General features: G+C 37.7%; 23 protein-coding genes, 4 long non-coding RNA genes and 1 pseudogene across 48 annotated transcripts; 13 read left to right on the top strand and 15 right to left on the bottom strand.

Annotated features, from left to right (window-relative positions):
• Positions 1-1808: 1808 nt before the first annotated feature.
• On the top strand, positions 1809-7635 carry LOC103438866 (protein BTR1). 2 transcript variants are annotated; one of them, XM_008377405.3, is made up of 8 exons: positions 1809-2236; positions 3330-3568; positions 3670-3776; positions 4985-5178; positions 6386-6450; positions 6841-6936; positions 7016-7077; positions 7164-7635. In XM_008377405.3, exons 1-8 carry the CDS (start codon positions 2143-2145, stop codon positions 7258-7260), a joined length of 954 nt encoding a protein of 317 aa, XP_008375627.3. In that variant the 5' UTR covers positions 1809-2142; the 3' UTR covers positions 7261-7635. The 2 variants fall into 2 exon arrangements, with proteins under 2 accessions (XP_008375627.3, XP_008375628.3); XM_008377406.3 differs by having other exon boundaries at positions 1827-2236; positions 6389-6450.
• Positions 7636-10983: 3348 nt separating this feature from the next.
• On the bottom strand, positions 10984-11520 carry LOC103438865 (putative glycine-rich cell wall structural protein 1). Its single transcript, XM_029104837.2, has one exon. The coding sequence runs from the start codon at positions 11518-11520 to the stop codon at positions 10984-10986; it is 537 nt and encodes a 178-aa protein (XP_028960670.2).
• Positions 11521-20931: 9411 nt separating this feature from the next.
• LOC139197654 (uncharacterized) lies at positions 20932-22926 on the bottom strand. The gene is made up of 3 exons (XM_070825594.1): positions 22768-22926; positions 22205-22395; positions 20932-21946 (listed from the first exon to the last, which is right to left on the bottom strand). Exons 1-3 carry the CDS (start codon positions 22924-22926, stop codon positions 20932-20934), a joined length of 1365 nt encoding a protein of 454 aa, XP_070681695.1.
• Positions 22927-44160: 21234 nt separating this feature from the next.
• LOC103410066 (acyl-CoA-binding domain-containing protein 4) lies at positions 44161-50356 on the top strand. The gene is made up of 14 exons (XM_008348836.4): positions 44161-44582; positions 45708-45833; positions 46292-46369; positions 46449-46562; positions 46722-46788; positions 46907-46968; positions 47204-47343; positions 47427-47553; positions 48399-48513; positions 48641-48729; positions 49016-49099; positions 49206-49523; positions 49603-49662; positions 49787-50356. The coding sequence occupies exons 2-14, from the start codon at positions 45717-45719 to the stop codon at positions 49958-49960; spliced, it is 1545 nt and encodes a 514-aa protein (XP_008347058.3). The 5' UTR covers positions 44161-44582; positions 45708-45716; the 3' UTR covers positions 49961-50356.
• A 1180-nt stretch (positions 50357-51536) lies between these two features.
• On the top strand, positions 51537-55702 carry LOC103438863 (protein ROOT PRIMORDIUM DEFECTIVE 1-like). Of its 2 annotated transcripts, none has more exons than XM_008377402.4 (3): positions 51537-51701; positions 52343-54005; positions 55291-55702. In XM_008377402.4, the coding sequence occupies exon 2, from the start codon at positions 52534-52536 to the stop codon at positions 53794-53796; it is 1263 nt and encodes a 420-aa protein (XP_008375624.3). In that variant the 5' UTR covers positions 51537-51701; positions 52343-52533; the 3' UTR covers positions 53797-54005; positions 55291-55702. The 2 variants fall into 2 exon arrangements, with proteins under 2 accessions (XP_008375624.3, XP_028961242.2); XM_029105409.2 differs by having other exon boundaries at positions 51542-51701; positions 52376-54005.
• A 1160-nt stretch (positions 55703-56862) lies between these two features.
• On the bottom strand, positions 56863-58897 carry LOC103438876 (probable CoA ligase CCL5). The gene is made up of 3 exons (XM_008377419.4): positions 57405-58897; positions 57198-57303; positions 56863-57108 (listed from the first exon to the last, which is right to left on the bottom strand). The coding sequence occupies exons 1-3, from the start codon at positions 58877-58879 to the stop codon at positions 56980-56982; spliced, it is 1710 nt and encodes a 569-aa protein (XP_008375641.3). The 5' UTR covers positions 58880-58897; the 3' UTR covers positions 56863-56979.
• A 1670-nt stretch (positions 58898-60567) lies between these two features.
• On the top strand, positions 60568-116464 carry LOC139197545 (uncharacterized). Its single transcript, XR_011583010.1, has 3 exons — positions 60568-61065; positions 67279-67365; positions 116273-116464. It is a non-coding gene; the product is annotated as an uncharacterized lncRNA (long non-coding RNA).
• Positions 83957-88640, top strand: LOC108173683 (disease resistance protein RUN1-like). The gene is made up of 6 exons (XM_070825198.1): positions 83957-84601; positions 84927-86022; positions 86113-86412; positions 86539-87381; positions 87474-88107; positions 88217-88640. The coding sequence occupies exons 1-6, from the start codon at positions 84090-84092 to the stop codon at positions 88384-88386; spliced, it is 3555 nt and encodes a 1184-aa protein (XP_070681299.1). The 5' UTR covers positions 83957-84089; the 3' UTR covers positions 88387-88640.
• On the bottom strand, positions 88382-129604 carry LOC103402802 (uncharacterized). 7 transcript variants are annotated; one of them, XR_011583007.1, is made up of 9 exons: positions 129221-129604; positions 128549-128673; positions 127578-127677; positions 126826-126928; positions 126624-126719; positions 126430-126462; positions 125817-125934; positions 124708-124990; positions 124281-124630 (listed from the first exon to the last, which is right to left on the bottom strand). XR_011583007.1 is itself a non-coding variant. In XM_070825201.1 (8 exons), exons 5-8 carry the CDS (start codon positions 126672-126674, stop codon positions 125382-125384), a joined length of 231 nt encoding a protein of 76 aa, XP_070681302.1. In that variant the 5' UTR covers positions 126675-126719; positions 126826-126928; positions 127578-127677; positions 128549-128673; positions 129221-129604; the 3' UTR covers positions 125188-125381. The 7 variants fall into 7 exon arrangements, 3 of the variants coding, with proteins under 3 accessions (XP_070681300.1, XP_070681301.1, XP_070681302.1); XR_011583009.1 differs by lacking the exons at positions 124281-124630; positions 124708-124990; positions 125817-125934; ... (4 more) ...; positions 128549-128673; positions 129221-129604 and adding exons at positions 88382-88521; positions 89299-89388; positions 89950-89987; ... (3 more) ...; positions 92252-92374; positions 92923-93065; XR_011583008.1 differs by lacking the exon at positions 129221-129604 and having other exon boundaries at positions 128549-128762.
• Positions 98545-100596, top strand: LOC139197544 (malate dehydrogenase [NADP], chloroplastic-like). 3 transcript variants are annotated; one of them, XM_070825212.1, is made up of 6 exons: positions 98545-98877; positions 99003-99099; positions 99622-99708; positions 99812-99922; positions 100026-100108; positions 100218-100596. In XM_070825212.1, exons 1-4 carry the CDS (start codon positions 98714-98716, stop codon positions 99866-99868), a joined length of 405 nt encoding a protein of 134 aa, XP_070681313.1. In that variant the 5' UTR covers positions 98545-98713; the 3' UTR covers positions 99869-99922; positions 100026-100108; positions 100218-100596. The 3 variants fall into 3 exon arrangements, with proteins under 3 accessions (XP_070681313.1, XP_070681314.1, XP_070681312.1); XM_070825213.1 differs by lacking the exon at positions 99812-99922; XM_070825211.1 differs by having other exon boundaries at positions 99812-100108.
• LOC139197496 (uncharacterized) lies at positions 100084-102457 on the top strand. Its single transcript, XM_070825061.1, has 5 exons — positions 100084-100108; positions 100218-100277; positions 100778-100833; positions 101814-102016; positions 102113-102457. Exons 1-5 carry the CDS (start codon positions 100084-100086, stop codon positions 102309-102311), a joined length of 543 nt encoding a protein of 180 aa, XP_070681162.1. The 3' UTR covers positions 102312-102457.
• On the bottom strand, positions 102485-109324 carry LOC139197543 (protein BFR2-like). Of its 9 annotated transcripts, none has more exons than XM_070825202.1 (12): positions 109202-109324; positions 109033-109094; positions 108801-108888; positions 107018-107104; positions 106737-106924; positions 106322-106394; positions 106043-106117; positions 105777-105963; positions 105645-105686; positions 103995-104112; positions 103396-103478; positions 102485-103273 (listed from the first exon to the last, which is right to left on the bottom strand). In XM_070825202.1, exons 5-8 carry the CDS (start codon positions 106922-106924, stop codon positions 105868-105870), a joined length of 432 nt encoding a protein of 143 aa, XP_070681303.1. In that variant the 5' UTR covers positions 107018-107104; positions 108801-108888; positions 109033-109094; positions 109202-109324; the 3' UTR covers positions 102485-103273; positions 103396-103478; positions 103995-104112; positions 105645-105686; positions 105777-105867. The 9 variants fall into 9 exon arrangements, with proteins under 9 accessions (XP_070681303.1, XP_070681307.1, XP_070681306.1 ...); XM_070825205.1 differs by having other exon boundaries at positions 102798-102935; XM_070825204.1 differs by having other exon boundaries at positions 102914-103273; positions 105645-105706.
• Positions 120383-125009, top strand: LOC139197542 (disease resistance protein RPV1-like). The gene is made up of 6 exons (XM_070825197.1): positions 120383-121057; positions 121389-122487; positions 122570-122869; positions 122996-123847; positions 123940-124573; positions 124681-125009. The coding sequence occupies exons 1-6, from the start codon at positions 120546-120548 to the stop codon at positions 124851-124853; spliced, it is 3570 nt and encodes a 1189-aa protein (XP_070681298.1). The 5' UTR covers positions 120383-120545; the 3' UTR covers positions 124854-125009.
• A 3603-nt stretch (positions 129605-133207) lies between the features above and the next one.
• LOC103402801 (malate dehydrogenase [NADP], chloroplastic-like) lies at positions 133208-138449 on the top strand. The gene is made up of 14 exons (XM_008341558.4): positions 133208-133782; positions 133906-134002; positions 134557-134643; positions 135170-135254; positions 136157-136338; positions 136421-136491; positions 136594-136684; positions 136787-136861; positions 136945-137046; positions 137139-137261; positions 137634-137702; positions 137786-137854; positions 137989-138042; positions 138122-138449. Exons 1-14 carry the CDS (start codon positions 133619-133621, stop codon positions 138173-138175), a joined length of 1323 nt encoding a protein of 440 aa, XP_008339780.1. The 5' UTR covers positions 133208-133618; the 3' UTR covers positions 138176-138449.
• Positions 138450-139021: 572 nt separating this feature from the next.
• LOC103402800 (NAC domain-containing protein 53-like) lies at positions 139022-144326 on the bottom strand. The gene is made up of 6 exons (XM_008341556.4): positions 143822-144326; positions 143398-143675; positions 143072-143299; positions 140102-140674; positions 139867-140020; positions 139022-139664 (listed from the first exon to the last, which is right to left on the bottom strand). Exons 1-6 carry the CDS (start codon positions 143985-143987, stop codon positions 139252-139254), a joined length of 1812 nt encoding a protein of 603 aa, XP_008339778.3. The 5' UTR covers positions 143988-144326; the 3' UTR covers positions 139022-139251.
• A 3988-nt stretch (positions 144327-148314) lies between these two features.
• LOC103438860 (NAC domain containing protein 50-like) lies at positions 148315-154639 on the bottom strand. The gene is made up of 4 exons (XM_008377399.4): positions 154151-154639; positions 153636-153919; positions 152541-153338; positions 148315-149235 (listed from the first exon to the last, which is right to left on the bottom strand). Exons 1-4 carry the CDS (start codon positions 154392-154394, stop codon positions 148597-148599), a joined length of 1965 nt encoding a protein of 654 aa, XP_008375621.3. The 5' UTR covers positions 154395-154639; the 3' UTR covers positions 148315-148596.
• Positions 154640-166057: 11418 nt separating this feature from the next.
• Positions 166058-178805, bottom strand: LOC103425559 (pyruvate kinase 1, cytosolic-like; annotated as a pseudogene).
• Positions 178806-180188: 1383 nt separating this feature from the next.
• On the top strand, positions 180189-195214 carry LOC139197541 (uncharacterized). The gene is made up of 2 exons (XR_011583005.1): positions 180189-180616; positions 194916-195214. It is a non-coding gene; the product is annotated as an uncharacterized lncRNA (long non-coding RNA).
• Positions 183562-201508, bottom strand: LOC103438856 (pyruvate kinase 1, cytosolic-like). 2 transcript variants are annotated; one of them, XM_070825196.1, is made up of 17 exons: positions 201425-201508; positions 200466-200622; positions 199843-199939; positions 199427-199524; positions 199066-199221; positions 198186-198263; positions 197362-197493; positions 196586-196666; positions 196266-196337; positions 195923-196012; positions 195348-195492; positions 195008-195096; positions 185696-185791; positions 185465-185532; positions 184755-184854; positions 184265-184324; positions 183562-183916 (listed from the first exon to the last, which is right to left on the bottom strand). In XM_070825196.1, the coding sequence occupies exons 2-17, from the start codon at positions 200532-200534 to the stop codon at positions 183764-183766; spliced, it is 1584 nt and encodes a 527-aa protein (XP_070681297.1). In that variant the 5' UTR covers positions 200535-200622; positions 201425-201508; the 3' UTR covers positions 183562-183763. The 2 variants fall into 2 exon arrangements, with proteins under 2 accessions (XP_070681297.1, XP_028961238.1); XM_029105405.2 differs by lacking the exon at positions 201425-201508 and having other exon boundaries at positions 200466-200643.
• Positions 201509-203252: 1744 nt separating this feature from the next.
• LOC103438857 (uncharacterized) lies at positions 203253-206755 on the top strand. Its single transcript, XM_008377397.4, has 2 exons — positions 203253-203728; positions 206539-206755. Exons 1-2 carry the CDS (start codon positions 203435-203437, stop codon positions 206650-206652), a joined length of 408 nt encoding a protein of 135 aa, XP_008375619.3. The 5' UTR covers positions 203253-203434; the 3' UTR covers positions 206653-206755.
• Positions 206756-213561: 6806 nt separating this feature from the next.
• Positions 213562-226069, top strand: LOC103438855 (replication factor C subunit 1). The gene is made up of 22 exons (XM_008377396.4): positions 213562-213991; positions 214161-214256; positions 214735-215202; positions 215298-215365; positions 215549-215624; positions 215704-215765; positions 215848-215996; positions 217444-217610; positions 217728-217916; positions 218066-218181; positions 218670-218877; positions 219589-219642; positions 220114-220283; positions 221608-221698; positions 222776-222957; positions 223046-223085; positions 223577-223701; positions 224514-224586; positions 224698-224790; positions 224877-225123; positions 225721-225777; positions 225892-226069. The coding sequence occupies exons 1-22, from the start codon at positions 213989-213991 to the stop codon at positions 226035-226037; spliced, it is 2880 nt and encodes a 959-aa protein (XP_008375618.3). The 5' UTR covers positions 213562-213988; the 3' UTR covers positions 226038-226069.
• A 1223-nt stretch (positions 226070-227292) lies between these two features.
• On the bottom strand, positions 227293-239011 carry LOC103402788 (phosphatidylinositol-3-phosphatase myotubularin-1-like). Of its 2 annotated transcripts, XM_029105402.2 has the most exons (20): positions 238592-238866; positions 238382-238462; positions 238064-238138; positions 237400-237471; positions 236914-237003; positions 236373-236442; positions 235957-236006; positions 234869-235158; positions 234675-234748; positions 234481-234544; positions 234180-234245; positions 233315-233414; positions 233105-233218; positions 232126-232295; positions 231943-232027; positions 231220-231435; positions 230179-230238; positions 229953-230017; positions 228979-229258; positions 227293-228216 (listed from the first exon to the last, which is right to left on the bottom strand). In XM_029105402.2, the coding sequence occupies exons 1-20, from the start codon at positions 238718-238720 to the stop codon at positions 227698-227700; spliced, it is 2670 nt and encodes an 889-aa protein (XP_028961235.2). In that variant the 5' UTR covers positions 238721-238866; the 3' UTR covers positions 227293-227697. The 2 variants fall into 2 exon arrangements, with proteins under 2 accessions (XP_028961235.2, XP_008339768.3); XM_008341546.4 differs by lacking the exon at positions 236914-237003 and having other exon boundaries at positions 238592-239011.
• A 949-nt stretch (positions 239012-239960) lies between these two features.
• Positions 239961-241197, top strand: LOC139197581 (uncharacterized). The gene is made up of 2 exons (XR_011583076.1): positions 239961-240233; positions 240698-241197. It is a non-coding gene; the product is annotated as an uncharacterized lncRNA (long non-coding RNA).
• Positions 241198-244391: 3194 nt separating this feature from the next.
• LOC103416478 (uncharacterized) lies at positions 244392-248062 on the bottom strand. The gene is made up of 2 exons (XM_008354720.4): positions 247817-248062; positions 244392-246662 (listed from the first exon to the last, which is right to left on the bottom strand). The coding sequence occupies exon 2, from the start codon at positions 246592-246594 to the stop codon at positions 244777-244779; it is 1818 nt and encodes a 605-aa protein (XP_008352942.3). The 5' UTR covers positions 246595-246662; positions 247817-248062; the 3' UTR covers positions 244392-244776.
• A 3378-nt stretch (positions 248063-251440) lies between these two features.
• LOC139197540 (uncharacterized) lies at positions 251441-253109 on the bottom strand. Its single transcript, XM_070825194.1, has 2 exons — positions 252705-253109; positions 251441-252258 (listed from the first exon to the last, which is right to left on the bottom strand). The coding sequence occupies exons 1-2, from the start codon at positions 252984-252986 to the stop codon at positions 251524-251526; spliced, it is 1017 nt and encodes a 338-aa protein (XP_070681295.1). The 5' UTR covers positions 252987-253109; the 3' UTR covers positions 251441-251523.
• An 8894-nt stretch (positions 253110-262003) lies between these two features.
• On the bottom strand, positions 262004-264946 carry LOC139197539 (uncharacterized). The gene is made up of 3 exons (XR_011583004.1): positions 264598-264946; positions 263134-263206; positions 262004-262396 (listed from the first exon to the last, which is right to left on the bottom strand). It is a non-coding gene; the product is annotated as an uncharacterized lncRNA (long non-coding RNA).
• A 7118-nt stretch (positions 264947-272064) lies between these two features.
• Positions 272065-277319, bottom strand: LOC103453521 (GABA transporter 1-like). Of its 2 annotated transcripts, XM_070824548.1 has the most exons (7): positions 277043-277319; positions 273891-274121; positions 273651-273748; positions 273263-273452; positions 273047-273177; positions 272698-272931; positions 272065-272520 (listed from the first exon to the last, which is right to left on the bottom strand). In XM_070824548.1, the coding sequence occupies exons 1-7, from the start codon at positions 277158-277160 to the stop codon at positions 272140-272142; spliced, it is 1383 nt and encodes a 460-aa protein (XP_070680649.1). In that variant the 5' UTR covers positions 277161-277319; the 3' UTR covers positions 272065-272139. The 2 variants fall into 2 exon arrangements, with proteins under 2 accessions (XP_070680649.1, XP_070680650.1); XM_070824549.1 differs by lacking the exon at positions 273891-274121 and having other exon boundaries at positions 277043-277317.
• Positions 277320-278924: 1605 nt separating this feature from the next.
• Positions 278925-281888, bottom strand: LOC103453522 (GABA transporter 1-like). Its single transcript, XM_008393060.4, has 7 exons — positions 281602-281888; positions 280795-281025; positions 280564-280661; positions 280108-280297; positions 279892-280022; positions 279476-279709; positions 278925-279387 (listed from the first exon to the last, which is right to left on the bottom strand). Exons 1-7 carry the CDS (start codon positions 281717-281719, stop codon positions 279007-279009), a joined length of 1383 nt encoding a protein of 460 aa, XP_008391282.3. The 5' UTR covers positions 281720-281888; the 3' UTR covers positions 278925-279006.
• Positions 281889-283255: the final 1367 nt, after the last annotated feature.

The raw sequence follows: 283255 nt of genomic DNA, 5'->3' as shown, positions 1-283255 counted from the left end.
TCCAAGTCAGTCCAGCTTAGTCCCTGAAGCTAGTCAAGTCTGAGATAGTCCGGTGTAACAAACGCACCCTAATATGACTAATCTTGTGAAGGCTATAAAGGTGTGGCTGATTTGGTAACAAATTTATACGCATTAAATTAAGAAGTAGAGGAGTGGGAACTGGGTTCTAGAGCATTCGCAGAATTGGTAACAAATTTATACGCATTAAATTAAGAAGTAGCGCATCAAAACTAGGAATCGATTTGGAGAGCGTTCCTTTCTATCTTGGGTGATCGCCGTCAATCTCAAGAGGCAGTGGAAACTGGGTTTTGGGTTGGAATGCAAGAATTTGATACAATTGTGTTCAATGATTAAGGCGAATCAGAGGTCCAAAGGGGGAGAGAGAGCGCATTGGTTTGGACGAAGAAACTCACATGCAGACTAACAGAGGAAGAACGAAGGTTAAGTTTGGGGCACAAATCCTAACATATTTTACCACAAGGGTATTTATCTGAATTTTTTTTATCACATGGGTTATTATCCGACTACCTTATGACCACGAGTACTCTTTATCTGATTTGGCCTTATTCTTTTGATATTTAATCGTTTACATGAGTTCAGCAATATGATTAATTAAGATTATGTTTACAGTCGTGGCTTATTTGGTAACAAATTTTACATAGACCGTGGTGGATAGATTATGATGGCTATAAATGGGAGGATATCCCTTAATATGACTAAGCTTGTGATGGCTATAAAGGTGTGGCTTATTTGGTAACAAATTTATACGCATTAAATTAAGTAGAGAAGTGAGTTAAGGCTTACAATGAGTTTGTCATAATAATGTGGTTCAAATTTACCTGTGCCGATAATTGAACATAAGACATCTCATTTACAAGTGAGGAGGAATATCACTAGACCATAATACTAAGTACTGGTTTGAGACTTTGGTGCTTAAAAGAAAAGATAATAGAAAAATATGGAACATCAAATGTGTTTGGTAAAACAAAAAAAGTTGCTGCCATTGACATCAGAAAACATAGAAAAACAGAAGTAGAGTCTACCATGCTTCTAAAAGAATGTTTTTTTTTCAAAGCATAGTAATTAGTGCCAATTTGCAAATGACAAGTATACCCCACATATTTTACAAAATTACGTTTATTGTCCCTGCATTATTTTTTGGAAATTATTATTGGCGTTCCAAAAATCTTATTATACACTTCAAACTTCTTATATTTGGAAAGAAAAATACATTTGTGAGGAGTATAGAATGTGATTTTTGAAGTGCCAACACTTCCCTATTTTTTTTGATAATTATTATATCGCATTAAATACCATATTTTTTTTCAATCATTTAACACATTCACAGTAATTTATATAAAAGTTTATCAAACACTCAAACATTATTTTCTTATTAAAAATACTTTTACAAAAAAAAATTTATCAAACATTCAATAACTTTATTTTATAGCGATCAATTCTCACAGATTTTTTTATTTTTTATTTTCAAAAACATAGCGAAACCAAACTAACCTAAGTGTGAACAGAGAACAAATATCTTGAGTAAATAGTTGTATTGTACTTTTGGTCATGGTAAAAATGTTGTACAAACGCGATTTGTATAGTTGGGCATGGGAACCAAAAACGTGCGAGAGGGCGGTGAGCATCAAAACCTATCCCCAATCAATCCCTTCCTAATATCATAACTCAGATCCTGACCCTTCATCTCGCGTACCACCACCCAGAAGTTGACTACCTCAACGGCCCTGATCCATCCGATCGGAAAAAACCAAAAGAGTTTAAAATTACAAAATAAGGACTTTGGAGGCGGTTCTGACGGCCAAAACAGAACAAAGAAGAGGAGAGAGAGAGAGAGAGAGAGAGAGAGAGAGAGGGAGATGGATAAGTAGGTGAGGACCAGGTGGGTAGCAGGCAGAAGAGTGAAGAGATAGGTTCCCTTCCCCAGACAGATTCACAGCGAAAAACCAAAGCACTCACAAATCTCACGTTTTGCTTTCTCTCTCAACAATTTCATCAAACACCTTCTCTGCAAGCTTCAATCCCACTTCCAATTCTGCGCATGCTCTAGAATCTCTCTCTCTCTCTCTCTCTCTCTCTCTCTCTCCATTCTCTCTCTATCTTATTCTCTGAAGGAAGAAGACAATGGAGTCCACTGAGTCCTCCTACATGTCGTCACCGGAGGCCCCACGGAGGCGCTCATCGCCGCCGCCGCCGCCGCCCAAATCACCGGGTTCGGGTATCTCTTTCTTTCTCTCACTCTCTCCTTCTCTGATCTGATCCACTTTCTCTCTCTCTATTGTCTTTCTATTACATGTCTGTGAAATGTGTATATAGTGGTGATTTCTCTTGTTTTTATACTTTAATTGTTCGGTGGAGTTGTGCAATTATGGCAATGTCAGCTTCCTTCAAGTTAATTCCTTTGTTCTCTGTAAACTGAAACCCTAACCCTAGTCCTAAGCCTGACAATCGGGTTGTTTGCTGAGAAAATGTTAGGGGATTCCAATTGAAGGAAAATAAGGTTGTGAATTACGTTTAAACATGTTGGATTTGGTTGGGAAACTAATTTGAATAATTTCGTGGTCTGAACTGATAGCCGATGTGAGGGAATTTCGTGTAATCGTTATTTACGGCATAAATAGGACTTTGTTGCATGTGTGTTGAAGAGTGAAAGCTCAAGCAGGATCTGAGTTCCGTAAGTCTGAAATGCCTTCGGTTTTAATCATTTGTTTCTCCTCCTATTCAACTACTAAATGGCGTCTTTAGAAATTATTGGATTTTCACGAGGGCGTGTGGAATTGCCTTATTTTCAGACATGCTTGTTAATTACTGTATGTTGGAATTGTCTTGTGATTTCCAGGCCAACGGTTTTCTCTCGGTACTTCTGTGTTGATTTGGTTATAATATCAAATGCCTGTACATTATTGCTAAATAAATCCAATAAATACTCAATTTGGTAATTGACCAAATGCTTTTTTATATTAGCTTCTATGTAATAGATCCTCTGTGGATAATAGACTAGGGCACTGCTTAGTTTTATACTTTTAACTCACTCTATACAATGGAACAAATTTAAGCAAAGGCGAAGAGGGTGAGCTTAGCTACTGTAAACTGCTCACAGGTGTTCCTTTGCTTTACTTCTGCTTAGGCTGTTTCTGTTTGAGCTCTTGATATTTAATCTTTTCAAGTCGTTTTTGTATGTGTAGTATTGCTGTTATGATTTGAACCAATGATTTCCCAAACACAAGTTAACTCGAATATGTAGTCGGAAATGTAATAAACCTGCCTCATTGTACTTATGCAGTAGTTTTTTTCTATTTTGCTTGTTCCAGATTCTGCGGAGAAGCCTACATATGTTAGGTTTCTGGTGTCAAATGCTGCAGCTGGTTCTGTTATTGGAAAGGGTGGTGCAACAATCACTGATTTTCAATCGCAATCTGGAGCAAGAATTCAGTTGTCGCGCAATCATGAGTTTTTCCCCGGAACAACTGATAGGATTATTATGATTTCTGGAACAATTAATGAAATAGTCAAGGCTGTGGACCTTGTTCTTGCTAAGTTACTGAGTGAGGTACTTTTTCTGATGCAGGTTTACAATTTATAGGTTTTAAACTATTAGTAAAGTAAACTAGATTTTTCTGGTGCTAATTGTGCTTTTCCTGTGTTGGTCAGCTTCATTCTGAAGAAACTGAAGAAGTGGAACCAAGAACAAAGCTGAGATTAGTTGTTCCAAATAGTTCTTGTGGTGGCATAATTGGGAAAGGAGGGTCTACCATAAAGTAAGGACACAACTTCATGGATTTTTTAGTATCATAACTCATTCTTGACATGCTTATATAACATAAAATCTGAGTTCTCGTTTGTAAAACTAAGTACTTTTTTGTTTTGTGGTTCCCTTCAATAATAATAACAAAATAAACTCATACTCTCTGGTGTTTGTACTTCTCTGAAGCATGTTCTTACTTCACTATGGACATAGCTAGGATACTTGAAAAAACCTAGAAATGCAAGAAAAGGCGAGTATAAACAAATTTGGATATCAGAGTAAGGTTTTTTCTAAATTGGTGGATTTACAATAATAAAATTGTTCAGATGTGAATATTATTTTTGTTTTTTTTTTGGGGGGGGGGGGGGAGTCAGCTCCTTAATGTTGGGTTTCTGCTCACTAACATAATCATTGAGTAAGAGGTTTCATGATTTGAAAAATGATATGTGTGTTGTCATCTGGAGTTGACATGATGCCTGGTGGGCTGTTGTATAAAGTCTATTGGCAAAATTGATTACTAACATGATTGCATAGACTCAAGATGCATCACTGAAGATGGGGAAGCATTATTTGATACATGGAATTGTTCTGCTTGAGGCTGTTTCATACGTCCTATTGTTGGAGTCCTGTCATATCTAAAAAGTTGTTTCAGATGATATACTTGATTATCTTGTTCAGCTGTTGCCCAAAAAAGAAAGATTGTCTTGTTCAGCTATTCAGATTTGAAGGATATCATGACCTAAGTAGAGAAGTTTATAGATGTTGAGTAGACAGGTAGCAGAGATACACAATTTGCTAGATTATAAGATATATATTATATCGAGGATACAGCTTTTTATGAAAAGAAAAGCAATATGTGCAGTGACTAGGAGTCTGCATTGGCAATTCTATTAAGTGGAGGTTTTGGCAATTAATTTCCCCTTCCTGTTTATCTTGTCGTTTGTTTGTTTCATGAGATAGCTGGGTTTAGGCTTCTCTTTACATGGGAAAAGCCATGGCCCATGCTTATGCCCTGTTGAGATTCCGTAGTTACTCTTCATGAAAGTGTTATTGAACACTGAAGTCTTTTTGTTGGTTAAGGTTTTCAAACTGATACTTTTAACTCATAGTTGATGAAAGTTTCAATGCTTTTCAATTATATGTTTAGGGTCCTCATTTGTATGTATGTCACCCAACAAATAATTAAAAAAGTTGCTAACATTTAAGATTTCCGTTGACCAGGTCATTTATTGAAGAATCACAAGCTGGAATTAAAATATCACCACAGGACAATAATTATTTTGGGTTGAATGATCGGCTGGTGACGGTAACAGGAAGTCTGGATGAACAGATGCGAGCAGTTGATTTAATTGTTTCTAAGTTATCTGAAGACTCGCATTATGCTCAGTCTATGAATGCCCCATTTTCATATCCAGGTGTGTCTGCTTATGATCATATTCTTAATTCATTGCTTTCTAAAAGTAAATAAATAAATAAAATTAAAATTAAAATTAAAAATTAAAAAAATTCGTAATTTATATAGAACTTAGTGTGTTTGTGTGCGCATACGATTCAAATGTAGTGTAGTGAACATTATTTATTGAGGTTATAGAGGTCTTTCTTATTGTATTTTTGCTTCACCTTGAAATGTGATCCATTAGCTTGGTTTCAAATAGTGAGAGATTTTTATACATTCCATTAATTTTTGTGCAAAATATTTTACAGCGTAAAACATTTTAGACGTAAAATGAACTTTTCTGGGAAGTAGACAAATCGGTGTCCCCATCCTATTCTAAACAATAGAAGTTCCAATTTTGATCTTCATTTCCCCACGTAGGGAAAAAAAAATATCATAACTAATAAAAGAATATGCATAGTTTTAAGTGTGTTATCACTAGAAAACCAATTGTGTAGAAAAGGCATTTCCTACCATTTTCCATTGCTTATAATATTGAAATGGATTTAAAAAACTGAAATGGAAAATAAGAGAGATCAATTTCTATTAAATGTATTCTGATATAAAATAAATTGTTACAGAGTAGAATGAAAGAGACGTTATTTTAGTTTCTGTGAAAAAGGTTCTAAACTTCTTTAAGTTGATATTCTTGTGTGTGTGAAATAGAATGCCATGTTTGTGACTTCTTTTTTCCTTGGTTTGCTCTATGTGCGTGCATTTGACTCTTCTAGTTAAACCACACTTAAAATGTTATTGGACACAGCTAATAAATTTGGACTCAGGGACCAGGATCCAAATATCTCTTTATTTATTTTCTAGGCAATTGACGGGAACGACCTGGGTTTGCACCAGGACAAGCCCTTGGGAAGTAGGTGGATTTTAGGAGGGAGGTATCCCTGTAGGGTCTGGTTCTGCACATGCTTTATTTATAACAATTTTTTGACAACTGATAATCAAATGAAATTCTTTAATACTAAAATTCTGTGCTTCTGAATAGAGGTTCTGGATGGCCATTTGTTTCATAGTATGGTTGCATAATTTCATATAATTGCCTAGATTAGACTCTACAAAATTATTATGGTGAGATTTGAATCCTAGTAAGTTCACTCCAACTGAACTTAAAGGTGTTTTCTTCTTGGGTTTTCATGGTATTCAATATGCATATGTGCTTCCTTCTGTTGCAACAGCAGCATACAATGCAATGAGCTATGGACCACCAAATGGGACTGGAGGAAAATTTCAGAATGCTAAGGTTCATCCTTTGCCCACTAAGTTATTATCTGATTTTAAATTAATAGACGTTCAGGGACTTGTGATATAGTTTGAACAGATATGCTTAGTAAGTTTTCATTTTCTAGACTTGTTAGTGTTGGCGTGGGATAATATTTCAGAATTCACATTAAGTTTTACAAAAGTTATACACGGGACAGTGGATGTGCTTGAAAACATGTCAAATGGTTCTTTTGGGGGCTGTTAGTCTGTTTGGAAGTAGAAAATGCTGCATGAACCTTATTTCCATGATGGTTAAAACATGGAATGGAATGGTAGCTTGTCGTTTGATAGCAAGTGCATAATTGTCATGCTATCTATATGTTTATGTTCTTGTTTTTTTCTTGACTATAAACATTCTGTTGTTTTCCAGGAGGATTGGAGTAACTCGGTCACAATTGGCGTAGCGGACGAGCATATTGGGTTGGTTCTTGGTCGTGGTGGAAGGACCATAATGGAGATTAGTCAGGTTTTATAAATACCACCTTAATATCTTTTAGCTTCATAACATATGCAGAAACTCTAACCAGAGCACTTTCGTTTGGCAGGGTAGTGGAGCCAAGATAAAGATATCTGATAGGGGTGACTTCATGTCTGGAACTACTGACAGGTATTGTAAATCATGGTATCATTAATCTTCTCCTCCGAGCGACCATCTCCAAATCATAACTTTCCATCATGTGTCTTGTTCTGCAGGAAGGTGACAATCACGGGGTCACAGAGGGCAATCCGTGCTGCTGAGTCCATGATAATGCAGAAAGTATCCTATGCATCCGAGAGGGCAATGGATTAACTTTCCGAGCATCAGAACTCATTCTCTCTGAGAATCTCGTGGTGGAGCTGCCCGAATTAAGTCTTATACATTTTCTGGTATTGAAGTGTGTCCACTTACATTCTCAGAGTATGATAATTTGGTGAGAAAATCTGAATGCTGTGGTAGGAAGCAAGAACAGGAAAAAATTTCTTTTTGTCTGGAGAAGCAATTTATATTTTATAGGGACTTTATATGAGATGACCTGTATTTTCAAAAGGGAAAATGTTGAAGAAAGCAATTATTTATTGACTAAAGAGAATGATTAGCTTTATTTCATAATTTATACAGTTGTAACTTCTGAATCTGTAGGTGTTGTCTGAAATCAAGTTTGATAATGGAAAATTTGTTCTCCTGCGTCCCGGGTTAAAACCCTCCCCCTCGCGCAATGCGCTAAGGCTTGTAGCTCGAGTACGTAGAACTACAGATTTTGTGTTGCTTCCTCTTATCAGTGTATTGCTGAGCCTAAAAAAATAAGAGGGACGTAACTTCGAAATATATAGTATAGGGGATGCTTTTGTCACTAGTGGTCACCATTTAATTAGTGAGTTAAAATTCTGCACGCAGATTAGTGGTCACCATCCCACATTTTAACCCTAAATTGACTGCTATATATAGAGGCCTTGAGAAGAAGGTTAATGTATGAGTTCCAAATTGCCATTCCAAGTCCCCGCCGTAACGAATTTCGTCCTCGCACCCTACACAAATATCTCTCCCTATGGTTCAATACTACGGGGTGTAGGCGGGAGAGGACTACGTAGGTTTGATTCATGTGCTAGAGCATATAGTACGTGGGCAATCGAGCCAGGCTAGATATGCAACCTAATCCTAGAAATGGTGGAGTTCGTGCTTGCGAACAAAAAAGGCTTGTAAGAACGAGATAGTGATTCGGGATATGTCAATTCCGCTAAATATAACCGAAACGAATTTCAAATAATTTCCAACAGTTAGCTGGGTACACAAATTATGATTGTGAAATAAGACTGGTGATTTATAACGGCACTAGTACAAAAACATGTTTGTGCAACGACACTTTGCGCGACGTAGACTGGCATTGCGCAAAGCTGTTTTGCGCGACGCCAGGCTTCGTCGCGCAAAGTTTTGGCTCAAATCAAGATGCTTTACCACTTTTTTCCTAACTTTGCGCAACGCTGGTGCACAAACGTCGCGCAAAGATGTTTTGCGCGACGTAGATTTACCTTCGTCGCGCAAAACTGCTTTGCACGACGTATGTCTTCGTCGCGTGAAGCTGTTTTGCGCGACGTAGGGGTACCTATGTCGCGCAAAGTGTTTTTTTTTTTGTCCTTTTGCTTTTCTTTTGGGGTTCTTGCATTGCCTTTTTCCTTTGTGGTATCCACTTGTGTAAATGTTTTAATTCGTTGATCGAATTAGTTCATAAGCAAAAGGGAAATACATATTTAAAAAAAAAAAACACTTTGCGCGACGTAGAGGTATTAAAATCATGAGGCTTTTGAGGTGATAGATTTTGTTTCAGTAATCAGCTATGTCCTAAAATAAATGTAGGACATATGATGCAAACTAACTGTCTCTTAGAGTTGTTTGAAGTATAATGATTGGTTATATGTACAAGCTCAACCACTTAGTACTACGGTATAGTGGTATTCTTTTTTTACTTATAAGTGAGAGGTCTTAGGTTTGGTTCTCGCCAAAGGTGAATTTGAACCACATTATTGCTAGTCTATTAACCCCCCTTCCCATTGTGAGGCTAAGCTCATATTTAATTGAAGAGAAGTAGGGTCAATATACTTTCTTTTTGCCATTACTATCTTCAAGGCTTAATTAATAGTTTCAATATTATGAAAAGTTTGGTGAGTGTTGAATTGGATGATCAAAGTAATTATGTAGGCAAGAATTATGTATGAAATTTGTGTACTTCACTCAAATAGAAGAACTCCAGTACCTTGATATATTATATAGGGTGTTTGCTTTGTAGGTTTAAGAAATAAAATTATCAATGTTAATGTGGAATTCAATGGGATAGTAGAAGTAGATCAGGTGAAGTTATCGTAGGATTGATGTAAGATTTTAATCCTTGAAAATTATTATGGGTTAACATTGTTAGTTAGTAGAGGATTAGAAAAGTGATAATTTGAAATATTGGTTGTTCAGTGGTATCGTGAAATTAGTTTTAGACTGACGTCATAAAGCGATAGATAAGTTTTAGCTTCTTAGTATGTGATTAGTGGTTCACAAAGAGTTTAAATATTTTGGATAGCAATGCATGTATGGATTGACGAAATTACTTGGAAGAGCATTAAAACTAAGTTGAAATCCCTTGAGAATGTGGCAAAAAAAAAAAATATTGATGACATAATATTTGAAAGATTTTTTTGCCTCGAACTAGTATTGTGACATATTGCGTAAGATAAAAGATTTTATGGTTGATATATATATAAAGTGAGTATTTGTAGAAAAATTTGACATTAAAAATGGGGATTGTTGATGTCGAAGAATTTCCTTGAGCTTACCCTAGTTGGTGATTTTTTATTACTATTGCATTGGTGAAAATTGAGAAGATTACTTGAGCAATCAAGTCAGTTTTGGAAGATAACTGATCTTTCATGGTTTGTAGTACTACTCTGTAAGATCGGTATCTCCTAGAATTGTCCATTATAAAAGTCATTTATTTAGATTTTAGTGAAGAGAATACAATCAAATTACCATGCTAATTACTATATAAATCCCATGTATTCATGTGTGAGCATGATCATAGATAGAAAAGAGTATTGTCAGATGTTGAAGTTCTGCATATTAAGATAGGGTGAACTGTTAGAAAGTTTAGTGTCACGTTTGAAGTTAGAATACAAGGCCTAACAAATTCCTCGGACGAAATTTCTTTAAGGAGGAGAGATTGTGAAACCTCATATACTTGCGTTATTGTTATTATTATTATTATTATTATAGAAACCATGCTTATGCGTGGTCATAAGTTTATAAGGTGGACGTGGGTCTTGTGCGTTTTTATGTTTTGGTTCCGCAATGGTTTTTGTGAGATTTTGATTTTTGAGTGCATGTAGAGGTGACCTACTGCTGTTTCGTTGGCAGCAAATCATTCCCAGTTATTCAAGCTATCCTGGGTAAGAGTTAGGTCGGGAGAAAAAATACACTCGTGATATGCAAGCTTTATTCCGACAAATATGTTGCGTACACATTTTTATGAAGGAGGTGCTTTATTATTGTATTTTTAAATTATTTTGTCGTTGCATGGTTCGTGCTTTACGCATTTTAAAGTGTGTATCTAATAGGGTAGGCACCAATCCAACTTACCAATCAAACGGTCTCAAAACCTAACCAAACGTTTCATGCATAATGTATGACAAACAATATTTTCATTCAGGGCGGAATGGAGTTGAAGAGAAAAATCCTATTAAAGAGAAAGATTTTATTTATCAGAACTATTTACCGCGTAAATATTTTAAAGATATTTACAATAGTAGTTTTACAAACAACAAAAACATTCAAGATAAGTAGAATCTAGTCTAATAAGTTTATCAAAAGAAAATAGAGCTTTTGTATTAATAGCATGGTAGGAGTGACAATGTGATTAATATCGAAGGGTGACATGTCCACGACCACGTATTCATAAAGTGATGTTGAAGCTGAGCATTTTATTTCAGTTACGAATGGACAAAGATGGTAAATTATCTAACAATGGAATAGTTCATGTAATTAATGTGATCATGTTCATGGTGAATCATTCCCACCTCCTTCACCATATCCAGACCCATAACCCTCCCCGTAACCAGAGCCACTACCACCACCATGGCCGCTTCCACCACCACCGCCACCACCACCTCCTCCGCCGCCCCCACCACCACCGCCCTTGCCACCTCCGCTACCATAGCCACTTCCACTTCCACTTCCATAACCTGACCCACTTCCTGTACTCGAGCCTTCACCACCTCCTCCCCCACCACCACCACCGCTGCCTCCTCCACCTCCACCTCTTCCTTTCCCACCACCAGACCCATAACCAGAACCACTACCGGACCCATATCCAGACCCAGAACCACCGTGTCCACCACCACCGCCGCCTCCTTCACCTCCACCGCCTCCGCCTCCACCTTCAATACCATACCCTGAACCACCCCCTCCACCACCTCCACCGCCGCCGCCGCCGCCACTACCACCCCCATTGGCCTTTAACGGTCTAGCAGCAAAGGAGAGCTCCACAAGTAGCAAAACCAAGAATGCAGCACCAATGACCCTAGTGCTGGCCATATTCAAACTTGAAAAACTCAATGTGCGTTGGTTAAGATTGTTCTTGAGATCAATGTGATTCTTTAGTGTAATGTGTTGGTTGAGACTTGTGAGTGAAGTATCTTGAGAAACCAAATACTTTGTGAGTAGACAAGGTTAAGGGTTGGTGTCTATATATAGGCATCAGAAAGCTAAGGGCACTATCCGAACTTTGTAGACATTAATATTCTAGTACCTTCCTTTTGCACTTACTAAATTATAATTGTTTGTACCATGCTTGATCAATCCCGAAACTACCGAGTACCGGTCAACGTTATACCATCAAGGACCCATAAGAGTTTCCCTCCAACCAGGAGGCCAATCACAACGCGACACGTGTCGATATCAGAAGCCAATCACAGTGCGACACATGTCAACATCAGAAGCCAATCACAACACGACACGTATCAATGTCAGAACAAAGCTAGAAACTCTCTTCTATAAAAGGATATCATTCTCCCACAATATTTCCTAATGTCATTTGTACTAAATCATTCACTTGTACTCACTAAAGGAGAGCTTGAACCTATGTACTTGTGTAAACCCTTCACAATTAATGAGAACTCCTTTACTCCGTAGACGTAGCCAATCTGGGTGAACCAGTTACATCTTGTGTTTGCTTCCTTATCTCTATCCATTTACATACTTATTCATACTAATGACCAGAGCAATCTAGCGAATGTCACAAACTTAACACTTTCTATTGTACCAAAGTCCTTACTGATTTTGTGCATCAATAATAATCAAAACGTGTGTACGGTTTTTTATTAGTGGCATTGGCGGTGGTGGTGGCTGTTGGGTGTGACGGTGGTGGTATTGTGGGTGATGCCTTTGTTCCTGTCCTCATGCAATTCCTTGCAGTTGAATATAAGTCCACTTCCACTTTTGACTCCAATGGTCCTAAAGATATACTTAGAAAAAATGGGACCATGCCAATAAGATGCATTCACACTTCAATTCTGTGCTGGATCGATACACGAATGCCACAACGAGTACATTAGTTTTCTATTAATATATATTTCCCAATGAATCAAATAGTAGTGTTAGTTTGTGGTGATGAGTTTTACATGTGTCTTCGTAAGCAACATTTTCACTTGAGAGAACGAATCACAATAGCAAAATATATGACACCTGACGCAGTGGGAATTCTATAGCCATGCAACTGTTTCGATATGTAGAACACCACTATTGGCATAAACTATTATTCCATATTTTTAATGCCAATTGATTAATGTGATGATGTATTTAGATAAAGCTAAGCTATACCGAATAATAGTTTATCCATTAACTCATCTGTCGGTTACCATATTGACTAACTTGGTGTTTTCTATATTCAACAATTTATGGAGTATTCTTTTGAGATGATTAGATTGTTAAAAAGAAAATAAGCATAAGTGGTGAATTGTTTTAACAGATAGAGTCTTCTTCTTCAACCAATTGTACAATATTCATCATTTTCTCACTCTTCGTAGTATAGATTAAAGTGGTACTATTAGTTGTAATAAAACAATTCAAATGACGAAAAAAAAAAGAGAACAACCTCATTACAAATGCTGACTATTATTTCATTGATTGAAAATAAATAAGAGCACTTCATATTTGTCAAGAAGGCTACATAATTTGCCAAAATTTCTTCTTACACAAAGAATGAATCCTAAACAAACAAGAAAGCAATCGTAAACCTAGTAAATAGTAGGAAAATTATCATTATTCGTATCCTTATCAGATAAAAAAGCAATCATAACTATATTGAGTTGAATTATGCTCGGAGCCATGTCAACTACTTATTTGGCACCTTGTCGTGAATTCTTAAATAACACATTCCTTCAATCCTTTCAATTAGTGAAACAACTAACAAATTAACATAAAGATAAGAATTAACGCATATCGAAGCTTCTCAGACAGTCATACTCTGACTTTGCCTTGCAAGCTATAAGCAATTACAACGACATCATACTCTGACTTTGCTTTGCAAGCTATAAGCAATTACAACGACATGTCATGCTTTTGGAAGATGCTGAAAATCTCAGGCCACAAAATCCCACTACCAGACTCACTCACCTACCCCAAAACATTTTCCTTCTAAATCGATTGATATTGATCTCTCGTGTGTTAGTGGGGAGAGAGGCTTTGTCATCTTTCTTCAAATATACGCTTCGAGTGACAAATGGCGTAATTCCTACATATACATATAATCAATCATATATGCATGCTTCCCTGTCTACTTCGTGTGAGTGACCATTTACAGCTTAGCTTGCATGCACTATGGCTCCCTCAATCATATCAATCTCAGGAAATCGGATCACGAACACGAATATAAAAAGAAGAAGACAAAGTGGTTCAATTTATGTGAGAGAAGAAGACAAGCAGTAGAAGACAAAAGTATGACTGGACATTTTTATCCTTGCATCTAACTACGATTTGATGGAAGTTTCACTTTGGATTAAATTTGCTAACAATATGTGACCACGAGGGTTTAAATTTTTATTTTTTAACACATGGACAATCTTGCAAATACTCTATTACCATGAGGATCATTAATCTGATTTGACCTATACATATAATGAATCATATATGCTTCCCTGTCTACTTCGCGTGAGTGACAATTTAGAGATTAGCTTGCATGCACTTTGGCTCCCTCAATCATATCAATGTAGGTGTGACGATCTCATCTTACCGAAGCAGCATCAGCATGGGATCTATCTTTGTATTACGTGCATATCTTTTTGTTTTGTGACAACAAAATTTTTCATTTTATGCAACAATATATTTACTTTAAAGGTGGAGGAACAAATTGGTATAAATTTTTCATCCACGAGATTTAAACTTAAGGTCACTTCTTACAAGATGAAGATAGATACTAGTTTCAGATCGGGCTAATGTTCCTATTAATCACGTCAGTATTGTTTCAACTTAACTGCTTGCACAGCTCATCAGGTGTTCACAAAATGCATCAATGTTATTAGTAGTAGAATCATACATTTATAAGTTGTAATACATTATGTCAAGTTTCCGAGCTAAGTTTACATTTTTAAACAAATACAACTAGACCGTAGGATTAAATGGCTTACAAAATGATATTTTAAACAGTTTTAATTTATTAGAAGGGCGATTTTAATTTGTGTTAACAAGAAAAGACGTTGTTCTGATCAACTAACATAATTTACGTGTTATTTGCATTAGTTAGACACATGGCACATTTAAAATGCAATGATTATGACATATGACTAAATGTTATACTTATATATGTAGTTAGTGCACTCATATGAAGGATGCAAAATAGACAGTGGAAAACTTCGTGCGTGGCTAGGCCTTACTTAGTGCTATACGCCTAATCATCAATAAATCATATGATTCATTAGTGTGTGATGATCAAAATACGTGGCATGCTAATACATTCTTATTAATCCAGATGCAGAAATATAGGTTGCCATTTGGAAACGTTTTGGGCATGAGTTGCAAGGAGTTTAAATTCCACTCAAACTGTAATTCTGGTAAATAACGACTCTAATTTATAGGTATGAGGAGTTGAACTTGAGTGCAGGCATACAGACATACCATCCTAAACTACTCAACTAACCATTTATAAGTGCGTAACTTAATTAATGATATTTCTGTGTGATCGATGTGCAGTGGAAATCAACATCAACAAGAAGATACTCTGGCGAATAAGCAGCGAATATGCTGCGACTAGCTAGCTAGAGAAACTTGTGCTGAAACTATCTATAATACATATTTCAAAGGTTACCACACGCGCAAAATGGTTAAAAACACCTATAATACTTGCAAAAATGATAAGGATATTGTAGTATAAATAATTTGAGCTAGCAAGGTCGTTCTCCACAAAGATTATTAAATAATTCGTATCAAACCAAATTTCAGTTAATTATTGTAAAGCAAAGATTTAGGATGATTGATTTTATGACCTAATTAAGTAAAAAACGAGTTTAATAACAGAGACTAGAACAATCTGCAATGTTAAAGATTATGAAAAAGAAACAGTTTTTAGAAATCAAATTGAGAAAGCATTAGGAATCCGCCGTCACCTTAACAATTTTATATAGTTCTTCAAATTACTTATGACCTATACATGCATATTTCGAAGGTTAGATTTTCCTAATATATGCCTACTTGGAACCCCAATATAGAGCGTATATCAAACATGCAATCCGTCTGTAGTATTCAGATCAAATCTATACATGCATGACTCATTAAGCTTTGTGAAACCTTTTGAAAAACCATGCAACCCTTAAGACATGGTATTCATCCTAAGTGAACTTGCACATATTAACCACAAGAAGCCTTCGTAAAATTTAGGGACCAACCTCCGACCAAAATTGTATCAAATTATTTTTCTAAATATCCTAATGGTCGTGAATCATCAAGACATTAGTTTAGACCGGTGATTAATAATTCAAAAACCTGCATGCATATAATCATAACCAAATTGAAAAAAAAACTACATATTCATTCCAAGACTCATGACCTCACCTTAACAAAAAGGGAATTAGTTACACATGTTCATAACTAATCAACATAAATTGTATTGAAATAATAAAAGATCAAAAACACCTTGAATGTAAAAGTCTGAAAAATCTCTACGCCAGGCCAATTTCCTCTCTCAAAAATTGCACGGAGAAGAAGTCCAAGAACAATAGGGCCGGCCAAGTTGATTTAACCTACTAAATTAAATCCTCCTAATAAAAGGTCTTCCAACAAGATTAGGAAACCAAATAAATAAAATAAAATATAAAACATAACCCTAAATTAAATGGTAAAATTCGCCTGAAAATCTGCATACCCACGTTTTGGACCCATATCAGCTCCAAAACTGGCCCAAAATAGCTAGATTTAAAGCTTGGAATATTCTAAACACTTCTCCAGAAGGCCGCGAACCCAGAGGTCATCTTGGGTTCCAAAAATCACAATTAAGCCCATAAACATCACTTTACAGCACCGCGCACTACTTCTTTATTCCATCGCCAAAAAATAACCATTTGGTATTCTAAATTTTGACACGAACAGGCCAAGGGACACATGTACATCCACCAATTTGAATCATTCTAAAATTCGTCTGTTTGATCACGTTTTGCTCTAAAGAAAGTCGAATGTCCTATATTGAAAATATAAAGCAAAGTATCAAAATTCTACCAAAATATACTAAAAATAGGTTGAAATATATAATATGAAATTGACTCATCACTAGCTTAAGCTAGTTTATGTGACAGAAGCCAGAACATAGGCAGCGGAGTGGTTGACTGGACAGGGTCTATGTTTGGGCCTGAAAACAAAAACTAGTTAGCTACAAGCTCTCTACACTTGTGTTCCTTATATGCATGCAACACTTACATTTCTCTTTCTCTGAAATTATTAGTCTTGTTCGCGTCAGGAATTTCCGTCGGGGATGTTTCCTGGTCGACGAGCACACAGCTCCCCTGGAGGTTGGCGCCGGTTGAGGGCTGCTGTCGGGCTTCTGCTTCGCTGTCGGGCGTTGTCGGGCAAGTCTAGTCGGGCAAGTTTCGTCGAGCAAGACTCTCCGGGCAAGGCTCGTCGGGCAAGGCTTATCGGGTAAGGTTGCTCGTCTTGCAGGTTCCTATCTTTGTAGTTTTGTTAAAGGTCTGAAAACTTAGAGGGATAGAGAGAGAGAGATTACAAAAGATGAATCGATACTACAGCAAGGTTGAACAAGGTAGCAGAGCTATTACAAAGGGTTAGAGATAGGGTTATCCCGAGAGGGATGAAGGCTTGTCCCGAAAGGGATGAAGGCTGACTACAACTTTGTTTTGAAGGCAAATCTGGCTTTGGGCAGAGTTTGTGCTTGCATATGTTTGTTTGATTGAGTGTCTTTATTCCTGATTTTTCTTTCTTCTTATATAGACAACTCGGCTTGGCTTCCTGTAGCAGCAGCCTTGCCCGAATGCGGTTTGAGGGTGATGACTCATCGGCTTTTTTACATGTACTGCCATCATAAAGTACTTTATGGGCTGTGTAGCTGATCAGTCTATACCACTTGGCCCTTGGGTAGGTAAGCAAGTGGTCTTCATGAGCTGCACCAGGTCAGAAAAGGCCCTTTCTGCCTTCTGGGCTTTGACTAGGCTTCGGCTATCTTCCCTTTCGAGCCTCCTTTTGGGCCAGCTCCTTTCTTGAGCCTAAAGTTAACTTTTAATCCAAACAGTGCCCCCTTCAATTAATGCTAAGGTTGGAATCCCAGGTGTCATCATTGATTGAATATCCGCATGCGTGTATCTCAATCTTTTGGAACTTCGTGTTTTCTAGACAAGATGAAGGCAACCCCGTGCCCCTTGCTCTTCTCACGACCTTTGAACTATCCCCTGGGGCTCTATAAATTCTGGCTCGAAATCTCTTCTGTCAAGCCATCAAATCCTCTTCAGCCTTCTCCTCCATCATCTTCGAGCGTTTCAGAAACTGAGCAATGGGTTCCTTAGGCGTTGAGTGGGGTTTCCTAAAACTCTATTTTCGTGAGAAAAAAGGGCTTTCATCAAAAGACTGCTATCTCCAACACCCTTGGTCGAACACCCCACTATCTCCAACACCCTTGGTCAAACGGTTTCCTCTCGCAGACTCGTCTTCCCGCTTGTTACGGTGATAAATCGGGCTTGACCATCACCTACGGCGATGGTCCTGTCTGAGGATCCTCTACCAGGCCCATGTTGGCCGCACAACCCGATCATCTAATCGGGTTCCATCCATGAAGACATCGGAAAATCAGCTGAAGATCCCATTGCATCCAGAAAGAGAATTGACTGTAATGCGTTGGCTTAGAACCTTTTGTAAATTTCATCAATTTGTCGAAATGAAATATATATTATCTCAGCAACTCTTGTCTTTCCATCTTCTTGAATGATTGATAAATATACACTGCACATTGATATCCTGAAGCTTGCTTTACCTCGCATCTTCTTCGATATAACAGTCTCTGACATCCCACAACGTAGGACAACATTTCTTTAAGAATCTAACATTAATGGGATGTTTATGCCTGTTTCCCTCAAGGTCCGCCAAGTAGTATCCCTCTTTATCCAAAACGCGATTAATAATGAAAGGACCTTCCCATGTCGGGCTCCATTTTCCAAAGCCCCTGAGCTGAGCTCCTAGAGGGATGACTGTCTTCCATACTAAATCTCCCTCCTTGAAGGATTTCATCTTCACCTTTTTGTTATAAGCTCGGGCAACGGCTCGCTTTCCTTCTTGAATCTGGTTCAAAGCTTCAATTCGGGCGGCATCCAAGTCTTCAATTCCTTGACACATGGCTTCGACATACTCTTCACTATGCAATCCAAATTGATTTTGAATTCTTAAAGAACTCATATTGATTTCCACGGAGAGTACTGCATCTTGCCCGAAAGTTAAAGCATAAGGAGTTGTCCCTGTTCCTGCTTTCTTAGAAGTTCTGTATGCCCACAAAGTGTTCCATATATTTTCATGCCATTTTTCTGAGCTATCAATCACCATCCTTTTGATAATGTTGACCAGGATCTTGTTGCTGGCTTCTGCCTGGCCATTTGATTGTGGGCAGTGAAGAAAATATCGATAATATCGGCGATATTTCGCCGATATTATCGTTTTTTTGGGGTTCCGATATTTTTTTAACTATCCAAATTGTTTTCGGCAAAATATCGTGATATTATCGATAATATCGCGATATTTTTGAAACAATCGCGATATTTTGAAACTGTTCAAATCGGAGAAGAACGCTGGAGCAAATTAATCGAATCCCTAAATCCCCAAATTCGAATTCAAAGCAAATGAACTGAATCCCTAATTCCTAAATCCCTAAAATCGAATTCAGTACAAAAATGAAATTACATGCAGAAAATTCGAAATCTGTACAAAAATTAAATTACAAACCGAGAAGAAGAGAAGTAGGAGCCTGGGAACGTCGTCTTCCTCACGAATCCAAGACGGCTGGGACAACGTCGTGCTCCTCACCGACGACTACGATGAATTCCGATCCATCGTCCGGTGTCCGCTGCCTCCGCTCAGTTTCTCCACAACCGTTGATTTGCTATGACACGACAGTTACGACTCGACGACTGGGACTAACGATACGGCTTCTCCATTGGACAAGGTGGTTTAGAAGACGGTTATGGAGTGGTGTCGACGACTGGGTTTGAAAGCAGCTGCATGCCGGATCTCAACGCACCCTCTCGAAATACCGCAGCAAAACGCGGTTTGAAAGCAGCTGCATGCCGGATCTGAAAGATGAAGGAGGATGATCGCCGCTGGGGGTGGGTAGAGGACATGGCTGGATCGGGAAAAGATGCAGGGGAAAAGAAAAAATAGAGGAGAAAGCAAAAAGAAAAACAGAAGAAGAAGAGAAAGAAGAAAAGACAGAGGAACAGACCAAGAAGGGAAAAACAAGAGAAAAACAGGAGGAGGAAGGGGGAAAGGGCAACCGACTCCAGCCGAAGCCAGAGTCGGCGCCGGAGAAAATGGGGTGAGAGAATGAGAGTTCGAGAGAGAGATAGAGTTGAGAACTGAGAGAGAGTGAGGGGTCCGAGAAGGACTCGGGAAAAGAGAGAGAGAGATAGGGTGAGGTGAGGGGTCCGAGAGGGACTCGGGAAAAAAGAGAGAGAGATAGGGTGAGGGTTAGTGGTCTGCCACGTGGCAGCGTGACAGAGAGTGAGAATCAAGATGGAGGGTCCAGATTAGATTAGGATAAAAGACTCAATTGTACAATTTATATAATTTCAGGGAAAGAGTGAAAATATAAATTAATCTGAGGGTCCAGATTAGATTAGGATAAAGGACTCAATTTCAGGGAAAAAGTGAAAATATATAATTTCAGGAAAGAGTGAAAAATTTGAACCTTAAAGAGTGAAAAATTTGCCAGCTCGCTATATAATCAACTTAAATCAGTTAAATCCATCATGCAATGCATTTCCTTCCAATTTTTTGTGATAAACTAATAGATAATTGACTAAATAACCATCCTGCAAAGTTTCATTAAAAATTTCCAAGTTTTTCTTACAATTTCCGTGGTTTCCATGTAATTTTTATCGATATCGATATTATCCCGATTTTTCCATCGATATTTCCGTGTTTTCGGACTACCAATATTTCCGATATTACCGATATTTTCTTCCTTGATTGTGGGTAGTACGGAATGGACTGGATCATCTTTATTTTGTACTTACTTGCGAATTCCTCAACTTTTTTTGAAATAAAAGATGGCCCACGATCCGTTACTATGGTTTCGGGCACCCCATATCTGTGCAGAATCTTGATCTCGATAAAATTCTTGACTGTGGCTGAAGTTATGGATTTTACTGCTGATGCTTCCACCCACTTGGTGAAGTAATCTGTTGCTACAATTATGAAGGTATGCCCTTTGCTAGAAGCTGGATAGATTTGCCCGATGAAGTCCATCGCCTACCCTCTGAAGGGCCAAGGCTTGACCACTGGATTTAAAGGTACCAAGGGCACATGCTGGAGAGGTTCGTGCCTCTGACATTCTTCACAACCTCGGGCATAAGACTTGCAATCTTTTTCCATGTCGGGCCAGAAATAACCATACCTCCTAAGCAACCATCTCATCTTCGTTCCAGCCTGATGTGCTCCACATACTCCTTCATGTACTTCGGCCATTACCCTCATGGATTCTTCTTGGCCCAAGCATTTCAATAGTAACCCATCTGGAGTTTTTCTTAGTAAGTTCTTCGCCCATAAGACATACTTGGTTGCTTGCTGTCTATCATTCTTGCTTGTAGGCGAGGAAGGATCCTTCAAATGATGAATGATAGGTGACCTCCAATCTTCTATCTCGGCCTCTAGCACCATTATATCTAGACTGAATCCCCTTTTTAAGATGGAAGGAAGGTTTCTCCTTTGGATCTCGACATCTACCCCATATTTCCTCTCCTGTATTGGCACTCCTGAGGCTAGTTGTGCCATCTCGTTGGCCGCTAAATTGGATTCCCTGGGAACATGATTGACCGATATCTCAGAATCCCAGAAATTCAATAATTGCGTAGCTGCCAAGTAATACCCCGCCATGGTAATATGTCTGCACTTGAACTCCCCATTTAACTGGTTTATTACCAACTCTGAATCCCCAAAGACCTCTACCTCTACTGCCCCCAAATCCATCAAGATTTCCAGACCAATAATTAAGGTCTCATACTCTGCCCGATTATTAGTATTCCCTTGGTAGTCCAAGAGAAATGAATAATAATGATAAACTCCCTGAGGGTTTACAATTACAATTCCCGCTCCTGAAGCCTTCTGAGTGTGGGATCCATCGAAATACAACTTCCAATGAGTGATCCAGAGACCAGCTACTCTTCTTATCTCTTGCTGGACCCAGTCTTCTTTGCCCGAAATATCTTTTCTCGGTGGGATCCAAATGCTAGTAACCTCTAAGCTTCCCGGGATATTGATCACCTCACTTGGAGATTATTGATGCTCGATTAGGAAGTCGGCAATTGCTTGACCTTTGACTGCCCTTTGGGGTACGTACTGAAAACTGAATTCCGATAAAGCTAGAATCCATTTCCCAATCCTTCCTGTGAGCATTGGCTTTGCCAACATGTACTTTATCACATATGTCTTGGCGATGATGTGCACGTGACAAGGTAACATGTAATGCCTTAATTTACTGGCAATGAAATATAAAGCCAAGCATAATCTCTCTACCGGGGAATACCTTGTTTCTACCTCGGTCAAAATTCTACTGAGGTAGTACACTGCCTGCTCCTTCCCGCCTTCATTATTTTGGGCTAGCAAACTCCCGATTGACTTTTCAGAGGCAGAAATATACAGCTTCAAGGGGTTTCCCCTTTGAGGTGGCACCAACACTGGTGGAGAAGTTAAATAGGCCTTGATGCTGTCAAAGGCCTGTTGGTGCGGTGGTCCCCATTCAAATTTCTCTTTATCTTTCAACCTTAGTAAAGGAGACAGCGGCTGGATCTTACCTACTAAATTAGCAATGAATCTCCTCAAAAAGTTAATTTTGCCCAGTAACCTCTAGAGTTGTACCTTGTTGGTGGGTGAAGGTGACTCCATTATTTCCCGAGATTTGTTCTTATCCACTTCTACACCTCTTTGATGCACCAGGAATCCCAAGAAGTTGCCCGCTCTTACTCCAAACGCACACTTCTTTGGATTCATCTTCAATTTGTGGATCCTCATCCTTGCTAATGTCTGTCTGAGATCTTCCAGATGCTATCCTTCTGTCTTGGACTTTACCACTATGTCATCGATGTATACCTCCATGCTCTGGCCAATTAGATCATGAAAGATGGCATTCATTGCCATCTGGTAAGTTGCACCAGCGTTCTTGAGCCCGAATGACATGACCAGATATTCATATGCCCCCACATGACCGGGACACCTAAAAGCTGTTTTATGTATATCTTTTGGAGCCATCTTTATCTGATTATACCCGGCATTCCCATCCATAAAAGATAGGACTTTATGTTTTGCTACTGCATCTATGGATAAATCGGTCATGGGCATGGGATACTCATCCTTTGGTGTAGCGCCATTAATATTTCTGTAATCCACACAACATCGTACCGCTTTTGTTACAGCTTTTAAAACGGGTACGATGTTGGCCAACCACTCCATATATTTGGCTGGTCTGATAAAGCTAGCTTTCACTAGCCTTTCAATCTCTTCTTTGACCTTTTCTTCTATCTTCTTTGACATCCTCCGTGGTGCTTGCTTGACAGGTTTATATCCCTCCTTGATGGGCATTCTATGTTCCACCAAGGTTGGATCTAACCCTAGCATCTCGATATAATGCCAAGCAAAACAGTCTTTGAATTCTTGTAAAAGGCAAACAATCCTTGCCCGATCATCAACCCCCAATACACCACTGATCTGTATTGGTCTCGGATCCTCCTCTGTTCCTAAATTAATAACTTCCAGAGGATCCTGGACTTCTGGTGGTGGCTTATCCGGTTATGTACACAAAAATTCGACCAGCTCCGGGCTCTCGGGCAAGTCATCTGGCCCGTCTAGATCATATATGCACTCGGCCATTTGAATGGCCCTATCCAGTTCTTCTCTGCAAGATTCCTCCTTACTTTCATGCTGGCTGGTTGAAGTTCCCACCTGCCATTCCTGTTCTTCCTTGTCCAAGAGCTCCCTTTCTTGCCTTCTTCCCTTCCCATACACCAACAGTCTTTTAATCAGGGATCTGACTTCCATTACCTGATCTCTCTTCTTTTGTTCAGTCATTGATGGTGTAGGGGATTTGGGAGGATACAAGGTATATCCCACTCCTCTCTAGTAAGGAGCATTCCTTGTTCCAAAAGCTTTTGGGCCGTCACCTTAGTAGGGCGGTCGTTCTCGTCAGCTCCTGAACACTTCAAGATTCCTACATTGGGGTTGTAGAAACTTGCTTCCACAATATTAGCTGTGGGGAGAAATGGTCGTGATTCGGCCTCTACCATCTCCCAAAAGCCTGGTCCTTCTATGCCCGCTTCATGATAAACAGCCACTTGTTGATGAAGAGTATAGGGTATGGCCAAACTTTGGTGGATCCAATCTCTTCCGAGTAAGGCCCCATAAGTGGAAGTGCAGTCCACCACAAAGAATGCCAGCATTATCTTTTTAGATCCCAAATCTACTTCTAGAGGCAATATCCCATGAGTCTTAGTGATAGCGCCTGAGAAGCTAGAGACTGTGAGGTCTGTGGGAATGAGATCCTCCGTGCCTCTTCCCATTTTTTTCATCTGCTTGGCCAGTAACACATTAACAGCTGCTCCTCCATCAATTAGAATTCTTTTGAAGGGCACACCTTCTAAGTGAGCTGTAACATATATGGGTTTCAGATGATTGGCCAACGAGCTGTTCGGGCGGCTAAACACCATCTCGTCTGTGTAAATCCTTAGAGGACCGCCTTTGGATGCTTCTGAAGATTCAGCCTTGCCCGAGCTTTCTTCTTCAACTACCTCTACATTGACTTGTGCCATCATTGGCTCAGTTGTCAAGTAATCACCCTCCATAGTAGAGGGTTGATCAGGTCTGGCACCAAACGTGGCGGACAACACATATGTCATGTTGATATGGAAATTACTAGGCTCGGGCGGATCTTCTTTATTGTCCCCAATCTGGTCCATAAATTCATCCAACCAGGCCATCGCATCAGCTGGAAGTAATGGTTCTGATGCCCCTTCCTGTTGCTGTTGGTTCAAGTCCGCATACAATGTTTGTTTTGGAACTTCACCAAAATGATCCACCAATGGCAGAGAAGGGGGTCTCTTTTCAGATGAAATAGTTCCAAAGCAAATAGGCTCTGGCTTCCATCCAGGGGTTGGCACCATGATTAGATCTTCTTGAGCTCTCCTCAAGATCCTATATTCCCAGGGTGTTAGCTCTACGGCACGTGATCCCCCTCGCCTTCTGTCTTGCTGTTAGCCTTTTCCACCTCTTTCTTACTTCTCTAACGGAGCTGACTACTTCCCCCAGATGCTGTTTTCTCCAACCTGTGATTTTTGGAGGATTCGGATGTTGTGGGGGTCTTCAGGGCATTTATGTAGGCTTTGTGCTGCCTTTGAACCCTCCTGACCATGGAGGCTCCTATTGGTTTGGTAGGTTGTCCGTTCTTCCCGACTACGTACCATTTTCGCCCGAGGTGGGCAGGATGCTCTTTTCTAACAGGATTGGTCATTCCATCAATCCTCTTGATTTCCCTCCCCATCTGGCCACATTGAGGATGATCTGTACCCTTTCGTATTTTGGCCTCCATATCTTCTGCTTCTTCAGAAACTTCATGGTTTCGAAATACTTCTGACAAAGCTTTGGGTTGGGAATCACCTCCTAGTCATTGAAAAACGCTTCGAGAAGTGTCATTTTTTGTTGCCTGCTTAATCTTTTCGCGGGCTTCTCTTCTGACGTCTTCTTCCTTTCTCCTGATTAGTTCACGGTCAATAAGGACTCCAGCCGGGGGAATTTCGAGCTCACACTCACATTGGCACTTACTGCACATAACCATCCCCTTGATATGGCTGCTTTTGGATATTTGGGTGTTTTAATCACCCCTTATGTAGGTTTTTCAGCCAATCTCTTCTCTTCTGGTTCCCTTGTAATTCTTTCTTTTCCCTTCTCAGCCCATGTCATATTGATCATATTTACAGGGACTTCTGAAAAGGGAACTGCAGGTTTGTCTACCACCAACTCTTCAGGCGGGCTGATTTTAAGTCTCTTTCCCTCGGGAGGAACCAGGTCTGTTTCTTTTCTAGAAGCCTGTGGAAGCTTTCTCCAACCTTTGCAACATTTGTAGTAACGTGGTTTGTAAACCTTCTGGCATTTTGACATATATCTTCTGATCCAATTGAGATCCCACCGAGCGTGCCAAAACTATGTTTGCGTCAGGAATTTCCGTCGGGGATGTTTCCTGGTCGACGAGCACACAGCTCCCCTAAAGGTTGGCGCCGGTTGAGGGCTGCTGTCGGGCTTCTGCTTCGCTGTCGGGCGTTGTCGGGCAAGTCTAGTCGGGCAAGTTTCGTCGGGCAAGACTCTTCGGGCAAGGCTCGTCGGGCAAGGCTTATCGGGTAAGGTTGCTCGTCTTGCAGGTTCCTATCTTTGTAGTTTTGTCAAAGGTCTGAAAACTTAGAGGGATAGAGAGAGAGATTACAAAAGATGAATCGATACTACAGCAAGGTTGAACAAGGTAGCAGAGCTATTACAAAGGGTTGAAGAGAGGGTTATCCCGAGAGGGTTATCTCGAGAGGGATGAAGGCTTGTCCCGAAAGGGATGAAGGCTGACTACAGCTTTGTTTTGAAGGCAAATCTGGCTTTGGGCAGAGTTTGTGCTTGCATTTGTTTGTTTGATTGAGTATCTTTATTCCTGGTTTTTCTTTCTTCTTATATAGACAACTCGGCTTGGCTTCCTGTAGCAGCAGCCTTGCCCGAATGCGGTTTGAGGGTGATGACTCATCGGCTTTTTTACATGTACTGCCATCATAAAGTACTTTATGGGCTGTGTAGCTGATCAGTCTATACCACTTGGCCCTTGGGTAGGTAAGCAAGTGGTCTTCATGAGCTGCACCAGGTCAGAAAAGGCCCTTTCTGCCTTCTGGGCTTTGACTGGGCTTCGGCTATCTTCCCTTTCGAGCCTCCTTTTGGGCCAGCTCCTTTCTTGAGCCCAAAGTTAACTTTTAATCCAAACAAGTCTTAAACATGAAAATTAACTTATTGAAATCACCAACACAACTCAAACTGCAATCTGACCGCACATCGTTAAATTCCAAATATTGTGTTCCACGTATATACTTAACTAGCAAAAATGACCGTGCAAAAAAGAAACGTTATCTAGACCCATATGAGAACACATGTTGTTGCCAAAAAGTGTTGGAATACTCAAATGCATTCATAGATAGCATAGATGACAGCAGTTGATGAAAATTAGTGCATGCATTTGTTGATCATTTCTAGTTGTCACAGCCCAATACATTCAAGTATCATCTATTTCTTCTCCCATTACCCAACTGGGCATTAACATTTTCACGTCCACATGCATCTACGCAAACGTGGCCTGCAACAATCATCTGCTGCAAATCAAAAGGAAACACTGGAAAATTAAATCCAATCGGACATCCGGAGACGGAAGGCGGAAGAAGAGCAAAAAAGTGTTATATTGTATGACAGGACATGTATGCACGTTCGAGTTATTTGTGCTGACTACAACTTTCTGCATGTTGTGTTATACATATCACCCTTTAAGTTACATAAAAATAAGATTATACTTATTCCTCAGCCTAGAAATCATGGAAATCCTGCAACAAACTCTTCTAGTAAATTTTTTCACACTCTCTCCGATCTTTCATAGATGGATATGGATTGATTAACGATAGACAGTGCATGATGATCCAACGTCTATGACTAACGGTAAACTTTCTTTACATATTAGTTTTCAAGAGAAAATGCAGTGAATCAAAATCATATGGATTTTTCAGAAATCCAAATCGTAACCCTAAATCCCAAATCACAGCCCCCCAATCCAGATTGAAATCCAACTTAGTAGAATGAAATTTCAAAGTAGAAATTCGAACTCAAAATCGAGCTCAAATCGAAATGAAAAGAAAATTCGATGTCTAAATGAAAAAACAAAAGTCACAATCAGAGTTCAAGAAGTCAAAATTAGGTCATTAAAGGTTAAAAACTTAGCTTAGTGACCTGTTAGCAAAATGGTCACTAGATTCATACCCTTAGTGACCTTTTTCGTATGGTCACTAAGAAATTGGTCACTACATGCCTGTTTTCTTGTTGTGATTGGGTTCTTATCTCTACACAGGACTTCACATAAATTTCATGCCCTAATAATGTGATTGAGAGCATTGATTTAGCGAATAATGTATTGCATTGTAATTCCAACTAAACAGGTTCTCCGCCTTTATTACTTAGTTTGGATAGTCATGACATATTGCTAGGTGTCACTTAGGATTTGTGGAAGCCTTGAGGATTCACAATAATTAATCCTCATTAAGGGAAGAATTAAAAGATGGCTTTATTTGATAAGTCGATTACTAAAAGTTCAAATCGCTCATTGTCTCGTTAAGAACTCAATGGATCGCAAGATGATAAGATTCGGTTCTATCAATTAAATTAGTGTTCAAATCGATCACTGTCTCGTTAAGAACTCAATGGATCGCATGATGATAAGCTTAGGTTTTATCAATTAAATTAGTTAACTGAGCAGGTTGAAATTAATTAAGTTAGTTACTTAGTTATATGCACATAAGACGTCGTACTGGGTCTTAAAAGTGAGTTTTAGGTTCCTAGTGTCACGGGATGACTCTTTAAGCCTTCCGCCCGTGCGGCACTTAGACTTGAATACCTCGATGAACAAGCTAAGTAAGCCTTCGAAGCCTCGCTTCCCCGGATCGAATCACAAAGAAAGCTAAGATAGCTTGGAGAATGCTAAAATCACTTAGAAGATGGGAGAAATGAAGCTTTGTATTGAAAGTTAAGAGAACTTTACAATTGCTTACAATTCTTGGATGGTTTGGCCAAATGGCCTTACCTCCTATTTATAGGCCTAAGTCACCTCCTCAATGGAGGGTTCTAGAATCCCCTACTTACATCCAAAAATATCTAGCATAGTTCTAGATACAACTTGCCTAATCTAGATTATTCTAGGTGAGGCTTAAATATGTACACTTGTGTGGAATGTTCCGGAATGCCCTAGATTATCTTGAATGCTCCGCCACGTTCTTGATTTCTCTGGGACGTTCCAGAAGCTTCCATGAAGACATGGCTTCATGGGCTTAGATATATGATGTCTTGGGCATTTTCTTTGTTTTTAACATGCGGCCCGTGACATCCTCCCCCACTTAAGCCGTCGACGTCCTCGTCGACTCTTGCCTCTCGAATGTCTGAATCAAGTCCTTATATTGCCATAAGGACGTCTCCTTCTCCCAGGTTGCTTCGGAGTATGGTAGCCCCTTCCATTTGACAAAGTACTCCACATGCTTTGGTTGTCTTGGTCGCACCACGACACGCTTGGCTTCAATGCTCTCCACTTCTTTGTCAAATGCCTCCGTCATCAAAGGGGGTGCTCGATGAGACTCACCTCGACTTGGTTCTTCATCGTCCGCATGATAAGGCTTCAAGTTGCTTACATGGAACACCGGGTGAAACTTGAGGCGGGGTGGGAGTTCCACAACATACGCGGCTTTGCCAACCTTCTTGATGATAGGGAATGGTCCCTCATATTTTCGCAACAAGCTCTTGTGCAAGCCACGAGTACTCTTGTGCTGAGACGCATTGAGCTTCACAAAGACTTGGTCGCCAGTTTGGAACTCCACATGCTTGCGATCCGCCCATTTCTTCATCTTCTTTGAAGCCTTCTCCAAATGAGCTCGAGCAAGTTCGTGGGCTAATTGCCACTCCTTAGCGGTTTTGAAAGCGGCTGGACTATTCCCCGTGTAGCCAGTCACGACCGTGTTCGGGGTCAAAGGTTGTTGCCCTATAGCCAACTCGAACGGACTTTTCCCCGTCGACTCCGAACGTTGCAAGTTATAAGAGAATTGGGCAACATCAAGTAACTTAGCCCAATCTCGTTGATTGGCACTAACATAGTGCCGCAAATAAGTCTCCAACAATGCATTAACCCGCTCCGTTTGTCCATCAGTTTGGGGATGAAAAGCTGTGGAGAAGTCTAACTTCGAGCCAAGTAGTTTGAAGAGCTCCTTCCAAAATCTACCCGTGAAGCGAGCATCTCGATCACTGACTATGCTCCTCGGAACACCCCAATACTTCACCACGTGCTTTAGAAACAAGCGTGCAGCTACTTCGGTTGTGCACTCCACAGGTGCGGGTATGAAAGTGGCATACTTGGTGAATCTATCGACCACGACGAAGATAGATCCACATCCATCAGACTTGGGCAAATGTGTGATGAAATCCATGGTCAAACACTCCCATGGTCTTGATGGGGTGGGAAGTGGTTCCAACAGTCCTCCCGGTTGCCTTTGTTCCACTTTGTCTTGTTGGCACACAAGACAAGTCTTCACGTATGAATCTACATCATCCCGCATTTGTGGCCAATAATAAGCATCGCTCACCAAAGCCAACGTGCGGTGAGTGCCAGGATGTCCTGTCCACATTGAGTCATGGCACTCCTTAAGGATTTCTTTCCTTAAGCTTCCCCACTTTGGGACATAGATCCGCTTGCCTTTGGTGTATAGCAAGCCGTCCTCAAGCCAAAACCTTCTTGTCTTCCCATCCTTGACAAACTCCACAATGTTCTTGGCTTGGACGTCATGTGATAAACCTTCTCGGACACGGTCCAAAAGATGGCTTTGCGGCTTGAGTACCGTAGCCATTAACTCTACTCGTCTACTTAGAGCATCGGCCACCACGTTCTCCTTTCCTTGCTTGTACTCTAGCTTGTAATCAAACTCCGCTAAGAACTCTTGCCACCTTGCTTGCTTAGGTGTGAGCTTTTGTTGGGTTTGAAAGTAGCTAGTGGCAACGTTGTCCGTCTTGATGATGAATGGGGTACCAAGCAAGTAATGCCTCCAAACTCTAAGGCAATGGACGATGGCGGTCATCTCCTTTTCATGGGTCGTGTACCTCTTCTCGGCATTGTTTAGCTTGCGACTTTCATAGGCTATTGGATGTCCCTCTTGCATCAACACTCCTCCTATGGCAAAGTCGGAAGCATCAGTGTGCAACTCGAATGGCTTACTAAGATCGGGCAACCTTAGTACAGGCTCCTCCATTAGGGCCTTCTTCAACCTCTCAAAGGCCTCTTGACATCGGTCCGTCCATTCCCATGCCTTGTTCTTCTTAAGAAGGTCTGTTAAGGGTGCTGTTATGGCTGAATACCCTTTAATGAATCTCCGATAGTAGTTGGCTAGCCCCAGAAAGGATCGTAGTGTTGGTACCTTGGTCGGCGGTTCCCACTCTTGAATGGCCTTGATCTTGCCCTTTTCCATCATAAGTTTCCCCTCCTTTATCTTGTGGCCAAGAAATTCTACTTCTTTTGTGGCAAAGGAGCATTTCTCCTTCTTGACATAGAGTTCATGCTCCCGAAGGGTCTTGAACACTATGCGAAAGTGCTTGACGTGCTCCTCCAATGTCTTGCTATAGACAACGATATCATCAATGTAAACCACAACAAACTTGTCAAGATAAGGATGGAATACCTTGTTCATCAATGTGCAGAATGTTGCGGGGGCATTGGTTAGACCAAATGGCATGACTTTATACTCGAACGCTCCATATCTGGTCACCATCGCCGTCTTCGATTCGTCTCCAGGGGCTATCCTCACTTGGTAGTATCCCGATCGAAGATCTAACTTTGTGAAGTACCTTGCTTCACCAAGTTGATCGAATAAGTCGGCGATCAACGGAAGTGGGTACTTGTTCTTGATGGTAATCTTGTTCAATGCTCTATAGTCGATGCACAACCTTAGGCTACCTTCTTTCTTGCGTTGGAACAAGACGGGTGCACCATATGGGGACTTGGAGGGTTGGATGTAGCCAGCATCAAGTAGCTCGTTGAGTTGCTTCCTCAATTCCTCCAACTCGGGTGGCGACATCCTATAAGGTGATTTGGAGGGAGGCTTAGCACCAGGCTCCAACTCAATCGCATGGTCGACCTCTCTCCTTGGTGGCAACTTCTTTGGCAGTTCCTTAGGCATCACGTCCGCAAACTCCGCAAGGACGTCTTCCACTTGTTTTGGCAAAGGCCCGTACTTCTCCTCCCCTTCATTCAACATTAGGGTTGCAAGAAATGTGGCCTCGCCTTTCTTCCAAGACTTGGCAAATTGAATTGCCGACAAGTGTTGGGTACACTTCTTGGCTTGCCTTTCCAATGGCACCAGGCAAGGTTGTCTCCCGTCGGCTAGGATACAGAAGATATTGTAAAAGGGAATGGGAAAGGCTCGTACCTTGTCCATGAACTCTAACCCAATGACTACGCCATAGTCGTCCATCTTGACTACGGTGAAGTCGATCTTTCCCTTCCATGTGCCAATGTCTACTTGTACATTGAGCACAACTCCAACAATGGGGGTGGCAGCGGAATTTACCGTCTTCACGCTACCAGGCTCCTTTGTGACTCGGAGGCCAAGCCTTGTGGCTTCCTCCGACGTCATGAAGTTGTGTGTTGCTCCCGTGTCCACCAACACACGTGTCGTCTTGTCACCAGTCTTGACGTCGACGAACAATGATCCTCCCCCAACTTGAGCCTTAGGTTGTGGGAGGGTTGTCTGGATGGCATTCAGTAGACGGATGCATCCCATCGTTGCATCGTTACTCTCCTCGGCCTTGTCCTCCTTGAAGGCCATGGCCTTAAGGGCCTTCTTTTGTGGGCAATCTCGCATCATGTGAGGGCCGTCGCATAGGTAACAAGTGGGTTGCCAAGACTTACCTTTGCCTTTGTCATGCTTATCGGCTTTCTTCTCCTTCGGTTTGCTTGTCTCGGCCTTGTCCTTCGGCTTATGTTCTCCCCCACTTCTCTCATGGTTACCCCTCTTCCCCGTGGACTTGGAATCACCTTGGTGGCTTGATTTAAACTCAATCAAGGATTCGGCAGCGGCAATGGCATCAGACAATGTTTGCACGTGTCTCCTTTGTAGTTCGAGTTTTGCCCAATTTTGCAGTCCACTCATGAAGTACATGAGCTTGTCTTCCTCTAACATGTTGGGCACCTCGAATAACAAGCTCACGAAGGCGTTGACATAGTCTTTGACGCTCCCCGTTTGCTTGAGCCACCTTAGTTTCTCCTTGGCTTCGTACTTGGCATTTTGGGGATAGAAGTGCAACATAAGATCTTTCTTAAATTCATCCCAAGTAGTGAGGGAGAACGTACCTTGCTCAATCTCCATGCTTCGGCGACGCCACCACATAAGGGCATTGTCAGCTAAGAACATGGTTGCCGTTGAGATTTTGGACTCGTCATCTTCAAGCTTCAGGTACTTGAAGTATCGCTCCACGTTCCACACGAACGTGTCGAGCTCCTTTGCTTCCCTCTTCCCATTATAGGATTTGGGTTTAAAGGAGTCGATTACCTTGGAGTCCAACGCCTTGATTTCCCTCGGCCCTTGCACGAATTGCTTCACGACTGCTTCTTTACAAAACGCCACATCTCCCTTAAGTTCCCTTGTGTCCTTTATCTCTTCTTGAAGTGCCACAAACCTTGCCTCTATGTTGTCAAGGTGAACCTGGACTTCCCTCCGCATCTTGTCTGCCATGGTGTTGAGAGCGCCAAGGAGCTCATCTCGTAGCCCTTCCACCAAGCCACGCAATTCATCCTTACCATTGTCCACCATGGTTTGGATTTCCTCCTTGTCGACAACGTCCTCATCAAGTCGAGTATCGAACTCGAGTATGGTTCGTTCCAGTTTCTCAAGTCGCTCTTCCATGGTCTCCATCGATGCTTGCAAGTCCTTTAACTTTGGCTTGCTCTTGGCAACGTCTTGGACCTCGGCAGTACGCTCCCTTAGGTCGGAGACTCCGGACACCATCTCTCCACTTGCCATATCCTACTTTCCTTCAAGTAATTCACGAGCTTGGCTCTGATACCAGCTGTCACGGGATGACTCTTTAAGCCTTCCGCCCGTGCGGCACTTAGACTTGAATACCTCGATGAACAAGCTAAGTAAGCCTTCGAAGCCTCGCTTCCCCGGATCGAATCACAAAGAAAGCTAAGATAGCTTGGAGAATGCTAAAATCACTTAGAAGATGGGAGAAAGGAAGCTTTGTATTGAAAGTTAAGAGAACTTTACAATTGCTTACAATTCTTGGATGGTTTGGCCAAATGGCCTTACCTCCTATTTATAGGCCTAAGTCACCTCCTCAATGGAGGGTTCTAGAATCCCCTACTTACATCCAAAAATATCTAGCATAGTTCTAGATACAACTTGCCTAATCTAGATTATTCTAGGTGAGGCTTAAATATGTACACTTGTGTGGAATGTTCCGGAATGCCCTAGATTATCTTGAATGCTCCGCCACGTTCTTGATTTCTCCGGGACGTTCCAGAAGCTTCCATGAAGACATGGCTTCATGGGCTTAGATATATGATGTCTTGGGCATTTTCTTTGTTTTTAACATGCGGCCCGTGACACTAGGTCCATTAGGCCTTGACACTTTGGGCTTCTAACTCAAATTGTGCATAAAACTTAAGTCACTACAATAAAAGTTAACAGTAGCCACTAACATTAGTTTACAAAATGAGGTGGTTTAGAGGGTCTTTAAGGACCGCGTTTTCTCTCTCCTCTCTCTCTCTAACCTTCCCCCTGCCTTCAAGAAAAAAGAAATCCTCTTAGCAGCCGCTCCTTGCTCCGGCTTGGGGTCGGCAGCAGCCCAACTTCCCCCTCTTTCTAGCCTTCATTTCCTCTTTCTCTTCCTTCTCCACCCTCTAAATCTTCCTCTTCCCCTTCTTTCCCCCATCATTCCCAGCCTTTTCTAGCTCTTTTCCCTCTTTCTATTCCACCTCCACTCTCTACATCTTCTTTTTTCCCTTGCCTTCCTTCTTCCTTCCCCCTTCCTTCCTTCCCCCTTCCTTCCTTCATTTCTTCCACTCAAAAGATTTTTATTTTCTGAACTTTTTCTTTTTTGGTCTTTATTTTGGCTTCCCTTGAGCTTCGTTCTTTGAACTCTGTCTCAATTCCCATAAGTTGGATTCAGATCTAGACCTTCATGGCCTTCTCCTGCTTCGATGTAACTTTTCCTTGCGCGTCCTTAACCAATGACCTCTGCTACTCAGCCTATGTGCTTCTTCTTGAGTGTTGGGTGGTTGTCAAAGTGCTTTTAGCACTATCTGGTAGGATTATGGGAGCGTTTCTTGTGTTGGTGGCTTGTTCACCCCCATTTTCCATTGATCCATTTGTTTCGTTGGTTTGTTCTCTTGGTGGTGGTGGCGGCCTTGCGATGGAGGCGCATCTGGTGGTTGTTGGTTCCGTTCTAGTCTTAGGGTTTTTTTTGTTGTTGTTCAGCTAGCCACTTTTGGGCGTATCTACTATATTTTCTTTTTTGTTGCTTGGCTTGTATTTGGGTAGTGGGTTGCCTTTGGGCTCCCTTTTTCTTTGTACTTGCTTTTTTAATGAAAATAAATTAGTTTGACCAAAAAAAAATGAGGTGGTTTAAGTCTTTACCAACTCATTATGTACAACAAATGTTTGTGATTACTGCCAATTTTTCTTGTAGTGAGTGAGAAATCCCAAAAAACTTGCTCACAATTTAAGGCCGGTTATGGTATCACACTTGTGAGTCACCTGTATAAGCAACTTTATAGCTCTATCTAACTTAAGAATTTTTAGAGAGCAAAGAGAATGATTAATAGCCACCATTCTCTTCATTCTCCCTACAAAACTTGGGCACCATGGTGAGAGATGCTAGCATTCCTCTCTCTCCATAGTTATCTCATCTTCATCCCAAATCAAGCTTGGTGAAGAGACTTAGAGGTCACTCTCTTGGTGAATTTTGGAGAAAACATTCAAACGTATAGTCTATAGACTTAGGTTCCATGAAAAGTGGTACTTCAAGGGTAATAATCTACTTCCTTTTCTCTTTTGTTTTGGAACAAAATATTGGTTCAGCAGCACTTAGGCTTTGAAGATATTGGAATCCAAAAGTTTGGAATTAGGATTTTAAATCAACGCATAAGATATAACAATGAGGCATGAACATAAACTGAATGGGTTTGTGGAGAAATTCAGTTCAATGTACCCAATGGGGTATATGCTACAAGAGTTACAGTGAAACTGTAAGCAAGATAACGTCTATCGTTTCAGGCTTGCAGGGCAACCTTCCTAAGGGCATCCAAGGGCAACCTTCCCAAGGGCATCCAAGGGGCTACCCTTTTATGGAGGGAGGGTGGAGAGGTGTTATATCCATCAATGATGCTTCTTTCATGAAACATATTGCATTATTCTGAGTTAGATAAGTTACACACTTGTATGTTTTTAATCATCTCTGTTCCAAAGAAATTGGAAAAAAAACTGACATGTCTGAGGTTCATTTCTTCACTCTGACACACTCACTCTTGTGCCTACCATGTTCTTGTGTTCAAATACTAAGTCCTCAATCTTAAATATTTTTAACTTCTTTCCTAATTCGTTTATATTTCATAAACAACATTATTGCATATGCCAAGCATTTTGTTGGAGAAGGGGTACAGATAAACGTGTAGTTTGTTGCAAGTGTTTTTGAACATCCCTTCGTTGATAAATCTTTGCAAGACACAGTTGGTTGCAAGGTAGATTTCTGAGTTCATCACATCTTACATTCGCCTTTTTCAAAAGGGTAAATCGTCAAAATGGCTCCTGAGATTTGCATAACTCGTCACTTTGATCCCTGAGATTCCAAATCGATAAAAGCGGTCCCTGAGATTGTCCACCATCCATCATTTTGGTCATTCCATTAAAAACTCCGTTAAGTGTCTCGGAGCTCTTGGCCGGAAGTTTGGGCAATTTTCAAAGTTTCATAACTCAATCGTTTCTTAACCAAATTGGACCCATAATATATAAAAATATAGAATAAGATTATACCTATTTCAAAGCCCAATGGTTCCCGGATATGGCCAGAAAATAGCCTCAAAGTTGACTGGTCCAAGTGAAAACTTGAAAACTCGCTAGAAACTGGGTAAACTTTAAACGTTCATAACTTCTTCAATACTCAACGAAATCAAGTGATTCAAAAACGAAAGCCATACTTATCGATGAGAATAAGATAATTGTGTCTTTTTGACGGCTAACTCGTCATGGTTTGGCCAAAAAATGGCTCGAATGTGGCTAACTCGAGACCAAGATAGCCATTTTTGAGCCGTTTTTTCGGCCAAAACACAGTGAGTTGGCCATCAAAAAGGGTACCATTCTCTTTGTCTCATCGAGAAGTATGATTTTTGTTTTTGAATCACTTAATTTCGTTGAGTATTGAAGTAGTTATGAACGTTTAAAGTTTACCCAGTTTCCGGTGAATTTTCAAGTTTTCACTCGGATCAGTCAACTTTGAGGCTATTTTCTGGTCATCTCCGGCAACCATTGGGGTTCAAAATAGGTATGGGTCAAATTTGGTTAGGAAACAATTGAGTTATGAAGGTTTGAAAATTACTCAAACTTCTGGCTAAGAGCTACAGGACATTTAACGGAGTTTTTAACGGAATGACCAAAATGATGGATGATAGACAATCTCAGGGACCACTTTTATTGATTTGGAAACTCAGGGACCAAAGTGATGAGTTATGCAAATCTGATGGACCATTTTAGCGATTTACCCTTTTCAAAATTTGACATTCTTTGCATGTTATCAATTGAAAGTGCACAATTGATGAAAATCTAACAGTACCAGTTCGAATCATGTTATATTACTACTTAATTACATTTTACTTCAATGATTCTTGTGCGTAGCTGCACAAAGATCTAGCGCATGAAGCAGTCCGCATGTCGTGGACGCCAAATTTATGTCACGTGGCAAAAAAATAATTTTTTATTTATTTAAAATATTATAATAATTTACTTTATTTATTAAAATATAAATAAAAAAAAACCTGAAAGGTTTAAAAAAAAAATTTCTTTAAAGAACAGTAGGCCTCACCCCTACCACTTTACCCATCTTTAACCTCTTCTCCTCCGTCCCTACTCCTCCAACCCTACCCGCCGCAACACCTGTGAAATCTCGTTCCTGGATTTCACTATTATAATCTATGTATTTGTACTATTGAGATTTTATATTATTTCTCGAGAATTTATTTTAAATTGTTTGAATTTAGATTTTAATTAAACTAGTTACGAAGAGTGAAGTTTGAAAAATAATTATTTAAAATTTGTCGACCTTTTGAGGTCACAAGTAACGTTTTCTAATAGGTCTCGAAGCCACGAGTGTATAGATGAAAGCCGTTTGCGAGTCCGAGTTATAACGGTATAGTTACAGACGTTTGAAGTTGTGAACTATAGATTGTGAGAATTATTTAATTGTGGGTTAAAGGTTAAGGGAGTTTAATAAAAGGGGGAAGAAACCAATCAGATTTTAGAAGGGGGAGAAGCAGCCCAATCAGGAGAGAGCAAGGAGGGGAAAGGAGAGAGACCTGAGTTGGATCATTTTTGACCCGCGAAACTCCATTCTTGACCCGCTCATATCTCCTTCATCCGATCTCCGTTTTGGGTGATCTTGGTGTCCATAGAAAGCTCTTGATGAGCCCTACAGCCTGGTAGTGTTAGATTTCCCAATTTCTTTCTCATTTTTCCAGTTCGAAGCCACAAACCCACGGGTGTTCCGGCGGCTTTATCCCTTTTTCCGGTAGCTCCGGCAAGTTTCACCATCCATGACCACCACCAAAAGACTTCCCTCAACCCCAGGAACAAAGCCCAAGCAATGTTATAGGCGTTGGAGTTCGATTGGAAGCCAAATCAAAGCACACCATTTTCTAGGGTTTCGGCGGGTTTGAGTGAAATTGAGGTGTTTCCCGACCAAATTGGACTTGGCCACAGGTATAAAGTTTACTCTACTCTTTGAGATATTCATTTCTGTAATTTGTGGTAATTTTTAAATATAGTTGAATTTTCCAGCAAGTCGAGACGGCCGACCGCCACCCGCGGCGGCGAGTGCGGTGGCTTGGGCAGTGGGCCGACGATGTCCTTTTAAGTTCAATTAGATGCCCTGATTTCATAATTGATATCCTTATGATATGGTTTGATTGTTTGAACCTAATTTCATTACGATACGTGGTTAGGTCAAAATATGATTCGACGATCTGACCGTTGGATCGTCACCAAACCTTAATGAGTGATAGAACATAATATTTTTGGATCATAGAAACTTACGGATTGATAATCCGACGTACGGATCTTCCCTAATTGGATTTCTAAGTTGGTAAAATTAAATGTCAACCGCCACTTGAATTTTGAAATTGGCGGAGATCCGACCGTCGGATCGTGTTGAGATTTTAGTATGTTGTTATTTGAGCATAATGTGGACTTTGGAAAGTTACAGATTCGAAATCCAATGTGTGCATCTTCCAGATTGAATTGTGGACCCTACCTTTGACCGAGAGTTGACTTTTGGTCAACATGTCTCGAAACGTCCTAATTACTAAAATTAGCACTACAGGGGACTAAGTGAAGTCTAGTGGGCCTACATTGGTTAGAGAGTGACTTGAATATATGTGATATGGTTATTACCTTAATTTCCTATGTTAGTATACTTTGTGAAGATGAATTGGTTTTATACATGTGATTTCTATTGAAATGTGATTTTTATATATTTAGCTAAATGTCTATGATTATTAAACATGATTTGGCTTGGTACTGATGATGGTTGTGACATATGTGAGTTAAATTATCTTTTTAGTAATGTGATATATGTGTATAATTATTTTTATGACAATGTGATCCTAGAATCCTATTAGAAGTATGTTGTAGCACTTATATGCTTGGGTGACATATTAGTGATGACCTCGAGAAGTTGATGGTGTAGGTGACTACATTGTAACTCATAGGGGTTGAGATGTGGATAAGTTGAGGTGTTGAGTTTACTACACCATGTAGTAGTTGTACATTGATGGTCCTGCTTGGTATATCCGCATTGGCGGACCATACGCATTCTAGGAGTGATCATGCTTGGTATATCCACATTGGGTGATCACTCCCTACCTGATTATTTTGACCCTGCTTAGTTAATCCGCATTGGGGGGGTCATTAGTGGTCATGCTTGGTTAATCCGCATTGGGGGACCATACTATATATGAATCGTGCTTGGTTAAATTGCGTTGGGTAATCCTTATGGCCATATATGCTTAGGAGTTATCATGTTTGGTTAATCCGCATTGGGTGATCACTTTCTAATAGTTGTAGGGGTGACTCTGCTTGGTTAATCCGCATTGGGGGGTCACTGCCTATTTGGTTACTTATGTGGACTTCAGTTGAACTGCGTCCCTCTAGCCCTAGTTTTAATGTACATATGAATGATGTTTTTTTTTAGAATCTTGGTGGTTTGAATGGGATAAGTTGTTGGATGTCTGGGTGACTCCTTCGGAGTTGTTAGAGACTTGATTATGTTTTCATATTTACAAACTTATATTTAAGGTTATAAACTATAATCAATGGTCTTTCTTTTTATTGATTATCTCATACTTGTAATTTGGTTCCGTTGAGTGGTCCGGAATCCTTGCTTTTGCTCATTTCCATAAGGTTATCTTAGAATCCTAGATTCGAGTGAATGAGAATTACGCACAATGGATCTTGTGCATACAAATTAGAATTACCATGTTATTATTCATAACCCAAGTAGGGAATTATGTAGAGTTCTTTAATTAAACTCGTGAAATGATCTGCTATCTCACTGATTGATTAACGTAATTAAATATTAATATTGTGCTTCGTGATTCTCTGATATGTTACAAGCTATGGATTGAGATATAATGTTGGAAGCATAGTGATTGGTATGATGTGGTGAAATGTGATTTGACTTGTGTATTGGAAATGGTTGTGTCATGTGATTGAAATGCATATTGAATTGCTTGGGAGATGTGAGATCTAGTAATGGACCGATAACCCATTGTGATGGGGATTTGTTGCTCGATATTAGTTCGTTTCGTTGAGTTTTTGTGAATTGAGTAACTTGAATCCTGTCTTTTTCCTTCGAGCCGTTGTTATGCTTCCGGAACTTCCGTTCAGTTCTGTTAAGTAGTCCGGAACTGAGTTCTAATTGGATTCCGTTGAGTGATGGTCCGGAATCCCTTCTACTTCGCGATTCCGTTGAGTGATGGTCCAAAATCGTATTCTGATTGTTGAGTGATGGTCCGGAATCCCTTCTACTTCGCGATTCCGTTGAGTGATGGTCCAAAATCGTATTCTGATTGGATTCCGTAGAGTGATGGTCCGGAATCGTATCCTGATTAGATTTCGTTGAGTGATGGTCCGGAATTCCCTTTGGTGCCTTGATTCCGTTGGGTGGTCCAAAATTCCCTTTTTCAGAGATGTAGGCTTCGGCCAAACTGTGTCGCTCTAGCCCTGCATTTTGGTATATGATGTGTTGTTGATTGATGTGATTGTGGAATAATGTTGATTGTGATTATTGTCATTATAATTAGACTCGTTGACTATTTTGGCTAGAGAATAGCATGGTGATCCGTTGATTGTTTTTTTTTTTTTTTTTGAGATGTTGCCTACTATGAAATGGAGAATCATGTGAAATCTAGTGATTTATATGAAGGATAAAGTGGAAAATATATGTGTGGGCATAGCATACCTTCGTGCATGAAAAGATGATAATTGTGTATGGCTTATGGTTGATGCGTAGTGTGGCACCTTATGTTTTTTTCCACTATAAGTATTTTACGAAAAGATTAAAGTTTGACGAACGTTGAACTACGAATGGCTTGATCCCTATTGAGGGTACGTAGGCAGTCTAACGATGAGGTTAGATGCAGCCATAAATTGTATGAAAAATGCTATGAAATTTGAATCTTGATTTATGCTTTGTACATAACCCGGAGGCGGGGTATGCTAGATGTACAGGTATTGGTGACATCACGTGTCGATTCTGGACGTATGTTGGGATCGGGGCGTGACAACACCTCCCCTCCATCTCCCTCCCGTTGTCATACATTGAAAACCTTGGCGAGCTCTGCATATTCATCATCGCGCCGTTAAAGTTCACCAGCGGGAACACCTGTGCGTCCCGCTCCCCATTGTCATCATTGCGCCGTCGACGGTAATTTATCAACCAGCTCCTACGCAAGCTACTTTCCAAGATCTCACAAGACGTATCTTTCGATGCTGGCAGCTCCGGCAGCCGCGTCCAGGTCTTTTGCTTCGACCACAACATCCAACTCCTTACTATCGGCAAAGATCTCAAGATCTTTCTTTAGGTCAAGCCTGGCCCGAGCGCTTATGCCAAGGATCCTTACTCTGTAGTCAAGTCCCTCACTAGTCTTCTCGATAAGGCTGAGAGCACAGTTTCCAAAGAGCTTATTCACTCTCGTCTACTTTGCAGCTACAACTGACCTTATGGATTCAGAGGTTAATGCTTCAGACCGCATTCTTCAGAGGGGATGCAACTTTTTCTTGTTTGGAAATTGCAATTTTGTTAATTTTTCGAAACTTAGTGCACAATTCCATTCACATCACATGTTTGTTTGTTTTCAAATTTCAAAATGCCAGGGATCTAAAAAGGTTAGGGATTTGCTCAATATTCTTTAAAAAAAAGGGTTGAAGATGAGTTAGTGGTAAGGGGTTACAGACGTGCAGTTCGGGGTTTTCAGGTATTTTATTAATTAAATTAAAAAAATTATTATTTTTGTCATGTGGCATAAATTAGGCACCCACGTGGCACAAATATGGCAGCCACATCAGCTCTTAACAGACCAATGGATGAAAAATGTAACGGAGGGTTTATATTGAAATAAAATAGTAGGTGAGGTATGAAAGTGAAATGTTTTAAAGATGTTGTAAGGAATTAAAATCGATCTCAAACCTAAAGTGGTAAAGTGTAATTTACCCATAAAGATATGAATTGTCCTGTAATTTATAAGTAAATCATTACAGGACACTTCATATCTTTATCCACACGACATTATGTAACAAATTCGTTTGCCTAAGAAGAAGGTTTTGTCCAGTAAAAAATTTTCAAGTTGCGCCTACAGACTATGGGTGGGAGCGGTGCGGCTCAGTGCTGTTTCGAGTGAAACCGCAACCGAAACTTTTTGAGGTGCGGTTCGGTGCGGTTTTGAAGCCAAAACTGAAATGAAACCAAACCGTTTGGTTCAGTTCGATGCAGTTTTAAACAGTTTCGGTTTGGTTTTTTAGAAAAAAAATGTACAATTAAAATATACACCTATTTATGCATAAGACGGTCTTATTTTCCTCATATATTAATTAATGAATATGCAGCAAAAACAGCAACAACAATGCAACAAAACTGCAGCAACAAACAGCGGCAAAACTGCAAAAAAAAAGGCAACATAAAATCTAGGAGCATCTAGATGTCAATCTTCCTCAAATTAAGGGATTAGACTTAATAGAAAATCCCATGGAAAGAGGAAATATAAAATCTAGCAGCATCAGTCACCCCATATCATTTAATATCCATATGCAGCATTAGTATGCAACATCAGTCACCCCATATCGTCTAATACTGCAGCAAAACTGTAGTAAAAAACAGCAACTAATATGTACCAAAACTGCAACAAATGACAACTACTAAAATTGAGACAACATTCAATGCATCAATGGGTTTTGACTTTTGAGTTTTGAGAGAGAGATGAAGATGAGTTTTAACTTTTAAGGAAAAGATGAAGATGAGTTTCAGCCTTCAGGGCTCGAAGTGAAAAATTGGATGATAGTCTAGTAACCTAGTTGAACTAATTAAAAGTTTAAAATATAACATGCGGTTTCGGTGCGGTTTTGAAAATCCAAAACCGAAACCAAACCGTTTTCTTTGTTGCGGTTCGGTTTCAAGACCGAAACCATTTTAAAACCGCAAAACCAAACCGTTCGGTGCGGTTTAATTCGATTCATGTTTCGGTTTCGATTTTCGGTTTCAGGTGCCCACCCTTACTACAGACACACATCGAATAAGGAGTAGTTCTACTTTACAAGCTAGATGCAACTATGAGCAATGACGGAAACCCCTTCAACATACTCTACTACATGTTTAAGTTTCAAATGCAGTAGTGTGTGCTTCTGTCGGACGAAAACTTGATGCACCGTGAAACTCTTGCTCTGAGAGACATTTTTTTGTTTTTATTGATAATAAGTCTTTTATACGACGTTTTTATGACATAAAATATTGTCAACAACAATTGTAACTTGATTTTATTGCTAAATTATGAACAATATCAACATTGTCTGCTGCCTAAAATGATTTTGGTTGTTTATTTATTTAGTTTTTGTATGTCACTCTGTGCTTTATTTGGGGGTTCATTAATAAATCATGTCCCAATTCTAATTTAGGGCTGAAAGAGAAACGAAAATATTTTAGGAGGTGAATGGGATAACATGGGTGATTACATAATTATTTGGTACATGAGTAAAATGAGATTAAATGTAGAGCATACAGTAAAATAAAAATATAGCATATTTTTTTTAGTACATCATTATTTTTACATTAAAAGAAGAGGGAGTTCGGCTAAGCCATGAGTCGTCTAATTTGGTATCGAATTTACCATCTATGAGATTCGAACTTAAGACTTCTTATTTCCAAGTGAAGATAAATACTACTAAATCCTAATACTGAGTGATTTCTCTTGCATCTATGGAACGGTTAGATTTTCATAAAATCGCACAATTGAAGCCGGAACCCTAAAATAAGGGACAAATATTATATTATTGTTTTAATTTGTATTTTTGTTCTACTTTAGGAAGAAATCTTCATTAAGTCCAAACGTCGACTTTAATCTTCTACTGATTCCGTCGGTCCGTACGGAGACACTGACAGAGCCAGCCAACTGATCACCTTACGATACAGAAACAGATCTTAACGGTGGTATTCGACTCTTCCCTCCGAATCACTTAATCGCCACCGTCCGATCTCCTCCACATTTTCCTTCAGATCCAACTCTCCGGCCGCCCATCTCCTCCCTGATCTCCTCTCGATAATTGTATTTCCCTCGCAATTTCAAGGTGCATAATCCTCTCTTCCCCTCATTTTTATGTCAAAATATGAACTCATTTCATTAATTTGGTTCTCAGTTTACCCCATTGATTGAATTGTCTGTTTGTTGACTTATGGATGAATGTGGACATTTTTGTTTGCTGAGGTTTTCGAGAGAGAGATTGGAAATTCAATCTTCATCTCAGGTGAATTATGATGGATTTGTTTTGGAATTCAGAAATGTGAAATGGGCAATTGCAATTTTGTCACAGGATTGAGTCTTAGTCCTTTTCTTTTGATTGGGGTTACAAACAAAGATTATGTCATGCTTAATGGTAACTGAATTCATTAAGTATTCAAATTCAGAGTTCGATAAATTCTTCATATGAACCGAATTTGTTCGATGTTTATGTTAACTAAATCGAGAAAAACAAGACATAAAGGAAGCAGATTGGTTGCAGCTTAGCAGTTTTTTTCGGATGCAGAGTGTTAGCTCAGATCATTAATCTCTTTCTTGGTGTTTCGAAATGTTTCACATTCCTTTTCCTTCTTTGGGGTCTTCATACTGTTTATTGTAAATCCTTTTAATGAGAAATGGAATTGGATTAATTTTAGAAAACAGTACGATAGGATATTACTGAGGACAAGGTGGGCACTGAAGCGAATCGGAAGGCTGGTAAAGGAGCCCTCTTATCTTGGGAAGATGGCAAGCAAGTAAAGGATTTTAAATAGAAAATGAAAAATAAACCTGCAAACTGTGATAGATCTTTGTTGTTCATTAACCAACCATTGTAATTGCTTTGCGTCATTCTTTCCACAGTTGTACTCTGGGTTTCGCGGGATTTATTTATTTATTTATTTCATCTAGTACTAGTCATTTTTATGTTGCACTTTTCAAATTGCTCTGCTATTTCACTAGCTAGCTACATTATAGCTGATTCCTTCTGGTAGACTACAATTTCAAGCGGGTTTTTGTCATAGTATTTCTGAAATGATACATAGTGGTGATTTTTTTTTTTGTTTATGCTCTCAAACAGGGACTCTGTTTATCCTGAAATGTTGGTGGAAGTAATGTCTGTTTATTTTGCTAGTTCTTTACTCTTTTGGTCATTTAATATTTTAAAGCAAAGCTAAATCAATTGGTTCACCTGCAGACAGCTTCTATGGGAAACAAAGGGATTGTGAAAAATGTTGATACCAGCAGTTGGCAAACAGATTTGGCCTGTGACCAGTGGATAGCACTCCCTGTTTCTGGTCCACGACCACCAGCTCGCTATAAGGTACGCATATATTTTTATTTTAGATAAGCTTAGATTAAAACCAAAGAGAAATGTCTTGTTAAGTTCACATTTGTTCTCCTTTTGTGATTCCTAAAGTGATTTTTTTGTTACAGTAAGTGCAAAATCAAACTCTTTGTTTATATTTTTGTTTTTTGTTTTTTTTGAATACATACGATATTATCTACACTAAGGGGTGGGGGAGAGGGCTAAGGCTCAAAATGGGCTAGCCATAATTATTTGGTTCAAATTCGCCTTTGGCGAGAATTGAACCTAAGATCTCTCACTTACACATGAAGAGGAATACTACTAGAACGTAGTACTAAGTGGCTGAAAAATACTTTTTGTTTATATTTAATGAAATACTTTCATTATCGATCAGCAATATTTTCTTATATTTTTTCAAGAAAAGGAAATTGATCAACCAAATACTTACCATGCTATTTCTATTTTAACTGTAGCATGCTGCTGTAGTAGTGGATGAAAAATTATACATTGTTGGTGGGAGTCGTAATGGTCGGCACCTATCTGATGTTCAGGTATTGTACGTGCTCATGTACTTTTTGACTTTGAGGTTCTTTTTTGTGTAATGTATGTAGTACTGGACTCTTCTTGCAGGTCTTTGACTTTAGAAATTTGTTGTGGTCTAAAATTAAACTGAAACCCAATTCCGATAAATTTGAAGACAGTGGCTTACAGGAAGTTCTTCCAGGAATTTCTGCTCACAATATGGTAAAATTTCATGAGACCAGTAAATCTTTGTGTTTATGCATGCATATTATTTGTTTGTATATGTCCAATTCGCTTGTTGTCTTGGCTTTCGTCCCTTTCATTTATGATTCGACATGGTTTTCATTATCCAGCTGAACACTTTTGTCTATATCTTGGCAGGTTAGGTGGGGAGACAAACTTCTTCTTCTTGGTGGGAATTCGAAGAAATCGTCTGATAGTATAATAGGTTTGTTACTAGAACAACCATCTTGTTAGTTCATGGACAATGTAGATCTATCATGAGACATATGATAGTGCACTTTAATTGGTGTTTAAAACCTTTTGCAATGTTAATGGACTTGTAGTTTGGTTCATCGATTTGGAAACGCACCACTGTGGCATCATTGAGACCTCAGGAAATGTACCGGTATGATGGCTGAATCCTTGTTTTTCCTTGTGCTTTGTGCTTTCAACTGTTTAATTAACCTGTTTGGTATGCATGCATCCAAGTAATTTCAGGATGGAAAACTGATATTAGCCCACTCGCTGCAATGGGGTTTCCACATATGATATACCTTTTCTAATATTGTTACCCTAATATGTTTGATCCATTGTTCTGTGGTTATTTAACCTGTTTGGTATGCATGCAAATTATTTTTCAGGTAGCTCGTGGGGGGCAGTCCATGACATTGGTCGGTTCTAAACTGATAATGTTCGGTGGAGAAGACAGGACCAGAAGATTGTTGAATGATGTTAATGTTCTTGATCTAGAGACAATGACTTGGGATGTGATGAAAGTAACGTAAGTATCCATACACTTTTATTTTGAAACTTTTGTGCCATGCTTTTAGAAAAGTTCTGCATTACTTTCTTATGTTATGATAGGCAGACAACTCCAGCTCCTAGATTCGATCATGCAGCTGCAGTAAATGCTGAACGCTACCTTCTAATTTTTGGTGGTTGTTCTCATGCTACTTTCTTCAATGATCTTCATGTACTTGACTTGGAAGCAGTAAGTGCTTTACTGATTACATCAGATCTAGTCTACAAATTCTGCAGTCTGTTCAAATACACACGACATAGATGTGCAGTACTTAAATGATTTAATTTATTAATTTACTGTTTAAAAGATGATTTCTGAGCTAGAAGCGTACTGAAGTGAGTATTGGAAAACTTACGCAGGAGAATATAGTTGGAATTAATATGTTCTTTTGTAATGAAGGCAACAACTATTATCAACAAATATGAGTTTCTGAGAACATATTTCATTTTATATTTATAAAATTAAATAGATCCCTCTTTCACATTTTTAGATTTGTACCAAAAATGCTATTCATTGTAAGAGCTCCTTTTTGTACATTAATGAGTATCTCCTGTTTTTTACTTCCATCCTGTTGTATACCTAGAGGCCTCAATTGAGTGAGCTAAGAACTTCTTTATTTGTTTTATTTTTTTATTTTAAATTCTTTTATTGTTTGTATTTGTATACTCTCTTTCGGTCTGGAGGTCAGAAAATTCATACTTCATTTGAATCAGTAGAGGACTGCATGCATCAAATTTATGATGTGTGGTCCACTTGCCGTCATGGAATGTTAAAGAGTTTTTGGTGAACTTAAGCATTTATGGTTTCGAGAGCATAACTTTTGAAAGTTTTTCGTATACCTTGAAAGATAATTATGCCATCCTATACTAACAATAAGAATAGGTTGAATGAAAAATTACTGTTAGTTGTAACCGAAAAATGAATCATTAGTAATAGTATGATATTCCATGCTTTTTAAGCTTCTCAGTTTTCCAGTTAATTGCTGTATTTTCTCTTTTTATGTTTCTTGCCCACAATTTGCCATTACTTTTCAGATGGAGTGGTCCCAACCGCAAATTCAGGGTGATCTTGTTGCTCCTAGGGCAGGTCATGCTGGTATAACCATTGATGAAAACTGGTATATAGTTGGTGGTGGAGATAACAAAAATGGTATACATAATTATTGCTTACTGAATCTTACAATGAAACTATGCACACTAAATATGGAACCGTGGCTTTTACCTACTGTAAATGTACTTTCCTAGCTTTTTATGACACAGACTGTAAAATTTTACAGGTTGCCCCGAAACTCTGGTGTTAAATATGTCTAAGCTAGTGTGGTCAGTCTCAACCAGTGTTAAGCAAAGGGATGCACTCGCTAGTGAGGTCTGTTCCTTTCTTTGATTATATATGTTTCTCCGAGAAGTTTCAATCCGAAAGAAATTTGGATGACTGCACCCATTGACATACAGTTCCATAGAAATACTAAAAGAAAATATACTTGTGACATATGGTCATTACTCTAGTATGACTTGTGCACCACATTGTTCCATAAAAGGTTTTTTGTTCCAGGTGTCACTGAATATCCTTTATGGATCATGCCTTTTATGATTTAACATAAAATTCTAGTTTATTGGTTTGTGCTTGAGCTATGAATGTGATTCGGAAACAGGGACTCACTGTCTGCTCGGTGACCATAGATGGAAAGAAGCATTTGGTTGCCTTTGGTGGGTATAATGGGAACTATAGCAATGAGGTATGTTATTCAATGACATATTTCATATTCATTATTTACAAGCCTATGTTGCATGAGGTATCTCTTGCATTCCCTTATATGGTTCTTTGCCTTTCTTTTCTTTCAGGTTTTTGTAATGATGCCCAAACCGAGGGACTCATCACAACCCAAGATATTCCAGTCACCAGCAGCAGCTGCAGCAGCAGCTTCTGTTACTGCTGCATATGCCTTATCTAAAATAGAAAATTTCGATTCCAAAACAGCAGAGCTGAACTCCAAGGCACCTGAAAATCATCATTATGAACAAGATTTAACAGTTGAGATAGAGGCCCTTGCAGAGGAGAAAAGTGTGCTGGAGTTGTCGCTAGCGGAAGTCAGGGCAGAAAATTCCAGGATCGGGCAGAATATTGAAGAAGTCAACAATACTCATGCTGAGTTGTCCAAGGTATACTCCTTAGAGACACTGGTTACTAAGGTGATTATTGTGTTTTGGAGTTTCTCATCCTTGCAACCTTCCCTTTCAGGAACTTCTTTCAGTTCAAGGACAACTAGTAGCTGAGAGATCAAGATGCTTTAAATTGGAGGTTTCTCCTTTCATAATTTGTTTTAACTTATTTGGGTTGGGTTGGGTTGTTTATTGACATGCCCTGTAACGAATGTAATGTGTTCTACGTAGCAGCTGATTTTGTTCTTACATTGTTTTCCTAGGCTCAAATCAGTGAACTGCAAAAGAAATTAGAATCGGTGCAGTCCATTGAGAATGAGGTGCAAGCACTTCGGGGTCAAAAATCTGCATTGGAACGGGATGAGCTCACCTCATCTGCTCAGAGACAAGGTTTTGGTGGGGTTTGGCGGTGGATTGCTAGGGATGGTGGTGACTGAAAAGAGTCTCAAGGTCAGTTCAGGAAAACATGACAAAAAGAGAAAATGATAGAAGTCAGTGCCGAAACATTTAAACGGAAAGCTCATACACCTGGTTATCTGTCCTAGCTCCGTCAAGAAGTTGAGGCAGATCCCAGCAGCGGCCTACTGGAAGCGGTGGCCTACAGAAAGCGTTCTTATTACGATAGCCAGTAAAAGGATGAAAATTTAGAGTCTTAAGTTAAAGGATTTTTACAGACCATGTTTGTTTGAAATTCATGAACATTCATTTGATCATTTTTTTTCATCTTTCTATTTATATTCATGTTTAAATTGATAGAGCCGTTGGATTTGTATTTTGTATGTACTACACAGTTCAAAATCTTTATGTTCTAGTGGTCTCAGAAAAAATTGATTGATATTTAATTTTCTTGGCTAACAAGTTACTTGTACCCCAGCCAGCCTCAATGGTGCGGATCTACTTTCACACCAGCAAAACCAAGGAAGCCAACAAACACTATAAGGACAAAAGATCTATTCCACAGCAGATCTTACTCAAATCCAGTACTAAGACTCGGTGTTTGTTTGCCCTTGTTTAGTTTCACTGGAATGGATTACCTTAGCCAAGACCGCTAGTCCATGTTTGGTGAGATTACAGACTAACTTAAATGAGATTAAGTCGGATTCGCTCTAACTAAGGGCTTCGCTAGGTCAGCTTAGCGAGACCCCCGAAAGGTATGGGATTGCCAATCCTATATTCACTCAAATTGGCTCGAATTGCAAAACCCATATTCGAAAATGACCAAAACACCATGATTTTGTACCTAGCATTACTCTTCACGAAAATGACCAAAACACCATGCAAGAGTAACACCATGACAAATTCGGGACGAAAATGAATTCGGAGGTGAAGTTGGGGACGAATAAATCATTTCATCTCTATATTTAGTATTACGGTATAGTGGTATTACATTTCTTGTAAGTGGGAGGTCTTAAATTCGATTCTCGTTAAAGATGAATTTGAACCACATATTGCTATCCTACTAAGGCCATCTCCAACCGAATGAGGGTCAGAGGGCTCGTTTTAGCCCTCTGGCCCTCCAAGATAGTAATATTTTAATGAACAGTATAAGATTATATTTTCCTTCATCTCCAACCGAGGGCCATATGGCTCGTTTTAGCTCTGTAACAAAAAACGGTCTTCAACTGAGGGCTAAAGAGTCATAAAGCCAAATATAATTTATTATTTAAATTTAAAAAGGGTGAAAATTATGCGAAAAATGGTGTAGAAATGAATTAGGTATTTATAGGAAAAAAAAGGGACTTTCTTCTTTTAAAAAAATTTGGCCTAAAAAAAGAAAAAGAAAAAAAAGAACAATATTGTCGATTATATCCAACAGAAAATATATTAATAATGAAAAATCCAACCCGCCAAAGGCTGGTTGGCTGGATTGGGCCAGCCGGTTGGCCCTTCGGCCCTTTTTTGTCTCCCACATGCCCTTCGGTTGAGGATGGTCTGAGCCACCTCTCCCACGTAATCGTTTGTTAAAAAAAAAAAAAAAATACACATTTCGATCTCTTTCATTGGGTTGGATTTGGAAAGTGCGAGCTTCTCTCTTGTATTTGCACTGCCGAGGTTTTCATGCTCATCTTTTGACTGCAACTTCAAACATGAATGCATCAATTTGCAGAGCTTCTCCATAAATACACAAGCGTCGTCCGTCTTCCAAGCTCACGACGACGATGAACGATCCTATAACCGGTCAGTCTCTTTCTCTTGACAGCTCTCTTTGTATCGTAGAATTAAGAGTGTAATTAATTGTAATCGGTATTTCTCCCAAGTGATTAGTGATAGGGAAGTATTTGGAAGATTGGGTTATGAATTGCATCCCCTTCGATTCTTTTTCGGTTTGTATTAGTGAAGAAAGTTTATCTGCATTTCATCAACAAACAAGAATGCATTTGGCTAATTATAATATTCTCTGGGCACCCGATAAATCTCGGCCGATAAGTTGCAGAATGGGGAGGTTTTAAGGACATAGAAAGAGGAGAAGAAACGCGGAGAAAGGGGAGGAAACGTTGTATTATTAGGGTCTAATTTATCCTTTACCGCGGCGGGTGCTATTGAAGCATGGTAACAAATCTTTGGGGGGATATTGATGGAGTTGAAGGTTTCGGGTTTAATTTGATTATCGGGCAATAGTTTTAGGGGATGGTAATTTATAAGATAGATGAAGTTTATAATTTCGGTTGGAATCAGCCAACGTGGAGTTAACTCTTTCAAAACCGAAGGCCAACCCGGATTATAATTTATTTCACATGTTACACAGATTCTTTTATGTTTGTTCTGGTTGTTCAGATTATTGTAATTTCTCACATATTTATGTGGCGTGTTTCTGATAGGCTCATTGCATTTTGTGCCTTCGAGAATAGCAGGCAGCGGCAGATGTACAAGCCAGATGAGGGCTGTGTAAGTTGGTCATCACTAAATATACACAAGGAATTTTGTTTGGTTCAAAAAGTTTGATTCTTGTGGGACTTGAGCTGAAGAAAGTTAAACAAATTTGGAAGCTTAACCCACCAAATTAGACCCCATGAGACTATTCGAAAGCTCCAAACTCAGCCTCTTCAAGTTCAAAGCTTCTCTATTAAGCTCACAAGTGACCCCTTTTGGCCCCTTCAATTCCTTTGTACAAAAAAGATGGCTAAAGCCTGTAATTTCAGCCCGAACACGATTAGAAGATCGAACCAGGGACTCAAAGCTAGACAAACTCACAACCCACCTCAAGAAGCTCGATATCATCCTAAAACTCCACGACCTCATGTCCAGTCGGAAGCGTGGACCCTTTGTGTCCTTGCAACTAATGTCTCGATGGAGGAACCTTGTGGGGCTTAATGTAGGCATTGGTGCCTTTGTTCACAAATACCCACATATTTTTGAGGTGTTTATGCATCCGGCGCGGCGCAGTTTGTGTTGCAGGATCGGTAAGAAAATGAGGGGTTTAATAGAGGAAGAGGCAATGGCTATGAAACAATGGGAATTTGAAGTTGTTCATCGTGTAAAGAAGTTGTTGATGATGTCTGTGAGTGGCACTCTTCATGTCCATGCTTTGAGGCTGGTCAGGAAAGAATTTGGATTGCCTGAGGATTTCAGAGAATCCATCCTTGGTAAATATTCAAAGGATTTTAGGTTGATTGATTTAGAGGTTGTAGAACTGATTAGTAGAGATGAGAATTTGGATGTTGCTGAAGTTGAGAAATGGCGAGAAAAGGAATTTAGAGAGAAGTGGTTAAGTGAGTTTGAGACAAAGTATGCATTCCCTATAAATTTCCCAACAGGGTATGAAATCCAGGCAGGATTTAGAGATAAGTTGAAGAATTGGCAAAGGCTTCCTTACGTGAAGCCTTATGACAGGAAAGAGATTGTCAGCATTCGTACTTGTGGAGGGATAGAGAGGTATGAGAAACGGGCGGTTGGTATTCTTCATGAGTTCTTGAGTTTGTCAGTAGAGAAGATAGTTGAGGTTGAAAGATTAGCTCATTTTCGGAAAGATTTTGCTATGGTTGTTAATGTGCGGGAGCTTATCTTGAAGCACCCTGGAATTTTTTACATATCAACCAGACGTAATACTCAAACCGTTTTTCTTAGAGAGGCATATAGTAAAGGGTGCTTAATTGAGTCTAATCCGATATATGATGTTAGGAGGAAAACTTTAGACCTTGTTTTCCTAGGGTGTCGAAATACTAGAGGAATGCCAGCTCCAGAGGAAATTAAGGCGTTCAAAGTAGATGGGGATGTCAAAATGGATGGTGACTGGGTTATTCCAATGTTAGAGAACTTGGACAATGGAAGTTGAAATTGGTAATTCAAGGTTTCATAAATACAATGAGACTTGAAATGAGTGAAATGGATATAATTATTGAGCGATGGAAAATGTTAACCCTTTGATGATGATCCATATTTTTAAACATGTGTCATCTACAAAATAACTTAAGTTGAACCCTTCAATGAAGACTGCTTGCCCCCAACAGACCACTCTAGCTTACTCAACCTGCCGACGATGTGGTAATGACAATTCCCTCTTAAGAAATATCTGTTGATATTTATTTTGTCTCAAATGATCTTAAACATATTATTATTTTTGTGTTTGAAAGAAGGATCTCTACTTGGTCTGATAAATTTTACTATTTAGTTTACAATGCCGCATCATTGTTTATTCGTATACTTAATTTTGTTCTAGTAATGGCTTGCGAACCACCAATATAATTTTCGGAGGATTATTTATACCATATTCACTATCCATCTCATAATTTATTTCGTTCTGAAACTAGTATATGTGAGAACATGAAAACCTCAGCTAGTCTTGAACTTTAAGAAAGTCTGGAATACTTGCACATGCTATATTAACCTTTATTTGTATGCTGGAGAGTCGTACCTTCTCACTTGGGAAATACTCTATCCTTTCATATTTACATTATGCATAGATCCATATGAAATTTATGTTAGTCCAGATTCCAAACTAAGATAGTGAGCGAGGAAAAGAGGTTCAGAGTTAGTAATTTTCCGTTTTATAATACCTTAAGAATGGGGAAGAAATTTCTTCAATAAATTCTGTAGAAATATTACATTTCCACATAGCAGATACAACCCAAATGCTGAAAGTAAATTCTTCTATAATTGCGTTCACCAACAAAGACATGATGTGGTTTCTTTTCTTTTTTGGTCATTCGAATGATACAAGAGGATGGAGGTCTCACTCTATGGATGAGTTTTGTTGCCTTTTTTCTCCTTCTAACATTAAGTGATTAACACTGTCCATCTGGTTAAATAGTTGGAAAAACTAATTGTCAGAAAGGTTGGAAAGAGATGATAAAAGAGGTCCAAAATGTTGTGGTTGATACTTTTAGGTTTGTACTGCAAACTCTCTTTGTACTCATATCCCTTCATAGATGAATTGTTTGATGTTAGAATTGCCTCATGTATGCCGAAAAAGACTTCTTGCCTTAAACAGTCGACGACGATGCCTTTGTATCTTTCATAAAAGCTTAATGACAATTGCTGACCAGATGAATCCTAGGGGGAGGGGCTAGGTGTTAGGAGGACGAGTTGATATTTTACTATATCTTGTTGAAATGAGTTTTTGCTTTGTGTGTTTCTTGCTTAGTCTTTGTGACTTGTCTGATCTGTTTACTGACTGATCTGTCTTCTGTTCTAAACGTATAACTCCATTTTGCTATGCTGTGAAAACAATGATGTGGTCATATTTTTATATATTTTTATCATATATTCCCTTTGGATTTTGCATATTTGAATGGGTTACATGCACTAATTTTATTGTTTCAATTTGTAGGCATTCGATACTGGAGTTAGATGAAAAAGAAGTGGAAAACGAGCTTTTCAGTTTCCGGGTATCTAGAGTAATTCCAATGGAGCAAGAGGCTAATTCACTGCACCAAGACATATGCATTACAATAAGAAGATGAAACTACATCGGTTTTGGAGATCAAATTGACATGGGAATGCTATCAATTGACTTCAGGAGAGACTTAATAGCTTGCCGTGGGTTTATATTAAGGAGATTTCATTCTCCTTGTGAAGACTACGTTGCCACCAAAACTATCAGATTCACAAGGGCATAGGGTTTTGGCACAACAAGGAGGAAGAACTTTTCTAGGGTTTTTCTTTCTAGGGGTACAATGTAACCCTGTCATGAATACTTAATTTCCTTTTGGCATTGTTATTATCAAGTTTTTCTTCCTTACCATCTTTTGCTATTCGTAATGTGCTTAATTTTTATTTAGATGCTTGATCACTATCGAGGTTTTAATTTAGTTGATTTGATGCCAGTGAGAGTAGATATCATACTTGGGTTTGAGCTTCTTGCAATTAGGATTTATGTGATTTTCCAACGATTTCCATATAGCTAAATGGATTCTTGTTTAAATTTGTCTAGATGTCATAGAGAGTTAACATGTAAAGATGCTTTTGATGCAACTAGATGCCATGTCCATTAAATAATCTAGGGAAATCAATCATCAATATTAGAGAATTACTTGTTGATTACATATTAAGAGGAATTAACTAGAATTAGCTACGGTGAATTCGGATGCCCTAGGTCTTGTTTTCTATGTTTTCAGTTCATTATTTCAATTCGTTTATTTTTTAAGCATAATTTAAACTTTCAGTTTAATTAAAATTCTCTCTACTTTCCGTTAAAGCTTTTCGATTGTAATTTGTTTCAGTTTAGTTAGTAAGACTTTTAGAATCAATTCGATCTCTGGTGGGATGATATTCGTGCTTATTTGCTATACTATCATCCTATTCGTATACTTTCGGGCATTAAAATTCGAGATTTAATGAGACTAATTTTGGTCATCTAATTTTCACAACGAACAACATTACAAGAATGCCTTGTTTTTGGTGGACGAGAGAGAAGTTAGGCTAGAAGTCTACTTGCCCAATATATCGGGATAGATTTCAGTGGCTCATTCAGGTCATTAATCATCAGGACCTCTCATCGAATTACTTCCCATAGTTGGGTCGCCATTCATTTTCATTTGTAAGTGAAATGTCTTAAGTTCAATTATTATCAAATGAGAATTTGAACCACATTGCTTGCCCATGATGAGGCTAAACTATGGAGGTTTTTATTTTTTAACAAACAATATTATCTACACTAAAGAGTGGGAGAGTGGGCTAAGTCTCATATTGGGCTAGCTATAATAATTTGGTTCGAATTCGCCTTTGCCGAGAAACGAACTCAAAACCTCTAATTGACAAAAGAGGCATATCACTAGACCGCAGTACTAAATGGCTCAAAACTCCCATAGTTGGGTGTAAAACATATGATGAGTGAGCAATACATGCTAGAAAAACATGGGTTGGTTCGTGGAATGGAGAACATGGATCGTTCTTGAATGGAAAAAACACAAAAGTACACTTCTAACGACAATTACGTGCTTTGTAATCTACAACTCTTTCCACCTGAAATTTTATTTTTTGATAACTCGATTATCCCAGAATGGCAGATGAAAAGGCATTACAATCTAGAGACTATTTGCTGTTTGTTTTGTAAAGTAACCAGTTCCTTCCTTAAGATTTTACTTGCTGGTGAGCGAGGAATGGCAGAGATAAAGTCCACTCTTCTTACTTTTTTGTAGGGAGCCACCTGAAATTTTCAAGTGCAAAAGTTACAAAACTTTTTCTCAAGATTAATGGCTACTGAAAACGGATGCAGAATCAAGCTTTAAGACTGACCTGGCCGGCAACAAATTGGATGACTTGGTCTTCAGTGAGTCCATCTGGAGTAGCTGCTCTCACCACATATGCCATCGGTATTTGTCCTGCTTCTTCGTCTTCAACACTGCATTTTTTTAAATCATATTATATACAAAGATAGATATAGATATGGATACAGATAGGCACGCTCATGCGCATACAGAAAGAGGGACGTAAGTAACGCACGGTATAACAGCTGCATCCAGAATTTGAGGATGACTCAATAGTATGGCCTCCAATTCCGCCGGAGCAACCTGGTATCCGTTATGCTTGATGAGCTCCTTGATCCGATCAGCGATGTAAAGAAGTCCTTCCTCATCAAAGTAACAAAGATCACCAGTTTTGAGCCAGCCATCTGAGTCGATAGTTGCAAGTGTTGCTTCCACATTCCCCAAATACTCTTTCATAATAGTAGGGCTCTTCAGCCACAGCTCTCCTTCCTTATACGGTGGCAAGGCCTCCCCAGTTTCGATATCCACTATCTTAGCCAAAAAACCCGGCAGCAGCTCCCCACAAGAGGCGGAGTGAGCCTTAGCCTGCTTGTCTGAAATGAAAAAAGTTGCTGCACCACAGCTTTCCGTTAGGCCATAGCCTGGTCTCATCTCAACCCAAGGAAACCGATTTCTAAACTCATCAATCAATTCTTTGCTCAACGGTGCAGCCCCTGAGCCCACCCTCCTCAGAGACGACAAGTCGCAGGCAGTTTTGCTCGCGTGCTTTACTAGTCCAAGAATCACTGGAGGCACAGCTGGTATGTTGCTCACTTTGTGAGTTTTTATAGCATCCAACATGTTGTTGAGCTCAAACTTTTGCATCAAAACAGTGGTGGTTCCTCCGCAAAACAATCCAAGGCCAAAGAAAGCGAGCCCGTAGATGTGGAACATAGGAATGAAGCACAAAAATACATCGTCTTGCGCTGATGTTTTGTCCACCGTCCATCTGAGCATTGCGATAATGGCAATGAAATTTGCATGTGTTAGAACTACACCTTTACTTACCCCAGTAGTCCCAGAGGAGTATAAAATAGCAGCAGTGTCCGACTGAGTTGGACGGGCTTGCATCGACTCGGTCGGAATGGGATCACACCCTTCAATCAACTCTTCAATGGTGAGTGAGGAATCATCACTCAACGGCCTCGATGTTAAGATTGTAGGCACCCCAGTTGGGACCAATTTGTGAAGCTCCTCAGGAGATGAAATAGCAAGCTTGGCGCCCGAATCGCGAACTTGCTTGCCGATTTCTGACTCGGTATTGACCGGATTTGCCGTTGTTAAAATTGCTCCTATTGACAACACTGCCAAGCATATGGTTGGGTACAAAAGGGAGTTAGGGGACAAGAGAAAAACCACATCCCCTTTTCTAACACCAAGTCCCTGGTACAATCCTGAAGCAAGAGCATGAACTGAATGACGAAGCTGTTCATAGGTCACTCGTTCGTTGGTGGCCGAGTCAATGAGTGCAACTCTTGTCTCGGCCTGATGACGGGGTGGAAACTGCGACAAAACAAATGTGGCCGTGTCGAGGTTATGCCTGGTGGGGACTTTGTAACGGTGACCAAGGTTGAGAAGGGAGTGATATATTCCGGTTTTTGGATCGAAACCATTTGTAGTGTCTCCGGCAACGTAGACTCCATCCCCGCCGGAGAACTCTTCGGGAGACATTATGCTGTTGAAATTGATGTGTTTGCAAATGTGTTACATTAAGTTTGGTGTAGCATAATGCAAATAAATAGGACAGTAATTAGGGTTAAATTAATGTTTTGCGATGATGACAAGATCGAGGCTTAACATTGTTTAAAACGTCAATCAAAGTTGGGATTATAGTTAATTGCTTCAACAATTCGTATGTTCTTAGTGGCCGGCAGAAGAATTCAAAGGAATCTTCATTGAATTTATGTTTTATGTTTTATGTTTTTGCCTTAAACGATACGTAATATGCTTGGTTGTGTAGGACATGGACTAAATCCAATTAGCTTCCACATTCCTGCCGTACACAAGAAACAAAAAGCTTGGTATTTAAAGGGTTGATGGATCATAATCCGTGTTATAAATCGTAAATTATGAGAGAGTTTTGAACTTAGATGCAGTTGTGAAAGTAGGCCGCTCTAGCCATTTCGAACTTGGGTGCAACGAGAGGAGTACACTATGTTGGAAAAATTGGTCTAATTGCTATAATAAATCACATAGAAAATCAAGGAATAATTCATGAAATTATCTATCACAATCATGCATGCACACGAGTAACCAATGTTAAATGAACATGACATAATAGATTAGAAAAACCTAGGAAAAACGGTCGAGGCAAGTGTTGGACACTTTGTCCTTAAGACAAGTTTACGCCCCACTACGGTACTCATGGTTGATCGGCGCATGTCTCCCAAGATACAACAACCACGTCCTTGTAATAGTAGTAGTCCAAATCACAAGGCTCCATGAACCACGATTGTATTGAAAACTCTCTCATATGGACTCAATGAGACTCTCTAATATTTAATGCACTATATGTATGTATGATGAAAAGTTATATTATGATTATATAGGGCTTCCCTATTTATAAAATGTAAGATACCTTTTTGGAAAGCATGTGACTATTCATGAACAGTCAAAAGTTGCAACTCTTCGTTTGAGTAGACATATCTTTCTACCAAAAAGCTCCACTTCTACTTTCCATTCAATTAATAAATTTAATATAATAATATTATTATTAAATTTTCCAACACACTGCACTAGTCAACTTAGTTAAGACTTAGTCCGCTAAACAAGATATTGATCATTTGGTTTTCCAGATTGTCATGGCATTTGTCTGCAGTTTGAATCCATAACCAAGTAGTTTTCAAGTTTCAGCTGGAATTAGAAATTTAAGGGAGATGTTAAAAAGTCGTTGCAGTCTCGTATATAGAAATTGTTTAATCTTGCGTAGCCAAATGATAATAATACCCTTGTAACCAACTTAAACTATGAATATTTTGTATTCCTTGTTTTCTTTTTGGGAACAAACAATATGATTTTTTTATAATAAACAATATGATAATTTACTCTAAATTACAGAGAGTGGAGAAAGTCTGAGCTCTAGAAGCAGTGAGTTAAAGAGGAGAAAGGCATCAACCAATAAGGCAATCCACTGCTCATTTGTATATATAAGAGTTCAAGCGCTACACGGTTAGTACTAATATATTAAAATGTGAACGGTTTGGATCAGATAACACCCATTTTTTGATGCACAATTTATACAACACACTCCCTAACTTTTTCTAAAGATCTGAATTATCTATTTTTTAATTCATTATTTATAAATTATCTTTACAAAACAAAAATATAAATATAAAATCATCAAGATTTTCATTTGTATTAAAGAAAATATATACATTTTCACTGTGTAATGGTTTTGTATATAACAGAGAGAAGCTCTCTGATGAGAGACAATTGAGTGACATACAGAGAGTCAAGAGGGGAAAAGGGGCGGAGTTTCTAGGGTTAGGGTTAGGGCTCACCCAGGTCAATTAATCCACTTGGTTAATCGGTTTTTCTTTGCAAATTTCAGCTGGGTTGTAGTTAATTGGTTAACTAGTTGGATAATAGAGGGGAATGAAATTTCAATTAAGGCAGATTTCCGAGTGAAATTAGGTTTTAAGCCATCTGATAAGGCTCAGTATTTCGCTTGCTTTGATGAGCCCTTGTCTCGGGGGGATAATCATAATCATTATGTTAAAAGAGAAGGGCGTGGTGAGCTAATTCACAATGAGAAGATCAAGATACGGGGGAATTACCCAAGGTGGATGAGTTGGGAGGTGACGCGAGCCGTCATCTGCTGCCATATAATTGATGACCTGCTAACCGGAGCGTGCAAGGTATGTTTTGATTATCACTGGTTATTTTGGGCAGGGATAATTATAACACCTGCTGGAAGCTAAACAGCTCAATTGATATGTTGTGATTTTAATCTTTAGGCTTAATTATGATTGCATAAATATTAGCTATTGGCTTGGAGTGTATTGATTTCCCAATTTATTGTTTTCCGAGTTCTTGCATGCCTTCTCTACTGTCTGATTTAGTTTTAGGTTATGTAGGATGTTAACTATCTCTAAGAGCTTGTGTGTGTCCATTGGCCTTTTGAGGTTACCCTCTTTGTATTCCTGGAACCACCTTAGTAGCTTTGCCATTAGTATTTATAGGCATTGGTTGTTTAGGTTCTTTATCCCACCTCAGAGCTTGTGTACCTTAACCATGACTGTCATTTCCCAACTTGAAACTTTCTTCCAGGCATGCTAGTATCCCCACCAGCCCTAGAATCCCTGCGTAGGCCAACAAATTTGCCAATCCCCTCCCTTTGTGGTTGAGGGTGCTCGTGGTACTTTCACCATGGAGAATGGTATTACTAGAGTGTCTAGAAGCCTTTATTCAAACCTCATAAAGTAAAAAAATTTAGTTGGCTTCTCATTTTGGGGAAACTACAAACCAAAGACCGTTTGGCAAAATTTATTAATAATATGCCTACTATTTGTCCCCTTTGTAACTTGGAAAACGAAATCATTAGCCATCATTTTGTTGATTGTGTTTTTTGCTAGACAGGTGTAGAATAACCCCGCCTTATCTAACTCCTTAAAGATGAATCAAACACTTAATTTCAATGAGTGGCTAAACTCCCAACAGCAACATTGATGATCTGAGTGAGTTGAATACGGCGTTCCTTATTTTGGGAAATTTGGAAGGAAAGAAACCTTGTCGTTTTTCAAAATAAAAATCCAAATTACACTAGAATTGTGATTTCAGCGTTAAGTGTGGGTAGAGATTATCGTGAAACTAATCTGCTGTTGCATAAAGGGTCGTCTGGTAATCAGATGGCAAATCCTGGCTCCATTCGTTGGTCCCCCCGGATACTTGTTTTGTCAAGCTCAACTTTGATGGCTCGGTGGTTAACCAGCAGGCTGCCTCTGGTTTTGTGATTAGAAATGAGAATGGTTCCCCTATCATTGTTGGGGCGCATAGTGTTGGTCAGAATACCATTAATGCGGCGAAATGTTTGGTGCTTAGTGATGGTCTTTGGATGGCAAATTCGAGGGGATTTAAGCGCATCATTGTTGAAGGCGATTCTAAGTTGGTTATCAAGGTTGTTCGCGGTGCCTATCATGTTCCTAGAGACTTAGGACCATTCTTGCTGATATTTGATGGTTGGTGAGCTTTTTTGAGGATATTTGCTAGAAGCATGTTTTCAGAGAAGTCAATTTCCTAGCGGATGCAGTCACAAGTGTTGGTCTCTCAGTTTATGGCTTCCATGTTTGGGATAAATCTATTCATTTGGCTGCTCGTCCAGCTCATCTTTTTTATTGTACGCAAACGGGTTGCCCTAGGAGCTTTTCTCTTTAATTTAATCATTTCTTTTTCTAGCAAAAAAAAATAAAAATTAAAGAAAATATACAAATACTGCTATGCAAAGAAATACTAAAGTGACTATCATTTAATTGACGATCATATGGTTTCAGATAATTGTTAAAAGATAAATTGTTCGAATCGTTCAAAAAAAGTTACAGGGTGGACTCAAAATAGGTGTCAAAATATGTGTAAAAAATGAGCGTCCCCGACACATATATAATATATATGGGTGTCCAACTCTAGACAAGGAGTTGCAGAGGTGTTCCAGGTTTGCAGGTTTGGAAGTAGAGTAGTCATGCCCAGCTCCAGGCAAGGAGTAAGGAGCTGATGGAAAGTCTTCCCGTTTCCGACCAAGATTGGAAGAGGTAGATATTCGAGGCCTCTAGAGCGTGGGATTTTCTGCAGGGGAGGACTTCCCCTCTAATCCTACGATCTTCAGTCCTAGTACTTCTTTCCTTTATAGCACAAAGACTTGGGCCTTTATACTCTTTTTTAAAGGGATTCGTTAGTGGCTTTCCAAGATCTAACTGTCAAATGAGGATAGTATGGTTCCAAGTACGTGTTGGTATCACTTATAAAATTTAGGTTTTTTAGTCAAAATGGTTTCTGAGATTTGCATAACACATAACTTTGGTCCCTAAAATTTACATACCACATAATTTTGGTCCCTGAGATTTGCATAACACATACCTTTGGTTCTTGAGATTGTTCATCATCCATCATTTTGGTTCTTCTCTTAAAAAGCTTAGGGACCACTTAACGGAGTTTTTTAATGGAATGATCAAAATAATATATAGTACACAATTTTAGTGACCATTTTTATTGATTTTAAATCTCAAAAACTAAATTTATGTCTTATGAAAATCTCATTGATCATTTTGACTAAAAGACCTAAAATTTAAGAAAGAAAACAGAGATTTTCTTATGAATGAGGGAGTATTGACAAGTGTCATTTACATGGCCTTAGACTAATATTTCAAAATCCATCTTTTCCAACACACTCTCTTCCTTCATCACCCTCCCTCTCTTCCCCTCCCTCCAAACCAATCTCTGTCTCTGTCTTCATACAGACCTTCTCTTCAAAACCCGTTTGCCCATCTCTCTCCCTCTCATCTTTTGTCTGATACCACGCCAACACCATGGCAGTAGCTGAGCTGTCAACACCTTCATATACCAAGACCCACCTTTTGTTGGGTTTTAAAGAAACTTCACTACTTTGGAGATGTTTATCTCCAAAGAAGAATGTAACGCAGCGGAAATTGATAGGCAAGAGAAAAGGAACACTCAAGGTATAACACACAAAAACCTTTTATTCTCACACAAACTAATACAAGAGGAATCACTCAAAACACTCTTAGAAGCTATGGATGCTTCTTCTACTTATTCTCTTTTCTTTTAGGTAGGGAGCCTTCTTGTCTCTCGTACTTCTTCTTCTTTCTCTTTTCTTCACTTCTCATTCTTAAACATAACAACATACTATATTTATAGGCAAGTATAACCAACCATACCAAGTGTGAATACCAAGTGTGAAATCATCCTAGCCATTATTCATGACTCTACTAAAGTAGCCCACCACCATGGACTTTGCTTATGGACACAATGAACACATGTCATTCTTATGCTAGAAATGTCTAGCATTTTCAATGCATGCACCGGCCACTTTTCTAGAAGCAAGATTACCATTCAACATCCCCCCTTAATTTTGTCTTGTGACGCCGATTGAGTTTCTTAGTCTGATAAAGTCTTCTTGTTTGAGTGGCTTGGTGAATATGTCTGCAACTTGGTCTTGAGACTTCACGTACTCAACTTGCACATCCTTTCTTGTAATGCTCTCTCTTATGTAGTGATAGCGGGTATCTATGTGCTTGTTCCTGTCATGGAATACTGGATTCTTTGCTAGAGCTATTGCAGACTTATTGTCGACATAAATCTCCGTTGGTTCTTCTTGTGGCATGCTTAATTCTTTCAGCAAGTTTTTCAGCCAGATTGCATGACAAACACATGCGGTAGCAGCTACGAATTCAACTTCACAGGTAGATAGTGTGACAATCGGTTGCTTCTTCGACATCCATGTGAATGCCGTGTCTCCCATGAAGAACACAAATCCAGTAGTGTTTTTTCTATCGTCGGAATCTCCTACCCAATCACTGTCGCTGTATCCAACAAGTTTGTAGCTATCAGAACTTGAATAGAACATGCCAAAGTTAACAGTACCTTTAAGGTATCGAAGAATTCTTTTGGCGGTCTTCAAGTGTGTAGTTGTGGGATTCTCCATATAGCAACTGATTAATCCGACGACATACAGAATGTCCGGTCTTGTGCATGTCAAGTAGCGCAAGCTTCCCACTAGACTTTTGAAAAATGTTGGATCTACGCTTTCTCCTTGGTCATGCTTGGTTAGTTTCACTCCACATTCCACTGGCGTGCTTATGGGCTTGCAGTCGTCCATTTTGAACCTTTTCATTATCTCCTTTGTGTAGCTTTCTTGGGAAATGAAAATGCCTTCTTCATTTTGCTTGACTTCAATGCCTAGGTAGTATGCCATCAGCCCGATGTCCGTCATCTCGAATTCTTTGGTCATCATTCTTTTGAACTCTTCAAACATGCTTGGATTACTTCCGGTAAAGATTAGATCATCCACATATAAGCACACAATCAGAATATCTTCATCTTTGATTTTGACGTAGAGAGCATGTTCATGAGGGCACTTGGTGAAGTTGTTCTCCTGGAAGTCTTTGTCGATGCGACTATTCCATGCTCTTGGCGCTTGTTTTAACCCATAAAGGGCTTTCTTCATCTTCAGAACTTTGTCTTCATGCCCTTTGATTTCATAGCCTGACGGTTGTTGAATGTAGACTTCTTCTTCAAGCACACCATTTAGGAAGGCGGACTTCACATCCATTTGTTTTGAGCTGTCAAAGAAATTAGTAATCGTATAGTTTCCAAACGAGCAACAGGTGCAAATACCTCATCATAGTCGATTCCAGCTCTTTGACTATAGCCTTTCGCCACTAGTCTCGCTTTGTATCTTTCGACCTTTCCATTGGCATTTTTCTTCATCTTGTACACCCACTTAACTCCGATGGCTTTGTGTCCTTTCGGAAGAATAGCGAGTTCCCATGTATCATTTTTCTGGATTGCTTCGATTTCGTCATCCATTGCTTTCCTTCACTTAGTATCTTGCACTGCTTCTTGGAAGTCAACTGGTTCACAATCAACAAAGAGACAGAAAAGTGTAGGATTATCAAGTCTTTCAGCTACCTCATAGAGATCTCGTAAATTTCTTGTGCGTGGTACTTCTCTTTGTTGAAATGAAAGAGAAGTACCACGCACAAGAAATCTAAATGAAAGAGAAGTACCACGCACAAGAAATCTACGAGATCTCTATGAGGTAGCTGAAAGACTTGATAATCCTACACTTTTCTGTCTCTTTGTTGATTGTGAACCAGTTGACTTCCAAGAAGCAGTGCAAGATACTAAGTGGAGGAAAGCAATGGATGACGAAATCGAAGCAATCCAGAAAAATGATACATGGGAACTCGCTATTCTTCCGAAAGGACACAAAGCCATCGGAGTTCAGTGGGTGTACAAGATGAAGAAAAATGTCAATGGAAGGTTCGAAAGATACAAAGCGAGACTAGTGGCGAAAGGCTATAGTCAAAGAGCTGGAATTGACTATGATGAGGTATTTGCACCTGTTGCTCGTTTGGAAACTATACGATTACTAATTTCTTTGGCAGCTCAAAACAAATGGAAGATTCAACAAATGGATGTGAAGTCCGCCTTCCTAAATGGTGTGCTTGAAGAAGAAGTCTACATTCAACAACCGTCAGGCTATGAAATCAAAGGGCATGAAGACAAAGTTCTGAAGCTAAAGAAAGCCCTTTATGGGTTAAAACAAGCGCCAAGAGCATGGAATAGTCGCATCGACAAATACTTCTAGGAGAACAACTTCACCAAGTGCCCTCATGAACATGCTCTTTACGTCAAAATCAAAGATGAAGATATTCTAATTGTGTTCTTCATGGGAGACACGGCATTCACATGGATGTCGAAGAAGCAACCGATTGTCACACTATCTACCTGTGAAGCTGAATTCGTAGCTGCTACCGCATGTGTTTGTCATGCAATCTGGCTAAGAAACTTGCTGAAAGAATTAAGCATGCCACAAGAAGAACCAACGGAGATTTATGTCGACAATAAGTCTGCAATAGCTGTAGCGAAGAATCCAGTATTCCATGACAGGAGCAAGCACATAGATACCCGCTATCACTACATAAGAGAGTGCATTACAAGAAAGGATGTGCAAGTTGAGTACGTGAAAGACCAAGTTGCAGACATATTCACCAAGCCACTCAAACAAGAAGACTTTATCAGACTAAGAAACTCAATCAGCGTCACAAGACAAGATTAAGGGGGGATGTTGAATGGTAATCTTGCTTCTAGAAAAGTGGCCGGTGCATGCATTGAAAATGCTGGACAATTCTAGCATTAGAATGGCATGTGTCCATAAGCAAAGTCCATGGTGGTGGGCTACTTTAGTAGAGTCATGAATAATGGCTAGGATGATTTCACACTTGGTATGTGTGTGTCTGAGAGAGAGAGAGAGAGCATATCTGATTATTGATTTGCAGTTGCTTTTCCTTTGCAATGAATTAAGTAGTGTATCTAATAAGGTCCAAAATTCACAGGAAGAAGAGACAAAATCATGGAAGAAATTAATTAATATTGCAGTCTCAGGTGCAACTGGGATGATATCTAATCATCTGCTCCTTCAAGTAAATCTTTCTTGCATCCTAAACCTCTCGCACTTTGTCCTTTTCACTAATGGTGACTTTGCTTTTTGGAACTTATTGACTAGCAATTACTTATTTAAGTTGCAGTTAATCCTTTCAAAACATTATATTTCTATACCTGTAATTAGGAGTTCTATTCCCATTGGGTCCTGCAACCATCCGGTCCCTACCTACATGTTATCTTAGTCTTAGACTACGGTCTTTCCGACAACCTGCAACAATCTAAACCATATCAGGTTAAACTGGAAAATAGAGCTTGTAAAGACATGTAGTACTCTCAACTGACAAGAAACTGGTATAATCTGAAAGATGTCTCAAAATAATCTGAAAGATTTAAGAATACTCATGTGGTGGAATTAATTTTCTCAGTTCAAATTGAGACAATTGTGATGTTGAAGGTTGGCAACGGACAAAAGAAAAAGGAGAGGCCGATGGGCACTTCGACGACTCAATGCACAATAAAGAGAAAGATCGGTTGTGTTGAATTCCAATCAATTTTTATTAAAATTGAGATTTTCTTAAAGTTCCTAGCTTTATGTGCAACCTTCTGACAGAACTTAGAGCGAAGATTGATATGGTAGCAAATTTTTGCCGACTCTTCCTTTGACAAAAATGCACCTGTAAAATAATAACGCTTAAGATTAAGGTCAAAAGTCTCACGCGCCCACGATGAATGAGGGGGATTTTGGCCGAAAAATCTCCGATGTTAAAGTTAGAATGTATTTAGGAGTTTGTGGGTAGCAAATGACTTAACATTTTAGTGGGATGCGAGGGGTATTTATAGGAGGGTGTCCAGCCCTTGGGGTGGAGAGTGGCCGGCCATATATGGTGGTAATTGAAGAACAATTGCAAGATATTATGTGAAATAATATCTTACAATTAACATGGCAATTATTCCTAAAGGATGAAGAGTTGATTGCTGCTTATAATCAAGTAATCCACTTCCTGAAGATCGCTAATAAGCTTGAACCCCAAGTGTTGAAAATCCAAGGTGTGTTGAAGATCAACGAAAGTCTGAAGAAGGAAGTGGATGAGTTGCAGCGCATCCGTGTTGGTCTACTCGGGGCTTTGCTTGTTTAGGGTCAGGCCAATTTTAGTCTAAGTTTATCTCTCGTGCCTTGATCACAAAAATACCAAGCATTTTAGAGACGTCCACTCATGTATGTTCGTCAATGCATATGCATTAGCACACCACCGAGCATTCGAATATGGTATTCAGTTTTGGGGGCTGCATGCATTAAACTAGTTTGTGTGGTTTTGGTTATTGCTGTCGCTAAGCATGAGTGGTTTTCTGTAGCTTCTGAGATTTATATTGTAAGCAGAATTCATATAGCAGCTTTCATATACGACACATGGTAGTCGGCAGTACTGCATTTAGAAAGAGAAAGTTATATTTTCTTCACTGTTTATTCGAAACTTATATGTTGCATATTCTGGGTTTTAAAGTGAGTCGGCATTGAGTTTAAAAAAATCAATTTTGTGTCCATGTGTTTTCAAAGAGAATATTTTAGTTTTTAATCACTGATTTTTCCTCGTGTTTCAATTAGAAATTAATTATGAAAATATGCCTTGTGATTTTTGTAATTGGTTGATTTTAAAAAATTATTACCATTTCATACAATTTGCATGATCGCATTAGTATCTTGCAAAGTTCGAGGAGACGGTGATTGACGATTGCGTTAGTGTCGTGCCATTTCGACTTGAAGGTTGAAGAGAGATCGGGTAGCAAAGCGCAATGAAAAAAATTGCCGACTAGTATGTGGGTCTAGTTGATGAGTTTTGTAAGTCTTTCTATACTCATTTCTCTTAGTGTTTGTTCTGGCTTAAGAGTTTGAAGATTTTCTCAGTGGTTGGTTTTACCTGGTTAAATCCTACATCATGTGTACACATGTTATTTGTCTTTTTAATTGCAAATGTGTAGGATAAACTTCCACTTATTTTCTTGTAGTGAACTCTATTTTAGACATTCATCAACATATAGAGTTTACGACAGAGGACTTTGCAACTATATTACAGTGCATTGTTTAATTTGTAAAGCTCTAATTTATCCTAATTATAAAATATAATCTGTGCAAGACATTTAAAAAATGGAAGTGTGTTTCAACAGTTTGGATGTCATGTATGGCCATATCCTTTATTTCCACCATCCTTATCAACCGGATGGGGAGATATTGTCTTTATCTCACAAACCCATAACATGGCAATCGTCTATAAGAAAAGTAAAGTATGTTTTGAAATCGTGGCAAATATTGATTGAGTAATGACGCCTTTAAAAGTAAAATTTGGTTATCTGAAAGAATCTCCCATTAAATAAAGTAACGAATAATTAACAAAAGTAACAGCACACCAAGTTGGACCTTTCCCAACGTTGAAATGAAATATGAAAGTACACCAAGTTGCTATTATTCATCTTTTTTTTTTTAACAAATGATATTATTTACACTGTTACACTAAGAAGAAGGAGTGGGCTAAGTCTCACAATGAGCTAGCAATAATATGGTTCAAATTTACATTTGGCGAGAATCAAATTTAAGACCTCTCAGAAATATTATTAGACTGTAATATTAAATGATATTATTCATCCACTTTTAAATAATGAATAATCAAGAAAAAAATTGCACGGGCTCCCCCTCTCGTTACTGGAATTGGATCCCCTCCTGAGGTTGGGCTCAGATCCTCCTGACCAACACACAAATTTGATTTTGATTCAACAGCTACAATTATTATAACGTTTAGAAGATCTTATATTTGTAGCCGTTGGATCAAAATCTAGCCGTTGGATTTTGATCCAACAGCTACAATTATTATAACGTTTAGAAGATCCTATATTTGTTGCCGTTGGATCAAAATCTAACGATCCTTATGTGTTGATCAAAAGGCTCCTGAGCTTATGTGTTGGCCAGAAAGCTCCTGAGACTCAAGAGAGGATCCAATTCCCTCGTCACTTACCACTAGTGGCCATCACTTCCTTGAGCAAAAGACATCTTTCCAATTGCTTGACCAAAACAAGCATTGACTTGGCTGTCTGTCCATCCATAACAGGTCCACATCTCAACCCAAATATAATAGGGAAAAGGAGAAAAGGAAGGTGGAAAATGAGAGGAAATTTCGGAGAATAGAGAAAAGGAGAAGGTCCATCCATAACAGGTCCACATCTCAACCCAAATATAATAGGGAAAAGAAGAAAAGGAGGGTGGAAAATGAGAGGAAATTTCGGAGAATAGAGAAAAGGAGAAGGGAAAAGGAGAAAAGGAAGGTGGAAAATGAGAGGAAATTTCGGAGAATAGAGAAAAGGAGAAGGGAAAAGAAGAAAAGCAATAAAGAAGGGATAAGGGGAAGGAAGCTTAGGAGAGTAGAGGAAAAGAGGGAAAAGCATAAAAACAAAAAATAAAAAAGGAAAGTCATCTTTATCATTATGTCTACTAACGGAAAAGAGCAAAATGTTTCCAACTTCCCTTGTTTCTTACATTATAAATTGTATTTCGTATAATGAGAAATCAATATTCTTATTTCGAGAACGTAGACATAACTTGCCGAATTTCGTAATTATAAAATAAATCTATAACTACATAACAATTCAATCAATCACCTTAAGTTCAACCATATGTACCTAGATTCAGGTTTTTCTAAACTTTCCTTATGAAATTACCTGAATATTACAAGTGCCACATTATTATGCGGTTCTATCAAATTTTAATTTTTGTCTCATTACCTCATCATCTTTAGGACATTCTGTTGATGCACAAAATCAGCGAGGACTTTGGTACAACAGAAAGTGTCAGGTTTTGTGACCTTCGCTTGGTTGCTTCAGTCACTAGTGAGGATAAGTACGTAAATGAATAGAGACAGAGAAGCAAACACAGGATGTACGTGGTTCACCCAGATTGGCTACGTCCACGGAGTAGAGGAGTTCTCATTAATTGTGAAGGGTTTACACAAATACATAGGTTCAAGCTCTGGTTTAGTGAGTTCTAGTGAATAGTTTAGTACAAAATGACATTAGAGATTATTGTGGGAGAATGATCCCTATTTATAGAAGAGGGTTTCTAGTTTTGTTCTAATATTGACACATGTCGTGTTGTGATTGGCTTCTGATGTTGACACGTGTCGTGCTGTGATTGGCTTCTGATGTCGACACGTGTCGCATTGTGATTGGCCTTCTGGTTGAAGGGAAACTCTTCTGGGTCCTTGACGGTATAACGTTGACCGGTACTCAATAGTTTCGGGATTAGTCAAGTATGGTACAAACAGTGCTCCCCTAAGTTCCCGAGTGAGGGAAGCTCCTCGGTTGGGGACTTGCAAGATCCAAGCCGCTGAGTAATCACGAAACTTCTAAGTACCGAGGTGTGGTATCGTCTTCACTTGCCTTATCTTTCTCATAGGTAGATGTGGCATCTTCTCTGGAAGTACGCTTCCTCCATCCAGGGGTGGTATCTTTAACCGATGAAGATGCACAAGGTAATGTATCAATTTCACTTGAAGCTTACTTGTAGTTTCGGGCTTGGTCAAGTGCGATACAAACCCTATAGTAGGAGTCTCCCAAGTCGCCGAGCTAGGAGATCTGCCGAAAGAGGTGACAGACAAGGTAAGCAGTCAAACTTCCAAGTAAGCAACCCAGGATCAGAGGTTTGACTTCGGCTTCCGGTTGATTGTTCTCCTTCTCCTTGTCTCTCATTCAACTGCCAGGATAAGGAGAAGCAAATGGATAAGATATGATATGAGATACTTTTGCTTTTGAAGAAGTAACTTTCCACAGGCTTATTCTTGAACTGTGCTGGAGGGTTTTCTGGTTCCCTTCAGAGTATAAGGTCGACTCAAGAATTTGAGGGTCAAAACAAGTCCATCAAATCTAGAGTACGTTCGACCTTGATGATATGGGATACTTTTGCTGTTGACGGAATAATGAATGTGGTATGGAAAGGTGTCGTGTTGTAGTGATCTGTTTCAGCTCACCGTTGAACCTTCTGCTTCAATCTTTTGCATGGCAGAAGTGGTGTGCAACCTTTGCATTTAAATGGTCCTTCAGAACATTCCTTCATAGTGACTCATCCACGCTTGGCAGCTTCAGTGTAAAGAGCCAATATCTGATCAACTATCATGAGGTATTTGCCGGTGGAATTCGTGACCTTGACAACAGTTGAGGATGAGTACTCGAGAGCAATGCTAAGTAAGTAACCAGGCAAAGGTTCCAGGCAGTCAGTTTCAAATTGGAGGTTTGATTTCAGGTTCCGACTGACTGCTCTCTTTCTCCTTGTCCTGCAGGTGTGGACAAGGACAAAGACAAAGACAGGGAGAAAGCATGATATGGGATACTCTTGCTTTCGACCCTGATGATATGAGATACTCTTGTTCTTGGTGTGGCTTATTTGCTGAGGTATTATCGGGGGGAAATAAAGCTGAGTATTTCGAGAGGTTATGTTGAGGGTGCCTTCTCGAATGCGAGAAAGGGTTGAGCATTTTTGCAGGTTTGCCTGTCCGTTGAGGAGGGAGGTCGATGTATATAGGGATTTCCCAATAACAAGTAGTAATGTTATTCCTTTACCCTTCTTGGTCACAGCAATGTAGTGGGAGCTGCCAGCTTCACGTGTTTTAATTTTGTCAGAGCACTTTGAAAAAGTGGTATATGGTATCTGGAAAGCTGATGTTACGTGTGAAGATTACAGACAAGCTTTATCTAAGGAAATCTGGCTCTCGAAGTTCTGAGAGTTGTGCCTCTTCGGTTTTCGAACAAGCAATCCCGTCGAGGATCTGACTCTCGAGATTCGGAAAGCGGTGCTACTTCGGTTTTTGAGAAAGTAATTATGTTGGGAGTCTTTTCTCGAATGTGAGTAAAGGTTGGACGTTCTTGCCAACCTGTCTTGCCGCAAAACACGGAGGTCGACACACATAGGGACTTTCCAGTTGTCAAGCAGTGGTGATGTTCTTTTACCCTTGTGGGTAATAGTAGGGTAGCTAGAACTTCGAAATTCTCGTGCCTAAACTTTGTCAGAGATCTTTGACAAAGTTATATGTGGTACCCGAGGAGTTGATGGTGCATATGGAGAGCGGTGATTGAATAGTAAGATTCACGTGCTTTCTACTTCACCAGAAATCTTCAACAGATTGCCCGTAATTTCCGCAAAGCTGAGTGTGCATGTGACAGGTGCTGACGAGGCTGAAAAAGCAGGTGCTTCTTCGATTTCTGAGATCGGCCCTCGTGGTCTCTGAGCAGCCCAGCTTTTGAGAAAGCAAACGCCTCTTCGATTTCTGAAGCTCCGTCGAGTGCAGATTTTTATAGAGGCTGGCATTAAGTTCCACAGCCCACTTGAATCTCTACCAGTAGAAGCTCCTTTCTTGCACTTCTAAGATCTTGATTTGTCTAACCTCTTCCCTCTTCAACACATTTGAAAATGTCTGGACCCTCCGACCGTCGTTTTGACTTGAACCTTGGAGAAGAGACAGCCACGCCTTCTCCAGACAACATATGGCGCCCATCCTTCATATCCCCTACTGGTCCTCTTACCGTTGGGGATTCTGTGATGAAGAATGATATGACCGCTGCAGTGGTGGCCAGGAACCTTCTCACTCCCAAAGATAACAGACTACTTTCCAAACGGTCTGATGAGTTGGCTGTTAAGGACTCTCTGGCTCTTAGTGTTCAGTGTGCAGGTTCTGTGTCTAATATGGCCCAACGCCTATTTGCTAGAACCCGCCAAGTTGAATCATTGGCTGCTGAAGTGATGAGTCTCAAACAGGAGATTAGAGGGCTCAAGCATGAGAATAAGCAGTTGCACCGGCTCGCCCATGACTATGCTACAAACATGAAGAGGAAGCTTGACCAGATGAAGGAATCTGATGGTAAGGTTTTACTTGATCATCAGCGGTTTGTGGGTTTGTTCCAAAGGCATTTATTGCCTTCATCCTCTGGGGCTGTACCTGGTAATGAAGCTTCAAATGATGAACCTCCAATGCCTCCTCCTTCTGGGGTTTTGTCAAGTACTGAGGCTCCGGATAACCACCCTCCGGTGCTTTCTCTTTCTGGGGCTCTACCGACTGCTGAGACTTCCCCTAAGCAACCTTTGTGAAGGCTCCCTTTTGTTTGTTTATTTTGACTCATGTATATGTACATATTTGTGGCTTATCGAAAATATTAATAAATAAGCTTTGCTTCATTTCAACATATTGTGTTAAATACACCAAAGCCTTCTTCATAAAGTTCTTTGAATTTTTTCTTTTGTTGAAACCTGTATTGTTGAAGCTTTGTGAGTGAAGCGTGTAGTTTGAGGTAGTGTTCCCTTAATTTCCCGAGTGAGGAAAACTTCTCGGTTGAAGACTTGAAAAATCCAAGTCACTGAGTGGTTGTGAGACTGCCGAGTATCAAGGTGCAGTAGCATATGGTGGGAGTCCCCCAAGTCTTCAGGCGAAGAGAGTTGCCGAATGAGGTGTCTCGCTTGTTACTAATTTGTCAAAGTAACGAATCCTTGTTTCGATGTCACACATTCGTATATGCTTGATCTAAAAATATTTCCAACTTTTGTGTGTTTGATGCTGCATGCTATTGACTAGACAAGATCAAGTGCAATTAGTAGCTTTTCTCTCTTTTTCATCTTTTCTTTGGTGGAATTGCTTTTCGTTTCCACTAATCAGCTTGAGTGGATGCAAGATAACACCATTCTCTATAGCTCAGATTGCAAAGTCGTCTTCATGAAAGTTGTTCCTTATCTTGTGAACTACAACATATCCAAATTTGAGATCCATCGGAGTAGTACAACTTCAGAAATTCAAGTATGATGAGTAACTGTTCATCAATTTTCTGTTAACCCGTCAGACTTGTTGTGAGCTTCGAAACTTCATTTTCTCTTGTTCAGATCAACATACTTTCTTCATGGAAGTTGTTCCTCATCATCTCTTCCATAACATATCCAAAATTCAGAACAAACTAACGGTTGAATATTTCCAGATCTTCGAAACACCGCAGCAGCTTTGAAGCTTGCAGAAATCTGACCGTCATGTTTGGAGCTTCAACACTCTAACTTCCGTCGCTCAAATAGAAAAATTTCCTTCGTGAAAGTTGTTCATCTGCTCAAGAACTATAAGATGTCCAAAATTCAGCTCCACTGGAATTAGCTTCGCACTATCTTGATGAAGAGTGTGTGAAGCTTTTATGTGTTTTGGTGTTGAAATTTGGTATTGTAGGTGAAGCTTTGGGGTTGAAGCTTGATAGGTGAAGCTTTGGTGTTGAAGCTTTATAGGTGAAGCTTTGTGTTTGAAGCTTTATAGGTGAAGCTTTGGGGTTGAAGCTTGATAGGTGAAGCTTTGTGTTTGAAGCTTTATAGGTGAAGCTTTGGTGTTGAAGCTTTATAGGTGAAGCTTTGTGTTGAAGCTTTATAGGTGAAGCTTTGGGGTTGAAGTTTTATAGGTGAAGCTTTTGTTGGCACCATAAATTGATTGTGCTTCGCACTATCTTGATGAACATAGTGCGAAGCTTGGGAGATTGATACTTGTCCTCCATTGATGAAGCTTTTGTTGGCACCATAAATTGATTGTGCTTCGCACTATCTTGATGAACATAGTGCGAAGCTTTGGAGATTGATACTTGTCCTCCATTGATGAAGCTTTTGTTGGCACCATAAATTGATTGTGCTTCGCACTATCTTGATGAACATAGTGCGAAGCTTTGGAGATTGATACTTGTCCTCCATTGATGAAGCTTTTGTTGGCACCATAAATTGATTGTGCTTCGCACTATCGTGATGAACATAGTACGAAGCTTTTGAGATTGATATTTGTCCTCCATTGATGAAGCTTTTGTTGAATTTCCCAATTTCCTCTTTGTTTTTTTTTTTTTTTTTTTTTTTTTTTGGGAAAACTAGAAATTTGAAAATGTGGGAGAGACAACGTATACAAATTTTGCTTCCATACTGTTAAGCGAGAGATTGTGATGCAAGCCACATCTTGTAGTAGTCGAAGGTTTGGATGAACCATATAAATTGAATTTGCTTCGAACAGTCTTGATCAAAAGCGTTTGAAGCGTTCTATGAGTTGTAGTGTTTGCATTGTTACAGAGGAGAAATGTCTGAAGCAGATGCAAGAGGGCTGAAGAGCTTGATCTTCGTATACCATGCATTGAAGCCATTGTTGGCTTGCAATAAGACTTTGTTGGTGACTATAGCTCTTGTTAGGCATAAGTGCTCCCCTAGTTGAGTTGTAAAGCTTGATGGTTTTTTATTATTTGTGAATGCTAGGAGTTCACATGTACAAGTTGTACCACTCGTCTTCTGGTTAATGGAATGAATGGTAGGTTGCTTTCATCACGTGGTTAGTGGTACGAATGTGAATTCCTTAATCACCTTTCATCACATTTCATCACCTGGTTGGTGACATGAAGGAGAGTACGCGTTGTACATTTCATCACCTGGTTTGTGGCATGAAGGAAAGTACGCGTTGTACATTTCATCACCTGGTTGGTGGCATGAAGATGAGTTCCTTCTTCACCTGATTGGTGATAAGGGTGGCAAGTTTCCAAATAATATTAGAGTACGGGTTGTACATTTCATCACCTAGTTGGTGGTACGAAGGTGAGTTCCTTCATCACCTAATTGGTGAGAATAAGGGCAAGGTGTCGAGGCACATTGTGGCAAATGTCGAATGACACAAAGTGTGTTGAACCCTTTCGAAGCACAGTTGGCTTATGTATGGATGTGTTGGAATGTATGATGTTTATGCATGAATGTGTTGGAATGTATGATGTTTATGTATGAATGTATTGGAATGTATGATGTTTATGTATGAATGTGTTGGAATGTATGATGTTTATGTATGAATGTGTTGGAATGTATGATGTTTATGTATGAATGTGTTGGAATGTATGATGTAGATCCTTTGTATAGTCTTGTTGACACATACTTAGATTTTGTTTTGTATTGGAAACATTTGCGTTGAAGCTTCAACACTTGAGTGTTTCATTGCTCAGAATGGAAAATAGTTTATGGCCGAGTTGGCTAAATCACCTCTTTATTGAATTCATACCAAATGGTCTTTGTTACATAGGATGCCGAACGGCTGTAGCTTAACACTTGTACAATGTGAGTCTTATTTGTAATAGTACTTCAAGTGGTCAGCATTCCATGGATGGCCAAGGGTCTTGCCGTCGGAGTTTCTGAGCTTGTAGGAGCCAGGGCGACTGATGCCGACGACCTCGAACGGTCCGTCCCAGTTAGGACTGAGTGTTCCTTCACTCGGGACTCTATCACAGAGTAATCTTTTCTTCAGTACCCAGTCTCCCACTTTGAAAGAGCGAGGTTTGACCCTTGAGTCGTAGTAGTTGGAGATGCGCTGCTTGTAGGCGACATTCCTCATGTGAGCCTGATTTCTGTGTTCCTCGACTAGATCCAGGTTGAGGGTGAGTTGCTTGTCGTTCTCACTCTGTATGTAGTTCTGGATTCGGTATGTTGCTTGCTCAAGCTCAACTGGGACAACTGCTTCTGTACCAAAAGCAAGTGAGAATGGAGTTTCTCCTGTGGAAGTCCGATATGAAGTGCGGTATGACCAAAGGACTTGGGGTACGAATTCTGGCCAACAACCTTTAGCTTTGTCCAAGCTAGTTTTCAGAGTGCGCTTGATTATTTTGTTAACGGCCTCGACTTGTCCGTTAGACTGGGGATGGGCTGGAGAGGCAAAACATAAGTTGATGTTGAACTTAGAGCAGAACATCTTGAACTTCTTGTTGTCGAACTGCCGCCCATTGTCCGTGACTATCGTATTGGGAATGCCGAATCTGCAGAGGATGTTCTTCCATACGAAGTCTTCTATTTTTCCCTCAGTAATGGTTGCCAAGGGTTCTACTTCAGCCCACTTTGTGAAGTAGTCAACTGCAACGATTGCATAGCGGACCTTGCCTTTCCCTGCAGGCATTGGGCCGATCAAATCAAGTCCCCATTGGGCCAAGGGCCAAGGGCTGATCATAGGAGTGAGCGGCTCGGGAGGGGAGTGAGGGATAGTTGCGTAGCGTTGACACTTATCACATGAGCGAGATATTCTGATGGCATCTTGGTGGAGTGTTGGCCAATAGTATCCTTGGCGAAAAGTCTTGTGAGCTAGGGATCGAGACCCAGCATGATCTCCGCAGACTTCTTCATGTATTTCCCGAAGGACAATTTCCGCCTCCGCAGGTGTAAGGCATCTTAGGTATGGCAGGGTGAAACCGCGCTTGTAGAGTTGGTCATTAATGATCAGGTAGCGGGCAGACTTGTATCGAATCTGCTTAGCTTGGACTTTGTCAATTGGGAGGGTGCCATGAGCAATGAATTTATAAATTGGGGTGATCCAACTATCTTCTTGTTGTAAATTGTACACCTCCGCGACCATGGTGCTTGGTTCTGCCAACAATTCAACATGAATTTTTCTCCCAATCTTGTCTTCCACTGCCGAGGCGAGGCGAGCCAAAGCGTCTGCATGACTGTTTGCCGCTCGAGGAACTTGGGTGATCTGGTAGTGGAAGTGCTTGAGCAAAAGTCGCGTTTGCGCAAGATATGCTGCCATGGAGATATCTTTAGCATCAAAGTTGTTTGTGACTTGGTTGACCACTAATTGGGAGTCACTGAAGATATCAATTCGTTTAACCCCAAGGTGTTTGGCCAAACGCAAGCCTGCTAGAAGGGCTTCATATTCGGCCTCGTTGTTCGATGCCTTGAATTTGAAACGAAGAGCGTATTCCATCGCCACTTTGTCGGGGGTAGTGAGGACTAATCCTGCTCCGCAGCCCTGTTGGTTGGATGAGCCATCAACATACAAACTCCATGCTGGGGTCGTTGATTCTACTTTCTGAGCTTCCGATGGTAATGAAGCTACTGCTTCAGGTGTAGAAGCAATGTCAACAGGATATGTGAAGTCAGCGATGAAATCTGCTACTGCTTGACCTTTTTCGTCTGGTTTTGGTTGGTAGGAGATGTCAAACTCACCCAATGCTATCGCCCATTTGATCATTCGTCCAGACGTGTCAGGACTCTGGAGTATCTGTCGAAGAGGGTGATTGGTAAGCACGATGATGGCGTGTGCTTGGAAATAAGGCGAAGTTTCCGAGCAGACATGACCAATGCTAGAGCTAATTTCTCAATGTTGGAGTATCGTGTCTCCGCATCTTGTAGGGCCTTGCTAGCGTAGTAGACGGGCCGTTCGACACCACTGTCCATTCGAATAAGAACAGAACTGACTGCTGAAGCCGAAACCGATAGATAGATGATGAGAGTGTCACCAACTTCTGGTTTGGAGAGCAGAGGGGCTTTACTCATGTACTCTTTGAGGTTCCTGAATGCCTTGGCATATTCCTCCGTCCATGTAATGTACTTCTTATTTCCCTTGAGTGCTTTGAAGAAAGGAGCACATCTGTCTGTGGCCTTAGAGATGAATCTGGTTAAGGCTGCCACCTTGCCAGTAAGGCTTTGGATGTCTTTTGAAGTTATTGGCTTTTTCATGTCGAGGATTGCTTTGATCTTTTCAGGGTTAGCTTCAATGCCTCGTTGGCTAATCATGAAGCCTAAGAATTTGCCAGAGCCCACGCCGAAGGCACATTTGTTGGGGTTCAACCTCATTCGATACCTCTTTAGAATGGTGAAAGTTTCAGATAGGTTGGTGATGTGTTGGTCAGCATGTTTGCTTTTGACTAGCATATTATCAACGTAAACTTCCATGCTCTTCCCAATTTGTTCGGCGAACATTGAATTGACCAGTCTCTGATAAGTTGCTCCTGCATTCTTTAGGCCGAAAGGCATGACTTTATAGCAATATAGTCCCCTGTCAGTAGTGAAGGCCGTGTGTTCTTGGTCTGAGGGGTTCATGAGGATTTGGTTGTATCCTGAATAAGCGTCCATGAAGCTCAAGAGCTCACACCCTGCCGTAGAGTCTATAAGTCTATCAATGAGAGGAAGGGGGAAACTATCCTTCGGGCATCCTTTGTTTAGGTCGGTGTAGTCGACACACATTCTCCACAAGACCTTTTGAAGCAGGAGACTTTCCTTGGTCGGATTTTTCTTAACAAGGACAACATTTGCTACCCATGTTGGGTAATTGACTTCACGGACGAAGCTCATGTCCTTGAGTTTTTCAACTTCTACTTTCATCGCCTCGTATCGTTCAACATCATAAGATCTTCGCTTCTGTTTTACTGGTTTGGTCTTGGGATCAATACTCAAGTGGTGACAGATGATATCGGGAGAGATGCCCGGCATATCTTTATATGACCAAGCGAAGACCTCGGCGTTCTCTTGCAAAAAGGAGATCAACGACAACCGAAGGGGTGGTGACAAAGTGGTGCCAATATTCACCATGCGGTCTGGATGGTCTTTGGAGATAGAGATCTTCTCTAACTCTTCAGCGGGTTGTGCTTGCTGGGTGAATGAGTCATCTCGAGGGTCGTCGGGTTGACTGTTGCCATCCTGAAGACCCGAGTTGGATTCATCTGGACTGGTCTTTACGACTTGGTTATGTATAAAGAGAGTCTCCTTGGGGACAGGCAGGTGTTGTTGTTTGACTGAAGTGTTGTAACATGATCGAGCACTAAGTTGATCTCCCCTGATGTACCCATTGCCGAAAGGGGTTGGAAATTTCATCAACAACATATGTGTGGATACCATGGCCTTGAGATCATTGATGCCTGTGCGCCCAAAGATGACATTGTATGCCGTCGGGCAGTTGACCACTAGGAAGTTAGTGGTAATAGTAGCTGTGTAGGGGCCTGTACCAATGGTGAAGGGTAAGTGTATACTCCCTAAAGGTTGCACGATATCGCCAGAGAAGCTTATCAGAGGAGAAATCGAGCGATCGAGCAAGTGTTCAGCTACATTAAGTGCCTTGAAAGCTTCAGCAAACATGATATTGACTGAAGCACCTGTGTCTATCAGGATTCGTTTCACATCAAAATTTGCTATGTGAGCTTCCACGATCAGCGGGTCATTGTGAGGGTAGATGATACCTCTTTCTTCCTCAGGGTAGAAACATATTGGATCCCAGTTAGGCTTTTGATACTTGCCTCCTCTGATGTCTTCCACGTGAAACACTTGATGGCCAGGTCTCAAAGTTCGTTCACTGCTTTTCATGGCCCTATTGGAAGATTCAGACATGGGTGTGCCACCGCTTATGGAATATATCACATTCACCTGGCGTTGGTTACGGTTATCCCTTGGAGGGTGAAGGAGGAACTGATCAATTTTTCCTTCACGTGCCAAAGCTTCAATATGGTCACGGAGGATAATGCACTTCTCACTATCATGGCCATTATACTCGTGGTAGCAACAAAACATGCCCGTGTTCTTCGTGGACTTGTAATCTGGCTGTCTTGGCTTTGGCTTTGGTATCAGGTGAGCTATACTGGGGTAGATGGCAGCACATGTAGCATTCAAAAAGGTGTATGTCTCATACCTCGGGGTAGGGCCTGTCTTGACACGTGATTGGCCCACTGCGTTGACTGCCTGGGGGCGGGCATTATTGTGACGATATCCTGAGTTATCGCGATAGTGCCCCTTATTCTTTTTATTAAAATGAGATTGGTGAGGATGAAAGTCTTTCCTTTTGCCCTGAGATTGATATGTCTGCTGACTTGGCGAAGCATTAAATGAGGCAGGGGGGTGTGCTGATACCATTTGGAAGGTTGAGGTCTTTTCATTCGGTTGGATCTGGCCTCCACTCCCTACTTGCTGATAAGGGGTGACTGTAGGGGGTTTCCCTTGATATGTCCTTGCCTCGGCGGAGGCATGGTTGTAAGCTTGTGTCATCACCTCAGAGTAAGTCTTCCAAGTGTTGGCATTGATCATGTACTTGAAGAAACAGTCACGTAAGCCTGCAGTGAAAGCCTTGAGTGCGGTCTTGTCATCTGCCTCAGCGCAGCGAGAATACTCATGGCTGAAGCGGCCAGCGTACTTTCGTAATGACTCGTCCGGCTTCTGGTGAATAGTGTACAAGTCATCTGCGGAATGCAAGCGATCGGTCTGGAAGATGTGTTGAGAGACAAACAGCTTTCTCAACTCTTCAAATGAGTCTACTGTCTCAGGTGGAAGACGGCAATACCAGTTTAAAGCTCCGCCAGAGAGGGTGGAGGGGAAGAGAAGGCACCGTTCTTCGTCGGTGTGTCCCCGGTATACCATGGTGGACTCAAAGAGGTTAAGGTGTTCAATCGGGTCTTCCCTTCCAGTATAGAGCTGTAAGTCAAGCTTCTGCTTTGTCTTCGCTTGGAGGGGAGTGTTGAGGATCCTTCTTGTGAGAGGGCCAGGCCTGGGTTGGTTCCAGTCAGGTATCTCGGCTTGACGTTCAGCCTTCAACTTGTTTACTTCCTCAAGGAGTTGCAGGACAAGGGGGTCCTGAGCGGAGTCGTGCACCACTGAAGTTTTCTTCTTTAAGTCCCCATCGCCTCTTGGAAGTAGGAAAGTTTGATCAAGATAGCGTGATCTTTCTCTGGACTCGCCACACTGACTTCTAGAGTGAGTATGTCAGAATGTTTCCGAGTCCCCAGTACTTTCATATTCTTCTGGGACTTGTTGCCCCTTCTCTAGATTGGCGGCTAGCCTAGGTCGTGGAAGAGGACCGAGTCTTTCAGAAACCCTTGGGTCATTGATCTTCGAGCTTATGTGGATGGGATTCTCTCGAGTCTTTCAGAAACCCTTGGGTCATCCATCCATAACAGGTCCACATCTCAACCCAAATATAATAGGGAAAAGAAGAAAAGGAAGGTGGAAAATGAGAGGAAATTTCGGAGAATAGAGAAAAGGAGAAGGGAAAAGGAGAAAAGGAAGGTGGAAAATGAGAGGAAATTTCGGAGAATAGAGAAAAGGAGAAGGGAAAAGAAGAAAAGCAATAAAGAAGGGATAAGGGGAAGGAAGCTTAGGAGAGTAGAGGAAAAGAGGGAAAAACATAAAAACAAAAAATAAAAAAGGAAAGTCATCTTTATCATTATGTCTACTAACGGAAAAGAGCAAAATGTTTCCAACTTCCCTTGTTTCTTACATTGTAAATTGTATTTCGTATAATGAGAAATCAGTATTCTTATTTCGAGAACGTAGACATAACTTGCCGAATTTCGTAATTATAAAATAAATCTATAACTACATAACAATTCAATCAATCACCTTAAGTTCAACCATATGTACCTAGATTCAGGTTTTTCTAAACTTTCCTTATGAAATTACCTGAATATTACAAGTGCCACATTATTATGCGGTTCTATCAAATTTTAATTTTTGTCTCATTACCTCATCATCTTTAGGACATTCAATATTGCAGTTGAATATATAAACCTTCCAGATGGTGATATTGGAAACACTAGTTGGTAATGGTATGTTGATTGGTAGAAATGGTTCCAACAATTCAAGAACGAGAAATGAGTATGGAGCAACGATAAAAGTGTGTAGTATTTTATCACAAAACATTTTTGTGCAACTAGAAGTGCATTTTATCACAAAAAGGTGAGCAACGATCAATATAATTGTAATTTAGAAAATCACATATAAAACATGAAGTAATATTTTCTTTTTCTTTTCATCTCTACCACTAATGGCCGACCATGACTTAAAGAAACACTTTTTGGGTCAATGCATGGGAACGAACGACCCATTTTATAATTGCTTGTTAATTTTCCTGGAAGTAGATGAGAATGACCTAATTAAATATCTCCCTTGCCCAGAGATTTGCATTGCACCTAACAAAGACCAGTTTTTTTGGTTGTCCGCCGATCCACATCAATGGCTCTTGTGAGAACAACTCAAGGAGCTTCCTCTGATTCCAACACTCGTCGGGGTTATCATTACGACGTGTTCTTGAGCTTTAGAGGTGAAGACACTCGCAAGACGTTTACCGACCACCTCTACACAGCTTTGATAAGCGCAGGATATCGCACATTTCGAGACGACGATGAACTCAAGACGGGAGAAGATATCAAATCAGGACTGAAGCAAGCAATCCAAATGTCCCGAACTTCTGTCATTGTGTTTTCGAAAGATTACGCGTCATCCAGATGGTGCCTTAACGAGCTTGTCGAGATCGTTGACCACAAGAGGGCCAGCTCGGACCATGTGGTTATACCGGTCTTCTACGATGTTGATCCGTCCCATGTGAGGAAGCAGACGGGAAGCATTGCCGAGGCATTTGCTGGACACCGGAAAACTGAACCCCCCGACATGATGGAAAGATGGAGGAAGGCACTTGCAGAGGTTGCAGATCTAGCTGGGAAGGTTTTACAAAATCAAGCTTATGGGTAACTTTCATTTTCTTCTTTTGTCTTCTCTTTGTTGTTGTTGTTGTTGTTGACCTGTCCAATAAAATCACAAAATATTGATTTACTCAACACAAATGTTCATATGACTTCAGGCAAATTGCTCCAGTAATAATCCCATTTAAGGTCAATTAAGCTGTCATGATCTGTACCATGTAGCTGCATGGAATAGTTGTTAAGAATTATTGATCGAACCTTAGTATAATTTTCTCTTGTGAATTCCATGATGATCAGACTTCGTATAATTGATTGATATCGAGTGCACGACATGTTTGATTCATCTTTCATTTTATTTGCAAATTCTTAGGTACGAGTCAAAGTTTATCAAAGATATTGTTAAAGTGATTCGTGATAAGCTAAGTCGCACACACTTGAGCGTTGAATCAAAACTGGTTGGAATCCATTCTCAAGTTGACCACATCAATTTATGGTTACAAGATCCATCACATGATGTTGGTATACTTGTTGTTTATGGGCTGCCTGGAATAGGGAAGACAACCATTGCAAAATGTGTTTACAATTCAAACTTTGAAAGTTTTGAAGGAAGCAGCTATGTTGAAAGTATCAGAGAAACTGCAAGTCATCCAGACGGCTTAGTTCAAATACAGAAGCAAATTCTTTATGATATTTTAAATGGGAAAAAAGAGAAAATACACAATGCTAGTGAGGGAATAATTAAGATTGGAAGAGCCATAAGCTTTAGAAGAGTTCTTCTTGTTCTTGATGATGTGGACCATGTGGACCAATTAGATGCAGTACTGAGAATGAAAGATCAGTTTTATCCTGGAAGTAAAATAATCATAACAACTAGGCGTAAAAGGTTGCTAAAGGCACATGAAGGTATTACGGTGCATGAAGTTGGACCTTTGGGTTTCAATGAATCATTGGAGCTCTTAAGCCAGCATGCTTTTGGCCAGGATCATCCCCTTGAAGGTTATGAGAAATATTCTAAAGAAGTCGTGCAACACAGCGGAAGACTTCCATTAGCTCTCAAAGTTTTGGGTTCTTCTCTTTTCGGGGAACCTAAGCATGTATGGAAAAGTACATTGGAGAAGTTAGAAGTTATTCCAAATGGTGAAATCATGGGTAAATTGAGAATAAGCTACGACTCTTTACAGGATGACCATGACCAGAAATTATTCCTTCATATTGCTTGTTTCTTTATTGGAAAGGATCAAGATTACATTGTCAGAATACTAGATGGATGTGATTTCAAGACAATCTGTGGCATTCAAAATCTCAGAGATAGGTGCTTGGTGACAATTGGTAGGGACAAGTTGTCTATGCATGACGTGATTCGTGACATGGGACGAGAAATTGTTCGCCAAGAATCATATGAGCCTGGGAATCGTAGTAGATTGTGGCGCTCTAAGGAGTCTTTCGAAGTATTGAGAGAAAAGAATGTAAGAAATGTTCATTATATGTGTGTGTGTGTGTGTGTTTCTTTTTCTCTTGTGCTAATTAAGCAATTGTTTTTCCGATTTCTTTTATAGGGCACGCAAGCAATTGAAGGTCTTATGTTGGACATGTATGAACTGCTTACAAACAGTCCCATAAACTCAAACGAGAATGTCTTGGGAACCAGTTCATTTGCAAGGATGCACAAACTGAAACTGCTCTATCTTAGACATGTACGACTGGACGGATGTTATGCAGAACTTCCAACAGGGTTAAGATGGTTGTGCTGGCTCGAATTTCCTTTGGATTCAATTCCTGTTGATTTTTCTTTGGAGAAATTGGTAGTTCTTGAAATGCAATATAGCAACTTGAGACAACTCTGCAAAAGAGCAAACGTATGATACTCTACGCTTTTCAATTTCTTTTCCTTCTTTCTTTAGGTTTTAATTCTTTAATTAATTTCATATGTTGGAATCAACTCCTAGTTATTTTTTTGTTTGTTTATTTTTATTTGTTTCCAGTTTCTTCCATCGTTGAAGATCCTTGATGTCAGCCATTCTCATGACCTTAGTGAAATGATTGACTTCTCACTTTGCCCCAAACTAGAGGAATTGATTCTTGTGGATTGCACCAGCCTGATTGATGTTCATGAATCCATTGGAAACCTGGAGAGACTCGTGTACTTGAATATGAAGGATTGCAAGAATCTTAGGATGCTTCCGAAGAACATGTGCATGCTTAAATCACTTGAAACACTCATTTTATCTGGTTGCTCAAATCTTGATGAGTTTCCAGTGGAGATGATGAAGAAGATGGAGTCTCTAGAGGTTCTTGCAACAGATGGAATTCCATTAAGGCCAGAAAGAAGTTCAACTATCTTGAGTTCTTTTCCATGCTCTTTAGTAGAGTTAAGTCTGAAGAGGTGCAATCTTTCTGATGATGTCTTTTCGACAGATTTAAGTAATCTATCCTCAATACAAAGACTATATCTAGATGAGAATCCAATTTGCAGTCTGCCAGTTTTCATCAAAGGTTTGAAAAGGCTCGATCATCTATCTTTCCGGAATTGTAATAGGCTTGAATCGCTTGTGGGGTTGCCGAAAGTACACCAAAGTACAAGTATAGACGGATGCATATCATTAAGAAAAATAAAATATCTTCCCCGTGAGCAACGGTCTAGAATGTACGTGGCGCATGACAACTACAATCTAGTTGAGTGGGAGCATTATTACAAGTTAGAGCCTATTGATAGAGTTGATGTGGAAATAATCAAACTTTTGGGCTTGTGCAACTTGGAATCCATGCCAGCTGTTCGAATGTTTAATCCACACACAAGCAGGGATCCAAAGGAGGTCCCCGTCCAGGTGCGCCTCTCTTTCTCTCTCTCATAAGTCTTAAATATACATTGGGAAAGAAATGACCGAGTAATGTTGTGATGATTGTGGCAAATACATAGGGACTGTATCAATATGGTATATTCAGCACATTTTTTGCTGGGAACGAGGTTCCAGGCCGGTTCAGCTATAAAAATACCAAGTCCTCGATATCTTTTACAGTAACTTTACTACTTGCTAGTCACAAAATTCGAGGCTTGAACATCTTTGCTACCTATGCAAAGGAGGAGAATTCTAATAAAGATAATTATGATCCTTCTATGCAAATAGTGACCAAAGTGAGTAACAAGAGCAAGGGTCTGAAGTGGATCTATGGCCCAGATTTCTATGGTATCCCAGGTGACGGAGAAGATATGATATGGTTGAGCCATTGGAAGATGGAGAACGAAACAATATTACAATGTGGAGATCAAGTGGTGGTTTCTATAGTGGCCGGGCCAGATAAGTTGTTTCGGATAAAGGAGTTTGGTGTCGAGCTTGTGCAAGAACACCAGAATAATATGATGATAAGTACCCAACACAACACCAAATCAAATCCTAATTACCCATTTGTAATCGGTGGAGATTTGTCCATGTGGGAGCATATACCAAGAATATACTTCCTTGGTTGGATTAAAGAAGCTGTTGAAAACACTAATATCATTCCGCGGAGATTTTTAAATCGCCTCATCATGGACACTGATGAAGAAGACACAGGTATGCTATGTCGTTGTATTGCAATGAATTATACTCCATCCAAACACTTCCAAGTCCGTCTGTATTCAATTCAAAAACATTAACTTTATGTTATATGTATGTTTTTCAGACAAAGAAGGGCAAGAGGATGAACCTGTTTACACAATTGGAAGGACGAGGGATGCCAGTAACAATTGCGGCCTCGGAGGCTGGAAAGTGCTCCTCACAGCTGCCGGCTTATTTTGCACGCTTGCCCTAGTAGTTCGGTCATCCATCTCCCAGAAAAAGAAGCGACAATAGTCCACAAGCCATCCATGAGTTTGTAATTTTACTTGATAGACATCTTTGGATTCCCTCCTTGTTATCAACATGTGTTCTGCCTTCAAAACTTCGGGTTCACAGCCAAGCACTTAACCGCTTGAGATATAAAAGCCCCTAGCAATTAGATATCGAAGTTCAAATATGTTCAACATCATCAAATATTGCATAGCTCAAATGTGTTCAACATCATCAAATACTGAAATACATCCAGCATTAACGATGCTATTTCGGCACCGTGGAAAGCAAAAACATTCTATTTGCTTATAAATGTCAAAGTTACGGATCTTAATTGTCATTTACAACAAAATCAAGCTTCTTAAAGACTCGACTCCCATTGAAAAATTGTGTAAATAAGTATAACAGATACAAGATTGAATAATATATCAAATAACTAAACAGCAGACAATTTCTTAGGGTTAGGAAGCATTAGGAGTATACAGTTGGCTCAGCCTTGCATCGCTACTACACTACGGAGCTGGTTTCTGCTTCTTCAACCCGAATTATTAGGGTCAGGAAGCATTAGGAGGAACAGCTCTCTCTGAGGCAGATAATCAAATAGTGCAAAATTAGAATAAAAAAACAATAGAAGTTCAGGATTGATGAGGTTCCAAGCCCACTATAAGCTGCTGAGACAATGCAGTGTCATTGACTACGATAGACGCAGATACAGATTGTCTGAATGAAACTCCCCTCATGACTCAGGCTTAGTTATTTAAAGTTGGTTAGACGAGTCCAAATTGTTTGAAAATCATTAAGAATTTCAAAAGCCACAATTTTTAAATGCAATCTGATTGCATGTGTTTTGAACTACAGGAAATATTATAGATTGGGTAAAACGTATTCAAATGCAATCATTCATGTATGAAGTATGAGATGCCCTAATAGTTTTACCAGAAGATGATGGGTCGTCTGGTATAACTCAAAGTCATCCAAAAGTTCAGGGTCTCCATCAACTTCTGCACCAGCATCAGACTGTGTCACCTATCAAAGTGAGAATAAAATTACTCAATTTGTGCAAATAGAAATATAACTTTTATAACACATCAACAAGGTAATTAAAGCGGACCTCACATGCTGCACATCGAAGTGGCAAACAAATCAAAATTTTAAATAAAAGATTGGATTAAAGCTAATGGTGCATGAAGAGTACTGGAACACTCACAGCCCTCGCACACTGGTTGCATGATTTATTCTTATAGCAATACAACAACAACAACAACAAAGCATTTTCCCACTAAGTGGGGTCGGCTATAATTTATTCTTATAGCAATAAAAGGCACAAATTCGTCAAGCCACATCGGGGCCATCCAAAAAGAAAATTGAAGCAAACACCACAAACAACCCAAAATTTGCTCAAATGTCGTATCAAATTAATTATAAACAGCATCCATCCCAAACAATGAATTTGTACCTCATTTGGGAGTTAAAATAGCACATGGGAAAATTGTAAATTTCATGGGACATTTAATTCCAATGAATTTATAAATGGGTCCTCGGATTAGTATAGAATTATAGTTAACCACAATTATAGGCAATCAGTACCTTTCCCTTTGCAGTGTTCTCCCCCACAGGAACGGAACCTGCACATCAATAACTCGTGTTTAAATTACTAAATGTTAAAAACCAATCTTGTTAGATGTTAAAAATATGAAGCACAAATGTATCTGAGCATGCGCGTGAGACCTTGGGAACTGTGAAATTTTCATTTTTTCAATTTAGATATAAGAGTTAATGTCTTACAGTGCCAAATACAGCAACTGCTAATTTCCACATCTGCATCTGCCCAACCATTCTGCTTGGGTCTTTTATATAAGAAGCAACTTGTTCACTAATATTCTGCAATTGGAAAAAGAAAAAATGAATTCCTAGTGATATCTGGCAAAGCATGGCACAAGTCAGTCATAGGGAAAGGCATGTTTACAAGTTCAATTATAGAACCAGACCTGATTAAAAGCATGCAGCTCGCTTTTAATATCAGCAGCGCCTGTGGTCACCTCCGTCTTCCTCTGCCATTTGTCTATCAATTTGTTTCTGAAAGTAGCTATTCTACAAGATACAACGTGACAGGCCTTAGTTAGACCAAGTAACCCGAATGGAAATGCACACACTAATGAAAAGTTGAACATAGTAGAATAGATTCCTAAAATTCATGCAAGAGAAGTTATCGGAGCATGAAAGAATTTATACAGAACTACCCAAGAGTATACTGAAAGTAAACATACGGCAACATAGATTTTTACAAGTATAATGTACAAATGAATTTCATGGTTCTCTGCCGGCCCCTTTAGACAACAAACTAATTTAATTTAGTACCTAATGGAATTTAAAGGTTAGAAAACTATCGTCTGGTATATTTCATATTGAACAGTTGAGACAAACTTAATAACATAATAGCCTGATGTATTAACTGATAAGAACTAAGTATTGAAATATAACAAAAGTTAAACACTAAGGTATTGAAATACAGCAATAATAGTAAGGTACTTGAATCCACCATTTACAAGAATTTTAAACAATACAACAACAACAAAGCCTTTTCCCACTAAGTGGGGTCGGCTATATGAATCCTGGAACGTCATTGCGCTCGGTCCTGTGTCACTTCTTCCAACAAGAAGTTTAAACAATAAAACAACAAAATTCCAAAGTTCTTCTTGCGGCTCCAAATGGATCAGCGAAGTATGGCATGAACAATAATGTTAAACAATATTTCAGTTTTATAGATAGGCTTCAATATAACAAGAGCATATCTAGATAGTAGAATATGATTCCTCTTTTCAGAATATCCAAATTATGATTTGAGTACCTCGACAGCAACTAAGAAATCCGTGACCAATCCTCATCACCATCACCATCACTATCAATGTTCTTAGATGACTGTGACTTCTTAGATTGTCCAGATTCACCTACAGAACAGGATATGTATTAGGAGAAGCAATACATGAACATATGCAGTACGAAGTTAATGAAAATGCAAACAGTACACACTAGGACAGCCAATTAGACCATGGTAGCCCAAAAGCCTTTTTTTTTTTTAAGCTTAATCAGGCTAAGGCTTATATGAGATCAAGCAGGATTGATTTGTGCTGACATCCTTGGGCAGATTTGAAATCTGGCTTCATTTTGGCTATCCTCAGATCAGAAAACAAGACTCAACTGATTTACCTTCTATGCCAACATTATGCTTTTAACAACAACAACAATAATTACCTACCTCTAGAGTGGTTATTTAATTGATGTTTCCTTGAAGGCTGTAATCAAAATCACAAAGTGTCTAATTTTGTTGATCTACTCTGAACTTCCCACCTGATACGCGTAAACCATCACATATTTGGACTGGCTTGTTTTCAATAACCTAATCATTAAAATTCTAAATAAGAAAAACTTCCAACTCTTTCTAAAAAAAAACATTTCAGACTCCAGTTAATTTAGGCAGGACTGAGGAGATAAAGATGAGTATTTTCTTCCTTGACCAACCAAATAATGGAAGAGAAGGAATTTCTCCCCTTCTTTTTCCCCTCCGTGCAGACTACACACGCCATTCAGAAAGGAAGAAATCTCATTCATTGTCAACTCAATAGGAATCCACATATTTAATTCCTCTTGTAGCCATATCTTCTAACCCAACCCAACCCAAATAATATGCAGTTTATTTAATAATGCAATCATCTTCCAAGAATACGGTCCAAATATGTGACCCTTCCATCCTGGATGTCTATATTTCTATCGAATAGAACAATTTGCAATAATACTATGTTTGCTAGTACTTAACATAAATACTTACACCAACAACAACAATAAAAGATTGGCAGAGAAAGCATAGGTCCGTAAAACACGTAGTACTTACCACATGCAATGAATGACACCCTCAGAAGCTGATGCTTCTAGGTTATCATATAAGTAACCGCAAACTTGGTTCCTTCAAGGAGTGAAGCGAAGTCCCTCCTCGAAAGAGGGACGAGCGGAACGGCTTCGGTATCGGTAAAGAAAGAAAGAAAAAGTAAGAGAAATACCTCATCCGAAACATATAGGCAATAGTTATACTAAAACAACAATTAATTGAAACCAATGAAGGGGAAAAAAAAGCAAAAGTGGATAAAAACTTAGAATTCAACAAAGATTGTGTTCCCAGTCTGAATACATATAAAGTCCAGCACAAAATAAAATCCATGTCTCCTTTAGCACTAAAGCTCAGTTCATGTGGATTTTGGAAAAAAAAAAAAGTCCAAAACTTAACAATCCAGATAAGGGGAAACAATTAAACTGTAAAATTAACAACAATTAAACAAGGGTAAATTATATAAAACTGCCTCAAATATTGAGATAACCAAAGTTTCATACTTCATTTTTTAAAAATGTTAATGTCATACCTTATCTACGAATTTATTACAATTTTATACATTTTATCAGTTAATTTGTCAATTATTACTTTAAATAGTGACGTGGCTTAAAAAATTTAATTAAATATTAAAAACTAAAAAACTAAAATCATTTAATATTTTTTTGTATGGGACCCACCCCTAACCCACCCACGCTGCAACATGGAGATGGATTGTCTGCCCCGACCTTGACAGCTCTCCCTCTCTCCCTTTCTCCTTGACAGCTTCGGAGAATGGCGGATCAGCGGTGGGCAATGGAGTAGGAGAAGGAAGTGGGTCGGAGCTTGCGGGTAGATCAGAGAAAGGAGGATGCCTTTGGGGGGGAGCAGCAGGGAGGGCTTGTCATTGCATCTGGGGGTGCTGGCGGTGGTATTGAGCTGGGGAGGCTGGGCCAAGTTGGTGGCGGATGAGAAGGACATCGCTGCCCCCTGCTTTCACTGCTTTCGTCTTTTTGGCAAGTGAGAAAATTTGAGGAGATAGAAAGGAAGGAGGGAGGACGGAATGAAGAGAGATTGAGGGACAGACTGTAAGAGGAGAATAAGGGGCAGAGCAAACAAAGGTTAGTGGGGTGGGTCCCCCATACAAAAAAAATATTAAATGATTTTATTTTTTTAGTTTTTAATATTTAATTAATTTTTTTAAGTCACGTCACTATTTAACGGAACAATTAACAGACCAACTAACACACGATATGAAATTGTAACAAATTCGTAGATGAGGTATGACATTAACATTTTTTAAAGATGAGGTACGAAACTGTGACTAATCCAATAGTTGAGATAGGTTTATGTAATTTACCCATTAAACAAATTAACAAACTGAAAACCCACAAAAAAAAAAAGCAACTGACCTTAAAACAAAGAACGAACAAACAAACAGAACAAAGAGATGAATCCCCAAAATGAGAGAAAATGAAACAAATAAGGGAGTAAACAGAGAGATGAATCCCCCAAAACCTGACCTAACGTACTAAAAAATTCGAAAATCTAAGCTAACTGTAAAGAATCCAATTAAAAAAACAAACTTATCTTTGGAAATCCAGGCATGCAACGCAAGATCCGACACACACCACCCTCAGTTGCCTCTGTTCATGACCCATACCTCTCTCCCTGAAATCTTGACGACCAATATGGTTTTCTCTGACCATCCCCACTCTCCCACTTGTGAAATCCATTTGCAACAACAGCGCTGAGACCTTTACCCCTCATCTTCGCTCTATTTCCATCTCTCTCTCTCTCAACCTCCATCCCCCAAACCCTCATTGAATGACAACAAACGCAAACCTACCAGCTACCCCCTAATTCGCTCAAAACCGAGAGGACAAAATTTCCCTTCCTAATACATCATCTCCACCATCAGATTGTAATCTTCGATGGGCAGAACTGTAATTAAATCATTGAGAGCCTGACTAAGGGTCGGGCATCTTACCAAAAACCAACAGAAGGCTATTGAAGAGAAAAAGGGAGCCCGAACCCCAGCCCAACACATATTTGGTGGCAGCATTGTGCAAATAAAGCAAAATCAAGGGGCAAAATTTTGACTGTAGCTAAGCTACAGTCAAATTACTCCTCAACTTTAGAATAGCTAATAAGGGGGTTTTGAACTTAAGATGCAGCCGTGAAGTAGTAGGCCGCTCTAGCCATTTTGAACTTGGGTGCAGCGAGAGGAGTATATTGCTCTAGTCAACTTAGCTAAGACTTAGTCCACTAGACAAGATATCGATCATTTGGTTTTCCAGATTGTCATGGCATTCGTCTGCAGTTTGAATCCATAACCAAGTAGTTTTCAGGTTTCAACTAGCATTATAAATTTAAGGGAGATGTTAAAAAGTCGTTGCAGTCTCTTATATTGAAATTGTTTAATCTTGCGTAGCGAATTGGTAATAATAGCTTTGTAACCAACTTAAACTATGATTTTTTTGTATTCCTTGTTTTCTTTTTGGGAAAAAATAATATGATTTTTTTTTAACAAACAATATGATAATTTACTCTAAATTATAGCGAGTGGAGAAAGTTTGAGCTCTAGAAGCAGTGAGTTAAAGAAGAGAAAGACATAAGGCAATCCATTGCTCGTTTGTATATATAAGAGCTCAAGCACTAAACAGTTAGTACTAATATATTAATTCAATTGACATTTAACATAATAAGAATAGTTTGTCACAGGGGAGGACTTCCCCTCGGAAAGAGACCCTCTTAAGATCTCTCCTTCCAAAGCCCAAGGATCAAGTGATCTGGGCCTTTGAAATTTGATCCAACGGCTAATAATTATTATAACTTTTAAAAGTTTTTACTAACTTCTCTGTTTTTAGCCATTGGATCAAATTTCAAAAGCCTGGATCACTTGATCCTTGGGCTTTAGAGGGAAAGATCCGGAGGGGATCTCTTTCCTTTCCCCTTTAATCCTACGATCTTCAGTCCTAGTACTTCTTTCCTTTATAGCCAAGACTTGGGCCTTTTTAGACCATTTTTTTAAGGGACCAGTTAGTGGCTTTTCCACGACAGTTCACCTTTTTAGGGGTTAAAAAGACTCATAGAGGCATTTTAGCCTCTCACTGACCACCATTATGCAATTCACCAACCCCAAATAAGGATGGACAAAATACCCGTGGTTACGCACCTATTTAAAATTCATGGTTACGGTTACGGATAACCGTTTAAATAACGGGTAATATTAGGAAAACCTAAATTTAAACAAAATTTGCAAACCAAATTATGTGTCACCAATAGGAAATAACCACGTTAATCAATAGTTAAGTAACAATTCAATCAGCAACAACCACATCATTTGATAACCAGCCAACTTTAAATATAGTTGCTAATCCGGATTTTTATGAAGAAAAAAAACAAGACATATAGAGATTGATTGTTAGTTTATTACAAATAGTGAAAAATTGTTGGATCGTTACAAAGTACGTTGCTCAACCAAAACAAATAGTAGATATGTTCACAAAAGCATAGGGAAAGAATTCTTTCTCAGTTATATTATACAAATTGGGAGTTTTTGATATTCACTCTCCAACTAGAAAGAAAGTATTGAGACATCAATTATATTTTATCCAATTAAGAGTCAGATTGTCATCCAAATTCTAACTAATTAATTTTTTTTTAATTTCTTTACATACCAACCATGTGTGGATTTTTCCTATTACTATTATTATTAGCCATTAATTGTGAAATGCATGGCTGTAGAATCTCATGGATTTTTTCTCTTTATTTGTAAGTGAAGGTTTTAAGTTCAAATCTCATATATGACAAATTCAATACTAAATCAAGTTGTATATTGTGTGACTAATATAAAATATAGGGTGCTTTAGATTTTGGTCCTTACAACTCATTATTTCTAGATAAAAACCCATCTATCTTTAAAGATCCAGTTTAAGTCCAAATTTAAAATTTGCAAACATATGGGAACATTATTGACCTATTAATACAATTTATTTACACTCATGCCACTCATACTTTATGGTTCCTTTTCCAAATTCCAAAATTTATGCCAAATTAAAAGTAGTAGAAAAAGTGAAATAAAATGTAAAAAGTGTTTGCATTAACCGTATCCATGTCAAACTAGAAAAGTAGTTTTTTTTTTTCGTGATATATTTTGTAGCAATTTTACCCATATTAATTGGTAGGTAAATTAGTTTGTTCCAATTATTTTAAAAAAAAATACTACACCTACATTATATATTTTGAATCAAATAACATTCCTCTAACTTGTAGGTAAATTATTTTCTATGTATTGTTATATATGTTAGACACGTTTTGTTGAGTGGAACATAATATTGTTGATTTTATACATCAAACTGCATTTCTTTTGTTATAGGTAAATTATTTTCCATGTATAAGTACTTATGTTAGGCACGTTTTGTTGTTGGTACATACAATATTTTGTATCATTGTAAAGAAAGATATTACATTACACCCATGGTATAATTGTTGTAGGTAAATTATTGGAAATTAATTTGTAGCTTGGTAATGAACATTTTGCATCATTAGAAATGAACATTTCAAAATAGTAGGTAGTAAATTAATTTGTTCTAATTATATATAAAAAAAATTACAGTACACCTAGTTATATTTAATTTTTCCAATTATTAAAAAAATTTATACTACACCCAACCAAATAACATTTATCTAACTTGTAGGTAAATTATTTTCCATGTATTGTTAGATATGTTAGGCACGTTTTATTGTTGTATAAACATGGGTGTAACATAGTATTTTTAATACTATGCATCGAACTACATTTCTTCTTAATATAGGTAAATTATTTTCTATGTATTAGTACATATGTTAGGCACATTTTGTTGTTGGTATAAACATTATTTTGCATCGTTGTAAAAAAGAGATATTATATTACACCCATGGTATAATTGTTGTAGGTAAATTAATGTGCATGTAGATAATGAAATAAAATGTTCTAATATATTAATAAAAAAAAGGATAAATTCAAAAGTATTCAAGAGTAGGGTGAAAAAAACTGAATCGAATAGTTTTATGAATATTCAAAGCCTTTCTAAAAAATTAATATGCAATAAAATTTTAACATTAATGTCTTCTTCTTTTTTTCTTGTTGCAAAATCATTTACTCTCTCCTTACAATTAATTGTCTACATCAAATATGTAATAGGGGTATTTTAGGCTTGTAAAAAATGTAAAATGTGTGAAGTAATATGAAATTAATGAATTTGCCTATGTGGATCCTGGTCATTGGGTTTTCTTTGAGTAAAAAAGTTATGTAGGGTTTTATATGAAGAAAATTGAGTTGGAAGGGCTACAATCATATTTTCAGTAAAATATATCGTTGTATTTAAAACAAAACAAAATTATGGAACCTATGGTGATCGTCTTGCCTTGTCTTGGTGCGGTGTGGGATGTCGAAAACACAAGCAACAAAAGTAGTGGTGGTACCGAAACAGGGAGAGACTCCTTTGGGTTTTTGCTCCCTTTTTCCATTCTTTTGGGTCCAATTGTGCACTTTACGTTCATGAAATTCCGACCACAAACTAAATTAACGAAATATCAAGCCCAATAAAATAAAGACTTAAGAGGAAATAAGTCTATCACTCATTGCCCTGGCGAGTTAGCTACTGCAATGCTACTGTAGGAGCCATATTACTAGTTGATGCCAAAATCTTGGACTTTGGTTGTTGGATGCGACTGCATTCAATCTCTAATGTCCCAATGAAGCTAAGTTGTCGCAAAAGTTTGATGATGGAGGTTTAGCTTGTTCATACTCGCCATGTCTTTGTGTGAAACCAAAATGACGAGTACAAACAAGCCGAACATCCATCTTTAAACTTTTAATATCTTCAAGCAGTGAAAGAATACGTTAAAGTCATGATTTATCTGTATTGAAGTATGTTGATTAAAACCTGAAAATGTTTGTAAGACCTAAGCGTTTAGCTCAAACTAATCCAAATTTCAATCATAAATTAAACTTTGCTCCAATCACAGAAGTAATAGCAAAATGGATTCTTGCTATTCCATTTGTATCGAATAATAAAACCAACTGCAGCTTGTTGTCCTAAGTTATGAACACAACCATCAAAATTTAATGGAAGCAACTACAAGTAATTCTTTAAGGACTTGCTACAGTACTTACAAATACCTAGTGCCATTACAATCATGATCATAAATGCTCATCGAATATCATTGCAGCATATCTAAGATCTGATAAAATTTAAGAAATAAAACAGAGATTATCTTATGGATGAGGGAATATTGACAAGTGTCATTTGCATGGCCTTAGACTAATATTTCAAAATCCATCTTTTCCTACACACACTCTCTCTTCCTTCCTTCATCTCCCTCCCTCTCTTCCCCTCCCTCCAAACCAATCTCTGTCTCTGTCTTCAAACAGACCTTCTCTTCAAAACCCCTGTTCCCATCTCTCTCCCTCTCATCTTTTGTCTCTGCTACAACGCCAACACCATGGCAGTAGCTGAGCTATCAACACCTTCATACACCAAGACCCACCTTTTTCAATTATCCCAGCTCTCATCCTTATCGACCCATCTCCACTCTCACCGCCGTGTCGCTTTTCGGCCGCTCCCTCACACTCGAAATGCCAGAATCTGTTGCTCTGTTGCACCCAAGTAAGCTTTAATATCTTTACATATCTCCACCATTTCTTTTTCTCTTTTTTTTTTTTTGGTTTTTTTTTTTTTTGGGTTTTTGTTTTGTTTTGTGGTAGTAGTAATTTTCTTGTTCCTGATGTCAGTCAAGTTCAAGCTCCAGCAGCTCCAGCGCAAACCGAAGACCCGAAGAACAAGCCTGAGTGCTTCGGCGTGTTCTGCCTCACCTATGATCTCCAAGCTGTAACCTTTCTTCGTTTTGTTATCTGGGTTTATGTTGATTCTGTGAATTTTGGTATAGATTTTTGGGGTTTTCACCTTATCTTAGTAGTAAAAACTCTGGAGCTTCAGCGTGTCATACAAGTGTACATATGGTGTCTGTCAATTTGTCTAGTCGAGCTGTTCTAGTATATTTAGACTTTCATTACCAAAAGTAGAATTTTCTCTGTTTTGTTTGGTAGTTACTGCATAAGACTCATTTGTTATGTACTGTAATCTATGTTTTACAATTTTGTTGCATAAATAGTGAATCAGACAAAAACCGTCGATTTTGGGGTTTTTTTTTCTGTTTGTTGCTGGTTAATGACTTTCTGCTGAAGATGCATGCAGTTTTTTTTCTGTTTGTAATGTGTGTTTGTGTGTGTGTGTGTGTCTGAGAGAGAGAGAGAGAGAGAGAGAGAGAGAGCATATCTGATTATTGACTTGCAGTTGCTTTTCCTTTGCAATGAATTAAGTAGTGTATCTAATAAGGTCCAAAATTCACAGGAAGAAGAGACAAAATCATGGAAGAAATTAATTAATATTGCAGTCTCAGGTGCAGCTGGGATGATATCTAATCATCTGCTCTTTAAAGTAAGTCTTTCTTGCATCCTAAACCTCTTGCACTTTGTCCTTTTCATTAATGGTGGCTATGCTTTTTGGAACTTATTGACTAGCAATTACCTACCTCTCCCAGACCCTGCGTAAAGCGGAAACCTTATGCACTGGGTACGACTTTTACGACGACCTGTAATTGGGAGTTCTATTCCAAAGAACAAGCCTGAGCACCAGAATAATATGATGATAAGTATGCAAAACAACACCAAATCAGATCCTAATTATCCAATTGCCATCGGTGAAGATTTGTCCATGTACGAGCATTTACCAGGAATATACTTCCTTGGTTGCAGTAAAGACTTTGTTGAAGGCACTGATATCTTTCCGTGGAGATTTTTAAATAGCCTCATCATGGACACTGATGAAGAAGACACAGGTATGCTATGTCGTTGTATGGCAATTCATTATACTCCATCCAAACACTTCCAAGTTTGTCTGTATTCAATTCAAAAACATAAATTTTATGTTATTTGTATGTTTTTCAGACAAAGAAGAAGGGCAAGAGGATGAACCTAATTACATAATTGGAAGGACGAGGGATGCCAGTAACAATTGCGGCCTTGGACGCTAGAAGGTGCTCCTCACAGCTGCCAGCTTATTTTTCATGCTTGCTCTAGTAGTTCAGTCCTCCATCTCCCAGAAAAAGAAGCGACAGTAGTCCACAAGCGATCCATGAATTGGTAGTTTTACTTGATACAGACATCTTGAGATTCCCTCCTTGTTTTCAAGATGTTTTCTACCTTCAAAATATCCAAGTTCATATGTGTTCAACATCATCAAATATTGCATAAACATCCTATCTGCTTGTAAATGTCAAATTTACAGATAGTAATTGTGATTTACAACGAAATCATGCTTCTTAAAGACTGGTCTCCCATTGAAAAACTGTGTAAATTGCATGAATATCAGTACTACAAATATCGGTACGTATATTTCGGTACATATATTTTGGTATGTATATTAAGACACACACAATGGACAACTTAATTTGGTATCAAATTCGTTATCCACGAGATTCGAACCTAATACATCTCATTTGAATCAGGTTCATTAATTCAATATACTATATTTCTGTACATACATTACGGTATGTACATTTTGGTATATACCTTTCGGTATTGACCTTTAAGTACATTAATTCAATATAATACATTTCGGTACGTATATTTTTGTACGTACATTTCGGTACGTATATTTCGGTACGTATGTTTCTATACATATATTTCGGTACGTATGTTTTGGTACGTATATTTCGGTACATACATTTTGGTACTTACATTTCGGTATTGATATTTAGGTACATTAATTCAATATAATACATTTCGGTACATACATTTAGGTTGATTATAATATATTTCGGTACAATCATGTAGGTACAAAAAGTCAATTATATATATTTCGGCATAGTACAATCATGTATTTATATATTTTGTATCACAAATTTCTTTTAATATTTTCTCATTTATGTTCATTTATAATTAAAGAACTAAATATGTGCATATTAATAAATTAAAATTTAATGTGGAGAGATTAAATAAAAATACACATTAAATAACAAAAATTGAATATAAATTTTGATAAAAGTACACTTCAAAGGATTAAATTGAATATGTAATCTAGCACCAATTATTTTAAAATTTTAATCTTTTGCAAGGACTAATGTTCAAAAACCCCTTTATTCATCCAATACTTCAGTGAGACATGATGTCGCATCCCAATATTTACAACCTTCTACTGAAGCTCGCATTAATTCTAATTTAACTCATGTTATACTTACAAAAGTACTTGATTAGAACTCCAATAGTAATATTACACTGCATAAACTTGCTTTTTTTCTTAACATACGATAATGTGAAACTTCAAAAATATTCAACAGCCACATCATGCAGAAAAATTTACAGCAGAAAAATTTACAGCCCAAAAGAAACAAATTTAGCAAAACTAACATATCAAACACTAGAGAGAACATCTACCAATTTCCAATTGAAGAAAAATAATTAGTCACATTAAGATGGTTTATTGCACATATATAATGGGAAAGAAATGACTGAGTAATGTTGTGATAACTGGCAAGTACATAGGGACTGTATGAATATGGTGTATTGATCACATTTTTTGCTGGGAATGAGGTTCCAGGCCGGTTTAGCCATAAAAGTACCAAGTCCTTCATATCTTTTATTGTCCCTTTACTACTTGCTAGTCACAGAATTCAGGGCTTCAACATCTTTGTTACCTATGCAAAGGAGGAGAATTATAATAAAGGAAAACTAATGAAAATGGCTTGAAAACTTTGAATTTTAATGATAAGGACAAAATAAAGGGTAAAGTGAATAATATTAGGATTGACTTTTTAGTGTAAAAATGTGATTTTTCGTTAAAGTGAACAGTACCGGATGCTTAAGGGTCTGAAGTGGATCTATGTCCTAGAGTTATATGGAATTCCAGGTGACGGAAAAGATATGATATGGTTAAACCATTGGAGGATGGAGAGTGAAACAACATTACAATGTGGAGATGAAGTGCTTGTTTCAGTACTCATGAGAACTGGTGCGAGCTTGTGCAAGAGCACCAGAATATAATATGATGATAAGTATGCAAAACAACACCAAATCAGATCCTAATTATCCAATTGTCATCGGTGGAGATTTGCCCATGTACGAGCATATACCAAGAATATACTTCCCTGGTTGCAGTAAGGACTTTGTTGAAGACACTGATACCTTTCCGTGGAGATTTTTAAATAGCCTCATCATGGACACTAATGAAGAAGACACAGGTATGCTATGTCGTTGTATTGCAATGAATTATACTCCATCCAAACACTTCCAAGTCTGTCTGTATTCATTTCAAAAACATAAATTTTAGGTCTCGGGTTCGAGACTTGGGAGCAGCCTCTCCATAAATGGGGGTAAGGTTAGCCGACATTCACCTCTTCCAGACCCTGCATAAAGCGGGAGCCTTGTGCACTGGATACGACATTTTTTGTATGTTTTTCAGACAAAGAAGGGCAAGAGGATAAACCTAATTACATAATTGGAAGGACGAGGGATGCTAGTAACAATTGTGGCCTCAGACGCTAGAAGGTGCTCCTCACAGCTGCCAGAAAAAGAAGCGACAGTAGTCCACTAGCCATCCATGAGTTTGTACTTTTACTTGATACAGACATCTTTAGATTCCCTCCTTGTTTTCAAGATGTTTTCTACCTTCAAAATATCCAAGTTCATATGTGTTCAACATCATCAAATACTGCATAAACATCCTATCTGCTTATAAATGTCAAATTTACAGATAGTAATTATCATTTACAACAAAATCATGCTTCTTAAAGACTGGGCTCCCATTGAAAAACTGTGTAAATTGCATAAATATCAGTACGACAGATATTGGATTGACTAATATATCAAATAAATTAAGAGCAGACTATTTCTTAGCTGGTTTCTGCTTCTTCAACCCGAACAAATTATTGAGATCAGGAAGCATAGGAGAAAAGGCCATGGTCTCTGGAGCCATGAAATTTACTATCTTCTCATAAACATTGTACCTGCAAAAGCATAATGTAATAAGCCTTCAACAACCTGGCCTAGTTTGCTCAACAGACGCTCCAAGATATTCCAAAACAAAATCAAAACAGTTTCACACAGGGAACCGAGAATCTATTGATACCTTATGTTGCGACTCGTAGAGGCTATTCTGTCAACAATCTTCCTCTTCTTAGCATGCAACTTTTTCAAAGAATAAAATGTTCTCTGCGGATAATCAAATAGTGCAAAATCAAAATTAATAAACAATAGAAGTTCAGGATCAAATAGGTCGTGATTGTTAGCAGGCATTACTGCTAGCTTGTTACATTTTTAAAGTTACAAAAACACAAAAACAATAGAAGTTCGGGATCGATTGGGTTCCGAGCCCACTATAAGCTGAGACAATACGGTGCCATTGACTTCAATGGCTGCAGATACAGATTGTTTGAATGAAACTCTCCTCATGACTCAGACTTAGTTACTTAAAGTTGGTTAGACGAGTCCAAATTGTTTGAAAATCATGTTCATCAAGTCCACATATCCAAAGCAGCAAATTAACGAGGATACCAGACATCACTTAGGACGATACAATCCTTAACAATTTCCAAAAGCCACAGTTTTTATATGCAATCTGATTACATATGCTTTGAACTACAGGAAATCTTATAGATTGGGTAACCCGTATATCAAATTCAAATGCAATCATTCATACATGAAGTATGAGATGCCCAATAGTTTTACCATAAGTTGCTGGGTCAATTGTCTCAAAACATTCTTTTAGAAATTGCTGGTAAAAATCAAAGTCATCCAAAAGTTCGGGGTCGCCAACAGCTTGTGCACCAGCATCAGATTGTGTCTCCTATCAGAGTGAGGAAAGTACTTAACTTGTGCAAATAGATATATAACTTTTATAACACATCAAAGAGATAATTAAAGCAGACCTTACAGGCTGCACATCGAAGCGGCAAACGAATCAAAATTTTAAACATAAAGATACAATTAAAGGTAATGGCGCATGAAGAGTATTGAAACCGTCACAGTCCTCACACACAGGTTGCATTGTAGCAATAAAAGGAACAAATTCATCAAGTCACAATGGGCCATCCAAAAAGAAAAATGAAGCAAAGTACCAAACTCCACAAACAGCCCAAATTTGTTCAAACGTAGTATCAAACTAATTATAGACTGCGTCCATCCCAAACAATTAATTTGTACCTCATTTGGGGATTCAAATACCTTACTATTATATACAGCAATAATAGTAAGGTACTTGAATCCACCATTTACGAGAATTTTAACGATAAAACAACAAAACTCCGAAGTTCTTTATGCTGCTCCAAATGGATCAGCGAAGTATGGCATGAAGAAGGAAAAAAAAAATCAGTTTTATAGATAAGACTTCAATAGAATAAGAGTGTATGTAGATAGTAGAATATGATTCTTCTCAGAATATCTAATTATGATTTGAGTACCTCGACAGCAACTCAGAAATCCGTGACCAATCCTCATCACCATCATGAAGTTCATGAACATATGCAAACAGCACAAAGTAGGACAGTCAATTAGACCATGGTAGTCCAAAAGCCAATTTTTTCGCTAAATCAGGCTAAGGTTTATATGAGATCAAGCAGGAAAGATTTGTGCCGACATCCTAGGGCAATTTCAAATCTGGCTTCGTCTAGGCTATCCTCAGATCAACAAAACAAGGCCCAACTGATTTACGTTGCATGTCAACATTATGCTTTTGACAACTGCAACAAATACCTACCTCTAGAGTGTGATTTAATTGATGTTTCTGTAATCAAAATCCCAAGGTGTCTAATGTTTGTCGAAAACAACTGTATTTCTGACCAATTGGACTACTTTGAACTTCCCACCTATTATGCTCAAACCATCACCTATTGGAACTGGCTTGTCCTCAATCAGAACAAAGCACAAACTTCACTACAATTCAGCAGAACCAAAGCTGATGCTCCAAGATTTACATTAACAATTGAGCCAGTCCAAGCTCAAGCTCGATGCTTTGTGTTTTGGGATAAACTTGGGCCAGCATAATCTGACTAATTATAGCTACCGTTGTAGTGGAACTTCTGAAATTTGGGGAACCCTCACAATCATATGAAAACTTAAGCATTTCCTTAAAGTTTGATTTCACAAAATTGAACTCTATCTTAACTAATAGTATAGTTATAAGCCAAACACACATTATGAGAATGTAATCGGTTATTAAAAACTTCAAACACAAAACGTAAATCACCAAGCATAGCTGCAAACCTTTCACATATTGGCAATTCTTATCATGCCAAAAATGATAGATTATGCACAAGAACAGAAAGCCAAATTGTATTACAAAATAAATATAATAGTTTGATAAATGTACTTTGCACATACCATGTGTTGCTTGAACAACGGACAGGTTCTTCCCAAGTAAAGCTGCAACAAGAAAAAATAGCCTGATGTGATAAATGTTAGCATATACAAATGGCAATATTAACAAATCATAACAATGTATAAAGCACTTACCGTAATACAACAAGGCATGAAGCTAAACCGCAAACCAAGTAGTAAGAGGTAGACAAAAAACCTTTTGACAACCATACTTCTTGTAGTTCCGCTAGTGAGTCCAAAGTTCTCTTGATGAGTCAACTAGATCAGAATATGCTGCATTGACACCCTCATGTGAATCGCAAAATAAAGACCTAACTGGCTCCTGCATTAACCTCTCAGGTAAGAATGTAATATCTTAACATGTAAAAAATCTAAATAAAAAAGGGAAAAGCAAAAGCGACCTGCGGTAATCTATGTGAACTTGAGAATGCTTTCTGAAGCAAGAATCTGAACTCAAGAGCTTTGTCCCAGAGAGCCTTCAGAAAAATGAAAAACAAAAGGCATAGAAAATGGGTGAGAATAAACATCAATCAGACAATAACTCACTATATAAATCTTTTTTTTTTTCAACTTTAAGGATTGGCATAAAAAGAAGCTTTAAACAAGGAGCAATAATTTCATGTTGACAAACAAAACCTATTTCATGGATATGAAAAGAGCTATTATTTTGAACAACACACCCTTTGGTTCTTCACTGCTTGACCTTTAAGAAGATCTTCGTCCTTATGACCCTTTAGATTCTTTAAAATATCTCTGCATGGGAACAGGGAATAAACGAAGAACAAAATTAACTTCATATGTCAGCCTATATAGCTCCATTTTGTGCTTTCGTAGTAACTAAATTAAATAGATACTGAAAATTAGCCTTGAGCTAAGATGAAAATGGCACTAGTATTCAATTCCTATAGCTACACTCGCGGATTATTTACATTATTCAATGACTTCTGTAACCTAATATCAAATTTCGTCACCAACCTCCAACTGCTATGCATATTATCTCTTATATTCACATCATTTAGCTCTATGTCTTCATTCTAATTAAGCATCACAAGTTTATAATTAAAAATAAAAGGATTGTGAACGGAAGTCTCTTACTGCTCCTGATGACAAAGATTCATGTATTCTTTCTCGAGTTCTTCCATCTCGGCATCTTTATTATTGTTTTGCTCATCACCATTTTCCTCTTCCCCAACTTCTCCTCCATCTTCTTCCTCATTTTCTGATTCTTTTTCCTCCTCCTCGCCATAGTGCTCATCATCAAGTTCATCCTCTTCCTGCTTCATCTACATCACAAATCATCAATTAACAATAAAATAACCAAAACAAAACCAAATGATTACCAAAACCCAATAACAGAATTTACAAATCAAACTAACATTCAGCTCATCGCTGTCAAATCACCATCGTCCTCGAACTCACTGTTACTTTCACGAGCCTTCCTCTCCATTGTGACGTCTGAGCCCCTACAAATTCAAACACCCACATATTTATAGAATTCAATTCCACAAGGATTTAAGCTTTGATGGTACATACAACTTCATTTCAAATATCCAAACCAATTTATGAATCCCTGATTCAAAAATTGATGATTTTTCCTTATTTTCTTTCAAGCAAAACAAATTAAATATACGTATATATAGAGAGAGAGAGACCCTTGAGAGAGACACAGACAAGCCTCAGAAGAAGCTGCAAGGTTTGGGTTTTGGTGGTTTAAGCTAGGGATGACAATTCAAAACATTAAATCCAATAACCGTGGACAACCGTCCGAATGAACGGATTTGGGTATGAAAATTTGGGTAACTCCATAGAGTGCTATTCGATGAGCTCGAGAGGGTCGAAGAGGAGCTCCGGCGGGTCGGAGAAGAACAAATCGCGCGGATCGGAGGCACTCAAATATTTTGGATATAAAAAAACCATAAATATTATTCGGTTATAGATTTGGATACGGTTATAAAGATCCTCATTCCATAATCATCTCCGAATCCGACCCAAATAATTTATATATAATATAATATTATCGTATAATATATATATATATATATACACACGTGTGCGTGCGTGTGTGTGTGTGCGCACACATACCAAAGATGGGGAAAAGAAGGGCGGGAGAACTGTTCTTATAGGAAAAAGGAAGAATAATAAAGATAACTAATGAGAAAAACATCAAGAAATCGGAATCACAAACTTAGACGAAAAAATATGTAAACCTAACATTTTCTAAAACTTGGGGGTAGAATACTTGTTTATATGACACTACACCAAAGCTGTACGTATAACAAACACTCTAAAGACAATAATCTGACATCTTGGATACGAAATAAGAAGAAACATACAAATGTTTCACATATAGTGATATTCATTATGAACTATACTACATAAAATACGTCCCCGTGTCTACGTTGAAGCCTTTTGATAAATTACTTTCTACACATTCATGGAGCCATTGATTGCCCAAGAAAGCAACTATTTGTTTCACACTAGACGCCAAACTCAACGTAGTGTGTTAGGTGCCCGGAAAGACCATAAGGATTAGGCCTTGCAAGGATGAAATGTTGTCCCAGACTTACAAGGGAACCTTGTTGCTTGTTCTTTATATTCCCAAAATCCCATTCACTAATCATACAAATTGGATTCATTCAGGAATATAAGATACTCAACAGCCATATTTGATTCAAACAAATCTCTCTAAGGCCTGAAATGGATAGTGAAGGCCACGGTTTATTTGTACCCTAACAAAGCACAAGTCTAGGTAACTTGCCTATAATCAACAACATCTAAAAGGATAAAGATACTGAATGCACGCAAAGGAAGAGCCAGACCTACGTAACCAGTCAAATTGAAGTTCATTTCTATAACTCAACATACTTTGGTTCTCCGTTTGGGAAAATCTTCAACCGGTTTAACTGAAAATGCTCTAGTATACTCATGTCTACTTTATATTTGGTTAAAGAACTTCCAACAGTTTTAAGCACATTGAATCACGCAACTATTACCAACCGCTAACGAGATTCGTGTTATATACAGACAACAAATCTATACAAAACCACCTTCTAGCAAAACAAAGTTCATTATCTACATAGATTTCAAATTTCAATTCAATAGATTACGTAAAATACTCGAACCAAAATCGGATAGCATTCATAAGGTATAACTACTTACTTCATGAGAATGTCATAGTACTAGGGATCCAAAGATCCACATCTTTAATAGCCATGATAGCTCTATGCACCATTATCCAATTTGCAGACTGCAAAACTCAAAAAATTAAAAATTAAAAAAAAAAAAATCTCATCACTTTCTTTGCATTCCACGCCAAACGGGACACTTGGATTATAATTAAACACAGGAGAACAATTCTGAACAGAAGATTAGCAAAAGAGAAAAGACAAACCTAGGAGCGCTTTGAGAGGCGAGCCTTCAAGAGCAGTTTTTAGAGCTTCAACTATCTTGTACCTAGATGAAAACGGATCAAACAGTTAAGGTTTTTGGGGAATTACCAAATCATTAAGGGGTTTTACAGAAATTTGAATGTACAAAGGGGAAAGGATTTGGAGTGATACAGTTTAAGTAAGTTTTCGATCTTTCAAGATTTTTGTTCGATTCTGTTGATTATGGCCTCTGCATTATCTGCTTCCACAAATTCCTCTGTTCCTGCCATCGCTCTCTCTCTCTCCCTCTCCCTCTCCCCCTCTCTCTTATTTGTTTCGCTGTGATTTTCTCATATGGCAATTGGGCTGGGTCCTAGGTCGGCCCAAAGATAGCCTTGAATGCATGCCATTTGATAGTCTAAATTTTTGTTAAATTAGTAAGTAGACAGTGTCAAAAAACTATTTAGCTACTCAATTTATTTTTTTTTATCTCTAATAACATTTTTTATTTTAACAAATTTAAATATTTTATTATTAACAATTCAAACTCAACAATCTTTTTCTAAAAGAGTCTTATCTCTCTTCATGTTCTTCTTGCTCAAGGTTCCACCTTTGAGCTTTATTGTTTTCTTAATATTTATCTGATAAACAGTTGTTCTGTAAATCATTTTGTTGTAATATAAACTCTTTTAAAGAATATGTTGGAGATGTATTTTTTTTTTTTAATTTGACTATTTGAAATAAAATTTTCATTATTTTACATCATCTCTTGGAAATACTCCTAGTAACTTAAAGTGAATTTGGCTTAAGTAGGGTGGTTTTTTTTTCGAGGGGTGTTTTAACTTAGACTCAATCAACTATACAAAATGTCAGAAAAAAAAAAAACCTACTTATACATGTCACCAACTCAAAGAATTTAAATTTTCATCTCCATGTTGTTACTTTCACGTCTAAAAAAAGCAACCAATCAAACTAAATAACAATTCAATTTAATGTTAAATAATTTTGGTTCACATATACATGCAAAAATTCCAGTTTCATTAGGTAGTGATTTGTTCCTGTCTATTGATTATTTTTATATTTATTCAATCGTACGACTAGAAATAACAGGATAAGTATTGAAGAAAAATAGAATGTTAAAAAATCGCTTATCTTTCATTGTCCCGTATAAAAAATAAAAAAATAAAAAAAACTTAAAAAACGTATGAGAAAAATTCTTCCTAGATGTGTATCATCAAATTTGTATGTTCATGACTCATCTAGTTTGCATTGCTATTTTGCTAGGTGCTCAATGAGCTCTGTGTTGCACCAAATTGCTTTTGTTTCAATCATGACGCTGCCGTTTATATTGTTCCACCAAATTGCTTTTGTTTTGTTCTTCGGTCAAATGACCTCCAAGCCCCAACAGATGAGAATCATAAGGTACCGTTTGGTACGCAGACGGAACGAAATAGGACAGGACGGGATGGGACGGGACGGAACAGGGCGGAATGGATGATGTAAATATTGAAAAAGATAAGGAGAAATTTTGTCACAAATTGTTATAAATTTGTGTTCCATGGATGTGGAACGGATCGTTCCAGGGGGAAGAGGTGGAACGAAAAATCAGCCAAATTTCACAATTTTTAGGCGCACCAAACGTAGGACGGAACGGCTCGTCCCGTTTCGTCCCGTCCCGTCCCACGTACCAAACGATACCTAAGATCACCACTCCACAAAATCCCGGAAATCAAAACAAAACACAAGGTCAATATCGTCATTCCAACCAAACGGTCATAATTTTCGACACTCCACCTTTTGAATTCCTAACCCGTCCGCACGCACTTTTTTCCACTCTTTCTTCTTCCCTGCCTTCAAAGTCTTCCTTGCTTCACACAAAATCTAAAACCTCCGCGGAAGCTCACCTGCTCATCAATGGCGGACTCCATCCCCTACAGAAAATCCCACTTTCCATTCTCCGATCCAAACTTAGAAGCTCACCGAAATCCGATTCAACACGGTAAGTCCTACACTATGCACTTTCTCCTTAAGGCTCTAATCTTTGCGGTTCATCGTTGTTCTTCCACTTTTCCCCTCACAAGCTCCCGAATTTATCAAGCACACGATTCTCACTAAATTCTGGGAGCTCATTCACGTTATCTTCGTCGGCATTGCCATGTCCTATGGCTCGTTCAGCTGAAGAAATGGTGCTGAAATAGGGTTTGAGAATAGCTCAAATGTAGGTACAGTTGAATATCAGAGTGCGTAAAGAACGAAACTAACAAAATAATAAAAATATTCTTAAACAACCGAGAATGTCGAAACGGCTACAAAACTCTAAGAGACTACGTTGTAAATAACTTGATTTCAAATGAATAACAAGCACGATATTTATAATAAATTAACCCTAATCCTAAAACGTAAGAAATCAAAACCCTAATGCTAACAGGCTAAGCCCAGAAAACCAAATATTCAAATAAACTAAAATCCTAATATTTTCCAACGCACCCCGTCAAACTTATGGCGGTATACAACATGGGTTTGCAAACAAGCAGATGCGAACTGGCTCTGTTAGCTGGACTGGTAGGCATGTAAGAAAACCAAATATTCAAATAAACTAAAATCCTAATATTTTCCAACGCCCCCGTCAAACTCATGGCGGTATACGACATGGGTTTGCAAACAAGCAGATGCGAACTGACTCTGTTAGCTGGACTGGTAGGCATGTAAACTTGACTTGACTTGACTGGACTTGACTTGACTGACAAACTGGCAAACTTATTCTTGATTCTTGATTCTTGATTCTTGCAGGCAAACTATTTCTGGTTCAAACTGGCTAGTGTTGAGAGTATGAAAAGAACCCGTCACTAAACGGACGAGATTTTCATATCTCAATTGTGTTGTGCGGAAGCGTCAAATATGAAACCAATAAGCAACAACGGCAAAATATGATAAGACAAATAATCCAAATGACACAAGGATTTATACTGGTTCGGTGTAAGCCTACGTCCAGTTCCGAGACGGCGAGGAAATTCCACTAATATCAAAATGGAGATTACAAATAGAGTTTTAACTTTCAAACCCAAATCCCACATACACCTAATAGCTCTCACTCTCACAAAGAACAAATGGAGAAGATGGAAACATATACCAAATTCCTTCTCTCCCAAAAGCCACAAAATGTAGCACAAATATCTTTGATTGAGTGATTACTAACAAAATGGGATTATTACAAATGGTGGGAAGGAGCAGCTCATATTCAAATGGGAGAGCCAAATGCTCTCCCTGGTTTCTCTCATCTGCCGCTCCCCAACTCTTCTCTTTTCTAAAGGCATAACCAAATGCCTTAATATAAACAAAAGGCCACATATTCTTTGCCTTTGTAAAAGCCACAAATCAAGGGCTAGACATCATAATGATGTCCCCCTTTTCCTTATTCTATTTTATTAGTCGAAAGGTATTTTGGCTTGTTGTCCACTTGGTCACAAATCCAACAAATTGTAGCAACGAACAAACAAACACAAATACTATCATTCGAATGGTCACAATTCCAAGTACTCAAATGACGATCACAAAACAATTCCAAACACGTCAACCAACAATTCATGCAGGCCTAAAACAAACTTAACCATACTTTCCCTGCCCGTGTGGGCCTAAAACAAACAGCCAATTTTTTTTTTCACCAATTTTTTTTTCTTTCTCCTGGGACTTTTCGAATGCATTCCTTCAACAAACAACATAACTTTTTCTTGCATTGGACAACAGTTTTTCTTTTTCTTTCTTTTCCTTTTTTTTTTTTCATTTTTTCCTTCTTTCTCACAAAAAATCAACACAACAAAAGTAACAGTGGCAAACGGGTCGCGGTGCAGGCGGATCAGGAAAGGTTGTTGACAGAACTGATCAGGTTACAATGCAGCGGAGATGGCAAGTACGGTGCTGAACATCAGACTGGTGCGCATTTCATCATTATGGGGCTATGGCGGCTGATTTTCTGGGCTGGTTGCATTGCGAGGCAAGCAGATCGGTCAGGTGTGGCGGTGGTCTCGAACTCAACAGCAGTGGTTCGGGGCAGCGAGTACAGAAGGCATGCAAGGTTTTGGATGCGACAGTGGCGTGGTGGCTCCAGCAAATTTGACGGAGTGGGAGTGGGTGCAAGCGGCAGCTTCGGTGTAGGCTTGGGTTGTAGCAGATGACGAACGACGAACGGTAGTTTGGGGTTCTGGGTTCAGCGAGGTGTGCTTCCCTAGCAAACAGATTCAACTTTTGTTTTCAAACAACAAAACCCTAACTAAAACAAAACTGATATTTTGATACTGAACAAACAAATCCATATCAACCCCCAAAACAGATTAATTCCTGAAGGATTTAACCTGTTCAGATACCAAGTTGAATATCAGAGTGCGCAACGAACGAGACTAACAAAATAATATAAATATTATTAAACAAATGCCAGAACGGCTACAAAACCCTAAGAGACTATACTGTGAATAACTTAATTTCAAATGAATAACAAGCACGATATTTATAATAAACTAACCCTAATCCTAAAAGGTAAGAAATCAAAACCCTAATGCTAACGGGCTAAGCCCAGAAAATCAAATATTCAAATAAACTAAAATCCTAATATTTTCCAACAGGTACTTCTGAGTCTTATATGCCTACAATATTTCCCGTTTCGTCGAATTTCGACGGCGGGTGTGAACACCCATGTGGGTATGGTGAGAAAAGAGAGGGCGAGAGTTGGAATTCTGGGTATTTTGTGGGTAACGCTCGTCCTTGGCGTTTGAGGCCACTCTCAGTTGATGAAATTCAGTATGAATCAATGAAAACTCGGTCTTCTACTCAAACTAGTTCTATGTCTTGTTCCCCAAAAGAGGACTCTTTCACGCACTCCATGTCTTCGGAGGTGCTTAACTCGAAGGTGGAGAATGTGAAGAAAAGAAAGAGTACTCATTCTCAAGGGTCTTCTTCTCCTTCAGGATTTGCATCATCACCACCAAAACCGTTGAATGAAAAAGCTTCAGTGAGTGCATTGCATTCGCAGGGGTATAGCATTGGTTCTTTCCAAGAGGAGAAGAAAGAGTCATCCTCTTCCTGCTCCATCTACATCACAAATCATCAACTAACAACAAAATCACCAAAACAAAACCGAATAATTACCGAAACCCAATAATAGGGTGACAGATTGCCAGATGTATTGCAAGCCAATTTTAATAGTTTCCCTCCAAACCCTCAACTGTGGCCAGATGTCTTTTATTGTGGATTTGGAATGCAATTGAACTAGCATGCTTGTTTCATGTTTGTCTTTCTCGCATTCAAAACAAAATACCTTAATTTTTATATAGTGAGCACCACATGTAGGAGTTGTAAACATGCTCAAAATAATTCGAATTAAGCTCTAAGTTTTTAGTGAAATGAGTTGACCTCAAAACAAATAAAATAAAATAAAAAATAGACCCGTTAAAAAAATGAGTCGATATGGAACTTTGATATATTCAGCTCATATATTTTGTGATATAGCTCGAACTTAGTTCAAGCTCGACGAAGACGACCCAATGGAACGTGGTACTAATACTATGATTATATGTTAGATAAGGACTTGTTCGTTTCAAGACTAGCACGCGTGCATGAGAATTTAAGCAGCATACGTGTGTCTTCTTGGAGATTGTTCTTTGAATTTTCTTGGTTTTACTCAATTCTTTTAGATCAAATAACCACTCTTTGATTTTATATCAGTGAGTTTTAATGGAAAATTTTCATACAACAAAATTTTCAATGAAAAACACATTAATGATTTGAAATGAAAATTTTGAAAAAGCTTCTGTTTTATGAAGAAACGATTGCTGGTGCCAACTTTAACTTAATTGTGGTACTGTCACTACACCTAAATTTTAACTTATTTACAATATTGTCATCGTCTTTTGTTATTGTAATTAAAGAAAATTCATTGTATATTTTTGGATTACGCGTGCGGCAGCTAACATGCATGTGGGGAAGCTTAATAATAGCCGACCAAGACCCTCATGTGCTAATCATAGTGCTTAAAAATTTCATGACCAACTTGGTTTTACGAGAGACCTATCAAAGTATCTCTAATGTAAAGACTCAATTTTAGACAATATTTTTATATTTGGATCTTAAAAGGTGATGTATTTATATCTTAAAATCTCAAATTCTAAAACTCGTTTTGAGTTTTAAATTTTGAGTCCTTACATTGGAGGAGAAGATATTGTACTCAAAATTCATATTTGAATTTTAATAATTTGGTTGTGTATTTTGGAGATGATTGGACTCAAATCTCATTATTCTTGGTTGAGTAACAATTTTCTTAGTAGGTATGGGCTCCACTCTCAATTCAAATCTCATGCTGAAACTCAAATTGGATCTTCATTTCTCTGGAGGCATAAATACGAGTTTGGAGAACCTTTAGACTCGTATTTAGACTAAAATATAAGATTTGAGTCCAAATTTTTTGGTACATCGGAGATGCTTAGTGTGCTCGAAATATAAGGCGGTCAAGATTGAATTGAGACATGAACGCGAAATGAACGATCAAGATTGAATTGAGAAAATACTATTTTTATTTACTTTCCAATCTAATGGATAAAGTCTGATTACCCAGTAATTCGTATTATTGAAGATTTACCTATATCGGACTACCCAATAATTCAAACTAATGAAGATTTACCGACAAAATGAGACATATTAATCTTGTCGTCCTTGGAGTACTCGTAAAAATTTCTAAAGGTAGTGCTATCAAACACCAATTTTTACTTTTCACACACCCCTCTCAATTTTTGGACATCAGATAAAATGAGTTGAAAAAGAAAAATGGCAAAAAATTAATAAGGGTGTGTAAGAAGTAAAAATTGGTGTGTGAATATTTTCCAATTTCTAATGATTTAACTCTTTGATTTGAACCATGAGATAAGCCCGTGGTCTTCTTCAAGGTAACGGAGTAACGCATGAGGATCGTGTAAAAGATTGACAACGAAGAAACAAGAGAGTATCAAATGATTGAGAGAAGTGAGTGTTTGGTTAGGATAACGATCTTTTATATTGACAAATCTTTCCAAGCAATACCCCATAAATTTGAGCGGAAGTGACTATAAATTCTTGACCATCATGTCACCAAGCAATCAAAATTCGTTATTTTAAATGGAGTTGCACAGAAAATTCAGGTGATTGTAGAGAGATGTCTCAAAATAATCTGAAAGATTTAAGAATACACATGTGGTGGAATTAATTTTCTCAGTTCAAATTGAGACAATTGTGATGTTGAAGGTTGGTAACGGACAAAAGGGAAAAGGAGGAGAGGCCGATGGGCACGTCGACGACTCAATGCACAATAAAGAGAAAGATCGGTTGTGTTCAATTCCAATCAATTTTTGTTAGAATTGAGATTTTCTTAAAGTTCCTAACTTTATGTGTAACTTTCTGACAGAACTTGAGCGAAGATTATGGAAGCAAATTTTCTCCGTCTTTTCCTTTGACAAAAATGTACCTGCAAAATAATAATGCCTAAGATTAAGGCCAAAAGTCTTACGCGTCCACGATGAATGAGGAGGATTTTGGCCGAAGAATCTCCGATGCTAAAGTTAGAATTCTGAAATGAATGTATTTAGGAGTTTGTGGGTAGCAAATGAGTTAGCATTTTAGTGGGATGCAAGGGGTATTTATAGGAGGGTGTCCAGCCCTTTGGGTGGAGAGTGGCTGGCCATATATGGTGGTAATTAGAAAACAATTGCAAAATATTATGTGAAATAATATCTTGCAATTAACATGGTAATTATTCCTACGGGATGAAGAGTGAGTTGATTGTTGCTTATAATCAAGTAATCCACTTCCAGAAGATCGTCGATAAGCTTGAACCCCAAGTGTTGAAACTCCAAGGTGTGTTGAAGATCAACGAAAGTCTGAAGAAGGAAGTGGATGAGTTGCAGCGCATCCGTGTTGGTCTACTCGAGGCTTTGCTTGTTCAAGGTCAGGCCGATTTTAGTCTAAGTTTATCTCTTGTGCTCTCGATCACAAAAATACCAAGCATTTTAGAGACGTCCACTCAGGTATGTTCGTCAATGCATATGCATTAGCACACCACCGAGTGCATTAGAATATGGTTTTCAGTTTTGGGTGTTGCATGCATTAAAGTAGTTTGTGTGGTTTTGGTTATTGCTATCGCTGAGCATGAGTGGTTTTCTGTAGCTGCTGAGATTTATATTGTAAGCAGAATTCATATAGCAGCTTTCATATACGGCACATGGAAGTCGGCAGTACTGCATTTAGAAAGAGAAAGTTATATTTTCTTCACTGTTTATTCAAAACTTATATGTTGCATGTTCTGGGTTTTAATGTGAGTCGGCATAGAGTTTTTATTTGAGAAAAAATCAATTTTGTGTCCATGTGTTTTCAAAGAGAATATTTTAGTTTTTAATCACTAATTTTTCCTCGTGTTTCAATTAAAAATTAATTATGAAAATATGCCTTGTGATTTTTGTAATTGGTTGATTTTAAAAAATTATTACCATTTCATACAATTTGCATGATCGCATTAGTATCTTGCAAAGTTCGAGGAGACAGTGATTGACGACTGCGTTAGTGTCGTGCCATTTCCACTTGAAAGCCGAAGAGAGATCGGGTAGCAAAGCGCAGTGAAAAAAATTGCCGACTCATATGTGGGTCTAGTTGATGAGTTTTGTAAGTCTTTCTATACTCATTTCTCTAAGTGTTTGTTCTGGCTTAATAGCGCGTTTACTAATCCGTAATCAAATTGAGAGGAATTGAATTGAGGAGGAATTGAAATGAGGTGGAATCAGAATCAGAATCCTATTGAAGTTGTTTACTAAAACTGTCCGGAATCGGAATACAATTCCATAAAACTTGTTACTAATTCAGAAAAATCGGAATATAAATCAGTATGATTACTAAGATGCCCTTGTCTCAAATCAAATATTTTATATACTTTTTTTTAATAAAATTTGATATAGTATATAATAGTAAGAAAAAATTAAATTGCTTTTTTATTTCATAGACATACTAAAATGATTTTGTTTATTTTTTATAAGTTTAAGTATTGACTTTAAAAGGATAATCTTGGGTGAGAGAAGATAGAAATGAGCTGGGTGAAAAGAAAAATAAGTCTAGGGTTAAAAGGATAATCTTAGAAATAATGAAAGTAAGTGAGGGCATAAAAGGAAAAAAATTTATCATTCCGATAGCTTGTGCAATCCGGAATCCAAATACCTTGTATATGTTGAGAATCCAAATCCTTCAATTTCAGGAATTAGATTCCATTTTTTGTGTGGGCCCCATGCACTGTTGATTCCTCCCAATTTTAGTAAACACATGTATAATCCGTAATCGGAATCAGATTCTTTATTCTCATTCCAATTACGGATTAGTAAACGCGCTATAAGAGTTTGGAAATTTTCTCAGTAGTGGGTTTTACCTCGTTAAATCCTACATCATGTGTACACATGTTATTTGTCTTTTTAATTGCAAATGTGTAGGATAAACTTCCACTTATTTTCTTGTAGTGAACTCTATTTTAGACATTCATCAACATATAGAGTTTACGACAGAGGACTTTGCAACTATATTACAGTGCATTGTTTAATTTGTAAAGCTCTAATTTATCCTAATTATAAAATATAATCTGTGCAAGACATTTAAAAAATGGAAGTTTCTTTCAACAGTTTGGATGTCATGTATGGCCATATCCTTTATTTCCACCATCCTTATCAACCGGATGGGGAGATATTGTCTTTATCTCACAAACCCATAACATGGCAATCGTCTATAAGAAAAGTAAAGTATGTTTTGAAATCGTGGCAAATATTGATTGAGTAATGACGCCTTTAAAAGTAAAATTTGGTTATCTAAAAGAATCTCTCATTAAATAAAGTAACGATAATTAACAAAAGTAACAGTACACCAAGTTGGACCTTTCCCAACGTTGAAATGAAATATGAAAGTAGACCAAGTTGCTATTATTCATATTATTTTTTTTTTTAACAAACAATATTATTTACATTGTTACGTTAAGAAGAGAGAGTGAGCTAAACCTCACAATGAGCTAGTAATAATATGGTTCAAATTCACATTTGGCGAGAATCAAATTTAAGACCTCTCACTTACAAGTGAAGAGGAATATTATTAAACTGTAATATTAAATGACATTATTCATCCACTTTTAAATAATGAATAATCAAGAAAAAAATTGCACGGGCTCCTCCTCTCGTTACTGGAATTGGATCCCCTCCTGAGGTTGGGCTCAGGAGTCTCCTGACCAACACACAAAGGCCGTTAGATTTTGATCCAACAGCTACAATTATTATAACTTTTAGAAGATCCCATATTTATAGCCGTTGGATCAAAATCTAACGATCCTTATGTGTGGGTCAAAAGGCTCCTGAACTTATGTGTTGGCCAGAGGCTCCTGAGGCTCAAGAGAGAATCCAATTCCCTCGTCACTTACCACTAGTGGCCATCACTTCCTTGAGCAAAAGACATCTTTCCAATTGCTTGACCAAAACAAGCATTGACTTGGCTGTCTGTCCATCCATAACAGGTCCACATCTCAACCCAAATATAATAGGGAAAAGGAGAAAAGGAAGGAGGAAAATGAGTGGAAATTTCGGAGAATAGAGAGAAGGAGAAGGGCAAAGAAGAAAAGAAGAAAAGAAGGGATAAGGGGAAGGAAGCTTAGGAGAGTAGAGGAAAAGAGAGAAAAGCATAAAAACAAAAAATAAAAAAGGAAAGTCATCTTTATCATTATGTCACGGAAAAGAGCAAAATGTTTCCAACTTCCCTTGTTTCTTACATTGTAAATTGTATTTCGTATAATGAAAAATTAGTATTCTTATTTCGAGAACGTAGACATAACTTGTCGAATTTCGTAATTATACAATAAATCTATAACTACATAACAATTCGATCAAACACCTTAAGTTCAACCATATGTACCTAGATTCAGGTTTTTCTAAACTTTCCTTATGAAATTACTTGAACATTACAAGTGCCACATTATTATGCGGTTCTATCAAATTTTAATTTTTGTCTCATTACCTCATCATCTTTAGGACATTCAATATTGCAGTTGAATATATAAACCTTCCAGATGGTGATATTGGAAACACTAGTTGGTAATGGTATGTTGATTGGTAGAAATGGTTCCAACAATTCAAGAACCAGAAATGAGTATGGAGCAACGATCAAAGTGTGTAGTATTTTATCACAAAACATTTTTGTGCAACTAGAAGTGCATTTTATCACAAAAAGGTGAGCAACGATCAATATAATTGTAATTTAGAAAATCACAATATAAAACAAGAAGTAATATTTTCTTTTTCTTTTCATCTCTACCACTAGTGGCCGACCATGACTTAAAGAAACACTTTTTGGGTCAATGCATGGGAACGAACGACCCATTTTATAATTGCTTGTTAATTTTCCTGGAAGTAGATGAGAATGACCTAATTAAATATCTCCCTTGCACAGAGACATTTGCATTGCACTTAACAAAGACCAGTTTTTTTTGGTTGTCCGCCGATCCACATCAATGGCTCTTGTGAGAACAACTCAAGGAGCTTCCTCTGATTCCAACACTCGTCGGGGTTATCATTACGACGTGTTCTTGAGCTTTAGAGGTGAAGACACTCGCAAGACGTTTACCGACCACCTCTACACAGCTTTGATAAGCGCAGGATATCGCACATTTCGAGACGACGATGAACTCAAGACGGGAGAAGATATCAAATCAGGACTGAAGCAAGCAATCCAAATGTCCCGAACTTCTGTCATTGTGTTTTCGAAAGATTACGCGTCATCCAGATGGTGCCTTAACGAGCTTGTCGAGATCGTTGACCACAAGAGGGCCAGCTCGGACCATGTGGTTATACCGGTCTTCTACGATGTTGATCCGTCCCATGTGAGGAAGCAGACGGGAAGCATTGCCGAGGCATTTGCTGGACACCGGAAAACTGAACCCCCCGACATGATGGAGAGATGGAGGAAGGCACTTGCAGAGGTTGCAGATCTAGCTGGGAAGGTTTTACAAAATCAAGCTTATGGGTAACTTTCATTTTCTTCTTTTGTCTTCTCTTTGTTGTTGTTGTTGTTGTTGTTGTTGACCTGTCCAATAAAATCACAAAATATTGATTTACTCAACACAAATTTTCATATGACTTCAGGCAAATTGCTCCAGTAATAATCCCATTTAAGGTCAATTAAGTTGTCAGGATCTGTACCATGTAGCTGCATGGAATTGATGTTAAGAATTATTGATCGAACCTTAGTATAATTTTCTCTTGTGAATTCCATGATGTTCAGACTTCGTATAATTGATTGATATCGAGTGCACGACATGTTTGATTCATCTTTCATTTTATTTACAAATTCTTAGGTACGAGTCAAAGTTTATCAAAGATATTGTTAAAGTGATTCGTGATAAGCTAAGCCGCACACACTTGAGCGTTGAATCAAAACTGGTTGGAATCCATTCTCGAGTCGACCACATCAATTTATGGTTACAAGATCCCTCACATGATGTTGGTATACTTGTTGTTTATGGGCTGCCTGGAATAGGGAAGACAACCATTGCAAAATGTGTTTACAATACAAACTTTAAAAGTTTTAAAGGAAGCAGCTATGTTGAAAGTATCAGAGAAACGGCAAGTCATCCAGACGGCTTAGTTCAAATACAAAAGCAAATTCTTTATGATATTTTAAATGGGAAAAAGGAGAAAATACACAATGTTAGTGAGGGGATAATTAAGATTGGAAGAGCCATAAGCTTTAGAAGAGTTCTTCTTGTTCTTGATGATGTGGACCATATGGACCAATTAGATGCAGTACTGAGAATGAAAGATCAGTTTTATCCTGGAAGTAAAATAATCGTAACAACTAGGCGTAAAAGGTTGCTAAAGGCACATGAAGGTATTACGGTGCATGAAGTTGGATCTTTGGGTTTCGATGAATCATTGGAGCTCTTAAGCCAGCATGCTTTTGGCCAGGATCATCCCCTTGAAGGTTATGAGAAATATTCTGAAGAAGTCGTACAACACAGCGGAAGACTTCCATTAGCTCTCAAAGTTTTGGGTTCTTCTCTTTTCGGGGAACCTAAGCGTGTATGGAAAAGTACATTGGAGAAGTTAGAAGCTATTCCAAATGGTGAAATCATGGATAAATTGAGAATAAGCTATGACTCTTTACAAGATGACCATGACCAGAAATTATTCCTCCATATTGCTTGTTTCTTTATTGGAAAGGATGAAGATTACATTGTCCGAATACTAGATGGATGTGACTTCAAGACAATTTGTGGCATACAAAATCTCGTAGATAGGTGCTTGGTGACAATTGATAGGGACAACAAGTTGTCTATGCATGACGTGATTCGTGACATGGGACGAGAAGTTGTTCGCCGAGAATCATATGAGCCTGGGAATCGTAGTAGATTGTCGCGCTCTAAGGATTCTTTCGAAGTATTGAGAGAAAAGAATGTAAGAAATGTTCATTGTATGTGTGTGTGTTTCTTTTTCTCTTGTGCTAATTAACCAAATTTTTTTCCGATTTCTTTTATAGGGTACGCAAGCAATTGAAGGTCTTATGCTGGACATGCATGAACTGCTTACAAACAGTCCCATAAACTCAAACGAGAATGTCTTGGAAACCAATTCATTTGCAAGGATGCACAAACTGAAACTGCTCTGTCTTAGACATGTACGACTGGACGGATGTTATGCAGAACTTCCGACAGGGTTAAGATGGTTGTGCTGGCTCGAATTTCCTTTGGATTCAATTCCTGTTGATTTTTCTTTGGAGAAATTGATAGTTCTTGAAATGCAATATAGCAACTTGAGACAACTCTGCAAAAGAGCAAACGTATGTTACTCTACGGTTTTCAATTTCTTTTCCTTCTTTCTTTAGGTTTTAATTCTTTAATTAATTTCATATGTTGGAATCAACTCCTAGTTATTTTTTTGTTTGTTTATTTTTATTTGTTTCCAGTTTCTTCCATCGTTGAAGATCCTTGACGTCAGCCATTCTCATGGCTTGAGTGAAACCATGGACTTCTCACCTTGCCCCAATCTAGAGGAATTGATTCTTGTGGATTGCACCAGCTTGATTTATGTTCATGAATCCATTGGAAACCTGGAGAGACTCGTGTACTTGAATCTGAAGGATTGCAAGAATCTTAGGATGCTTCCGAAGAACATGTGCATGCTTAAATCACTTGAAACACTCATTTTATCTGGTTGCTCAAATCTTGATGAGTTTCCAGTGGAGATGATGAAGAAGATGGAGTCTCTGAAAGTTCTTGAGACAGATGGAATTCCAATAAGTGAATTGTGGCCAGAAAGAAGTTCAACCATCTTAAGTTCTTTTCCATGCTCTTTAGTAGAGTTAAGTCTGAAGGGGTGCAATCTTTCTGATGATGTCTTTCCTACGGATTTAAGTAATCTATCCTACTTGCGAAGACTACATTTAGATGAGAATCCAATTTGCAGTCTGCCAGTTTTCATCAAAGATTTGAGAAGGCTCACTCATCTATCTTTCCGGGATTGTAATAGGCTCGAATCGCTTATGGGGTTGCCGAAAGTACACAAAAAGACAAATATAATCGGATGCAAATCATTAAGAAAAATAAAATATCTTCCGTCTGAGGATCGGTCTAGAGGGTACTACGTGGGTGAAAATGACAATCTAGTTGAGTGGGAGCATTATTACAAGTCAGAGCCTATTGATAGAGTTGATGTGGAAATAATCAAACTTTTGGGCTTGTGCAACTTGGAATCCATGCCGGTTGTTCGAATGCGTTATCCATTCACACACAGTTATTCAAAAGAGGTCCCCGTCCAGGTGCGCCTCTCTTTCTCTCTCTCATAAGTCTTAAATATTTAATGGGAAAGAAATGACTGAGTAATGTTGTGATGACTGTGTCAAAAACATAGGGACTGTATCTATATGGTATATTCAGCACCTTTTTTGTTGGGAATGAGGTTCCAGGCCGGTTCAGCTATAAAAGTACCAAGTCCTCGATATCTTTTATAGTCCCTTTACTACTTGCTAGTCACAGAATTCGAGGCTTGAACATCTTTGCTACCTATGCAAAGGAGGAGAATTGTAATAATGATAATTATGATTCTGATACTCCAATACTGACTAAAGTGAGTAACAAGAGCAAGGGTCTAAAGTGGATCTATATCCCATTAATATATGGTATCCCAGGTGACGGAGAAGATATGATATGGTTGAGCCATTGGAAAATGGAGAAAGAAACAATATTACAATGTGGACATCAAGTGGTGGTTTCTGTAATGGCCGGGCCAGATAAGTTGTTTCGGATAAAGGAGTTTGGTGTCGAGCTTGTGCAAGAACACCAGAATAATATAATGTTAAGTACCCAGCACAACACGAAATCAGATCCTAATTACCCATTTGTCATCGGTGGAGATTTGTACATGTGCGAGCCTATACCAGGAATATACCTCCCTGGTTACAATAAAGAAGATGTTGAAAACACTAGTATCTTTCCGCGGAGATTTTTACATCGCCTCATCATGGACACTGATGAAGAAGACACAGGTATGCTATGTCGTTGTATTGCAATGAATTATACTCCATCCAAACACTTCCAAGTCCCTGTATTCAATTCAAAAACATAAATTTTATGTTATTTGTATGTTTTTCAGACAAAGAAGAAGGGCAGGAGGATGAACCTGATTACACAATTGGAAGGACGAGGGATGCCAGTAACAATTGCAGCCTCAGAGGTTGGAAGGTGCTCCTCACAGCTGCCGGCTTATTTTTCACGCTTGCCCTAGTAGTTCGGTCCTCCATCTCCCAGAAAAAGAAGCGACAGTAGTCCACAAGCCATCCATGAGTTAGTAATTTTACTTGATACAGACATCTTTGGATTCCCTCCTTGTTTTCAAGATGTTTTCTGCCTTCAAAACTTCGGGTTCACAGCTAAGCGGTTAACCGCTTGAGATATAAAAGCCCCTAGCAATTAGATATCGAAGTTCAAATATGTTCAACATCATCAAATATTGCAAAGCTCAAATGTGTTCAACATCATCAAATACTGAAATACACCAGCATTAGCGATGCTATTTCAGCACCGTGGAAAGCAAAAACATCCTATTTGCTTATAAATGTCAAAGTTACAGATCTTAATTGTCATTTACAATAAAATCATGCTTATTAAAGACTCGACTCCCATTGAAAAATTGTGTAAATAAGTATAACAGATACAAGATTGAATAATATATCAAATAAATAAATAGCAGACAATTTCTTAGCCTGAGATCTAAGGAGTATACAGTTGGCTCAGCCTTGCATCGCTACTACACTACGGAGCTGGTTTCTGCTTCTTCAACCCGAATTATTAGGGTCAGGAAGCATTAGGAGGAATAGCTGTCTCTGAGGCAGATAATCAAATAGTGCAAAATTAGAATAAAAAAACAATAGAAGTTCAGGATTGATGAGGCTCCAAGCCCACAACAAGCTGCTGAGACAATGCAGTGTCATTGACTTCAATAGACATAGATACAGATTGTTTGAATGAAACTTCCCTCATGACTCAGACTTAGTTATTTAAAGTTGGTTAGACGAGTCCAAATTGTTTGAATATCATTAACGAGGATACCGGGCATCACATGGGAGGATAAAATCATTAAGAATTTCAAAAGCCACAATTTTTAAATGCAATCTGATTGCATGTGTTTTGAACTACAGGAAATACTATAGATTGGGTAAACCGTATTAGTTTATCACAATCAAATGCAATCATTCATGTATGAAGTATGAGATGCCCTAATAGTTTTACCAGAAGATGATGGGTCAATTGTCTCAAAAAGTTCTTTCAGTAATGTCTGGTATAACTCAGAGTCATCCAAAAGTTCAGGGTCACCATCAGCTTGTGCACCAGCATCAGATTGTGTCACCTATTAAAGTGAAAGAATAAAATTACTCAATTCGTGCAAATAGAAATATAACTTTTATAACACATCCACAAGGTAATTAAAGCAGACCTCACAGGCTGCACATCGAAGTGGCAAACAAATCAAAATTTTAAATAAAAGATAGGATTAAAGCTAATGGCGCATGAAAAGTACTTAAATACTCACAGCCCTTGCACACTGATTGCATGATTTATTCTTATAGCAATAAAAGGCACAAATTCATCAAATCACATCGGGGCCATCCAAAAAGAAAATTGAAGCAAACACCACAAACAACCCAAAATTTGCTCAAACGTCGTATCAAATTAATTATAAACAACATCCATCCCAAACAATGAATTTGTACCTCATTTAGGAGTTAAAATAGCACATGGGAAAATTGTAAATTCCATGGGACATTGAATTCCAATGAATTTATAAATGGGTCCTCAGATTAGTATAGAATTATAGTTAACCACAATTATATGCAATCAGTACCTTTCCCTTTGCAGTGTTCTCCCCCACAGGAACCTGCACATCAATAACTCGTGTTTAAATTACTAAATGTTAAAAACCAATCTTGTTATGATGTTAAAAATATGAAGCACAAATGTATCTGAGCATGCGCGTGAGACCTTGGGAACTGTGAAATTTTCATTTTTTCAATTTAGATATAAGAGTTAATGTCTTACACTGCCAAATACAGCAACTGCTAATTTCCACATCTGCATCTGCCCAACCATTTTGCTTGGGTCTTTTATATAAGAAGCAACTTGTTCACTAATATTCTGCAATTGGAAAACGAAAAATGAATTCCTAGGGATATCTGGCAAAGCATGGCACAAGTCAGTCATAGGGAAAGGCATGTTTACAAGTTCAATTATAGAACCAGACCTGATTAAAAGCATGCGGCTCGCTTTTAATATCAGCAGCGCCTGTGGTCACCTCCGTCTTCCTCTGCCATTTGTCTATCAATTTGTTTCTGAAAGTAGCTATTCTACAAGATACAACGTGACAGGCCTTAGTTAGACCAAGTAACCCACATGGAAAAGCACACACTAATGAAAAGTTGAACATAGTAGAATAGATTCCTAAAATTCATGCAAGAGAAGTTATCGGAGCATGAAAGAATTTATACAGAACTACCCAAGAGTATACTGAAGGTAAACATACGGCAACATAGATTTTTACAAGTATAATGTACAAATGAATTTCATGGTTCTCTGCCGGCCCCTTTAGACAACAAACTAATTTAATTTAGTACCTAATGGAATTTAAAGGTTAGAAAACTATCGTCTGGTATATTTCGTATTGAACAGTTGAGACAAACTTAATAACATAATAGTCTGATGTATTAACTGATAAGAACTCTGTATTGAAATATAACAAAAGTTAGACACTAAGGTATTGAAATACAACAATAATAGTAAGGTACTTGAATCCACTATTTACAAGAATTTTAAACAATAAAACAACAAAATTCCAAAGTTCTTTCTGCTGCTCCAAATGGATCAGCGAAGTATGGCATGAACAATAATGTTAAACAATATTTCAGTTTTATAGATAGGCTTCAATATAACAAGAGCATATCTAGATAGTAGAATATGATTCCTCTTTTCAGAATATCCAAATTATGATCTGAGTACCTCGACAGCAACTAAGAAATCCGTGACCAATCCTCATCACCATCACCATCACTGCCAATGTTCTCAGATGACTCTGACTTCTTAGATTGTCCAGATTCACCTACAGAACAGGATATGTATTAGGAGATCAATGGTAGCCCAGAAGCCCTTTTTTTTTTTTTGCTTAATCAGGCTAAGGCTTATATGAGATCAAGCAGGAAAGATTTGTGCTGACATCCTTGAGCAGATTTGAAATCTGGCTTCATTTTGGCTATCCTCAGATCAGAAAACAAGACTCAACTGATTTCCCTTCTATGCCAACATTATGCTTTTGACAACAACAATTACCTACCTCTAGAGTGGTTATTTAATTGATGTTTCCTTGAAAGCTGTAATCAAAATCACAAAGTGTCTAATTTTGTTGATCTACTCTGAACTTCCCACCTGATACGCGTAAACCATCACATATTTGGACTGGCTTGTTTTCAATAACCTAATCATTAAAATTCTAAATAAGAAAAACTTCCAACTCTTTCTTAAAAAGAACATTTCAGACTCCAGTTAATTTATGCAGGACTGAGGAGATAAAGATGAGTATTTTCTTCCATGACCAACCAAATAATGGAAGAGAAGGAATTTCTCCCCTTCTTTTTCCCCTCCTTGCAGACTACACAAGCCATTCAGAAAGGAAGAAATCTCATTCCTGCATTGTCAACTCGATAGCAATCCACATATTTAATTCCTCTTGTAGCCATATCTTCTAACCCAACCCAACCCAAATTATATGCAGTTTATTTAATAATGCAATCATCTTCCAAGAATACGGTCCAAATATGTGACCCTTCCATCCTGGATGTCTATATTTCTATCAAATAGAACAATTTGCAATAACACTACGTTTGCTAGTACTTAACATAAATACTTACACCAACAACAACAACAATAAAAGATTGGCAGAGAAAGCATAGGTCCGTAAAACACGTAGTACTTACCACATGCAATGAATGACACCCTCAGAAGCTGATGCTTCTAGGTTATCATATACGTAACCGCAAACTTGGTTTCTTCAAGGAGAGTGAAGCGAAGTCCCTCCTCGAAAGAGGGACTAGCGGAAGGGCTTCGGTATCGGTAAAGAAAGAAAGAAAAGGTAAGAGAAATACCTCATCCGAAACATATAGGCAATAGTTATACTAAAACAACAATTAATTGAAACCATTGAAGGGGAACAAAAAAGCAAAAGTGGATAAAAACTTAGAATTCAACAAAGATTGTGTTCCCAGTCTGAATACATATAAAGTCCAGCACAAAATAAAATCCATGTCTCCTTTAGCACTAAAGCTCAGTTCATGTGGATTTTGGAAAAAAAAAAAAAGGTCCAAAACTTAACAATCCAGATTAGGGAAACAATTAAACTGTAAAATTAACAACAATTAAACAAGGGTAAATTATATAAAACAAGCTCAAATATTGAGACAACCAGAGTTTCATACTTCATCTTTAAAAAATATTAATGTCATACCTCTTTTACAAATTTGTTATAATTTCATGCATTTCAGTTGATTTGTCAATTATTACTTTAAATAATGACGTGACTTAAAAAATTTAATTAAATATTAAAAACTAAAAAACTAAAATCATTTAATATTTTTCTGTATAGGACCCACCCCTAACCCACCCACGCTGCAACAGGGAGATGGATTGTCTGCTCCGACCTTGACAACTCTCCCTCTCTCCCTCTCTCCCTTTCTCCTTGACAGCTTCGGAGAATGGCGGATCAGCGGTGGGCAATGGAGTAGGAGAAGGAAGTGGGTCGGAGCTTGCGGGTAGATCCGAGAAAGGAGGATGCCTTTGGGGGGAGCAGCAGGAGGGCTTGTCATTGCATCTGGGGGTGCTGGCGGTGGTATTGAGCTGGGGAGGCTGGGCCAAGTTGGTGGCGGATGAGAAGGACATCGCTGCCCCCTGCTTTCACTGCTTCCGTCTTTTTAGCAAGTGAGAAAATTTGAGGAGATAGAAAGGAAGGAGGGGGGAGGACGGAATGATGAGAGATTGAGGGAGAGTGTAAGAGGAGAATAAGGGCAGAGCAAACAAAGGTTAGTGGATGGGTCCCCCATACAAAAAAAATATTAAATGATTTTATTTTTTTAGTTTTTAATATTTAATTAATTTTTTTAAGTCACGTCACTATTTAACGGAATAATTAACAGACCAACTAACGGACGATATGAAATTGTAATAAATTTGTAGATGAGGTATGACATTGACATTTTTTTAAAGATGAGGTATGAAACTGTGATTAATCCAATAGTTGAGGTAGTTTTATATAATATACCCATTAAACAAATTAACAAACTGAAAACCCACAAAAAAAAAAGCAACTGACCTTAAAACAAAGAACAAACAAACAGAACAAAGAGATGAATCCCCAAAATGAGAAAAAATGAAACAAATAAGGGAGTAAACAGAGAGATGAATCCCCCAAAACCTGACCTAACGTACTAAAAAATTCGAAAATCTAAGCTAACAGTAAAGAATCCAATTAAAAAAACGAACTTATCTTTGGAAATCCAGGCATGCAACGCAAGATCCGACACACACCACCCTCAGTTGCCTTTGTTCATGACCCATACCTCTTTCCCTGAAATCTTGACGACCCATATGGTTTTCTCTGACCATCCCCACTCTCCCACTTGTGAAATCCATTTGCAACAACAGCGTTGAGACCTCTACCCCTCATCTTCGCTCTATTTCCATTTCTCTCTCTATATCTCTCTCCCTCTCTTTCTCAACCTTCATCCCCCAAACCCTCATTGAATGACAACAAACGCAAACCTACCAGCTACCCCCTAATTCACTCAAAACCGAGAGGACAAAATTACCCTTCCTAATACATCATCCCCACCATCGGATTGTAATCTTCGATGGGCAGAACTGTAATTAAATCATTGAGAGCCTGACTGAGGGTCGGGCATCTTACCAAAAACCAACAGAAGGCTATTGAAGAGAAAAATGGAGCCCAAACCCCAGCCCAACACATATTTGGTGGCAGCATTGTGTAAATAAAGCAAAATCAAGGGGCAAAATTTTGACTGTAGCTAAGCTACAATCAAATTACTCCTCAACTTTAGAATAGATAATGAGGGGGTTTTGAACTTACGATGCAGCCGTGAAGTAGTAGGCCACTCTAGTCATTTTGAACTTGGGTGCAACGGAGGAGTATATTGCTCTCGTCAACTTAGCTAAGACTGAGTAAACTAAACAAGATATCGATCATGTGGTTTTCCAGATTGTCATGGCATTCGTCTGCAATTTGAATCCATAACCAAGTAGTTTTCAGGTTTCAACTAGCATTATAAATTTAAGGGAGATGTTAAAAAGTCGTTGCAGTCTCTTATATTGAAATTGTTTAATCTTGCGTAGGGAATTGATAATAATAGCTTTGTAACCAACTTAAACTATGAATATTTTGTATTCCTTGTTTTCTTTTTGGGAAAAAATAATATGATTTTTTTTTAACAAACAATATGATAATTTACTCTAAATTATAGCGAGTGGAGAAAGTTTGGGCTCTAGAAGCAATGAGTTAAAGAAGAGAAAGACATCATCCAATAAGGCAATCCATTGCTCGTTTGTATATATAAGAGCTCAAGCACTAAACAGTTAGTACTAATATATTAATTCAATTGACATTTAACATAATAAGAATAGTTTGTCACAGGGGAGGACTTCCCCTCATAAAGAGACCCTCTTAAGATCTCTCCTTCCAAAGTCCAATGATCAAGTGATCCGGGCCTTTGAAATTTGATCAAACGGCTAATAATTATTATAACTTTTAAAAGTTTTTACTAACTTCTCTGTTTTTAGCTGTTGGATCAAATTTCAAAAGCCTGGATCACTTGATCCTTGGGCTTTAGAGGGAGAGATCCGGAGAGGATCTTTTTCCCTTCCCCTTTAATCCTACGATCTTCAGTCCTAGTACTTCTTTCCTTTATAGCCAAGACTTGGGCCTTTTTAGACTCTTTTTTTAAAGGACTAGTTAGTGGCTTTTCCACGACAGTTCACTTTTTTAGGGGTTAAAAAGACTCATAAAGGCATTTTAGCCTCTCACTTACCACCATCATGCAATTCCCCAACCCCAAATAAGGATGGACAAAACACCCGTGGTTACGCGCCTATTCAAAATTAATGGTTACGGTTATGGGTAACCGTTTAAATAACGGGTAATGTTAGGAAAACAAAAATTTAAACAAAATTTGCAAACCAAATTATGTGTCACCAATAGGAAATAACCACGTTAATCAACAGTTAAATAATAATTCAATCAGCAACAACCACATCATTTGATAACCAGCCAACTTTAAACATAGTTGCTACTCCGGATTTTTATGAAGAGAAAAAACAAGACATATAGAGATTGATTGTTAGTTTATTACAAATAGTGAAAAATTGTTGGATCGTTACAAAGTACATTGCTCAACCAAACCAAATAGTAGATATGTTCACAAAAGCATAGGGAAAGGATTCTTTCTCAGTTATATTATACAAATTGGGAGTTTTTGATATTCACTCTCCAACTAAAAAGAAAGTATTGAGACGTCATTTACATTCTATCCAATTAAGAGTCAGATTATCATCCAAATTCTGACTAATTAATTTTTTTTTAAATTTCTTTACATACCAACCATGTGTGGATTTTTCCTATTACTATTATTATTAGCCATTAATTGTGAAATGCATGGGTTTTTTTAAATTTCTTTACATACCAACCATGTGTGGATTTTTCCTATTACTATTATTATTAGCCATTAATTGTGAAATGCATGGGTGTAGAATCTCATGGATTTTTTCTCTTTATTTGTAAGTGAATGTTTTAAGTTTGAATCTCATAGATGATAAATTCGATACCAAATTAAGTTGTATATTGTGTGACTAATGTAAAATATATCGTTGTACTTAAAACAAAACAAAATTATGGAACCTATCGTGATCGTCTTGCCTTGTCTTGGTGCGGTGTGGGATGTCGAAAACACAAGCAACAAAAGTAGTGGTGGTACCGAAACAGGGAGAGACTCCTTTGGGTTTTTGCTCCCTTTTTCCATTCTTTTGGGTCCAATTGTGCACTTTACGTTCATGAAATTCCGACCACAAACTAAATTAACGAAATATCAAGCCCAATAAAATAAAGACTTAAGAGGAAATAAGTCTATCACTCATTGCCCTGGCGAGTTAGCTACTGCAATGCTACTGTAGGAGCCATATTATTAGTTGATGCCAAAATCTTGGACTTTGGTTGTTGGATGCGACTGCATTCAATCTCTAATGTCCCAATGAAGCTAAGTTGTCGCAAAAGTTTGATGATGGAGGTTTAGTTTGTTCATACTCGCCATGTTTTGTGTGAAACCAAAATGACGAGTACAAATAAGCCGAACATCCATTTTCAAACTTTTAATATCTTCAAGCAGTGAAAGAATACGTTAAAATCATGGTTTATCTGTATTGAAGTATGTTGATTAAAACCTGAAAATGTTTGTAAGACCTAAGCGTTTAGCTCAAACTAATCCAAATTTCAATCATAAATTAAACTTTTCCTCCAATCACATAAGTAATAGCAAAATGGATTCTTGCTATTCCATTTGTATTGAATAATAAAACCAACTGCAGCTTGTTGTCCTAAGTTATGAACACAACCATCAAAATTTAATGGAAGCAACTACAAGTAATTCTTTAAGGACTTGCTACAGTACTTACAAATACCTAGTGCCATTACAATCAGGATCATAAATGCTCATCGAATATCATTGCAGCATATCTAAGATCTGATAAAATTTAAGAAATAAAACAGAGATTATCTTATGGATGAGGGAGAATATTGACAAGTGTCATTTGCATGGCCTTAGACTAATATTTCAAAATCCATCTTTTCCTACACACACTCTCTCTTCCTTCCTTCATCTCCCTCCCTCCAAACCAATCTCTGTCTCTGTCTTCATACAGACCTTCTCTTCAAAACCCCTGTTTCCATCTCTCTCCCTCTCATCTTTTGTCTCTGCTACAACGCCAACACCATGGCAGTAGCTGAGCTATCAACACCTTCATACACCAAGACCCACCTTTTTCAATTATCCCAGCTCTCATCCTTATCGACCCATCTCCACTCTCACCGCCGTGTGGCTTTTCGGCCGCTCCCTCACACTCGAAATGCCAGAATCTGTTGCTCTGTTGCACCCAAGTAAGCTTTAATATCTTTACATATCTCCACCATTTCTTTCTCTCTCTTTTTTTTTTTTTTTTTTTTTTTTTGGGTTTTTGTTTTGTTTTGTGGTAGTAGTAATTTTCTTGTTCCTGATGTCAGTCAAGTTCAAGCTCCAGCAGCTCCAGCGCAAACCGAAGACCCGAAGAACAAGCCTGAGTGCTTCGGCGTGTTCTGCCTCACCTATGATCTCCAAGCTGTAACCTTTCTTCGTTTTGTTATCTGGGTTTATGTTGATTCTGTGAATTTTGGTATAGATTTTTGGGGTTTTCACCTTATCTTAGTAGTAAAAACTCTGGAGCTTCAGCGTGTCATATAAGTGTACATATGGTGTCTGTCAATTTGTCTAGTCGAGCTGTTCTAGTATATTTAGACTTACATTACCAAAAGTAGAATTTTCTCTGTTTTGTTTAGTAGTTACTGCATAAGACTCATTTGTTATGTACTGTAATCTATGTTTTACAATTTTGTTGCATAAATAGTGAATCAGACAAAAACCGTCGATTTTGGGGTTTTTTTCTTTCTGTTTGTTGCTGGTTAATGACTTTCTGCTGAAGATGCATGCAGTTTTAAAGTATCCAAACTGGGCTTGTAATGTGTGTTTGTGTGTGTGTGTGTGTGTCTGAGAGAGAGAGAGAGAGAGAGAGAGAGAGAGAGAGAGAGAGAGAGAGAGCATATCTGATTATTGACTTGCAGTTGCTTTTCCTTTGCAATGAATTAAGTAGTGTATCTAATAAGGTCCAAAATTCACAGGAAGAAGAGACAAAATCATGGAAGAAATTAATTAATATTGCAGTCTCAGGTGCAGCTGGGATGATATCTAATCATCTGCTCTTTAAAGTAAGTCTTTCTTGCATCCTAAACCTCTTGCACTTTGTCCTTTTCATTAATGGTGGCTTTGCTTTTTGGAACTTATTGACTAGCAATTACCTATTTAACTTGCAGTAAATCCTTGTTAAATTGTTAATACCTTCAAAACATTATATTTCTAAACCTGTAATTAGGAGTTCTATTCCCATTGGGTCCTGCAACCATCCGGTCCCTCCCTACATGTTATCTTAGTCTTAGACTACGGTCTTTCCGATAACCTGCAACAATCTAAACCATATCAGGTTAAACTGGAAAATAGAGCTTGTAGAGATATGTAGTACTCTCAACTGACAAGAAACTGGATTATGCTTTAATTTGCTGAGCATGTAGAAATTCATGCAATTGTGGGATGGAGCCTTTACTTGATATGCTAGTGTGCGAGCATAAAAGAGAGAAAAAAATATTCTAACCCTCTCTAGTTTTTAGAATATAATCGCATTTTTGTTCTTAGAATTTAACAAGTTCAACATTTTCAACATGCTTTCTTATTGTCCAGCTTGCGTCAGGCGAGGTTTTTGGGCCAGACCAACCTATTGCGTTGAAACTATTGGGATCTGAAAGGTCCTTCCAAGCTCTTGAAGGTATGGTTCTGACATAGACATAATTTAGTGTAGATTTACATACGTGTGCAGTCCAAAGCAGCATTTTCATATCGCCTACACAAATAATATAATTAGTAAACAAATCTTGTGACCCTTAATGTTGATTTCTACCAATAATAGTTATTTATTCATACAAATCAAGTAATTGCATTGTTGACTTCCTAATTATCTGATAACTAGAAGGATTAAGTTAAGTTGGTCCGCAAAATCTGAGATTCCCCGGTTTCTTAATAGTTGTTGAGAATGAATCCAACATTGATGAGAGGAGGGACCTTGTATGTGCTTATAAGTGGTTGGGCTACTCCCCATATTGCCAATTGGTTTTATGGTGGAACCTCAACGGCCACACGCGCTCCACTTCACCCGAGTTGTGTTGCCCACGTGTTAGGCTTGAAAATTTGCCACATGTGAGGGGGCTTGTTGAGAATGAATCCCACATTGATGAGAGGATGGACATTGCATGTGCTTACAAGTGGTTGGGCTACTCCCCATATTGCCAGTTGGTTTTATGGTGGAACCTCAACTTTCTTCAATACTACTGTTCCCTATGTTTAAAAGAGGAACTGAACAATGTCAATTGTCGTCTGTCTCACTTGAGAAAGAAGGTTCAGCATCCAGATATCGTGGACTGGATACATTGCAGATTATATTTTATCACCGTCAGATACAATGTTACCTCTAGTTGAGGGTGTGCCTGTGTTTCTGCAGTGTTATTAGGGCAGTTAGTTAGAATTACAGTGGAAGAAAAGTTAATTAGTGAATGATGTATCTATTGAAGTTGCACAAGTTTTGAATTCAATAACTTAATGTGTTCACCATAAGTGAACCCTTCTAAGTTATGTATATATGCGGCTAATTAAGAGAACAGTTTCTGCGTTCAGGAGTGGCTATGGAATTGGAGGATTCTCTATTTCCGTTGTTGCGGGAGGTGAGCATTGGCATTGATCCATATGAGGTTTTCCAAGATGTAGAATGGGCTCTTTTAATAGGAGCAAAGCCTCGAGGTCCTGGAATGGAAAGAGCAGACTTGTTGGATCTGAATGGGCAGATTTTTGTTGAGCAGGTTCTGTTAGATTTTATATGATATCACTATTACACATTGGCTCGATAGTTTCTGATCATATATGTTTTGTTTCAAAAATCAGGGAAAAGCACTTAATGCTGTTGCATCACATAATGTCAAAGTGATAGTAGTTGGAAACCCTTGTAACACAAAGTAAGTAATTGTCTTCCTCGTCTTTTCAATTTTTTGGGATGGAAGGATGCACAGGTAGCGGAGATATGCCCGTCACTTTTACTTATATTCATCCTGATGCAGTGCACTCATCTGTTTGAAAAATGCTCCAAACATACCTGCAAAGAATTTTCATGCTTTAACACGGCTGGATGAAAATAGAGCAAAATGTCAGGTACATATGCCTCGCAAACATTGGTAGAATAGACAATAATCAATACTAGGTCATGACCAAAATGAATAATCATTTAACATAGTTGGCTTATGATTTATTCAGCTAGCCCTCAAAGCAGGTGTCTTCTATGATAAAGTGTCAAACGTGACCATCTGGGGAAACCACTCAACCACCCAGGTCATTTAATCATTCTCTTTTAAAACCATGGATTATTTTTGCTAGCTTCTCGTTTTGAAGAAGAATTGCGTAATTCTTATCAGGTGCCAGACTTCTTAAATGCTAGAATTAATGGCTTGCCGGTCAAAGAGGTCATCAAGGATCACAAATGGTTAGAGGAAGAATTTACCGAACTTATCCAGAAGGTAAGACGGAACGTATATTTCCATAATTCAACATTGTCTAAAACCATATCTGCTCCTCATTTTTAATTACTGAAGATGTATCCAATTCGCAGAGAGGAGGTGTGCTCATCAAGAAATGGGGAAGATCGTCAGCTGCATCAACTGCCATGTCAATTGCAGATGCCATAAAGTCTTTGATTACTCCTACCCCAGAGGGCGATTGGTTTTCATCTGCAGTAAGTTCGTGTTTGTTTGATATGATGCACATTTTGTAAGCCTATATATACTGTCTGTCTTCTGTAACAACCAGACCATCTTGAGAAGCCATATGATCAGAACTCCATTAGTTTCGATGGAGAAACATTTGACTTTGATGCCCAACTCTCTGAGAAACAAAAGGAATTAAGTTGAATTTTCTTTGTGTTTCCTTCTCTAGTTTTTGGTTGCCACTGAAAGTCCCTGCATATTATTGCATGCATATAAAACATCCCAGATCGATATTAAACTGAACATCATAAATGCGAATGTTAAGTTATTCTGCGTTGATTCAATGCCACAAAAGTTAATGATGAGTTGATCTTCGTCCCTTGTGTACCATCCCACTGCAGGTTTACACAAATGGAAATCCCTATGGTATAGCAGAGGATTTAGTATTCAGTATGCCATGCAGATCTAAAGTAAGTCTATCCAAGAGATTGTCCTTTCCTTGTGTTTATGTTTGTGATATAGGCACTTCTAATAAGTTATTCACAACGCCCAGGGAGACGGCGACTATGAACTTGTAAAGGACATACAATTTGATGACTATCTTCGCAAGCGAATAAAAAAGGTATGCATTGTTGACTGGATTGAAGTACTATACAGGCGCGGAAATTAGTAGTGTATTGTAGGCATTGACTGAACTAGTGTGGACTTTGTAGTAGTTTTGGACTAATTGTCTCATTTGACACGATAATCTTTCAGAGCGAAGCTGAATTACTAGCTGAGAAAAGATGCGTCGCTCACCTTACTGGGCAGGTACGTTTTTCATTCTTACACTATTGCTACCTGTTGACACCACTCGCACATCTTAATCTCCATGTTCATTCTTTTCCAGGGTATCGCTGTGTGTGATTTACCCGAGGATACTATGCTTCCTGGAGAGATGTAATCCTCAGCAGACAAGTTCCACGTCTCGAGAACTTTTACGAAGGATACGATACCACATAGAGCACATGAGGCAAATAATGGAGCATCATTTATGTAGTAAGAGCATGAAAATAAACCAGAGGGAGTAATGTAAAAGTCGTTAAATTTTGAGGTTTCTGCTGTGCAGCCTAGATCCTGAACATTTATGTCTAAATTTATGTGTTTGAGTTGCAAATAACCGTAAATCCTTTGTGATTCTCTTCTCCTTGATTAAAAAAAATGTGCATGATCTGTCACATACGAAGTTACACTTCCCTGAAGAAAGTTGAGCTTCCGGCCACAAATCAGTTGGCAGCAGGAGTTGTTTGACTACTCAAAACAAATGTAAGTTATCTTAAATTTCCGACATGAGATGACACTCCGCATCCTCTCAATAACAACAGATAACAGACGATGTACATGTTTCAACGCTACGGGACAAGTCTTATTTATTTGACTGATACAATATTACCAACCCTGAACGACTAATTTACTCGTCGTTTGGCACAAAAAAGATTCAACTTCAAATCTGCTAAAGTGGCTCATTGTGCCATTTTCAAGCCGCCCACACGTTTAAAATGCTTAAGAACACATAATATCGGGGTATAGAGATTGTGATTTACACTGATCACGTGCTGTTACTAACCCATGCGTTACAATATAGGCGGGCGACAATAAATATACTAGAGTTGGTAAAACCATGCAAGCATTTCTGCTGAATTTTCAGGTTGACAGTAAAGCAAGCAGAACTGTCTTAAAATCGACCCTACGTTATACTTTGTCAAGCCTTCAATTACAACGAAATAGTACATCGAACGAAATAATGTACTGAAACAAAAATTCAGTTTTACATTCATTCAGATTCAGTATATAGCTATTCAAAATATCACACACTTTACGCTATCTTAAAACGGTTTGTGTAAATAATTAGTTCTGCAGTCGGTGTAACAATTAACTAAAATATCGAGTTTGCAAGAACTTGCATCTTCCCCTAGTCACTAGGGAAAGTTTACTACAAGATCCTGAGATAGGCTCGCAACCACCATTACTGTCGAAGCATTACCTGGTACAGATGTAGCTTCCGATTTTGAAACTCATAGAAAGAAACAGAACCCAGAGAAACATAAACAAAAACCATCCCCGCATCACCACACATCCTGTCTTTCCAGAAAGTGAGCCACCGACCGGCACCAGATTGCCAGAGTTTCCGTCATTCTGCGACAGCTGAACAGAAAACACAAGGTTGACAACCCCATCCTTTCCAAAAGACCAGTCCATCCTGTTGTCACTTGAAGTTATGTCTCTAATTCTAATCATGCCTGCAGTAACATGAACCGAACTGGAAGACGATGCACCAGAATTTAACCTAAGCATTGCCTCTTTAGCAGGGAACTCTGAAGCAAATGCAGGTGGAGCCGGTATGCTGCCCAACATCATGTGACTCGCCTTTTTGATGAAGGGATAGTTACCATCTGCACCACCATAATCGCACACAACCCAGAAGGTGAGGAAAACATGACCAGTGATGGAATACAAAAATTATTAAATATCATGTAAAAAACCTAAACCTCTGGTACTCTTTATAATGATAGGTACACATTACGCGAATCTACATCATAAGTTACCAAACAGGGTATGATAGTGCCTATAATAGCTGAAATTAAGATACTATACCTGATTCAAACTTGGACTCGGGCATTTTCTTTGACAAAGATGCATCATCAGTATCCTCTGGTTGTACAAGATGTTCGCCTCCCATTGGTTGTGGCTCTGGTTGTACAAGATGATCACCTCCCATTGGTTGTGGTTCAGTTTCACCATTCAGAAGCTGATATACAACAGTTTATTAATTGAAAGATGCTACTTAAAATCCTGAAATACAAAAGGAAAATGAAACTTGAGAACGTACCTTCTGGTTAGATGGAGCTTGGTCAGGAACATTGCCACAAGAATCAAAATCAATATACTGAGAGATGTCATCATTGGCATCAAAGTATGTAAGGTACTCATCAAGCATGTCAAAGCCTGCAGTTGACTCGACTGGATTTGAAAGATCATTAGTTTCAAGGAACAGCCCATCACCAAATGGCTTATTATTCTCAGTAGCATCCAAATATGGTTCATTAAGTGAATAATTGACAACAGATGGATTTGCACCATCGCTTGGTTCAAGAAAGCATTCATCTTTGACTGGTTTTGCATCAGCCTCATAGTGCTCTGTCAAGTCAACAAACTTCAGGTCCTCAGGATTTTGTGAGGTTATATATTCATTTTTGACTGGGTTCCCAACCGTCTCATAATGCTCTGGGTATCCAAAGAACATCTGGTGTTCGCAGTATTCAGAAGTTTCCCCAGTGCCTATCACAGCCTTTGTATCATCTTCAACAAAGTCCCCATAATGCTCAATGTAGTTGCTCGTCTCCCCATGATAGAAGTTCAAAGGAGGTGGTGCACTTTCAGACGGAATTCCTGTGTCAAGATTCTGGGAAAAGAAAGTATTTATAAATGTACGGTATCCAAGCATGGCTTAGCTGAATCATGTGAAAAACTCTAGAAGAAACTGATGGAAAATGAAGGCCCCTGGCATCTCATATATGTGTTTTATATACCTAAACAATCTACATACTATTATTTATGAAAACCCTCTTGTCAACCAAAGAGGATAAATGTCAATTATGCCCTCTTTAAATTAAATAGTTGAAAATACATATAAATATAGTAATTTAGTCACACCAATATCTTATTTCTACCACACCTTAACTCTCTCTGTCCCAACCTTAATTTTCTATCTACACTAGTTTTTCCCAGTTAAAATGATTAAGATGCCCTAGACCAGATGGAAAAAGGATGCAGATGTTTTCCATTTCTAATTTCCAGTCACATAAAGGTTCAGATGTGAAGATTAATCATCAAAATATCATGCATTATTCTAGAACACAATGATCTTTTCAATCTCTCTACTACGGCGTCATCTCAGTTCCTTCAATTCAAAGACGCTTCTCGTGGCACCAGCCAGGACCAAGAATATTTCGAAATCCATCAAATTTGAATTTGTCCCTGTTAGCAGATCAGATCTAAGAACTAGTTAACAGCATCACGTGACAAGAACAAACAAAAAATTACAGCGTAGTTTGAACTTACAATACAAGGGACATCTAATAGGTTAGAAGACGTAGCATCAAAGATCAACAAATCCCAAGGTCAGATTGCAACAATTCGGGGTTGAGGTAAAGGGTGACCGAGCATCAGAGAGAGAGGACACAAAGAAATATCATCCAGATCCATTTTAAAAGGACACCAAGATTCTACCAACTTTCAGAAAATTGTACACTGTAAAAAATTACCAACACATTAAGGTATGGCGATTATAAATAATATCAATGCAACATTAACTTGTAATACTGCATTTATAGTTCATTTGATGGAAAGTTCTGCTGAGTGAACATTATTTGTTTCAGTATTCTAGGTTATAGACAGTTACACACCTTGATGATGCTCTTTGAATAATAATTGAAACGTAAAAGAATTCCTGATATCCGTACTTAAAATGCAATAAATGGTTTCACAAATACATAAGCCAAGTTCAACAGAGAAAAAACTGTTTGTAACAGAAAAGGCAGAAAACTGCACTCCAGATAAATTTAGGGAGCTATTATTAACACTCCAAAAATCTCATTCTACACTTCTCGCTAGTGTATTTTTCCTTCTAATTATAGAAAGTTCGGAGTGCAAAATGAGATTTTTGGAGTGCCAATAACAATTCCCTAAATTTAAGAATGCAAATAAAATTTTAAGAAACAATGGCAAGTGCCTTTGCCCATGAGCGGTAGGTCTCGGGTTCGAGACTTGGGAGCAGCCTTTTCATAAATGGGGGTAAGGCTAGCCGACATTCACCTCTCCCAAGCGGGAGCCTTGTGCACTGGGTATGACCTTTTAAAGTAGAGGTCGCACTTGGTGCGATGGCAAGTGCCTTCGCCCATGAGCGGTAGGTCTCGGGTTCGAGACTTGGGAGCAGCCTCTCCATAAAATGGGGGTAAGGCTAGCCGACATTCACCTCTCCCAGACCCTGCGTAAAGCGGGAGCCTTGTGCACTGGGTACGACCTTTTTTAATGCAAAGCTGGCAAAACTTAGATAAAGTCTTGCCAAGTTTCAACCTTAAGGGGGAGACCATTTTCATAAGTTAAAAGGAAAAGATGACCAAAATTCTGATAAGAAAAAGAAGATTGGAAAGCTAATGAGGTAGTTGTTCTGAACACACTGCTATCCAGAACAAAAGAAGAGCAGCATAATAAGCAAAAATAAGAACAAAAATCTTATTAGAGTAACTATAGAGGCTGTATTAGTTATTCTTCTGCATAAGTGGTGAAATTTAATTAAGTGATCCCGGAGTACAAAGCTTCAAATATTTTTAACAGGAACCGATGTATAAATTCAAATAAGATACTCCCATATTAGTAACATACACAAATACTCTTTGTTGTTTCCTTTCATCTCATTATAATCATTTCTTTATGAAATAAATAAATAAAACCGCTAAGCACCTAAAGCAAGGGCATAACAAGTCCATTTGTTGACATTGGGTTACTTATATATGTACAGCTACAACAGACCTTTAAGCATAGTCATGTATAGGATAGCCAAATCAAGTTAAAATCATTTGCCCGACCAACTAGTAGCCCTCAGCCATACTTAAACTCCAATAGCTGGACACAGTCAAAATATCTACTGTGACTTATCATAGCACATCCGGGGGTTTCCCACAACTGGGGGAGTTATCTTTAAATTCAATAAATTCCGGCCAAATCTACCCATCCCCGTTTCAGACAATTTGAATTCACCTACAAAACATGAAATGAAAAGGCTGAATGAATAAAGAACCTGATCAAGGTCAAATGCTTCAACATAAGCCCCATTGTTGAAATCATTTGCTTCATTATCTGGCTCTTCGCTGACTGCCACTACATTAGCAGCCGCCTCTTCACCAGGTACACAAGTCACGTCATCATCGTCCCATTCCTCCTCCATAACCGGGGCGCCGTACTTCTCCCCATTCTTCGGTCCCGTGCCACTCTTCTGGAATATCCTACAAAGCACATACGGATCCTTCTGTACCCATGCACCACGACAAACCCCAACAATCAATCCCAATTCCATAACATCATAAAATGCCAACAGAACAATAGCAACGTCAACAAAAATCCAACCTGTTGAATTCCAGCTTTTTCCAACTCCTCGTTGGAAAGGCGATACTCATGCATAACCCAATTGGTTCTTGCACCCGTGGGGGCTCGCCCGCTATGGAAAACCAGCGTCTTCTTCATCCCAACATCCCGGGAATTATGTTTAATAGGGCGATCCTTACCCGTAGTCTTCCAGTACCCTTTTTCAGTAGCCCGATTCGTCCTCGACGAATTTCCATACTTCTTATCCAGAAAACTGAAAAAGTACCACTCCAAGTCCCTAGTCTTCAGCTTCGACTTGCCTAATAAATCAGAAAACAAAAACCCAACAAAAATAAAACACAAATATAACCACAATCAGCCAAATGATACACGTATAAATATATATATATACACATATTTTTTCTTTTTTATTTTGCAAACATGAGAAAGGATTAGGATTTTTTACCAGGGAGGTCCCAAGGCTCAGTCTTGTAGATATCGACGACCGATATGGGGTCAAATCGGAAGTTCTTGCCGGAGACCTTACGCTTCAGATAGTACCAGACTAGTTCTTCATCGGTTGGGTGGAATCGGAACCCAGGAGCGAGTGAATTCTCTTTGCCGCGGGCCATGAATTAATCAAATCCAGCAAAAACAAAATGAAAATCTTTCGTTAGGTCTTCGAAACAGAAAGGAATCGAAACAACCGAGAATTGGGAATCTGGAATCGGGAATTGGAAATTAGGTTAGATTAGGGTTTGGATTGTAACGAAATCGGAGAGTTGATACTTGGGGACGAAGGCGGAGAGCTGAAGAGTCACCGGGTAGGTGTGCGAAGTACGATCCAGTTCGTCGTTTTGGTAAATATATAGCGTCGTTAGTCTCACGGAAAACTTCTCTGCGAAGAAATGGAGGTGATTTTTTTGGGTCACAGGCGGGTAATTCTATGCCGCTTTTTTTTCTTTTTTTTTCAGTGTAACCAACACAGGATGTACTACATGTCACTATACAAATAATAGAATATATGTGCTAAAAAATTAATAACTTAAAAAATAAAATTTCTCATAACTTCTATTAAAACACGTGGTACACCACTTATATTCCATCACAATTATAAAAATTTCTCCATCGGAAGGTCGCTCATGTGGCGGCGCTGCACAGGTGCCACGTGGCGTGGGTTTTGATTCCGTATGGGCTTATGTAATTGCATCCGTCAAGTTACTTGGAACGACACCAGATTGACGTATGAAGAAATATAAATATGAGATCAATCTATACGAAAAATTAATTGAAAATTCTTTAATTCTCCATTCACCTCTTAAAGAATTTTCTTTTATTTTGGTCCCTAAATTGAATTTAGAGGCTCAAATTGTTGATGAAAGTCTAATTATAATACATATAGATTAGGGTGCTGGTTTTATATATATATAGATATAGATATAGAGAAAGTAAAGAGTAGTAATTATTGTAACTAGGTGGTTATTGAAAACTTATAGCACGTAAATAGAGAAGAAATTATGATATTGAATGTAAATTTTTTAATAAGTTTGAATAGGTCATTTAGTATTACGGTTTAATGGTTTTTTTTTTTACTTGTAAGTAAATGTCTTGGTTCAATTTTTGTCAAAGACAAAACCACATTATTGCTAATCCACTGTAAGGCTTAGCACACTTCTCCATCCCCTAAGTGCAGATAATATCATTTGTTCAAAAAATAAATTTGAATAGGAGGTGGAAAAGAAATACCAACTTATTAAGAGGTATTGGAGATAAAGAAATATTCTAGTTCATACAAAAAAAATTATTAATACGACATTTTAAACTACTATAGTTAGCCAACAAAAAATAATATTCCATCTCTTTAAAAGAAATTTTTGAAAGAAAGATAATTTAAATTTAGATGCAAGAGAGCAAACACACTACTTTAGTCAACTGAATTAACTTACATATGCCAAATATATTAATTATTTAAAAAAAAAATTGATTTCTAGCAAGTGGTAGATTGCTTTAATGAATATGGTCCACCTCTTTAACCTCCCCTCTTCCCTTTCTCTTGTTTTAGACTAATAATATCGCTTGTAAAAAATGAAAATAATTTATTACTAATAATATATTAATTAAAAAATAGTAAATATACCTAGATAAATTATATAGCAATCTTGAGGATAAATTCACATTTGGTATAACCAATTTTAAAATACATGTTGAATTACTTTCGTAGAATCTTACACAATAATTTGTGAAATTCATTCAATTAACTCAATCTTCATGTGTGCATCGTGTGATCAAATATTGAAATGCTTAGCACATTGTTTCTAATGCTCCACGCATATCATGTATTGTCGAATTTCTAACATTTTACCAAATTAAATGTATGACGCATTGTTTGTGATGCTCCACACATATTGCGTGTTGTCGAGTTTCTAACATTTTATGCACCAGCCTCAACCTCTAACTTCCATTTTTTTATGTACCGAGGTTGAAGAATTATGTTTGACGAAATAATTTATTGAGTTGTTTTACTCTCAAATTAACATCATTTACAACTTTGCGGTATAAACTATAAAAGTGTCTAATATTTAGTTCAGACGAGTTTCATGAAATATATACTTATTTTATTAGAAGAGCATTATAGTGTGTCGTTGTATGTAGATATATTCTTGTGTTTATGCAAAGATAATGAAACGAGTAATGTAATTATAAACAATTAGATACCTTTATTTCCCTTGATATTTTGCTACTCATCCCTGCTTATTTACCTTATCTTTGTAGATCACAGTGTTAGGGCTCGTTGGTGCTTTTAAAATGACTGAAAGCGTTTCTGGTAAAATTAATTTTAGTCTCCAAAATGACTTTAAGTGTTTTTTTTTGAGGAAGCACCAAATATGTGCTTCTTGCAGAAAGCACTTCAAGTGCTTTTCCAAGACTCACTTGGATTTTTACTAAGGATTGGTTTTTAAAACATTTTCATCAAAAGTGCTTTTCAATTATCTTAAAAGTACTTCCAAACGAGCCCTTGGACAGTAGGGCAATATGCTTGTAGAGTAGAGCTTAGGTTCTCCTTATCGTTTAATTTAATTTGTGTATGAACTAGTGTTTATCACTGGCGAAGCCATGTTAAGGGCTGCCCTGGGCTATAGCCCAGGTAGCTTCCGGTGAAAAATAAAATTTTACATGTAATTTTGATTGATTTTTTAATGTAACCCACCATATATTTAGTCACTAATATGAATTCTCTAAGTTTAACTATATAAAATTATATAATACAGTTTACAAACCATTTATTTTTCTTACATCCTTTTTTTCATCACTTCTTGTACATGTACAAGCTTGAATTTGTTTGAATTTTAACACGTATTTGTTTAATTACAAAAATTTTTGGCTCACCTTGTGAATTTATTTTTAAACTAGACTATGAAAAATACGATATCAAGTTTCTTTATTTATAAAAATTTAAAATTTTAAGTTAGCCCATCCAGTAAAAAAATTCATAACTCCACCATTATTTATTACGAAGTGTTACTTTACTAATTCTTTGATGTATTTAAAAAGTCAATGTTCAATTGTCTTCTGGGGTGTGTTGCTCGTAATCCGCGCGTTATATTTATCAAAAGTTTCTACAGAAATGTACAAAGAGTAACATAACCTAAAAACAAGAAGAAAAAGAAAACTCTTTAAGGGGTGTTGTATATGGAGTTTGACGAGCTTGACTTGACTTTCGAATCCAAGTGTATTCCATATAGATCTTTATGGAGTCAATAAAAGTTAACTTATTAAATACTGACTTTTTATGAATTCTGAAAAATCTATGAAAATCTTGTGGTATTTAATTATAATTTTTGTGTGAGTCTACAAAAATCCAGATGTATTCAAAATTTCACTTATTTTAAAGGATTTTAAAAAGTCATGGATTTTGATGGACTTTGAGTGCATTTATAGTTATTTTTTGTCATAGCAAATCAAGCCTCTCCTCATCAGATTCTGATGGATTTTATTTTTCTTTCTCTATTCTTTGGTGAGATATTTCACCGCCTACTATAATGCAACGACTACATTTATCACCACTCCACCATTGTTATCACCATTTTCACCATCATGTCGCCACCACCACCTACACCATCATGACCATCACCTCTGCCACCATCATCACCACCCCATCACCACCCCATCACCACCTCCCCCATCCTTACTCCTTTACCACCCCAATACCACCCCAATACCACCCCGCCACCACAATCATCTCGTGATACCTCCACCACCATTGTTGCTACCATCACTTCGTAAGACCACTTTGTACTGGTTATGATGCATGATTACCATTTCAATAAAGAAAACATAAAATAATAATGCTTATTAATAAATTCATGATTAAAAAGTTCATGAATATCGATAAAATTTAAAAAAATCTAGCATCAAACTGTGTAGAATTCTACGAAAGTATCATTTAACTCCTTTCTTTTGTGCTAAAGTACATAACTAAAAATCCATAAAATTATATGAAGTTTATAATAATCTGTAAAAGTTCACTATATCTGTGAAAGTTTTTCAATTTAAAAACTCAACAGAAGTCCATACAAATCTTGATACACTACACCACCCCCTTTTAACCAAGGAACATCGAACATTGGCATGATTCTTACTAAAAATGGTTCCGATGCGTAATTTTATGTCATCGAAATTGAGTTTTTCATTGCTGCATAAAAGAGAGTACAAAGAGCTTGTGGGAGCCAGATGGGGGTCTGTAAAATAACCTCCAAGAACGAAGGAAAAAGAGCGCCTAAACCATCTTGCTCAACAATTACAATCAATTATCATTCTCCAATCACTTTCAATGAAGGGAGATAACCAAAGTGGTTCCCTGAAACTGATGCATTTGCTCACTAGTCCTCTGGGAATTGCAGTCCCAGCATTCAAGTAACCACTGTCTAAGCAATTACTTTGGTTAACTAACAAAGGCAATAAGCTCGAACATTATAATAATTAGGGTCTAAAACTGCCGATTTCGATGACAGGTACAACACAGTTCAGCTTGCTACCGGTACAGCAAACTTCCTACACGGTTACAACATCGTTCGATTAACAACAGAGACAGCTCTTACTCTAATAGAGAAAACATAGACAGCTCTTACTCTAATAGAGAAAACATACTCACTGTAGATAGTTCAACGAGGCCCATAAGGGGCAGATAACTCATACAACGAACACTATGGAGTACATACCACTACGAATCCACTAGGCGACTCAGACCTTCTTCTTCAAATCCTCGTTCTCCTTGTTTAGGAGATCAATTCGGGCTTGAAGAATGTTGATCATGGCTTGGGCACTCATCATTTCAAACTTCAATGTCTCCCTCTCAATTGAGATTTTGTGGATCTCAGTTTGTAAAGTCTCTATGTATTTCAAGCAGCTGGTAGGCACAGAAGATTCCATCAAAGCAGCATTGAGTTCAGGAGGAGGTGCTGGGGTAGTGTCTTTGGGTTCAAGGGATTCTAACAGCTGATACTCCACCAGTGCAGATAGAAAATTTCTGGTAGTCGTCATCGATGCCTCAGTTGACGCTGTTGTTGTTGTAGATGAGCAAGGGTCATGTGTCATCCCACTTGAAATCTCAGAAGCATTTGAATGGTTAGAATTTGAGTCGTTATGCCGCCTTCTTTTATACTGGCGTAGTTGCCCAGGTTGTCGATTAAACAAAGTTAGCAGGGGTTGCGCATCATCTGGACCTGGTGACGGATAGTCATCTAATCTCTCTTCTCTATTAACCACACATGTCATAGGATAATCGTCAGTTTTCTCTGTCTTGCATGGTGGTAAAACAGTTCGATTCTCCGCTGGAAGTTCAGGAACAACAACAATAGCCTTGCTGATTGCCTGAGTATTCTGAAATGCGCAACCAAGATAAAGCAAATTGTGGATATAAGGAGAATTGAAAATACAAAGAAAAAAATGAAAGAAGCTACGACAGGCAATCTAAAGTATCGAATATGATGAACAAAGACAATATAAATGGGAATGCCTCAAACAGGTCAGCTTGGTTGTTCACAATATACCATGATGTCAACTTTGATTGTTTACAGTAGCACGTCACCGTCTACTTCTTTAAGTGTATATTCACTTACATAAGTTCCATGACATGCGGTTGATATTATGCATATAAAACGTAGCAACAATGATAATAGACATGCGGTTGACAGTATGCATACAAAACGTAGCAATAATCATAATAACATGTAAATCTAAATCTAAATTGCACAACCATGGATAGTTTCAGCATATATTTAGAATTAAAACCTCGAGTATGAAAATAAGAAATTGAGATATTTATGATGATTCACGAGTCAAGAAATACAGTTACAATCCCCAACACAAGACCGATGCTGCAGCCTACACTAATAAGAGAACAACTTTTTTGGCAGTGATAAAAAGAAGGCCTTAGATGTATGGTCAGGTAGTTTGGTTCTATGAAAGGCGTATGCGTCTTTCATTTCAGATTTTTTGAATCCATGGTTTCAATATACAAAATGGTCAAAAAGAGTCATCTGTAGCACCAGTTCCCGAAAGTAGCACTGCAAACAAGTAGCTTTTTAATATCAAATTTATGTATCTTGGTTTCATTTTAGCTAGACTTTAAAGAGTGGTTGTGATTTATATTATCCCAAGATTTCTAGGTGTTACAAACATACGTATGGCAGATTACAAATATACGGCAGGTCAACAGACTACGCAATAAAACAAAACTCAAGGCACATTTAACTACCATGTTATAAAATCTACCTTTTAATAATTTACTTTCTTTTTAAGCAGTTCTATCTGTTATTTTTATCTACAAGATAACTCTTGCATGTAACAACTATCAATTAATACTAGCAAAACGGCCATACTAAAACCCAAACGTAAAGCATTGGTGGGGGATAATGGTGAAACTTCATTAGAAGACTGAGAACCATGTTACTCATTCAAATTAATATCTGGATTCTGGAGTATAATGAAATCCTGATGTTTCTACTCATTGCAAGGGGCCAATGACAACCATTAAAATATTCTTTTAAACTCCAGAATGATCTATAAATTAACCTGAACAACGCCTATAGCTCTGCAAATCTCTGTAATAAAAAGAAAAGGAGAGCACAAATAATGGAAACACTGTCGTCATGACTTGCCTACTTCAGTTTCATAATTTTTCTATAGGGTTTTGTTATTATCCAGATCCTAGGCTTTTCTTCAGGTCTAGCTCTCCCCTAGTTTAACCATTTTTCTTATGCAAAACACAACCCTTTTTTTTTATTGGAACAGAAAAACATAGACTGGCAAGTCTCGTATATATAAAGAGGGTGAGAAGGGAGAGAGAGCCAGTTAAACTAGTATAACAGTGACCTAAATAATCACCTGGTTAAGTTCCTTTGTGTACCAATCATAAGTTGACTTCGGTGTTAACTGGAATAATTGTTTGAAATGACAAGAAAATCTTAGGGACTGCAAAACTTGAATGCTTACTATTTAACCTGCTTAGGGATCAAGAAGGTAAATTGTTTTGCAAAAGCCTCGTATATCCCCCACTTATGGTAAAAGATCATTAACAAACATATCATGACAACCAACAAAATCCACTTTCGTCACATTTGAACCTAAATCATTGTTACCATTTGGACGCTTCAAGACTTCTCCTTCACCACCTGGTCTTTCAAACAATTCTCCATGTCACTATAATCGTTTTTTTATCACCTTAAACAAGAAAAGTTGTCAACTTTCTTGTAAAACCTTATCTCAAATTTCAACAATTGAATACCTTATCTCAAACTTCAACAATTGAATACCTTATCTCAAACTTCAACAAATGAACCTTCCAATTGTGCAGATGGTCTCTACAGACCAAGCAACATCACTGCTCTTTATCCTAACTCTCATAAAATACAACAAAATAAACAGGTACTTAGCTTCTTTCTCAAGGTACTTCATCATGGCTCATCAAAACTTTGAGAAACAAGTACTTTATGTGGCGCCTTATCACATGAGCCACTGATCTACAACAAAACCTTGATAACAAAGAAAGGTTCTTTATCACATAAGCCACTGATATCAACTATTCCACCGTCTGGCATCCTTTTCTCAAGGTAATTTATCCCTAATCTCAAAAGTCATCCTATGCAACCTCAAGAGGGTCCACCATATTTTCTATGTATCCTCAGAGACACCAGTTTCAGGCCACATGTTAATAGAACAGAATGATTCTCCGAGCCACATGTTCACTGAAACACAATTCATTTATAGCCTAGAGGAAAAATGTCAAGGTCAAACAGTTTAAAACAGTGCTGGATTATTAGACCATACAATATAATAGAAAACCCCTATTGCATAATTGTAAGACATTCTCAGAAACGACATGTTCTAATCCAAAATCAAGGACAAAGAAGACACACCGTCCTTTCAAAAGTACCTTGTCATTATAATGTCATCCACCAGTCAATGCAGACCTCCTTTCACATAGGGAAGGCTCCTTAAATTGTCTTTCAAAGGTTGATTTCAACAATTATGCATACTTTTTAGTTTATAAGCATATCATGATGACACCTATATATAAGCATATCATGATGACACCTACAAACTGGTAATGCACAGATGATAGAGATACAGAGGGTCATATGCTATCATCCAAAATATGTAGTCACTAATTTATGCAGACCTCTACAAAGAATGAAAGAGTATATGGAAGAAAAAGAAAATGGTTTGAATTAGAAAATTCCAACCCACCAGAAGATTGAAAGTTATGTTGGTGATCAGTGAGTTCAGTCCACAAAACAAAAACAAAGAAAACTCACATGTCCAAGAATACAGTATACATACTCGCCGTTGGTGCATATTGGATGTTATGCGAGGAATCCTTACTTTATTATTTCTCATGATTCATCAGATATTTGTTAATACCTAGAGATGATGAATTACCCCAAATGCCTCAATAATGGACCTTAAGGTGCATGCTTCACTAGTTTGCTTGGATCCTTTGATTAGGTTATTCTAAAAAATGTTGTCGTATAATGGGACACAATCATCACGATATTAACTAATAAGAAAGTGGGGAAACCATTATTTGCATTATGGATGAGCAAATCCAGCCTATACGATAATAAAGAACAAAACTTTATGTGAATAGATTTAAGGATATAGATAAATAAACTGAAAGCACAAACCTGCTCAATATTATTTTCTGTACTGGGCACACTGTGACCATTTCCTGCAGTACAAGTTTCGTGACAGTCACCTTCATTAGTAGTTCCATTGTCATCTACTACAATTATAGCGCCATGACCAATTCCTTCAACAACATTTCCTTCGACAGAAATGCCATGACCATTTTCTTCGACAGAAGTGCGATGACCACTTCCTTCGACAGAAGTGCCGTGACCATTTCTTTCAACAGAAGTGTCACAACCACGTCCTTCGACAGAAGTGCTGTGACCACTCCCTTTGACAGAAGTTCCATGACCAGTTCTTTCAACGGAAGTTCCATGAGCAATTCCTTCCATGGAAGTTCCATGACCATTTCCTTCAACGGAAGTTCCACGACCATTTTCTCCATTATATGCAGCGTGACCATTTCCTCCAATAGATACAGCATGCCCATTTCCTCCAATATGTGCAGCATGTCCATTTCCTCCAGTATATGCAGCATGTCCATTTCCTCTAATGTATGCAGAAAGTCCATTTTGTTCACTACGAGCAGCATGTACCTTTTGTTCACTACCAGCAGCATGTACCTTTTGTTCATTACCAGCAGCATAATCATTTTGTTCAGTACATGCAGCATGACCATTTCCTACCACAAATGCATCACGACTAACTACAGCTACAGTCCGGGTCTCTTGTCCAGGAACCAAAGTTAACTTATCATCATCGTCCCACTCCTCCTCAACAAAAGGCGCATACCGATGCCCGTTTGGTGGTCCTATATTGCTTTTGTGAAATACTCGACATAGCACAAACGCATCCTCCAGCAGCCAAAGCAAAAGGAAACAACAAAAATAATAAATCAGTCTCCAGATGATTGCAAAACCCAACACTTAAAAATAATAGTCCGATGCTTTTGTAAAATGTAGATAATGATCTCAGTATTTCACATTATTGTAACACACCATAACCAAGTTAAGCAGTTCACCAAAATCAACTATTCAGCTCATATGCGAAAACTTTCCGCAATCATCAAACAAAAAATAGCATAAGTGCAAAACCAGCATTTCTCTCATTTCCTAGTGATTAGCTCATTAAACATAAGTGCAAAACCTCACCTGAATGGCACCGAGCCCAGCCTTCTCAAAAACTTCATCAACAAGTCTGTACTCATGCATAACCCAATTGGTCCTTTTCCCATCTGGAGCTCGGCCGCTATGGAACACCAAGGTTTTCTTCATCCCCACGACGATATCGTTGTGCTTGACGGGCCGGTCATTTCCGGTGGCCTTCCAGTACCCTTGGTTGGTAGCCCTGTTCATCCTTGCCCCATTTCCATACTTCCTATCCAATGCACTGAAAAAGTAGTACTCCTGGTCCCTGCTCTTCAAGCTCGACTTGTCTAAAAACACCCATTTAAAATTAGACAAAATTACAACCCTTAATCTAAAAAAGCCCAAAATTATCCAGCGATATCTCAGCCGAGAAATCAGGCACATACATAATACGGCGAGTTCCCTTATAAAACAAAAACATTAAGCAAAAAAAAAAAAAAAAAAGAACAACAAAAATTAAGAAACCCAGCCACGAAAAATGAAGAAAAATCGAGAAAATCGGAGATGTGGGTATTTACCAGCGAGGTCCCAGGGCTCGCTCTTGTAGATGTCGACCTCAGAGATCGCGTTAAATTTGAAGGGTTTGCGACAGACCTTGCGCTTGAGGTAGTAAATGACGAGTTCCTCGTCTGTTGGGTGGAACCTAAAGCCGGGAGCGAGGGCAGTCGGGGCCGGTGGCAGTGTCGGCGGCACTAAGGGGGCGGCTACGGCGACGTCGGCGGCGGCTGATGCTATTATCTGAAGGTCCGCTTCTCGACCCATGAGTCCGAAAAGCTGAGAGAAGGGGAGAGATTGTGTGGTTGATAGGACGGAGTCTTCTGGTGGAGGGAAAAAGCAAAGGTAGGGGCTTGATTGGTGGTGAAGAAATGATGGGAATGCCTTAGATTACAAGAAACTGTTTTGTATTTTCGATTAAATTTTTATTGTGATCTGCTGCTGCTGTTGTTGCTGTTGGTGCTGTTCCTTTTATTTGTGTCATGCTTTTGCCTTCGGGGTTTGGGTGGAGTGAGAAATGGGAGAAAATGAAGCCTACTTATACCACAAGCACCGCAGGTTGGAAATATCAGCATAATAATAAAAGTCATATAAATATTATTCCACTCTTTTGAATTATTTTTCATTTTCATTTATTTCATTTTGTTTTGTTTTGGAGTGTCAAAGGAAAAGTTTTAAGAATTTGGTGATTTTTTTCCAAGTTTGAGCCTACTTTTTTTTTTTAAATATTAAATTAAATCGGATTCATACGAAGCTCTTAGGGTTAGCCCAAGTGGTCAGAGTGAGGGTGAGGGTAATGGGTTACGACTAGAATTCTGAAAACAAACACATTCATATGAGTGAGAGCTAGTGAGTTTCAAAAGAATAATATTATTTGTTTTGATTTATTTAGAAACTAATGTAATGTAATAGTGAAAGTCGGTATTGTACAATATACGTTATTTTACGTTAGTAATAATAGACGTTTAATAAGAGAATGAGGGAGCTAATCTGCTTGCTTGTGCAGGCGAGGACCGCTTGGCCAAGGAGCGCCAAAAGGGCTTTGTTTAGCAAAGTAGTTACCAGTAGGTGCTGGGTATATTTTTCTTCAAATTTTTAAAAAGTCATTATTCTTTCTAGAGTGCACTGTCAAACTATCATATGAGATAGTAGTTGCGGCTAATTTTGTGCATTTCTTGTTTATGCTTGAAAAAATAGTTTTAATTTATATATATTGACCTCAATCATATGAAATATACAACATATATTTTTGAACAATACTTGACTACTCAAAGATGAGTAGAAATTCCTACTCAAAATTTCTCAAAATTGTTCGTTGTCAATTTATAGAAATTCATGTTTATAAGCAGAACCGTTCATATTATAAATTACCCTATAAAGATCGCATAAGCAAAAATTCATTTAAAACTAAGGTCGTTTAGTCATCAAACTGTTTAAAAACAAATGAACGGTATTGAAAAAAGCATTACGAACCGTCTATGTATTTGCTACAATAGATTAACTAAACGACCTTAATTTTAATGTATTTTTTGTGGAGATGATATTTACAGTGTGATTTATAGTATAAACGGTTTTGATCATAATCACAAAGCTCTGTAATTAAAACACTAAGAATTTTAAGTAAGAATTCATACTCATCCTTCAGCAGCCAAATACTATTCTATATTTCTCTTTTTATGTCATAGAAGAAAACTACAACACAAACTCTTAAAAGTCAGCATAACTCGACAAGTCAATTATGTCATGTGAATTAAGTGTCACAACAAATTTAGTAACAATTTATTTCATATCTATATGGATGCCAAATAAATATTTCTATATATGAAAATTTAATGCTATAATTGATTTTTAATTTTAATTGTAAAAGCTAAAAAATTGTGTGCTTTAATTTTTTTTTTTTAAAACAAACGATAGTATATATACTAAGCCTTATAATGAGCTTACCATAATAATGTAGTTCAACTTTGCCTTTTGTGAGAATCAAACCTAAGACCTCTCACTTACAAGTAAAGAGGAATACTAGTAGACCGAATAACTAAGTAGCCGTCACTGTATTTTAAATTGACAAATTCTACCTTCATTTTTTCTAATTTTGTTTTTTAAAGGAATAACTCAATTTTTTTTGACATTTTTCTTTGCAATGTAATTAGGGGAAAAAAAAGCTGAGACTTAAAAGCGACGCAACTAACTAGTCTTCGTTTTTAAGGGAAAAACAAAACAAAAACCATCCATGACACTCGTCCATTTGGCACCAGATGCCTTCATAGAAATCTGTGTCAGTTACCCAACCTTATGCACATATTCAAAGTTAAAAAAATAATTTCAGATTTTCAAAGAATTAGTTCTTAATCATCCTCGTAAAATAATTACGTATATTTTTTCCTTAAAAGAAATAATTCTTACTCAAATTATGGCAAGGAATCTAACACTTTAATCCTTATATGGAAACTAATCCCAAATAGAAAATGGTCAAAAGTTGCTGGATATGCTTTGAAAGATGCATGTATGCTAATTAATTATCAAATTAATTTACTTGTTTTACCAAAAAAAAAAATTTAAATATCCTCTAAACAATGAATTTATTAAATATCAGAATCCAAAGGTGGAAGGAACACCTGGATTGTCCAATTTTTCATATTACACATAAAAATGGATAGTGTTATTCACACATTTAGTTTTACTTTTTACACACTTTTGTTAATTTGTTATCATTGATTTTCTTCAATTCATTTGATCTGATTGGCATAAATTGAACATAATATGTGAAAAGTAAGAATTAGTGCGTATATAGCATGACCATATTTTTTACATAAAAGTAAAAAAAAAAAAAATTTTACTAATTAAATTTTCCAAGGGAGCAGAAAATTAAAAAATGGTACAAAAAAAAAATAATTTATAGAAAAAGATAGAGTGAAGCAGACGTTATCATGATTTACTTCACCTACAAGGCAAGTAAAAGCTTGACCAACTTTAGTCAATGCAGCTGCAGAATAATAATAACCCTAATTGGTTTTTGGAATTTCCATGTTTCCAACGACAAATTAAAGCCATCATATTTTTTATATTAATTACAACCCTAATTGGGTCTAGGCAATGAAGTTAATATTTGTTTTCTTTTTCTTTTTTCTTTTTTTTTATTGAACTTTTTGTGTTTTTTTTTTTTTTTGTTTTTTTTTTTTTTGTTTTGGGGTTTTTTTGGGCCATGAGCCTAATTGGGCCTTGGCCTTGCACAACTACTGATGCTTATCGTTTTTTTACTATTTATTAATTAATAAAAAAAATGAGTTTTACATTGAATTGTTTGGAAAGGTATTTTGAATTTTCGCGATATCATTATCAAGAGTATCCGTTCGATTGTAGGAGATGACAATCATATTAGTTTTTGAGCTTTTAACTGGGCCATGGATAAGCCCCTTAGCTTATCGATTTTCATAATTTTGATTGGTGTAATGTACTTCGTGAATTGTCCTGATAAATATAATTTTTCTTTTCAACTGACTACATCTTAAATATTTCAAATCATTCTCTTTCTCTTTAGTGTAGATAGTGTAAAACATCGTTTGTACTAAAAAACAAAGGTCTCTTGGTCCCTTATAGTTCACAATGTGATTAGTTAGGAACTGGAATATCACCAAGATTCAGAATTTAGTTTTTCCAATACTTATTGGTGTTATTAAAAAAATGTCCCTTTGCCCATAAATTGAAATTCTTATGAGAGTTCCCCTTGTAAGAATTGATCTTAGAGAAGTAGATAAAGCTTGGAAGCTCTGTTTTCCACCTAAGATTAAAATCTTTGTGTGGCTTCTTCTGCGGAAGAAGACATCATTTTATGCGTTGGTGGATAGGCCACAACCGCTTTGCTAAAGGGGTTCTAAATTAGGATCTAAGATCCTTCTTAAAGTTATTAACAATGCTATTTCCATTCTTTAGCATTGTCACACCTTGGTGGACAAGAAGATTGCTTGTCTATGATATTTTCTTTTGTCATATTTATCGGGAAGCCAACTGTGTAGTGGATGAGTTGGTGGATGTGAGACGCTCTTCTTTTAGTAAGCTTATTTGAATGCACACCCTTCCTAATGAGGTGGGATCAGCATGACTGTGAGACGATTTTAGTGTAGGTTGCCTAAGAGGCTTCTCCTTGTAATTTGTATTTTCTTGTAAAAAATGTACAAAAGAAAAATGAAAATCAAGCTGACATAATAAATTCAAGGTGCAATTAGATATGGATCCAAAAAATCAACATGGTTATTAGGTTAAGTCGAGTATTATCTTTTCTCTAGTTTTATTTATTTTATACTTTTTTTATATTTTTTTAAAATAATAGAGATAAATTAAAATATTTGAATTTCATGCATCTTCTAGTCCATTAAATATACTTAATATCTTATAGCAAAAACCTAATATACTAACACAAATCTATTTGCAGAATATACGACCCTAACTCAAGTAACAAATATATGAATGTATATTATACCTATAAGCGACATATGAAACCAAACTAAAAGATTCAAAAAAAATATATACTTACATTCAAAACACATTAATATGTGATACATGTCGATTAAAAAATAATCTTTCATATAGGTAGCTAAATACAATTGACCTATGATATAGTTTAATTATAAAAATTAAAATTAAAATTTATAAATGGAGTTTAGAGTAGGAAGAAGAACAACAAATAACAAAATAAAAAAAGAAATAAGAGGAAATAATTAAATAGATAATTAGAAGGAAAATTAAATTTTGTAATAAATCTTATCATTAAAGAAGTAATTATTGATAGTAAAATATACTAACACAAGGGATTGGACCTATTTAAATATTGGTGATTTTGTGAAAAATCAATAAAAAGTTACAATATTAACAATAGATCAATAATATTTATGTTAATTATAAATAGGTTAATCATGTATTGTGATACTTAAATGCATTTAAAATAAATAAAATTTACAAAATATGCCACTACAGCTCGCATCCACTTTAACTAACACTCAATTTCTCATAGTTTTATATTTGGAATAAGTCAATACAAATCAGACACTGCAATGCAGTGTCGGTTTCCTGATTCTATTTTTTCCTAGTTCTGTTTTTTACATTTGGATTCGGACACTGCATTGCAGTGTCCATTTTCTGGTTCTGTTTTTCACTTTTGTATTCAAACTCCTAATTCTATTTTTGCCATCACTCACACGTCTCCTACACTTCACACCTCACGCTACTCCTGATTTTTACATTTATATTCAGATATTGTAATGTAGTGTCCTTTTCTTGGCTATGTTTTTTATATTTAGATTCAGACACTGTAATGCAGTGTCCATTTCCTGGTTCTATTTTTTTTACATTTGGATACGGACACTACAATACAGTGTTCGTTTCCTGGTTCTGTTTTTTTTTTTTTTTTTTTTTTTTACATCTAGATTCGGACATTGCAATGTCCATTTCCTAGTTCTGTTTTTTACATTTAGATTCGGACATTGCATTGCAGTGTCCGTTTCCTGGTTCCTTTTTTTTTTTTTTTTTTTTTAGTTGAGTAGATTCCTCCATGTAAACAAATGGTGAGAGAGAGTGATAGAATATACATGTTCGAACTATTTATAGGATTAAGTCATCTCAAGATCAGTTACGTAGGAATAGAAATTCAACGGCCAAAGCCTCTTCCCTGGCCTCTCTTCCCCCTCAACTCCTATTTCTCCCTCACACCCCCACACCCCACCGTTGTTAACAACCCAATTCAATTGCAGGTCATTTGTGCTCTAAGTCTAATTTATTTTTTCGCTATCCTTACTGTTTTAGTTTGTTATTTGTTGTCTCTTTCTTCTTCTTCATCTTTGAGATTTCTCTCTCTATAATTGTTCCATAGTTATGAAAAAGATCTCTGCAACTAGAAGACATTGGTTTGCACGACCCCTCTTTTTGTTGTTTCGTTAGCATCATATGAGATTTGATGGTCAAGGGATTTGCAATTGAGGGATGCAGCGGTACTGGGGCTGATTTTTTAGAGGGTAAGGTATTGTGGGTTGGGTGGGTTGTGGCGGTGTTCGGGCTGCTTTTGAGGTGGGGTTGAATTTAATTTGGAATTTGGAGAGTTGGTGGTTCGAGGTTAAAAGCTTCGAAGTGAGGGAGAAAGAGAAGAGTTGAGCGAAAAAGAGGAAGGATAAGATATTTTGTTCGTTGGATTTGTATCAATGGATGAGATCCATTGGTCCGGAGGATATCCACAAAATTAATCTGGAGAGAATCTAAATCTGTATTTATTATAGCTTAAACCCATATGACATTTATAGAGAGATAAAGAGAGAGAATGATAGAATAGTCAAATTCTAACTATTTATAATGACTTAAAGCCTATGTGATATTCATCATTGACCTATGCCTAATTAATAAAAATATATCATTGATTAAGTCCAAAACAAAAATATGACATTGATATATGACTTAATAGTAAAGTTTTTATTGATTTTTGACTAAATTACATTCTAAATAAACTGGACTATTCTTAATATTAGCTAAAAAAAAGACTTATATCAAGACCCAATATTGAGGAAAAATCAGCCAAATATTGACGATGTATCCATCAAAGTTATTGGCGTATTGATCAAATAATGAAAATTAATCATTTTAATAGTTGTGACGGTATATATTGTTTTAGAGCATGCCCAACAAATTTGTTCTACAGCTAATTTTGTTTTCACATAAAAGATTACTAGCCCCTTGCACGCATTACGTGTTTGCAATTGCCATTTTGCAGTTTTGTTATTTTCAAATCAATTTTTTTATTTGCAAGTAACCTTTTACAACAGTAGTGAAGAGGTGTGTTGCCTTTGCACTATAGTGTGGGTTCGAACCTCATCGGTTCTTTAATCTTTCATATAATTTAATAAATCTATCATTTGACAAAAAATTAAATTAAATTTTTTTTTTTTGAAAAATTGAAGGTAACTAATAAAAATAAGAGAAATGCTAAGCATACTCTCTCAAAAGGGGATTTTTCATAGATTTTCTGACACATTATAATTTATCGTTAATTTTCATGCCAACATTAAAAAACATTGTGTTAAAAATATAAGTATGAAGAAGGTTCCACTTTTAAGAAAGTACCGCATTATTTACCTAAAATTAATCACCCCAAAACATGGGATTTTCAATGTTCAACACCCGAAGTTCAATTACTATATTCTATTTAAATTAATCATTTTTTTTAATCTTAATTAGAGAAAGGCATTTTTAAATATTTTAAAAGCTTCACTATTTTTTTTAAATAAACGATAATATTTATACTTAAAAGAGAAAATGAACTTAGCCGCACAATAGGCTAGCAATAAGATGGTTCAAATTTGTTTTTGACGATAATCGAATCTAGACCTCTCAAGTAAAGAAGAATATCACTAAACCGTAGTATTAAGTGGCAAAAGCTTCACTATTTAAAGTGCTGAATCTGCTGATTTTATGTATTTGATATAAATGCATAAATAGTGCTAATTTTTTAACTCTTTATTTTTCTTAGTTTTTGGGTATAAACATTGAAGGTGGTTTTCATTTGCCAATGCGGAGGGTTTGCCCCAAACGCAAGTCACATCCGTCACCATAAAGTAAACTTACTTTTAAGCGAATTATTGTTGACTTTGTCTTCGGGGCGCCTCTTCTTTAGCTACTTCCGCTCCCGCAACCCTAATTTTTTTTTTTATAATTATTTTATCAAGAAATAATCATTGTTGGTAAATAGTTCAGCTATTCCAGTCCGTCAAGGACCTGACATGACGAGATAAAGCTCACTGTGACACTGTCCTTGGACAACCTCATGGGCCCGACCCTCAACTTCATCCGGTCCACATGTTGGTAAGCCTCGCCAGTCTTGAGCTTCGACAAGTGTGTATAATTGAGAGATTTTTCAGTGTTCTACAACACAGTTTGATATACTAAGTGCACACTACAAGTGTGTATGTGGAAGCTACTGTTTTTGTTTTGTTTTTTTTTGAACAAATGATATTATCTACACTAAGAAGATGAGAAAGTGGGCTAAGCCTCACAATGAGTTAACAATAAGGTAGTTCAAATTCGTCTATGATGAGAATCAAACCTAAAACCTCTCACTTGCCAGTGAAGAAGAATACCACTAGATAATAGTACTAAGTGGTGTCAAAGTTACTAGTTTAAATTAAGTAAAGGGAGATTATATTCACACATTCCAAACTATTTCTTACACACATTTTTAAATTTTTAATATTTATTTATCAAGTGTTAGTGGTGTGTAAAAAATGTTAAAAAATTAAAAGGGCATAGGAGAAATAATTTGTGGTGTGTGAATATAATATCTTTTAAGTAAATAATAAAAAAATATAATACATGCCATAAGCGGTGATTTGTTGTAGTGGTACAAGTTTGTTAGGTCTTGGTTTTCAAAGGATTTGGATCATTTCCTGAGCCCAAGGAGAGGATCCTCCTGACCAAGAAGTGTGGGTCGTTGGATTTTCATCCAACGGTTATAATTATTATAACTTTAAAGGGACCCCCTGTTTGTAGTTGTTGGATGAAAATCCAACGGTTCACACTCCTTGGTCAGGAGGATCCTCTCATTGGGCTCAGAAGAGGATCCAAATCCGTTTTCAAAAGCAATTGAAGGCATTTTGAAAACATTTTTGAGCTAGATAGAAGAGTTGGTCGCTCAGTTGTCGGAATATTGGTCGATCGGCTGGTCACCAGTTGCCGAAAAGTCTCATCGGAATAGTTGTTGGTCGTCCAAAAATTTGGTAAGGTTGAGTGGAAAACATGTATACAAGGCCGGTCCTGAAAATTTGGAGGCCTTGTGCGAGAATCCAAGGGAGGCTATTAAAAAGTATAAAATTTTGGTTGGTATGTTTTCTTTAATATTCTAATTTTTATGATTATGTATAAATTGAGATAAAGAAAAAAACTTGGTATTGTGGTTAGATACCTATTTGCATCCCTGTATTTTTAAGTTCGAAACTCTTTATTTTTGCATACCCAAACAAAGCCCTTAGAGGGTCTAATTGTTTTCCACGTCTTTTACATTTTAATTAAGATCATATAGAATTAAGATGATGTTAAAAGAAAATAAAAAAAATCCTAGTGTGGTGGTTAGGAACCTATTTACAACCCCTATGTTTTTTGGTTTGAAACACCATGCTTTAAATAACAAAAAATAAATAAAAATAAAATACAACCCATTCTATTAAATATCAAAAAAATTAAAATAAAACACAAACTAAACGCCATGCTTTAAATAACACAAACACAACTCATGCTTTTAAATATCCAAAAAATTAAAATAAAACAAAAAAGAAACGACACTGAGTAGAGTCGAACCCAATTTCATGGTACATGGATTATGAATAAGATGCAAAAGACAATTGAGCCATGTGAAGAATTTGGAATATCATTGCAAATTTAAATAGATATATACATACTGTTAAGATAAAATGGGAGGCCCTTCCTGATGGGTGGCCTTGTGCGGTGGCACCACTTGCACACCCTCGGGGCCAGCTTTGCATGTATAATTGAAACACAATAGCATTTCTAAAAGACATTTGGTTAACTTTTTCATTGGTACCTAAAATAAAGGGATGTGCTATCCACATACCTCATTTTACTTCTCACACACCCTTGATAATTTCTGTCCGTTGATCTTCTTCAATTCATCCAATCCGACGGCCAAAAATTAAAAAGGTGTATGAGAAGTAAAATGGGGTGTGTGGATATCACACCCTAAAATAAAAACATAGTATTTTATCTAAATTTTTCCTTAGAAAAAGTTGTAGACATCGAAATTTCGTTAAATAAATGTTGACCGATAAATCAAAGTTTCAACGCTCATGTATTACATAAATTTTACACGTAGCGTGTGTCTAAACAAAAAATCAAAATAAGTTGGAAAAGTCATTAAACAGGACACGTGTCAACACCTGGCAGAAACGACTTATTTCATATGGAATATTATATTCAAAATTAGGCCTTGGAAATTTCTATAAATAGAAGGCTAATTCATTCATTTAGAAGGAACCAATTCATATTACACCTTGAAGCTCTGAAGCTCTGAAGCTCTGAAACTCCAAAGCTCTCAAGCATCCAGGTTCCCGAAGAATCAAGAAAGCCTTCTTCGTTCTTCGTTCATCGTTCTTCCAAGATCAAGCCCCGACGGCCCTTGAAGAAAGTGTTCTTCGTTCCTCGTTCATCGTTCTTCCAAGATCAAGCCCCGACGGCCCTTGGATCAACAATCACCAACTCAAGATCAAGCCCCAACATCCCTTTGGATCAACAATCATCCACCAATTCAAGATCAAGCCCCAAATGCCCCTTGAAGAACTTCCACCAATTCAAGATCAAGCCCCGACGGCCCTTGAAGAAAGCACCATCGTTCATCATCCGTTCATCTTAAGATCAAGCCCCAACGGCCCTTTGGATCAACAACATCAACAAATCCACACATCCAACCGTTCTTCAAGATCAAGCCCAAAAGCCCTTGAAGATCCGTTCATCACCGTTATTCAAGATCAAGCCTTAACGGCCCTTGAAGAAACACTTATCCTCAAGATCAAGCCCCAACGGCTCCTTGAAGATTCGCTCAAATCCACCTTCAAAGATCAAGCCCACGGCCCTTGAAGAAACTTCCAACAGTTCATCCAAAATCAAGCCTCGACGGCCCTTGGATCAACGAAACATCCACAAATCAACACCTTACGGAGATCGAATAAGAGGATCAAAATAGAGAGAGATTGTAACCCAAAATCATCAAATACAAATATTTGTTTGTGCACGTTGTTCTTGTCTCTTTCGTTTCAGGAATTTTCCGTGTTCACAAAAGTATTTAATATAAAAAGCCCCTAATCTTTTTTGGTGTTGTTATTAACACTTCAAAAATCATTTGCACTCCAAACGTACAAAAATATAAGAGAAAATATAGTTGAAATGAGTACACACTAACATTTTGGAAATACCAATATCACCCTTCATCTCTTTTAATGGTCATTTATCGTTACTACTTAGACTTGATATTAAGGGTTGGAATTATAATATTAAAACCGCATCCATTTATTATTCATCCTTGATATTTGGTGTACCATAGTTTGGATCACTACTTAGCCCACGAAGTATGTCAGATGGGAGGAAACCCTTTCTATATTGGATTTTTTATTGCTTTTGCTGTCAAATCACCAATCATACCCTTACATGTCCTATAAAAAGAATCCTAACCCTCACTTTAGAGAGAACCTCTCCTTCCAAACCCTAGCCACTTTACCCTTTCAAAGGCAACAAACCTCTTGTCTTTTACAATGCAACCTGCATTTACATAGTGGAAACGGAAACTAAACCAATGTGGACATAGCCCCATCTCAAGGTGAACCACGATATATCATTGCGTTTTTTGTGCTTGTGTGATTTGCAGTTGAAATTAAGTTAGTCCAATATTAATTTAATTTTGTGCATCAACCATATTAAATCCAAAGGTAAATGAGCATATATTCTTTAGTCACCAAATGACCTCGATAACTTTTTATGTAATGTAAAAATAATCACTTTGAAAAAAACTGCAAATCATCTGTGAAATAAAGCAATTTGATGCTTGTTAAACTATTAAAACTGATGCGAGTATAATAACCAGTTTTTAAGCGTGACATAAAATAAACCATGGGTGTGTATAATGAAGGAAATGGAAATGACATTGAAATATTATTTCAAATATTTTTCTTTTATAAGAGCTACTTAATACTACGATCTAGTGATATTCATTTTCACTTGTAAGTTAGGAGTCTTAGATTTGATTCTAACCAAAGACGAATTTGAACCATATTATTGCTAGCCGATTGTGAAGCTTAACTCACTCCCTCATCCCTGTAGATAGTATCGTTTATTCAAAAAAAAAAAAAAAAATCTTTATAAGAAAATATGGTTCTCTGTTTGGGTAGGAAAGATGGAGGAGCAACAACTTAATAGTAATTTCCCTTAAAAAGTTTTAAGGTACTTCAACCACAAACTCAGAAATTCAATCCAGGGTTTCTTACAAGTAACACGGACCTTTGCTTATTTTCCGAAAAGAGGGCGCGGTACAGGCCATGGAGAACTTACAAGTAGAACTCGTAAACATATACGCAAAAGAAGTTGCAATTTTTACATCAATCTTCAAGCTCCATGATCTTGATCACAGAAGTATCGCCAATTTTTTGGCAAATGACCACACGATCATGTGATTTTATGACACCAATGGCCTTGCCATGGTCCAAAGCGATTTTAAGAATCGACTCATTTGTTGCACCGGTAGTTTCAGCCTGCAGGGGAGAAAGGGAAGATAAGAAAAAGAAACGTCTCAGTCTGATACAATGGGTAGTGAAGCATGCAAAAGACTATGCATCATGTGATGAACTGAAGTTAATCCACGTCTATAACCGACTTGGGTCCCTAAATGTAGCCTCCCCTTCTCCTTTCCTACATTTTCAGAGATCTACTTATCTAGAATTTCGAAAAACTTCCAACTATATTCATTAGGGCAGCATTCAAGGTGAACGGGAAACCCAAATCAATCAATTTTAACGAAAGGAAAGATCTGGGAAACAATGTGATTATTATATGGATTATGCACAGCTTTCTCCAATGCAATCAACAAGATATATCTTACTGGATGTCGAGGATCTGCTAGCATGGGAAATAGGCCTCTAACAATGAGTGATTGCCTTGCCTGCCAGATATTCATCATAAGAAAAAGAGAGCTTGTGAGCATCAAATTCAGTTGGAGACTCTAGATCATAAAGAAATAGTATGATTGTCTGCTAATCATTCTTCTCAATTTCAAATCTTGGGTTCATAAGAGAGATATTAAAGTTAAGAGTATCCAACCCAAAATCAATTGGTTAGAGTTGTGATGCTAATTACCTACTTAACTCAGTGGTTAGAGTTGTTTTCATACGGCAGGAGTCATTGGTTCAAATCCAAAAGTAATTAGAACTTTACCAGAGTCAATGGTACCTAATAAGTTTTCCCACTCATCTTTAATATTTATTTTTCAATCGTTTTTTGTTTCATTAGAACTTCATTCCATTTGATTGTAATTGATTCTTATTCAATCGGCAGGAACAAAATTAGGGACGAATAAGCAAAATAAGGTGTATAAACAGAATCAAGATATCATGATGTGCGAGTGTTGTCATCAAGGCACAGAACTTCCGATGGAGTATTTCCATTTTCAATTGGAAACGTATGGAGTCAAACATGCGGATCAGTTAATATTAGGTAACGTGGAGCATGGCCGTGGGGCTCATGCAGAAGCACTATCTGCTCTACTACCATCTTCACTAGGGCATCCAACTCAAGATCAATTGGGAATAAGTGGGGTGGCTCAAGATATCATCTACTGTCACGCATGTTTGAGTGCGACAAAGGAAGAAATAAAACATTCAACAAAGCAATTGCTCCAGCATTTTGCCCCAACTGGATAAAACCATTAGTAGAGACATTCTAGCATCTAGCAGAAACTTGGAAAAATAAACTTGCTAGTGCATAAAAACAAAGATAATCAGTTCAGTAACAAACCTCAAAAGCACCAGAAAATGTCCATCGGAGTTGATTTGTCTTGACCCGAGGTATGACAACAGAAAGCACAGGCATTGTTGGTCTGTACTTTGCAATCAACCTACATTAATGCCCAAAATATCAGAACCGGTATATACACGAGTGAACATAACAATTACAAAAATATTTGTATCTAACATCGTAAACCATCAAGGAAAAACTTATTTTTATGTTTTACAATTAAAGTACATCTGATCTAACTGAACTTCAATCAAGAAACTAAAATTTTACATAAAACCAAGTAACATTAGCCTTATCCATTTCCTACGGGCCAGTTAGATAACCATTTTAGTTTCTTGTTTTCACTTTTTGTGCTTGAGATATGAGGAAAGTATATGGGGGAAAAGGAGGGAAGATGAAGAAGGGTGATGGAAGAAAGGGGAGGAAATAAAGAATAAATGAAAACAAAATCTTGAAAGTGAAATCAACTTAAAATAGTTTTTGGGTTTTGAATTTTACTTTTCAACATTTTGTGTGCCTTTCCTTAAACATTCCTTCAACATTTCTTCCACCTTTCTTCCTCAACTACTCTATATCCTTCATTTGTCCCATGTATTTCCCCTCTATCTCTAACACAAAAAAGAGAACCAAAAACTACCAAAATGGTAATCAAACGGGCCCTAAGCATTTGATTTTATAAATACACAAGAAGAGAGAAGAAGAGATAAGAGAGAATCACCTTGCAGCTCTTCCAGATGTAGTGAAGCAAATAATTACAGAGGCCTTCACCTTGATGGCTGCACGTACCTAGGATAAGATAAATTATATTATAATATTTTCCTGTTGTAGCAAAATAAAAGGTATCCTTCGTACATGCTTCTGTTAGCAGCACCTCTTCAGGGAAGAGGCCAATGGTACAATAAAAAGAAAGAGAAAAAACAAAATGGAAAATACTGAAAGCACAAAACTACCGCAGAGGAAGCAATAGATTCCAAGTGGGTCATTGGTTCTCCAACATATTTGACAGCCCTCTTAAAATACAAATCTTGATTGAAAACTTTCTCCGCCTGTCAACAGTAATTTGATAAAAGAAAATTTCCATTATTACAAGATATAAAAGAACTGTTATAATAAATGTGGAAATGAACTCAGAACTTTCCCTTGTCATTGTACTTTAATTTATAATATTTTTTTGATAAACCATTCCTACGAAACATGCATCAGCATCCTAATAATAAGAACAAAGAATTGTCCCACTCCCACCCTCCAAAACTGACTGACCACAAAACAAAAGGATCACACATTCTAATATGAGTCGTTTGACTATAGCCAAGACCAATGAATCACTCTTAAGTATCAAGAAAGAGACAATGTTTTGAAATAATAGCCGGACTAACAAAACACATATTTCTATAGCCACTTCGAACAGTTGAAGCTCAAATGAGAGGGAGTGAACAGAATAGCCATGAACATTTTCCAATTTATAAATATTATATACAATTAGTACCACAATTCCACCGGAATATGTTGATGCAGAATCATATTTCCTGTTTTATTTTATTTTCTTGTTTTCTTTCTTTCCTGTTGCTATCAGGGTTGGGATTACTCCCCTAATTGTAGTAGGCCTAGGTTATTATAAATATGTTCTTTGTAAGTACTTCAAATTAGACAGACTTGAATGATTGATTAAACAAATCTTTTCCCTGAGTAATCTTCTTCTAAATTCTCCTCGACATCTCTTTTTGTCTTCTCAATTCTAATTCTAAATTCTGGTATTTGGTTCTACATCAAATATACTCCTAGCCCTTAGCTTTAGGAATGGGTAGCGTCTACGCTAGAAACCATCAAATTCTAGATCAGAAACGATAAGATCACAGAACATAAACAATGCTCAGTGTGCTAATATAAGTCAGTTCTGAATCTTCAGAGAACCACAAAACCAAAGCTGAAATATTAAGAATTCTCAGAGAGAAGACTGAAAAAAATATAGAGGAATGGTCCCATATAAGAATAATGAGAGTTTCTAAAATGCACATCAACATATGGCAAACACACCCTCAGAAATGAGAAAACTAATAGGATGGAAAAACAGTGCTACTTCAACACTAGCTTTGGAGGTGCACGTCTATAAAAGTCCCTACTGTTGTAGGACAATCACAAGAGAAACGAAGAAAACAGATATATGGTCTCACTCCAACCTTTAGCACTGCACCAAAGGTGTATTTTATGATGAAATTGGGGTTCCACCATAAAACCAATTGGCAATATGAGGAGTAACTCAAGATCATATTAGCACATAGCAAACATTGTCCCTCACCGATGTGGGACAACTCTCAACACACCCCCGCACGTGTGGCGGATTTTCAAGCCTACACATGGATAACAACTGGGTGACATGGAGCGCATGTGGCTGTTAGGCTTCACACGTGGACAACCTTGCTCTGATACCATGATAAAATTGAGGTTCCACCATAAAACCAATTGGCAATATGGGGAGTAGCCCAAGATCATATAAGCACATAGCTCACCAATGTAGGACAACTCTCAACACGCCCCCGCACGTGTGGTGGATTTTCAAGCCTACACGTGGACAACAACTGGGTGATGTGGAGAGCGTGTGGCCGTTAGGCTTCACAAGTTGACAACCTTGCTCTGATACAATGATGAAATTGGGGTTCCACCATAAAAATACCAATTGGCAATATAAGGAGTAACTCAAGATCATATAAGCATATAGCAAACATTGTCCCTCACAATGTGGGACAACTCTCAACATTTTAATCACTCCAATAGAGAAATTAGAAAACTTTTGGCATCACAGTAAGAAGATCGCAAGAACTTTCACTGTAAACTTTCAAAGCTCACAAAGTATCTCATGTATGGCACATGAATCATTGAAAAGACTCAAATTATAACACTAAATGGTAGCAGATATATTCATGATGCCTCATGTGATATAAGATTCGAAGCCAAGGATCCTAAAATACATGTGCCAAATGCATTTATTGCATAATAGGTATAAATAATCTGAATCATGTGGTTTTAGTAATTGAATGGGCTTATTTATTATAATTTGAATCCCGCTCCGCCATCATCTGGAAAACACAGGGATGCAACAGCCGAAAGATTTCTTGCTTTTTCAGAAGAGGGAGAGAGCTTTATTACAATACAGAAATGGAGTTACCTCAGAGCAAATCTTTCCAACTATGGAGATCGTCTCAACAGGGTACAAACCGCGCAGGGTCTCTGCACCTAGAAGAATTGCATCACTTCCTGCACAAATAGAATTGAAAAGTGGGTAAATAAGTGCACAGTTCGTACTTGTACATCCTATGATAACATTAACTTGTTACTTGTTTAATAATGCTCAAGCAACAGGAGTATTACAATACTAATGATATTACTAACACTAACAGAGCAACAATCCATGCAATGACATGGACATGAAAGAATAAATGAGATGGTGGAACCTGCCAAAGGTAACAGAAAGGAGCATATTTCATGTCAAAAGACAGAAGTTTACCATCCAGTACAGCGTTGGCAACATCAGTTGCTTCAGCACGAGTAGGTCTAAGGTTGTCGGTCATACTGTCCACAACCCGAGTCACCACTGCTGGCTTTCCAGCCATGTTGCACTTGTAAACAGCAGCCTTTTGAAATAAAAATACCTGGAAGATCAAAGTAGTGTCTTACCAGAATATTCAAGCCTCATTATAAAAAATAACCTCCAACTAAAAGTAAATAGATACACATCCATCGAAGCATGGAAATTGGAAACACACACACACACACACACTAAAAGAACATTTGATTCCCAATCCTCATTACTGTAAGTACCCCCCAGCTTTCACGTCACCATAAGAGGAAATCAACATTTGATAAGTCACTATTTAATTCTTCCTCCAAAATAATAGTCCACATCATAACAGAATATAACTTGTGCAGGTATACCCAACATATAACAAACCATTGATGCGATATACATACAATATGCTGATGACGCCACATACAAGACATGGTTCTCACTTAAGTCATACCAATATGGTATATCAGGTAGACTGTTTGACAATGACTTACTCATTACTTTTGTGGCCATGTGCAGTTGATGTAAATACATAAAAGAACATGACTACCAAAGTGTACCTTCTCTGGTGGGAGATCTATCCCCAGATTTCCACGAGAAATGTATAATACCATCAGCTTCTTGCAAAATTTCATCAAAATGATTTAAACCCTACAAAAATAGAAGAGAACCTGTACGCTAATTCAAATCCAAGCACAAGTATGACATTTGGAAATCTGATCAGTCACACATGATCCTTTCTGCCAAGAATATTCCTTACCACCATTACTGCCTAAATACTGACTACTGAGGGCTCTCCACAAATGTGGAACCCACATGTCAAGGTGGTAACCATATCCATAATCCAAGCTGATGGTGACAATATTAGTAAATTTTGTTTTTTGTTCTTTTCAAAGAAACTCACCTCTACATTTTCAATTTTTGCAAAAATCTGAGTTTGGTTGAGGTCGCCTAACTTTGAAAGAAACTCACGGGCCTGCATAACAAGAACGGCCTATTAAAATAGAATAATAATACTTCCTCTAAAAGAAAAGAATAATAAGGAAAGGGTACTTAGTTTCTCCTTATATTATCAAAAGAAGAAGGAAACATAATAATATTACCCAGAGAATTAAGCCCTAAATACGAGTGAACCACATCATAAAGTAGGGATGAACAGGGAGAAAAATTATAATTCACATAACACCAGAACAGACAGGAAATCCTGTCATGAACAGTCCTTACGTGGCGAATATCTTCAGCATGACGCGTATATGATAATGAGAGGAAGTCGATGGTGTTACGAACACCCCAAGTGCTTAAGACCTGAAAAATTATTAAAATATTAAAACACATTAAATAAGCAATTCAAGTAAGAATAAGATCTCCTTTTATAAAATGTGATTTTTTTATACAGTTTCCTCCAAATTCATTTTAATGAATTCAACATTACTGATTACCTCATGTACCTTCTAATTCACTATCAATAAAATTAGAAGGTACACAAGCCATCATTCAGCAACGATGAGTGAAGACACTCAAGGAATGAATCCAGAAAATGAAGAAAGACAAACAAAATTGACAAAGTCCATCCCCTCCAAGGTACAGCCTCAAAACGAAACACAAACCTCAGTCAAGATTAAATATACTGACTGTTACCTCTCTAGAATACTTTGACAAAAATGTCCAAAAAGAGTTAAAAACTAATCCTATCCTACCCCAAAGAAGAAGAAGAAAACCAAGTGTTTCTTACCAACCAAATAATCCACAAACCCACACCACTCTAAACACATCTGATAACCGCTTTCAGAATTTCCTTCTGAATTGCAACGCTAAACTTAATGATAGAAGGACAAATTGTAATCCACAAGTTAATGAATCCACGCAGAAGCAGACAATTCAATTTTCAGGGGTGTTGGTGGATCTAATTATGTTAGTATCCAGTACTGTGACTTCAAAAGAAACTAACCTCCTTATCTTTATCGTTAAGTGTAGGCAGATCAATACGAATCTGAGAGACATGCAAAGTATACAATGACCCTGACAAGGTAGCAGAATTCTTTATGAGACAAACCACATCTTCACCATTTACCTCAGTGACCTGCATCGTAAAAGAAAACGTTACAACAACATGTGAATCATTCTTTTTCCTGAGAATATTATATAAAAAGAATGCAGAGGGTATTTTTCAAGAGACATCTGCCAACCGAACGGATGGAGGCTCATAATAAATCTATTGTAAGCAATCGACATACAATAAGGCCCATGGGACCATATTGCAGGTAGCAAATTCAGAGTTCCTAGAGGTTTTATTTACATTAAAGTTTTCAGGACCCAGGTCACTCATCAAATAGATAACTTCTGATGATCCCCTATAAATATCATGTATGCAAACAATAGTGGACCTTGAGAGACTACAGGTTCCACTGCCAAAGGTTGTATCAAATTTATAGCATTCAGTTTTAGCTTTAGTCTGCTACCAGAGCTTCACCTAGTTCCCAATGTATGTTTAAATTGTTCTATTAATTTAAAATTTTAAAGTTGAATGTCAGCATTCTTTATCTCTCAGAATCTGGTCCCGCTCTTGCTTTTTTTACAAGATTTCTTTGGAACAGTTAGAAGAGTAACGAATAAAGTGGCTATTACCTTGTTTGCACTTCTAACTGTGTGACAAGGAATACATATCTGACTAGGCAAGGAGTTGAAATTAACATGCCTAATTTTGATTCTGAAACCAACTATACTACTACCAACTTCATATGGAACTCATATCTCTTATATTTCCTTACCTCCAGCCACACAGAAGTAGTTTCACTTCCCGTAAAGAGGTATTGACCAATAAAAATTGTATCTCCCTTCTTCACTGCCTGCAAAGACCAAATTTAATTTAACTCATTGCAGCAATGCCAACATAATGTGAGACATGTTGTAAGATAAATATACAGAACTAAATATAGTTCTTACATGCTTCCAAAAATCAAGAGAAGGAAGTCAATATCAAACTATATGAACTGGTTTCTCTAAGACACCATTCCTGAACCTATAAGAGATAAATTGGTTCCTCCAAAATCTCGTGACATGATATGATATGGATGACTTGAACTTCTTTGTCTATATGTACAAGAATTCTACACCAGAAGTAAAGCATCTAAAATACAGCAAAAGTTCAAGAACTGAAAGAAACAGAAGAAACAGCACAAAATCACATAAGTTTGAAATGGTTTAGTCATTTCATTTTTGTCAAATAAGTAGACGCACACAGTGTTTTGATATAGAAAATCATCGTTATAATCATCAAATGGCCAAGTTATTCCCCATTTGATTATTTTGTCCAATAATTACCCTCGAATGCGATGCATGTGTGTGGGTGGGATTGGGGGTTGGTTAGACTGAAAAACACGACTGCTCATTGGAAAAACAAACAATGCGTCAAAAGCCCCGTCCCTCATTGGTGTCAGAATAAGTCAGTCTCTTTCCAGGTTAGCTGAGTTTGGTAAGTGCAAAAACAGTTACTTCATAGTTCGTCTTCACTCAGAGAAATAGATTGGCACGGCAAAGTTCATCGCTGTAGATCCAATAGAACCAAGGATTCTAATATAGCAAGATATATGTCTTTCATAGAGATAAGCCAGAAAATATTCAGAATGACATCTTTCATTAATACATACCTTTGCCAGGCCACTAAAATTTATGGGTAGTAGATTTGAGGTGGCCTCTTTGTCTTGATCAGGTGTTAGGACAACCAGGGTATCTTCCTGAAGAGATATGGGATGCTCACTTCTATTCACTACCTGCAACTCTGGACCCACTGTGTCAAGCATTACCTGAAGCAAAAAAAAAAGAAAAAAAAAAGATTAATAAACCAACTTGTAAGCGTACATATCCAAAAGGAGCTAAGGCCATCTCCAACCGATCCGGCGAGAGGGTCATCGGGCTAAAAATAGCCCTAAATGACACGAAAACTATTTCCAACCAAGGGCTAGGCCAAAGGACTCGTGGGCCCCACCGGGCCAAAAACACCAAATCAAGCCAACCGGATGGCCCAAACGAGCCAGCCATCTAGCCCCCGGCCGGCCCATTTTTTGAACCCCAACGGCTACCTGGTGTCAGCATGACGTCAGCTAGCAACGGCTAACTAACGTCATGCTGATGCCAGGCAATGTATTAAAAGCGTGAGGCGTGGGCGAGATGTCTGAGGGATAGCCCAGCCTAGACGTAAGGCGAAGCCTCATGGGACCTAAATTTTTTAATATATACACATATTATATTAAAAAAAAAATTATTAATCAATAATCACCCTGAGCACACACATATTATAAATACATATACACAAATATATATACATACATATATTATATATACATACATATATTATATATATATATATATATATATATATATATAATAGAGGATGAAAAGCACAATGAGCACACAAATAACAATGCACACAGACAGCACACACATCCATTATATAAAAAAATAAAAATCAGAAAAAAAAGGCAGAGAGATAATGGTGCAAGGAAGAGGTATGAGGCAGTTAAAACCCTACCCAAGATATGGGTTTGGGAGTTAAAAAAAAAAAAATCCCCTGAGGCACACCTAGGCGGCTCCAGCGACGCCTTCTGCCGCCTTCCGCGCACTTCCTCAAAACAGAGGCGGCAACCCTCAAGCCCAACCTCACAGGGTGCCTAGGCGCGCCCTGAGGCGAGCCTTTTAAAACATTGACGCCAGGTGACCGTTGGATATGAATTTTTTTTTTTTCAGGACAAAATTAAAAATTAAAAATTAAAAATTCCCATTTTTATCCTATAAATACCTAAGCCATTCCTACACATTTCTCACATAATTTTCACTATTCCATACTATCTTACTTCATTTTATTTCAATTCTTCACATTCTATTCTCTTACCTCTTCCAATAATCTTTCCTTTAATTTTTTCAATAATTTTCAAATGGCCGTATCTGCAATGAAAGGCAAGGCTTGGACCCGAAAAGAAGATGAAGCTCTTTGCAAGGCTTATAGATGGGTCTCGGAAGATAGTGTGAGGGAGAGTTCTCAAACAAGTGAAGGTGTTTAGACTCGTACGTCCAAAAAGTACTATGAGTTCTACGAAGGCACCACTCCACCGAATTCCCGAAACCACGAGAGTTGTTCTTCAAGATGGAAAAAACATCTTCATCCAAGTTTGAATAAATGGCATCAAGCAGTGTTAAAGGCCGAAAGCAAATATGAAAGCGGAGCCAATTACTACAACAAAGTAAGTGTTTTCACAAGTTATTTTAAATATTTAATTACATTACATTTAATTTCATAAATTAATTTCCTTTAATTTTTGTAATATTTTCTAGGTACATCAAGCGGAGGAATTGTATATGGAGGACAACTCGAAACCCTTTAATCATCACGGTTGTTGGAAAATTTGTAAAGGGTGGGTGTTATTTGAAGATCCACCCCAAGAAAGAGCTGGTACTACACTGGTGTTCGGAAATGCATCCTTAAATGCAGTTGGGGATGAACATGGATCTCCTACCATTCAAAAAAAAAGGGTAGAAAATCCGTCTTTGGCTAAAGGTTCCATACCTAGGGCTATGGGATGAAACAAGGCCCTAAAATTGAAGGAAAAAGGCAAGTCAAAGGATGATTATGCCTTTCAACAGGAAATGGCGTCCGCATTGCGATTAATGGCGGAGCAAAATGCCTTTGCCGCGGAAGAAAGGAACCGAAGACACGAAGAACAGGCAAAACAAATTCAAGAAGAGATGGATGAAGGAACACTTTGGATTACATTCCAAGCAACGCATATTTTGATAGGAAAAAGAGAGAAATTATGGCCCAACGGGAGTTGTTTACATCCGACTAAAATCCTACAATGGCGGATGAAGATGATGATGATTATAGACTTTAAATTTAAGTTGTTGTAGTTTTTAAATTTAAGTATAGTAGTAGTTTTTCAATTTAAGTTGTAGTAGTTTTTAAATTTAAGTTGTAATTTTTAAATTTAAGTTGTTGTAGTCTTTAAATTGAAATAATAAATTATGTTTGGCCTATGGCCCTTTGGCCTCCTCGGTTGGAGATGGTTTTTTGTCACATGGCTATATTTGGCCTATGACCCTTTGGCCCCTCAGTTGGAAATGGTAAGAAATATGGCATGGCATTGTTCATTAAAATATTAATTTCTTGGAGGGCTATAGGGCTAGAGGGAGCCCTGACCCTCCTAAACCTATATCAAGCCCTTGCAAGTTAAGGTGATTTAGTGAAAGGAACATAACAAATTAAATAATGCAGACACAAAAGCACAGTTAGTTAAAAGTTGAATTTTTTATATACGGTTAAATAATTTAGAGACAAAATGCAGAGATCGTAAGAAAAGCAAGCTTACTGCACACAGTTTTTTGGTACTCTTCATTGCAACCTTCAGGTTTCCCAATGTCTCTTGGTGAAACTGAGCATCGCCCCATGAAAAATCAAACCGTGCCACTATATATACATGGAGGGTGTGAATGGAATTATATAGTTCAATTAGTTAAATCAACGTCATATAAAATTCAAAAAGGGAATTCAAATTGAACAGACGGAAAGTAGATAAAGGATTTACCAGAAGCAAAACAATCACACAGTACTATCTTCACGGTGAATAAATTGTACCGCCAAAACGGAGGTACATAAGTCTCAGACGGTGTTTCTTATCCTTTTACTAAAGTATTATAGATGAAGGGAGATAGCAAAAATAAGAAGCAGGCAACTCATAATCAGACAGATGAATAATGAAAATTAAGCATAGCAGGTGAGTAATACCAGACATTCCTGCCTTCAAGCAACCGGAGATTGTCTCAACCGATCGTGATTTTGGACCAAGCGTTCCCACGATCCTTGTCATTGCCGGAAAGAATGTCTGCAAGTTTAGAATTCATCAAAGTTTGTCACGCATTCGAGTTCTTTCAAATCCCTACGGCCACATATTCATCTAATAACCCACGGAAATTCAGAGAATATTTCGGAAACAATAATATCCTGTTTGATTGCTAAGTAAAGATTTGTCTGATAAGAAATATCACACCCTCCTGATTATCACAATTTCTCAGAAACCAAACACATGATAAGAATTAAGATGCAAGAAGGAAATACAGATTCCATCCAAACCCACAAACACTGAGAGCTGATTTATACTTGCTACAAATTAATTTTAAGAAACAGCCAAACAGGTAGTACAAAGAGGAAATCCAGGCCCTGTTTGTTTTCTATCCAATCCTTCACTTTCTCGGGAAACAAACACACTACAACTTGGTTACTTGCTGAAGAAACAAAAGCAAATAATTGGCTCCTCTCTCTCTTCTCAATCAAAATTAACTAACTAACTAACTAACTACTAATTCAAAGAAACGGAAGAGTTAGAGTGACCGGAATTACTCACAGGCTTGGAAGGCTCGAGAATCGAAGCCATCCTGATCGGCTCTTCCAGAAACAAGTGAGTCGAATGCATTTTTGCCGCCGACGAAGAAGAAGAAGACGAGCAACAGCAACTGCAACTGCTTGTGGAAAATGTTCTGTTGAGAAAGTGCGAGAAATTTTCATTAGCTTCTTTTGTGCGGAGCTTCTTACTGTACTGTACTTACCTGTTTATGAGCAGTAATTAGTTAATTACGGCGTCAATTACTGAAAAATGAAATAAGGTTGTCGTTGCGCCTAAAACGGGTGGAACGCGCTATTCCATGAGACGAATTTTTGGTGATTTTTCGTTCCACATCTATTAGGCTCCGTGGTGGTTGTATCACGGTGTTTATTGAGTTGTCATGAGGTCTATGAAGGTGATTATGAACTACATGCTTTCTATTGAAATCAAATTAAATGTGAGATTAGAATTTTATTTATTTATTTTGTTTTCTTTTTGTGAACAAATTTATTTTATTTTCTTTGTAGCCTTGTATAGAATGCAAGTTTTAAATATAAAATTTCTTTATTAATTTAATTTGCCTTTCAAATTCGGATTTTTCACCCATCCTGGATTCAGGACGTAATAGACAAGAACTAATAAACGCAATTGGATTAACATTGCTATATTTGATTATCCAGATAATGGATGCATAGACGAATATCAAAATCATACGTTTTAAACTTTTATTTATTTAAGAAAAATATTATTATTATTATTATAAATAGTGTTGCTTTTTTTTTCCTCAAAACACCACATGAATATTTTTAATTTGGCCAAATTTTTTTCGTGATCCTTGTGGTGATACCTTACTTTTAAATAGACCTCAGACATTTGTGGTGAAACAGCTATTAATTGTAATCATGTGATGAAATTCGTTATCAATCATAGTCCAAATTGGATTTTTCCTTATTCTTCTAACATTTGTAGGGCCAAAATTGTTATTTTCGTTTTTATTAATTCTATCAACCAATCATAAAATGTCATATGGACAATAAAAGAATAAATAAACAATAAAATTACAAGGTTCATCTTATCAGACTTTCTCATTTCAAGTGATCCAAGTGTCCAAATTCAAGATTTAAAAAAATCACAAAGTACCTCACTGTGTTTAGGTTAGAATATAAGTTATTATGCAAACATTGAATTTAGTTTCATCTTAAGAATAACAGTGGTGGACAGGATGGATAAGGTTATGCGAGAGAGAGAGGAGGGAAGGTGGTGAGTGGTCGCTGTGGTTGTGGCTTACAAAGGTAGGGATTGGGGAGGGTTTTTTTTTTTTTTTTCCCTTCTAATGTTTTTTGTTGATTATAAAAAAGTGGAATTATCAAAATGAAATGACCTTTTTACCCCTGCACGAGGATTAGATTTTGATAGAAATTTCTATTTGGACTACGATTGATAACGAATTACACCACAGGGTTAAGAAGATTAACACTTTTTTCTCCACAATAATCGATTTAAAAGTGGTGCCTCACCGCAGGATGAAGAAAAAAATTTAGCCTTTTAATTTTTAATTTTTAAATTTAAACGAGGATGGAGGACGTTCTGGAGTAAGAAAAAGAGAGAAAATATAATAAAAGCTGCGTTTACAACATCTCATGAACATCGCCACTCTGCTCGTTTTCTCCGCCGTTTACACTCCAAACCCACATTCAGAATCGCCCTTTCTCTCCCAAAAAATGGCAGAAAACACAGAGATTGTAATCAAAGAAGACGACCCAAAAGGACCCAAAAACTTGTTCTCACTCTTCCCCAAGTTCAAGCTTCAACTCCCCTTCCTGAAGCAAGAACCAGAAGCGGCAAGCGTCGTTGTTGCAGAGGAGCCAAGGAAACCAGAAGAAGGAACTGAAAGTAAGACGCCGAAGCCGGTCTTTATGAGCTTCCCGAAAGCGCAATTGGTGGCTCCTCCGCCTGTGGCGGTTGAGTGCGAAGAGCCCATAACGAAGACTTCCAATCCTATTATACTCTGGCAGGCATGGCTTTTTTACCCTGGTTTATTTTATTTTGTTGATTTTTTTACATGAAATTTTACTAATTTGTTGTATATGAAATCTGGGTTTTCATTCATGATTGCATGTGAGTTGGTTGCTTGCATCCTCGTATTTGAACTTGGAATTTTTCGTGATGAAACTTGAATTTAATATGAAGAAAAAAAATGGATACGTCTTGATTTATGCTGGTCGTTTGAATTTTTGATTACCAGAAACATAAATTGGATAGGAACGGGACTGAGTGTAGGAGTTTAGCTTCATAAAAGGGTTTTTCGGGTGTATGCAACTTTCGATTCACAACCCTTTATCAAGTTTCCATTGCTGCACCAAGAAAGGGCAAGGGAAGTCCGATGAAGGGTTTTTAGTTTTGTTTGTACACTGCCTACAATCATCCTGTTGTTTGTTTGTTCACACGGTTTTTTCTCGAAACACAAATTTGTAGTAATTACTCACATGATGGTCTGGTGAGGCCTAGAGATTACAACTAGCTGCTTGTGAGAGAGAGGCCTTTATATGTGTTTTACTGGTTAAGCAGATGTAGCTTAGTGAATGGGTATGGCATTTTGAAGGAGGGCTACTATTGCAAGGTGAAGAGATCATTTTACATAGCAGTGGATTGATTCGAGCTTGTGTTCTTCATCTTGAGGGACTCCGAAAAGGATTTCAAAAGATTAACGTGGACTTTCTTTTGAAGATTGGTGACAACACAGTCATCTCCACTTGAATAATGATCATTTTAGCTCAGTGGTTGTGAGACCCTGTGTTTTTTTTAGTTTACTCTAGTGCTTACCATTGGAAGCTATAGCTTAGACGTGGCTTGAGGTAGTTTTATGTCCATATATAGTGATAATTAGGAAATGAATGAACTGCTTGTAAGCAGTCTTGCAGCTGGACTCGGCCAGCGGGATTTCAAGGTGCTTATCGTGCAACACTTCGGCGTGACAGTGCACAAAGTGTCTTGATTCCCTTGGTCGTACCCAGTGCACAAGGCTCCCGCTTTACGCAGGGTCTTGATTCCCTTGGTATAGTTGGAAAATATGAGGAGGGAAAGTTGTCATGGAGATTTAGGTGGGCAGTTTAATCTGGCACAGATATAAGTTGACTAAATCTACTTGATGGCTAATAGGTGAGATAACAATATCAGTCATAAACGCTATAGTAGTGGTGGATTGAGATATTTTACCAAGATCTTGAATGATTTGACTTGTGTTGATTGTTGAACTGGCATTTCAGTGTCGTATCAAACGCAGTTAAATAAGTCCTGGTCGACTATTTTGCTTATAAGGCAGCAAGACTTGGAACATCAGTTTGGTAGGGATTTGATAATTGTGAGCATTGCTGAATCTTTGCATCTAAAAGCTTCCACTAGTTGTAATGATTTTCAAATTTTGCACCGATGGTTAAGATGCATATTTCATTGTTGTATCAAGAAAAACCATGCTTTAAATAACAATAAATAAATAAATATAAAATACAACCCATTCTATTAAATATCAAAAAAATTAAAATAAAACACATAAGAAATTAAAATAAACGCCATGCTTTAAATAACACAATAAAACACAACTCATGCCTTTAAATACCCAAAAAATTAAAATAAAACAAAAAAGAAAAGACACTCGGTAGAGTCGAACCCAATTTCATGGTACATGGACTATGAATAAGATGTGGAGGACAATTGAGCCATGTGTAGAATTTGGCATATCATTGCAAATTCGAATAGATATATACATACTGCTCACATCCCGGCCCGGACCCCATCACATCTCGAGCTCGACTCCGTCGTAGCACGATATTATTCGCTTTGGCCCCGACCACACCCTCACGGTTTTGTTTCTGGGAGCTCACACGAGAACTTCACAGTGAGTCACCCATCATGGGATTGCTCTCTCGTGAACTCGCTTAATTTCAGAGTTTCAATGGAACCCAAACCCAGTAAGTTCCTAAAATGCCTCATGCTAAGAAGATATGAGAATATACATATAAGGCTTACATGATCCACTCCCGTGGGATGTCACACATACAATTAATATAAAATGGGAGGCCCTTCTTGATGGGTGGCCTTGGATTTTTTATTGCTTTTGCTGTTAAATCATCGATCATACCCTTACATATCCTATAAAAAGAATTCTAACCCTCACTTCAAAGAGAACCTCTCCTTCCAAACCCTAGCCACTTTACCCTTTCAAAGGCAACAAACCTCTTGTCTTTTACAATGCAACCTACACTTACATAGTGGAAACGGAAACTATGGACATAATCCCATCTCAAGGTGAACCACGATATGTTATTGTGTTTTTTGCGCCTGTGTGATTTGTGGTTGAGATTAAGTTGGTCCAAGATTAATTTAATTTTGTGCATCAACCATATCAAATCCAAAGGTAAATGAGCATATATTCTTTAGTCACCAAATGATCTCGAGAACTTTTTCTGTAATGTAAAAATAATCACTTTGAAAAAAACTGCAAATCATCTATGAAATAAAGCAATTTGGCGCTTGATAAACTATTAAAACTGATGCGAGTGTAATAACCAGTTTTTAAGCGTGACAAAAAATAAACCGTGGGTGTGCATAATGAAGGAAATGGAAATGACAATGAAATGTTATTTCAAATATTTTTTTTATTTTTATAAGAACTATTTAGTACTACGATCTAGTGGTATTTATTTTCATTTGTAAGTGAGAGGTCTTAGATTTGATTCTAACCAAAGACGAATTTGAACCACATTATTGTTAGCCAATTATGAAGCTTAACTCACTCCCTCACCCCCGTAGATAGCATCGTTTATTCAAAATAAAATAAAAATAAAAATCTTTATACGAAAATACAACGAGATAGTTCTCTGTTTGGGTAGGAAAGATGGAGGAGCAACAATTTACAGTAAAGAAAATACAACGAGATAGTTCTCTGTTTGGATAGGAAAGATGGAGGAGCAACAATTTACAGTAATTTCCCTTAAAAAGTTTTGAGGTACTTCAACTACAAAAACTCAGAAATTCAATCCAGGGTTTCTTACAACTAACACGCACATTTGCTTATTTTCGGGAAAGAGGGCAAGGTACAGGCCATGGAGAACTTACCAGTAAAACTCGTAAACATATACGCAAAAGAAGTTGCAATTTTTATATCAATCTTCAAGCTCCATGATCTTGATCACAGAAGTATCGCCAATTTTTTGGCAAATGACCACACGGTCATGTGATTTTACGACACCAGTGGCCTTGCCATGGTCCAAAGCGATTTTAAGAATCGACTCATTTGTTGCAACGGTTATTTCAGCCTGCAGGGGCGAAAGGGCAGATAAGAAAAAGAAACGTCTCAGTCTGATACAATGGGTAGTCAAGCATGCAAAAGAATACGCATCATGTGATGAACTGAAGTTAATCCACGTCTATAACCGACTCGGGTCCCTAAATGTAGCCTCCCCTTCTCCTTTCCTACCATTTTCAGAGATCTACTTATCTAGAATATCGAAAAACTTCCAACTATATTCATTAGGGCAGCATTCAAGGTGAACGGGAAACCCAAATCAACCAATTTTAACGAAAGGAAAGATCTGGGAAACCCTGTGATTATTATATGCATTATGCATAGCTTTCTCCAATGCAATCATCAGGATATATCTTACTGGATGTCGAGGATCCGCTAGCATGGGAAAAATGCCTCTAACAATGAGCGATTGCCTTGCCTGCCGGATATCATCACAAGAAAAAGATGGATATTATGAGCATCAAATTCAGTTGGAGAATGTAAATCATAAAGAATAGTATGATTGTCTGCTAATCATTCTTCTCAATTTTAAATCTTGAGTTTATAAGCGATATATGTTAAAGTTAGAGCGATATATGTTAAAGTTAGAGCATCCAAACCAAAATTAATTGGCACTCGGCATATAGACTGTAGAGGTTCAAGATATCAAGATATGATCTACTTTCATGCATGTTTGAGTGGGACAAAGGAAGAAAGAAAACATTCAACAAAGTAACTGCTCCAGGATTATGTCCCAACTGGATAAAACCATTAGCACACAAATTCTAGCATCTAGCTTCCTACTTGGAAAAATAAACTTGCTAGTGCATAAAAAGTTAAAACCAAAGATGATCAGTTCAGTAAGAAACCTCAAAAGCACCAGAAAATGTCCATCGGAGTTGATTTGTCTTGACCCGAGGAATGACAACAGAAAGCACAGGCATTGTTGGTCTGTACTTTGCAATCAACCTACACTAATGCCCAAATAACAAAACCGGTATATACACAAGAGTGAACATAACAATTACAAAAATATTTGTATCTAACATCGTAAACCATCAAAGACTTATTTTTATGTTTTACAATTAAAGTACATCTAACTGAACTTCAATCAGGAAACTAAAATTTTACATAAAACCAAGAAACATTAGCCTTACCCACTTCCTAAAGGCCAGTTTGATAACCATTTTTAGTTTCTTGTTTTCACTTTTTGTGCTTGAGATATGAGGAATCTATATGGGGGAAAAGGAGGGAAGATGAAGAAGGGTGTTGGAAGAAAGGGGAGGAAATAAAGAATAAATTAAAACAAAATCTTGAAAGTGAAATCAACTTATAATAGTTTTTGGGTTTTGAATTTTACTTTTCAACATTTTGTGTGCCTTTCCTTAAACATTCCTTCAACATTTCTTCCACCATCCTTCCTCAACTATTCTAATCCCTCATTTGTCCCATGTATTTTCCCTCTATCTCTAACACAAAAATGAGAACTAAAAACTAGCAAAATGGTAATTAAACGGGCCCTAAGAATTTGATTTTATAAATACACATGAAGAGAGAAGAAGAGATAAGAGAGAATCACCTTGCAGCTCTTCCAGATGTAGTGAAGCAAATAATTACAGAGGCCTTCACCTTGATGGCTGCACGTACCTAGGAAAGATAAATTATATTATAATATTTTCCTGTTGTAGCAAAATAAAGGGCATCCTTCATGCATGATTCTGTTAGCAGCATCTCTTCAGGGAACAGGCCAATGGTATAATAAAAAGAAGGAGAAAAAATAAAATGGAAAATACTGAAAGCACAAAACTACCGCAGAGGAAGCAATAGATTCCAAGTGGGTCATTGGTTCTCCAACATATTTGACAGCCCTCTTAAAATACAAATCTTGATTGAAAACTTTCTCCGCCTGTCGACAGTAATTTGATAAAAGAAAATTTCCATTATTACAAGATATAAAGGAACTGTTTTAATAAATGTGGAAATGAACTCAGAACTTTCCCTTGTCATTTTACTTTAATTTATAATATTTTTTTGATAAACCATTGCTACGAAACATACATCCTAATAATAAGAACAAAGAATTGTCCCACCCCCACCCTCCAAAACTGACTGACCACAAAACAAAAGGATCACACATTCTAATATGAGTCGTGTGACTATAGCCAAGACCAATGAATCACTCTTAAGTATCAAGAAAGAGACAATGTTTTGAAATAATATCCGGACTAACAAAACACATATTTCTATAGCCACTTCGAACAGTTGAAGCTCAAATGAGAGGGAGTGAACAGAATAGCCATGAACATTTTCCAATTTATAAATATTATATACAATTAGTACTACAATTCCACCGGAATATGTTGATGCAGAATCATATTTCCTGTTTTATTTTATTTTCTTGTTTTCTTTCTTTCCTAACTCCGCCGTGTAAGTTTATCTTACATTGCCGGTCCCAAGCCCAGATAAAGGAGGAGGGGGAGGGCGTCAGGTAGTCGACAGCCGGCACTCCATGATCACGTCGAATCCTTATGAAAATGAATCCAGAACGAAATCGCGCTAAAGCTAGGGCGTCACCCGTAAGTGGCGCGCTGTGTGGCCTGAGCACAGTGATAAATGAGTAAGGGTCGCTGTATCTCCATCGGCACCCGGATACAGTGTTAAATGAGCAAGGGGGCTATAGAAACTTCTTTTCGAACGACTCCACTCAAAGTTGTTTGGGAGCATATGTTCCTATCAACTTTACACAGGACACACAAAAGAAGTACTTTGATCCTATTAGACGGGGAAGGGTGAAGAAGCTAGGACAGAAGGGTAAAGTTCAAGAGAGCAAAATGCGTTTAGGAACGTGGAATATAGGAACCTTGATGGGAAAATCTATGGAAGTAGTAGAAGTTATGGTGAGGAGAAGGATAAATATTATGTGCCTACAAGAAACTAAGTGGGTTGGTCGTAAGGCAAAGGATCTAGAAAACTCAGGGTTTAAACTATGGTATTCGGGCACAAATAGAACGAGAAACGGTGTTGGCATCATCGTGGACAAGACCTTGACACAAGATGTTGTAGATGTCAAGAGGGTAGGAGATAGAATCATGGCAATCAAGATTGTAATAGGACAAGAACTTATCAATGTGATTAGTGCGTACGCACCTCAAGTAGGGTTGGATACGAGTTCGAAGGAGAAATTTTGGGAAGACCTTGGAGACTTGGTGCAAGGAATTGCTCAGACGGAGAAGTTATTTATAGGAGGAGATTTAAATGGACACGTGGGCAGGGAGACAGCCAACTATGGAGGTTTTCATGGTGGCCATGGTTTTGGGGAGAGAAACGAGGATGGGGAAGCTATCTTGGATTTTGCAATGGCATATGATCTCTTCTTAGCCAACACCTTCTTTAAGAAGAGAGAAGAACATGTGATCACCTACAAGAGTGGGTCGTCAAAAACACAAATAGATTTTCTTCTAATGAGGAAAGGGGATCGTATAACTTGTAAGGATTGCAAAGTTATACCAGGAGAGAGCGTGACTAATCAACATCGCTTGTTGGTGAATGATGTACATATCAAAAGAGTGAGAAAAAAGAACAAGACTTGGAAGTGCCCAAGGACTAGATGGTGGAATCTAAAAGAAGAAAAACAAGCCATTTTCAAAGAGAAAGTAATCACCCAGTGTGTGTGGGATAGAGAGGGGGAAGCTAACCAAATGTGGGATTCCATGGCTAGTTGTATCCGAAAAGTAGCAAAAGAGGTATTAGGAGAGTCCAAGGGCTTTGCCTCACACCAAAAGGAATCTTGGTGGTGGAATGAGGAGGTACAAGCAAAGGTGAAGGCTAAGAAGGAATGTTGTAAAGCCTTATACAAGGATAGGACCGATGAAAATGGTGAAAGGTATAGAAAAGCGAAGCAAGAGGCGAAGAAAGTTGTGAGAGAAGCTAAGTTAGCGGCTTATGACGATATGTATAAGCGACTAGATACCAAAGAAGGAGAGTTGGATATCTATAAACTAGCTAGAGCAAGGGAAAAGAAGACAAAGGACCTAAACCAAGTGAGGTGCATCAAGGATGAGGATGGAAAGGTTCTTGCTACAGAGAACGCGGTTAAAGACAGATGAAAAGGTTATTTTCATAATCTTTTCAATGAAGGACATGAAAGGAGTGCTTCTTTAGGGGAGTTGAGTAACTCAGAAGAGTGTAGAAACTACTCTTTTTATCGTAGAATCCGGAAGGAAGAAGTGGGTGTAGCTTTGAAGAAGATGAAGCATAGAAAAGCAGTAGGCCCAGACGATATACCAATCGAAGTGTGGAAAGTTTTGGGAGAAACAGGTATAACATGGCTCACTGACCTTTTCAATAGGATTTTGAAAACGAAGAAGATGCCGAATGAGTGGCGAATGAGCACTTTGGTGCCTATCTACAAGAATAAGGGCAATGTACAAAATTGCATGAACTATAGGGGAATTAAGCTCATGAGTCATACAATGAAGCTCTGGGAGAGAGTCATTGAGCATAGATTGAGGCAAGAGACACGGGTTTCGGACAACCAATTCGGGTTCATGCTAGGGCGCTCAACCATGGAGGCAATCTATCTCTTACGAAGATTGATGGAAAGATATAGAGATGGGAAAAAGGATTTACACATGGTCTTTATAGATTTGGAAAAAGCGTATGATAGGGTCCCAAGAGACATTCTTTGGAGGATTTTAGAGAAGAAAGGAGTACGAGTAGCATATATCCAAGCTATACAGGATATGTATGAAGGAGCAAAGACTGCCGTAAGAACTCATGAAGGACAAACCGAAAGCTTTCCCATAACTGTAGGATTACATCAAGGCTCATCCTTAAGTCCTTACCTTTTTGCGTTGGTAATGGATGAGTTAACAGGACATATTCAAGGTGATATTCCTTGGTGTATGCTTTTCGCAGACGATATAGTGTTGATAGATGAAACTCAGGAAGGGGTAAATGCAAAGCTTAACCTTTGGAGAGAAGTGTTGGAATCTAAAGGTCTTCGCCTAAGCCGATCAAAGACAGAATATATGGAGTGCAAGTTCAGTGCAAATGGAGGCCAAAACGAGTTAGGGGTGAGGATCGGAGATCAAGAAATACCAAAGAGCGACCGTTTTCGTTACCTAGGATCTATCTTGCAAAAGAACGGAGAATTAGATGGAGATCTCAACCATAGAATACAAGCTGGATGGATGAAGTGGAAGAGTGCATCCGGCGTGTTGTGTGACCGCCGTATGCCACTGAAGCTCAAGGGAAAATTTTATAGGACGGCAATAAGGCCGGCGATGCTGTATGGCACAGAATGTTGGGCGGTGAAGCATCAACACGTACACAAAATGGGTGTAGCGGAGATGAGGATGCTTCGTTGGATGTGTGGGCACACGAGAAAGGATAAGATTAGGAATGAGGATATCCGGGGTAAAGTAGGAGTAGCCGAAATTGAAGGAAAGATGAGAGAAAATCGGTTACGGTGGTTTGGACATGTGCAAAGAAGGCATACTGACGCTCCGATTAGAAGATGCGACTATGGGACAGAGGTTCAGGGCCGAAGGGGCAGAGGAAGACCTAGGAAAACTTTGGAAGAGACCCTAAGAAAAGACTTAGAGTACTTGGATCTAACGGAGGACATGACACAGGACAGAACACAATGGCGTTCTAAGATTCATATAGCCGATCCCACTCAGTGACTTGGATTTTCCAAGTCTCCAATCGAGAAGTTTTCCTCACTCAGGAAATTAAGGGAACACTACCTCAACCTATATGCTCCACTCACAAAGCTTCAACATACAAGCTTCAACAAAAGAAAATTCAAAGAACTTAGCGAAGAAGGCTTTGGTGTATTTAACACAATACGTTGAAATGAAGGAAAGCTTATTTATTGATATCCCCGATAAGTTACAAATATGTACATATACTTGAGTCAAAATAAACAAACAAGAGGGAGCCTTCACAAAGGTTGCTTAGGAGAAGTCTCAGCAGTCGGTAAAGCCCCAGAAAGAGAAGGCACCGGAGGGGGATCATTCGGAGCCTCAGTACTGGACAAAACCCTAGAAGGATGAGGCATCAGAGATTGATCATTTGGAGCTTCATTACGCGGTACAGCCCCAGAAGACGAAGGCAATAAATGCCTTTGGAACAAACCCACAAATCTCTGATGATCAAGTAAAACCTGACCATCAGATTCCTTCATCTGGTCAAGCTTCCTCTTCATGTTTGTAGCATAGTCATGTGCGAGCCGGTGCAACTGTTTATTCTCATGCTTGAGCCCTCTAATCTCCTGTTTGAGACTCATCACTTCAGCCGCCAATGATTCAACTTGGCGGGTTCGAGCAAATAGGCGTTGGGCCATATTAGACACAGAACCTGCACACTGAACACTGAGAGCCAGAGAATCCTTAACAGACAACTCATCAGACCGTTTGGAAAGTAGTATGTTATCTTTGGGAGTGAGAAGGTTCCTGGCCACTACCGCAGCGGTCATATCATTCTTCATCACGGAATCCCCAACGGTAAGAGGACCAGTAGGGGAGACGAAGGATGGGCGCCATATGTTGTCTGGAGAAGGCGGGGCTGCCTCTTCAACAAGGTTCAAGTCAAAACAACGGTCGGAGGGGCCAGACATTTTCAAAGGTGTTGAAGAGAGAAGAGGTCGGACAAATCAAGATCTTAGAAGTGCAAGAATGGAGCTTCTACTGGTGGATAATCAAGTGTGCTTTGGAACTTAATGTCAGCCCCTATAAAAATCTGCACTCGACGAAGCTTCAGAAATCGAAGAGGCGCCTGCTCAGAAATCGAAGAGGCGTTTGCTTTCTCAAAAGCTGGGCTGCTCAGAGACCACGAGGGTCGATCTCAGAAATCGAAGAGGTGTTTGCTTTCTCAAAAGCTGGGCTGCTCAAAGACCACAAAGGCCGATCTCAGAAATCGAAGAGGCTTGCTTTCTCAAAAGCTGGGCTGCTCAGAGACCACGAGGGCCGATTTCAGAAATCGAAGAGGCACCTACTTTTCCAGCCTTGTCAGCACCTGTCACACGCACACTCAGCTTTGCGGAAATTATGGGCATTCTGTCGAAGATTTCTGGCGAAGTAGAAAGCACATGAATCGTACTGTTCAATCACCCACTTCCCACACGCAACAGTAGCTCATGGGTACCACAGATAACTTTGCCAAAGTTCTCTGACAAAGTTGAGACACGTGAAGCTTGCAGCTCCCACTACATCGCTCTGACCAAGAAGGGTAAAAGAATTGCAAAGAAACAACACTAACAAAGTTTAGACACAAATTTTGAAGGTCTAGCTACCATATTATTACCCACAAGGGTAAAGGAACAGTACCACTGCTGGATAATTGGAAAGTCCCGGTGTGTCAACCTCTGTGCTTCGTGGCAAGGTAGACTAGCAAACATGCCCAACCTTTACTCACATTCGAGAAAACACTCCTAACAAGATTGCTTGCTCCAAAATCGAAGAGGCACCGCCCTCCGAATCTCGAGAGCCAGACTCCCAACATGATTACTTTCTCAAAAATCGAAGAGAGGGTAAAGGAACAGTACCACTGCTGGATATTTGGAAAGTCCCTATGTGTCAACCTTTGTGCTTCGTGGCAAGGTAGACTAGCAAACATGCCCAACCTTTACTCACATTCGAGAAAACACTCCCAACAAGATTGCTTGCTCCAAAATCGAAGAGGCACCGCCCTCCGAATCTCGAGAGCCAGACTTCCAACATGATTACTTTCTCAAAATCGAAGAGAGGGTAAAGGAACAGTACCACTGCTGGATAATTGGAAAGTCCCTGTGTGTCAACCTCTGTGCTTCGTGGCAAGGTAGACTAGCAAACATGCCCAACCTTACTCACATTCGAGAAAACACTCCCAACAAGATTGCTTGCTCCAAAATGGAAGAGGCACGGCCCTCCGAATCTCGAGAGCCAGACTCCCAACATGATTACTTTCTCAAAAATCGAAGAGACACCGCTCTCCGAATCTCGAGAGCCAGACCCCCGACAGGTCTGTAATCTTCACACGCAACATCAGCTTTCCAGATACCACAAACCACTTTTTCAAAGTGCTCTGACAGAGTTAAAACATGTGAAGCTGGCAGCTCCCACTACCGTGCTATAACCAAGCAGGGTAAAGGAATAACATTATTACTTGATGTTGGGGAGACTCCTATATATGTCGACTTCCATCCCTAACGGACAGGCAGACCTGCAAAAATGCTCAACCCTTTCTCTTATCTGAGAGGGCACTCCCAACAAAGCCTTTCGAAATATTCAGCTTTCTTTCCCCCCGATAATACCTCTGTAAACAAGCTATACTAGAGCAAGAATATCTCATATCATCAGGGTTAAAAGCAAGAGTATCGCATATCATGCTTTTTCCCTGTCTTTTCCTTTGGCCTTGTTCTTACCTGCAAGACAAGGAGAAAGAGAGCAATCAGTCAGCACTTGGAATCAAGCTTCCAGCCAGGAACTGACTGCCTGGAACCCCTTACCTGATTACTTACCTGGCATTGCTCTCGAGTACTCATCTTCAACATCTTATGCTTCCAGGGAAGATACCGCATCTGCCTAAGGAACAGATAGGGCAAGTGAGAAGGATACAAGGAAGCATGTGGAGACAAGCGTAACAGCACACGTGCCGATACATCCACTACTCTATCAAAAGCAAAAGTATCCCATATCAGCAAGGTCGAACGTACTCTAGATTTGATGGACTTGTTTTGACCCTCAAATTCTTCAGTCGGCCTTATACTCTGGAGGAAACCAGAAAACCCTCCAGCTCAGTTCAAGAATAAGCCTGTGGAAAGTTACTTCTTCAAAAGCAAAAGTATCCCATATCATCTCTCCTCATTTTTCTTCTCTTTATCCTTCATGCTGCCTGCAAGATAGGGAGAATGTGAACAATCAGCCGGAGCTCTGATTGCTTACCTTGTCTGTCACCTCTTTCAGCAGATCCCCCAGCTCGGCGACTTGGGGGACTCCTACTACATGGTTTGTATCTCGCTTGACCAAGCATGAAACTACAAGTAAGCTTCAAGTGAAATTGATACATTACCTTGTGCATCTCCACCAGTTACAGATACCACCCCTGGATGGAGGAAGAGTACTTCCAGAGAAGATGCCACATCTACCTATGAGACAGATAAGGCAAGTCAAGACGATACCACACTCCGGTACTTAGAAGTTTCGTGGCTACGAGATCATTCTCCCACAATATTTCCTAATGTCATTTGTACTAAATCATTCACTTGTACTCACTAAAGGAGAGCTTGAACCTATGTACTTGTGTAAACCCTTCACAATTAATGAGAACTCCTCTATTCCGTGGACGTAGCCAATCTGGGTGAACCACGTACATCTTGTGTTTGCTTTCCTATCTCTATCCATTTACATACTTATCCACACTAATGACCGGAGCAATCTAGCGAAGATCACAAAAAGTGACCGTTTTCGCTACCTAGGATCTATCTTGCAAGAGAACGGAGAATTAGATGGAGATCTCAACCATAGAATACAAGCTGGATGGATGAAGTGTAAGAGTGCATCCGGCGTGTTGTGTGACCGTCGTAGGCCACTGAAGCTCAAGGGAAAATTTTATAGGACGGCAATAAGGCCAGCGATGTTGTATGGCACAGAATGTTGGGCGGTGAAGCATCAACGTACACAAAATGGGTGTAGCGGAGATGAGGATGCTTCGTGGGATGTATGGGCACACGAGAAATGATAAGATTGGGAATTAGGATATCCGAGGTAAAGTAGGAGTAGCCAAAATTGAAGGAAATATGAGAGAAAATCGGTTCCGGTGGTTTGGACATGTGCAAAGAAGGCCTACTGACGCTCCGGTTCGAAAATGTGACTACGGGACAGAGGTTCGGGGCCGAAGGAGTAGAGGAAGACCTAGGAAAACTTTGGAAGAGACCCTAAGAAAAGACTTGAGTACTTGGATCTAACGGAGGACATGACACAAATGAGCGCAATGGCGTTCTAGGATTCATATAGCCGACCCCACTTAGTGGGAAAAGGCTTTGTTGTTGTTGTTTTCTTTCTTTCCTGTTGCTATCAGGGTTGGGATTACTCCCCTAATTGTCGTAGGGCTAGGTTATTATAAATATGTGCTTTGTAAGTAATTCAAATTAGACAGACTTGAATGATTGATTAAACAAATCTTTTCCCTCAGTAATCTTCTTCTAAATTCTCCTCGACATATCTTTTTTTGTCTTCTAAATTCTAATTCTAAATTCTGGTATTTGGTTCTACATCAAATATACTCCTAGCCCTTAGCTTTAGGAATGGGTAGCGTCTATGCTAGAAACCATCAAATTCTAGATCAGAAACGATAAGACCACAGAACATAAACAATGCTCAGTGTGCTAATATAAGTCAGTTCTGAATCTTCAGAGAACCACAAAACCAAAGCTGAAATATTAAGAATTCTCAGAGAGAAGAATGAAAAAAATATAAAGGAATGGTCCGATATAAGAATAAAGGGAGTTTCTAAAATGCACATCAACATATGGCAAACACACCCTCAGAAATGAGAAAACTAATAGGATGGAAAAACAATGCTACTTCAATACTAGCTTTGGAGGTGCACGTCCATAAAAGTCTCTACTGTTGTAGGACAATCACAAGAGAATTGAAGAAAACAGATATATGGGCTCACTCCAACCTTTGGCACTGCACCAAAGGTATATTTTAATCACTCCAATAGAGAAATTAGAAAACTTTTGGCATCACAGTCAGAAGATCGCAAGAACTTCTTTCACCGTAAACTTTCAAAGCTCACAAAGTAACTCATGTACAGAACCATTGGCACATGAATCATTGAAAAGACTCAAATAAAACACTTAAATGGCAGCAGATATATTCATGATGCCTCATGTGATATATAAGATTCCAAACCAAGGATCCTAAAATACATGTGCCAAATGCATTTATTGCATAATAGATATAAATAATCTGAATCATGTGGTTTTTAGTAATTGAATGGGCTTATTTATTATAATTTGAATCGGGCTCCGCCATCATCAGGAAAACACAGGGATGCAACAGCCAAAAGATTACTCGCTTTTTCAGAAGAGAGAGAGAGAGAGAGCTTTATTACAATACAGAAATGGAGTTACCTCAGAGCAAATCTTTCCAACAATGGAGATCGTCTCAACAGGGTACAAACCGCGCAGGGTCTCTGCACCTAGAAGAATTGCATCACTTCCTGCACAAATAGAATTGAGAAGTGGGTAAATAATTACACAGGTCGTACTTGTACATCCTATGATAACATTCACTTGTTACTTGTTTAATAATGCTCAAGCAACAAGAGTATTACAATACTAATGATATTTACTAACACTAACAGAGCAACAATCCATGCAATGACATGGACATGAAAGAATAAATGAGATGGTGGAACCCGCCAAAGGTAACAGAAAGGAGCATATTTCATGTCAAAAGACAGAAGTTTACCATCCAGTACAGCGTTGGCAACATCAGTTGCTTCAGCACGAGTAGGTCTTAAGTTGTCGGTCATACTGTCCACAACCCGAGTCACCACTGCTGGCTTTCCAGCCATGTTGCACTTGTAAACAGCAGCTTTTTGAAATAAAAATACCTGGAAGATCAAAGTAGGGTCTTTACAAGAATATTCAAGCCTCATTATAAAAAATAACCTCCAACTAAAAGTATATAGATACACATCCATCGAAGCATGGAAATTGGATACAACACACACACTAAAAAAACATTTGGTTCCCAATCCTCATTACTGTAAGTACCCCCCCCCCCCTCCCCCCCCAAAAAACAGCTTTCAGGTCACCATCAGAGGAAATCGACATTTGATAAGTCACTATTTAATTATCATAACAGAATATAACTTGTGCAGGTACACCCAACTGATGACGCCACATACAAGACATGGTTCTCACTTAAGTCATACCAATACGGTATATCAGGAAGACTGTTTGACAATGACTTACTCATTACTTTTGTGGCCATGTGCAGATGATGTAAATACATAAAAGAACATGACTACCAAAGTGTACCTTCTCTGGTGGGAGATCTATCCCCAGAATTCCACGAGAGACGATAATACCATCAGCTTCTTGCAAAATTTCATCAAAATGATTTAACCCCTACAAAAATAGAAGAGAACCTGTAAGCTAATTCAAATCCAAGCACAAGTATGACATTTGGAAATCTGATCAGTCACACATGATCCTTTCTGCCAAGAATATTCCTTACCACCATTACTGCCTAAATACTGACTACTGAGGGCTCTCCACAAATGTGGAGCCCGCATGTCAAGGTGGTAACCATATCCATAATCCAAGCTGATAGTGATAATATTAGTAAATTTTGTTTTTTGTCCTTTTCAAAGAAACTCACCTCTACATTTTCAATTTTTGCAAAAATCTGAGTTTGGTTGAGGTCGCCTAACTTTGAAAGAAACTCACGGGCCTGCATAACAAGAACAGCCTATTAAAATAGAATAGTAATACTTCCTCAAAAAGAAAAGAATAATAAGGAAAGGGTACTTAGTTTCTCCTTATATTATCAAAAGTATAAGGAAACATAATAATATTACCCAGGGAATTAAGCCCTAAATACGAGTGAACCACATCATAAAGTAGGGATGAACAGGGAGAAAAATTATAATTCACATAACACCAGAACAGACAGGAAATCCTGTCATGAACAGTCCTTACATGGCGAACATCTTCAGCATGACGCGTATATGATAATGAGAGGAAGTCGATGGTGTTACGAACACCCCAAGTGCTTATGATCTGATAAATTATTAAAATGTTAAAACACATTAAATAAGCAATTCACGTAAGAATAAGATCTCCTTTTATAAAAAGTGATTTTTTTATACAGTTTCCTCCAAATTGATTTTAATGAGTTAAACATTACCTCCAAATTCATTTTAATGAATTCAACATTACCTCATGTACCTTCTAAAATGAATTCAACATTACCTCATGTACCTTCTAATTCACTATCAATAAAATTAGAAGGTATACAAGCCATCATTCAGCAACGATGAGTGAAGACACTCAAGGAATGAATCCAGAAAATGAAGAATGACAAACAAACTTGACAAAGTCCATCTCCTCCAAGGTACAGCTCAAAACAAAACACAAACCTCAGTCAAGATTAACTATACTGACTGTTACCTCTCTAGAATACTTTGACAAAAATGTCCAAAAAGAGTTAAAAACTAATCCTACCCCAAAGAAGAAGAAGAAAACCAAGTGTTTCTTACCAACCAAACAATCCACAAACCCACACCACTCTAAACACATCTGATAACCACGTTCAGAATTTCCTTCTGAATTGCAACGCTAAACTTAATGATAAAAGGACAAATTGTAATCCACAAGTTAATGAATCCATGCAGAAGCAGACAATTCAATTTTCAGGGTTGTGGGTGGATCTAATTATGTTAGTATCTAGTACTGTGACTTCAAAAGAAACTAACCTCCTTATCTTTATCGGTAAGTGTAGGCAGATCAATACGAATCTGAGAGACATTCAAAGTATACAATGACCCTGCCAAGGTAGCAGAATTCTTTATGAGACAAACCACATCTTCACCATTCACCTCAGTGACCTGCATTGTAAAACAAAATGTTACAACAACATGTGAATCATTCTCTTTCCTGAGAATATTATATAAAAAGAATGCAGAGGGTAATCTTCAAGAGACATCTGCCAACCGAACGGATGGAGGCTCATAATAAATCTAATGGAAGCAATCGACATACAATAAGGCCATCTGACCATACTGCAGGTAGCAAATTTAGAGTTCCTAGAGGTTTTATTTACATTAAAGTTTTCAGGACCCAGGTCACTCATCAAATAGATAACTTCTGATGATCCCCTATAAATATCATGTATGCATACAATAGTGGACCTTGAGAGACTATAGGTTCCACTGCCAAAGGTTGTATCAAATTTATAGCATTCAGTTATAGCTTTAGTCTGCTACCAGAGCTTCACCTAATTCCCAATCTATGTCTAAAATGTTCAATTAATTTAAAATTTTAAAGTTGAATGTCAGCATTCCTTATCTCTCAGAATCTGGTCCCACTCTTGCGGTTTTTTTTTACAAGATTTCTTTGGAACAGTTGGAAGAGTAACGAATAAAGTGGCTATTACCTTGTTTTCACTTCTAACTGAGTGACAAGGAATACATATCTGACTAGGCAAGGATTTGAAATTAACATGCTTAATTTTGATTCTGAAACCAACTATACTACAACCAACTTCCTAATGGAACTCATATATCTTATATTTCCTTACCTCCAGCCACACAGAAGTAGTTTCACTCCCCGTAAAGAGGTATTGACCAATAAAAATTGTATCTCCCTTCTTCACTGCCTGCAAAGACCAAATTTAACTTAACTCATTGCAGCAATGCCAACATAATGTGAGACATGTTGTAAGATAAATATACAGAACTAATTATAGTCCTTACATGCTTCAAAAATCAAGAGGAGGAAGTCAAATCAAACTATATGAACTGGTTTCTCTAAGACACCATTCCTGAACCTACAAGAGATGAATTGGTTCCTCGAAAATCTCGTGACATGATATGATATGGATGACCTGAACTTCCTTGTCTATATGTACAAGAATTCTACACCAGAAGTAAAGCATCCAAAAAACAGCTAAAGTTCAAGAACTGAAAGAAACAGAAGAAACAGCACAAAATCACATAAGTTTGAAATGGTTTAGTCATTTCATTTTTGTCAAATAAGTAGACGCACATAGTGTTTTGATAAACATAGAAAATCATCGGTACAATCATCAAATGGCTAAGTTATTCCCCATTTGATTATTTTGTCGAATAATTACCCTTGAATGCGATGCAAGTGTGTGGGTGGGAGTGGGGGTTGGTTAGACTTAAAACACGACTGCTCATTGGAAAAACAAACAATGCGTCAAAAGCCCCGTCCCTCATTGATGTCAGAATAAGTCAGTCTCTTTCCAGGTTAGCTGAGTTTGGTAAGTGCAAAAACAGTTACTTCACAGTTCGTCTTCACTCAGAGAAATAGATTGGCACGGCAAAGTTCATCGCTGTAGATCCAATAGAACCAAGGATTCTAATATAGCAAGATATATGTCTTTCATAGAGATAAGCCAGAAAATATTCAGAATGACATCTTTCAATCATACATACCCTTGCCAGGCCACTAAAATTTACGGGTAGTAGATTTGAGGTGGCCTCTTGGTCTTGATCAGGTGTTAGGACAACCAGGGTATCTTCCTGAAGAGATATGGGATGCTCACTTTTATTCACTACCTGCAACTCTGGACCCACTGTGTCTAGCATTACCTGAAAAAAAAAGAAGATTAATAAACCAACTTGTAAGCGTACATATCAAACCTTTACAAGTTAAGGAGATTTAGTGAAAGGAACATAACAAATTAAATAATGCAGATACAAAAGCACAGTTAGTTAAAAGTTGAATTTTAGGATCATTATATACATTTAAATAATTTAAGACAAAATGCAGAGCTCATAAGAATAGCAAGCTTACTGCACACAGTTTATTGGTACTCTTCATTGCAACCTTCAGGTTTCCCAATGTCTCTTGGTGAAACTGAGCATCGCCCCATGAAAAATCAAACCGTGCCACTATATATACATGGAGGGTGGGAAAGGAATTATATACTTCAATTAGTGAAATCAATGGCATATAAAATTCAAAAAGGGAATTGAAATTGAACAGACGGAAAATAGATGAAGGATTTACCAGAAGCAAAACAATCACACAGTATTATCTTCACAGTGAAGAAATTGTACCGCCAAAACAGAGGTACATAAGTCTCAGACGGTGTTTCTTATCCTTTTACTAAAGTATTATAGATGAAGGGAGATAGCAAAAATAAGAAGCTGGCAACTCATAATCAGACAGATGAACATTGAAAATTATGCATAGCAGGTGAGCGATACCAGACATTCCTGCCTTCAAGCAACCGGAGATTGTCTCGACTGATTGTGATTTTGGACCAAGCGTTCCCACAATCCTTGTCATTGCCGGAAAGAATGTCTGTAAGTTCAGAATTCATCAAGGTTAGTCACGCATTCAAGTTCTTTCAAATCACTACGGCCACATATTCACCTAATAACCCACCGAAATTCCGAGAATATTTCGGAAACAATAATATTCTGTTTGATTGCTAAGTAAAGATTTCTCTAATAAGAAATATGACACCCTCCTGATTATCACATTTTCTCATAAACCAAACACATGATAAGAACTAAGATGCAAGAAGGAAATACAGACTCCATCCAAACCCACAAACACAGAGAGTTGATTTATACTTGCTACAATTTAATTTTAAGAAACAGCCAAATAGGTAGTACAAGGAGGAAATCCAGGTGTTGTTTTTTTTTTCCCATCCAATCCTTCACTTTCTCGGGAAACAAACACACTGCAACTTGGTTACTTGCTGAAGAAACAAAAGCAATTAATTGGCTCTCTCTCTCTCTCTTCTCAATCAGAAACTGAAAATTAACTAACTATCCAACTAATTCAAAGAAACGGAAGAGTTAAAGTGATCGGAATTACTCACAGGCTTGGAAGGCTCGAGGATCGAAGCCATCCTGATCGGCTCTTCCAGAAGCAAGTGACTCGAATGCATTTTCGCCGCCGACGAAGAAGAAGAAGAGGAGCAACAACAACTGCAACTGCAACTGCTTGTGGAAAATGTTCTGCTGGGAATGTGCAATCTGAGGGCGTGAGATTTTGATCAGCTTCTTTTGTACGCTCAGTTTTAAATTATTATTTTAACTCTGATTTCTGTGTGCTGAGCTTCCTACAGTCGTACTGTACTGTAATTACTTGTTTATGAGCAGTAATTAGTTAATTACGGCGTCAATTAGTGAAAAACAGGGAAATTTTATTTAAACCTATCTAACCTATTTCTACACCCAACTTACTCTTTGCACCCATTTAATTTTTAATTAAACTATTAATATATTTTTAAACCCAAATTTAATACCTAATATACCCCCATAAACCCAATTCAATATGTGAATTTATTTTTACACCCATCTGATTTTTAAAAGATTGAGAGACAGCCTAAAGGCCTTCCTGGTTCCTTGCCGGCCTCAACAAATTCAACACCTCACTTCTCTAACATCTTTGGAGATATATTCTATTAAAGGGGTGGAGTCTTTGCCATAATGGTTGGGTAGCCCTTACATCCATTGCACAACTGACGATATTGTCTTGCGAGAATCTGATGAATTTACCAAGTCTCCAAGCTATGCAACGCCTCACCAAATTACAATATCTCCTTATTTATGGATGTCATCCCCTTCTAAAGGAAAGATGCAGGAAGGACAACGGCACAGATTGGCAACAAGAAGGAAAACCATGTTAAAATGAAAGAATTAATATCTGCAAGTAAGACCTTTTTGGGTTGCAGACTTTGTATTTGGACTTTTAGTTTGAGCCAATAGTGATGCCATGAAAAAATAGAGAGAAAGATGCAATTCAATAAAAAAAAAGGTGAGCAGGATTTGGTACCTGGGTTCTTCTTCTTTTCTTCTATCTTCTACAAAACGTGAAAGCACTGGGGAAGAAAAGAGACACTGGCTTCATCTTCTTCGGTTTTCTAGGGTTTTAGCTAGTAAGGTTTAATTATAATGTTTGGGTTTATTGATAAATTTAAGTTTTATTATTAATTTCATTTTGTACTTAATAGTAATTATGTAATAGGGTAAAATAGACAATTAACATTCAAAATTTTAAGTTGGGTGTAAAAAGAGGTTGTATGGGTTTAAATAAAATTACCCAAAACGAAATAAGGTTTATTGGTTGGAGAGCCCACGCGTCAGTTAGACAGGAGGACAGACTGGATCGCGTGCTCCATTCGTCAAGCCTTTGTCTCTTGTTTGTGAGATTGCTACCGGTTAAGTTAAATTTGAATCTCATCCGAATCTTCTCCATCCAAAATGAGTGTGATCTCTCTATGATCTCTATGTGGTCTCAATAAATGTCTGATACCTATTAAATTTATGACAATAAAATTAAGAAAAGTTAAGATATTTAATAAGTGTCAGACATTCATTAGGGCCACAAAGAGGCCACACCCATTTTGGGTGCAGAAGATTTGGTCTCTAAACTAATAGGGTGTATTCAATTGAGATTTTGAGATGTTTTAATTCTTTTGATGAATCTAGGGGTACTCAATCAGGATTTTAAATAATTATCTGAAATTCAATGTGTATTTAATCAGGATTTTAAGATAGTTTATTAAAATCCTTATAAATGAGGGTGTATTCAATTAAAATTTTAAAGAAGTTTATAACATTTTAGATGTATTCAATTAGAATTTGAATTACAGAATTTGGAAAAGTTGAGGGATTAGAGGGAATTTGAGAGATTTTGTAGTGTATTTTAAGCATCTACAAATCTCACATCTCCCCATGAGATTTTGAGGGAATTGAATCAAAATTTTACATAGAATCTCTACAAATCAGTTAAACTTCATAAAAATCCATTAAAATTTCTCAAATTCCAAATTGAATACACCCCCTAAGTATGACTCGTATTTTTGTCTTATTAGTTGTGATACAACCGATTAGCATAATAGGAAACTCTCAATCACGATAATGTATTATGGTGTTTATTTTTTTTATTTTTTTTCTAAAAGAGGACCAGTTGGTAACTTTTGAGAGCCAGCAAGACTCACAGAAGCGTTTCAGCATTTCTTGGCCATCATCGTGCAATTTACCAGCTTCAGAAATCAAACCCAAGACATTTTGTGTGAAATACGGATTTATAATTCATCTACAACCATTAGGCGACTCTATGATGTTTGTATCATTGTGTTTATTGAGTTGTCATGACGTCTATGAAGGTGATTATGAACTACATGCTTTCTATTGAAATCAAACTAAATGTGGGACCAGAATTTTTTTTTTCTTTTATTTTCTTTTTTTGGACAAATTTATTTTATTTTCTTTGTAGCCTTGTTAGAATACGAGTTTTAAATATACTTTTTTATTAATTTAATTCGCCTTCCAAATTGGATTAACATTATTATATTCAATTATCCAGATAATGAATGGATAGACGAATATCAAAGTCATACGTTTTAAATTTTTATTTATTTAAGAAAAATATTAGTATTATTATAAGTAGTGTTGAATTTTTTATTTCCTCAAAACACCACATCAATATTTTTAAACTTTAAATTTAGACGAGGTTGGAGGACCATTTGGATTAGATTTTGACAGAAATTTCAATTTGGACTACGATATTGATAACGAACTTCACCACAAGATTAATATTAACACTCTTTTCTTCACAATTGTCGATTTAAAAGTAGTGTCGACGAAGAAAAAAATTTAGCCTTTTAATTTTTAATTTTTAAATTTAGACGAGATGGAGGACCTTCTGGAGTAAGAAAAAGAGAGAGAAAATATAATAAAAGCGGCGTTTTCAACATCTCATGAACATCGCCACTCTGCTCGTTTTATCCGCCGTCTACACTCCAAACCCACATTCGGAATCGCTCCTTCTCTCCCAAAAATGGCAGAAAACACAGAGATTGTAATCAAAGAAGACGACCCAAAAGGACCCAAAAACTTGTTCTCACTCTTCCCCAAGTTCAAGCTTCAACTCCCCTTCCTGAAGCAAGAACCAGAAGCGGCAAGCGTCGTTGTTGCTGAGGAGCCAAGGAAACCAGAAGAAGGAACTGAAAGTAAGACGCCGAAGCCGGTCGTTGTGAGCTTCCCGAAAGCGCAAGTGGTGGCTCCTCCGCCTGTGGCGGTTGAGTGCGAAGACCCCATAACCAAGACTTCCAATCCTATTATACTCTGGCAGGCATGGCTTTTTTACTCTGGTTTATTTTATTTTGTTGATTTTTTTACATGAAATTTTGCTAATTTGTTGTATATGAAATCTGGGTTTTCATTCATGATTATATGTGAGTTGGTTTCTTGCATCCTCGTATTTGAACTCGGAATTTTTCGTGATGAAACTTGAATTTAATATGAAGAAAAAAAATTGGATACGTCTTGATTTATGCTGGTCGTTTGAATTTTTGATCACCACAAACATAAATTGGATAGGAACGGGACTGAGTATAGGAGTTTAACTTTATAAAAGGGTTTTTCGGGTGTATGCAACTTTCGATTCACAACCCTTTATCAAAGTTTCCGTTGCTCCACCAAGAAAGGGGTAAGGGAACTCCGATGAAAGGTTTTTAATTTTGTTTGTATCATCCGGTTGTTTGTTTGTTCACACGGTTTTTTCTCGAAACACAAATTTGTAGTAATTATTGACATGATGGTCTGGTGAGGCCTAGAGATTACAACTAGTTGCTTGTGAGATAGAGGCCTTTGTATATGTTTAACTGGTTAAGCAGACGTAGCTAGTGAATGTAGTGGAAGGAGGGCTACTATTGCAAGGTGAAGATATCATTTTACATAGCAGTGGATTGATTGGAGCGTGTGTTCCTTATCTTGCGGGACTGCCAAAAGGATTTCAAAAGATTAACGTGGATTTCTTTTGAAGATTGGTGATGACACAGTTATCTCCACGTGAATAATGGTCATTTTAGCTCAGGTGGTTGTGAGACCCTGTATATCTCCAAAAATAAGGTATTTTATTGTCATAGTGAAACCTACCAAATATATATCTTATAAGTTCAAGATGTTTGGTTTTGAGATCGGAGTCAATTTGAAACCAGTTTGACGAAATATATTTTCTCCTCCACTTACATTACAAATTTACAACAACTAGAAGCTTGGATTGATTTCCACCTATTCTTTTATATCTTTAGTTATTAGATTGTGGATGGAAGTGCATAATAAGAACTCTAGTGCTTACTATTGGAAGCTATCACTTACAGGTGGCTTGACGTAGTTTTATGTCCATCTATAGTGATAATTAGGAAATGAATATGAGCTGCTTGTAAGCAGTCTTGCAGCTGGGCGCGGCAAGTGGGATTTCAAGGTGTTTATCATTCAATTGACACCACTTGCATGAATATACTTGGCCTTTATGTTTTCGGACTGGGTGGCTATATCTTGCCACTTTATCAACCAATCATGGACTAGTTGTAGCCACCACAGTTCCTCATTGTTACAATCTGCGAAGGAAAAACATGCAGTGCATTAGTTCACGTATTGAGAGAAAAGACAAGAGAAACAAAGTGGTTTATGTAATGTGTTGCAAATTTTATTTTATTTTTTATTTTTTTATTATGTTTTTATAACATGAAAACCATGAAGTATCATGGGATTCTACTCTATTTTACAAATCTCTATATATTTTCAAGTCAAGCATGCTTGATTTCATGTAAATGTTTATGATGGAATATAATATGTACAATCTATGTGGAATTACTAGAGATTGTTCATGGAGCATGAGAACTTTAGTGTTGGTTATTTGAGGGATAAAACACGGGGATATTAGGGCAAAATGGCTAGTTTAGGGGTCATGTAGTGTAAAAATATGTGGCTAAAGTCTTGATATTATTATCGTATTTTATAGTGTGAGTAAAACGGCACGCTTGACTGGGCATATTACATATTCTACTCACTGAGCGACAGTGCTTGTTGCTCACCCCTCAATATTTTATTTTTCATATGAGGTATTTGGCAAGACAGGTGCTAGAGGGGCTGAGTTTGTGTTAGACGAGGGAAATAGAATTTTGTTTTATTTCTGTACACCTGTAAGGTTTTCAGATTATCCGTATAAGAAGGATTTTATTTTTCACCATTATTTCAGTTAATTTATTTATTCACGCACCGGGCTCGAGGTCATTTTTTTCCCGACCCTGGGTCCGGGGCATGACAGTGCTCAAAGTGTCTTGATTCCCTTGATGTAGTTGGAAAATATGAGTAGGGAAAGTTGTCATGGAGATTTAGGCAGGCAGTTTAATCTGACACAGATATAAGTTTACTAAATCTACGTAATGGCTAATAGGTGAGATAACAATATCAGTCATAAACTCTAATAGTACTGGTGGATTGAGATATTTTACCAAGATCTTGAATGATTGACTTGTGTTGATTGTTGAACTGCCATTTCAGTGTCGTATCAAACGCAGTTAAATAAGTCCTGATCGACTATTTTGCTTATAAGGCAGTAGGACTTGAAACATCAGTTTGGTAGGGATTTGATAATTGTGAGCGTTGCTGAATCTTTACATCTAAAAGCTTCCACTAGTTGTAATGTTTTTAAAATTTTGCACCGATGGTTAAGATGCATATTTCATTGTTGTATCAAGAAAAACCATTCATATTTTGTTTTACACGGAAGCGGAGAGCAATTGTATGTTCATGAACATACAACTTACACACACGCTTGTGAGACTTTGCTATGTGTCAGTGTTGATCTTTTATGTTTGAAGATATGACTCCAATTTGTTATAATTGGTCCATTGAGGAGAGTCATGGACTTGGTAGCTACAAATCTCTGTCTTCTTAATAAAAACTATCCGGATTAGCAAAAACCTAGTCACAACTTTGTTGTTTTCTCCACAAGCTTGTACTTTAGTTCAGATTTTGACAGCATGGTGCTCACTATCCATTAGGCAGAAAAGGTGTTGGCTTTCTGTCCATTTTTTTCTCATGAACTAGCGACTTCCCGTCTTGTTTTAATGATGTTACTTTGCCTACTTTCAGCTTTCTGCTCTTGGAGGGTATCTGGTTTTGAGGTGGCTTTGGGCAAGATGGCAGGAAAAAAGGGATAAAAAGGACGGGTCTTCGGATGACGGACGATCTAATGCTGATGAATAGGTTTTTCATATGTTGACTACGCTTGAAATATGGAACATAGAAACTGCAAGTTACTTTCTGGATTCCTTGAGTGTGCTTAGTAAAGAAAGTGTTTTCTCTTTCACTTTCCAGTCTTGATTTCGTTACGACTTATAAGATTTACTGCTAGTTATTAGATCCGTTCATTGTTTTCTGGGATGTGGTTTTACGTTCACACAACTTCTGCATTGCCTGGTGAATTAAAGTGAAAGAACAATTTAAACGTTTGGGACTATCATTGCCTCGGCGCACCGCCACGGTGATGTTCCATGCCAACGATAGAATCATGAGGCAAACTTTCCACCACCAACGGTTGAATCATGATGTCCCTTCACTTGGTTCGGTATGTGAAGTTGTGAACTGCCTGTACTGCACTTAGGCTTTGGGCCAGCCTCTTAGAGCAACTCTAGCGGGATGAATCGCTGGAGGGACAGTGGGAGGAACAGGGCCGGATCGCCCGAGGGAGCAAGGCCAGCGTTGGCTGGCGAGGGAGCTGGAGGGACATCGGGCGCTAGGCCCGTGGATTGGTTCCGGCCCTTGAGCCCGAGATGGGTTTGACGTCAGCTGACGTTAGACGCCTTTATTAAATTTTTTTCTGTCAGGCGCGTGCCATTCAAGCGCGCGTGGGCTCGCGTCAGGAGACACAAAATCAGAAAACAAGCCCGCAGTGCAGATATTTTTTGTTACCGTTGGGGAGCCACGTGGCTTCCCCACGGTCGTGGGATTTCAACGGATATAAATTGTGAACATTTGGATTTCCAACGGTAAAAAATATAAAAAAACTTCATTTAATATCATCGGTTAGATCTGAGATCAACGGTTCACGTTATTAGACTTTAAAAATTAAAAAAAAAGTTAAAAAATCAGAAATATTACCGTTGGGCCACGTGGCACAATCTGGGGTGTTGGAATTCAAATTGGTTTAAATCCAACAGTATAGATTAATTAGGTGAATAAAAAAATTTTAAAATGTTAAAAATTATTAAAAATCCGAAAAACAAATTTGAAAAATTAAAAAAAAATTGATTTTACCTTTCTATAAATACCTTCTCATTATCTTCTACCTTACACCACAATTTCATATCTTCTCAAAGTTTCGATCCAATTTCATATATTGTCAAGTTTGAATCCAATTTCATAGTTTTATATATTTACTTTTCTATAAATTCAACATATATTGTCAAGTTTGAATTCAATTTCATACTTTTATATATTTACTTTTCTATAAATTCAACATATATTGTCAAGTTTGAATTCAATATCTCATACTTTTATATATTTACTTTTCTATAAATCTAATTTCATATATTGTCAAGTTTCAATCCAATTTCATAGTTTTATATATTTACTTTTCTATAAATTCAACATATATTGTCAAGTTTGAATTCAATTTCATACTTTTATATATTTACTTTTCTATAAATCTAATTTCATATATTGTCAAGTTTCAATCCAATTTCATAGTTTTATATATTTACTTTTCTATAAATTCAACATATATTGTCAAGTTTGAATTCAATTTCATACTTTTATATATTTACTTTTCTATAAATCTAATTTCATATATTGTCAAGTTTCAATCCAATTTCATACCTATCTTTCTTAAATACCTACCTTTTCTATAATCTACTTTTCTATCTTTCTATAAATCTAATTTTATATATTTGCTTTTTCTTAAAAACCTATCTTTTTCTCAAAGTTTCAATCCAATTTTTTCCCAAGAAAATGACTAATGATGCAGGTACGAATTGGACGCTTACTAAAGATGTTACGTTGTGTACTAGTTGGGTTGTAGTTACTCATGATCCGATTTCGGGTAATGAGATACAGTTGAGAGAAATGTGGGGTCTTATTCATACCAATTATCTTGAGAAAATTGGTGGGAAAATAACCAAAGAATCTTTGTCCAGTCGTTGGAGACTACTGAGCAAATTGTTTAGTACGTGGAGAGACACCTTGGCACAAGTTAGTGCTAATCTTCGAAGTGGGGAAAGTTTAGCGGATCAGGTAGCGATATATTTTTGATTTGTTTGTACTATACCCAAATTTACATTACCTACTTTGATTATAATTATTTTTTCTCCCGTATTGTGTAGGACCTTCAAGTACAAGCTTGGTATAATGCCAAAACCACAAGCAAAAACAAATCGTTCAATCGGTGGGAGTGTTGGAATATTGTCAAAGATTGTCCTAAATTCAAAGTTGTGCCTATCAGTCCAAAAGTGGTCTTTAACAGCACCCCTGTACACTCTACGCCCGATCATGCCTCGCATGATCATGATGAGGATGATGCAGAAGACGTGCCCGAAACGCCTCCCGTTGAACAAGTGTCAGGGTCGACCCGTTTTCCAATTAGGCCTCAACAAGGTAGGAAGGCTTCAAAGATAAAAGGTAATGCTTCTAAGAATGATTATGCAAAGTATATGGAAGAACTTGCCCGCCAAGGTGAATTGAGTTTGGCCCGGGAAATTGCCAAATTTGAGGCTGATAAGGCTAGAGAGGATGCAAAAGCTGCAGCTATTGAGAAAGAATTTCAAGCTAATGAGAGAGAAAGAGAACTACTTCGGCAAGAAAGGGAATAGGTTTGAGAAGAAATAATGGCTCAACGAGATCGTAACATTATGAATGAGCCTTTAGAAGGGAAGTCTCCAAACTCTAAATATTTTTGGAAGTCGGAGAAAGCGGACGTGGTGCGAAGGAGGCGTGCAAGAGAAACGAGAACAAGATGAGATGATCCTAGCACGACAAAAGAATAGCATCCTAGCACCACAAGAGAAGATCATCCTAGCACCACAAATTGGTTAGGTGATGATTATCCATTCATGAACCCATAATTTTCCAATCACTTTATTTGTAATCGGAGCCCATAATTTTCCAATCAATTTGGGTTGTAATTTCTTATTTATTGAATAGAGTACTTTATATTGTTTCCAATTTATTGAATTTAGTATTTTATTTAAACTAAGAGTATATTTATTTAATTTGGTAATTTATTTATACTAAGATAATCTTTATTCAAAACACATTTAAACACACCAAATAAAATTACATCAACACACACCAAATCAAATTACATAAACATACCAAAAAAAAAAAAATCACTAAATGAACTTAAAAAAACACACCACATAAAATTAAAAAAACACACCACATAAAATTAAATAAACACACCAAATAAAAACAAACACTAATGAACTTAAGTATCTTTAGCTTGTTTCAATTCCCACTGGTGCTCTATCAAGTCAATTTGGCAGGCATTGTGCATATATGACCTTTGAAGTGCAATATATCGTTGAATGACCCTATCATTGTAACGTTTATCCATTTCTAATGGCTCGTGTTGCACGGGTTCTTCGGTGGCGTCATGAGCACAATATATTTGTGTTTTGGAATTGTTCATCGTGTCTGGCTCATATTCATCAACGACATCATAATCGTACTCATCTTCCACAATCATGTTGTGAAGAATGATGCAGGTCATTATGATGGATCGAAGCGACTCTAAATCAAATATTCTGGCAGCACCCCTAACAATCGCCCAGTGAGCTTGGAGGATACCAAAACAACGCTCTACATCCTTCCTGCACCCTTCTTGACAGCTTGCAAAGTGTTTTTCCTTTGCACTACGCGGACGTGGCATTGTTTTGACAAATGTTTCCCACCTTGGGTAAATGTCGTCTGCTAAGTAGTATGGCCCGTCGTACTTATGTCCGTTGACATAGTATGTGACTTTTGGTGCATTTCCTTGCAGGACATCGTTGAACACTGGCGATTGTGCAAGCACATTGAGGTCATTTTGAGCTCCCGGAACCTCGAAAAAGGCATGCCAAATCCATGTATCAAAATATACCACCACCTCCAAAATGATACTTTTTGATAATTTTCTGTCCCCATAAGCGCCTTGCCATGCACTTGGACAATTTTTCCAAGTCCAGTGCATACAGTCAATGCTTCCAATCATCCCTAGAAAACCTCGCATCTCCCCTTTCTTCAGAAGCCTTTCCAAGTCTATATTAGTAGGTTTCCGGAGGTACTCTGCGGTGTAGATAGATTCGATTGCCGAGTAAAACCTCATAAGGGACTAAAGAATGGTTGATTTTCCTATCCTCGCTATCTCGTCCACTTGGTCTGCAGATGCTCTATACGCAAGCATCCGCAAGGCAGCAATAATTTGTTGCTTAGGCAGGAGACCCATAGCACCAAAAGCATCCGACTTTTGCACAAAGTAAGAATCATGGTTGCAAATAGCGCCCATGATTTTGTTGAACAAATGTCGTTCTATTCTAAAACGACATCTAAAGTATGTATCAGGGAATGCACTGTTACAGACAAAATAATCATCCAAAAGATACTTACCTCGTCGTTACCTGTCTCTATCAATGTTTACAGCACAGCTGGGCCTGCAAATCTGAGCCACAGCTTGGATGACTCGACGAGAATGTGAGGCTCTTGCCATTCTTGATTCGTCGTCTCTTCTTCTATGCTCCTCATCCTCTTCCCTCTGATTTTGGGCCGCCTAGCGTTTAAATATTCCTTGTGATTGGTTAAACAATTCTTCCTCTTGCTGATCGATTTCCCACATCATCCTTGAGGTAGAAGAAGACATTGTAAGAAGGAAGCAAAAACTATGAATAATGATAGAGATTTAGGTGAATAAGGAAGCAGAAACTATGAATAATGATAGAGATTTTGAGAAAATTGGTGTGAGATTTATGAGGATGGATGATGGATTATATAGAGGATTCAGAAAGGATTAGGTTGTAGATAATGCCACGTGGCATGCTGTCATTTGTTAAAAATCTGGTGGAAATCTATCATCAAAGATTGTAAACAGACTGTAACACGTGGCGCGACGTGATTGGTTAAAAATCTTATCGGAAATCCATCACCAATAATTGTATTTTCGGATAATGACACGTGGCGCAACGAGAACGATTAAAAATCTTATTGGAAATCCATCACCAATAATTGTCTTTTCGGATAATGACACATGGCGCAACGAGAACGATTAAAAATCTTATCCGAAATTACGAATAAAATTATTTTGTATTATTTTATAAATAAAAAAATTTCTAATATTTTATTGCTATATTCTTTTCGATTAATGACACGGGGCTCAACGATAACGATTAAAAATCTTATCCGAAATTACAAATAAAATTATTTTGTATTATTTTATAAATTAAAAAAATATTAATATTTTATTGCCAATTGCCAGGGCTATTGAGTGCAAGAGTGAAGATGCAAAAGACGACTACTGTTCATTAAGGGCAGTTACTGTTCATTGGGTGGATTACTGTTCATTAAGGGTGCGTTTGGTACGTGGGACGGGACGGGACGGGACGAGGCGTTCCGTCCCGCGTTTGGTGCGCCAAAAATGGGTGGAACGGGCTGTTCCACGGGACAGATTTTGGGTGTTTTTGCGTTCCACCTCCCACCTGGAACGGGTTTGTTCCACGTCTGTGGAACACAATGTTTTACCATTTTAAGACAAATATACCCCATGTCTTTTTCAAAAATTACACATTCGTTCCGTCCTGTCTCGTCCCGTCCCGTTCCGTCCCGTCCCGTCCCGTCCCGTCTGCGTACCAAACGCACCCTAAGGGCCCTAGGGACAATGGACCACGCTGGAACTGCTCTTAGAGAGGGCTGGAGTTGCTCTAAGCATGATGCTTCAATTCATAAGCGGGACATTTTCGGAGCAGTGATGGTAAACCTTTAACGCTATTTTCGTGTCCAATTTTCCACCCCTTGTAGTGCCGAAAAAGGGTAAAGAATGAGGGGAACAAATTGAAGAAATGTTTAAACGAAACGAATAAATTTTTTTTTACAAAATAATAAAAAATGATTTGTGGTTGACAAATTCGGAAAGTACTTATATTAATTTTTGTTAAAGATCAAAACGAAGAGTTACGTCAATTTTAACACCACTTGTTAAAAAGTTACAAGAAAAAAAATGTTGTGGATTAAGGGTTATACAACTGTCCTAATGATGATAATTCAGGGTAAAACAGAAACAAACAAAAAAATTGATAAATACAAAATATTTATAACAACAACAACAACAACAAAGCCTTTTCCCACTAAGTGGGGTCGGCTATATGAATCCTAGAACGCCATTGCGCTCGGTTTTGTGTCATGTCCTCCGTTAGATCCAAGTACTCTAAGTCTTTTCTTAGAGTCTCTTCCAAAGTTTTCCTAGGTCTTCCTCTACCCCTTCGGCCCTGAACCTTTGTCCCGTAGTCACATCTTCGAACCGGAGCGTCAGTCGGCCTTCTTTGCACATGTCCAAATCACCAGAGCCGATTTTCTCTCATCTTTCCTACAATTTCGGCTACTCCTACTGTACCTCGGATATCCTCATTCCCAATCTTATCCTTTCTCGTGTGCCCACACATCCCACGAAGCATCCTCATCTCCGCTACACCCATTTTGTGTACGTGTTGATGCTTCACCACCCAGCATTCTCTGCCATACAACATCGCTGGCCTTATTGCCGTCCTATAAAATTTTCCCTTGGGCTTCAGTGGCCTACGACGGTCACACAACACGCCGGATGCACTCTTTCCATCCAGCTCGTATTCTATGGTTGAGATCTCCATCTAATTCTCCGTTCTCTTGCAAGATAGATCATAGGTAACGAAATCGGTCGCTTTTTGTGATCTTCGCTAGATTGCTCCGGTCATTAGTGTGGATAAGTATATAAATGGATAGAGATAGGAAAGCAAACACAAGATGTACGTGGTTCACCCAGATTGGCTACGTCCACGGAATAGAAGAGTTCTCATTAATTGTGAAGGGTTTACACAAGTACATAAGTTCAAGCTCTCCTTTAGTGAGTACGAGTGAATGATTTAGTACTTAAATACAAAATATTTATAAAAATAAAATAAATCTAAACAATACAATTATTAAATACAGCACTTGACTTTGTTTCTCAGCAACCAAACAAGAGGTAACAGGCGTGGGATCGCGAGGGAGTGCAGGTGCAGCGTGACTGCGTGAAGGGAGGTACAGTGCAGCGAGAGGGAGAGGAATCACAAGGAAGGAGAGACGACGCAATCCTACCTCTTGAGGCGGAGGAGGGGTTTGAGATACAGTTTAATTAGTCGAGTTGATCCCTTGTTTTCTTAAGACCCTTGTAAAATTACCCAAACAGGGTATTCAAGAATCCCACCATTTTGTCAAGACTAAAAGCCTCCCTTTTAGACCCTTAAAAACCCAAGGCAAAGACCTCTTCAAGTTTCCGTGAGGGTTTGATTTCTGAGATAATTTAGTGTCCTTGATACTGCATTGTAGCTTAACCAAAGCTTCAGACATGGTAACTTCAGATTACTAATTTTTTTTTTCATGCTAAACTTTCCTCCAAACTGCATTTTCTAGGGTTTAAAGATTTGACTGTTGATTATTCTTCTTGCCCTTCATAAGTTGATGATGAAATCTTGATTCTTTTGTCTGGCGTTTGTTTATTTGGATGAATCAAATCCCAGGCCGATATTAGGAAGTGGTTTATGAAGTCGCACGACAAGGGAAACACCAAAAAACCGGAGGCGACCGTTTCACAGAAGACTGAGCCTAAAGAACCAGTAGGTTCATTGCATTTTACGTTTGTTTCAAATGTTCTTTTTTAACCACATGAAAGTATGATTTTTCCACTGCTCGGTTTTGCTGAGAAAATTGTATGAAAAGGAGGATTATTTTCTTAGTCATATTGTGTGTATCTTGAGGGTGATTCTTGGCGCAACATAAAGGTTGCTCCTTTGTGACCAAAAGATCACGGGTTTGAGTCGTGGAAACAGCCTCTTTGCAAAAAGCAAGGGTAAGGCTGTGTATGATAGACGTTGCCCCCCCCCCCCCGCCCCAAAAAAAAAACCTCACAAAGTGGGGAGCCTTGTTGGCTTGGGGTTGCCCTATAGTAGACGAATCAATCAGAATCTCGAACCAAAACCGAAATGCCACTGACCCGTAGTTGGCAAGTGCACAGAACAGGGGAATTGTGAAACTATATTAATCGTAATAAGGTTTCCATTTTGTTCTTTAATTCTGTTATCTGTGATAAACCAGGTGCAAGGAGGTCAAGAAAATTCTGGCAGGAGGAAAACTAGCAAGTATTTCCCCACAGATAAGCCAAAAGATGAAAAAGGAACAACTGAAGTTCCAGCCAAAAGAAAGCCTCACAAGGATCCTGATGAATCTATTAAACCCTCACCTGCAAAAAAAGCTCACAAAGTTGATGTTGACGACGATGACGATTTTGTCTCTTCCAATTCGAAGAAGAAATCAGTGTATGCCACTCCTAGTAAGAAATTGAAGAGCACGTCTGGCACAGGAATCCCACAGAAGGTTATGGCTAATGATGAAGCTGGCGATGAAGATGAAAAGGTTGCCGAATCATCCCTCAAGCCAGCTGGTCGGGGTCGTGGTGGAAGAGGTGCTTCGGCAGTTCCAGCTGGTGGAAGAGGCAGGGGCGCTGGACGAGGCGGATTTATGAATTATGGAGAAAGGAAAGATCCTCCACACAAGGGAGAAAAGGTAGCCGACCCCACTTAGTGGGAAAAGGCTTTGTTGTTGTTGTTGTTGTTGTTGATTCTTGATGCTAACTATTAGTCCATGTTTGCATGTCTCAGGAAGTTCCTGAAGGTGCTCCTAATTGTTTAGCTGGCTTGACTTTTGTAATTAGTGGTACACTTGACAGGTATTTATTGTAATATATTTGTGACGTTCACATGCTTGTCAGGATTGTGTAGGTATTATAGTTTCAAGTATAATGTTTGTCTGGCAGCATGAGTTTCTTCTTCCCTATTTTCTTTGGTAGATTTCAATAAATGTTTGTTTTCCATTCATTCTAATATTGAAGTTTAAAATTTACTACTTACAGTTTGGAAAGAGAAGAAGCAGAGGATTTGATCAAACGTCATGGCGGTCGTATTACTGGATCTGTCAGCAAGAAAACGGTTTGTTGATGTTTCTATCTTGTATTCCCTTGGATTTACATACCACTGCTAACATTTGATTAACATGGTCTATTTGCAGAACTATCTTTTATGTGATGAAGATATTGAGGGAAGGAAATCCTCCAAAGCCAAAGAACTTGGGTTGCTGTCTTAAACCGAACTAGATTTTTCATATTTCCTATACTGTCTTTATTTTTATCTAAATAATAATTGTATTCTGTAGTACGGCTTTTCTTACCGAGGATGGATTGTTTGGTAAGATTCGGGCGTCTATTGGTGCTAAAGTACCTGTACAAGAAGCAAAGAAATCTGTGGATGATGCTGCAGCAGCATCTTTGCCCAGTAAAAGCCCTAAGAAAGTAACATTGAAGAGTACGTCCCAGTTCATTAAGTAATTTGGGTGTGTTGTTCTAATTGCAGATTTACAATTTGGTTTTTGGTTTGGCTGGGTTTACGCTGTGTGTATGTGTGTCATGATCAATCAGGTCTCAATAGTTTGTTGCTTGTGGGAAACTTGCTTTTCATTCTGATTTATCTGTTTTCTCTGTCAAACTTTGTAATATATGTATTCATTGTGTTCTTGCATTGTCCTCTTTATACATTTAGGCCATTGAATCATGTAGATGTTTAGTTGCTTTTCTCCCTCTATTGAATTATGTAGATGTTTAGTTGCTTCTCTCCCTCTCATGCTTGCTTGTGGTGCCCATTTAGGTTAATTCTTATATTGCAATCCAATTCCAGGGATTGAATTTGTACTTTTCTTCAAGGGTTTGCTCTATAATCTAAATGTATGAAAAGGTTTGAGGGTGTCTTATTTCTCAATTATCTTGTGTCCATGGTGTTTATGCATATTTTTGCACAGCTAGCATATAAGGGCAATAGGTACTGTTCATTGTTGTGGTGAATAATTTGATCATGTATTTTGCACTCTCTTCTTCTGTTCACAATTGGGAGCAGATGTGGTCCTTTAGTTTGGTTAATTTGGGTGATTCATGGCACTGTGGTTCTTTGTTGTCTGAATGCTTTTTGGGAAGGAAAATGAAAAATAACTTTGGAACCTTGTGGCAGCATGCCATCTTGCGTCTGTTTGGGTGGTGTGGGGAGGAATGAATACGTGAACTTTTGATGATAGAAAAAAAAGAAGAAGTTGTGCTACACTTTTAGATATAATTCATTTATGGCTTCTCTTTGGGACTCCCCGAACTTCAATGATATCTCTATTAGTTTGCTACAATTGATTGCCCTGCTGTTTTGGACTAATTTTTTTTGCTTTGTTTTGTGTAGTTTATCTTGTATTTACCTGGTTTTTAATAATCTTCCTGATGGCTCCTGATCCATCTTTTTCTGTACTGCTTTCATCTCATTCTGCTATTTGAGTGGTTATTATCTGTTCTTTGTCATACTATGTTCATAGGGTAGTAGGAAGTGTTCCAAACTATAGATGGTATCAGTATGATTAACTTATATTCTGTTTCATTTTTTTTATTTGCTAACTGGGACCATGTATCCAAAGTTTTCTGCTCTCAGTTTTACTTGGGAATAAAACTTACATTTTTATGTTTTAGTTGTTTTCTATTCTTCAGAATCAACTTTATGTTTTGTGATGTGATGTTTTTTGCTCATTTTTCCCTCCTATTTGTCTCGACTTTCACAAGTGTTTAAATTATTGTGGACTCTTTATGACATGGAGACCAAAAGTAATGTTTTTCTTGTTATATGGATTTTGAGGCTAATTAAGCAATTACGTATTATTTGAAAAACAAAAGTAGTTGCATCATTATTGGATTTTTCTTATAAAATTGGCATGCGAATGTTCCAGAAGATTGCACCGGAAGCTTGTTGGCATCAAGTGCATCTAGCAAACAGTTGCAGTCAGATGCCTCCCTTGCTAGGCGTAAGAAGCAAACTACCGAGCATTCTACTTTTACTTGGACAGAAAAATATAGGCCAAAGGTTCCTAACGACATTGTTGGTAATCAATCACTGGTATGTTGGTCATTGTTTTGCCACCATTGCATGTGCTGTTGAATTGTTGTCTGCACATGCATCTCTCTGGGAAGAAGAAGTAAGCTTGATACAGATAATGTAATGTCTAATCTGCAGGTAAAGCAGCTTCATGATTGGTTGTCACATTGGAATGAGCAATTTCTTGATACTGGAGATAAGAAAAAAGGAAAAAACCCAATCAATTCTGGTGCAAAAAAGGCTGTACTTTTAAGTGGAACACCTGGTATAGGGAAAACGACGTCTGCAAAGTTAGTCAGCCAGATGCTTGGTTTCCAGGCAATTGAGGTGTCATACTTTAACCAATAAGCAGAACTATGAGATAATTTGAATATTGCTGAATTATGTTACTGAATGCTATATTCTGTTATCTCTCTCATGCTATATTTGAATTTTGCAGAACTAAAAGATAATTTGAATATTGCTGAATTGTTTAGGTAAATGCTAGTGACAGTCGTGGGAAAGCTGATTCAAAGATTGAAAAGGGAATTGGTGGAAGCAATGCAAATTCAATTAAAGAGCTTGTCAGCAACAAGGGCCTGAGCATGGATGGGTTGGTTTTACTCTCCCTCTATCTCTCAACAATGGCTTCATTACAGTATTTCTTCCTAATCGCACTTTTTGAGTCCCATTTTTCCCCTCACTGTCAAGTTCGTAAAAAATTCTGTAGCTGCTGATGTGGCTCAAGTGGGATTCATAAGGAGAGGGAAATTTAAAAAATTACAAGAGAGAGGGTGGGGATGGGGGTTTGGGTTGTTGCTAGCAGGGGAGATTGGGGGTGAGGGTGCGCAGGGAGGAAGGGGTATGAGGAGTAGGTTTGGCAGCGAAATCTGTTGGAATTCAGGGAAGGGTTGGATGGGGGTTTGGCAGAGAGGGGGATCCTGGCTGTGATTTTGCGGTTAAGTGGGATTAGAGAAATCTTTCAAGGGGGAACACAGTAATTAAGCCTAATCTATAGTATATATTATTTGGGGTGCATTTACACATAGGATGTGCCTGACAGAATTATTTTCTCTAGTTGATGCTTAGTTAAATTTGCAGATCAAAGCATCCAAAAACTGTGCTGATTATGGATGAGGTTGATGGGATGTCTGCTGGAGATCGGGGAGGAGTTGCTGATCTTATTGCAAGCATAAAGATTTCAAAAATTCCTATCATCTGCATTTGTAATGATCGTTACAGTCAGAAACTGAAAAGTCTTGTGAACTACTGTTTGCTTCTCAGCTTTCGCAAACCTACCAAGCAACAGGTCTCCTTCCACCTCCCTAAATTGTCTGTACCTCTGTATGTTTGAGTATTTAGAAGAATATTCATATTGTTTCTTCTAGTCACTTGCACATTTAGTTATTCGTTCTCAATCATGCCTTCTTGTTGAAGTTTTTTTTTCTTCTTTTTTTTTTGGTGTGCTACGTTGATGCAATGTTATGTTTGTCTGATTCAGACATACAAATTGACATTTGCGATGAAAATTGAAATTATTTATGCTGGTTATGATGTGGGAGCATTTTTGGTCACCACCATAACTATTGTGTATGCTCACCATACACCTCATCACACGTGTCCTTTCACTTGACTAATATTTTTTTAAAGAATTTTACAACATGCTTCTATAGTATAAGCTTTAACGTTTGTTGCACTGTGATGTTGAGTGCTACAAAAATTTCTTGTTAAATATAAACTTTGATCGTTAAACAAGTGGGTTGACATAGTATATTGGTTGACCAGGAAGGGGAAGATTAATTTTCATCTATAAAACTCTGCAATAGTGATTTCCATGTGCAAGATTTTGTTTTTGATTGTGTGTCTGCATCGCATGGATAAGGAAATCTCATTTGAGATTTTGTCAAGTGATTTTTATTTTGGAACTTCAGGCTTTTTGACACTTATATTTGACATACTTTTGAAGAATAATAAGGTTGGTGCCAATATGCTGTTATTAAATTTTGTTTATGGTTTGTAGATGGCAAAGAGGTTGATGCAAGTTGCAAATGCTGAAGGCCTTCAAGTTAATGAGGTAAATGCTTTCCAATTCTGAGTGCATTTTTTTTCCCATGGTGATGGTAGTACACTTTTTGGTGTTTTCATTTACTATAGTGCTACAAAAGCTTCCATTCACCAAAATATCATGTGGGACATAATTCTGCTGTTGTAATGCACCATATTGTAGAATTTTAATTTTTTTTTCTCCCCCTGTTAATTTAGTTTAGTAAAGTTTTATATGGTTCTTGACAGTGTAGTTGTTTTTCCATTTTCTCTTTTTTCCCCTACTATTTTTCTTGTAATTGTTTTTTCTTCCTTGGGATGAGATGTTGTTAGGACCGAACTCAGTTTAGGTATTGGTTTTTTTTTTTTTTTCAGTGCCAACCTTCATAATCATTTTGTACTATGGTTTTACATGTGATCAGGCATTGCGCTTCTCTGGTTTCCGGCATGTGTCTAAAGATTCTTTTTCCCCCCTGTTGATTAATTTTCTATTCATTCTCAGATTGCTCTTGAGGAACTTGCAGAAAAAGTTAATGGAGACATGCGAATGGCAGTTAACCAATTGCAATATATGAGCCTCTCAATGTCTGTCATTAAATATGATGATGTACGGCAGCGTTTATTAAGCAGTTCAAAGGATGAAGATATTTCACCATTCACAGCTGTTGACAAGTATGGCAGCAAAGATCTCTTTTTGGCTCTGGTTCTCTGCATCTTGTTGTCTTTTGAATCTTTGATATGTTTGTCTCTTATTCATTTGCATTTTCTGAACTTGGTTTCTTGATTGATACATGCATCACAATTTGAGGTTGTTTGAACCATGTTTTCAACTTCACTGCTTTGCTCTCAATTATATGTATATTTTTGCTTTTAATAGGATGCCATGGGCAAGCTATTTACTGAGAGAGAAATAGAGAAACTAACCTACCATCCACAAATCAGAACTACTTACTGCTCTGAACCAAATCTCTTTTAAAAAAAAATATTATTTATGAGAAATGAAGTTTTCCATCTACCATACAAAAAGAATACAAACACATTGCAGCTTAAATAAGTACAGCCCTCCAATCTGCCAAAAATATAGTATTTCTGTAAACACAGAAGAGAGCCGATAATGGAACTGTGCAACATTTTCGACCCTTTTCTCAGATTTGGAATTCAAAACCTCCCCCGAAAGTCAAAGTTCTTGGCTATGGGAAGGCTAACACCTGTTATCAAGTTCAAAGGCAAATGCCTTTTATTTGCATTTCTCCCCATTGGTACAGCTTGTGTAAAACTGAGAAGGAGAGTGTTAATCATGTTTTTCTCCATTGTGCTTACCTAATATAGTTGTGGTGGAAGTTATCCTGGAAGTCAGAGCAAGTTGGGTTATTCCAAAGGGTTGTTTCAAGCTTCTAAGGCCAAGTTCGAGGCCTTAGGAAAGGGGAGGAAAGCCAAAGCTTTGTGGGGCTGTTTGGTGTCGGCAGTTTTTTGGAACATTTGGTTGAAGTGTAATAGAAGAGTTTTTGAGGATTATAATGGAGTGGGGGTAGAACTATGGGTAGAGTAAGATACTGGGCAGCCCTCTGGGCATCAGTTTCGAATGAGTTCAGGCATTATTCTCTTTCTCATATAGTGAGGGATATGTTAGCAGCCGTAAAATGAATTTGGTTTAGCTTTAGTTACTTGTAAATAGATTTTCTTGAGAGGTCTTAGCTAGTTTTGCTAGATAGTGGATTTCTTATCCACTTTTTTGTAATTCATGTTCTTGTTTTAATAAAATTTTATCGTTTCTTCTTCAAAAAAATTGATTGTCCAAAACCTCAATTTATCCCACAAAACCTATACTGTCACACAATTCACAAAATGTTACATTATCCCACAAAACTCCACTGTCACGATGTTCAAAACCTTACTTTATCCCGTATAACCTTTGACATTTATTGTATGACCAGATACGGTATTTTTGTTTCTCGTTACCATGTGCGTGATGCCGACTTGTCTTTTATGCTTGCAGGCTGTTTGGTTTTAATGCTGGAAAGCTGCGAATGGATGAGCGAGTTGACCTGAGCATGAGTGATCCTGACCTAGTCCCTCTTCTAATCCAGGTTCTTCCTTTGCTAGCACACTTGCTTTTTGGCTGGCATATACTGAATAAAAAAAATGCTATAACCAACAGTGCAATGCTTTAGTTTGTTTTGTTTCACTTTCAAACGCTGCTAGCCTCGCCACTAGCCTCGCTTCCTGTCAACAGCAAGCGAGGCTAGCGCCCACTCTGACATGACTTTGACATGCTAAGTTGCACAGCAGGCATGTCGAAACGGGTCGAAAATCTTCAAACAATGCCAAGTCCCATTTTTATTGATAATTTCCATGCACAATCCCCACCCCACAGTTAGTATATGATTTTTAGAAGGTCCTCAAACTTACGGACACTACCGGAGGAAACATGATGCATAGGTTAATTGTAAAGATATGACGGTAACATCAGGAATGGAATTTTTATTGTAAAAATATGACTGTAAGAAGCTTTTATCTGGTAATGCTTTCCAGTGGGAGATAGTATTAATGGGGGCCAGAATTTCGAAGGGACACTTACCTAGTAGGAGCTTTATTTCTGAGAAATACAATTTTTTGAAATTTCTTTTATGTTTTTGAACTTGCTTGAATATGAAAAACTTGTTTAACATTTGTATCTTGACTCTGACCAAAAGTAAAACAGAAAAAGCAATATCTGTTCATGAGATATAATTTTGAATATTTCGTAATTTGGTACAATAACAATTAAGTAGGAAGAAAAGATCGAAAATTTGACTTCAAAGTTATCAGATTCTTCCTCTCATCTCCCTCTATCTCTCTTCCCATGCGGCTTAGTGTTACTACGCTCCTACAACTTTTCAAATCATGTGAGTTGATTTAAGATCTTAGTGCTGCTTGTTCCCATGCAAATGACTAGAATCAGAATGTTATTCTACTTCTTTTCTTTTGGTTACTTTGATTCTTGATGGACTTGGATGTAAAGTTGCATTCACTTGAACATTGAATCTACTTATGCTTCTGCACTCGTCAAATTTTTAAAACTGCACCCTTTATTCTTTTTTTTTTCTTTCTTTCCGAATGATCATATTTGTAGCCAAAAGTTCAAATATTCTAATACATTAGTTCTATTTTTCAATTTCTGGCAGGAAAATTATGTCAACTATAGGCCAAGTGCGGCTGTTAAAGATGATAGTGGGATTAAACGTCTGAACTTGATTGCCCGTGCCGCTGAGTCTATTGGCAATGGAGATATTTTCAATGTACAGATTAGGAAATATCGGCAGTGGCAGCTTTCCCAAAGTGCTTGTCTTTCATCCTCTATAATTCCGTATGTTTCTTTACATCAGCTGAGATAATTTATTTATGAAGTTATTCATAATTTCTGACTCGTGGTATTATTTTATATCTATAACCAGTGCTGCATTGTTGCGGGGGCAAAGAGAGACACTTGAGCAGGTAATTTATTTCCTTTTCCTTGCAAGTTTATAAATTCAAAGAGTGTTAACTGGTCCTCTTTTTGGCCTTGGAAACATGTTCGTTCTGTGTGCTCTAGCGATGCACATATTGTTGTGGCCTTCATATAAATGGTTCTGTTATGATTTATTTTTTATTTTTTATTTTTATGTCTGTCCGATTTTATTTGTACAGCTTTCCTATGATCCCATTACACTATAAAGCCACGCAGAGGGGTGCACATGATAGTAGGGATCTTGTTTTATTGACTTTGTGAATAGTATTGTAAAGAAGTTTTGCTGTCATTGGACCACTGGTTCAACTTAATTACCCCACTGGAAAAAAAACTTTGTTAACCCATTTCTTCACTTTATAAATATTTTTTTTGGGTTATGTCTTCCTAGTGGGATAAGGCTTGGTGGTGGTTGTTGTATCTTCCTAGTGTTTTCAAATATGCATGTTTATGTGCATCACAAGTTGACCTTATTGTGCAGGGAGAAAGGAATTTTAATAGATTTGGAGGGTGGCTGGGAAAGAACTCAACATTAGGAAAGAATCGTAGGCTCTTGGAAGATTTGCATGTCCATCTTCTTGCTTCTCGTGAATCTAGTTCGGGGAGGTAGTTTCTGTTCTATGTTCGAATTTTTGGTCAATAACCTAATGCATTTGAGTTTTGCAATGGCTTATGCCACCATACGGCCTCATGTGGCGTCAAGGATTGGATTGGATGGGAGAAGTCGATTCAGCGTGTTGAAGCAAGAAATTGATTCAACTTTCAAAAAGTTTCCATGTTGAGGGTAGAAGATGGACTAGTCATGAAGTAAACTTATCCTTGTCAATCCTTCATAATCCATCTTCTACCTTAAACTTGGACAAACTTTGGAAGTGACATCCGTTTCTTCGTTCAGCAATCCAATCCCAGCCACCAAACAAGGCCATAATGCCGAACGTTATCAACTTATATCGGGATCGAAAATAATATACAAGTAGACAACCAATGGTGTTTATATGGATCCCTAGAACTTTAGATCCATCTGGAAAGTTGTAAGCTTATATTTTCTTGTGTGTGCATGGCCATGGTATCCTTGCCAAGGAAACTTCAACGTTTTATATTTGTTTAGGAGTTTAGTAATTACTTTTGTTTTTCCTTCTGTTTTCAGTCCTACTGTTGCATTTTAACTTGAAAAATTTGGAAATTTCCAGTTGTTGGATTATGTTCGATATATTTAATTGGATTCCTGATATTTTATCATGTAGTTGTGACAAAAAGAACTAAAAAGTTCGTCATGCCAAGGTTTTTATTAGTGAATGTGTACATTCAAGACCACTAACTCTCCCTCTCTCCCTCTCTCTACTACTCTGTTTTTATTTTATTTGTCTGATTTTGTGTACCCTGGAAGCTTCTTAATTTCTCGTTTGTAAATTGGTTAGGGAAACAGTGCGAGTTGAATACCTTTCTCTTCTTCTGAAACGATTGACTGTGCCTCTCCGTGAACTGCCTAAGGTTGGAGATAATCTATTCTAGTATATGAATATATACGTTAATTGCAAAATATGTAAAACAGTTGTGTTGATGATCAGTTGTAAATCCATCTTCTGTGTTACACACTATCAGGATGAAGCAGTGCAGGAAGTTGTGGAGTTCATGAATACTTACTCCATTAGTCAGGATGACTTTGATACTATTGTGGAGTTATCCAAATATCAGGTAACCCTTGGTTCAGGCCTGGTTGTTGCTGTTGCTATACTGCTCCAAAATTTTCAATTTTTTCTCATTGATATGCTTTATATCAGGGGCATCCAAATCCGCTAGATGGCATAGTGCCTGCTGTAAAAGCAGCTCTGACAAAAGCATACAAAGAAGGAAGCAAAACAAGGATGGTACGAGCTGCAGATTTTGTCACTATTCCTGGAATGAAAAAGGCCCCTAAGAAGCGGATTGCTGCTCTTTTAGAACCATCTGATGATGCAATTGGAGAGAACAATGATGATACTTTGGTTCAGAGTGAAGATGAGAATTCGTCAGATACAGAGGACTTGGGTAAGTTTTTCTGTCATCATTATGCTGCTCGTTTTCTGTTTTATGGATAATTCATTTTGCTGGGACTACTTTAGTTTTAAGGTGTCACGACCATAAATGGCCATTTTGTTCTGCTATGTATTTTTTTGAAAAGGTGTTGCCTTAAGATGTTTCTGGAACAGAAAGCTTTATCATCATGGTGCTGTAAAATAAAAATGGTGTATGCTAACATGTTGTACTCCATAAGAAATGGAGGCATGTTCCATGCTCTCTGGGATTCTGAAATTGCAGAAAGGAAATACAGGGAACGCTTCTAGAAATGTTCTTTCGTTACCTGTTGGTATATTATTGCCTCTGAGTGTGCATCTCTGTAGAATATTGAAATAATGTTCCAGGATTTTGCTCTGTTCTTGTCAAGAAACTTGACATGGCCAGAAATGGTTTGTTTTCGAATTACTGTAATTCTTTTATTAAATTGCTGGAAGAACCTTAGGAAAAAAAGTTTTAATTATGTTATTAGGGTTACGCAAGCTAGTTTGCTTCTGTACTCAACAATTCTGGTTTGTACCATCTGACTTATTGGTGCTCACTTAGTGATTGTTTTTCACAATCTTTCAGAAGATTCTGCTGTTGGTGAGAAGCTGCAAAAGGAACTGCAAAGCTTGAACACAAAAGGTAACTGGTAGTATCCTAAATGGATGCGTCTAAATTCGAAGGCTCTCATATTCAGGCTATTTAAATGTATGTGTTTCCAGAATGCATGATTTATGTGTTCCTCATACCGTGCAGGAGTGCAAGTACAATTCGATTTGAAGGGTGCGCCTAATACAAGTGCAAAGAAGACACCAGCTGGCAGAGGTAGAGGTGGTTCTGCTGCTGCCAGCGTGAAAAAGGGCAGCCGAGGTTCCGGAGCTGGTGCCAAGAGAAAGAGATGAAGGGAGATGAAAGAAGAGATGGAACTTTTTCCTTGCTATGGTGTCGGCAGGTTTTGTAAGCGGATGTAAGTAGATACTTCCTCCTTACACAAATAATTTTTGTAGGTGAGGATGGTAAGATCTGCAGTTGGAGTGTTTAATTTACAAGGTTGATGTTGATGCTATTAGTAACTTCCAGATTTTGTTATGAAATGTGGTAGACGCGGGCTAGTCAAGTTGACTAGAGCAGTGTATTCCTCTTCATGCAAGCTCGAATTGCTCTCTATGTAGTTTGGTTTAGATTAAGTACCAGTTTGGTACAGCTCAACTTTGAAAAAAGCACCGACCCAAAAAAGCTGGGGAAATTTGTTAAACACACCAGCTTTGTTTTCACAGTTTTGAGTGAAAAAAGCTGAAAACCCGAAGCAGCAAAAAAAAACTTTAAAAAACCGGCTTTTTTCTTAAAGTGGCGGGTGAAGAGGGTTGATTAATGAATTTTTCAAAATTCCGAACATGCCCTCATTTCTCTCTTTCATCGTTGAGATCTGAAGTTAGTTGGACAGATCATCCATCATAGAGAGCGTCTCCAGGTCGTGAGTCATGAACCACGATTTGTTTTCTCCTTTTTCAGCCTTCTCTTCGAAGTAAGGAGTAGTTTCGCTCTTCTCCGTCAGCCCTAAATCCCTAATTCTCAGGGCTCGCCGATCTCTCTGTTCGTCATCATAAGACGTGAAATTCATAAATTATCAATTCCGTTTTCAAACTCTTGGCTGTAAATTTATGTATCTATACTGTTGAATAGGGACATTCTTTTTATTTATGAGAATTAGGCCACAAATTTTGAGCTTGAAATACGGGGTGGTTGTGTATGGTTGAGCTTGAAAATTCCTGGAGGCTGCTGATGACGGATTCACCGTCATGGGATTCGCCGGAAGGGGGCGGCTTGTCCATGGTTGAGAAGTTGCGGATGAGGTGATCGATTGCCTTTCACCGTTTAATTGCCTGCCTATTTATTTATAACAGGATAAATTGGATATCTTAATTTGGTTGCCACAGGTATTTTACTATGGTAAATGACCAGCCATTGGTATGCTCTTGTGCTGGGTTTGTTTTCGTCTGTGGATTAAGCGATCGCCTGTTTTCAAGCAGTTTCGTGTTTTACAGATAACCGGCTTTCTGCAACGCTCACCGTCGTGCATCACCGACGGTTGTGGAGTTCATTAGCTGCGCTTCCACTGTGGAATTGCGAAATCAAAATAATGTAACAATACATAAATCGCATCGAAAACTAACCTTGTTTAGGAGATTAATTGCAACCTTTACAGTTAACCATACGAGCACCAAACAATAATGTAATGAGAAGTAGACGACTGACCATATATACACCAGACCTTGCGCCGTTCTGGTTTTTCCTTTCGCCGCTACAAAGACCTGTCTATATGATAGAAATGGTCCTCAGCCAACTTTACATCCTCTGTACAATACATCTCGAGACCCTTCTTCAATTATCGGGTCCGTCCTTCGTCGTTCTTCGTGTTCACTTTCTGGCATGCTACAAATAATCTTGGAACTATACTAAAAGAAAATTTGAACTCTATACGGGAATTTCCACAGGGATAACGTTGCGGGAGTAGTGAGTTTGGTTTGGTACGTCCAAAGAAAGCTCCAAATTTATTTAGTATTATTTCGGCTGGAAATAGCTATCATAAATAGAAAGTTTATCAAATGCCTCGTAGTTAACCTTTAGTCCGAGAAATTGGCTACCCAATTGAGCACAACCAGCATCCGGCCACCGGCAGCCCCCATCTCGCATGCCTAACGGGCATAACGTTTCACATACTCGGCCAATTGGGTTGACGGAAGCATCGTCATCTGCCATAACTGTGATTGAAAGAGAGAGGTCTGATTTCTCATCACGCTGCATGGTGCCATCCGCTTCTCTTTTTAAATAATAAGGTAATTTCTGCGAAGATGCAATTTGGCTGCTTTCGATGCCAACGGTGCAATCTCCACTGTTTGAAAAGTGGACCTTGCATCCCAGTGACTGTACAGCTCGCTTTATGGCGTCACTTTCCCTGCTTGCCCTCTTGGCCATCTGCTTAGCTGAGCTGCTAACTTGCTTCTCATTTTGCAATTCTGCGGTTAATGATTCCATTAAGGTGGCGATTTCTTTAGCTTTCCTTTCTGCCATTTCTTTTTCCTGGAAGGAGTTTTCGACATAACCAACGTAAAATGTTATTATTTAAGTCGCATAAGCAAATGTAACATGCCATTTAAGTTTGGGAAACAAAATATCAGAGATGTAAGAAACATAAACCACCATCTTCCACAAACATATTAAGCTTGTCAATAAGTAAAAATTTATCGAATATACCAACCCCTCTTTGTATCCTTGTTTAATGGGATCAGCGGGAATTAGGGATGGTGATACATCTAGCCAACATAACTTGCAACCAAAAACAGAAACAAACAGTTGTTTTCTTTTGGTTGGCCTTAAAAGGACCTGCTTGACACAAGTACGTATTTTACTCAGGTTTATTTACCAAATAATTGACCTACAATCCAAGCAATAAATAACAACCTACGGTATAAAGTTTTGGCTGACACCGTGAGCAATAGCAACTGAATAGAGATTATAAATAAAAGATTAAACACAAATGTTTCAAATTGTGTTTTTGTTTCCATTTCCTAATTCAGTTTGTATGCATTCTTGCTCCAGTTTTAGCTAGGATCTTGATTCAGTTGGTTTTTTCAGTTTTCCTAGAGACCAAAAAGGGCCTTATTCTTGAGTTTCTAGTACACGAAAATATTAGGCAACCTAAAAGACGACGTAACCAACATGACGCATTTGCAAGCTGTAGAGCAAGATCAAGAACTTGCCCTGTTGAAAAAAATTGGTTAAAAAGAAAAAAGCTAGAGAGACTATACAGAGGAAAGATTTAGAAGCCAGAAGTATTAGTACCTTTTGTAGTTCAGAGAATTTAACATCCATTTGCCTAAATTGAGCTTCAACCCCTCCAACTTGAGCCTCTGAGGAACAAGCCCAACGAAGATGGAATTGAGGCCAAAGAGTTGGTGCTAAAGCTGCTGCTGGAGGTAACAGTGGACCATCGTGTTTCAAGGGATCATATAAGTAGTTATAGTGCACATGAGAACTTCCCTGCGAAGCACGTAAATCAGCAAAATATACCCACATGCATCCACAAGCATCGGGTACACCACATTGCTGCCTCTCCCTTTCACTGAAATACATGAGCAATCAGGAAGAAGTATTGAATAATAGTGTACATCAAAGTTTCTGGGTCAACTATTCGATCAAATTGAGCACAATTTTCCATGAGCCACTTGTTTTTCGAGAGGAGATTGTTAGGTTTTTCCAGCCCACGATAAGTTGTCCCAAGTCTATAAGGAATTATAGTCTTAGAGGATTAAATTGTTTTCCCAATTGGAATTGTTTACCCATTTGGAGTTAGTTTCTCAATTGGAGTAGGATTCATAACTAGATTCCAATTAGGATTAATAATCCTTATTGAAGAAGACCTTTATTATGTCTATATAAAGGGGCTATTGTACCAGTTTTCAATTTGAGGTAGCAAAACAATAAATTGTATACCACTCAAGGGATTAGAGTGAGAGAATATTGTAAAGTGTGTGCGAGAGAAAAGAAAAGAGAGTATTTCTTGTTCTTTCAGGTTTTTCGTCAAGTCCTAGTTCTAGAGATTTGGCAAGATTATTGGTTGTACTCATTATTGATAAAGTGAAAGATTGTTGTTGCTGTCCTGTGGACGTATGCACATATTGTCGAACCACGTAAATTCTTGGTGTTATTTATCTTGGTTATTTGTTTTTCGATTTCTGGAGTTTGTTCTATTTTTCCCATTCTTAAACGCGATATTCTCAACAGAGATGCGAAACACGCTATATCAAATTTCTTACCTATTACATAAGAAGTTTCCAAAGCGACACGATAGAACACAGTCCAATAGATCCACCAGAAATGCCTAGATCACAAAATAGTGGAAACTTTAATGAACTATTGTTACCTGACCACAAAGAAACATTAGAAAAACAAATAAAGGTGTTCGGTGACAAATTGAACTGCATTTGTGAGCAGTTTCATCAAAAAGAGAAATGAGTGCACTTATGAAAGAAGGATGCATACCGAAGAAAACTCAAAAGCAAAAGGATACATCCGCAACAATTGTGAAACACAATCAACCCACTGCATCAGAAACGCCTAGGATTAGTGACTCATACAGTGGAAGAAGAAAAAAAAACAGTTCCGGTGCAAATGCTCTCAATTGCAATCTCAGACCATTCCTCAAAATTAAACACTTGGCATCATTTCAGGTGGAAAGGACAAACTTGACAGAAAATTGGAAGTTGACTGGATACAGTCAAGGATACAATTTGGATCTTTTTGCAACTTCCTTTAAAAAAATGGGGTCAGAAAGATTGACTATTTTTGAAAAGGCCAAAAGTCACAAATGGTCCTTGTGGTTAATGTTAACTGTTACTTTAACTACCTTGGTTCCGATTGTGTCAATTTTTCCCTTATGATTTATTTAAAAAACCAATTTTGGTCAATTGTTCAGTTTTTGTCAATTCGCATAACGTCACGTTCACGTGCAAGAGCATTATAATTTTTCTGTATACAATCTCACTTGATAACTTGGTATCTGAAACAACTTTTTCGGTAAACTAGAGACTTGAAACAAAGATTTTTTGGGTTTATGTGGAGTGAAACTATCGTGATTCCAGATGATTATGTGGGATTGGATATAAAAGTACTATAATGCCCATATACATGACCCACAGGTGGTTTCCAAGTTACACGAAATGATGAAAGTTGAACATTTAACTAAAATTTGTTTAGAAGTAAATCACATGAGAAAAATTGCTTAAACCACAAGAACCTATTTTGACATTTGTAACGGGGCAATGGAATTTTCAGAAAAATAGTTTAAACAACCAAAACACTCTCCCTGTCCCTGGTTCGACAAAAAGATTTGTGATTGAGGAAGATGGAGATGATGAAGCCAACAAGAGACTTGACCATATATCCTTAATTTTATTGTGTTCTACTTGTGTCGATCAATTGATTTACGTTAATATGATGAATGAGTTCCTCAGATTCTACAAGTATAAGAATAGTGAGTTGAAATTTAACGCAGTAATAATGTACCAATATAACAATGTGTACCTGCAGAAATATGGGAGAATAGTCATTTGAATTCTGTGCATGAGAAGTAGGCGCCTGAGACGCTGATGAATGGCGACTGGGTGATGACTGGAGAACCGGAGCAGAGGCCTGCCTCGTCAATTCAGAAGGCATGTTGCCACTTCCCATTACAGCTGGCATGCCAACTCGATCTGCGAATGGGTGACCAAATGCTAACCAATCTTTCTCAACCAGTGCCTGCATCAAAGCACATAATTATATTTTATAGTGACTTCAAAATAAAAAATGCAAACTCTGTAATATTTTTAAATATCTACTTACAACATACACCCTAGGTTTCGGGAATCTTTAAAAAAGGAAATCAACGTTTCAATTTTTGAAACATTACCATATTAAAACTTAAACAGTTCAAGTCATTCTTTTGTCTAAAAGCCAAATCAAGCGAGAAAAAAAATGTCTGAGTGTGGTTTGATTGCCTTCTACAAATGGGCCCCTCACTTATTATGTAAAGAAATATAAGAGTCCTAGACAGTTAGACACAAGGACGACAACCCACAGAACAAAAGAAGAAATGCAATAGACACTCCAGCGTCAAAACTGCAGAAGAACAGCCCACAGAACAAAAGAAGAAATGCACTCCTTTTAACATAAATGAGTTTATCTTATAGGGGTTTTTACCCATGAAATCTAAGAAAAACTAGCATCATAAATCAGGGCATCTTTCCAAGTATGTCCAGCAAATACCTGAAACCCAGTTAAAGTCCGATAGTATGGATCAAGCAACAAATTGGCAAGTGAAATCAGCTGAGTGGTTCTGTCCCATCCATCACTTAACAAAAGAATTGCAAATTAGAGGTTAAAACACCAAAAATGGAAAAACTGAACCATCATGCCAGTTTGATGAAGTACAGGTATAGTAGACCTTACCTACAATGTACAAGCACTGATGCCGACTCCAAAGCAACACGAGCAGCAATCCAAGCAGAACCAGCCAAGACACTTTGAACATGTATTAACCAACCACTGTCCCCCAGTGTTGACACTGAAGCAGACATACTGCTTAGGTTACCTCCACCCCAAGTCCATCCACCATGTCTCTGTTAATATTAACAAGTATAAAACGTGTGTTCTTCTCTCCCACATCAAACACAACATTCTTCATTTATTAAATTGAGAAAAAAAAGGCCATAACAAACTTGATCTTCCCTTCCTCTTTTTTTTTTCTTTTCATTGTAAATACTTTCAACAATATTAATATTTAATTAGATATTTTTCTTCTCAAAAGACAAATATTCACATTTTAACCATGCTTCTTAGCAAGTCTCGAGATAAGTTAACAAAGACACTTTGGACACATGGGGGCCACAGGTTCACAACCTTTGAGATCCCCAAACTTCCATTCACTCAGAAATAATCCATCTACTTTTGGAATTGAAACCTTTGTATATAAATAACTCCCCTTTGGTAAAAACTAAAAACCATACATGTTGCAGAGTTTAAAAATCTTACTTCTAGGGAATAAATATATAGCCTTCACTTGTAGACCTGAGGCCTTATAGATCAGAGTGGCGTCTTTTAGTTTTCATTCATGCAATGTTAGACCGTTTTTGCTCTGTTTCCGTGTAAACAACATGTTCCCTGTTTAGTAATGTTCACTTTTATTCATGGAAGTATTTTTCTAGTACTACACACATACACACATATTGCGCTCTCACATACTGACTCTACCAACCACTAAGAGTAACTTTTACCTTTGAACAAAAAAACATGCAGCTATTATCAATTAATACAGCATACTTTATAGCCATCAAAATAAAAAAAATAAAAAATAAAAAAAAATAAAAACTTAGAACCACAATTTAACACGGATAAAGAGCCCAGATATTCATAAGATAGCTAGACTAACCAAGAAAGATGACATTCCATCCGATGAAGCTGCACCATGAGTGTCTAAATAGTCTCTGAGTCTGGCAAAGCTCTCTCTCATTGCATGTATGTTGTCTATCCCAAAGAAAACTATCTGATACACCCCAAAAGAAAAGAAATAGGAAGTTATATAATTATGATATTACACAGCCAAAGATGCATAAATAAAAAATCTAAAAGTTAGAGATACCTCAGATTGAGAATAATGTGAAGATGACTCAGAGCCACCTCCCATAGCACCATTAGCTAGAGCATTTTTTCGAGGCCTTGCATCGGCTATATATAACTTCCTGGAAATCAATCATTTCATAAGATATAAATGTTCTGGAACGATACAACCTAACTAAATTATCAGAAAAATGATTAACACAACATCCACTTGTTGAACCGTAAACTATCATAAGCATAAAAAAATTGTGGAATAAGAAAAGAAATAAATGACAAGAGTGAGCATCAAGGACATAGACTGTTTAACCACCTATTAAAGGGAATATTCTTTTTTTTTAACTGTTATTATGATTATTATTAGGGTTAACTACATTTTACACCATCAAGGTTTGAGATTATTTTTAAAATGGACCATTAGGTTTCAATTTTCTCACATTGCCCCATAGGTTTTGAAATTGTATCAATTTACACCTTTTTTTGGATATTTGAAAGTCTAAATATCCATTAAGTTGATGAGTATTTTAGTCAATATGGTGCAAATGTGGCTTACATGTCATAGCAATTACAGGTTTCATGTTCACCATGCCATCAGTTTAATTATGATTCAAATAATTCATTAGACAAAAGGTGTAAATTGATACAATTTCAAAACCTTATGGGGGCAATGTGAGAAAATTGAAACCTCGTGGCCCATTTTGAAAATCACCCCAAACATGGAGGGTGTGAAATGTAATTAGCCCTTATTATTAACACTTCTTAATGCTTGTTGTATTGCAACATTGACAATACTAAGTCATTAATAAATAGATGCAACAAAAATAACTGAACGTGAAAAAATAACATAGATAAAAGTACAAAGCAACAAGTTGAACAAAACTATCACTTACCTCCTTTTAACTCTTGTACCAGCAAGTTGAGTGCAAAGTGCAGCAACAATCTTTTCATCTGTGTTACTGCAGACAAATCAACACATGTGGATATGTGGATCATCACCAATTGCATAACAAATCATGCAAAAAATATGATAATATATAGGTGCTCTAAATTCCAAGAATTAAAAGTAAACCAACTAAATATGTATGATATCATTTCCTTTTCAGGGTGGCCTCTTGACAGTCATGTATATCTACTCTCTGTGTGTGTGCAATATGAGAGGAGATTTCATTTTCAAAAGATAGATTATATTACCTCCTCATATTCATCATGAGACCAACTAAGGGTTGGGATGACCGTGCAAGAACTGCTCCCGTTTCTGTAAGTTGTCAAAGTTATTAGAACACAAGTATGAGTAGTATAACAAAAGGAGCAGCAAAAGGACTTATTTTTGGTGAAAATGAGAAAACGGATTTGATTTGATGGCAACAAGGAGACTTATTGCATACTTGGATGACACCATGTAACTACAGGCAAGCGACCTCTTGCTCGAAAGTTGGAAGCTTGAAGCACTTCTTCATCACTAGCGTCAGCAACCATGAAATAATTATTAGTTGCATAGTTCTAAAGTCAATGAAGTAAGACTAATTAAACCTGAAAAACGTAAGACAGAAGTATAAAATGATGGATCCTAAACTCTTACGTTATGGATTTTGGAACCATCAAGGCAAATGGATAACTCTGGCACATGATATAGCTGGAATTTATGCTACTTATCCTCCACAAATCATTAGAAAATGTGAATGACCCATCTTCAATCATATTCATAGATGCACGTAAGGACCCTTTCCCAAGAAGCCGAAAATACTCATTTAGTAACCGCACCTTTGGGTTGGTGTTACCAAATTTGGAAGGTCCAGAAACAAAAGCATAAAGATCCCACAGACTTGTTGGCTTTGTACAACTTGATAATGCATCAAATATTGCACGTCTCTGCAAGTTTTTTGTTTTGTTTTAAATACCCATGTTAGACAGCTGTTCACAACTTTAAAAGCAATAAGTAACAAAATGAATTCACCATGATATTGAAAACCTTTTATGCTTCGAGACACACCAGCGAGATTCGTCAAGGTTATAGGCATAAAGTATAGACACAAGAAAGCAAGTATATGGATCACTTATTCTCTCAAGTTATTATTGTATAGTACTATATACATAATACTTTATTCTACACATGTGGACAAGACGTGCTGCTCCCCCTGTGCAGCTACTAATAACAATAATGAATTTGGTTTAGCTGTTGTGGTTGCAGCTTTAGCTGCATTTATTTCCATCAAAGTATTGATGAGACTGCCCAACATACAACTCGACTTCTGCTCTGTTTCGTGAGAGTTGAAGCTAAAGCCTCACTTTTCATGACATGGTGAAAGGATAGTCCACCCCCGGTGTCGACTGTTGGCATTCACTTCTAACCATAATTTTAAGATTGGTTTCACCTATAATAAACTGCAAGTGTTCTTTATTTATGATGACTAGACTACTATCAGTTAAACATTCAATATAATGAAGAGCATTCAAGGATATTACGAGTGCAATTTGTCATAAAAAAGAAAAGTGTGGTCATAAATTGACTAAATTGGTTTTTGAGAGCGATGTTCAGTTTCGTCACAACATTTGCAAAACTATAGATAGCCTTTCATCATAATATTAAGATACAAAACCTTTAAAAGATATATACTGAAGTGAACCACAATGCAAAAGTATCGAGAAGTATTCACAATAATAATTTACCTGCCTTGTTTTAGGACGAAACCCAAAGACAATGGTCCTCATGTCTTTACCTGCAAAGTATAAATATTTGGATGGAAATGTGAACAAGAACTGTTTGAGAAAATCAAAGCAAACAATGGGGAGAATTTTAGCCTTATAAAACCATCAATATTTAGCAGCACTAAGCCAGATAACCATGTTATTGCAACGACGATCCATAATTTAGTAGCCTTGAGGATTTCTATATGGCTTAGTAGACATTTCCAAGAATCTATAAACTACTATTGAAATTGAAACTGGACTGAATTAGTTAAGATCTAACCAAGAATCCACACGTCTCTTCCTAAAACAATTGTCGAATGATACTGAACCTCACACGATAACAAAAAGAATTCATATACATTGTCATTTACATAAGTACTTCACACAAGTCTTACCAATGACCTGAAGAAGTCTTCTTGATGGAATCTTTTCGGATTGACGAGGGGTTGGCTGATTCTTTACAACCTACAAAGTCAAATAAATACAATGAAGTGGCTATTTCCACATCCAAAAGAAAAACACTAACTGGTGAAAAACAATATTGAAAAATTAAGACTAGCAGACATTTATAAATTTGTCTTTCTTGTTGGGTCCATTCAATCATCTAGATTAGACTCGAGAGAACCAAACCAAGGAAATTTAATTTGTCCTAAAGCTCTGTCATCTCTCAAAACATGGCAAAGAGGGAATTTATTCTCTGAAAAGAAAAATGTGAAGAGGACTACAGAGATAAATGGTGCAAAAAGAAAAAGACCATGCACCAAAATGGGCAGATCACTGATGTATTGTTCGTAGATCACCTGAGAAGTGGAACAACAAATTGGGAAAGCATGAAGGATATGACTCGATGGAGGTGGAAAGGACTTGAACGAGGAGATCTTTTATTTTAAAATTGTAATCAAATATTTCATGTCGACACATGTTATGTTTACTTACTTGGAATGGGGGAAGCCATGAAGAGAAAGGGAAAGAAGGAATGAGTATGGGATCAACTAGGCGCCGTAGTTGATATGATTCCTGATTTTTCTGGTATTTAACAAATTTTAATGTGAAACCCACATTTTTTTTTTTAAATTCATATGAGTTAGTTAACGCATGGAAGTCATAATTTGAATAATTCCAATACCCATGTTTAGTAAATGCATGAAAGTCAAGAACCGGAATTATTTTTCCATGTAAGTAATGAAGCTCATAGTTCTTTGTAATAATAAATATGAAAACACTCTACTCACGATAAAAATATGTGACCAGGCATCTCCGTAAACTCTCCTCAATTAATTTCATCTCTACATCTTTCAAAGACGCAAGACTCGTAGAAAGGTTATAGATACAAATGTATTTGAGATTCGAGCACCACAAACGAGTTTATCACAATAATTGTTTTTCAACAATAAAAGTGTATACATGGAGATTAGAACTTACAATTTTGGTGAACTTCTCGATTGTTGCCAACGGTATCGTGCCAAGTGCAATAACATTCCTAGTTCCCTCACTCTTGAAAAACAACAGTAAGAATATCAAATTAGCTATTCTGGGGATAAATGTGGGACACACACAACACCAACACTATCACCATCATCAAATTACAGATGATTAAATATGTTACCATGTGTTTTACATTCCTCAAACCGTGAACAATTTATGTGCTATAAATTTCAGTAGCAGTAACATAAACAAGCAGAAAATATAATAAATGCAATGCCCACTGCAAGACTTTTTCTTTATCTTTTATTAACAAATCTTGAAGGTTTTTCTCCTCCATTGTTTTGGTTTTTAATTCTACCATCACCTTCTTCCTTCTCATCGTATGCACCAATTGCACAGATACTCACCCAAGTCTGCCCAACGTGTAAATTCCAGACCTTATATATAACAGCGTCTGCACCAACATATCTAATTTTAAGCTTCCCCAAACCCATCTGTTTCAAACTCACTCTCCCAAGATAACTCACCCTAGATTGCCACATTACTAACATGAACTACGTTGTTACCAAAATTACTCCTCTTCAAACATGAACTTTACTCGGGCCATGCATAAAACGAACAGAATGAAACTTTAGAATGAAATTCACAGCACATCACATACCAGGAATAGAAGACGATAATTGGTCACTATCAAGGTGCCCGCCTCATCTGTATTAACAAGAACAACTCCATACCCCTAAAAGTAAACTTCGAATATCAGAAAACTTTGCAAGCATGCCATTATTTAAAACAGAAAACGCCACGTTACATCAATCTTTGATTTGTTCGTAGTTGTAGTTAATTGCAAAGAAAATCCTCCACAGCTAAGCATAATTAACCGAGAATTTGAAAATACAAGAACAAAAGAATTACATTATGATTAAACTATTAGCATAAGAAAAATCACTATTTCTGCTTATTATTCAAGAATTCAATGTACCTCAACTTGGACTTGCTCGGCTTCAAGCAGGCACTCCAATTTCACATGCGAAACGGGCCGAGAAACGGACCGCGAAACCGGCTGCAAAACAAAATTTGAACAGAAATTGAAGATTAAGAGCAGAGGCCAAAGTGAAGGAGGAACAAAATTGGAATAAAAATTGAAAACTTATAGATAAAGAACCCTAGGAGTGGAGGTAGAAGGGACGACCTCAATGGTCCAGTCGAGGGCGTCCCAGCTGCCGGTGGCCTCCATCTTCTCAGACTCGGAAGAGTCCCTGAAAGTCGTGGACTCCATGAAAGACGTCGATCGACCTGAGCTGTGCTTCGGTGCTGCCATGCCGCGACACGACGCCGTTCGTCTGACTTTTGACAAGATAATAGGAGAGGGAGAGAGAGGTGAGGTTTTGTCGTGGTTGTTTGTTTCGTTGTTGGTGAATGAATCGGCAGGACGGGAGGGGAGAGGTGTTTACCTGCCTTACAAAGGAATAGTTGGTTCGCACGCGATCTATTTTATTAAATTATTATTTTATTTATTATTTTCGTGTGCGCACCACCCATTCATGAATTTTAATTTACCAAAGCGGGTGAGCCCAAACAACAATACAAAAAGTAACAAAGCATATTGGGCAGGCGAAGGACACGTTCTCTCTATCCATTTTAAAAACAAAAATAAGAGATGTCCACACAAACAACCAGTGTGGGATATGTTAGCGCTAGTTATGAATAGGCCGATCATGTATTGTCGCACATAGGCCTGGCATTTTGGACCCAATCTGTTAACCTGATCCGACCCAACCCGTTAATATTTGTATTTGGATGGATGCTTAACGGGTCGGGTCGCTAACGGGGGAACCCGTTAACAACCCGTTAAATAACGGGTCACTTTGGGTCAACCCGTTAGATCCGTTAGGACCCGTTAACACCCGTTAGCACCCGTTAGTTGAGGATATTTTAGTAATTTTAGTAAAGTCCTAATAACAAAAAATAAACTTTATGCAAAAAAAAATAATAATAATTGTTAACGGGTGTTAATGGGTGAAATGGGTGACCCGTTAGCTTAACGGGTCGGATTCGGATGACCCGTTAGTTTAACAGGTTGGGTTCGGATGACCCGTTAACTTAACGGGTCGGGTTGAACTCGACCCAAACCCAATAAACCCGACCCGTTTACAGGTCTCGCACATAAAGGTTCTAAAAACAAATATAAATAAGTAAATATGCTTGAACAAAGGATAGTCTTTGTTTCTCATATTTATCATAGTTAAGAGCAGGTCAAGCATCCACGAGATTAACCAAAACAAAAATCGCAATGCAGTTTTTGAATCCACACAAAATAGAAACTGCAATGTCGTTTTTTCGCGCAAGAGTGAATTTAAGTGGCTGATATTAGCATATTAGTAAGGGTTAAAAACATCACTTCACATTCAATTATAGAAGTTTTGGGGCTTTTTCATTCACATGCGCCTAATTAATTAAAATATTTAATTAACTTTATTTTAAAGTTGAGTCATAATATTAGTGGATTAAATAGTTAGTTATTAGCAGTGTTTTAAAAGTCGAGTCATAATAGGAGACAGTCAGCCATCGCGATTAACCTATAATCGAAAGGAAAATCAGGGAAGGGATTAGGTGGGCGCCGAGACAGCTAGGATGGCACTTGGATGACCTAGGCGGGCGACTGGATGGCCTAGGCGGTCTGGGCGTTTCACTTCTTTTTTCTGTTTTCAAAGTAAGGAAGGAGGAATGCAAAGCACCGTCTATGTTCTGGGTTTTGAGTTCCATCGAAGCAGACGAGAGGAAGAAGAAGAAATGAGAAAATTCAGTTTCTCTCTCTTCAATTCTCACCCCAGGTGACCATCCCTTTCCCACTATCAAGTCTCACTTTTTCATATTTAATATATTTTAAACTATTATCCAATTAAAATAGGACACCTAGCATCCTATTTGCTTGTATACGTATAAAGAAGGGGACAGCTAGCACCTTAAAAACTAAATGGTATTAATGGTGCCCCACCTCCTTCCCTGTTATTCATCTTAGTTTCCACACTCCCTTTTCTTACGTAATTGTTTTAAATTGTTGATTAAATACTTTCTTTTTTTTGGTCAAATGTTTTTTTTTCAAAATTAAATGATTTTTAAACATATATTTGGCACTTTTATTCCCTTTTAAATGTGCTATATAGTGTATTATTTTATTTTTATTTTTGCATTTTGTCATTCTTTTATTATTCATACAAGTATTATTATTTTTAAATGTAAATAGATAATAAGATATATAATAAATTTATATAAATCCGCCCAAACGTCTGCCTAGGCACTAGGTCCCTATCCGCCGCCCGACTAGCGCCTAATGTTTTTTGGAAGAGGAGAATCGGTGGTAATCCTCTTTTGATAAACTGGAAAATCCATTAACCAGGGGCGAAAAGAGACGCCAAAGTTACGTACAAGGAAAAAAATCCGGGAAAACAACAACAACAAGAAGAGCCAAAACGCAAAGGCTGACAGGAGGAAAACACACAAACAAACACGCTGCGTCAACAAGCTACAAATAAAACTCGAAAAGTATGCAAGTCATGTCCATCAATGGTTTCTTCTTCAACCACAACCCCAAACTCAACCACCGACAAGTCAAAAAACCGACACCCCAATCAATCTACAGCCTTTGTGTGCGGGTGTGCGCGCATGCTTGCGCGTGTCTCTATGTATTTTGTTACTATTGTATAAAGCCAGAGAATTGCATTATCATATAACCAAATCCTTTTGGGAAAATATAACCTTAGGTCGATTTCAAGAAAATATTTGGTGATTTGGAAATGTTCATGCTTCATTCCTCTCTGTGAATAGCTTCCTCCGAGAGTAGTTGGGATCATATGGAACTGCAAGGGATTGTGGTGGTGGAGAAATTCTTCAGTGTGTCGTGACCCAGTAATAATACAAATACAATTAGTGGAAGCTTGACAAAAATTCTCTCTCGCAGTGGTGGCCAGTGGCGGAGCCAAGATTTCTTGTGAGGAGGGGCCTCAAACAAGTATAGAAGAAGAAAAAAACGAAGTGGTTATAAAATTACTAATGCAAAACATCATAATATTTATCCAAATAATTAAGTAGTCAAAATTAACATATGCATAGATAATTTTATCTATCCATAGTAATCAAAATTATTCTTGACGAATTGCAATGAAACAGTTGCATAGTGTCATCTATAGTATTTAAATAATTATTAAACTGAATAGAGAGAAGTACGAAAATCTTTGCAAACCCTAAAACTCAAGTAAGAGGTGAGATATAATAGAAACAAATGTTTTATAGTGAATAATAGAGTATTACAAACCTTTTTGTTCTTTATTCAATAAATTTGGGATTTAGAATGGCTAAATATATGAAATTCAATAAGAAAAGGTAAAAACTCTCCCCGTGCATAAGTGAAAGACGATTTTATTTTAGAGTAAATTGTACAAATGGTCCCTCAACTTTAATCAAATTGGAGCAATGGTCCCTCAACTAAAAATTCATTACCTTTGGTCCCTCAACTTATCAAAACGTGCAGCTATGGTCCCTCAACTAAAAATCCATTACCATTGGTCCCTGAACTTTAATTCAAGTGGAGAAATGGTCCTTTAACTTTAATCCAATTGTAGCAATTGTCCTTCCAATATAACTCGTTTTGACAAATTTTTTGACATAGTTGACGAAAAGAACCATAATTATACACTTTGATGAGTTAAGGGACCCTAATTATATAAATGGTCATTCCAAAATAGCTTATTTTTACAAAATTTTGACAAAATTGATGAAAAGGACTATAGCTACACATTTTGATAAGTTGAGGGACCAATGGTAATGAATTTTTAGTTGAGGGACCATTGCTCCAATTTGATTAAAGTTGAGGGACCATTTGTACAATTTACTCTATATATTGCTTTTGGAGGTTTCAGATTTTCATTAAGAAGAAAGCATCATTATATATTGCTTGCTTGCTCAAAAAAAAAAAAAAAAGCATAAAACAGGACACTGATGAGGAGCAAAAGCCAAATCAATATCCACCTAAACATATTTGTTGAGCGATCGACACGAATTACAATGGACAAAGGATTTCATTCTCTCATCAACTGTATAGAATCAAGTTCAAGCTGTCTCATGAAAAATACGTGATGGCCATGAGCTTTACGAGTCGAGCACACCAAGTGCATGTCTGCAGCTCGTAACTTAGCCTGCAAATCTTTTGAAACCTAATTTGCAGGCACACACAGCGCTGCTAGTAAGAACAGATAAAAATGCTCAAACATTTGCAATGGTTTAACCCTAACCTTCCCACCCTGCCAAAACCCGCTTGTAAAACATGTTGCATACTAACTAAACCACTTGTCGAAACACCCTCGGAAATCTGACCAAAACAAGGTAAAGCTTACTGAAGATGTGAGGACCTGGTAACACTAGAATGCGTTTGTTGCACCGAACTGTCTTGGACTAGACTAGTTGCAGGGACTAAGTTAGACTAGTTTAAACTATGGGAGACTTTGGATGCGGTCCCTAGTTATGAATAGTCTTTGACTGAAACCTTGTTGGTTTTCAATTTTTGATCCAAGTCCCTGAAATTAATTGATAATTTATTTCTATGTACGTTACTATATTTTTTAAATTAAAAATTAAAATTTATAGTTGTTTATAGTAATGAGATTTTAAATAAAAAACCATAATTTGTGGGATTAAAAATATTAAAATATAAATATACTATTGTGTGTGTGTGTATGTGTAAACATGGGTACATTCATAAAAAATAACCAAAAAATTATTGTATCAAAACATGGGTACATTCTTCAAAATGGGTACATTTAGCAAAAATAAAAATGGGTACAAATAAATAAAAAAATATGGGTACAATACAAATAAAACTTTAAAAAATATGGGCACAGAAAGAAATTAATATATGGGTACAAATTAAAACTGAAAGGAAAATTGGTACAAATTAAAAAAGGGTTGCAAATTAAAAATGGGTACAAACTAAAAATAAAAATATATGATAAAAAATTTAGCCATAAATATAAATATACTAATTGTAATATTTTTAATATTAAATGAATATATTTAGAAATAAAAAATATTTTATTATTGAAATAATTAATGATATTATTAATACAAAGGACCTTGATCAAAAATTGAAAAGTAATAAGGTTTTAATCAATAGAGTAGTAAAAATAAGGATGAAAACCTAATTACTCCTTAAACTATACTAAGCTGGACTAACTTAGTGAAACATTTAGTACAGTATCAGACTAAATAACTAAAATAATAAAAATAATAATTAAATCTTATCTTTTACATTTTTTTCTTCCCTTTTCTAGGAAACTCTCCCACTCCCGAAAGCTCTCCATCTTTTTCTCCTGCCCCTCCAACTCCCTCTCACTCTCACTCTACTTTCCCCTTCATTGTCAAACTCCATCATCTTTTGGATGTTGAAATTGCAGACCATCAAACTTCATTCCTTTTCACTATTATCATCTAACTCCACCCTTTTCACAACTCAAGCATTTTTGAATAATATAATATGGGTTTTGTAATTGATTTTTGTTTTCTGGGTTTTGGCAGACCCGTATCTGAGTTTTGGTGGGCGTCATGGAATTTGGCGACGATTTCGTGGCAGATGAAGGCACGGTCGAGCGGAGGTCAAGCAAGCCGAGGATCTGAGCAGAAAAGAATTGTTGCCTCTTGACTGCGAGATCGATGATAAACACGAGATACGCGGCGTAGTGAGTGACGAATCTGCCTGATTTTGGGTTTGAGTTCAAGGCGAGGAGAGAGGAAAGAGAGAGTGTAACAGAAAGCAGGGAGAGGTCTTAGCTAGTCCCATAGTTTTCGGGGACTCTCGCTAAGAACCTTTAGTGTAGGCGAGTCCGGGCTAGTCTCATTAACACTAGTCCCGGATGATAACAAACACCGGACTGGGCTAATAGTTAGTCCAGTCTATTCCAGAGGGCAAACAAACGCCCCCATTCGCTAAAAAAGGAACATGGAGAAAACCCTTTATGCCATTGCTAGATATACAAACATTATTTAAAAAAAAAAAAAACGTATAGCTGATAAATATACACAGCTTAATTAAATATGGCAAACCATGCTGTGTGAAGCAAGAAGAATAGAAGAGCCATATTCCACTGGCTAGAAATCTCACCAAAAGAACGAATATTTGCAAGCTCTGTCTGTATCTTTTATCTTATCAAGGATGCCTTCTAATACAATCTATATTGAAAGTAGTGGCCGTCTCTCCAGGACCATGCATTGATCAATCTGTCCAAACAGCATTCCGGAATCTCATTGCCTAGCCAGGTAAAAGCATTTGCTTAACGTGGTTAGTCGCTGAATCAACGTGGTAGTTTCCATGATCTGGAAATCATACTACCCATCAACATCCAAAAATTCATCATACATCGTACTGCTTGCACTCTCTAATAGAACTTTTGCATTGACTTCTCTGCCAAACCTCCAGACATAATTCAACCCAACAAGCAGCTCTGTAATTGTTGCTTCGATCTTTTGCTGATTCGCAAAGTAAAGGGTTTGTACCAGAAGCACATGTGTCCTGGAAAGCAAGTTGTGCTGTTCAAAGCTCCTCTCGGATTGCCATCTAATCATATTATGAGCTAGAGGTGCCAACCACTCTAATATTCCTGCCATTGCCTCGTTCCACTCTCCTGCAAGAACTGTATCGTAAACGGATGAACTCAAGCTCTTACTGTAAGGCTTTAGCCTGGCCCTTAATGTAGCTCTGAGGCTTGCAGGCAACATATTGTACAGGTCATCTCTTGCATCAAGACCAATCAAGTGAGGAGATGCGACTAACTTCTCAATAACGATAATAACATTAGCATAGTGCAGTGCTAAGGCAGCAGCACCAAGGGTTTCAGGTGGAGCATCCAACAACCTGCCCTTGGAACTAAAGATTGACGAGCCAGGATGAATTTTGTTGCCAGAGGCTAGAACGTTGCCGTTGGTATCTCTGGCTACATTGAGAATTGATGAACGAATACCATCTGAATTTGAGTAGCCGTTGGCGACAGGTGAATTGTTTGCACCTATCATGCATCCTCTGAAAGGTCCAACTTGAGTCAACCTATTCGACTTTGTATGTGGTTTCTTCCCATGATTAGGGAGTGAATGATCATGAGACTTCCACAACTTCCTGATGGTTCGATTTGTTGCAGCAATTGGGCCTGATTTTGTTGTTGACCTTTCAAGAGGGCCCGAGTAAAAGTTGACATCTCTATTCTTTCCTGAAATAGGACCGGACTTTGCAGTTGAGCCACCAAGGGGACCGGAATAGAAATTGTTCATTTTCTTTGTTTCCGAAATTGGCCCTGATATGTTACGAAACCTTCCAAGAGGCCCTGAAGCAAATCTTGGAAGACCATTCTCAGATGGACGTGCTGAAGATGGCACTAGTGCAGAAACTGAATTGCTACGATTAATGTGATCAGAATTAATAATTCCAGAATCCTTGGTATGACCAGCGTCTGCCATTTGTTGAATTCCAAAGACATGCTTGATCCTACTGAACATTGTGAAGAGTGCTCTTGCCAAAAGGAGGACTATGTAATCATAAGTCCTGTTCCACAGAGAGATATCTTTCAAATTCTTCACCATTTGCCGCTTCCACACTACCTTCTTCTGAAACTCGGGCAAATTTAACCCATCTAACTCATCGGTTCCTTTCATTCTCCTCAAAGTCTGTTCAAGCTCTGTAAGCACTTCCAATTCTTCATATAAATTTACATTTATTGAAACGAACTTCTCCATCTTCTTAGCTTTCCGTTGCATCCGCTTGAAAGAAAATTCCCATCCATAATGGTCAACATCATGATTTATCCAATCAGTAAACGCATTCTCGAAACTCTTCAAAGCAGGATCCGTACAATTCTTCGCAAGCCTAGCGACAGATTTTGCCACATGGACCATATTCTCAAACAATTCAGCGCATATTAACCCTACAATGAAATCGTCATCCTCTGACACAAGCTTTTTTATGCCCACTGAATTTGTGATTTCTTCTCTAAGCCTAGCAACCTGTTTATCGCTTAGAAATTGCCATAGATGGACCAGCTTAGACATCAAGCTTGCAACTTCAAAGCCCAAAACTCCAATCACTGCTTTCTCAGAACCAGCCTCACGCTTCTTTTTAGTCTTCCACAGACTGCGAAACCATGATTCTGCAACCATCTCTTCCACCTAGAAAAAGATTTTGATATATGATCTCTAAGCCGAACCGAGAATCATGTTTCTTGATCCTGTATAAAATAACCAAACTACGGTCAACTACATAAACTAAAAAATTCACATACTAAACTGCATGCAATTTTTCTTCAATAGTCCAGACTACTTAGTAGTACGAGAAATGAATGGTCAAGTTTTTTTTTTTTATGAACAAATGATATTATCTACACTAAGAGGGGGGGGTGAGCTTAGCCTCACAATGGACTAGCAATAATGCGGTTCAAATTCGCCTTTGGCGAGAATCGAACCTAAGACCTCTCACTTCCAAGCAAGTGAAGAGGAATACTACTAGACCGTAGTACTAAGTGGCATGAACAGTCAGGATTGAACCGAAGAAATACTATTTTTGCTTACTTGCCAATCTAATGGATTGAAAGCCATACTACTGGCTAGTCCCAACTATTGAAGACTTACCCCACTTCATGACATAAACTTGAATAAACAACCTACCATAAAGAAAATTACCATAATACTCTCCTAGACTGCTTGGAACTTCGACCGAAAAATCTCAATTTTACGGAAGAAACAGAACACTAGGATTTCAAGAATTTCATCCATCCAAAATTCACAACAAGCCAAAATTCACAACAAGTCAAAAGGATAAAACTACTCTACTCAGCAAAACCGGTTCAATCAGATTTCATAAGAATAAAATCTGCTTAGCTGATGCATGAATGAAAAACCCAAAGACTTCTGTCAACTACTAATCTCAGAATTATTCACATAACAAACCAAAAATTAAAATAAATCTTTTACCGAAAATATTCAGAAGAATATTCCCCAAGGCTACACATGCAAATCACAGAAAACCTAAAAACCCAATACACCAATGAGTACAAAATTTCAAGATCCATTTATTAAAACCCCACAAAATTTCTTAGCAATATGAACAAGATTATTATTACTATTTCTCCTAGCACAAATAGAAAATTCAAACAACAAAAATTAAAGCCAGATTTGCTGATTTAATTTAACAGTCTTTTTGTATAATTCTGCAAATTCACACTCACTGCAAAGTATAAAAAAAAACTAAAACCCAGATTCAGACAATTATATTTCCCAAATTCTGAACTCAACATTTTAATAAAAGTAAAACAATAAAAAGAGTATGATCATATGCACACAAAAAAATTAAACAAAAAAAATTAAAATATGTATTAGAACTCACCAATTATACGATGATGAACGACAAACCAACGAATCTTTCTAACCAAAAATTAGATATTAGAAATTACAACTGAGAGAGAGAGAGAGAGAGAGAGAGAGAGAGAGAGAAGAAGAAGAAGAAGAAGGAGAAGTCAAGAAAGAGAAAGAGGAAGTAGCGGGGAAGCTGCAGTGAGAAGAATTTAAGCCGCAGCCCACATGGACTGGAAGAGAAGCTGAAAATGTAGAAAGAGCGAAAACGAGTGATATTAAAGGTTACATATTATATCTTCTCTTCTCATTAGTCATCACTAATTTTCTTCCTATTTTGCATTTCTACCCCTCTACTCTTCATCTTTTTCACCTACCTACCCACAACTTCTTGTGTCTTGCTAAATTTGACCCTTATCTTTTACAAAACCCAATATGGAACTCAGAGACCGAGTCTCATTCCAGTGGAGATTTCTTTATCTGGATTCGCAAGTCATCATCGAGGTAAATTTCCACTAACATTCAACAGAATCCAATCAAACAAGTCAAGACTCAAATAGTAATGATGTCAAAATTACTCATTTTCAAACAGAATCCAATCCATCTTGATTTGCATGATTCATGATCAAGCCGCAAATGTACTCATTTTCAACTATTTTAGTTTTTCTAATTTATCCATGACATAACGTCAAATTTTTATCAATAAAAATCGTTGTGAAATGATTGCGTATTTCAAAATTACTTGAGGAAGATCTTAGAGACAGTGTACTACTGTGACAGGACGATGGTGCAAGCTTTGCTTTGGAATCGATGTAAGGGTCTCAATATAATTTTGTATTCTTCTTTGGGGTATTATGTAAGAAACAATGTAGCACATTGTACAATCTGCATGTATTTTGGTTGTCATGAGATGTATAGTTTTACTAGGCGAACATTTTTCTTCGAGCAGTATCTTGGTCAGATGACTTGAGACTGAAGGGTCACGTACGGTTGACCTTAGAGCAACTCCAGTGTAGGAGCCCTCCCCCCAGGCAATTCACTATTTAATCCACCTAGTGAACAGTAACTGCCCTTAATGAATAGTGCATTCCCCTGTCAATTGCCTTTTGCATCTCCACCCCTGCACTGAATAGCCCTGGCAATTGGCAATAAAATATTAATATTTTTTTATTTATAAAATAATACATAATAATTTTATTTGTAATTTCGGATAAGATTTTTAATCGTTCTCGTTGCACCACGTGTCATTATCCGAAAAGCCAATAGCAATAAAATTTTTGTATTTTTGTATTTATAAAATAATTCAAAATAATTATATTTGTTATTTCGGATAAGATTTTTAATCGTTCTCGTTGCGCCACGTGTCATTATCCGCAAAGAAAATTATTGGTGATGGATTTCCGATAAGATTTTTAATCGTTGTGTCAAGGCACGTGTCATTATCTGAAAAGACAATTATTGGTGATGGATTTCTGATAAGATTTTTAACCAATCACGTAGTGCCACGTGTCACAATCCGATTACAATCTTTGAGGATAGATTTCCACCAGATTTTTAACGAATGACGGTATGCCACGTGGCATTATCTACAACCTAATCCCTTCTAAATCCTCCATATAATCCCCCATCCATCCTCATAAATCTCACACCAATTTTCTCAAGATCTCTATCATTATTCATAGTTTCTGCTTCCTTCTTCGCCAAAATCCCTATCATTATTCATAGTTTTTGCTTCCTTCTTCACCAAAATCCCTATCATTATTCATAGTTTCTGCTTCCTTTTTACAATGTCTTCTTCTTCTTCTTCAAAGATGATGTGGGAAATCGAGCAAGAAGAGGAAGAATTGTTTAACCAATCACAAGGAATGTTCAATGTTAGGGATTGGGCCCAAAATGAGATGGAAGAGGATGACGAGCGTAGACGGAGAGATGACGAATCAAGAATGGCAGGAGCCTCACAATCCCGTCGAGTCGTCCAAGCTGTGGCTCATATCTGCAGGCCCAACCGTGCTGTAAACATTGATAGAAACAGGCAACGACGAGGTCAGGAGCTCTTGGACGATTATTTTGTCCGTAACAGTGCATTCCCTGAAACATACTTCCGACGTCGTTTTAGAATGGAACGACATTTGTTCAACAAAATCATGGGCGCTGTTTGCAACCATGATTCTTACTTTGTGCAAAAGCCGGATGCTTTTGGTGCTATGGGTCTCCTGCCTCAGCAAAAAATTACTGCTGCCTTGCGGATGCTTGCATATGGAGCAGCTGCAGACCAAGTGGACGAGATAACGAGGATGGGACAATCAACCATTCTTGAGTCCCTCATGAGGTTTTGTTCGGCAATCGAATCTATCTACACCGCAGAGTACCTCCGGAGACCTACTCATATGGACTTGCAAAGGCTTCTGAAGAAAGGCGAGATGCGAGGTTTTCCAGGGATGATTGGAAGCATTGATTGTATGCACTGGACTTGGAAAAACTGTCCAAGTGCATGGCAAGGCGCTTATGGGGACAGAAAAGGATCAAAAAGTATCATTTTGGAGGCGGTGGCATCTTTTGATACATGGATTTGGCACGCCTTTTTCGGGGTTCCGGGAGCTCAAAATGACCTCAACGTCCTTGCCCAATCCCCAGTGTTCAACGATGTCCTGCAAGGAAATGCACCAAAAGTCACGTATGAGGTCAATGAACGTATGTACGACGGGCCATACTACCTAGCTGATGGCATTTACCCAAGGTGGTCAACATTTGTCAAAACAGTGCCACGTCCGCGCAGTGCAAAGGAAAAACACTTTGCAAGATGTCAAGAAGGGTGCAGGAAGGATGTGGAGCGTTGTTTCGGTATCCTCCAAGCTCGCTGGGCGATCATCAGGGGTGCTGCCAGATTGTTTGATGTAGAGTCGCTTCGATCCATCATGATGACGTGCATCATTCTTCACAACATGATTGTGGAAGATGAGTACGATTATGAAGCCGTTGATGAATATGAGCCAGACACGATGAACAATTCAAGAACACGTATATATTGTGCTCATGACGCCACCGATGAGCCCGTGCAACATGAGCCATTAGAAAGGGATGGACGTTACAATGAAAGGATCATCCAACGATATACTGCACTTCAAAGGTCAAATATGCACAATGCCCGCCAACTTGACTTGATAGAGCACCAGTGGGAATTGAGGGGTGCTGACGATACTTAAGTTCATTAGTGTTTGTTTTTATTTGGTGTGTTTATTTTATTTTATGTGGTGTGTTTTTTTAGTTCATTTAGTGAGTTGAAATGTAATTTTATTTTATTTGGTGTTTGTTTTTATTTGGTGTGTTTATTTTATTTTATGTGGTGTGTTTTTTTAGTTCATTTAGTGAGTTGAAATGTAATTTTATTTTATTTGGTGTGTTTATTTTATTTTATGTGGTGTGTTTTTTTAGTTCATTTAGTGAGATGAAATGTAATTTTATTTTATTTGGTGTTTGTTTTTATTTGGTGTGTTTATTTTATTTTATGTGGTGTGTTTTTTTAGTTCATTTAGTGAGTTGAAATGTAATTTTATTTTATTTGGTGTTTGTTTTTATTTGGTGTGTTTATTTGGTGTGTTGATGTTATTTTATTTGGTGTGTTTAAATGTGTTTTGAATAAAGTACTAAGTTCAATAAATTGGAAACAACATAAAGTACTCTATTCAATGAATAAGAAATTACAACCCGAATAAGAAATTACAACCCGAATTGATTGGAAAATTATGGGTTCGTGAATGGATGATAACCATCACCTAACCAATTTGTGGTGCTAGGATGATCTTCTCTTGTCATGCTAGGATAATCTTCTCTTGTGGTGCTAGGACCATCTCCTCTTGCTCTCGCTTCTCTTGCACGCCTCCTTCGCAACACATCCGCTTTCTCTGACTTCCAAAAATATTTAGAGTCTGGAGACTTCCCTTCTAAAGGCTCCTTCATAATGTCACGATCTCGTTCAGCCATTCTTTCTTCTCTTCTATGTTCCCTTTCTTGCCGAAGTAGTTCTCTTTCTCTCTCATCAGCTTCAAATTTTCTCTCAAAAGCTGCAGCTTTTGCATCCTCTCTAGCCTTATCAGCCTCAAATTTAGCCATTTCCCGGGCCAAATTCAATTCACCTTGGCGGGCAAGATCTTCCATATACTTTGCATAATCATTCTTGGAAGCATTACCTTTTCTCTTTGAAGCCTTCTTACCTTGAGGCCTAATTGGATAACGGGTCGACCCCGACGCTTGTTCAACGGGGGGCGTTTCAGGCACTTCTTCATCATCTTCATCATGATCATGCGAGGCATGCTCAGGTGTAGAGTGTAGAGGGGTGCTGTTCATGAAAACTTCTGGACCGACATGCACAACTCTAAATTTAGGACAATCTTTGACAATATTCCAACATTCAAACCGGGTGAATGTTTTGTTTTTGCTTTTGGTTTTGGCACCATACCAAGCTTGTGCTTGAAGTTCCTACACAAACAAATAATTATAATGAGAATAGGTAACAAATAAATAATTATAATGAAAGTATGTAACAAATAAATAATACAAACAAATAATTATAAATGAAAGTAGCTAACAAATAATTATAATGAAAGTAGGTAACAAATAAATAATACAAACAAATAAATATAATGAAAGTAGCTAACAAATAATTATAATGAAAGTAGGTAACAAATAAATAATACAACCAAATAATTATAATGAAAGTAGGTAACAAATAAATAATACAAACAAATAATTATAATGAAAGTAGCTAACAAATAATTATAATGAAAGTAGGTAACAAATAATACAAACAAATAAATATAATGAAAGTAGCTAACAAATAATTATAATGAAAGAAGATAACAAATAAATAATACAAACAAATAAATATAATGAAAGTAGCTAACAAATAAATAATATATTGTTACCTGATCCGTTAAATTTTCCCCACTTCGAAGATTACCACTAGCTTGTGCCAAGGCGTCTCTCCACGTACTAAACGATTGACTAAGTAATTTCCAACGACTGGACATCGATTCCTTAGTTCTTTGCCCACCCATTTTCTCAAGATAATTGGTATGAATAAGACTCCACATTTCTCGCAACTGCATCTCATTACCCGTAATCGAATCATGAGTTACTTGAACCCAACTAGTACACAACGCAACATCTTCAAGAAGCGTCCAATTCGTACCTGGTTGAGTAGTCATTTTGTTGGAAAAAAATTGGATTGAAACTTTGAAAGAAAGATAGGAATGTGGTTGAAAGTAGTTGAGAAAATATGAAATTGTGGTGTAGGGTAGAAGATAATGAGAAGGTATTTATAGGTGAAGTGAAATCAAAATTTTTTATAATTTTTCATAATTTTTTTTCGGATTTTTAAGAATTTTTTTACATTTTTTTTTAATTTTTATTCACCTAATTAATCTCTGCCGTTGGATTTAAAAAAATTTAAATTCCAACACTCCAGATTGTGCCACGTGTCACAACGGTAACATTTTAGATTTTTAAACTGTTTTTTCTTTTTTTTTTTTAATTTACAAAGCCTAATAACGTGGACCGTTGATCTTAGATCAAACGGATGAAATTAAATTAGATTTTTAAATGTTTTTTACCGTTGGAAATCCAACGGCCCATAAAATAGGACCGTTTCAATCAAACGGACATGGGGAAGCCACGTGGCTTCCCCAACGGTAACTTTTCAAAACTGAAATCGCGGGCCCCTGCCCTGTTTTTTTGTCGGACGACTCGCGCCCACGCGCGCGCCTGACGCAGCCCTCGGGCTCTCGGGCTGGCAATCCTCGACGGGCCTGCTCCTCGGGCCTCGCCTGTCGCTCGGGCTTCCATACGCTGGAGGTCATCCCCCCAGCAATTTGCTACTGTTTGACCCACTGGCCCCCGAGCAACCTCCCCCGCTGGAGGTGCTCTTATGGTTCGATGCCATGGTTGATAACTTGCCTAAATTGCCGGAAGCAAAGCCTAGTAACCTACGTTTCTCAAATGTGTGTAGTTTATTAAACACCAAAATGTCTAAAGGGGCATCAGTCCAACAACATGGATTTAAGATGATCGAGATCTTTAGAAATCTTGAGAGTTTAGGAACTCCGATCATTGAAAAATTGGCCCAGGACTTTTTCCTCGCATCTCTCAGATGACTTCACCAAATTTGTAGTAAACCACAAGGTGAATAGATACAACCATACTCTTCCTAAGTTGGTTAACGTATGTGTTGATTTTGAACAAGGTTTCAAAAGAAACAATGCGAGCAAGATTGCGATCGTAAGGAAAAGGTTGTCAAGAAAAAAGCAAGATACTCCAAATGGACATGCTTTCATTGTGGAAATTGGAAGAGGAAATACAAAGTGGGACATGCTTTCATTGCGGAAAGAATGACCATAGGAAGAGGAAATACAGAGTGCGTCTTGCGAGCATTGTTGGTATATTTCATTAATATATATATATATATATATATATATATATATATATATATATATATATATATATATATATATATATATATATGATGTTGCGTGAGAGACTGGCTGCAATGCCATGTCTCTTGGAATTGAATATTATATATATATATATATATATATATGGTGTTGACAGTGGGATAAAGGGAGAAAGGCTGGCAGTGATATGCCTTTTAGCAGCAGGCCGTGCCTTTGAATTGGCGTGTCTGAAAATTAAAGAAGCATGGCTGCAGTGCCATGTTGTGTCCCTTGGATTGAAGAAGCACGGTACCAGTTCCGTAGCACAACAAGAGATATGTCCCTTGGATTATTCAATCAGAATGTTAGGCCTTTTTTGGTGAAAGACACTTATATGAAAAGGCAGCAGGCTTTCATCCATTCGGTAGGAATGAAAGGATGCTGGAAAGATCTATTTGATCTTCACACACTTTAGTTAAAGGAAGTGAACTTTCTATGTACACTTTGAACTAAGTTCAACGGACACCATATAATCTATATATAGCCCATGTTGGCTGCATATTCCTACATACAATTCTTCCAACAATATTTTCTTATCTTCTTTCTCTCCATCAAAATCATACAGTTTCATTTTAGAAAATTTTAAGGGAATTTCAGTTTTTGCTAAACTAAAATTTCAAACTTTGTTGTATCCTGGAAGTGATTTGCTTTAGACCCGTTAGCAAACTCAGATTAGAGTGGGGGCAAATATCACTTTAAGGAAAACGTATTAACGTGCCTCAAAGTCATTTTTCTGTCAAATTCTCAACCTTATTCTAACAAGCATGATGAACATAACTTTTGGAGGGACAATTTCAATCATAGACAGTGCTTTCACAGTTATCTCTTCAGCCTAGATATTGATTTAGGTGCTAGTTAACGTGTCTACAATTCTTTTGCAGGGATTAGTGAAGAGTAGAACACTGTGCAAGGGAGAGATGGTTATGCGAGTTGGGAACAACATGAAAATCTTTGTAAAAGCAATTGGCACCTATAGTACACCAAAGAAATCTTAGAACGTTACTAGAATAATTATTATTTACAAGGCGTGGAATATGTGCATTCCCCAATGGAGCGTTGCAAGTGTTATACCTTGTAATTCCTTTGCTAGTAACTGTAAGATCATCAAAGCGTGTGTGGTCTTTTTCTCGTGGCACTTATTAATGTAGTTGTCTAGCCTGCAAGGTTCAGTCCTTGCGAGTGTTATTTTTCCTATTGATTTGTGTGATGTTTCTATTGGCATTGTAGCCTCTTGTTCATACTATATGGATTGCCCGCGTGGTTTTTTGTTGGTAAGATATGTAGGACCACGTTCAACTTGCATGTCCTATGTGATTTCTTAACATCTCTTAAAAAAAACGAATGTTAAAAACACGTCTTTATAACAAAAAAGTGATTGCAAGTAGCGGATTGCCTGTGGTTAGAATCTTCATTTTTAACCCACTAAGTTCCGAATTCAAACTCTCTCTTCTCTTGTTAGTATAAAATATCGCTTGTGAAAAAAACAAAAGATAAATTAAATGGCATATCAAAATGAATTTTTTTGGTTGGATATCAATTAACAGATTATTTTTTTTATTTATTAGTTTATGGCGTATATAAATGCTCTCCTAAGGTCCTCATTTGAGGACCTGTTAAGTCGTTTTTTTATATGAGCTCTCAGATTAATATTACGATAAATTAAGGTATCAAATTTAAATAATTCTTACATCCAAAACACAAGAAAGATCAATCCTCATATAAAAAAGGACTTCATAGATCCTTAAAAAAAAGGTAGCAATTAAATGACAAACTATAAATACAAGGAAGACCAAGGGCTGAAATGCAAGATCCTGAAAGTGAGAGATCCATCACAATCATTAATGGCGACCACGCGGAAACAATCCACTTCACCTCTTACCCCAAGCCTTTTGCGGTTTATATGCCAAACGGGTCGGGTCACACTGTTCGGGGGGAGGGGCCGACATGCAAAGCAAAGCAAATTGCAAAGTCCAAGACTCCAAATGCGTCAAAAGCCGCCAAATCGATCCGAACAGTGATCTGGGAATCAAGAAAGTCGACGTCACTGGGAAGCGTAGCCCAAGGTTTTCTCAACGAAAAGAGTTTAGGGATCAAGTAATTCAGGCGGCATATTTGTGCAGAAAAGAAAGCAAATCATTAGTTTATGTAAGGTCGGTCAACGAAAAAGTTAATGAAAACCGTTGAATTCGATTTGTATGGCCTAAATTGCTTGATCTTTAAAATCTAGACACTAAAATTCGGAGCAGATCCAAATCCCTTATCCAAAACCCTAATTAAGCTGCAGCTCTTTTTTGTGTGTATTTTTTAAATGGGTTGTCAATTTTGGACACCTTTGTTTGGATCGTTAGTGTGTGAACACAACTTAATTAGGTAAAGTTGATATTACGACTTTTTAATTCATTTTTTACTGACCAATGTGTATAATACGCCAAATTAATGGTGGTATTTTCTTTGTTTTCTAGAACTTTATCATTTTCATAGTGTGAAAAGGCTGAATTGATCGTATTGCATTCGAACTCTGTTTCTTTTTTTTTTCTTTTTTTTTGGTAAAAATAATGGTTTCACACATCTGTATTACTTTTCACTAGGGATGCAACTTAGGTTGGCTCAAATTGAATCTGTTCATGCAAAATTTGATTTTAAACCCAACCGAGCGAGTTAGTATGAAATAAAAATTCGCCGAAACCCAACTTGACCCCAATCCAATTTTTTACTGGGTTGAGTTGGGTTTATGCTTTGCTCATTCATGTCAACCCAAACCCAACTCGATTTCTAGTCGGATTGCTCATGCACAGATTACCAGTCACACTTCATATTATATAAGCTATATAACTTGAACTCGAATAAACCCACATGAGCCGAACCCAACTCAACCGAATTAGGAATGTTGGGTTAGGGTTGGGTTGACCATCTAACTTGCCTGATTTGCACCCTACTTCTCCACACCCTTGTTAATTTTTGGACATTGATTTTTTTCAATTCTTCAACCTTATGATTGAAAATTGAGAGATTTGTGTGAATAGTAAAAAATAGTGTATAAATAACACTACCATTTTTCTAATTCTCATTACTCGAGACTCTCCTAAGAACAACCGATGCTCATCTCAATACACCCAAGTATTATTCTGAATATCAAATAACACTCTGAAACAAGAGAGATGACTCGTAAATACTAGAGATCAACTCAAGCAACCATTGCATGAGTAATATGACAGAAACCCTCACCCACAGCTCTCTACAAGGGGAGATTTTCTGAAATTTCTTTCCGATTTCTCTTTCTTCACCTGTTTATTTATTTGTGCCTATTAATATATTCAATTCAAATACTATAAATCGAGATTGTAGGAAGAGAAAAAATAGAGGTTTTTTAATTAGCATCTCACATAGATGATATTTTTAATATTTAATTTTTTTTATTGAGACAACATTTTTAAACGTTTCAAAAAGAAACAAAAGTTAATAAATAACATCTTTGACATTTTTTCCTAGAGTGTAAATTACAAAAATACCCAAACGCCTACAATTCTTTGCTGACAAGGGCCTACAATTCTCCGGAGGGTATTGATCGAGTTCACTTGTATCCCACCTTGCCCAACTTGAAGCTGTAATCGAAGTCGAAAAGCAAGCCGCGAGGGATTTGATTAGTGACAAGAAAAAGGAAAGAGCTTGGTTACCATTAAAATTTTCTCTTGATTCACTTTCAATTTGCAAACATGATCAGAGCTTGGAGGCTGGAGCCGCCTTCCTCTTCCTCCTCAATTCTTTCTACTGCTTCCTTGTTCCTCAGTAATCCTTTCTTTTGTATGCATGTATGTATGAATTTGTCTGTTTGTTTGTCTAATTGTTGAATTTGTTGCCAAGTTCAAGAGCCCATTTAGGCTTGGTACTGAGGTGATTATGAAAAAAGTGGATATAAAAAAAAGCTGTGAGTTTTTTTGTGTTTGGTAAACATTCAGTTTAAGCTTTTTTTTTCCACAGTTTTGGGTGAAAAAAAAACCCAAAAATACAAAGATGCAAAACCTAGCTTTGAAAAATCAGCTTTTTTTCACATCTGTTTTACATAAAAATTTACCAAACACTATAATACTATTTTTTTTCCAAAAGTATTTTTACAAAAAAGTTTACCAAACACTCTGCTGCTTTATTTCACAGTTGCTTTATTTTACAGCTGCTTATTCTTACAGTACAATAGAAACAGATTTTTTTCAAAACACAGTAATACCAAATCAGCCCTTATTGCTTTCGGTGGCAGACAAAAAATAGGTGAAAGGCAATTTATGCCCTTAGGCTCACATTAAAAAAAATGCAGAGAAATAGAAATGGTGAAGATGCTTTGTTTTGGTTACGACCCAGGACAAAAAGATTGCTCCATTTTTTAGAGCACAAGACGCAAACAAGCAGAGAGTAAATGAAAAGACATGGACAACCTCATTCGAAGAGAATAAGAAGAGCTTCTGCTCTCCACATTATGTAAACAATCACTCCATCAACTCTAAGGACCTCCAGATTTTTCTTTTTTGAAGGTTGAATTGATTGAATTTTAAAATTTGATGTATAGGTGTTGGTATACCATGGGTCCAGCCCATGATGAAAGACATTAAAGGATCAGCCCATCATAAAGGATGGATGCTAGAAAATTCTAGCATCTTATCAAATGCCAAGGAACTAGAAAAATCTGGTTCAAATATACATATCGGTGGAGTGCATGCATAAGCTAGAAAGTTCTAGCTAATATTGTGGCTGTCATGCAAGCCTAAGTCGGTGGGCAAGTCGGCAAAACTCAATTATAAATAGGGGTGCATGTATGTATCATGGTGTGTGTGTGTGAAAAACCGAAGTAAGAGTGTTCCACTCCAAGAGTGAGAGTTATAAGAGTTGTTCCACTTCAAGTTTGAGAGTGAGAGTGTTCCACTACACATTGTATGTGAGTGAAGTTTAGAGTGATAGAAAGTGTGTGTCATACTTTCTTGTATCCATCAAGCATTGTCTTTGGCTTGGTAAGACTATTCTTGTTGTACTCATATTTTTCATATAGTGAAGATTGATCCTTATTTCGTGGACGTAGGCATAAATTGCCGAACCACATAAATTCTTAGTGTCCATTTTCTACTTTACCTTGTGCATTCTCTATCTTGTAGTACCGACATTCCTAACAATAGGTTCTTCACATCTTCATTCCGTAATAGAGAAATTGTTATTTTTTTATGGGGAAGGAATGATATATGCATACACAAGTTGAAGTCAATTCCCTCTTTATAAAGCACTTAACTAGTTAAAGAGCCTTAGTAGGAAAAAAAAAAAAAACCAAACACTCTTTAACCACTTGCTCTAAATAACTGGTAAATTGAACCATTCACGTAATTTTATAGTTATGGGTTGAACTGATTCTGCAAAAATGGTCGATAACAGTTTGAACTGATTCTGCAAAATATTGAAGACAGTTTGAACTAATTTTGCAAAAATGTCCGAGGACGGGCTAAACTGATTATGAAAAAATTGTCTATGACGGTTTGAATTGATTCTGCAAAAATGGTCGAAGACAGGTTGAACTAATTATGCAAAAATAGTCGAAGACAGATTGAATTGATTCTGCAAAAAATGGTCGAGTACGAGTTTAACTGATTCTACTAATAAAGGATACACATTGATTTTGCATATAGTTTCAAAACTGATTCTGCATAAATAATCGAGGATGGGTTGATCTTAAGGCACATTTTCATTTTGTTAGAGTTGTGAGGGTTGTGTTCTATTAACAACCTTAAAGCCTTAGGGGTATAATTGGTATTTTAAAACATTGTTTCTATGTTTTTGAGCTGAGCTTTAGTTGTTTTCATGTTTTTGTCTCTCATTGATATGTTTAAAAACTAGTAGAGTTCATAGAAATATAGTGAAATTTTTTGTCTTTATATATAGGGTGACATACATTTGAGCAAAAATGGCAAACTTTGTTTTGGGAACCCTAGAAGTTTCGTTTCAGAGAATTCCTTACTTCCATTGCATGCTCAGCGGAGATCTATTGCTTGTGGCTGCTCAACTTGCTTCTGATCTCCCAAGACAAAAACTTGTTTCTCTATCTGATCTTTCCTTTGTTCAGCCAACCAAATCTGGTGAAGGAGGTAGAAGTGTGAAAAGAGAAAGAGAGAGAAAGGAGCACAGTGGGAAAAGCCCTTACCACTCTAAGGGTATGTTCGTAACTTAAACTCTAGAGAAAAAAAATCAATGATGTTAGCTTCCACATGTATTAATTTTGTCTCTCATTGAAATGTTTTAAAAGTGTTATCTTAATATAAAATTAAGTATTAAAAATATACTCTGTGTAATTTTTCATTTTTTTTAATTCTACCTCCCAAATCACTTTTAATGTATTATTTATCTTTTTCAACTATCAAAACCCCTCACACCCTCATTGTTGAACAAAACCCTAACTAATGAAATTACAAACATGTAGATTGAAAAAATTATTTTAAACGAATAGAACACGAAATCGATGTTTCGGAAGCTTAATATGAAGTAAGACTTCATATTTTTAATTATTTTAGTGATTTCAACGACAAAGATAATTATTTAAGCTTACTTTTGTTGCGTATCGACAACCCCACTGAATCGAGCATTCTCTTTCTCTGCCTGGATCATGCCTCTTCATTATCCAACACACCCCCACCTTTGAAAACCTCCCCTGCACTATCGTATATGCCCATCCCTTCTTACCCAACCCCTTCCCCTTTTTCTATGTTATTAAACTGAAGTTTTATAATATCAGTTTGCTAGACATTAAATGATTTTGCCACTACTGCTACTAATCAACAATTTTGAATAATTTTCACTTTGAGGTGTATAATTATCTCTTTCTCTTCCTGGATCCTGCCACTACTGCCGCTAATCAACAATTTTAAATAATTTTGATCTTGAGATGTATAGAAAATGTGTGGTGTATGTAAAAAAATATACGGTGTATGTAGAGAATGTGGAGTGTAATGGGATTATAGGGAAGTATGTAAGGTATATTAAGATAATTTTTAATTGAAAAAACAAATGTGGAGTGTATTAAATATGTGAGGTGTCTTCACAATATTAAGGGTGTTAATATAATAATCCAAAAATAGAACGAAAATCTATTAATTTATTAAATTTAAATACTATATGTGTATTTTTGGCTTGTCTGTATTTCTGCATAAACAATAAATTTGAGAATTGAAAGATGATTGCTCTCATCAGGGGGCATACTACTTGTTATTATCAAGGTAAAATTTCTTTTTCACCTTTGAGAATTGAAAGATGATGCCCACATCAGGAGGGCATACTACTTGTTATTATCATCAAGGTTAGGTATAATTTCTTTTTCACTTGTGAATATTTCTCTTAGAGGAAAGTGAGAGATAAAGACAGAGAAACAAATGGGAAGAAGAAGGGAGGAAAGTGAGAGAGAAAGACAGAGAAACAAATGTGAAGAACAAGCAAGAAAGAACAAAAGAGAAGAGAGAAGGCGAAGAAGACTAAGTCCAAAGAGAAGAAGGCGACTAGTTGAACATGAAGATAGACGCACTTCGCATGAAGAGTGGTGACACACTTGTTGAAACCTATCTAATAGACTAAGGACTCGTTTGGATGTGCCTTTAAAATGAATGAAAACGCTTTAAAAAAAATATTTTTGGGTTTCAAAAACACTTTAAGTGGTTTCTGCAAGAAGCACCAGTTATGTGCTTCTTCCATGAAGCACTTTAAGTGCTTTTCCAGGATTTACTTGCATTTTTACTAATGATTGGTTCTAAAAATATTTTCACCAAAAACGTTTTCAGTCATTTCAAAAGCACATCCAAATAAGTTCTAATACAGCTGAGATCCCACAAGGAGACTCCTGCTGTCAAGGTGTTAACCCAAAATATAAGGCTTTGTTTGGCAGGCTTGAAAGTTACATTGCGCAAAATCATTGGCAAAATGTAAGCTAGAGGAATGCATCCAAATGCTTTAAACAATGCCATGATATCTCCAAAGAAAGGTAGCATGGCAACAAATGTTGTAGCTACGATAACGGACGGTGACCGGAGGGTTACGGACAGAAAATTGATGCATTTTTTGGATCTGCAAATTTCTTCTCAAATACTTCATTTGTTGGTTGGTTGCGAGTAAACCTGTAGATAGATAGACCTCTTATCAAATAATGCACACGCGGCTTCTAAAGGCACACAAGTATGTGATCAGTACACCCATCACCCAAAAAGTTTACTAACACACCATTCCTTGATAAATTTAAATTAAACAAACTAAACAAATAAGCAATGATCACGAAGAAAATCTAGATTTCACTATAAAATCAATTGAGAGAAGTAACTTAACTTACTTATAAGACCATGCAATGTCTTTTGTCTCATCATTGTGGGATTAGTTCTCAACAGATAATCTAAAAATAGAGGCAAAAAATGCCAGTTTTCTTAAAATTGAAGAGGTGGGATTAGTTCTCAACAGTTAATCTAAAAATAGAGGCAAAAAAATGCCGGTTTTCTTAAAATTGAAGAAGTTGAGGTTTTACCATAAAACTAATTGGCAATATGGTGACACATCCCAACCTAGATATCCAAGATGGCACATGCTGGCCGACACTCGAAAGTGACGAAAGCCATAATCATGTGAAAATGCATGAACATAATGAAAAATATAATAAAAAAGTCATGTGAGAAACGACAATTAAAAAGATCATACAATCGATAAAGAAATAATAATAATACAAAGAAGGTCATAAAATAAAAAGGATGTCCAACAAATCACAATTCCGAAAGAAAAGATGCAAGAATATGTTCAGAGCATACTACTAGTCGCAAGTGCTGAGGGAAATGAAAGACAAATTACAATTGCACATAAGAAGTCATACGCTGGTAAGAGGATACAAGATCACTTGTAGGGAAATGCCTCGAAACTCGAGTCATAGTCCTCGTCACTATGTCCTGAAAGGGGCGCAAAAACAAAAGGTGAGTGGACTATAGTTATAATAATAATACTAATAAGAAAATCGATTTCTTTTTTAACATACTAACCCCCTGTTTTGAAAACACATATAATACTACATATAAGCTTTTCTAAAAACTCTAACATGCCAAAAATGTTTGTATATAATAAAATCATCTCTAAAAGTGATATCGAAAGCGCGCCGAAGGCAAATCCAAAGAATCTCTCGTAAATCAAAACAATAATGTAGTCAACTAGGGGTATCATAGTCGCTCGAAGGCATAACCGTCACCTAAAGGTGAAGCTATACGACACTGGCTTACACCCGTGAAGAAATATGGTAGGTCCCATCATCCAAAGTTGAAGTTGTACGACTCTGGGTTAGACAAGAGAAGAAATATATACATAACACATCGACACTAGTCATGGCTAGTGAAGCTGTCCAACACTGGTTTCGCTAGTGAAGCTGGGAGTATGTCATAAATATATCACTGCTCCTCCACTGTGCCCTATGGCCATAGACGTATACATACTCAGGTTGTGTGTATGTGATGTATGATTACCCACTAGATAAGCACATAAAACGTATTTCAAAAACTCATACCAAGCTTAGGATTCAAAATCATAAGCAATTCTATAAACGTGATTTCCATGAATATAAATTCGTAGAAACATATTATAAATCACAATTAACTCAAGAAATGTAGAATGAATGCAAGCCTAATATTTTTATAAAAATATGCAATTTGAGAAGGGGTCCACCCATAAATATTTTGCTAGCGGGGAGCCGATCGAACTAGGAAGGACGGGATCACTTCCAACCAACGCACCTAAACACAAATAGGGACCATTTATTAAAACTCTACTAAAATGATTGAATTTGGGAAAACAGACGGCGGATTCGAATTCAACACGTCGAAAAATCTAAGGAGGGACTTCGCCTACGTGTCGCCACGGGGCGGCAGCCTGGGTCACCACGCGATGAGATGGATCGCTTGAAAATTCATCGCACCAGCCATGACAACCCCACGCACAGCTTCATGCGCGGCTAGTACACTTGTACTCACCACCCCACGATTTCTGGAATTTTTCCAGATTTTTCCTCCAACTTCAAGAGCTCGATACATGTCTAAATCGAGTGATTCAAAAGCCAAAATGTAGTTAAGAATGTGGAGAAGATATTCATACCCTTAGGAAGCCCACTGGAAATTGGAGTTGGTTGAAAATTGGCTAGAAAGTGGCCAAACGACCCTAGTTTTGAATTTCCAGAAATGAATAGTGAGTTCCTCGAGGGTTTTCCATGTTCCTACATCACCAAAACCACCTAAAAACTTACTAATCGTGAACCTAGACACGATCTACAACAATATGGACCAAGTTCGAGGCTTACCTTCGTCGGAGAAAGGAGTTGCACAGTAAAGGCTACTGTGCAAAGGAAAGAGAGGGATTGGTGGTGGTTTTGTCCCCCTTCCAAAGCTCGTCGGAGTGTTAAGGTACCTGTGATGGTAGTGATTTGAATGTGGGTGGTATGTGGGTGTTGTTCAACCAAGAGAAGAAGAGAAAGAGAAAGAGTGAGAGATGAGTGGGGAGGGAGAGTGATGATGAAGACGAAAGAAGAAGAAAAATAAGAAAATAATGAAAGAGAGATATCACGGGACACAGGACAGGGGAAGCAGATCCTCTCCTGAGCTGTTGCCAACGGAGCTTAAGGATCAATTGATCTCAGCCTTTCAAATTGATCCTGCAGCCAAGAATGGCCAATAAGCTTTCAAATTATTTCACACAAACCAAGGCAATTTTGTTTGCCTTTTACATCTCTCACGCTCCCCTATTCCCTGCTTTATCACTTATCCTTTGAAACTAATCTCCCACTTCCTACAAAATTCCCTCATCTCTTTCCTCCGAAAATTTCGAAGGAAAAAAAAAATCCAATTCCTGCATCTCTTTCCTCCAAAAATTTCGGAAGGAAAAGAAATCATCGTCTCGCTTTAGTCAATCAACGGGTTGCCACTGGTCTTCAATAATAAAGGTTAGGCTTCCATTATTGAATTTCCTTTTCATGATATTTTTGCAATTAGATTGGATTTGCTGCATGTTTATGCTGAAAAAAGAGAAGATGTTGCATTGCTTCAATAGAAAATTTGGTTTTTTTCATTGAGCTCAAGTTGTCTGAATCTTGGTATATTTTTGTGGTAGGATTAGATAGTGAATGATATAATGGATAAACCGAATGATGGTGTAGAAGGTACTTTGGAATTGAAACCTACAAAAAATATGGAGTTTGATACTGAACAAGCAGCATATGATTTCTACAACAAGTATGGTGGAATTATGGGGTTTAGTATTCGAAGAGAAAGTAGTGGCAAGAATAAAAAGGTTGGTGAACTCACTTCAAGACTGTTTACTTGTGCTAAAGAAGGGTTTCGAGCTATAGGTAAGTGAAATGATATGATTAAAAGACCAAGAGCAGAGACAAGGACTGGATGTGGTGCTCGTATGGGTGTTAGGTTGGACAGGCAGGTGAAAGTTTTATGTTTATACTTCTGTTGAACAAAATAATCATCCCCTAGTAAAGAAAGAATATGCCCATATGTTACCATCCCAACGAAAAATGACAGCCTCACAAGCTACTGAAGTAGACTTGGCTAAAGAATCTGGGATTCCACTTAGGGATATATTAAGTAGGATAAAAAAAATTATCTTGGAACTGTGAGGCAAAGAAAATGGCATATGGAGAAGTTGGAGTCCTGCTACAATACTTTTCCAAACAAATATTGGAAAACCCTTCATTCTTCTATGAACTACACTTGGACAAAGAGGAGCAAATAACAAACATGTTTTGGGCAGATGCTAAAATGATATTTGATTATAGCCATTTTGAAGATGTTGTAAGTTTTTATACAACTTATAAAGTCAATGAATTGGATCGACCATTTGCAATGTTTGTTGGCTTTAATCATCACAAGGATATCATTGTATTTGGAGCAGCTTTAATGTATGATGAGACTGCCGCTTCATTTAGTTGGTTATTTAAGACATTTTTGAAGGCAATGTCTAGCAAGTCTCAAGAACTATTTTTCCCGATCAAGATCCTATGATGGCTAAGGTTATTTTAGAAGTGATGCCTCAAACTTAGCATAGACTTTGTTTATGGCATCTGATGCAAAATGCTTGTAAAAATGTGAATACTCTGTTCAGAGGTGAGGAAGGAGTTCACAATGCTTTGACAAAAAAAAATTGACCACATTGAGGAGGAAAGTTAGTTTGTAGCTACTTAGTATTCTATGCTTGATGACTATGATGCACATGAGAATGATTGGTTGGCCACCACATTTAAGATTAGAAAGAAATGGGCATATGCTTATGTGAGATCGGCATGGTCTATAGGAATACGAAGCACACAAATCAGTGAAAGTTTTAATGCAAGACTGAAAAATTATTTGAAGTCAGATCTCAATATTGTTCAAATTTTCACAAACTTTGAGAGAGTTCTTACTAATACTAGGTACAAAGAGTGGGAAGCTGAGTATGACCTACAATTCAAAATTGCACATGTCAAATTTGATATCAAAATGTTGAAACAAGCTAGAGAAGTTTACGCGAAAGATATTTAAATTGTTTCAAGATCAATTTGAAGAATCTATTGAATTGTAAATAACAAACGATGTTGCTGATGGGGATGACTTTGTATACACGGTTGAACTAGATGATAAGTCTAAGAAGCGAAAGGGGAAAATGGAAGGTATATCTACTGTTTCTTGCAACTATAGACTATTTGAGATGAAAGGTATTTTATGCAGTCATGCTATTAAAGTCCTTTGAAAAGCCATGCTTATCAAGGAAATTCCTGAACAATATATAATGAACATGTGTAGTAAAGAACCAAAAGTTGAAAGTGTGGTAGACATGTGTGGGCGTGAGATTCAAATGGAGCCTAAATTGTAGCAAGCTTTTAGATATAGGTCATTGTGTTCTATATTCACTAGATTATCAACAAGGGCATCTGAAAATGTAAAGGCATACCAACTGGTGATTGAGCAAGCAAATAAATTGGCAAAATGGTTGAAGACCTATTGCATCTAGAAGTGAATGATGATGTGCATGAGAAAAGGCATACAAACTATAATAGCCAAATGGCCAATTGCTTCGAGAATGTTGATGTTGTCATTCCAAAAGGGCTTAAGAAGAAAGAAAAGTCTTATTGAGGAAGACAAAGAATTAGGAGTGCTTTGGCAAAAGCCTTACCAAGAAAAAAGAAGTCTGTTCAAGTACTTAAACTCATTTAATTCTTTGTCATGCCTATGTGCTTAATATATATAATTAAAGTTTAAACGTTGACATGTTTTAGGTTACAATTCCACAACATACTGGTGGTATCAATGTCTTTAGTCCTTATCCACTGCCACCCTTTCATTCATCAAAAGTGAAGTACTTTTGAATGTTTTTTAATCTTCATAGCAAGACTTGATTAGTTGACTAATATAAACTTGAAATTGGAATGTGATATACAGGTCACAGTTCACATGTTTGGCAATAATACCTATATGCCAATTCCATATCATCCTATTCAGGTTTGTTATCTATTTGCAATTTGCACTCTCTATTTGATATCTGTCATATATATATATATATATATATATATATATATATATATATATATATATATATTATTTATCTCATTATGGTTGTTGAATGAAGTTAGAACCACATAATACGCATATGCCGAACACAATGCCTTGGCTTCCTTGTGAAGAATCTGAGCTATCAAGTTCCTAACCTTTTCTTCATCAAAATATCACTGGGAATAGTCATGCTTAAATAGATGGCTATTGTTTTGGGTTTTTTGGTCATCACTGGATTTTTTTGGGTAGATTCTAGATGTGCAGCTATTGTTTTTTGGGTAGCTTCCAGATGTGCAACTATTGTTTTTGGATTTTTTGGTCATCATTGGATTTCCTGATGTGCAGCTATTATTTTTTGGGTTAGTTTAGTGAACTAAGAAATCCAAATGTATTAGGGACTCACTAGAGAATGCATGAGTTAGGGCATGTAAAGCTAGGGGTTTTTTGTAAACCATAACTTGTTATGTAAATGTCTACCTCCGTTGATTATGTAAATGTCTACCTAACGTTCATCTTTTACTTCTTGAAGTGAATATATATCACACATGTATTTCCTTAGAGCTATGTCTATTCAGATAAGAATGTCATTGATTCATTCTTCAAATAATGTGCTTCAACACAGTCAGTTACACCAAAAACGAAAAAACAAAAAAACAGAATACTTCATGGCGTTAAGGTTCTGGGCAAAAAGAACGTCATCACTAAAAAAGAATAAATTTACAAGCAAAAAATCAAAATTTCCTTGGATTTTTTTTTTGGTAAAGTAACTTTCATTCAAAGAACTAAAATATACACAAAGTCCACAATATACACAAATCCCTCATCCAAAGACCCAAACAAAAGGCATAAGCCCTGACCTAAACAAACCCTACCACAACAAGCCAAAAAAAAAACCAAAAATCCCCAACTGGAATCCACACACAACGACTGCCGAAACCCTATGAAAATTAGTCATCCATCCCCAAGGTTGCCAAAATTGCCCTAATTTGTGCACAATCCGAGTCGTCTAGATAAACTCCACACTTCCAGTCGTAGCATCATCACCCAATGAGCTTCCAGATCAAAGCTCAGCTACCAAAGAGAACAGTTCCGGCAGAAAGTGGTGGTACGAACACCCGAACCGAAGTTCTGCACACCTTCCCTTGCAGAATTGAAACTTCACCAAAGGAAATTTCACATTTGAACTGGGTATCGAGAACATGACTAAGAATGGGAGTTGAAACTGGAAGATCGGATAGATCTACATAGGGATCCAAGTCGGAAATACAAGCTATCCAGAAGGGACATATGAGATAGACCAAAGGAAAAAGAAGGATGAGGGACTGGGGTTGCCACCAACCCAAGCCACAGCTAGGATCGGTGGCAACAAAAGTGAGAAAGAACTGAAGAACCAAGCTTCAAAAATGAAGAAAACTCTCACACGCTGGAGGAAAACTCTCTCACAGAGAGAAAAAAGCTCTCACCAAAATAGGAGAGAACTTGGGCTTATTATGGTACTGTTTGGAGGAAGGATATGTAAAAGGCAAACAAAATTGCCTTGGTTTGCATGAAATAATTTGAAAGCTTCTTGGCCATTCTTGGCCACATGATCAATTTGAAAGGCTAGGATCAATTGATCCTTAGGCTTCGTTGGCAATAGATCAGGAAAAGATCTGCTTCCCTAGACAGGGACGAACACCCCAGAAAATGGGGGAGAACCTGCCACATGTCACCCTATGAGTGGTCCAAGATGGAGAAATCTCCTAATGTGAAATTACCTAAATGCCCTTGACATTCAAAAATGCGTAAAAATTTTGTTTTAGCTCCGAATTCCATTCCGTTCGTGCCTACGCATTCACATCGACGAGTGCTACATGAATAAATTAAAAGAATAATTATTACATGTCATGACACGAGAATCAACAAAAGTCAACGCTTTGTTGTTAGGGGTATTTTTGTAATTTAACTAATTAAAATGTATAACTTAAGATGGGTTGTTACATATGGAGAGTACCCAACTACTATCGACAGGTTGTTACATATTGTAGGAAAAAAGCTGCCAGGGTGAGGCATATGAGTCCCCCAACCCAGCCTAGCAAGGCCACCGCAAAGGAAGACTTAGAATAACTGGAGCTACTATGGATGCCGTACGCGCAGTGCAACCATGACCCTACCACAATATATTCAACCCAAAAACATTTAGATAGATAAAAGAAAATATATTTTTATGTCTTAAACATTGAGAAATATATCTTAATAAATGTACAAGTTTTTCTTCACTTGACAATGTACTTTTGTTTTTAAACACAACATTAAGGTGACTTTGTTTCGTGTAAGTTGCTAATGAAGACTGAAGAGCCATATTGTTGAAAACTGTTTTGGACCACGCAAGAAGACGGTCTACTAACGGCACCCGGCCGGAAGATTTATTGTATTATATTATATGCTTTAACAGCTATATTAGTTTATTTTAGATATGGTGATGCTGAAATTGTAGTCCCAATCGATGTTATTTTAGGGTTCCTCTTGACTATTTCGTTTTTAGTTAAAAAGAAAAAAAAGATATCAAACGGCATGTTAGAGTGTCATTTTTTGTCTAGATCATTAACCATGCAGCAATAAGTCCTCTGGCTCTGAGTGATAAGGAATGTATCATGAATTATTCTGTAATGACCCGTCCCTAAAAAATTATAATTTTTTTTATAATTTTAAAAAGTGAATTTATGAAAATGCCCTTCGAGGCAAATACGTTGACTTATGTTGACCGCCTTATCGTGTCACGTAAGGTTCATTTTCTTGGCGTAATCTTGTAGTACTCGTCGCTACGAACACGTACGCGCAAACGAAACGTGATTTAGAGTTATAACGAATGAGATATTAACGTTTAAAGTCGGAGGCATTTTAGTAAATGGAATATTTTCTGGAAGGCTCCAGATTTTTGTGGCCCAGATTAAAGGAAAGAAAAGATGGGCGATGGAGATGGAAGATAAAGGAGAGAAATAAGGTAGAAGTGAAGGCCAATCGGGAGAGGAGAGAGGAGAGAATCAACCAATGGGAGAGGGAAGAAAGGAAATAAAGGAGAGAATGGGAAAAGGAGAGGAACCCGCCGGGTTCCCCTTGACCCGTACCCAACCCGATGGCACCCATGTTTTCCAACGCCATTCAGGCTAATTTTTCTGGCGAATCACGCCGCGCCACCACCTATAATCAACTCCACAACCCTTCTTCTTCAAGTTCCACCTCAAACCTGACGGTTTTGGTCTTGGTTTCGTGGGAATGGCACCGGTGGCACCGTGGCATTCTTGGTGGCAATCCGCCAATTTTTGAAGCAAATTCCTTTGATGTCTACCACCATTAGACTCTCCTTGAACCCAGGAACAAACCCCAACCAACCATAGAGGCGGTGGAGCACCGGAGGAGTCGAATCAAAGCACACCCAAATCTAGGGTTCCGACAGGTTTTAGTGAAATTGGAGCTTTTCCTGGCCAAATTGGCTTTGGCCGCAGGTATAAAAGTTGTTCCTCTCATCGAGATATTCATTCTTGTAAAATTTGAGAATTTTTGGAGTTGTTGGATTTTCTTGCAGGTCGGGGCGGCAAACCGCCATGCGCGGCGGTGCGTGGAGGAAAAGCCAAAAGTTCCACGACGTGCCGAATCCAAATTGGCCATCCATTTTCCCAAATTCTAATGTTTTAATAGAGTTTTAATCAAAGGTTCCTAATTGTGTTTAGGCGCGTTGGCAGGAAGTGATCATATTCTCGATAGTTCGAGCGGTTTTCGAGCAATGGAAAACTAGTGAGTGGACCCCTTCTTAACTATATATTTTTATAAACTATTAACCTAGCATGCATTTCATAATACATGCATTGATATGCTTTATTTTATGTTTTCCAAATTTTTATAATTATGATTTATTCAAATTACGTCTTACTAAAGAGTATGAATTATTGGATTTGCATATATTAATTTCTATGGTTTTCATATATAATTTATATTACGGATTTACAAATATGGTGGATTTACGGATATGGATTTATTATGGTTATGAAGATGGTTCGAGCTTTGATACGAGTTTTGAGTTATGTTTCCGATATTTACCTAGTAGGTTATCATACGGCACATCCGCACACCACGGGTATTGTCTATCCGCACACCACAATATTTACATAATTAAACTTTGATTCATATTGTTCATAGAGAAACATCTTATCAACGATAAATAAGCATTGCGTAATTGCTTAAATCACAAGAAAAAAAAAAGAACCAGATAAACAATTCAAGACACCGTTTAGAAATTTGCAACAAGATTTAAAGCAGTCCTACATTATAATTTATATGTTAGCAAAAAAACTGTATGTGTTAGAATCAAGAACGATCTGTCGGATCGAAGATATTGCACCCAACAGTCCTAGCGCAGAAAATGTTAAGGCAACGATTGTGTTTCCCCAGAAAAGTAAGCTGTACTTGGAGGGCTTGAACACAACATTGTAGAACACCGTTGGCAAAACGAAGTCCAGAGGAATGCATCCAAATGCTCCAATCAAAGCGTTGATGTCGCCAAAGAATGGAAACATAGCTGCAACAGTTGTGGCTATGACCACGGACAGAGATCGATAAACCAACCTTGGCACTACATTGCGAACAGAGAATTGATCAACCTTTGCGTTCACAAACTTGCGTTCAAGTACTTCATTTGTAACTTGTAAATTAACCTGCAGAACATTGCGAACAGAGAATTGATCAACCTTTGCGTTCACAAACTTGCGTTCAAAGTACATCATTTGTTACTTGTAAATTAACTTGCAGAACCAATAAAGTTTTGTGTCATCCACTGAATGTATTCATTACGATTCATTTCTTGGTGTTGTGAAGCGGATTAGAAGACTTACCACACTAACAGCTGATACTTGCAAGAAGGTGAAAACATTGGTCATCAAGAGAACCCAAGTTGGCAACAAAGGCTTTCCGTCAACTAAAAAATTGAGCAGAACTGTTCCTTCGGCCTGATTTCCGAACGCCCAATAACCCGAGATACCAACACTGAAAAATGTCGAAATTACAACAGCATAGCATACGCATAGTCCTTTGAACATTTTTCCTTTAACTGGAGGAGCTATTGTTGCCTGCAAACATATAACTTACCCCATTAAGTGATAATTTACTGATTCTGCTGAACAATTAATGTTTGACCTCTATCTTTTATCACTGCATAAGATCAAACGCAAACAATAGGAAAACCTGTATTTCAGGAATAATGCCATTTCCATACGAGGTAGCGATGATTGAAATAGCGTTGAAGGATCCAAAAACACGATTCTGTCCGCTTCCATTTAAAGAGTAGTCCTTCCTAGGAGCATTCGCCGAATTTCCTATGAGCATGGAAGTTAATTAATTAAACTAGTCACGAATACACATTCATAATAATGTAAAGAAATTTGTTTCGTGATATCTTACCAACGTATACGGAACCAGCTGTGGCACAGATGCTGTATGCAAGACAAAGGATTAGAGAGATAAGGTTGATATGCCTCAAGGAGTGGAAGGATGGAATTTGTGCCAACACCAGCATCACGACACCAAATATAATTACAAATTGGTAGAGTTGCATGGCTTCTGGTCTTGGACTAGAAAGCAAATATATATACTTGCAGAAGAAGAATTATATGTGGGAAAAACAGAAGAAAAATTAAAATTCAGTAAACATCCCCAATAATCAGCGAACAAACTTGATAATTCTTTTAAGTTTTATAATTCAGCGTTCTAGTAAAAGATCACAAAACAAAAGTTCGAAAAGAATGCGGGTTAGGGGAAATGTTGACGGAAATATTAGACTGATGATCACCTTAAGGCTCTGCCCTCCCACAAGAATGCAAGCTATAACTGCACCATAGCACAAGCCAAATTGAATTGGACCAACAAAGTATCTTCCCCACCCTGGTCCTGTAAAATTAGACCATGCATGCTCATATCATATTTCTTTTTTTTCAATGTCAATAATAATTTTGCCTCAAATCACAGGAAAATCTAAATTTAAGAGGAATCTCAAGGGGAAGAGGGCAGCTATACACAGTACAGTACTCACCCAAAATATCTTTGGCCATGTCACGGAATCGGAGCTGGCGCATGCCAAGCTGTTCATGGTGCTCTAAAACCAAGGACAGAAGGTTGTAGGAGTAGAACGTTACACAAGCTGAAATGGTGAGGCATAAAGCCCCAGCAAACCAACCCATCAAGGAAAGTGCATAGGGAAGACTTAAAAGTGCAGGAGCTACAATTGTAGTTGTCAGGTGATATCCACAATGCAACCATGACCCTACATACATATCATCACCGTCATCGTCGTCATCATCATCATCATCCTCAATTAAACTCTTCAATTTAACAATAGATACAAACCTCTCCCTCTCACCTCCGGCCATTTCACGACAAATCTTAGGTACAAACCTCTTCCTCTCACCTCTACCTTCGTTTTCATAGGTCGATCATAGCCTAGATTTACATGTTGACGTCGACTGGAGCTCAGGAGGCTCCGACCTTTGTTCCCGACGAGAAACGGGTTGGTTGACCCACACCCTTTAGCCCAAGACCTAAAGGCTTCGGCCCACTGAGCAACCCAAACCCAAATCCTTTAGGGTCGGGCTTACAAGCCCAAGGCCCTTGAAACTTGGCCCTTCAGGCCGCGCCAACCCGGGCCTCCAACTCGTTGGAACCCAGCCCACTAAACCTTTGGGTCGGCCTATCAAGCCTAGGCCCGTTGAACCCAAAACCCTTCAGACCCCAGGCCTTCGGCCCAAGGAACCCAAACCTAAGCCTAGGCCCAAACCCAATCCAAACCCTAAGCCCAGCTGCACGTGAGTCTGCGCATGAGTGCCTGCCGATGTCGGCACGTGGAGTACACACGCCATCATCCACAGTGGCGTCGACAACGCACGTCGGCGCGTGAGGGCGTGTGGGGTGGTGCGTGGGGGTACCCGAGGTCCCCCATTATGTTTTTCGACGTCATGAATCTGTTTATGACGATCGTTTTAAGAAATTCAATTGTTTGAGTATAATTTTATTAATTGGATCCTTTATGTGCTTAGGTGCAATTATTAGCGGTGTTTTCGTCCAACCTATTTTGTACGGCTCTTCGACGACGGAGTAAATGTGAGTGGACCTTTTCTAAACTGCATGTTTTAATAGTAGAAATGCATACATGAAAAACATGATTAAATGGTTACGTTTTATGAAACGTTTCATGAGTAAATTAGATTTACACCTTATGATTATCATGCTTTACTGAGAATATTTTGGAATACCATACTTTATGAAATTATGTTGTTTGTAGCATATATGATGGATGACTATATACTATTTATGAATATGTTTTTACACTTCTTTGTAGTATATATGATGGATGACTGTGCTATGAAGATGTTTTGAGATATACGTACCTATGCTTGGAAAGATTATATTCAATGTTTTGTGCGCATCTAGTGATCACTGTTCTACCTACGGGCAACGATACTTATATTGGCTTCGGTTGGGTAATGTAGGGGCTTACGGGTAAGGAGATATTATATTGGCCTGCAGGTCGGGTGGTGTAGGGGCCTACGGGTCGAATGAAGATATATATATTTGGCCTACGGGTCGGGTGATGTAGGGGCCTTCGGGTCGATTATGATACCAGCACACTATACTATATATGTTTTATGAAAAGTTTTATGGCATGCTAGGGTTTTTCGGAAAACCTATTACATATTATGCTATTGAGTTTTCATAAAACTTTGGGGGTTAGTACGTTATTGAATAATTGTTTCAGTATTATATATATATATATATATATCAATTTGATCTACTTATGTTTGTTTTGCATCCCCTCAGGACATAGGAACTAGGCATACGATCCGAGCCACGAGGCATTCCCCTACTAATGATATCTTATCATCCTCTCTGCTTCGCATATATTGTAATAGCACGTCTCTATTTTACAAGGTTCTACAAAACACTAGGCGCTAGTCGGGCGGCGGGCAGGGGCCTAGCGCCTAGGCGGATTTATATAAATTTATTATATATCTTGTAAATACGTGCTTATTTACACTTAAAAAAAACTATACTTGTATGGATTATAGAAAAATAATAAAATGCAAAAATAGAAGTAGAAGAATACACAAAATACATTCATCCCACAATTGATTAAATTTGTAGTCAATCCATCATTTAAAATTTCATAAGATTGTAAGCATATATAAATGGGCTGGCCCAGCCCAGCCCAGCCTAACCCAACCCACCCCACACTTTATTTTCTTTTTCTACTCATGTCTTCTGCCGCATCAGCTTTGTTTCTCTATTATTGTAGTCAACTTTCTACTTTTTGGTTTTCTCTATTATTGTAGTCACCTCTCTCTCTACTTTTTGGTAAACAACTCTCTCTCTCTCTCTCTTCTTGCAGTCAGCTTTGTTTCCATCGCCTCCTCTCTGTCTTTTGGCGCTGCTTCTTCTTCTCTCATATCTCCCATCATCTCCAAAAGCTACTTCAAACCCCTAACCTTCAACCCAAAAACCCGAAAGAATTCCAAAAAACCCAACTATCAAGCAACATCGACGCGACTCCGACGAGATTTTCAGTCGCCCTCTTTCTTCTCGCTAGATCGCAGCAGAACGGAGAACCACCGAGGCTCCGACGAGGCCGCCTAGACAGCCGCCTAGATACCGCCTAGGCGGCCGACTAACCCGTACCCAATTTTATGAACGATTTGGCATTAATCCCGGTGGCACTCCACCGCCCAGCGCCTAGGCGCCACCTAGGGCGTTTTTTAGAACACTTCTATTTTACCTTACGCTTGTACTCTGGATTAGTTGTATGCCCTGAACATGTCATGCATTATCATTATATTCATTGTTGGCAGTTGAATATTATTATGGTATTTTGTAGGACTTATATTTGCATATTACTTTGCGTAGTAACTCGCAAAATTTATATGCATGTTTCACATGTTCTCGGCATATGCATTTATTAAATGGATTTTCGTCACCCTTGAGTGTCGGCCAGCACGTGGCCATCCCGATGTCTCTCGGACATTGGGATTGGGGCGTGTCAGGTACCCTCTCGTTGTCTATAAAATTATAAACGTGTTTGCAGTCGAACCATTTCATTCATTCCAATTCACTTCCATAGAGAGAGGGAGAATCATATTTCTGTGTGATCACTAGATATCTTAATTCCTTCGTATGACACAAAGAGAGAATCAATACCTCTAGATTTGAGCACAAATAAAGCTCCAGCATCAAGCTCCTTTGAAATGTTGGCTTCTTCATCTTCCTTATTTTCTGCTGATAAATCAGTATTTGAACTGGGAAGAATTGACTCCATAGCTCTCTAGCTATCAGGTTATTTTGGTCTACGTTTGGATAAACAATATCGCTGCAACACGATCTTAATATAATTGACAACCAAATATTTTCCCCGATTTGGAAAAATAAATGGTAAGCAAGATAAACACTTTGGATAAAGCAAGACAAACACTTTGCTTGTTTATAAGTCACTGTCGTCTTTTAGCAAAGAAAATATATTACAGTTGAAAAACTGAACACTTACATATTTGTTTAGCTATTTGATGACTACAGTTCAACAAGGGCGGCTTCACTCTAGTCTCAGATTTGACAAAGAAGGCAATGGATTTGACTAGCATCCCACAATAATCATTGGTAGATTTAAACAATCATTTTCCTATCATCCAAATGCATTTTTTCCCATGTATTTTTTTGTTTCGAACTTTCGAGGACGTGATGACTCCATTTAACAACCACGTCTAATTGAATTTCATGAATGGCGAGTTCAATATATATACACTCTCTCTTAGCCATTGTCTGATTTTTTTATCACATAATTCTCGTATCCACTTTAGATATCTTGTTAAAGAAAAGACTACATATGTTGATGATGGATGATTATTTATATATACAGTTACAAATGCATTAGGACTATTGAGTCGTGATTGATCTAAACAGATTTTTAGGTCAAATTATATTGGATTGCGACTGCAGAGACCTTCCAGGATAATCTGCATGTAGATTATCTCCAACTTCTTCCTTGAAATAGTTGGAGCCCATCAGGTGTTCAATGCCATCTGATATGTCTATGTCAATGTATGCAGACAAGTCAGATTCATCATCTGATGATTCCCATGACAACTCTGATTTTTTTGCAAGCATCAATCTCCTCAGTTTTTGTAGCATATCGTAGTTTAGCCTTTCGTAGTCCCTGAAAATTTGAAATAGTACCTTTTCACCTGTATATCTAACAAGCATATATATATATGTGTGTGTGTGTAAAATAACGAAGGGAATATCTTTTGCTGAAGTAACTTTCTTCTATTGATACAAAAAAAGTTATACAAAGAGGAACTCTTGACAAAGAAGTAATCTAGCCTACATTCGAGGTTTACAAATCAATTACAAACAAATTACAAATTCGTTTACCAAATTAAGCCAAGATATCCGGAATGGTATCGTTGATTTTTTTCCCAAACTAAGCCAAGATATCAGGAATGATATCATTGACTTCTCAAAACTCCCCCTCAAGTTGAAGAGTGGATGTTGAGAACTCCCAACTTGTGTATAATCCTTGAGAAAGTTTCCTTCCAATGCTTTTGTGAATACATCTGTAAGTTGGTGTGAAGAGGGAGCATACCTTGTGACAACTGAACCATCATGTATCTTATCCCAAATAAAGTGGCAATCTGTCTGGTTCGCTCATGACTATTTCGTTGTCAGTTAAAAAATAAAAATTGAAAAACAATAGTTATCGAACAGCCTGTTAGAGTATCTCATTTTTACTCTAGGTCATTAACTTTGCCGCAACGTGTCCTCTGGCTCTGAGGATAAGGAATGTATCATGAACTAATCAACCAACTTGCAAGTAATAAAAATTGGCATGGAAGACTTTGTTTCAGCTAGCTAGCTTAATTAGTTTGACTACTTAGGTTGCAGATTAGCTTCTGTGATCGCAGTCAGTTGATTAATTTTCAAGTACCCCCTTCTTCAAACCTAATTAAACTTTGATTCATAATGTTCATAGAGAAACATCTGATCAACGATAAATAATAAGTAATGCATAATTGCTTAAATCATGAGATAAAAAGAAAAGAAGCAGATAACAGTTCAAAATGCCGTTTACAAACTTGCGACAAGATTTTGAAGCAGTCCTACATTATAGTTTAAATGTTAGCAAAAAAACTGTACGTGTTAGAATCAAGAACAATCTGTCGGATTGAAGATATTGCACCCAACAGTCCTAGCGCAGAAAAGGTTGTGGCAATGATTGTGTTTCCCCAGAAAAGTAAGCTGTACTTGGAGGGCTTGAACACAACATTGTAGAACACCATTGGCAAAATGAAGTCCAGAGGAATGCATCCAAATGCTCCAATCAGAGCGTTGATGTCGCCAAAGAATGGAAACATAGCTGCAACAGTTGTGGCTATGACCACAGACAGAGATCGATAAACCAACCTTGGCACAACATTGCGAACAGAGAATTGATCAACCTTTGCATTTGCAAACTTGCGTTCAAGTACTTCATTTGTTGGTTGTAAGTAAACCTGCAGAACCGATCAAGTTTTGTATCATCCACTGAATGTAGTCTTTACGATTCATTCTTGGTGTTGTGAAGCGGATTAGAAGACTTACCACACTAACAGCTGATACTTGCAAGAAGGTGAAAACATTAGTCATCAATAGAACCCAAGTTGGCAACAGAGGCTTTCCATCAACTAAAAAATTGAGCAGAATTGTTCCTTTGGCCTGATTTCCAAACGCCCAATAACCCGAGATACCAACACTGAAAAATGTCGAAAGTACAACAGCATAGCATACGCATAATCCTTTGAACATTTTTCCTTTAACTGGAGGAGCTATTGTTGCCTGCAAACATATAAATTGCCCCATTAAGTGAGAATTTACTGATTCTGCTGAACAATGTTTGACCTCTATCTTTTATCACTGCATAAGATCAAAAGCAAACAATAAATTTGAAATAATAGGATTCCGTTGTCTTTTTTTTTTCTTTTCCGCTTTTCCCTCAAGTAATAAAGCAATTGGAAAACCTGTATTTCTGGAATAATGCCATTTCCATAAGTGGTTGCGATGATTGAAATAGCGTTGAAGGATCCAAAAACACGATTCTGTCCACTTCCATTTAAAGAGTAATCCTTCCTAGGAGCATTAGTCGAATTTCCTATGAGCATGGAAGTCAATTAATTAAACTGATCACAAGTTATACATTCCTAATAATGTAAAGAAATTATTTTGTGATTTCTTACCGATATATACGGAACCAGCTGTGGCACAGATGCTATATGCAAGACAAAGGATTAGAGAGACAAGGTTGATATGCCTCAAGGAGTGGAAGGATGGAATTTGTGCCAACACCAGCATCAGGACACCAAAAATAATAACAAATTGGTAGAGTTGCATGGCTTCTGGTCTTGAACTAGAAAGCAAATATATATACTTGTAGAAGAAGAATTATATGTGGGAAAAGCAAAAGAAAATTAAAATTCAGTAAACATCCCAAATAATCTGCAAACAAACTACTACTTCAATTGTTTGGCAAGCTACTGCTGCTTGACATACCTTCCAGACTTCAAAGAAATTAAAATTAAACTTGATAAATTTTAAGTTCATAATTCAGTGTTCTTGTAGAAGATCACAAAACAAAAGTTTGAAAAAATGCGGGGTAGGGGAAATTTCGACAGAAATATTAAATTGATTATCACCTTAAGGCTCTGCCCTCCCAGAAGAATGCAAGCTATAACTGCACCATAGCACAAGCCAAATTGAATTGGACCAACAAAGTATCTTCCCCACCCTGGTCCTGTAAAATTAGACCATGCATGCTCATATCATTTTTCTTTCTTGCAATGTTAATAATTTTGCCTCAAATCACAGGACAATTTACATTTAAGAGGAATCTCAAGGGGAAGAGGGCAGCTATAAACAGTACTCACCCAAAATATCTCTGGCCATGTCTCGGAATCGAAGCTGGCGCATGCCAAGCTGGTCATGGTGTTCTAAAACCAAGGACAGAAGGTTGTAGGAGTAGAACGTTACAAGAGCTGAAACGGTGAGGCATAAAGCCCCAGCAAACCAACCCATCAAGGAAAGTGCATAGGGAAGACTTAGAAGGGCAGGGGCTACAATTGAAGTTGTCAGGTGATATCCACAATGCAACCATGACCCTACATACATATCATCGTCGTCGTCGTCATCATCATCATCATCAATTAAACTCTTCAATTTAACAACAGACTAGAGCTCACTGATCTTGATTCTTGACACACTTTAATTTCATTTTTTGACTAAATGATATATGAACTACTCAGTCTAGGGAAAAGTTTATTCGAACTTGGGTGCTGCCTTAGCTGACTGCCTAACAGAAGCCTATGATGAACGAATAAGTGATCCATGTGATGGGGCTTTCACATGGAAAGACACGCCTATCTGCCAGGAGGCGTGACTCTAGGAAAAGGGGCTTCGGTTCTAGTGAAGAGATATATGTCGCTTCACATGTGAAGTGATATAATGAGTGTATAATAAGGTACACCCCTTGGATCAAGGGTTGCACCTCTTTTAAAGGTTTCAACAATTCAACAAGGGTCTTGTTTTATGGTACCCTCTCGTTGTCTATAAATAAGTTTGCAGTCAAACCATTTCCTTCATTTCAATTCACTTCCATAGAGAGAGAGAGAGAATAAACAGTCTAACATCACTACAGATCTTAATTCCTTCATATGACACAAAGAGAGAATCAATACCTCTGGATTTGAGCACAAATAAAGCTCCAGCATCAAGCTCCTTTGAAATGTTGACTTCTTCATCTTCCTTATTTTCTGCTGATAAATCAGTATTTGAACTGGGAAGAACTGACTCCATAGCTCTCTAGCTATCAGAATATTTTGGTCTGCCCTTGGATTAACAATATTGCTGCAACATGAACTTTCATATAATTGACAACCATATATTCCTTCGCTTCACAGAAAATTGGAAAAGGAAATGGTTTTGTTAATTTGTGAAGATATAGACAAAGCAAGAAAAACACTTTGACTTGTTTATAAGCCACTGTCGTCTTTTAGCAAAGAAAAATAAATTAAAGTGGAAAAACTGATTTGACAAAGAAGGCAATGGATTTAATTAGGGTCCCACAATAATTAAAAGGAAATGTTATTGGCACTTGAAACTATCATTTTGCTATCTTGTAAATGTTGAGAATCAATCTCACATTGATTGGGAGGAGGGACCTTGCATGTGCGTATAAGTAATTGAGTTATTCTCCATATTGTCGATTGGTTTTATGGTGAAATCTCAAATTTTTTATGGTATCAGAGTAGGCTGCCAATGTGTAAAGGCCAACGGCCACACGTACTTCATGTCACCTGATTTGTATTGTCCACATATTAAACTTGAAAATTCACCACACATGAGTGACCGTGTTGAGGATGAACTGACATCGATGGCAAGAGGGACCTAAACTTCTTCAGCAAACGTATTTTGTCGCATATACTTTTTGTTTGGAGGATGTGATAACTTTTTTGAAGTACTCCATTTTACAATCACGTAATCCTACAATCTAATTGTTGGTTATTTTAAATATTTTAATAATATTTTATTTTAAAGCTTCAAAACTTATTATTTATTTTATTTTATTTATTTATAATATTTAAGAGTTGTGTTTTATTTGAAAAATCATATTCCTTTTTAAAAGGGTATGAGGAGTTCTTTAAATATGAAACCTCATACAGAAAACAGAAGACGCTTAAAAGACTTTTCTGTCTCCCTCAATTCTCACATCTCTGTCATTCTATTTACATTCCTACTTCATAATTCTTGGGCAATTGATCACTACTTGGCAATCCCGTCTGCCGTTGACGTGCATATCGGATCAAACATCCTGTGAGGCTTTGGGTTGTATCTTGGAGTTGTAGGCATCGCCATAACCTGCACGTAGGGAGGCGTCTACGGCTTTAGGGCAGCGACATCGCGCCTCTCTTTGGTTCACAGGCCAGATTTTCTTATTCTTTTTTTCCCAATTTAAATTTCATAAGTTTGATAGTGATTATACATTTGATTTGATATATTTGATCATATAAATAATTGGTATATTTCTGCAATACATTTCACAATCTAAAACCGTATAAGTGTGATAATATAATTGCAAACTTTACATTCTGTTTCACAGTGCATTGAAAGCCCCCAATAATTATAGTGTTCAAGTCGTTCAACTTTCAGGGAATGCATAATTGCCTCTTTGCATTTTTATTTATTTATTATTATTCGGTCTTGTTGTTGAAAGCGTAGAAAGGCTAATATTGCCCTTCTTTATTTTATTATTATTTTTCTTTTTTCAACTTTCTGCAGTTTTTTATTATTATTATTTTTTTCGGTCAGTACCCAAACACTTAAAAAACTGAT

Source organism: Malus domestica, chromosome 07, assembly GCF_042453785.1.
Source record: "Malus domestica chromosome 07, GDT2T_hap1".
NCBI classification, from domain to species: domain Eukaryota; kingdom Viridiplantae; phylum Streptophyta; class Magnoliopsida; order Rosales; family Rosaceae; genus Malus; species Malus domestica.
The sequence above is the reverse complement of the archived record's forward strand: the minus strand, read 5'-3'. Positions and strand labels throughout refer to the sequence as shown.

What these genes read in the sequence shown, in the direction of transcription:
- LOC103438866 (XM_008377405.3), top strand. Translation starts at nt 2,143, where the DNA reads ATGGAGTCCACTGAGTCCTCCTACATGTCGTCACCGGAGGCCCCACGG. An exon ending in AAAGGAGGGTCTACCATAAA is followed by an intron (nt 3,777 to 4,984) that starts GTAAGGACACAA and finishes TCCGTTGACCAG; the next exon opens with GTCATTTATTGAAGAATCAC. An exon ending in GAAAATTTCAGAATGCTAAG is followed by an intron (nt 6,451 to 6,840) that starts GTTCATCCTTTG and finishes GTTGTTTTCCAG; the next exon opens with GAGGATTGGAGTAACTCGGT.
- LOC103438865 (XM_029104837.2), bottom strand. Translation starts at nt 11,520, where the DNA reads ATGGCCAGCACTAGGGTCATTGGTGCTGCATTCTTGGTTTTGCTACTT.
- LOC139197654 (XM_070825594.1), bottom strand. Translation starts at nt 22,926, where the DNA reads ATGGCTCCAAAAGATATACATAAAACAGCTTTTAGGTGTCCCGGTCAT. An exon ending in TAATTGGCCAGAGCATGGAG is followed by an intron (nt 22,396 to 22,767) that starts GTATACATCGAT and finishes CCGCACCAACAG; the next exon opens with GCCTTTGACAGCATCAAGGC. An exon ending in TTGACCGAGGTAGAAACAAG is followed by an intron (nt 21,947 to 22,204) that starts GTATTCCCCGGT and finishes ATAATCTCCAAG; the next exon opens with TGAGGTGATCAATATCCCGG.
- LOC103410066 (XM_008348836.4), top strand. Translation starts at nt 45,717, where the DNA reads ATGGGAAACAAAGGGATTGTGAAAAATGTTGATACCAGCAGTTGGCAA. An exon ending in TGGGATGTGATGAAAGTAAC is followed by an intron (nt 47,344 to 47,426) that starts GTAAGTATCCAT and finishes ATGTTATGATAG; the next exon opens with GCAGACAACTCCAGCTCCTA. An exon ending in TGGTGGAGATAACAAAAATG is followed by an intron (nt 48,514 to 48,640) that starts GTATACATAATT and finishes AAAATTTTACAG; the next exon opens with GTTGCCCCGAAACTCTGGTG.
- LOC103438863 (XM_008377402.4), top strand. Translation starts at nt 52,534, where the DNA reads ATGAGACTATTCGAAAGCTCCAAACTCAGCCTCTTCAAGTTCAAAGCT.
- LOC103438876 (XM_008377419.4), bottom strand. Translation starts at nt 58,879, where the DNA reads ATGTCTCCCGAAGAGTTCTCCGGCGGGGATGGAGTCTACGTTGCCGGA. An exon ending in CTGGATGCAGCTGTTATACC is followed by an intron (nt 57,304 to 57,404) that starts GTGCGTTACTTA and finishes AAAAAAATGCAG; the next exon opens with TGTTGAAGACGAAGAAGCAG. An exon ending in TCCAATTTGTTGCCGGCCAG is followed by an intron (nt 57,109 to 57,197) that starts GTCAGTCTTAAA and finishes TGAAAATTTCAG; the next exon opens with GTGGCTCCCTACAAAAAAGT.
- LOC108173683 (XM_070825198.1), top strand. Translation starts at nt 84,090, where the DNA reads ATGGCTCTTGTGAGAACAACTCAAGGAGCTTCCTCTGATTCCAACACT. An exon ending in TTACAAAATCAAGCTTATGG is followed by an intron (nt 84,602 to 84,926) that starts GTAACTTTCATT and finishes GCAAATTCTTAG; the next exon opens with GTACGAGTCAAAGTTTATCA. An exon ending in CACTGATGAAGAAGACACAG is followed by an intron (nt 88,108 to 88,216) that starts GTATGCTATGTC and finishes TATGTTTTTCAG; the next exon opens with ACAAAGAAGGGCAAGAGGAT.
- LOC103402802 (XM_070825199.1), bottom strand. Translation starts at nt 90,533, where the DNA reads ATGTTCAACTTTTCATTAGTGTGTGCATTTCCATTCGGGTTACTTGGT. An exon ending in CAGTTGCTGTATTTGGCACT is followed by an intron (nt 89,983 to 90,147) that starts GTAAGACATTAA and finishes TGTGCAGGTTCC; the next exon opens with GTTCCTGTGGGGGAGAACAC. An exon ending in AGAACACTGCAAAGGGAAAG is followed by an intron (nt 89,389 to 89,949) that starts GTACTGATTGCC and finishes TCACTTTGATAG; the next exon opens with GTGACACAGTCTGATGCTGG.
- LOC139197544 (XM_070825212.1), top strand. Translation starts at nt 98,714, where the DNA reads ATGGCAGTAGCTGAGCTATCAACACCTTCATACACCAAGACCCACCTT. An exon ending in TCACCTATGATCTCCAAGCT is followed by an intron (nt 99,100 to 99,621) that starts GTAACCTTTCTT and finishes CAAAATTCACAG; the next exon opens with GAAGAAGAGACAAAATCATG. An exon ending in CTAATCATCTGCTCTTTAAA is followed by an intron (nt 99,709 to 99,811) that starts GTAAGTCTTTCT and finishes TACCTCTCCCAG; the next exon opens with ACCCTGCGTAAAGCGGAAAC.
- LOC139197496 (XM_070825061.1), top strand. Translation starts at nt 100,084, where the DNA reads ATGGACACTGATGAAGAAGACACAG. An exon ending in CACTGATGAAGAAGACACAG is followed by an intron (nt 100,109 to 100,217) that starts GTATGCTATGTC and finishes TATGTTTTTCAG; the next exon opens with ACAAAGAAGAAGGGCAAGAG. An exon ending in ATTACGGTATGTACATTTTG is followed by an intron (nt 100,834 to 101,813) that starts GTATATACCTTT and finishes GCAAGTACATAG; the next exon opens with GGACTGTATGAATATGGTGT.
- LOC139197543 (XM_070825202.1), bottom strand. Translation starts at nt 106,924, where the DNA reads ATGAAGCAGGAAGAGGATGAACTTGATGATGAGCACTATGGCGAGGAG. An exon ending in AATCTTTGTCATCAGGAGCA is followed by an intron (nt 106,395 to 106,736) that starts GTAAGAGACTTC and finishes GTTCCCATGCAG; the next exon opens with AGATATTTTAAAGAATCTAA. An exon ending in GTTCACATAGATTACCGCAG is followed by an intron (nt 105,964 to 106,042) that starts GTCGCTTTTGCT and finishes AGGTTAATGCAG; the next exon opens with GAGCCAGTTAGGTCTTTATT.
- LOC139197542 (XM_070825197.1), top strand. Translation starts at nt 120,546, where the DNA reads ATGGCTCTTGTGAGAACAACTCAAGGAGCTTCCTCTGATTCCAACACT. An exon ending in TTACAAAATCAAGCTTATGG is followed by an intron (nt 121,058 to 121,388) that starts GTAACTTTCATT and finishes ACAAATTCTTAG; the next exon opens with GTACGAGTCAAAGTTTATCA. An exon ending in CAAAAGAGGTCCCCGTCCAG is followed by an intron (nt 123,848 to 123,939) that starts GTGCGCCTCTCT and finishes TCAAAAACATAG; the next exon opens with GGACTGTATCTATATGGTAT.
- LOC103402801 (XM_008341558.4), top strand. Translation starts at nt 133,619, where the DNA reads ATGGCAGTAGCTGAGCTATCAACACCTTCATACACCAAGACCCACCTT. An exon ending in GTCCTTCCAAGCTCTTGAAG is followed by an intron (nt 135,255 to 136,156) that starts GTATGGTTCTGA and finishes TTCTGCGTTCAG; the next exon opens with GAGTGGCTATGGAATTGGAG. An exon ending in TTACCGAACTTATCCAGAAG is followed by an intron (nt 137,047 to 137,138) that starts GTAAGACGGAAC and finishes TCCAATTCGCAG; the next exon opens with AGAGGAGGTGTGCTCATCAA.
- LOC103402800 (XM_008341556.4), bottom strand. Translation starts at nt 143,987, where the DNA reads ATGGCCCGCGGCAAAGAGAATTCACTCGCTCCTGGGTTCCGATTCCAC. An exon ending in TGAGCCTTGGGACCTCCCTG is followed by an intron (nt 143,676 to 143,821) that starts GTAAAAAATCCT and finishes CTGATTTATTAG; the next exon opens with GCAAGTCGAAGCTGAAGACT. An exon ending in AAGCATTTGACCTTGATCAG is followed by an intron (nt 140,675 to 143,071) that starts GTTCTTTATTCA and finishes TTCTTTTCCCAG; the next exon opens with AATCTTGACACAGGAATTCC.
- LOC103438860 (XM_008377399.4), bottom strand. Translation starts at nt 154,394, where the DNA reads ATGGGTCGAGAAGCGGACCTTCAGATAATAGCATCAGCCGCCGCCGAC. An exon ending in CGAGCCCTGGGACCTCGCTG is followed by an intron (nt 153,920 to 154,150) that starts GTAAATACCCAC and finishes GGGTGTTTTTAG; the next exon opens with ACAAGTCGAGCTTGAAGAGC. An exon ending in CTGGGCTCGGTGCCATTCAG is followed by an intron (nt 153,339 to 153,635) that starts GTGAGGTTTTGC and finishes TGGCTGCTGGAG; the next exon opens with GATGCGTTTGTGCTATGTCG.
- LOC103438856 (XM_070825196.1), bottom strand. Translation starts at nt 200,534, where the DNA reads ATGCATTCGAGTCACTTGCTTCTGGAAGAGCCGATCAGGATGGCTTCG. An exon ending in CAAAAATTGAAAATGTAGAG is followed by an intron (nt 196,013 to 196,265) that starts GTGAGTTTCTTT and finishes CTATTTTTGTAG; the next exon opens with GGGTTAAATCATTTTGATGA. An exon ending in TTGGAAAGATTTGCTCTGAG is followed by an intron (nt 185,792 to 195,007) that starts GTAACTCCATTT and finishes TACTGTCGACAG; the next exon opens with GCGGAGAAAGTTTTCAATCA.
- LOC103438857 (XM_008377397.4), top strand. Translation starts at nt 203,435, where the DNA reads ATGGCAGAAAACACAGAGATTGTAATCAAAGAAGACGACCCAAAAGGA. An exon ending in ATCCTATTATACTCTGGCAG is followed by an intron (nt 203,729 to 206,538) that starts GCATGGCTTTTT and finishes GCCTACTTTCAG; the next exon opens with CTTTCTGCTCTTGGAGGGTA.
- LOC103438855 (XM_008377396.4), top strand. An exon ending in AAGGGCCTGAGCATGGATGG is followed by an intron (nt 218,182 to 218,669) that starts GTTGGTTTTACT and finishes TTAAATTTGCAG; the next exon opens with ATCAAAGCATCCAAAAACTG. An exon ending in TGGAGTTATCCAAATATCAG is followed by an intron (nt 224,791 to 224,876) that starts GTAACCCTTGGT and finishes GCTTTATATCAG; the next exon opens with GGGCATCCAAATCCGCTAGA.
- LOC103402788 (XM_029105402.2), bottom strand. Translation starts at nt 238,720, where the DNA reads ATGGCAGCACCGAAGCACAGCTCAGGTCGATCGACGTCTTTCATGGAG. An exon ending in ATTATCGTCTTCTATTCCTG is followed by an intron (nt 237,472 to 238,063) that starts GTATGTGATGTG and finishes TTGTTTTTCAAG; the next exon opens with AGTGAGGGAACTAGGAATGT. An exon ending in GGAAACTTCTTATGTAATAG is followed by an intron (nt 229,259 to 229,952) that starts GTAAGAAATTTG and finishes CATGTATTTCAG; the next exon opens with TGAAAGGGAGAGGCAGCAAT.
- LOC103416478 (XM_008354720.4), bottom strand. Translation starts at nt 246,594, where the DNA reads ATGGTTGCAGAATCATGGTTTCGCAGTCTGTGGAAGACTAAAAAGAAG.
- LOC139197540 (XM_070825194.1), bottom strand. Translation starts at nt 252,986, where the DNA reads ATGACTACTCAACCAGGTACGAATTGGACGCTTCTTGAAGATGTTGCG. An exon ending in GGGAAAATTTAACGGATCAG is followed by an intron (nt 252,259 to 252,704) that starts GTAACAATATAT and finishes TTGTTTGTGTAG; the next exon opens with GAACTTCAAGCACAAGCTTG.
- LOC103453521 (XM_070824548.1), bottom strand. Translation starts at nt 277,160, where the DNA reads ATGGAGTCAATTCTTCCCAGTTCAAATACTGATTTATCAGCAGAAAAT. An exon ending in ATTTGTGCTCAAATCTAGAG is followed by an intron (nt 274,122 to 277,042) that starts GTATTGATTCTC and finishes ATATGTATGTAG; the next exon opens with GGTCATGGTTGCATTGTGGA. An exon ending in AAGTATCAGCTGTTAGTGTG is followed by an intron (nt 272,521 to 272,697) that starts GTAAGTCTTCTA and finishes AATGTTCTGCAG; the next exon opens with GTTAATTTACAAGTTACAAA.
- LOC103453522 (XM_008393060.4), bottom strand. Translation starts at nt 281,719, where the DNA reads ATGGAGTCAGTTCTTCCCAGTTCAAATACTGATTTATCAGCAGAAAAT. An exon ending in ATTTGTGCTCAAATCCAGAG is followed by an intron (nt 281,026 to 281,601) that starts GTATTGATTCTC and finishes ATATGTATGTAG; the next exon opens with GGTCATGGTTGCATTGTGGA. An exon ending in AGCTGGTTCCGTATATATCG is followed by an intron (nt 280,023 to 280,107) that starts GTAAGAAATCAC and finishes CCATGCTCATAG; the next exon opens with GAAATTCGACTAATGCTCCT.